This window comes from Oxyura jamaicensis, chromosome 7 (assembly GCF_011077185.1).
Source record: "Oxyura jamaicensis isolate SHBP4307 breed ruddy duck chromosome 7, BPBGC_Ojam_1.0, whole genome shotgun sequence".
In the NCBI taxonomy this organism is placed as follows: Eukaryota; Metazoa; Chordata; class Aves; order Anseriformes; family Anatidae; genus Oxyura; species Oxyura jamaicensis.
In genome coordinates, this window is record NC_048899.1 from 13,940,207 (window position 1) to 14,227,955 (window position 287,749).

The following is a 287,749-nucleotide window of genomic DNA, read 5'->3' on the forward strand; positions in this document are numbered from 1 at the left end:
CCGGAGACATTTCTGTGTTAAGAGTTTTTCAGGTCTCCCAGGCTGTGAACCCACACTGACAGCTTTATTGAATATAGAGCACAAAGTCATATACTCTTTAATGGCTGTCACCATCAAATACTTAGCTGAATGAACGTGAGAAAATTATAACCAACTATTTTGTATTTCTTTAAGTTTAATGACCAAGACAACACTTGTATAGTTGTAAAAATCCAGCAGCTAAGAGTGGTTCTTACTGCAAAGAGAATTAGCATTGTTGAAACAGGCAAGATATCTATCAATCTCAAATGAAGCTGCTAAAGTCCTTGTCTGCCTCCCTGCATTCTTCTGGAATTCTAAATGAAAGTAAGCATATTCTATTCAGTATAGAGCATGAGTAATACATTACATTTTACTTGTGTTTTTTATTTTTTAAAGAAAAGTGTTCTTGGGGAATATATAGACAGCAGAGATGCAAAAGGTATTGCTGACATTTTGAATGAAAAAGTAGAAGCAATTGAAAATAAAGGAAAAAGAAAAAAATCTAGAAATAAGGTAAGAATATTTACTCTTATTTTACAAGAGACATTTTAAAGAATAGCCCTTTAAAACAATGCTAGCCTTTGCTCATTTTCTGTGAAGTATTAAATGCCATCTCTTCAGACAGCACCAGGTATATTTTACTTGGGCTTGTTCTGGTTACTATTCAGTTTTCCATGTCTACAGATACTGCAACAGCAGTATTCTGATACATCTGTTGTCAGGACTTAGAAGAATTTATAGATGTCCATGGAACATGAAAACACACCTTTTATAGGAAAATACAGTGCATCTCAACAGTCTTTAATGTATGTGTAATCCTTAGACTAGATTTACCAAACAGACACCCAGGGTCAGAGGCTGATTAGTTTGAGATTGGGATTGACATTTTACCTCAGAAAGAAGATAATATGCAGTTTTGAAGAAGTATTAACAATTCTCTTTAATAAACGCTTGTCCAACTGAGATAAGTTAGTATTTAAAGAAAAAACATTGCAAGTGGGGTAAAAAAACTGGAAGACTTATTTGTACTATTAAAATAATTATTTATTTTCCTGTCACTAGGATGAACTCTAAGTGGTACTGGAGGAGGTGGATAAGATGAAAAATACACTGAAGCTGTGAATACAGAAGACACCATAAGGAAAACATAAAGCCAGTTACATTCATGACAAGACAAATGAAAATAGTTTGAGTTCATGGCACATGTGACTGTGTATATGAATTCTTTTAAACTGTAGGGAGATGAAAGCATTTTCGTTTTGGTGGAGGCATTCAATGTTTCTGCAAATGAACTGTGCGTGTCCATCTTTTGATACACCAACTACCTTCTTCCTAGTCCAACATTGGAGTTATCCAGAAACATGAACTGTATCACTTCTGTCTACCCATTTTCTATTTCCTTATGTTTTTCTTGTCTGTTTCCAAACACTTCTGAATGTGGCACTCAGCCTATGGCTGAATATGCACTCAAACCACTCTGCAATGCAGAAACACAATGAGGGATTGTCTAGTTGAAAGACAAACAGTTAATCTGCTTTGGGTTTGTATTATTTAGTCAGTTGCTAAGATTAAAATCAAGAATTAGTAGCAGGATAGGTTTACTGTATTCCAGTGCTCCTGCCCTTCAGCACATTACTGTGGCACTGATGGTGGTACCAGGATTAAGATTGAAGAGTTTCTCTGGTTGTTTGGCTCTGCGGTTTTTGTTGTGTGTTTTTTTTAATCAAAAAATAAATCAAGGACTTTGAACTCTGTGTTTCACTGACTTTCAAGATTTGAATTATGCAATAGAAACATCTGTTTAAGGTATTAGCTCAATGTTACTATTGTCTTTAAATATGAATGTATTCTGTGGACATGTTTAACCTCTCTTGGTATTGCCACTTTTCCTTTGTCTGAAGACATGTGAGTTTTGTTTCAAATAGTCATTTGGCAAATAGGATAGCAAGTGCCTTTTTAATTTAATAATGAACACTGTACATTGCAATGTCTGCTCATGCATCTTAATGTAAATTCTGCTTTTACAGTAATATTTTTCATAGCTTCTCCCTAGACAAAAAAAAAGATAAACTACTTAGGAGTTCATTGAAATATTTCATTTTTTTTCAATAAAATGCTGCTGAGAGTGTCAGATTTTTCTCCCCTGCTATGTATTTAGATTTGGCATGATTAGTCACTGTAGTGTAAATTATAAGTTCATAAATACTTAAACACAATTTATTTTATAAAGAAGGCAGCAATAAATAAAAGGAAGAGATTCTAGTAACTTTGAAGCATTCAAATGCTTCTTCCTCCTTGCTTTAGGTTCTGCAGTCATATTAATAAGAAAGAAAGGATATTGTATGGTTGTCTTTAATCAAATTGACCTTTACCCCATCTAAATCAAATCCTAAACTCAATCACAGTCAAAAAAGGAACTTATATTTCTGACTTTAATACCAACTCTACTCCTTTGGTCAGCTATTACATGTACACTTAATTTTAACTTCCCTTCTCATCTCTTCCTTTCTTCCTAAAGCCAGAGGTCAGGGTTACATATTCTTGATCCTACTATTAAAGTTCTGAACAAAAATGACCTAATATAGGATTGTACAGTTTCTCCTTTATTTCTAACAGGAATAGAATAGTAGGACTAAAATACAAGTACCTCATAATAGTCTCCTCAGTAACATAATGTTCTAGCTTCACTATGGCTTAACTCACTTTACTTTTTTTTTTTTTAATAAAAAGCACATGCTACTTCCTTCTTAGTTGAATATACAGATAGCTATTATAAAAAAAACACAACACTACTCTCCTCATAAAAATATCCTGCACACTGACTTATAAGGGCTACTTACTTTGAAACTCAGGATTTGGGTTAAATATCAATAAAAGCTTAATTTTTTAAGATTTCTATCATAAGAATTTTTTTGTAAAAATTTTTAAAACTTTAAAAATAACAAGTATAACTTATAGAAAAAGCTTCAGTACGGAAAAGACAGCTGTAGGTTATGCAAGTTTCCAAGGGATTTTTCCAAATTTGGGGCTGGTTGTTTTTGTTTTTTCTTTGCTGGTTGACATTTGACACTTTTCAGGAGACATTTAGGGCGGAAAAAAAAGCCTTTATTCCTAGTCAAAGCAGGAGATCTTGTGGCTGGCCTTGTACTTTTCCCTTCTCCTTTAACTACACATGCACAAAGAAAGCACACTGCACAACCAAACAAAATAAGTGTATGCTGTGCAACAGCTGGCATAGTACATATGGAGGCCTAGTGACTCAAGAACTTCACTCTTGCATCCCATTTTGCTTTAATTAAAGCACTTCTGTGGCTGTTTAATATCACTGAACTGATTATTAGCTATCATTTACCTTATGTTCAAGCAACAGAAGTTCTCAATGCACATTTGGCTCCCTTAACTTATGCTGTATTCTCTCAAATTTTTTTGTATGCCTTTTAGCAGCAGAAGTTCTAAGTTTACATAGTCTATCTACAGTTGGAAAGATGACATTTTGATCTCTGTGATCCCACCACTAGTCTTAGGTCTTTTTTTTTTTTAAAAAAAAAAAAAAAAGAGTCCTTGGCTCGGATCACAAAAGGCTGTAGAATGGTTTCACATACTGAGGTTACAGAATCACAGACTGGGTGAGGTTGGAAGGGACCTCTGGAGGCCATCTGGTCCAACGTCCCTGCTCAAACAGGGCCTACAGCACATTACCCAGGACCATGTCCAGGCAGCTTTTGAAGACTTCCAAGGTGGGAGACTCTGCTCTTGCTATTTTGGATGGAAACTGGGGAACAAATTGCTGAGGCCCAGGATCCTTACAACAAACACCCTTTCCTTGGTAAGGTCTAAGATACAGCCCTCATACTTTTCTAACCACACATATTAACAGAAACGGTATCTGTCCTCTCTGAGGTACATATTCAGCTATTACAGGACACCAGTCCTCCACCTCTTCATATGTAGATTGACGGCACATTTAGACTACCTGAAAAAACAATACGGAATTCTCACTAAAACTGTTTTCCTCTTCCAGTTTGGCTATCCTGTTATGTAACTTAAACATGCAGCCAGTCAACCTTTGTTCCAGAGGTTTATTTGAGAAACCAAATGGGATTGCCAGCAGGTGGCAGCAAAGATTCAGTCTTCTGCAGCCCCCCCACCCCCACCCCCCCACCCCCGTTATTTTACGAGCAAAACGAACCCCTTTGTCACCTGCTGCAGTAACTATGCAGTAGCCAACTGCTTTTCCCCTCAGACAAACCTCTGCAGCAAAGAGAGCCTCCTAACTGCAGTAAGCTTTCAAGCCAGTTTATCTCTATGCCAAATACAAGTAATAGCAGCATACAGGACATCATACTACAAATTCATATCAAAAAGTAGCAAAGAAGTTCTGTTTTGAAGACTGAAAGGTCATGAAGCTTCAATCGAAACGGTAATTTCAGGATCATTTCAGGTAATCAAAGGCTACAGTCCTGTAGTTTCTGTCTCCTGTTCACACACTAGCACCTATCATTTTTACCTCAGAATCACACCCATAATTTGGGATGAGCTGCAGCTCTGCTCAGGCTGCATGCAGTTCTGGGCTCCACAGTATAAAAAGGATGTTAAGGTACTTGATACAGTCCAGAGGAGGGCAGCAAGGCTAGTGAAAGGGCTGGGAGACACACCCTATGAGGAGAGGCTGAGGACCCTGGGATTGTCCAGCCCGGAGAAGAGGAGGGTGAGAAGCAACCTCACCACTCTGTGCAGCTCCCTGGGGAGAGGAAGCCCGGAGGGAGGTGCTGGTCTCTGCTCCCTGGGAACAGATGGCAGGACACGCAGGAAGGGCGCAGAGCTGTGCCAGGGGAGGGACAGACTGAGTATGAGGAACAATTTCTTTACTGTGCAGGTGGTCAAATACTGGAACATGCTTCTTAGAGAGGTAGTTGGTGCCCAATGCCTGACAGTATTCAAGAGCCATTCAGAAAGCCTCCAACAGCAGGCTTTAACTTCTGTTTAGCCTTGAAGCAGTCAGGCAGCTGCACTAGATGATCCTTGAAGGTCCCTTCCAACTAAACTATTCTTTTCTAAATCGGAAGCAAGCAGCGTGTTCAAAAATGAGCACCGTCTGCTGCTTCTCCTCTAGGAAGTGTTTCTCATGCAATGTCAACTCAGAGCTGGATGCAGCCAAACCTGTAATGAAAATATTTATCAAACAGGCTGTAATCAGCCAGGGAAAACTCAGACTAAAGGTTCTCACACAAAGACCACAGAAGTCAGGGGAAAACACTCACAGATTTAATAGGCAGACTATTCAGTCTAACATATCTTCAAATGGACAGCCAGGTACACAAAAGGCATTTATTTATCATCCAGAAAAACTCACTGTGCATTTTGTCATACACATCTGCTCCCTGGTTCTATTTCTCTGTTGCAATTTAAATTGTTTTACTCAGGTGAAGGCTGGCAGGCAGTCCTCCTACAAATACCTTCTAATTCCAAGATCTTGAAGTCACCTCAAGTTCTTTCCACCCAGGAAGCCTTTCAGCTCTGCAGTATCTGTTATTTCAGGGTGGCCTAACAAGAGCCTTTCCTCCTGCCTACCACAGCCACCAGCAGTTTCTGCCCTGATGAGAGTAAAGCAGGTAGCCCTCATGGCAGCAGTGAGAGCTCCCCTTAGAAGAAAGGCAATCTTCCACACCTCCCATGGGTACAGCCTACGGTGGGGAGAAAACTACCACAGCAAAGCTCAGTGTCATCATTTCCCTACCTCCTTGTTCATTTAAGCAGTAACTCACTCCTTAGAGATTAATGACCATATTTAATCAGTTTTTTTAATCAGATTTAGCTAAATTAAATTAAAAACAAACACTGCAAGCCCCCTCCCCCCTTTCCCAGCTCAGCCTCACCCACCCCAACTCCTCCACACATGCACAGCGCAGGGGAAGGGGGCCATAGTGCACCACAATTCCTCTCTGCTGCTCCCACCCCCTCACACTTTTCACCTGCTTCAGTGTGGGCCCTCTCCACAGGCTGCAGTCCTTCAGAAGAAGCCTGCTCCAGTTTAGGCTTTTCACAGGTCACAGTTCCTATTAGAACATGTTCTTTGGGCTTCCCCACAGGTCACAGCTTCTACAGGAAAAGCCTGCTCCAGCATGGGCCCTCCATGGCTACAGTTCCTGTCAGGAGAACCCACTCCTGCATGGGGCCCTTTGCGGCTGCAGCATGGGTGTCTGCTGTGGTGTGGTCTCCTCAGGCTGCATGGGAAAACCCTACTCCAGCACCTGGAGTGTCTCCTCCCCTCCTTCTGTGCCTTTGGCTTTCACAGGGCTGTTCCTCACTCTTTTTCCCTTCGTCGTCTTCCTTAATTGCATTTTCACACAGGCACCACCAGCTTTGCTGATGGGCTCAGCTGTGCCCTGCAGGAGGTTCATTGGAGCCAGCTGTGACCAGCACATGGCCACCTCCCACAGAGGTCATCCTGCAGCCCCCTGCAGTTAACAACCTTGCCAGGGGCACTCCATAGACCAGTTCTCTATCTCTAGAAAGCAATCAGCCTGTTTAAGAAAAATAAAATTTTTAAAAGTACTTCAGAACAGTAGTTTGCACCCTTCTCACCCTATTGCCCTTCTCCCTGACTTCAAGGTAACCCAAAAGAAGTTTTGCTTAGAGCACTTTTGGGATGAATGGGCTAGGCAGGAGGCAAGGAGGATGGGATCAGAACAGAAGACTAGCAAGGAGGATTGTAAATATGCTCAAGTGACCTTGAAGCTGGGAATGCACAAAGTCTGGGGAGCAGCAATGTAGAAAAAACTTATGTTTGCTGTTGTTTGTGCTTGAACTCTGGGCTTTGGTTCTGAAAAAAAAAAAATATCAAAGCAGCACAGGGAGAATCACAGCATGGTGGTAAAAACTTGCCTGCACAATAAACAGGTTTTGATAAAAACAGGTGAAACCAGCAGGCCAGCAATCTCCTCGGATGGACCCTGTTTAGTGGTTCCTGCATTCTCACTTGTGTGCCTGTGCTCATGTACCTCTCTGCTCAGGTGCTGCTTCAGGGATCCCCCAGTTGGAAAGGTAATGAGAATAAGTCTACTCTTTGCCTTTTAGCTGGTTGTTCCTGTTGCCTGCCTGTGCTGACTCACACAAGCACAATTTATCTTTTACTGAGTATCGACAGTCATACCTGGAAGTACTGATGCTGTTTGGTCCTATACTTGTTAGGCAGCTGGACAGTTTCTTTTGCAGAGCTCTATCACTCTGGGATTCATTGTGAACAACCCAAGAGAAGCCCCTCAAGTTCTGCTGCTCAACCTTACAAAGGAAGCACCACCTTAAGTTGAGCATCCCACCTTTTTCCTTGCTCACACACCTGTGCTGGGACAGCTTCTGATGCAGTTTCATACAGCAGTAGAAAACAGAACCCAAACTCACCTGGCAAAAGTGAGGATGCCATGTAATGGAAGTAAAATCCTTATGTTTCAGATTGAGTTTACCACTGTCTAAGAACCAACAAGGCCCCTTCCCAGATCTAATCACACATCATTTTTAGCTGTAAGAGAGGAAGTTATTATATACTAGAAACATGAAGCAACCCAGACAAGCCATTAGCTTTCAAACCTCCTTGGAGGATCATAATTATTAAGTCTTATCCATTTAAGAGAAAACTACAGAAATACCTGGAGAACTTTTCTAAGAATGCTCTACCTCTTGGAAGAATCGGGCCACAGAAACATCAACACCTGGTGGACAAAACAGGCTCCCTGTCTCACACAGCACTATGTTGGAAAGCAGCTGGGGAAAAGGTGGGAAAAGAGCATGACAGGTTACTTGCACATTCTATAAACACTGACCTGGAGAGCTGCCCAGAGGTCCTGCTACATCAGGAGAGTCAAGCTGCAAGGTGGAGAGATGACAAACATGCTTACACCGCATGCAAAGCGGGCAACCTCCAGCAGAGCGAGCACAGGGCTTGGCCTCTGATCAGGAAAGTGGGATTCTACAAGAGACGTAACTGCTCCACCACACGGAACGGACCCAAGTATATTTTAGTCACTTTATTTGCGGTTTTATCTATATACATTACATATTGATTCTCCAAGTAGTCAAGGCAGTTACTCTCAAGTAGTTTAGTACATCAATCTTATAAAATACAGTTGAACCAAGATAGATTAGAAATACATACATTATGATACATGAAGTGCTTTGATTAATGGTTAGTCTGGCCTCCTGCTAGTGAGTGATTGATTTGGTTTTGGTCATTCTCACAGAGGACAGCCCACTCCACAGGTAACTCCACCTGAGCGCAGTGGAGCTCCTTAACTAGCAAGAGTCCCTTGTGTGCTTTTGGGGAACAGAACGCAGCCCTGGGCTACTGCAAGGCAACGTGCTGTCTACACAACTTGAAACAAGTCATTGCTTCTGAATGGGAGAAGATTCAGATGTTTGTCACAAGGCCTCCGTTCAAAACAGACAAGCCAGTGCAACTCTGGAAAAAAGAACAATGCAGTCTTACAGTGCATTTACAACTGGATTTTGCTTATGCATACATACACTACACCTGCATTACAAGGAAATAAAATGCTCTGATCAAAGGGTTTATTTAATACCCAGGCCACTCCATTAAGACATCCTTAGGCATGCTGCAGGGACACAGGCCTGTCAGCCCCACAAGAAGGATCTCTCCTGCATGAACTATTGTTCTCCTTTCAAAAACATCAGCTTTGTAGAGAGTGAAATGCTAGGACAATTCTTAATCTGAAAAGGAAACATCTGGGGAGGTCTATTCAATTTCTGGGACTTGAACTAGCAATGCTTCCAGCTTTAGGTTACCTGGCACCCAAAGATGACGCAATTCCAGTTAACGCTACTGTTTCAGCCATGACTAGTAGTTTGCTACCTACTCCAGGCTGGTCAGTACTAGTCTATCAGCCACATCCTGACCAAAAGGTAGCTGTTGATTCTAGCCCAAGACCTCTCCAAATGCTATGATTTCAGCCCAAGACTGCAATTCAAACAACTGGGCTCTGCACTTACAGGCTGCTGAACAGCTGGCCAGAGGGGAGGGTTCTCCCATTTTGTCCAGTGCCAAAGGCCTCGTGCTATTACACAGGGGAACATTAACTACAATCAGATGACCAAGTTACTTTACAGCCAGCTGCTTGGGACTCTGGAAGACAAGCAGAACAGCCACATACCACTCTGGAGCAAGGGTTACTGGTGACAAGACAGGGATAGCACAGCCCAGCTCTGCACCAAACTAGTGCAGATGCCATGGCACTACCCATATTCATGGTCCATCATCCACTGCACATACTAAAGTGAAAGATAACCAGCTGCTTTGGGTCACCTTAGGTTTTGGCAAGTCAAGTATTTTCCCTATAAACTTCAGGATAGGAAGGAGAAAGTTGACTTGGAAACTTTAATGGAGAATAGAACAGACTCTGGCTACATGTCATGCTCTTTCTTGTACATCAGTGGACCAAGACAGAAGGCAGGAGCCGCAGAAATGAGTAGCATTGAGCTGATGGACAGGTTGGTTCCTCATTACACAAGGCCCTACACAAATAACCAACCTGGGAGCACATTTCAGCACAGGAGAAGACGTGTCCTAGAGGTAATCAGCTTCACCCAGTGCCCTGTGCTGAACTGAAAGGATTCCATGCCAGAGGGAGTCAAGCAGAACTGTGTCATCTTTCCACAGCATACATCACTGCAGCCTTCCACACTGCATCCCCAGAAACAGAGAGTACATTGGACAGAGAAAGCAAGAATACTTTCGTTTCTGCTGCCAGTACTTTTGCTCATCATTGGAAGTGGTGGTGGGGAGTAGGGAAGACTTCTTCCAACAAAAATGACTTGTCTCCTGGCAGCTCAGACTTGAACTGCACTGGTTGTTTTCAGAGCCAACAATTCAGTTTTCACTGTCCTTTCCTTTCCCAATGCTGCCCAGGTGTCACTCCTGACCAGAGCTACCACCATCTGCTGCAGAAGAAAATACTGAACACAGGAGGAGTGAAAAAAATGCACCTTTCAATCCATAGCTACAGTGAAGATGGAATTACCAGGCAACTGATCAGAATGAGTAAATGGTCATAAAGAGCTATACTGTCCCAGACTCCATGTCTAAAGTCCTTCTGGAGACTGTAAGTCCAAGGACAGTATTCTTGCTTCTCAAACTTGCATTTAAAAAAAACAACAACAAAAACATAACTCTTATTTACTGGCCTATATTATACTGAATCTAAAAAGTAAACTTGTCACCTACAAAACAGGTAAAAAAATAAAAAATGGGAAGAGGTGCTTATTTTCATAATGTAGAGATTCTCAGATCTCTGCACATCTTATCCATCATACAAGATACTTGTTGGTTCAATTTTTTTTCAGAAGAATACATTCATCTTAGTGGTGCAAAAAAAAATCTAATACTGCTGAAGAGAGTTTTTTTCATTGGAATAGCACAATGTGATGAGATCTGGATGCTTGTTCTGATCAGCATGTTGCAAACACAAGAAAAGCATTCTCCTGGCAAAATTTCACCATGAGGTAAATACATTGTTTCAAAGGCTTTGGGAACTGAAATGGATTTTAGGTGATCTGCCAGGAATAATGGTTTCATTAAGGAAAAAGTCGTCAATCTAAGGCTGCAGGCATTTCATCTGGCAATTTGGTGCCTTCTATTAAGGGAAGAGTCAACCAACTTCATAACTGTAATTAATTGAGCCTTGTTATATAAAAGGGTATGTTTTAGTTACCCGTTTCCAGGGAGTTGGGCAATATTTTGACCAAATTCCTGTTTAGGACTGAAGGGATATATGTTTGGGGTTTGCATCATGCTGATTACTGACAACCCATTTTTATGGGATTCAGCTAAAATGAAATTACAGAGACAGAGCTGTACTGCACTATTAAAAGATGTAGTGATTTGTAGAGTTATGGCATTATAATTGTGGAGCTGTCTTTAAAAAAAGACAACAAAACAAATCCACACATGCATACTTCCCCATCCTCAAGTACTGTTTACAGAACCTAGTAAAAATTGAGGCTACAGAGCATAAGCAGGACAAGTTATTCTTGGATCCTAAACAGGTCAACTACAGATCACTGAAAAAAAAGAAGAATTTAGGAATTAACTTCATTCTTCTCTCACTCACCCTCATGGGGTGGGGGGATATTTCACATTTGCAGTACCACACATCCACTACAGAAATGTGAGCCGTTCATGTTCAACACCACTTAAGGAATGCAAGACTTACAGAGATCATGTACTTCTACACCACCAGAACTGGATAGTAGGTTTCAGTGCTCATTCATGGAGATAGCACCACCTTCCATACTGACAGAGGGAATGTCTCAATCAGCACTCTTCAGTGGTACCTTACAGCTTAGATCCTTAATGAGGCTGGCTCACCCGTCAGCCTCCAAGAGAGGATTAAAGTGCAACGAGCAAATTTCACACTCTGCAACATGATGCACATGGTCAGTGTAGACACAGAACTGCAATCCTCTTGCTTACTGCTGGGCAGGCCACAGGAAGAGAGTGGCCTGTGGCATCATTGTCCTCTTGTGCTTTCCCAATATGGGCTTTAGTTTAGCAATTCAGGCCCAGCCCTGTCCAATGGTCTGGCACCATCAGGAAATACTTGTCCATAGCTTCACAAAACCTGGTCCGGTACAGTTCTGGAGAGACCACAGTTGGCATCTTACCTAATGTGCAAGAGGCAAAAGTAGTTAGAAATGGGCTAAAGAGTACACTGCAGTACAGACAGGTTTCACATGAAATTATGGCATCAGATGGTACAACGATGAAGGCATGGAACCAACAAGTATTGTTAGATTTTATTTACTTTATAAACATTTGGGAGACAAGAGAGATTATGGTCTGGATCCCTAACAGCGAATTGAGACGCACCATGTTGCAGAAACTATCTACGCTTTTTACACTGGTCCCAGGTGGTTTTTCCTCTTCTCTCGTTTACATATCTTTACAGGCTTTCCCGCAGAGAAGCAAATTTCTCCCTGGAAGCAATTTCTCACTTCCACAAAGGGAACTCAGCTCCTCAAAATCTGGGTAGCAGTACTCAATCATTTGATAAGGGCTCCTCCACACCAATAGTCCAGAAGAAAACTGAATTTCTAGACTCAGAAGACTACTTCTGAAACCAGGCAGCAAGGACTTTTGTTAGTATGTCTCTACAGTTAAGTTTTTGTGTGAGCACCGGATAACAAAACATAAGAGAACAATCTGATACGTATCTGCCATCCCCAGGCTTTCAAGTACTTGAAGGGTCTCTCATAAAGGCAGGTCAACGCATAATTTTTTTCTGAAACTCTTTATTCCTTCCCCTGCTCTGCACATCTTAAAGTGTAGTAATTTCATAAGGTGGAGAAATTGTAGCTTTACTAGCACAGTTATTGGAAGCTTCTGGGTAAAAAATGAACATCATCAAAAGTCTTTCCTTCATTCTAGCCTTACCTTGTCCTCCCAAGATGCCAGTTGACTTCACCACCATTTCAAGTTTTTTGTCCCAGGTAAAAGTGCGAATATAATCTGTTGCAAGAAAAAAAAATATCCACACCAAGACATTATATCTGCTGTAACTCAAGTAATGTGTTTCACAATGTATCTATTCCTCCTCCAACTGGGAGGACACCACAGTAGGCTTCCACTGATGGGACTCAGATGTTCCTCCTGCAAGCAGCTTCACCTTCCAGATTATTCAAGATTATTCATTATATTTGGTTGGGTTGAATATGATAGCTCAAGAGTCCAGGAATGTCACTATTGAATCAAACAAAAAAAAAACAACTGCCCAGGCAGTTAAAAGCTTTAAGTGTTATTGCAGCCACATGCAGGTTCAAAATGAACACTTGCCACTTCATGAAATGAAGGATTAGAAACATCATTAATAACCCTAAGTGCAAAAGGGGGCTGCAAGGAAAGAGTTGGGAACTGTTTCCAAAACATTTTTTTGGGAAGAGTGTGCTTGGTCACTACAAGCACATGAACATTTTGGTCTGCAAAGGTGAAGACACAGTTAATCATGTCCAAGTCTTATGCACAAAACTAGTTTGCCTGTCTAGACATGACACTCTAGTTTCCAGACACAAGTCAGAGGTGGCAAGGGAATTACATGGTTGCCAAGTTATCCAGGTCTGGCTACACAATCACAAGTGATCCTCCAATGTTTTGTCTCTTCTATTCCTACCCCTCCTCAATATTGTTCCCCCTTATGTCCCCTCCACAGAAGTTACACTGTAAATGGCTACAAAGTTCAATAATATTTCTAAAGATTAAACATGTATGAAGGCAAACAAGCAACCCTCCCTATTTCAACTGGAGTCGAAGTGCAGGTTAAACAAAATCTTGATTGTTTTTCCACTAACTGTAAGACCCCATGCCTATATTCTTCCTGATGTTGTTCCCCACCACCACCACCACATTCCTGCTAATGCAAGTGATAGCATAAGCCCATAAAAGAACAGAGAGAAGACTTCTGCCACCACTCGGAACACCCATAAGAGGTGAGTGCAGTAATTCAGCAGGGAGAAGATGAGCTTTCTTGACACACATCTCTGTGGTGGTGGTGCAGTTCTAAGAGTGCTTTCTTCTGGTTTAGACATCTTTAATAGGGTCACTAGCTGAAAGCAAGCAAAAGCAAAAGGTAACCTACCAATGATCCCAACAACCAGCTCGTTGTTGGTATCATCACGACCCACCAGCAGGGAGTAGTCTATGATGAGATGGCTGGAAAGGAACTGGGAATCACTGTGTATGGAAGCTCTCAGCACAGCCTTGCAATGGGAACGTATGTACAAAGGGTTGTCACGGACCATCTTCAAAAGGTTCTCATCCAGCAGGACTACATCACAGCTCTCCTTCCCTGTGTCTGTTTTAACATTTCTATTCCGGAGGGAGCCCTTTAGGTCAAAAACCTGCAAATGGAGACAGTATTAAGACAGTATTACGTGTTTTTTTTTTCCTCCGTTTTCTGTGAAGTTAAAGACCTCAACATGCCTGACTGCAGTGTTTTAGCAGGCATCACAGCAAAGCAACTCTTGCCTTCTCAGTAGGGAGAAAGACAGCAAACACAATATTTTCATACAACTAAAAAATTAAAGTTTCCTCAGCAGACAGTAGCATGTAAGCCTACATGAAAGCTCTGCTACTCCAAACCACAGTTTTAGGCAAGTTATTTCATGAATATTTAGCCTAATCTAAGCAAAAAAACTTGTGTCCTTAATTTTAACATGTATGGGCAAACTCAGCTTCCCAGTCAGCTTATCGATTCAAATGCTGACAACAGCAAAGGCACTGAAGAGGGAGGTGGGTCTTGCATGAAGCACTGTTTAAGAGGGATTTGCAAGGTGAAAGAGACCACAGAATCATTTGGTTGTAAAGAGTAGAGTTCTCCGGACAACTCTAGTCCAATGCTTTACTTGAAGCACATCCAGTTAGAGCAGGTTGTTCAAATCAAGATTTTACTAACTCCAAGGACCAAGTCCACAACCTTTCTCAATTCACTTCTTCCCATAGCCATCCAATATTTGATTGGAAGTATGGTGAGGGAAGGTGGAAAGAAGTGATGCTATATAGTATTCGTTGCAACGTTTTTTTGAACTTCCTATTCAACATTGATTCTGTATTTGAAGAGAATTTTCAAAGTCATTTTTAAGGTTTCCATACTATTGCCTCAAAGGCCACTCTCCCTTTGCTAAAGAGCAAGGAACCTCAAAACCTTGCAGTTCAGAAAGAGTGGATTTAAAATGTTATTAGTTTCCCTAACTTCAGAGGGCTCACTATCACCATTAGCGAGGTTCTCCGTCTAAGGAAATTAGTCTGTAATCCTAATTAATTTTATAAATGCTTGAAAAAGTCTTCCCAAACAAAGGCAATGCAAGGACACCTTTTGGTTTTTGGCAACCAAAGGAGATGCAAGTACAAAAGACTTAACAACTGAAGCGTGCACCTGAACTAGCCAGTACAGTCAAACTGCTGAGGATCACATAACAAGGAACAAGCTCAAACTGTCAACTTTGAGCACATGAAAAGTTATCTAGATAGATACCAGTGACCCTGCTCTTACTCTCAGCCAGGAAACAGACTGCACTGCAGTGGAACAGAACCCTTGGTCACATACTGTCAGCACTTCTGGCTCTTACCTGAGCCATCTTCCTTCCATAGAAAAGGTTTTCCATGACAAGCAGATCCAGCTTCTTCTCTGTGTTGTTTTGAGAGTTCTTGTACCCAATTCGATACACCCCAAGGATTTTAGCCAGTGCTGTGGGTTTCTGATGAGAAGATATTGGGTAAGATCTTTATGTGAAGGAAACCAATCATAAACGAGAAGTGCCACTATCCTGGCTGTGCATTACAGCTTAGAAGCTCTGGCAGAATTCCCACCTCTCACCTCAAAAACACATTAGAACTCATACTTCCAACATTTTATTTATTATTTTTTCCTTAAATGAAGTTTTTTTTTTCCTTAAAAAACAAACAAAAGAAAAACATACCTTCTGCTGAACTGCATTAGTGATGTAAGTGAAATAGTGTGGAGCAAAGTCAAGGAACGACTGGACTTCCAGACGAGGCATCTGCTTCAAGATGAATCTATCATCTGTTTTAACATCAGACAAAAACAGGCTTACATACTGTAAGTGATGTATTTTTTGCAAGTTCTTAAGAACAGTCATGCAGCTGAAATGGTTGAAAAATTAAAGGACTGCAATTCTCTTAAATATTCTTAGCAACAGGAGTTGATTTCAAAGTTGTTTTTTTTTTTTTTACTGGATATGTTCTGAATTTCAGCCCAGTAGTAAATAAGGGAGAAAACACTGCCTAGGTTTAATTTACCTCAGCTACCTGGGCTCTTTAAACATACAATAAAAACAGGCTATAGACCCTTCATTCATGACTTGCTTTAAGTAGCAGCCTAGAAACAGCCACTGTTGAAAAGAAAAAAAAAAAAATCTACGAATCAACTACAACATGTGGAAATATATAAAAAAAGTTTCTTTAGTAACCACGCTTATCCTTGAATTATACTGATTTTTTTGATTTCTGAAATCTACCCAGCTTCTCATTCTGAGTCGTCATTTGACGGTCAGCAACCCTCTGGCTTGATGTGAACATGGATTAACACAACCATCACCACCCCCAGACAACACCCTGTAATTTTGAAAGAGAAATAAGCCACTTTTACCCTCAGTCACATAGAACGCAGCCCCAGATTTGCCACCGCGTGCTTGCCAGGGCATAGAGTGAGAGAGGGAACGGATGAAGTCTTCTTCACTACTCCCCAGAATCACTTCACGCATCTTGTGAAACTCGCCAGCATAATAAATCCTGCAGTAGAATTTGGCATTCGCATCTGAAAATTCTGCAAGAAAAGGTCATCCTCAATAACAGTGCGCAATACTCACTGACTACCTGAGATGATACTTAGATTTTACTGATGTCTGGAAAAATATTATTTTGCTTAACATCTTGATCTGACAGCTATTGCACCTTGGAAATTTAAACCAACAGGAGTTAAATGAAAAGCCAGCAAGAAAATCAACCCCCTTTAGGATAGCTCACAGTATATGTGAAAGGAAAGTGTCCAGACAACAGCCCAACGCCGGTGGGGGGGGGGGGGGGGGGGGGGGGGAGTGAACCATACCACACAAAACCAAAAAACAACTACAGTTATGTGGTATTTCTGTACCATGGATTGATTCAAGTAAAAAGCGTCATTGCTTTGTTCTTGATTTTTTTTTCCTTTATATGGAACAGGACAAAAATAAATCAAACTTGAAGATTTGTTATATTGACACAAAGAAAGGAGTTTATCAGCTAAGACTTCAAGTTATTATGTACAACAACTCACGGAGTTCCACATGGGGATTCACCAGCTGCTTCTTCTGTCCATCACCTCCATCTACCTCATCTGAAGGCATAAAGGTACCACTCAGTCACATTTGTTCATTATTATTACCCAGAAAGCCATGCAAGATATTGCTTGTAAACTCATTACAAGAAAATTATTTTTTCTTCAAGAATAGATAATGAACTATAGGATCAGACAGCTGTAATTATACATCTGCTAGAAGGTCATTGATGTTCATGAAACACAAGTACAAGCTTTTTCTTAGTTTGTTTTCTTTATTTTCCATGAGCTGAAACAATGAAAGTTAAATCTCAATGTTCCTATAGTTACAGGGGTTTGAAAGCCCTCCATCCCATTTCTCTTCTCATAAAGCAAAGCAATATTATCAAAAGAAACCTATGTTTTACACTCAAATCATTCATTTTCAATGCACGTTGGGTTGAAACATGAACTATTGGTAAGTGAACTGCTGAAAGAGTATGAGCCAGAATGCATTCTTGGCCTTTTAAGTATGAATAAGATTTGGAAGAAATAACAGTCCAAAACAGAAGATGGACTTTACAGTCTTGTACCTGGAGGCTCCGCTCCTTGGTTTTCTGCTCCCTCTTTGCCCATCTGTCCAACCTGGTAGTAGGCACTGTCAGCACCACGTAAGGTCTCTTTCTTCTGGGAAGACAGGTCTGGGCTCTTTCCTCCCGTGCCACGGAAGAAAGACAAAACGCCAGATGATTTCTTTGCTGCAGTGAAAAGAATAAAGAAGTTGGTATTGGCATTATGAGAGGCAGTTTAATAAAAGCTTGACTCACAAAATAATTCTCCATTCATTGTTCTAACTGGAGGGGTGATGTTATTCAACTAATTTGGTATTCCTCAGGCAACCAATATCCATCAGGTCAGCAGATTTATTGACTTAAGTAGCACTGTGGAATGCTGGAGTCATTTCACATAGCACACTTCACAGGAACAGTGAATTAACATTTCAAATGACTGCAACAGCAGGGGTGAAGCATCAACATTTCTAATGCAGCAAATACAATTCAAAACAAGAGCTGTGGTAATAGTCACAGTCATAATTTAAGAACATGGGGAGGACTACAACACAGAAGCCTACCCCACTGGAAGAACAAATGGCATCTTGAAAACACAGACCAAAGTGAGAATCTTTGACATGAAAGTATTCCCCCCTCTCCATTTTAAAGTATTTTAATTGGCTACTTTTTAAAAAAGGCAGAGGTCAGAACAGAGGCATCATGACCCACTGAACAGGCTAGATTCAAGAATAACTCAAGTTCCATTACATAATAACACATTAAAGCAGATAAGTGATCTCATAAGAATCAGAGATGGCGATTACAGACAGACATTTATAAAAAATAACATTTTCTATATCAAGTCAACTACCAGATGTGTCACATCTTCAACATGACGAAGCTCAACAAGCCCATTTAGAGCAATTTTAATTTAGTACTCAGTGTGAAAGTTATAACAAATTATCTTGAATTCAGGTTTAGTAGACTTAAATCCGAGCTGAGATTAGTATCATGTATGTGATTTTGGCAAAATTGTCTTACGTTGTTCAGGTTCTGCAGTACGATTTGAAGGACCCATGGTAGTCTCAGGCAGGCGGACAGGGCTACTACTCTTTGGTTTGCTGTCTGACATGCTGAAACGAAAAAGAGTCATAAGGCCAATATACACTGCTACCCAAGATACTATTGCTTTACTCCTGTAGAGCTATGTTTCTTCTGAGCCTAACACTAGGGTAAAGCGATATAGTTTGAAGTGTTAGTGATGCAGAAGTCTCTGAAGTTGACTGCCACTACATCCCTGAAAAAGCTTCTCAGAACTCCATAGCAACACTTGCTTCCATCACCATCAGCAAGTTGAGCAGGGCCAGTGCTCCCTACCATGCATGTATGTATGTATGGTCAAGGGACCAGGTGAGGGAGCCAGCACAGCCTCCAGCATTAAAAGGAAATTCAGATACTGCAAGAATGCACTGGCATACAGATTGTGCCATATTCCATCAGAAAGCAGAAATCCTAACTAAAGCATATTTTCAGGGTCTTTCCCCATCCTAGTTTTGGTTTCTTTACCACAATCACTTTGACTTTGCTCTAAATACTACAGTTCCTGCATTTAACCTGTTTGGCTGTTGTCCTTCTTCAGAACTGCTTTTCACAGATGCTTTGGACAACTCATCCAGGGCATTTCTGTATTCCTTGCAACTGAAGGAAAAAGAAAAGGAAAAGTTTTCTGAGACACCCCACAACACTTGCCCAAAGATTCAGTTAAGAGGCAGGAAACCAACCCACAGCAGGAAACCTCCTCCTCGTTTTTTCCTTACAGCTAGGATAAATTCCCTTATGACAGATGTTGCTCTAGATTATACTGCAGGAAAAAAGTCCCCTCTTGTTACTCCCTCTTATGCAATTTAAGAGAATGAGCTACTCTGAAAGTCTCCTGCCTGGTGACAAACAAGCCCCAAGATTTACTGAAGCTGCTAGTTTGTAGAGCCAAGTAGTAGCAAGAGCTGCTATGACTGAAGGTAAACGAGGGAGAGATTGCATTACGAACACCCAGTTGGTGTTCCTTGACTCAGCTGCACCTTCTCCAGGCTAGGGAACTGAGAAAAAGAAATGCAAATAAAGCGTGCTAACAGTATCAGCTTTCACAGAACACCACAATTCATTTTTGTGTACTTGAGCTGAACAGGAATGTCTAAAATCCAGTTGCAAGTTCGAAAACCTACATTTCATATCTCAGTAACACAAGGAGACAACTTCAGCTCTGCCAGAAGCTCTCAAAGCAGCTGAGTGAAAAAATTATGCCGTGCTTGCTCCCTACCCCTAGGATTTAACTTACTCTTGCAGCTTTTCTGTGCAAGAAATATATATGTCTGATGAAGATCAAATCACACCAGTACCTGAGAGCGAAAGCTATGATGGAGCTTGGTTCCTTCTCACAGACTGCAATAGGTACACGTTCATGCTCATACATTAGGTAGTGCTTATCTGGGTCACTAAATGGAAATGAAATAGGGAGACTGTTAGTAGATCACAAGCCTGTGCAAAGAAAAGTTCAAGGTTTGGTTAATCACAAAATCTCTTCACTGCACTTCAGGCACAAGCTGCAAATCTCAGCATGGAGCCAAAGTGCCCCAGATCAGCTTCTCCTAATAGACATGCTCAGTTATGTGGTTAAATCTAACCAGCAATGTGTTAGAGCAATCATCACTTCAAGCAAGCTTCTTACAGAGGATCAGCTCCAAGTTAGAGTCTCTCTCTGTTTAGCAGCCACTATTTCTAATACTAAAACCTGCCAGTTTGCTTTGACTGTCTTGCAGTATAGCCTGCAGAGTGAAATTAGGAGATAAGCTTGAACTCTTTTGAAGAAGAAATTTTGCACAACAGCCTCCCCAGAGCCTCCTCAATTTCTAAGAGGTTTTCTTATCTGTAGGGTCATTTAACTTTAACCTCACTAGCTGATGATCTCTACTACTACCTTGGAGTTCAGAAGTTAGGCTGCCAAACATTAGGTTCAAGTCAAACAAGAAACACTACAACACACGCAGACGGAGTAGCTGAAAAACTTCCCAGCCTGCTCATTTTCACGTGAAAGAGGGACTTGAGGGCGCATGCAGTAGCCATTGAACCTGACCTACACCCAGACAATGCCAATTTGAGTCCAACCCTTGGAAGAGGTCTAGAAGCAAAAACAAGAAGCAGGTAGGTAGCTTTAGTAAGTCTTTACTAAGGAAGGACATTTCTGCTCCCTCCCTGCAGCTAGGAAGATAGAATGTACCTCTTTCCCCCTCCCTTTCACCTCTCACAAGAGTTCTGAGTAGACATGCATACGGGAAGAGAAACTGGTAACATATACGCACAAGGGTGGCATAGAAGTCTGTGTCATTAATAAGAAAAGGGGGTAACCTACAAACCCCTAAAAGGGAAAAGATTCCTTGCCTTGAGGAAGATCTTTAGGCTATTTGGATGCAAACCCAGTTGATGACTTAAATTATCTATGAAGCAAAGGAAGCATGCATAGCTGTTTGCAACCTGACCAGGCTGCTAATTTTGCACATCATGTGTATTTGGCAGTACTTACAAGGGAAAGGGAATAGGGTTATAGTTGTTCCCAGGCAACAAGTTAGCCAAAATAGCTTTCATAGTAGATTTCTCCTTCACTTGACTGTCTGTAGATCCCAACGAGTGTCCATCAAACACATCTGAAACAGAGATAAGTTACCACATTTGCCATTTTCTGCATAGATCTTATACACTTGCCAGAGGAAAGAGAAGGAATACAATACCACAACTGAACTATACCTTCTGAGCTACTAGTTGTATCCTGTTCAGACAGTGTGCTGGCACCAGTCAGTTGCTCTGATACCACCTCTGGAGGGGTGGGCAACTGAAGATGGGTGGAGCCTGTGGAACTCTGACTTGATAAAGTAGTCAGGAAACGATCCTCTGAAAGCAAAGACAGTCAAGTCAAAGACAGAGGAAAGCATTAAACATTTTACGTTGCTGTCAGAAGTGATATTGCTTACCTCCAGGACAAGCTATCACCAGCATCTACTTTCAAGAAGTAAACTTAAAAAGCAGGTAACATCTCTCAGAGCAAAGGAACTAGCAGCCAATCAACATACTGTATATAACCTCCAGCAGATGTACACAAACCCTGTGCCTTCAGTTACCACAGGTATGTATGCCTCACAGGTAAGAGGTCTCAGCACCCCCAACCACTTCACAGAAGATGCAAGAGGCATTTCCCAAATTCCATGCGGTTCTTCAGAAAGCTTCTGAAAGTTTTTGAACAATACTCAAATTCAAAGGGAAACCCTCAATAGCCTATTTAGCATCAATAGTTAACTCAACCTCACATTAGAAGCTTAGTGTAGTAAGCTTATAGTTGGCTTATCTCCACCTTGTACAGTGGGTATTCCCCATCAAATCTGATAGTTTGGTCATAGGAAACCTCCCACATTACGTCAGAGAAAGGGTTACAGCAAGCTTCTTTTCACAGCCTAAGAAAAAAATAAATAAATAACAGACCTTTCTCTCCATTTTGCAGTGCTGGAGAAGCATTGCGTGGGGAAGCATCCATGCTACTGATCTAGGAAGAATATCAGGTGATCAATGTTGATGCCAGGCTCTTTATAGATGTATCCCTTCCTCTCTGTGGAACACCTGCAAAAGCAGATGTACCACAGCAGAGAACTCCCACCCACTGTTCTCAGCTTCAGCACCATCACTATCTCTGTCAGCACGTGAAAGAGACAAGGCAACAGCAACCCAGCTTCACAAGACTGCTGTCATTTCTGTATACTGCTTTAAAGAGAACACTCTTCCTCTATATAAGCTTTCTTGCTGCTAGATCAAGGCTAAGTGTGTTTCAGCATTAACAAATGTGTCAAGTGGAAACAACATGTATGCATGCAGCTGAGCAAATCCAGGGTTTCACTGGATTTCTTTGTGTACCTTGCTAGCATTTAGTACTATTTAAAGTTCAGTCTCCAAATGACAATTACTGTATGATGATTACATTGTACTGCCTCGCAGTCTGGATATTTTCTCAGAGGACCAGCTCCCCCAGGGTGGTTGTTCAGCACACTGCCAACTGTACCCTTACAAACAGTTCTTGAGGGGCAACAGTCCAAGGTAATTTACACATCCCCCCAAGCAGTTCCTAAAACACATTACAGAACAGAGACAAACCTACAGGATTATCAGTTCTTCCTGTGTTCTTTGCTCAGCCTCTTTTTTTTCTTTTTCACGAGGGTAACCTTGATAGGTAGTAGTCACTGTGTCATGTTTTCTCACTCTACTTTCATCCAAACCTAGAGCCTAACAAGATTTCTTCCTTCCTATCTAGATGTACCCTTGACAATGAGTGCAGGTCTCTGCTGTCAGTATTTGTATTAACAGTCCATAAGCAAAGAAAAACATCAAATCCTATCCCCAGTCTTCTCTTTCTGTATAATAAAGCTCTTGGTTCACACCTGTAGAGAGAGATGCATATGCTAACATGCAATTCAAATGTTTGCAGATGAAAGTTACACGATGAATTAAGACAAGTGAACTAATTGTTAAAGTGAACTAAAATTCAACTTTATACTATGGCACTCCCCCAGAACAAACACTTATTTAATGTCCAGACTGCTGCTAGTACCTTGCTTTCTTCACCTTGCCTCAATCTTCCAGGGCTGGGTGGTACTGAAGGGCGCTTTCTACCTTTCTCTTGTTGGAAGAGATCCTGCAATCTTCAAAAATGAAACACAAAACATAGATTACACATATTAGTTGTAAAAAGCATAAGTTGTGATGTTTCTCCAAACTAGAAAACAGCCAAGCGTGCCTTCACAAGTCTTCAATACAAACTGAAATTGCTGCTAATATGTGCTGAAGCTATGCTTCAAACGGCCAAAGACAGAACATTTTCCTCATGCCTTAATGAACAGGAGATGTTCCAAACACCACACCCTACTTACATTGTAGCAGGGGAGAGGACAGCCTTCACAATAACAGCAAATTAAGTTGTCAAACATTTAATTTGGCTTCTGTCTATCTCTGAGAACGTTTCACCCAATCGCTTTCACATGCTCCCCTCTTCCACCTCTATTCAAATAACTTTCTCTTCTCAGGTGTTAGCTGTGCTCTACAACACAGCACTTACATCATCAAGCCTTTAATGATTTTCTGTTCCAATCAATCAACCAGCAGAAGACTTTCATCACAAGCGGTCACAGCAGCCTCTGTATAACAACTGCACTACAGGAGGAGACAGTCCTGATGACTACTTTCCCCTTCTATAACCAACACAACACCAGTGTTGCTCATGATTCCTGTATCTGTCCTCTTACCTATTATTCCAGGCTTGTAGCATCTCACAGAGACCTTGCTTTTTAGCTATCAGAGACTCAAAAACAGATTGTAACTGTTGAGGTGTGTCTAATGATGATGAAAGCAGTCTTGCCTGGATCTTCTCAGTCCAGTTTCGAAACTCCCCCTCTTCCATCTGCCAAAAGAAAAATCAATGTACTGTCAGAAGACTTAACACTCAATCCAAGTAGCTTCTCCACATGCTTTGCAGTGTATGTTCTGCTGATGCAGAAGTAGTCCATTACCTCCTTTTGTGCGAACAGATCTTCCATTTTCTCTTCCCTTGTTTTGCTGAAAGTATCTGTTTTCAGAGAAGCAAGACGATCATCAACAGCAAGGTACACTTGTGACACCCTGTGGACAGAGATGTAAACGGTTAAGACAAATTGCACCAGATGAAGCGGTGAGAGTTAATATTGATAGAATAGATAAAGGTATAAGAGAAGGTTCCAATATCACCCTCCCCTAGAATTATATATACACCTATAAATGTAAGTGTTTAAAATCACTTTATTTCTAAACCATGAGCATTTAACAAGTGTATTATCTACATCAGCAAAAATGGTTTAGTTGTCTGCTAAGAAGTTTAAAATACATAAGCCAAGGAAGGCATTAAAAATAAAAACTTACTTTTGAGAGAAGTCCTTGAGATCCTGCAAAATAGTAACTTTTAATGGAGCCTGTCGTTTGATGTAGATCTTGGGTAGTGGGACACATACTTCAAGCAGACGGATTGGAGAGTAGCTGAGAAGACAAATGCAACAGCTTTTCTTAACTGTCCCCATATAATAGTAGGTCTACACCTTCTTTTAGCTTGTGGCCTTTATAAAAAGGGGCACTGTCAACATGTCCAGAACATTAGTTACTTTTAGTAGCACGTAACACCCTTTTCACTTACCTCAGGCAAAAAAAAAAAAAAAACAGATCATGTTGCAAAAATGAAATTCTGAAAGTATTACAGATCAAACAGACAAAAGCGTTTCCCTTCTGTATCATATACTGGTACAATTCATTTTTCAGAATACTGTCCATCCCATCCGTAACAATGATGGGAGCTGCAAAGCCCCCTGCAAGCCAGCGATTTGGCATTTGTAGTTACAGTGCAATCATGCAATCCCGTGCTGTACTCAAAGCAAATGACCGACCCGAAGAATCCTTACTACAGCCATGCACTTCATATAGTGCTAGAGAAAGGATACATACACACACGCACGTTTTAAGCAGTGAACCTCACCTGAAAGATGCCACCATCTGATTATAGGAAAAATATTGGTGATAGTCATGGTGAATGGAATGACCACAAGGCTCCACATTGGCCCTTCGAGTGTATTGGTGCCCGTAAAATCTCAGTTCGAGGTATTTTGCAAAAGACATGGACCAAGAATCATTGGAAAGGGGAACAACTGGTGTCACCTGAAATTGAAAGCAAAGTGCCTTAATTTCACCCTTCAACCGGGATTAAGGACAGGCTAACCTAGACTGTAATCTAGGTATTTCTAGTATCAGAAGCACACGCAACCCTGAAAGATACCAAACAATAAAGATAGTGTTTATACAAAGCTAAGCCCAACACACAGATGGATGCAATAAACCGGATAACCAACAACTGCTAGCTGATAACAGGTGCTTATTCAGAGGAGTGCAAACACATCCTTAAATCTGGGATGCTGTTTCTCTGCATAGAGATAGTTTCCAGCAGTCCAATCACCAGCAAGTTTCATTGCATGCTTTTTCCCTGGTGATTCTTCACCTATGAATACGCTGATACTGCTCTGCAGTATATTTCAACTTCAGCAGTGCTTGAAAGCTTAGAGTAGCCATTTATACATACCTATTAGCCACTAGCTTATTAGTGTTTACATGAGCACACAGAAATAAAAGGTTATAGAACAGGTGTATACAAAGCAGCATAGGGCTTGCCTTCAGCAATTACATTAGCTTCCTCCAGATATCTTTGCATCCAACACCTATGTTTAAGCCAGCATAAGTACATGAACTGAGTCATTTGCATGGGTAATTAAGATGCTTTAAGTTTGAGGCACTGCATGAATCTTGTTTAATTAAGCTTTATTCTCATCTTAGAAGGCTCTTAAGATTAACAATAAGTTTGGCCAGAGATGAGTATCCAACTGACAATGTTTTCTTAGCTAAATTAAAGAACAAGTTTCAGATAGTACACAAATCTTGCAACCTTGTGGTTTTTCATCTTTCTAATGAAGATTTTATTTACTTTCTAATGACTACTAAAGCAAGTCTAGACATCACACTGACTCACTCAATACAGACTGTCCAGTCTAAAACAGATCAAAGAACACCAAGTGGTTTTAGCCAATTACTAAGCCAGTAGGCCTCAGCATCTCCCCTTCCCCATACACACATTCTTCTGATCCTTGTATAGATTCACTGCAAGGAAGAGACAAAGCTCTGTCTCTTAAAGGGCAACTCTAGTTTTTCCATATGTCAGAGATTGGTTTCCAGCAAAATATCAACTCCACTTAAACCTATCCTTTCAGGGCCTGGTCTGACACTTTCAAACAGAACAACAGCACACTATGTCTGTTTCACCCTCAACAGCCCCAATTCTACAAGAGTAATTGTAGACACATGAGAATATCTGTACTAACAACAGGCTTTGTACAAGTTTAGCTCCAAGGATGAGCACTTTCTCAAAAATCCTGGCTTTCCATACACATCCCATCACAACAGGAATACTAAATTAGAATAACAATGATTCTTAAGTCCTCATCCTTACCTGTTTGCACAGTCTACACCAGGAGTAAGTAAGAATTGTGTGTTGGTACCCAGGGACAGGGGAGTCCAGCTCCTTTAACACAATTTGCACACACCCTTGCCCATGTACAAAACGACGAATGTGGTGCACCATTGGTGTTTCACAGAACATGCTGGGGCACTGGTAGGAAGGCCTTAAGGAGAAAGATGGAAATGCTTGTGATCATATGTTAGGCACTGCTGAAGAGCTGATTCAACACCTTTAGTATGCTTTTAATGTCATAGTACTATTTATCTTTATCATAAAAGTTTCCTAAGCCAAGCCTTTAATGAAGGCTGTTTCTGCAGAGTTTATTGTACTCTTTATGAATTTACAACTCTTGCTTTGTAATCTGTTCCACTCATTCTACCTTATTAATGGAATAAATAGTCACAAGGCAGAAGTAGGGAAGCAATGGATGTATTTGCTTGTAAGAAGCAAGCATGAGAAAGTGAAACAGGAACGCGGTTTAAGAGTTTACTACAGCATGCTCATAAAGCAAAAGGAGCAGCAAATTTAAGGTGTAAGCTTTCTTAGAATACAACAGGCTCATACTAATCTCCTGAGTGCACAGGAAGTAGGGTCTATAAAGAAAGTGTCAGTTCAACCTCACTTAGCTGTTAAAGGCTTTTGTTTTATTTAGAATGAGATTTACTATTAATTCACCTGAAACAGTAGCGCTCCAGAAAAATCCCTAGTGTCAGGTCATTTTTCCCATAGAATTCCATGGTCACAATCCTAAAGCAGAGAAAAAAGAAAAGCTTGAAAGGGGATATCTTGCCACTGCTGGCTGTGCAATGGCCTTGAAGTACACAGATCTGTACCTTCTGCTTGGTTGTTCTCAGCCCTATATACCAAAGGCTATTTTCCCCCCCTCTTGACTACTCTTCCCAGATGCCTGCTGTCAAGATTACTAATAATGCGATCTGAGTTCTTACTAGAACAACTTTAAACTTGACATTTAAAAGTGGAACACAATTCAATTGCTCTTTTGAAGATCATGTTCAAGAACACCCAGGCACAGAAGTCTAGATAGCTTGAAGCCTTGAACATTAACATTTAAACAGTTACAAAAAGGGCACACACAGAACATGAAAAAAAGGCCTAGAAATCTTACATAAAATTTAAGAACAGCTTTAAATTTAATAGCAGCTTTCATTTCTCAGAATCTGAAGTGACCAAACCACTTAAAAAGCGTAACTATCAATTTAAGTCTCAATTTAGACATCTCTATCACTAATTTATACCCCTTTATCACTTCTTTTTAAGAAGCTCAACATTTTTTTTGTTCCTTAGCTTTTACAGAGGAAGATCTAGATTTCCTGTAAGAGAGACATCTCTGTATTTTCACCTGAGCTAGGTGAAAGACCTGTCCAAGGAGCAATGCAAAAAAAACTTCATAAATTGCAACATAATCAACAAGTTATAGCCCTCTAGGCTAAAACTACAGTTAAAGTTTAACCTTGTTAACTTTATGAGAAAGATAGTAATATCTGAGAGTGGCATTTTAATATAATACAATTTAGAAGTAGTCTGAGATTCTTCTTCAAGGTTTATTTTTGGGCTTGGACATTCTTCTTTGCTTATATAGAGTAACTCTTCCACACATGGCTGCACAGCATCCTCCCTACAGTTACATTTCTCTGCAGTCAAGAGTCCAACTAAAGCATTCAGTTTCAGGCTGGGCTTTCTCCTTCATGCCTGAGGGATTAGAAAGGGTGTGGAATATTGCTCTGGACCCACCTAATCAGGCAAGATGAAATTTTGGCAACAGTTCCCATTAGAAGATGGTCACAACCTACCAAGAAGTCCTCAAAAAAGTACTTCTATGAAGCGAGCACTGACCTTGCCTTCAGAAAAAAAAAGATAACTACACATGCTGTAGGGGAGTAGTTTTCATACCAGGGGCTCACACAGGCACTTGGAGCATTGCTGGACTGAGCAGAAGAGCTACTGAAAAGAACACAGAGCCTCTGATGGTTTACTGGACTCAGGCAATCCACCTGGTAGAAAGAAAACAGCTCATTCACCGGTTACAGACACCTCCATCCACACACATTACCAATGACAAAATATTATTCTGGTAATTTTACTTAAGGGTAAACCCCAGTTTGTTCCTTTTCTACAAGTTAATCTTATATTATCTTTGAGTTTCAGGTAAATTTAAGTGCTAAATGCTGTTTTTAGAAGCTATAACTAATACATACTATATAAACAACATACACGTTATTGTGGAAAGGAAACTGAGGGGCCAAAACAGATATTCAAAGCCCCAAGACAGAAGTCCAGAGTCTAAGACACTGAACATTTTAGCACACCTTAGAGTCAAGTCTTTGCCAATATATTACACCTCAATCACTCACTGAGACTACAGAAGTACTTCAAACTTTTCTACGGATATATTTACCATCCTGCTGCCAGAATGAAACCATCTCCTCTCTCACTCCCTACAGAACTAAGAAGTTACCAAATATTTTTGAGTCTAGAGAGCAGCCTCACAGAAAGGGATCTGTGGGTTCTGGTTGATGGCAAGTTGAATACGCATCAGTGTGCCCTGGCAGCCAAAAGGGCCAAAAGTATCTTGCAGTGCATCAAGCACAGTATTGCTAGTTAATTGAGGGAAGCAATTGTCCCTCTCTGCGCTGCACCAGTGCAGCCTCAGCTTGAGTACTATGTGCAGTTTTGGACAACACAGTATGAAAAGGACGTGAAACTATTAGAGAGCATCCAAAGGAGGGCTACAAAGATGATGAAGGGTCTGGAGGGCAACATGTATGAGGAACGACTGAGGTCCCTTGGTTTGTTCAGCCCTGAGCAGAGCAGGTTGAGGGGAGGCCTCATGGCGGCCTGCAGCTCCCTCAGGAGGGGAGCGGAGGGACAGGCGCTGAGCTCTGCTCTCTGGGGACAGCGACAGGACCCAAGGGAACAGCATGGAGATGAAAGTTAAGAAAAGGTTCTTCACTGAGAGGTTAGTCATGCAATGGGACTAGCTCCCTAAGGCAGTGGTCATGGCACTGAGCCTGGCTTCTTGAGTTCAAGAAGCATTTGGACAATGCTCTCAGCCCCATGGTCTGGTTTTTGGGTGGTGCAGAGCAAGGAGCTGGACTGAATGACCCTTGTGGGTCCCTTCTAACTCAGGATATTCTATGACTTTATAGTTTTCTTTATAAATTTATAAAGCACAGAGCAGTTTGATCTAGAGCAACAGCTACTCTTACAGCTTGATTATTGTCTGTGAAGCTACATAGATTTACATTTAAGCACCAATTAAAAGGTGACTTCTGCTCATGAACTTGGGGGCTGATGGTGGCTCTAGAATGTACGACTACTACAAGACCAGTTCTGCTACTCTTGACATACTTTTTCCTGCATAGCTTCCAGTGCATGAGAAGTCCCAATACATTCTTCCTCAGATGCAAATTAGTAGCTGTCATGGCAGTTTCCCATACCTTTATATATTTTTGGTTCCAAGTGCATACTCCCTTACTTGGAAGTTTCTAACAAGATCCCACTCTCTCCATTAAGAGATTCTCACATGTCTCCAGATCACCCAAACTTTTGCAAACAATCAAATACTTTAACATAATTACAGCCTACTGCTGTTTCCATGACACTAATCCCTCTCTGAGCATTATGCTTTTAGAAATCACCAGTACATGCAACAGGGAAGCTGTTTCAGAAACATTTTTTTTTTCCCCCTCCATGTATTCATTTTCATGAATCAGTTGTGTGCAGCTGAGCTGAACAGCCAATGTACTAAACTAATTCTGGGCTGATTTTGTATACGTCTCAGGACAAGAGAAAATGGAGCCTCCCAGGCTTTTCCATTCTCAGGGAAATTTTGCAGTCTCATGTTCTGCTCTCTCATATCTACCTAGTACCTGGTTACACTGGTTTGTTTAAGTGCCAGAGGACTGCAATCCAAAATGCAGTTTTGACCCAGACATAAAAGCCTCCAGTTTAACATTTAGTATTAAACACTAAATGTTCTATATTACCAGGAAAAATTAATATAACTGTGTTTTCAGTAGCATAGTTTGAATCTTTACCTTATGAGACCAAGAGGATTCACTCTGAGCCAGTCCTTTCTCATCCTCTTCATTCCTGCAACCAGTTTTTCCAGTAGAGACACTGGACACATCCTTACTTTGGGCAAAGGGATCTGTACTTCTCTGTAGAATCCTCCCTCCTCTGGCCCGATAGTCAGCCAGCATCCTGGCTAAGCTCTGGCTATCACCTAGATGCTCTGCTATTCTAGTGTTAACCAACTCGTGGGAAGGTAAGATTTGTATAGCCTTGGTTTGTATACTCCCATTCATCCCTTGTAATCCAGAAAGATCCCGCAATAGTTGTCTCTTCCTCCTACTTTCCAATTCCTTGTATTCCTTATTAAGGAGAGGAGACCAATAAACTTGCTCGGGGAAGTATTCTCGGGCAGGGCATCTCATGCCTTTTTCAGTCAAAAGAAATGGTTCACGGAACATCATTACAGGAGAAATAGAGAGAATAACATCTTTCAACTCCTGTTTAAAGGCTACAGAGTAAGTCTTGAGACGATCCTCAGAAGAAGTTACCTCTTCTGTAACATATAAACCACTATCATCCTGGAGAGGGTCTCTGAAGACTCTCATTTGACTCTTGGATTCCTGCAGATCATCTGCCTGTTGAAGAGGCTCTAGTGGCTGGCTATCCAGAGTGACCAAGTGCTGGTCCATGCCATGGAGGGGCAGCAGAGATGTTTCAGGTATTGGAGGAGGTGCAGAGTGGAACATTGGAAATGACGACTCCATTTTGTGGTGCTCCTGCTGTTTTGAGGACACTGTTTCTAGCTGACTGTTCTCTTGGTCACTTCTCTCAAATAATCCTCTTTGTTCAAGCAAGGTGACCTCATCAGATGACACTGACTCAGAGATTACAGGAAGCTTTTCAGTGGAGAGTTCGATGTCTCTGATTGCTGTGCTGAAATCCTCACCATTGAAAAGATTCTGTTGGTCATTTTCATCTCCTGGCTCCTCAATAAGGGAATGAAAAGAGGTGTTTTTTGTCAGAGTAGGGGGCATAGCAAACTCGTCCATAAGGAAAGAGATTTCCAGCTGGGAATGATAAGCCACACAGACCATGAAGATCAGGATCTCTTTCACACGGGCCAGCTCATACTCTGCAGCACCACACAACTTGATAGTGCAGCCCAGATGCTGGGGACACCCTTCAAAGAACATCAGTGTTTTTGTTTGATCTACAAGGAAAAAAAAAAAAGCAGAGTTAGGATAACAACCTGCTCTTAGGCATCTCACACACTGAATAGACTGTAATGGAGATTAGGAGCAAGAAACACTGGTAGCACAATCCAGCTGCAGAAATTTATATTAAATGTACTGAGATAACACTTTTTGCAAGCAAAGCCAACTTTTGCTACAAACTCCTGTTTTATAAGTCATTGTACAGCCCAAATAAAGACTACATAGAACACAATCTGAACATCTTATTTTAAGATCGCTGCAGACTGGGAGACAGGGTATGCAGCAGTGAAGCAAGTTTGCTCATCCTAATGAGTCAAAGCTTACAAGACTGAGTGAAGTTTAGAATTTGGAAGGCGGTAAGGCAGACCTGAAAGAGAAGAGATGCAAAGACTACATTGCCACAAAAACTGCATCCACATTTGTGTGCCAGAACCATTTGTAATCTGCCAGGTTACTTCCTTTGAAGAATTCCACTACCTACAGGGTGTTACAGAGAAAAAGGAACCTGATTTCTCAAAGATGTACAATGAAAAGGGGCAGAGTGCACATAGATAATCATAATTTGCCTTGTTAAAATGTGAAAGAATTCTTTATGGTGAGGATTATTAAACTACTAAACAGCTGCCCATATTGGTTGTGAAATCTCCATTCTGCAATATTTTCAACACTTAGCTGACAAGCCCCTGAGAAATGTGATCTTGCATTAAAGTTAACCCTTTACTGTTTTGAACAGGACATTGGACTAGACAGTCTCCAGGGCAGTGGAAAGAACCAGTCTAATTAAAGTCTAGCATCTTTCATATTGACAAGAATGGAAGACCCTGTACTTTTTGATGAAGCTTGTGTGCTCAGACTTAGTTTGCTGTACTTCCAAGGCGTAACAGAAGTAGAGAGAGTTTAATAGAAAAGATAATAATTGATAACACAAAGCACCCAACAGTTCAAACCTTGTTAATAAGAGCAAAGCATTTAGCCTCTTGTGCACACAAACTAGTACACATTAAGATTTACTCACCGTTGGGCAACTGAAACACTTGCATATAAAACTTATGGCAGGTTCCCAAACGTGGTTTGGTCAACAGTTGATCCATTGACATCACTAAGTCTCCCTGGGTCATTCGACTTACTCTGTCTAGCACTTGCTGTAAAAATTAAAAAGAAAAGTAAGAATCTACAGTGCAAATAAGACGTTAGTATTTTTTAGATTGGTCTAAAAAATGCCAGTGCTATCCAGGCAACCTCCCACTTTGTGAGGTAAACTCTGGATTATATCCAGTCACTCACACGCACACCCATATACACATCATAGAAAAGCAGTTTGGCAGTTATTACTGGTGAGAGGGAAGACTGTAGCATTTGCTACAAATATGACTCAGAGCTAACTAAAACATAGCCAGGGTACAAAGACCTGCCAGCAAGGGCACAGCAGAGAGTTGGTAGAAATTAGTGAGGAAAAATTACTTCCTAGGTTTGTCTGCTGTGTCTTCTTGGAAGAGAAGGCCATTTTAAAAAAAAGCTACAAAGAGAAGTTAGAGATCCACCACAAGGTACAGTCCGATGTCTGACACGAAACGCTCACCGGCTTGACATTGATGACAAGAGTGATACCATGCTCCAGCAGCATGTCCTGTGCTATTCGGGACACAGTCTTCTCAACAAGGACCAAGTTAGGCCTGACATCAACTATCCGCTGTACATAGTTCTTCAAGAACTCCCTTTCCTGCAGAAAGAACAATGCATGGCAATTAAGTAGACCAAATCTGTCTTAAAATATATATATATTTAAATGCTTAATATTACTTTCTCAATTATATATTGACCTTTCCTATAAAACAGGGAAACCAGCTATCCAGAAAACACCATCAGTTTTCCACTGTGCACACATCCCCATTGCCCATTTTATCAGTAGTTCGCTATATACCCTAATGAGGTGTGAGGGCATGGTCCAATGACTGCCTGAAGTAAGAAAGTTGCAGAATCCAAACATTTTATATATGCACAGCCACACCACTCAACAGAAACTATCTTTGTGTGTGGAGTCCAGAGACAGCAGTTCTATTCTCAGTATCCTGCATCACTTCTCACAAAACAATACTTCATTCCCCATGTGAAGCTCAAATATCTTAATGAAATATCTACATGCACCTTATATCTTAACACAAAAAAAGTCTTATGTTCAAATGATGCTATAATTAGAGCATCCTAAATAAAAGCTGTTTGCAATATTATGTTCTCCACCTTCAGATACACAGAGCGATGGCACTCACAGACGCTTCCATTCACTCAAAGTATACAACTGTTCTCCCTCTCCTCAACTCCTGCATCATGCAGCAAGCCTCAGTCCCTAGATCTGCACTTGGAAACAATGCTTCCAGAGTAGGATCCCAAATGCTGTGCACTGTGAAATTGCTTTGCCACCCATTGCCACCTTCTGGCTTCATTTCACTATCTCCCTACTTTTATTACCAAGCTCAGAAAGAGAAAGCAGGGCTGTAACCCTGTAAGAACTAATGGGCTACACTACTAGAGGGACAGTTTCCCAAATCAGGTATTTTCAGTTGTGTTATTGTGACTCACAGTAGTCATGTTTTAGAGGTTCCAGGCAAAAGAAAGGCACCACAGAAGCAGTTTGCCATCCAACAGAAGCTGGCCTTTTCAACTGAACTAATATTTCTGTAGTATTCTCTGCCATATAGGATTTTTTAAGGCAGATACACAAAAACATATGGTCATGTTCTGAAGCAGATACTGAAACAATCACAGCAACCAGTAGTCAGAAAGAACAGTAGATACTTCTACATTGTTCAGACAAAGGACAGGACTCAGCTTATGCTTTTACTGGAAAAACCAACTCACTATGCAGAGGTAAGTTTTAATAATAAAAGTTTCTGTACCTGTAACTCAGTCTATTAGCACCAAATGGAAGCAGTCTTAAATGCATTTTAAGGAAACAGTCAAAGATGGAAGAAAACATTATGGCCCAAGCTTAGGAAGGCACCAGATGCCCAAATCACGAATATCCTACCAAAGACCTGAAAACTGATCCTCAGACAGGCGTGCAGTACATTAAAGAACATCCACCCATTTCAGTGTTTTCATACCCAGGCACCTCCCTGCTCTCAAGGGCTGGGCACCTGTTCCAAAGTGACATTTTATAGTTAATCACTTCATTAGGTTGGGTGTTGTCCCATTTGTTCAAGCTTGACAAAGAATAACGTGGGCACAACTGAACTCTCACTTATACTCACTTCTTTAATATTTCTCTGCACACTTAAGCCATGCCAAGCTGTGACTTTCTGAACCCTGTGTTCCTCACACAGTGTATCATTAAAAATGAAAAATGTTTCTTAAAATATTGTATTTAATTGTAATGATCAAGATCTATCAGTATGTGTAACTCTTGATGGCAAAAACCCTCAGAAGACTACAAGTTTGTACTCTTAGTGCAACAGTTTTCCTAGCTAGCTGTTACAAGAAGAAATAGCTCTTCAGTACACAATCCCACCTTACATACTGAATAATCAGATGTGCACCCCAAAAGGGTGAATCAGTCTCAGGCAATTTCAGCCAAGAACAAAAGCACGCTCTTACTTGAAGCACTATAGGGTCTATGCAGGTAAACTTGGTTTCTTCTCGATAGAGGTACTCAATTGAGCACTTCAGCAGAAGAATTTTGGGATTTTTTATGCAAGAGTTCATCTAGGAAAGAAACAAAACAGTTAAAAGACATACAGCTGGAAAAGTAAATATGGAAAAAAACATACCAGACTACCCATGACTGTATTTAATTAACAGGCATCTCAGTTATTCCCCACACCAACCATACACTTTTCTTTTTATGAGCATGTTACACCGAGTTCTTGGAATTTCACAGCTACTGTCCAGCAAGAGTGAAGCATTGGAAGTTTCTGCAGTCCCCTCCCAACTACACCAAGTCACACTAACTCTTCACATACCTTAGAGCCTCTGTTCAGATCATTTCTATTTTGACCTCCAGCTTTATTTAAATGTTCACTTTATTATACTGTCACAAAGATCATGACCATAAGTGTTTTTTTTTTTCTGGCTAACTCTTGGGGTAATCATTAGATACAGTCTGAAGTGGTAGGGGTGGAAAGGATATTTTGCTATACATGCATGAGGAAAGCTTTTTCTCCTCCTCACACTCGAATCTGAGACAAAAGAAAACAGCTTTGAAAAGAAACATTAAAACACGTTCCCATTTAGGTGCTGTGCAAACTGAAAAAAGCCCGTACACCTTCAGATTGGTGACAGAAGCCTCTAGCACAAAGAAAGTCACAGGACATTTGTTTCCTCAGCATGCACTACAGCCAGCACTCGATTAATCCAGTCTAAATTACCTTTTTGTGGGCGACATTCTTAGTGCAAACAAATCCATTCACCACCATGGAGTCAAACTTCTTTCCACCAGGAATCTAACAGAGCAAAGGAAGTCGAACACTTAGAACTGTTATACATTCCTATAACTTAAATGCTGTAAACCTAACAAAATAGTTATTGTGGCTATTGTGCAAGCTTCATCTACACCCTCAATTATCAGATGAAAGACCAGATGCTGTCATGCTGGACACACAACTTTTCCTTTAAAGTCTGGTAAACCAGAAACAACAACATGAAAGCAAGTATTAAGTTCCAGGATCTACAAGCTCCTCCCAGCACATACGTATCTGTGAAGTCAAGTACACTCTGGAAGACAATAATGGAATGCAAGTTTCTACAGGCCATCGGGAGCATATGCCTTTGCACATACCATTTTCACTAATAATGGACAGGAGTTGTAATGACAAAAGAGAATAAACAAAACTCTACTTACTATTTGAACACAAACAGTTGACTAATGTGCCTAGAGTCACAACCAATCGCCACAGTAATAAACATGAAATGTTCCTAATGACACGTTTCAGAGACTGTTTCTGTTACTGGCATATAAAAACATGAGAGTTTTCACATCTGAACATCTGCTTTTTGAACCTGGGCTTCAGGAGAGGCAGCATCAGTTGTCGCTGCCTCAAGAGACCCTACAGAACTGTCAGGAGTAACACAAGGCTCTCCTCATACCTTAACTTGCTTCTCCAGTGCAAAAATAAGCCTGAGCCTGTGAGCTTCAGCGAGGCTACTTCCTTAGAGGTTAGTTTCACATCAGCCTCTGAGAAGAAACTCTGCATGCCACAGCTCCAGCCTTACAGTTCATCAATGTCATCTCCTGGCCATCTGGCAGATATAAATGAACCATCCCATAACAATCAAGTTTTCCTCCACAAAAAGTCATTGCAATTAGCATGGGAGGAGCTAAATCCACCATAAAATGGAGTCTGTATAGCAATAGATTGCTATACAGAGTCTTAAAAGTTTCTTATCCAGCGTTTAGTACCACTCCAATCCAAGCATAAAACAAGCAGAAGCCCAAAAAGGAAACACTTCATTATAGAGGTGTTGCTCTTTCCTACTTTCTGCAGCCTACAGCCTGAAAAAAGAGGCCAGCTCCAGGGCATTGAAAAGCCTCTCCCAGGATGCAAAGTTCTTTCTATACAACTGTTCCTAGAAACCTGCATTATCTAAAGGCCATGTTGGCCAAATACACCACGGAACATGCTGAGGGGAGTGGGGATGACCCTTCTCTTCAAACAGCAGGTGCTGCCAGCAACTGCATTCTTTGTCTTTCCCTACATTCAGGGTCCAAAACTTACTTTTTTGATGTGGACAAACTGGCGGATATCCATGTCATCATCTCTGTTCTTGACATCAGGCCGTACTGTTTGAACTACCTGACAGACCACAGGTACAATGATATCCCTCCATGACAGGGACAGGGACTCATTGTATAGAAGTTGCTGAAGCAGTGCCATCATGTGGTTGTGATTAGCAGAGCTGTAAAAAAAAAAAAAAAAAAAAAAAATGTGAAAAAGAGACAGAGCAGAGTTTAATTGAAGTCACCTTTCAGAAGGTGACTGGATTGCACAAAAGCAATCAAAATATACTGTAAAAATGCTGTTTTCTTAATGCAAATTATTTCCTTGTATTGTCCACAGAAGATCAAGTTCCACTGAAAGCTGGTGGAACAGGAGGACTTCAGGAATTGTTACTCAAAATATGCAAATTCTTTTTTCTATATTTTTCTTACAGCAGCCTTTCCATGGCTTGTTTCTCCCCATTCTCTTCCCTCAGCAGATCCAGGTTGCTATGGTGCCAGCCTAGTGGTGTGAAGAAGAGTTCTTTGGACTTCTCCTCCACTCTCCTGTTGAATAATGACTCTGCAAGAGAGAAACAAACCTTGTTAATATAAAGTTTGTTGTTGAATTCCTGCATCTTTCTGAAAGGCTACTTGGAAAAGGAAATAATTTACTAAGACATAAGCCTAAGACTCTTGAAAGACTGAGTTTGAGTTAGAAGTCATGGTAATAGGAGACTGCAAACAATATCAAGTACAATAGTTGTGAGTACACTGAGAAAAAGAGAATTAGTGAAATTCTTGTACTGGTAGTATACAGCACATAATTTTAGTTCCAGAAGAACAAGTTAAGACATGAGAAAGCAGAAGTTATATCCCAGTTTTACCTATAAATAAGCAGCAAATTCAAAATACATTATATATTCATAATACATAATCATAATGCCTTTTAGATTTAGAATATTAGTCAAAGGCACTGATTTGATCCACAGAAAACTGTTGCTTTAAAGACCTATACATGTAAGTGCCAGTAGAAAGATCAAGTTATTCCATTCAGGCTGCAGCACAAGTAGCCAAAATATCTTGGTAAAGGTCTTGTTTAGCATGTCTCCCAAACATATTTAAAAGAAAATGCTACGCTACTGATGAACCTTTACATGACTTGTAGCCCTGAACCCAATCACCACACCCCTTGCTAGTGAGGTGCAGAGTGAGCTGCAAGCAGGCTGGCTCAACTAGCCTAAGTCATGAACAGAATTCTCTCTAAGTCATCAGAATTCTCTTTTCTCTCTGAGGTTTAAGAATTTTCCGTAAAGAAAGTAGCAGAAGTTTTCCAAAAATCTCAGCACATCTTCTCATACCCTTTCACCTATCATATACTCTTCAGTATGTTAAACAGGATGCCAACAAAGGCTGTATCCACTGGATACATTATTTTTTAATTCTAAATGTCAACAAACTGTAATTATTTCTGGTTTTGGAAAGAGAAAACATGTTTCAACAGTGCAGAAGAATCCCCACTTTCAGGGGGTAACTACCACTTTCAATCACTGTTTAGTATGCCTTTAAAACATTCCCTATGTTTTGCATTACCAAGATTATATGTTATTTCATTACACAGTAACTCTTTTAAATTGCAGAAAAATAAGTTATTTCCCACACAGGTATTATGATATTCCAAATAAGAACTTCCCCATTCACATAATGGCTGACTATATTATAAATCTTTTATGCTAGTGGTGTGTAACTTCTCATCAGCAAGTATGTATGTCTTCAGAATTCAAGCTTAAAACAACTAAGAACGCATGATCTGAATGCAAAATCCTTATATAATAACCTGAGCAGGAATACTGAAAAAAAAAACTCTTAAAAAAAAAAAAAAAACTACTTCTTCCACACACACTCCATACTCAAAATTGCATATGGAAGATAAGCAGAATTAAAGCTAGGTTTCTCCCCTTACCCTTCTCCTGCAAAAGTTCAGTTAAAAACTAAGCATTAGTTTAGCCAAAGACTTCATTTTTCTGGCTGCACAGACATTGGGATTTCCCCATTTGTTTCCTCCTCTCCTTTGAGCTCACTAAAATCAAGAGCATCAAATGGAAACAAAAATCCCACAAGTGCACCTGACTACAATATTGGAAGGCAGATGGTTTTAAGACTCACAACTGTGTCTGATCACCTTTCATTTCAGAAGTAGTAATGCTGGTGACCAGAAATCCAGAAAAATTTGAGATGAAGCTTTGAATTGCTCTGTAGAAAGAGTGCAATTAATCCTAACACTTTTTTTTTTTTTTTTTTTTTACAGAAAGTTAGAAGTGGTGTCTTATAAAAGTTTGTGGGCCGGGAAGCTATAAACAAGAGTGATAAACCCTGCTACTTATACTTACTTTAATAAAATAAAAGGTTGAGTGTTTCTGAATGAAAAAATTGAGAAGTGAAAGAAATTTGAGCTTGTAAGCACATTAAAAAACAACAGAATATAGTCTATACACCAGTTTGCCCCAAGTAGCTTTAGTTTTACTATCAAGAAAATATTTCTTTGTTAAAGGACTACTGAAGAACTTGCATGGTTATATTAAAGCACACAACAGCAACATTTGAAGTTTCCCCTTACCTTTAATAAAAGCATCACTTATAGAGAACATCTGCTGCCCTCCGTTGTCAGGATTCAAGTACTCTGAAAGAAGAGAGAAGAGGGAGATAGGCGGAGACAAAAGTGACAGGTTATACTGGTATGCCCATATAATTACGACGTACACGCCCACACCAGAAGCAGCAGCATTACTCATGTAAGTGTTTAGTCATCAAGCTGTTGCTAAATTAGCGAGTGATCAAGACAAGAATATCCTCTCAGTCTTGTTCTATCAAAAAGCTCTAGGAAGACAAGAAAACACTATTTATTACTGCAAAGAAAACAAGGAAGCAAAGTAGAGATGAGCACAGACTGAACTAGCCCTTAAAGAGTCTGCTCCCTCAGTTGGCATGCACTTCTTAAAGATCTGAATACAGTTGTGTCAGGCTATGAGCAGACACCATGGGAATGTCCAGACAGGAAATGGCCTCCTCATTCTGATCTAAAAATGCAGCTTCAGAAGCCATTCTGATCTCAGACTCCAATAAAATATTTTGGTGTTCTCTCAGACTCAGTGAGAGACCAGCCTTAACATTTATCTTGCACAGTGAAGGAAACAAAGGCAGCAGTTTACATTTGGGAAATAGGACGCAGCTCTATCTGCTACACTTCTTTAGCTTGCTAGATCACCACAACTAAAATAGCACGGTGATCTTTCAAGCAGACTGTCTGGCTACACAAATCTTGTTTTCTCTAGAGACCATTAACCTGTTGTGCATTTAGTTAGTTTACTAGCTTCTACAAGAAGGGATTTTAGTGGGAAAATAAGCAGTAGCTCAATTTCTTACACAGTGTGACCATTCATTATCACCTTTCCTGAGGACAGTCTGGACTTACTGCCACAAACAATGCAAAGCCAGGCTTCAGACACCAACAGAAAGCAACATAAAGTTGACAAGACACAAGCAATCACAAGTCTCTGAACAGCATCATTCAAGAGACCCTTTACATACCACTATTTTAAAGATCTGAGCTTGTCTGCAGTTACCCAGTTTGAAATCACATACTCAACAGATGATCAGTGCACCAAACTTAAGGGGCAGAACAAGGAGGTGCAAGTATCTATTGCAGCTCAATGGTATTTGCAGACTCCTTTCACCTCTTGCTTAGATTAAGCATTTAGTTTACAAGCAACCTACCATATAATATAAATTGTCTCACCTTCAGCATTCACCCACAGCTCCACAGGTTAGCTAGACAAAGTCATGGCAGACTGTCCCTATGCACGAACTTGTATGCCAACACCTCAAACCCTCTCTACTTTGCAACAGCCTCAGGGCAGAAGCTCTTACTTTGAACGCACTGAAATTAGATCTAACATACAACCCTGCCTGGCATGGCCAAAGCAGGAGTAATCCCTAGCTGAAACCTAACCTCAGGTTTTCTCTGGCCAAAGCAGCAGGTGACACCTTCAAACCAAGAAAACTTCTCAAAAATAGAGCTTCACCTCCTGTATCTTTGCTTCCTTCCACTTGTGTCCCAAGGGAAGTTCCTGACAAGGTAAGAAATCCACACCTCTTACGAGACCAGAAAGATAACACAACAATAGGTGCAAGTTGGGATGGTGAGAGTGGCTAATACATACAATTCTCACCTCACATCATCCCTACATTTATCACACTCCATGGAGGGGAAGAACAGGACACAAGAACACCCAGAGGTTTCCATGGCATATTTTCCACCCTGTTTGCAAGCAGTTAGCTGTTAATAAATTATCATATATACTGCCCTGATCAACTTCCCCTCCGCCCCAAAATATACAAATTCCTAAATCTGATATTCAAGAGAAGCCAATACCACAATGCACACAAATTCACAGGTCTCCAGTGTAAACCAGCAAGTACCTTCTTAATATAAGGTGCACCAGAAGAGCTCCTGATAACTGGACTCTAAGCCCTGTCAAGCAACAGTGGTAAAGAACTGTGTCATTATTACCCAGTTTTCTCTTTCCCTCTCCTAGGTAGATACTGCCATCAAGAACTCCCAAAATATCTGCCCTACCAGGATCACAGATACTTGGCTGCAAGGACATTTTGAAAATAGTCTCCCATACTGATTACTGTATCTCTTTGAAAACAGCAATTAAACATTTGAAATAAATTGATCCCATCACTTAATCTCCTCTCCCAGTTTAAATACAGAAAGCAGTATTGCTTGGTTTCCAATTTTGATACATCCCAGAAAGTACCATTATCTTTGGGCAGATGATACTATAAATGAGTCACTATGTTCATTTGTAAGATACTACATGCCAGCTAACTTAGAGTCACTAGAATTTCACAGGAACACACTGGACGTTAGTCAGCCTTTAACATCACAAGAAGTCCTGCCACTAGACCCAGACTATGCACAAATCACTGTTATACAACACAGCTAGTATATCACAGGCCATTGCGTCAAAGCAGCTGACCTCTGTGACCAGGGAAAATTGTTGCATATCCCTTAATCGGCTGAAGAAACCCACTAACCACTTAGATCAAAGTTGACCCACACTTCTAGCACTGATGTTTTGCCCCCTCAGTACTCCTCTAGTGACTATAATTTACACAGCTGTGAGAAAATTGAGTTATTAGACTCAAAACGTGGGCATCATCTTCAGTTTTGCTTCATTTTTCCAGTGAAAATTAAATCACTGTCACCTAGCCTAAATACAAGGCAATTAGGATGAAATCTAGCCCTTTACTCTTGACATAATGGGCATAGGGAAGCTACTGATCCCTGACAGCTACAAACACATAGTGCCACTGAATAACTATAAATGCTCTGTTAATAAAATAAACACGTCCCATTTTACATATAAGTTTAACTATCTACTCTTGACTGACTGATCAGCATCACCACGATAACCAGTAACTCCTTGGAATGCACCTTTTGTAGAAAATGGCCAGAATAAGTTGAAAACACAGGCTGAAAGTCTTTGCTTGCACTCAGACTTCAATACATTCCAGAACAAAGTTTTAAAAGCCAGACATTTAACTACCTTGTGCAACACATGGTTTTATCCCATCTAATTTTTGGAGGCCTTCTACAACAAATATCTAAGTACCTAAGAAATTTCAGTTGCCCTGTTGCCAGGAAATGTTTCCTGCTATTTTAAATGTTGCCAGTCATTTTAAGCTGTTTCTTCCTGGTTAGTTCTTACCTCTAAAGACTCTCAGGGTAGGTCAGGGGAGGAAGACAAAACAAGACCTGCAATAAGTCCTCTGTATCTGCAAAGGGTACAGATTTTTCCAAAAACTGCAGAATAATATTTACCTCTCCACAACATGTTTTAACAACTGACACCTCCACCTTATCTCAGTTCTAGCTGTATTACTGATATTTTCCTCCTCAAGGGAAATCCATTGCTCTTAAATGGAATTGTTTCCAGTATTCTACTATAAACTGCACTTTTACAGAATAACCTGATTAAGAAACCACACATTTCAGGAACAACTAAAACACCAGTTAGCAGAGATCCAGAGATAGCACAGTGCTGTCAGTATATACAACTCAAAAAGCAGAAGTGTCTCTCCTTTCAGTTCCCTCACTACTTGCCTTCTCTGATAATCTTCTTTGAGCTCTCCGTCATTAAAATCTTTTTCACAAGAGCTTCAGTTCTGGCTATGAAAAGCATTGACCTGGTTAACAGCTTCCGAGAGAGGTAGGTTCTCTTACGTTTCCCCTTCATCATGTAAAGCTTTTTGCACAGAAAGACCAAGATGCATCTGAAACCAGGATTACTGCTCTACAAGCCTTTCTGGCCACAGCCAGTTTTAAAGTAGCTGACTACAGCCTGTTTTAATGCCAACACATGCTGATAAAGATAAACCTACTACAGCTGTAAATTCATAGGATACTGCAACACACCTGGGCTTTGTTCAAGCTCTGTTAATCCAACATCTCTCTTTCCTAATAGGAATTCCTTGATACCTTTTCCCTTTCCACATTTTTGCTTCCCTTGTAGATGTATTAGTCAAAAAAGACAAAAGGTATCATTAACAAACTGGTGTCAGTAGTGCTGACAACTCTCCCTATTTTAAGTCATTGTCATCAACTCAAATTTCAAACTTCCTGTGCTCCTCTTTAAGGAGCAGGGGAAAAAAAAAAAAAAAAGATTTCAGTTATTCTTGACATATTTTTAGCAAATAACAAAAAGGTGACTTTAATAAGTACTGATAAATGCTCCCTCTAATTTTCCTCACTGTCCTTCCCTAATCATCTAACATACACAGCATGTCAGCTGTGAGTGGCTCTCCTCCCTCCCTCTCTTCAGAGGGAATTTCATAGTTTCAGAGAATGCAATCCGTATGTAAGCATAAAGCTAAATCTTGTAAACTGATCCAAGCCAACAGAAGAGACCTGCTAGGCTTCATGGAAAGATGAATTAATTAGGAGTCCCCGTTATTTAACTCTGGATCATCTTTTAAAGTTGGAAATTCTGTAGGGGGGGTGTTATGGGGCTGGAGACATAATTAAGAATAAGAAGCTCCTCAAAAGCAATAAAGTACAAAACTTTACAAAGTTGTTGCAACTTGTAAAGAAACAAAGCAAAGACATCAATTGCTACCCAGCATGTAAAACAACTAGAATATACTAGGTCGATGACACCAGCAAGCTCTAGAGTTGTTAAGCTCTTTTGCAATTTATGTAATGCAACTATCAATGGTAGGCACTATTTTTTTTTGCTCATATTTAGTCTTTTGCTTATATTTGGAGTCTTTCAATTCAGCATTTAGGAGAAAAAAAATCTAAAGAGGTTTTCAACACTATTTGATTTCTTCCTACTTAAGAGGAGGTTCTCTTGAAAAAAAATATGATGTATATGGATTAATGTATATTAGGCCATACTGCTTATTAATAATAATATTCTTCTGTCAAATGTAAGTTTACTAAGGTAGGATTAGAAGCCAGCAGAGTTGATCAGTTCATTGTTGTTCAATTGATTATTTTTTTCTGCTTGCTTTTCCAGTTTCATCTCAAACTGGAGAGATGGGTATCAAACTGGTTTACACATGGACTATTTTTCCACCCCATTTAGCCAGAAACTTTATGCATGGATATGCCCTACTATGTGTGGACAGCAGGACACTTTGTTTCAACTGCAAAGAGAAAGTCACAGGGGAAGTTACACACACTGCAGAGGCTGTTCAACATGTCTCCTGAGCCTCCTCAGAGGTAAGCGTATCAGAACTGCAAGCAAGTGCCAGCTAGATATCACACTTCCCCCTCTGTAAGACAGCTACTAAAGTAGTGTCCAAATCAGTGTTATTAGGGCCCAGCTCTCCATCATGTGCAACTCCAGCTGGTGACTACCTCATACCTTTTTGGTCGGCAGGGTGAGGGGGCACATGTGGGTACTTGGAGTGCTTCTTGATATGGAAGTTCACGTTGTCCAGCTCCACGTTCAGGCTGATGGAGGCGGCTGAATCACTGTCCATTGTGGACTGGAAGCTGCTGACTGAAGTGCGCTTGCTAGGGCTGGCGGAGTCTTTTAGTGTTGGGTAAGGGGGAAGATACATGGAGGAGACGGGTTCAAACGGGTATCATGAGGGTACCAGAGAGGAGAAAAATTGTCTTTAATACATAAAGACCAGTGTGAAATACTACAGGAATACAGTATTTTCATAGTTCTTACTTTATCTTGATCTGTGCATGCTGACATATTGGGTCAGCATTCTTCAGTGCATTACTATAGAGCCACAAATCAAGCAGAAGTCTGCTTGAGAAACAGAAGGCAGTTTACATGCTTCTCCTCCACTAGAAGTATGAAGCTTTTTCCGTTCCACTAAATACAAAAACACTGCATCCATCAGAAGAAACAGGAAGACTAGCTAGGTTATTTTTTGCTTAGATCCTTACAGCCCCATGCACACATACACACAAGTAAAGCAAGACATGGTTAAACTACTATGTCCTGAAGGACTGTGGATAACAGGGAAGAAGGCAGAATGAGAACGAGACTCAGCTGAAACTCACTGGCCAAGTTATCTTCTCCTTCATCAGCAATCTGCTCTGTGTCACTGTCATCAAACTTGATGTCTTTGAACCAGGATGGCTCAGAGTGCCCCTCTACAGAGTTCACGGAGTCACTGTCTGGAGAGGGGGTTTCCGAGAACTCTGTGCTCTAAGTAGACAAGGAAGAAAAAAGGTGTTAAAATGCAGCTCTGCTTATTTCAGCCTATTATTAAGCAGCCTTAGAAATGCAGATCAGACATTTTTAAAATTAGAGGATACTCTTGGGCTGAGACAGGTTAGTCATAAAATGATCCTTCAGCACAAAACGGGAACAGTTTTGAATGGGAAACAAGCAATGCCTTACACTTCCCACAGTGTTTAGTCTCTGCTTCCTCCCCGCTTACAGAGAAGTTGTGACTAAGTGGCACTAAAGGACGAGTTCATTCTACTACACATTTTCTGTCACCACACCCACCTAAGCAGTTCTGAATGTTTGTTATCCCCAACAGAAGCGGATGATGATCATATCCTTTACCCAGAATCCAGCAGACTAAGCCTAAAGCACTGGAGTGACTCTGTGACTGACCAGTCAGAGCAGCTCTAAGTTTCACTCTCAAGTCAGGCTCTGTCTGGGGCTCCTGTGTCAGAACACCTGGCAATAGCACCAGATAACCCAGAGACTACCTAATTACCATCAGCCAGTCTGATGCCCCCGGTCAACTCAAGATGAAATTCTTACTATTGCTCCTTTGGCTACAGCAAGTGCAGCAAGCAACTGAGTCACTAACAGTTTCTCCTGACTCTTGTTTAAACCAGGACAAATGGGATCACATAGCACCTTCAAATGATGAGAACAGGAATTGGCTTTAAAACTTGAGTAATGTAATCCCCTTACAAATAGCTACAAACAGATTCAAAAGCATTTGCTAGTCAAGGGCAAGGTTTTACTAGCAAGATGAGATGGTGTGGTTAACCAGCTGAGATTCCAGATGAAACTCAGAGCAATCTCAACAGAAGACAACGTGATTATGGCCAAAAGCTGAAACGCTACGAAAACAGGATGGTAATTGCTGCAAGCTTTCCGACTGCGGCTCACAGGGCAGCTGAGCTATTCTTCATTGTCAGAAGCTGCAGAACATGCAAGACTTATAACTAAATGTTTACAGGTAACAAAGGCTAGAGATATCCTGTTTGAGTAAAAAACAAAATAAAACAAGAAAACACCGCAATCCACTCAGGCCAGTGACTGCTTTTACCCCTCATCAAGTTTGATTGCAATGAAATATGTCAGGATAGAGTCTCTGATCACTGGTTCCCTGCTTTCCTCTCAGCTAGCCAGTCCTATTTGGTAGGCATGACAGAGACCTCCTCCCAGTCCTTCATTATGTGGCAAAGGTACTGAGTTCCTTATTGCTGCTGTCACTGGAGATTGGAAGAAGGTTACCTTATGTCCAACACTGTATATCTAAAATATCCATTCTTTGAAAAGTTTTAAAGAAGCTCAGTATCAGTAATCGCACAGCAGACTATAGACTATGCACATTACAGACAGCTGCTAGAAGCACTGGCTCTGCCATTCTAAGGCCTCTGGAAGATGTCCACCATGAGAGGCGCTGGCCAAGACTGGAGACCTTTCCCTCTCCTTTAGGCACTAAGTGTAGCAACTCATCCTTCAAAAAGGAAAGCCACAAAGCTTTCTGGGCAAATGCAGCTTCCTCAGGTTTTAAACCACTAAGGGAAATGTCATAGACTCTAATTCTCTATACAGGAGAGCTTATTTAGAAAAACACACAATGGCTGCTGAGAAAGTGATTGAAAAAGATTCTAGTCAGCAGCCAAACACAGCAAGGACCATAATATTCCTGCTCCCTCCCTCAAATCAGATTCACCCTTTTACCTGTAACGGTCGGTACAAGGCATACTCATCTCGGAAGAGCTGATCATGATGACTGACACAATCTAGCCAGCGTCCATCAACCAGTGCTTGTCCTATGGCAATGGCTTGGACTCTGGAGGTGTAAGAACAGAGACAGCTTTAAGTCTGGTTTTAAACGCATATGGTATAAGCATGGTACAAGAGGAAAAAAAAATCATTTTCTACACTGACTCCTGTATTCCACTGCTATATTTAACCAGACACTACTTAAAATGTTGTGGAGAGGCAGCAGAGTGTACTGTTCAAGTATGGAGTTAGATTAAGAGGCTCTCAGTGCTCTAAACTCAACTGAGGTGTCCAACAGACAAGATATTGGAGGAGTATAAACAGAATAGCTTTAGCTTTAGTTACAGGTATTGATCTGCTGAGTGAGGACCCTGGCTAGACAAATATGAAAACCATCTTAGTTTTATCTCTCTTGCATAGTTAAATATACCTGATTCTTTATACTCGTTTACAATACTGAGAACCCACCAAAAATTTAGCTATCAAACTCTACTAGTGATTTTTGAACCTGAGGTCAGACTGACCCTTTGAAATATTGGTGAACTCCACAGTTTGCTTTCTTCTGTATTGCACTCCAAGGATGAACAGATTAAAGTGGATTTTTCCCCACTTAGCAATAAGGAAATGCTTTGCTTGGCCAAAAACCCTTTTGTGGAGCTGGGAGAACAGACTTTGATTTTGACCTGTATATTATGAAGTAGAGGCTTTTGCTAACAGGTATCCAAAATGTCCATTGCTTTGTGACTCTGCAATTGCTTTCCATTTAGCAAAGGATAGCAGAGGTCTGGAATTTTTTATTTATTTATTTTTAAATAGAGTTTTAATAGTGTATTCATGGTTCTCTGCCCATTCAGTGATATTTAACCCATAAATCTGCCTCTCACATCAGCTTCTGAACCAGCCAGTACTCTGTTCCTTGTTTTATTTGGACAAGAGTGAATCAGAACCCTACCTACTTTGGTAGACAGCAAAGAGGTAGGTCTGAATTTTGTTTCTTTCTCATTTGCCTGCAAAGGGATCTATCTCTGGAGTCTAAAGTACCTAACATTAACTGAAACTCACATCCTCCCACCACAGAGTAAGAAGACACCTGTCTTCCTAACGCAGCAGGGTTACCTTGTGGTTATGTGCCCATTTCTGAGGAGCCAGTTGACCAGGTCTTTTCCTACGATGCAGTTGGGATGTGTCCGCAGCCAGTAGCGATGGTCTTGGAACTCCATCCCACTGTTGTGATGGCAGATCTTCTTCCACAGATCTTTCAACTGGACTGAATCCTGGATAGGGAAATGTGCAAGTCACTTACTAGTCTGATCTCAGCATTGGTTTCAAGAGCATCAGCCTTGGTCCTCAGATAAGCTTCTAGATCAAGAACCCTCTAGAAACAGGCATAAAATCTAAGCCATTCTGCTCAACCTATGTAAAGCAGTAAAACAGAAATGGCAGACAAACATGAGATCAGCTCCTTGCATCCTTTATACAAAAAAGAGAATCAGCAAGAAACAAGGTGGTTACAGACAAGAATTAAGAGGGTTTGGGGTTTAAACATAGCAAGCTTTTCTACTACCTACTTACGCCCTCGCTGCTGCCCTCTTGCGCCCTAGTCTCAAACTCAGGTGGTGTGTGCAAGGCCAAGGAAAACTCATCCTTTGGAAGAGAGTTTTTCTATACTTTCTGTGCTCATCCTAGGCTTTGTGAAGCACGCTAGTTCATTATCCAGCCTAGATAAAGCAAGTGCTTGACACTGCAGTGCACTCTGCCATGTTCACGTTCTGACATACCGTTTCCTATTGAGCACCCCCTTTTGTAGTGTTCAATATGAAGTCTTTTTTAGCCACCACTAATTTTGGCCACTAAAGAGAAAAAGAAAAAAAAAAAAAAAGCTGTGTATCCTGCTCAACTTAACTAATCCCTTTTGAAGTTACAGATCTCTTTTCACCAACTGGAACACTTTAACTTATGCACTGACCTTATTTTCAGGCCTGTTAAGCATGTGTGACAACTCTTGTTTAGGCTGTGCTCCATCCAAACTGAACTGTCTGCTTTGCACCCAGACCCTTTTGCTTTCACAAATGCACCCAGGTTTGGCACAGAACAACTGTTGCTGCTGAGTGGGAGCAACCTGGGATATAACCTGGGATTGTTTTGAGAGCAACAGAGCACCCCAAGGGATGGAGAAATGCCACTCAGATGCAAGCTCACTTTCTCAAATGCCTCACTCATTCTATTCTTGTGCAAAAATAAAAAAGCTTTAATTAAATGTTAACTAATTCCAGCTTTCCAGTTAACTGCCAGACCCGTACCATTCTACTTTCACAAGGGTGCCATGAGATCTAAGAGTTTTGCTCCACTTTTGTTACCAGCTGCCTTTCTGCTTTTATTTCCAGCACTGGCTGTCCTGGGCACCATCGTAGAGCCAATGTCAGCAGCTCCACTGTCACACCAGGTTCTGTAACTCATCCATTTGATGCTATACATGTCACAGGACCATGAGATTTGATGCACGTGGCAATTCCACAGTTAGGTGCCTTGAATTTTACCCTTAACTCACAAAGGGAATTCAGAAAACTGGACAAAGTAGCAGAACACAACAAATCCTTTCAACTCAAGGATTTTGACCTCTATTTCATAGAAGTATGTGCTTACTTCTTCCCCCTACCCGCTGTTTCATAAGCAAAGTTTATTAGTTTTCTGAATGCAGTGTGCTAATCTTTCAATTACCTCCTGATACAAAGTCAGCCCCACATGCTAAAGGCATTACACAAACAGTAGGAATTCACAGCAAATCCTGCATTAACTAACACTACATCTTCTGTACTTACATGAACAGAAGTGATACTACCAAGCCCCTTCTCCCACAGCTAAGACGACGAATAACAAAATCAAACAATGTGAAGCTGAAGTGCACTGGAACTTGATCATCTTGCTCCAACTTGCATTCATAGCATTTTAGATTTTGCTTTTTCTGCATTAACATGTGTGTGGGGCAGCGGGGTTGTAAAGACATGCCTTAAAAATGCTTCTGTCTCACATGGTTGTCCCTTTACAGAGCTGTGCAACCCACCAGGAAAAAGTGTTTCAACTTACTTACATGCATTCTGCTGACATCAAATGCCTGTGGCAGGGGGTTGGAACTAAATGATCTTTAAGGTCCCTTCCGACCCAAGCCATTTAATGATTCATTCTGTGAAATACCTGCCAAGTTTACTTCCTGTTGTCATTTAAAATCAGGAAGGTTATCTTGAATTTTTGAGTGTGAAAAAGCACTCCCCTCCCTTTTTCTCCATCTTGTTTTGCCCCATTTGTTGGGAACTTTTCCCCACTGAAAGGGAACACCATTTTCTACTTAACATTGTAAAATAACTGCCATCTACAATGCTCCCATCAGAGGGGAGGAGATAATAAATTACTTAGAACACTTTGTTACACATTGATTTTTCTTTGAACTAGTATGTTACGACAACCTTCTAAAAAACATTTACATTCATTCATTCTGCAAACAAGGGGAGGGGCCAAGTTATGTTTTGGTCCAATAAGCTTCAACAGCTTTAAATCGTTCATTAGGGTGTACGATTCTGAAACAACCATTTAAAATTCCCCTTTATGTAGGCTACGAAGGCAAAAATATGAACGTGGAGATATACAGAATCAGATCACTTGGTTTCAACTACAATTGTGGCAAGCTGAATCCACAGAGAGCTATGGTGCACCAACTCCACACTAACACACTTCCCAAGACAAACTCTACATATCTTTATGCAAACACCACATAAACCTGATTTGCTTCAGGAAGACAGAAAAGCCCAAAGCAGTATCAATATTCTCCATCCCTGCACCACCTGGAGGAGAGGTCCAGGTAACAATACTCAGAAAAGGCTCTTTAAAGGCAGCAAGATTCTCCCACTGCATGATACAAGGAAGCCAAATGCTATTGCCTTCACAGAGCAAGACAAACGGAAGCATGAAGAGTACCAGAAGGATTTTACGCTCATCCTCGCTGGTCTCTGCCTTCATATGCGTGCGACTGGCTTGGGGGCTGACAGACGTCTCGTAGGTAGGTACCATCGGTGAACCCGACCGATCCAGTGACAAGTTAGTGATGCTGGCTGACCTGGAGTACAAGGGAGAAGGATTGAAGTGTGAGTGTTCGTTGTGAGTTGCTTCATGGGAACAGGCAGTGATCTTACAGCATGCTCAGAAGGACCTTAACTCCTTGACACTGTTCTCCCTCCTCAGTACAGATTGCTTCAAGCTCCCCTTTTACCTCCCAGTCAAAAGAGAAGAACAAATCCCTAGGAAGCAAGTGTATATTGCTCTGAAACATCCAAGTTAAATGAAAACTCTTGTAAAGCACTTTGCAGAATACAGATAAAGCTAAGTTTATGCACAGCAATTCATACATGCCTGCATTTGAATAGAGTGGGAAAGGAATTGGGTGCTGGATAATCAGAAGGTCCAGCTGTTTGGAGGCAAGGCAGATGCCAGAAAGGGCAGCCAACATAAGGATCCATGTCACAAGGCACAGAGATTCTCCCTACCCTTGAATCATTCAAAATTCTTTCTCCTCACATCTCTGAAATACGTGACTGACAGTTTGCAGTGGTCAGAAATTCCTTAGACTGTTTGCTGGACCTGGAGCCCTGTCCAGCTGGCAATTTTCCTTGTACTGTGATACAGAGCATTCACCTGATCTCAAGCCCAACTGTTAGGAAATCTGGGCTATGCACTCCAGTGCAAACATACCATTTTGCAATAATCATTGCAAAGCTACAAATGCACATACAAACTCCAAGTAACCTCTTCTCCAATATCCCATGGCTAGATTAAGCTTCTGAATAACAAGAGTGCAAGTTCTTATCACACAGCAGCTGCAAAACATGCAGCATAAGCTAGTAATGCTAACAGTGCTATAAGGAATGCACATGGAGAACATTTCTGCATACAGCAACAGGGAAGATCAAAATTTCAATGCTGAACTGACCCAAGAGGCTTGCAGCAGTCTCAGTGGTGAGAACTGTTGCCAGCCCATAGTCTTTGGAATGAAACTCAGCCAATTAGCAAGCTCTGCTTAACAAATACTCTGACTGTTTCCAAGAATTCTCAATGGATAATATGGCCAAGCCCAAGCGTGAAATACAAAAGCTGAATTAGGGTGGCATTGCTATGGCAAGGTAGTATGCACTGAAAGTACAATAGTACAAAACAGCTACTTTTTCCTCATCTTTTTTTTTTTTTTTTTTGAGCAGGAATACTAGGCTGATAAAGAGTTTTACTTGGTTCCTTTTTATGCAGAATCAAAAGGAAACTATGTTGGCATTACACATCCTTATTACACACTTAGGGGTAATAAGCAAAATTTTTCTGTCCTAGGCATTCAAGTCAGGCTAAAACTCTGCCTGTCTTCTACCATTCAGATGTTCCAAAGTTGAACAGAATTAGAACTGATAAATCAGTCTGGCAGAGTAATGCAGCTGAACAGAAAGTCTTCTTATGTGGAACATGAGACTGACATTAAAGCCCCTCATTAAGTATTCCTCCCACTTATTTCACAAGAACTACTTTAACTGTGTCACCTATCTGTAAGCGGCAGGGATTTTTAATTTACATAAAAGGACATTAAGCAAAGGCTAAAATAATCACACTTCATTTCATATCTGTGTGCTTATCAACAATTATATCCAGGACTCCCAAGGCTCAAATGTCTTCAATGGATATTATATACTACCGCGAGATCATGAATAGGCATAGAGATAAATGTTAATTTGAACAGTAGTTTGGGCCTGCCAGGGCCAGCTTAGAATCGTCCTATTACGGTAGCATGTAGGAATACACGTGCTTTTAAACTAGACAATGCCAGTTCACACAGGAAGCAGTAGAGCACCCTCAAGGTCTCATGTACATAAGTGGTCTTTCCTTACCATTACATACGAATTCAGGGAGTCACATTTTAGACATGAAACAGCATGCTCAGTAAAAACAAGACCCAAAATACAGGCTTTACAGTGAAGAGTGTGCTAGGACTGCATCCAGAAAATGAAATACACATATATGATTAGTATACCTATTTCTAGCTGGAGACTTCCCTGCATCCTCCTGAACAGACCCAAGGCGTGCAGACAATGTGGTAGTTGAAGAGTCTGGGTGAATCAAACTATAAGGAAAAAAAAAAAAAAAAAAGTATGTTACAGAAGTTTGAAAGATTTGTCACATGCAGCAGTATCAGAACAGCTGGAATTAAAATACAGTTCTTTATAATGCTTCCTCATATTCACATCCATTATAGCTAAATCAATGAGATAAGAAGGAATTCTTTCCCTGTATGTTGGCCAATGAAATCAGGGGGACGGCGTTTAAGTCTCCTTTCTGACTCAAGTCCTGAACTCTTCAATCCTCTTATATTAACCTGTTTTTCTGCACTCTTCCCTTATATCCATTTCTTACAGTTTCCCCCTTTTATTACATGCTACCGTTCTGTGCTTTGGAGGTAGAGGCATTGCCTCCATCTCCAACACCTCATCTTTGCAATACAAGCAATGCTATCTGTAGCTATTGCTAAACAGCTTTTATTAAGATACAGAAAAGCTTCTGTAATTGTTTAACCTTATCCTTATCACCTTTGCCCTCTTCCTTCCACCCCAGAAAGGAGGAGATCAGATGTACAGAGACCTACAACATAAATTCCCACTGGTAAAACTACGAGATACAAGTCACCACACTCCCGATGATAACAGCTGTTCAAAGATTAGAGCAGCATCACACAAGTAAACACAGCAGCACTCTCCAGACAAGTACACACAGCAGCACTCTCCTAAATGCCTTTCTCACTGTTTTGCATCACAGAATGGGAGTAGAGGCAAAAGCCTCATCTTATATACATACATTTTGGGAAGAGACTTAACCTCCAAGTTTTCTTTTGAAGCAAACTACTTCACATAAAGAAACCACATGTAGGAAGGTTTGCTTTCATAGAGCACCAAGTTCACACTTTCTACTGTGCTGCAGTTTAAGTTTGATATCCTGAGTTTAAACCTCTGAAGATCAATGAGGAATTTACCAAATGCAGCATTAAAAAAGCACAGCAGCCCATTGTGAAGTTTTTCATGTTAACAGCAACAAGCATTGAAGAAATGATCAATCCCCCTTAAGCAATAATAAACTACCTAATCTCAGTCTTTGTCCCTCTCACAGACAAAAACAGCTCATGTTTAGTCAGGGTCTCCCAGCAAGACTAAGCATTCTAAAAGAGCAACAGTTATCAGCCTTTCAAGAACAGGCACTATTTCCCTCCAGTGTTATAAACTGCCCATAATAAAGATAAATGCTTTCTGTACATGCCCATGACTAGAACCTGTTGTATTGACATAACACAGATACAAATCAACAGCTCAGAAGACAGAAGTAATGATACCTCCTATTACTCTGTACCTGAAATAGCATTCAGAACACACACAATATTCCCCAGTTCAAAATGCGGTAGTATTTATCCCAAGCACTTCAACATACTGCTTTGGATGACTACGACATTGAACTAAAGGTACTTTCGTTTATTTAGGCCTTATGCTGATTATTTCATTTCTTCCATATAGGAGCACCATACTCTGAAGAGCAATATGCAAAGCAGGAGTCAGCGCATTTTCTGAAGATGGTGTCTGCTGAGATTTTTCCTTTCATACTATCAGAACCCCTAGAAGAGCTCTCCTGAAAGAAGCACGTATCACTAATATTTCAGCCCCTTAGTCCAGAGCCCTCGGAAAGGCTCTGATTCAAAGCTTCTTCAGTAGTTTCACACTTGACTGTTCTTCTGTTTTTAGGGAAATGAGCACAAACACCATATTTGATTATTTCTTCCTCCCCCACATATTAAAAGAACATTGTACTTCTACTTGAGCGGTATGCAAGTTAGTTCCTGAGGACCTTGACTTTATTTACTCATCTTCCAAAAATAAAAACTCCCTAATTCAAGAGGGATAGAAAGAAACATATTTTGAAAGGAGATCAGAGAACCCTTATAGCTGTCCCGTCAGCTGACACAGATGGCGACTGCCACCATTTCTCTTATTTACACAGGGAGCATCTCTTACATTCTCTTGCCCAATCACAAACCTGACAAGTAACTTATCAGTGTTACACTGACTTCTCTCAATACAGTGGTGGTTAGAAGCGATTAAAAAAAAAAAAAAAAAAAAACACACCCATACACCAATACTGAAGCTAGAAGCCTCTGCTCTATCACTGGTATAGAACCGATGCTTCAAGTAAGTTAAATGAAAAACTGAAAATAATTTAAAACTCCACTCAAAAAGTTTCCACATTTCAACTTGATGAGAATATTAAAAGCAATCACAAGACTAGAATCTTTTTACAAGACAAATGCTTCTAAGTTTATCAAATATAAACCACCAGCTTTTGTCTCAGCAGGTGACAGCCTGAAAATACAGTTAAGATTCTAGAGCTTAGCATGACGCCATTCACCCTACCTTTGCCAGGTTAGATCCTCCTCCAGAAAGATGTTGCGACTAGCTTTACGGCTCCCAACTGGTGTACGAGGCTCACCAGGATCCAGCACTGACACAGAACACGCAGAATCTGACAGAGCATTTAAGTCTTCTCCAATGGAGTTGCTATCTGTGGAGTGTGCATAGCTTAAGGCTATTTTGCGGCAGTAAGTACAGGCTCGGAGATCCCCTATGAAAAGAGGAACCAGACAGTATAAGTGAACAGGAACAAGGAGTACTCTGTTCCTACAGGATCAGAGGTGTGCAGTGGTGGGGAAAAAAAATGATTTCCTGCTTCAAAACCTCTTTGCATATTTAAGTCCAGTTCTCATATTCCCTTAAAGAGCAAAACCCCAGATAATTATACATTAAGGGTCTTTCTCCAAGTCAAATGATGGATAACACATGATACAACAGCCGGTCAGATATGACATACCAGCCAGTGTCTGGAGGAAGGAAGTTCAGGAGATGTCTCCCATTTAGTATTGGAAAGTTTCTCTCACCCTCATCTAGGCCACACGACCCATTATGTTTTAAAAGTACTATTATTAAGCATAGCTTTTACTTGGGCACACTTTTTGCAGCAAACATCCTTGTTACACAGTGACCTTATCTGTTTTGTCATCGTGAACAGTGTTGATACAAGCAAACAGACATGGCACAACCCATCAATGCACATGGACAAAACTGTAGAATTAGGTCCTGTCATTCCTTATGCTTATTTCTAAGACTGCTAGAGACCCGTACAGCATCTCTAGCAGATGTTAGAACATAAAATGCAGTAGTCCAAACAGAGTTTAGCACATAGACAATGTTCTGCTTCTTAGAGAATAAACCCTACCTGTGTAGCCCATGAATTTTCCAGGGATTTCTTGATTGCAGCATCGACTACAGAAGATCTGTCCGCAAAGTCGACAGTGGTGCCTCCGCCGGAAGGTGGTGAATTTCTCACTGCAGTCATAGCATTCTTTGCACTGGCTGTCAGGCATCCAATACTGCTTCAAGTCACTGTCCTACAAGGGAAGGCAGAAGAGAAAATTCATCTGTGAATTAAAAAAGCATGTTTAAGTTGATGATTGCTTTGTAGACTGTGCACATGAAATGAAAATATCACGTATTCATGTCCATTTGTACATACGCACACTCTCGGTTATAAACACATACATGCACAGAAAAAATTCTTCACGGGGTTTTTTAAGAAGCCAGAAAGCTACGGCAGTTCTTAGCTGTGAGACTAATAAGTCTAATAAGCCTTTGCTTTCTTGAGAGGCAAATCAGGAGAGGAAAAGCGAAACAAGCAAGCAAAAAAATATCAAGAACTGTAGATAAAGGTCAGGAAGCATCAAACATATGAAGTATTAATCGTTCTTCTTTCACATTTGCCCCTGGCACAACAGGCCCTCAACCAGCACAGTTCAAAATCAGATGAAGTTCAGTTTTCCAGGGGTAAATTAAGCTATCAGGAATTTTCAATGCAAAGGTAATTCCAATAGCTAAAACTAGGATGTACTTTGAAACAACTATGGACAAATGTAAAAAAGTTTTATTACATGGTCAAACTCTTCAGAACAGTAAACAGTTGTAAAACCTTTGTCCCAGACTGGTATAGGTTCAAAACTCCAGGTTAACTGTTACGTGAAGACACCTGTAGCATACACACTGAGCAGTTAACATCAAATACTGGTTCTACAGCATTGCTGCAGCCACAGGAAGTTTTGTCTCATTTTTAAGGCTTGAAAATAAAGAGGCGAAACTTCTATTTGCTACTGTAGCTATAAAAAAAGAACAGGACAAATCTCTCAGTTAAAATTCTGAGCACAGCAGATACAATCACCATGGATGGAGGCAAGTGCTAACGGTCACATGACGGCTCTGACTGTGAATCGTTCTTTGCTAGAGTTCAGTTCTGGTAATTAGCCTTTTCAGAGGAACTGAATGCATGTGATTTTTCTTAGGAAGAGAAAACACTGCATGAATCTTCTCAAAACAAACCAAGAGTAAGCACAGAAAAGAAAGCTTATCTGTACTTCAATTTTCACATAAGGGAAAAAAGGTATTCCCTGAACTGGGGTTTATTTCTGGGTGTTCACGAAGTGAGGTTTGACATGACCTCACAATTTGTCTAGCAGCTAAAGCACCTGTGATTAACACAACAACACTTTCTTGCTGTTCATTCAAGACAACTCACACAGAAAGAGTCCAAAACTGTTCAAGAAAGTCTAGAAACCTTTAACATTAATATTAAACTTAAATAAGGAAAAGATGCAAAGAAAAGCTTTGACAAGGAACTGATGCAAGCCTGGTGGGGATCCCTCTGCAGCATAAGCCAAGTCTCTGTTTCTGCCTCATGGACAGAGTGGCTATTCCAAGCAGCAGCGCATAGCTTCTGGAGCCTCTGCCCACCATCCCTCCCACGCTGACTCTGCCACACTTGCGCCTGGCTGGGTGTTTAGAAACTCAGCCTTTGCTAGTTTCTCCATATTCAGAGAGAAGTAAGGAGGCAGGAAACTAGAGACACCTTCCAGCTCTCTGCTTCACTCAAGCTGGAACCAACACTCATGACAACAGCAGCCTTCAAGGAAGGATTAGGAAAGGAGATCTGGCCCCTGTTCTCAGTGAAGGTTGCTCTGAACAGCACCTTTAAGGATCTGACACATGCTTTCTACAATAGTAAAGTGGTCTCCTGTAGAACTAAACCAACTCCACAGTAAGAGAAACTGTTGCCTGAAGTGACTCAAGCAAGACGTGGCTGCAGGCAGAGGCAGCGAGGCTTTTTTGTACAGATGTCAGCATGCTGACAGACCGCTTCCACAGACAGATCTAAACTTATTCATTTACTGCTGCATCTTGCCTGTTTGAGCACACACTTCTCCAATAGCTTTAAAGATATCTGAATCTCCAAGGCCTTCAGAAGCTGACACAAGTTGCAAAATTAGTAGGGGCCACACTCACCGTACTACTCACTGCAATGAAAGGCTTGAGTTTTGCCCTCAAAAATATTACTCTGACAAAACAAAGTTATCTTTACAAGCAGAATGGGACTGAAAGTTAAGTGAGTTTACTCAAAGTCTACCTGTAGAAGATATCAAGCCAAAAGCCTTTTTCCAGTTTAAATAATTTGATTGAATGTACTTTCATAGAATCATAGAATGGCTTGGGTTGGAAGGGACCTTAAAAGCTAGTTCCAAAACCCCCTACCATGGGCAGGGATGCCACCCACTAGACCATTTTGCCCAGGGCCCCATCCAACCTGGCCTTCTGGGGATGTGGCATCCACAGCTTCCCTGGACAACCTGTTCCAGTGTCTCACCATCCTCTGAGTAAAGAATTTCTTCCTAACATCTAATCTAAATCTCTTCTCTTTCAGTTTAAAACCATTGTCCCTTGCCCTGTTCATTATCTGCCCAAGCAAAAAGTTGTTCTCCATCTTTTTTTTTTTTTATAAGCCCCCTTTACTTTTGCTTCCTCACATTTGTTCCCAGACACAGCTATTTATATCATGACTTATAAATAGTTGTGGCTTCTTTTCTTAACTAGGTCCTCCTTTTAAAGGCATCACCCAAAAGAGGAGAGGGAGGCAAAAGCAGCAAGTCAGTAGCGACCACCAGACCCTGAGCCATTTGAATCAAATTGGTTAATAGGACAAGATTTTCAAGCAAATATTGCTGAACATCTATTACCACAGTAAGTAGATTTAATTCACTCCCAGAATTCTCATTACTACTTGTGACTGTCAATGTTCCCCCCATTTCTTTCCTTCAAGAAAACAGTCAGGAAATACAAGACAAGGTAATACAGAAATGGGAAGGAATGTAAAATAAGAACATCTGGTCCAGGTTCAAAAAAACTGAACAACTGGCAGATTTCTGATTCTGACATGTCAGAAGTCAGCATCAACTTAATTTTGTTTCCCCTGGGCTCACACAGTGAGTTTTGAATTTATTCACTCATTCTTTATACATTAAAAAAAAAAAAATCTGTGTGATGTATCCAAAAACAAAGCTCAAGGAAGCCCAGTAAACAGTTCAGTTTCTAGATACCTCAGCCTACAAACCCTCCTAAAAGAAGTACCTGGCTCTTCCCCTCCATGATTTCTTTGAGCCGCTTTAAGACAGTGCTGAGGCTTCTTAACTGAACTGCTGTTCGGGGATCATGACTTCCAAGAGGTGGTTCCACTTTCCTTCGATTGTCTGGAAAGGAAGGGAGAATAATAATACTTCTTCCATGACATATCCATATTTACATAACAATACAAAAGCACATTAGAGAGAAAAATGTTTGTATATATATATATATATATATATATGCACATTACAAAGTTACGGTGTGTATTATTATTTCTTGCCCTACATTCCTCTTCCCCAAAAGGAGCTTCTAATGCCAGATAGCTTACTTAGAGAATAGGATTTTAAATGTCAAAGTGTTTACAAGAAGTGATTTAAATTCTGAGAATAAAAACCTCTTTTAAAGAAGAAAAGTGAGATTCAGCCTACTATAGGAATCTTGTAATCATTTAGAAAGCACTGAAGGCATTTTAAAATGCCTTCTAGGATATTAATACTCAAAAAAATAACTGTAATAATTTCTACATTCATTCTAGGACTGATATAAGTCAATGCCTTAACCTGAACATACTTATACGTGACTACAGCACGTCTAAGGACTCCATACTCAGTTTCTATTACAAAACAGTAACTCAGAATAAAATTTATCCAGAAGTTTAGGCACTTTTTTTTGAAAAAGTTTTTTTAAAAAAAGTTGAGTTGTTGAGAATTTATACAGGTATTCTTGTTTAACTATACCAAAGAGAATATTGAATAAGAAGGTAACAGATAATTTCTTTCCAACAAAATTCTTGATCGTAACTAGTACAGCAATGATTCAAAGCAAAAATGGTCCTTCTCTCTGGAAGGATCTGCAGACAGTGCTGTATTTACCTTAAAATTTAAACATTTTCAGAGTCACTTCTCTATATCAACAACTTCTCTGAACAGTTTAAACTTTCTTACCAGCTTCGCTGCTCTCCATCTGACTAGCATTTCATTTTGATTTCCCGAGTCCAGGAAGAACAGACATGGCGGCTTTTTGTTTACTGCTTCAGAGACCACTGATGTCAGCGAGAACGCTGGCAGCAGCGCTAGCAGAAGGGTGTTAACTGTTGCAGTGCAGAAAGAAGCAGGCTGTGCCTCTGTGGGCAGATCAAAACCCTTAGAGTAATGTGATTAAAACTGTGGGACTCCGTGCCTCCTTTTCAGGTTCTTAGTAGGTATTTTTAGTTAATCAACCCACACGTGCACATAGTGACTTCTGTGCAACACAGAATAGCACAGAGATACCCTATGCTTAAATCCAGTTTTGTGGCTAGCCACTTGGGATTTATTGAAAAAAAAAGTTAAATATGCTTTCTGACAGAACCAAGTTGAATATTTTAGGGTGATTACAGTGACTTTAATATTTCAAGTAAACATTAATAATACCATAGAAATCTTTGGCTCCTCCTTACTTCTATCAAAAGGTCTATGCTGCATTTACTTCCTGGACCTTCCTGCTGTAACTTTTCAAGAGTATCTTCTTTCCAGGAATGTTGCTCCCAATTCAGGAAATCATTGCCAGGAAATTATAGGAGTAAGCTACAGTCCTGCAGTACAGGACACACACTGTCTAAAACACCATTCTTATAAAAGGATTCACCTCTGTCAGGCTTAGGTTAACTCTTGCTCCTGATTCAAACTCCATTACTGTAAGCACCACAGTCACTTTTCTTAGTTAATGCATACATGCTTTACCGTTACAGTACTGAAAACATAAACATCTGTATTTGCTTATTTCTTCATTAAATCTGCAAAAATCACCTTCACTTTCACAAACATCAAAGTCTTTCCAGGACAACCAGCTTACGCAGCAATGATGTTTTCTATCCATTTCTTTCTCATCTGTACATTTACTAAACACAACCTCTATATATGAAAGGAACCACACTTATATTTCCAATTTGGCTTATTTCTAAGCTATTTGTCCTCCATAAGCAAAAAATTAACTCCTAGAGATCCAAAAAAACATTCACACATTTCAACAGTAAGCCTCATCCTTCCTATACGTATTCAAAGCAGCTGATCTTTGGGAAAACCAAAAAACATACCCTCTGAAACACTACATGTTTGTCTCCTCATCTGAACTGTGATCAGTTCTGGGAACCTGGAATACCATCCCAGCTATTCATTTTAAGGTGAATGACAAGTTAAAAATACTACAATAACTCCTTTGTTGCAACCTGACTGGTAATTTCAGTTTACAGGAAGCTGACCATACGCTACCTGCAGATGTAGAACAGACAGCTTCACACAGTTTCAACACTAAACAATCAACCCTGCCAGGGATGCCACAGTTTTGCTAGTACAACCCAAACTGCTTTCTAGTTATCCATTGCCAAAGTACATAATTGTACATTCAACTGCACTCTGACAACTCAAACATTGTACGTCAATGACTCGAGGAAGATGTGAAATACCTCATTTCCCAAGGCCTTTTCCAACGGAAAAGACGCTGTAGTCACGTCCTTTATGCTTCCCAATAGCCACCTCAAGCTTTCCTCAGGTCTTTTCCCCACCTCATGTGTTCACTGCCCTTTCCTTACTCCTGGTAAGCACCTTTCCCATTCCCTGTTATTGCCAGTCTGCTACAATCTCATAGCACCAACAGCATTATCCTGCAAGACAGGGGGACAAGCTAGAATTGCTTTTACTAACAATTCCCCCATCTCCAGTAAGTCACCATTTCTAGTTTTCCTTCAAATGGAAGCTGTGACATCATCTCAGTACCAGACTATCTTGGTTCAATCCAGCACTTTGAAAGCACTCAGCTGGCAGCACACAGTGGTGGCACACACGTACACTCCAGTACAGCCAGCTGGGCACGCTGCCTCTGTAGAAGCAGTTCCAGCTCTCCAGCATCCTACTGCTGTAAATAAGGATACACAGATTACCCTAGAGGGAGGCCACAAACCAGTGCAGAGTTTCAGTACTGGTTCTTCTGCCACACATCCAAGAAAACATCTCTGACCTAACCCAATATCCAGCAACTTCTCCTATTTTCGCAAAAGCCACAAAAATGCTATTATAATGTTTTGGTGTAAGCAGTCACAAAGAAGCACACAACTGAAATCCTACATATTTGATGCTAGACACTTTCTTACAAAAACCACCATCCCTTCTTGTTCTACACTTGCAGTTGTCAGAAAGTACAATCCCTGAGGAACAGAAGTATCTGCTGCACAGACAGTGCTGGCTGATGGAGAGACAGGGATAGGGGTCAGCATCTTCAGGAGCAATGGCATTCCGCCTCTGTTTAGAGGCAGCTGCAACCTTGCTCAGTCTTTTTTTTACTCCTTTCAGTTTGCTTAAACTTGGCATGTTATTTAAATTCAAGGAGGCTAGGGAGACCTTTGTGAAGGACTTCAACATTTTCTTGCCTATGCTTGCCCATGTCATTAGGAAAAAGCACCTCTCAGGAGTAATGGCCAGGCCTAGAACACTTCAAGACTGACAGATACGAGGTTGAAAGAAAACTCAGCTAGATCAGACACCTCACTGTCACTGAACTGACTGGGTGAGTCAACCTACACATCTAGGTGTTTGTTTATGTATATCACATCACTTACTTCAATACTTTGATATCTGAGCAAAGAAAAATACCCGTGATAGGAGCTATAAGTATGTTTGTGATTCTTTATTGAGAATAATCTGTAAGATTATTTGTGTAACCCGGCACCAGCTGCAATGGCAGAAGTAAAATTCTCTTCTGTTCCATATTCAGAAATCCTCAACGTTCTGTTTATTCAGCACCTCTTAAGACAAAATAAAGCAGGAAAAATGATTTTCTAAAGCTTGCTTCAACAAAAAGGCTGATTTGGGGAGAGGGAAGATGCAAGGACTTTTCCCTCTTCAGCAAGAAGGACCTGAAAAGCCCCTCTGAAACCTCCCCACCCACCCTGTAGACTTTTACTTGAATTACACAGATCATCTTTGTTAAGAGTAACAAATGAGGACCACAACTACTCTCTCAGTTCCCCCTACCCCTCATAGTAGGTGTGTGGGAGAAGAAAATATGATGGGGGAAAAAAACCCTCATGGACTGAGATAAGGAAAATTTAATTACAGGGAAAACAAAAAAAAAAAAAAAAGAAAAAAAAAAAGGAGAATAAAACACAGGCAAAGGCCACATGGAAGCAAAGAAAGAAAACGATTATTCTCTACTTCCCATCCACAAGCAATGTTCAGCCACATTGTGGGAAGCAGGGCCTCAATACACGCAGTGGTTGTTAGTGAGGACAGATGTTTTCATAACAAGAGCTCATATGCACACACTCGCACCCGTCTCCTTCCCCTTTCCCACCCCTTTCTTATTGCTGAGCATGATACCATGCAGTACGGAATATCCCTTTGGTTAGTTCGGGTCAGCTGCCCTGGCGATGTTCCCTCCCCAGCTCTTGCCCACCCCCAGCCTGCTGGCTCGGGGGGGGGTGGAGGGAGTCTTGGTGCTGTGCCAGCACTGCTCAGCAATAGACAAAACTTTGGTGCAGTATCAAGGCTGTTCTAGCAAGAAGGGCAGAGCACAGCAGTATATGGGCTGCTGTGGGGACAGAAAGTTAACTCCATCCCAGCCAGACCCAGTGCACCAAGGTGAGTAGCACATTTGGGAGAAGGTACTCAACCATGAGTCAGGCCACTCAGCACACAATATCACAGAAATCTCTTCAAAAAGTCAGCAAGTCTTACTTGGTCTAGCTTTACTTCTTGCCAGGCTGATTCACCATCATGTTTTTCTAAGCATACTTTCATCTAAACCCAAGGACAGGCATGGAGGTCTTGAAAAGGAGTTGGAATAATGCAGCAACAATTTTGTTGCAGCACACATTTGACTAAATCTCAGTTCCCTGACTGCCTCCTGCCGATGAATGTCAAACGTGAAGATTATTCCTGCCTTCTATGTACCAAATGACCTACCTTGCCTCAAGGTTTCTAACCGACAATCCAGAGACAATACTTAAGTGATTTACAAGAGGTGACTAAGAATGAAGTAAGGTAAATTGGAAATCAGTCAAGAGCACACAGCCATACTTGTGGTGCTTGAGAAAAAGCTTAAGAAAGGAAAAAAAAAAAAAAAAAGCACCAAACAAGCCAACTTATTTGGTTTGCTGTGACAGGTACAACTGAATAGCACAAACAGCACTGAAGGGGAAAGAGGAAGATGATAAACATATCTGATGAGACAGAATGCAAATAACTCAAAAAGATGAAAACGCAAGTTGTCTACACTAGACATGGTTACCAGGACTAGACGCTTTTCTGAAAAACCCACACAAATTAACAATATTTAATATCAGATTTGTTTGCATTGGGTACCATCATCCTGGAAATACTGTCTGGCACAAGATCTTTACCCAGCTTAGCAGTTTGCTCAAGAGTACCTTAAACTGCTAACAACGAGCAAGCAGATCTCAACAGGAATCCCTGCAATCTACTAACAAGCTCTTCTAGCCTTTCATAAAGCCATTACACAGGTGCACTTCTGAGATCACATTTGATTCCCATTCCATCTACAAGAAATACAGTACAGCATGTGGTAATAGTCCCCAGGTTATAAATAAAAAGATTCAGACAAGTACCTATTCAATTCCCCTCATAACAGCTAAAAGAAAAAAAACTGCACTTAAAGCTTCCTTGAAGACGCCAACATCAACTCCATTCAGTGTGAGCTCTGAAGTTGTAGTTTGCTTGTAGCTGTTAAGAAACTGAAGTCTCTCAAGACAGCGCAGATTTTCACAATCAAGTTTCAAGTGGCTTTAAGATGTTGGACATGTTTTGGCAGCCTCTTTTGTTCCAGTGTTTTGCAATTGAAACAGCAGAGCCACCAACAACAAACGTCTTGCTGGAACACAGAGAAATGTGGAGGTACTATGCTTCTGAGGTTAAAGTGCAAGCTCACCAACAAGTTCTGCTATCAATCTACATAATTAACCCTTTGTCACCTCCTTTCACCTCACTCCAAAGCATCCCAGACTGGCTGGTACAATATTCCTTTGTAGCATAAAGAGTTGAAATTACCCAGCGTTGCAGAAGATCTTCTTTGCAGCTCACCAGATAGTTGTTTTTTGTAATGAACTGGTGACCTCAGAGACTGAGCCCTGGTGGGATGCTGAGGACTGGACCAGCCACCACTCAGTGCCTGTGGATCAGCCTGTGCTGCCTCTGCTCTCTCTGCTGAGGATGAAAGCCTGCCATCATCTGGAGGTGACAAAAAGAACAAGAAATCAACGGTTCATATATGACAGAAAAAAATAGTATCACATGCAAAACCCTCATGAACAGCTCATATGAATCGTTATTATACATAACAAAGGACATGAATTTTGAGTCTGAAAAGTGACATAAAAATGTGGAAATAGGCCAGTATGTAGAACTTGTCTGTCAAGGCTCAAGCTATTGCAGAAATATCCCTAATGTGAAAAGTGATTAAAAAACTAGCAAACGTGAATTATTCTTGATATATAGAACAGTTACCTCTTATTATCAGCTTCTGCCCTGAGAGGAGATTTTCAGTTATGTTAGAAGCTAGTACTGTGGTCACATTACAGTTACTGCAGCCTTTAATAAACCACCCTTCTCCGTCAGAGGATCAAGTATGGACAGGTTCTCATTGATTCCAGCAACATGCCCATTTTGTGTGCTGTTTCAAAGCTGTTTTTCCACACTTTCAAAACAATACTTTGCTGACTCCAGCTACATTTACCAGAGACAAGCAAGTGAAGCCAATACTGACCAAGTTCATGTTATTTTCAATAAATTAATCAGGACAGGTGACTTTCTACTGTACAAACTAACACCAGTCATAAGAAGTAATTAGTCTTAACAGATCACTTTACTTATAAAAAAAAAAAAAAAAAAAAAGAATCTTGTCCCTTTTTCCCCAGCCCAAGCGTTTCAGAAGTATTCTTGACAGAGCTGGAAAATGAACATATTAAACAAAAGCAGGTGACCAGGCTGCCATCTCCAGCAAAGATATTTGCAGCTTTTGTATGATGCACCATTCATTCACCACCCTATGCAAGACTCTTTTAAGAAGCAAAAAGCAAGAACTCACAGTTCTTTAAGAGCTTGCTAATTGAAAACATTAAGTGTTTCCTGACACATGCAACACAAAGGCAAATATCAAATAGTACTTTTTAAATACAAAAAACTTCCATAACACTATATGGGAATACTTGGGAACACTTAAGCAATGCAAATTAAGAATGGACTTTGTATAAACACGCTGCTTTATTGTAACTCAGATGTCTGCCACCCAAATAAAGGTACAAGACACACAAGAAGGTGAGTAGTGGGGTATGTCTGGAATAAGAACTTGCTTTGAAAGGCCAGGCATGTGTTTTACTCATATAGGCTGACATAGGGTTACTCCCGCTTTTAGCCCTGAAAGTTTCATAAAGACAAGGGACATCCAAACACCGAGATAAGAAGCTATATATATTACTGTCTGCAGACTAGCTTGTCTCCGACCTTCACTGGCAGCCAACAAGTACTAACCACAAGATGCTGGCTGTCTTCTCCCACGGCACAGCTCTACTATGTCACCCAAGAGCAAGATGCAGAAGACTGGCTCACCATCTGATTGGCCAGCAGTCTTACATTATAATCCTACGTTCAGAGGTGATTTTACAAGTTTATGCAGCAGCAGAGGCCATCGATAAAATAGACAGGATGCAAAATCCACATATACACGTTCCCCCAAGCACTTACCCTTGCTGAAGCGGAAGAGATTTACAAAAGAGCTGTAGGCCGATTTAAAGGGAGGCTCATCCTGGTCAGGAGTCAGGGGTTTGAAGTGAGTGAGATGAGATGGACTGCTAGGAGAACGAGGTAGATCACTGGCAGAATCCAGTGTCGGAGACCGTTTGTCATCTGCTGCCATTTCACGTGCCCTGGAAAGAGTTCAACAACACATGCATTATACACAGGGTGGTGAAGCAGAACATTTTCAGTCAGCTGAAGAGGAGGTGTCTCATTAGATGCTGAGGGAGGTGTTCACCCCACCTACCGCAAACATCTGCTATTAGCACAGGTCAAAGGGCCAAAATTAGAAGCCCAAGTCCCCTGTCTGGTCAGTGGCAAGATAGCAGCATCTTCAGAGATAGCAAGAGTCATACCTTCCCACACTCTGTATTATTTAACCTTAATACACACCTGATTTCTTCCACTCCACCTCATAAAGCCCACACGTCTATCCCCACAAGCTAAAGCGCTTGCTTACTACCTTCATCTTTGTTTAAGCAAGACTTGATGAAACATTTGACAGAGCTGGAACACAGGGAGCTGACAGAGCACACAAGTGTCGGCTGACACCCTTTATCCACGCCAAGGATCAAAGCTCTCTAAGTCCGCTTCCTGCTTTGCAGCTTATACACGCTCCTTCATGAGAGAAAGTTTCAAGTTTCCCCTTGAGCATTTTGCTGCCTAGAATGTTTTCTTCCAAGCTCTCAGAACCCACACTAAAAATCTACACAGTCCAGAGGAGATCCAGGTGGCTGCCGGGTGGCAGTGGAACCGCTCCCCAGCTGCTGCAGCTCATGGGGCAGGGCCTGACCACTCCTACCAGGAGCACACAAAGGCACACAGCTGTAAGGCTCTGCAGGACCTGCTTACCGCTCTGTACAGTAAGCACCTCTAGCTCAGTTTCTCCCAGTATTCACAAAATCATAAGAAAAAAAAAATAGACATCACAAACAAAGTTTTAAGAGAAATTTTGGTCGTACTTTATATAAGTTTGTGTTATGATCTGGAAGGCTTCCACATCTTTCTCCCCTACAAGCCATAGTATACTTAACTATTGTGCATTCCTACAAAGCTATTCAAACAACAGACAACTGAACATGCGTGGACACCGGACCTCACAGGAAATGCCTTCAGGTAAATCTGGAATCGTTTCTTCAATGCTTAAGGCAACTGTGCACTTGCTTCCTAAATGCTGGAGGCAGGACAGGCCTACGCTCCCCACACTGCCGCCTGCAAAGCACCCTCACGAGACAAACAGCAGCTTTCCAGGAAGCCAAATTCCCCTCTCCGTGACCGGCTCGGGCCTGGCGGGACGCGACAAGAAGGAAGCCCGGGGACCCGCACGCCCGCGGCCGCCCCGCCGCAGCCCCGAGGAGCACGAGGGCGCAGCCGCTGCTCCTGCGGGGGGCGGCGCACGCCACGCGGGGCCGGGCACGGCTCCCCGGGGGAAAGCGGCCCCGCGGGCCTCGGCAGCGTTTAAAGCCTCCGGGGCCGATCGCCTGCCGCCTGCGGGCCGGGCCGGGCCGTGCCCGGCTGTCCCCCCCGCCCCTAGCAGCCCACCGCCAGCCCTGCGCAATCGCCGCCGATGGCGGCCGAGGCAGCGCCAATCGGCCCCAACCCGCCCGCCTCCGGCCGGGTACCTGCGGGACGGGGCTGCCGAGACCCCCCGGCCGGCCCCGCAGGCAGGGGGCAGCGCTCCGGTACCCCCCGGGCCTCCGTGCCGCCTCCGCTCCCGGCTGCCCGGAGGCTGGGCAGGGCCCGTCCCGGCGGGCAGGGCGCGGTGCGGGCAGGCGCTGCCCGGCAGCGGGGAGCACAGCCCGGGCTAGCGGGGCGGGGGGCGGCCGGTTCCGGGCTCGGGGCCGTGTCCGTGTCCGGCAGCCGCGGGCCCCGCCCCGCCGCTGGGAGGAGGAGGAGGAGGAGCAAGAGGAGGAGCAGCAGAAAGGAGGAGCCGGGCGGGGGCGCGGCCCCATAAGAGGCTCCGCGGGCGGCCGGGCCCGCACCGCCGGGAGCGCCGCAGGAGGAGCTGGGCAGCGCCGCAGGTAGCGGGGGTGGGCTGGGGCCGCGCCTTTTGTCCTCTCCCCCCGGGCGTGACGTGCTCTCGCCCTTCAGGGAGGCCACGGAACGGCGGCTTGGCGTTTTTCGGGTTTTTGTGTTTTTGGTCGTTGCGGGCTGGAAGACCTGCAGCGGGCGGATCCTCCCTTCGCGATCCGCCGCCGCCCCTCGGTACCGGCGACGCCGCCAGGCCCCGCTCCGCGCCGCTCCTCGCTGGGCCCGGCCTCGCCCCGCCGCCGGCTGGGCTGGGTGGGCTGGGGGCGATGCGGCTGCAAGACAAGTGCAGGCAAGGCCTGCCTCAGCCGCCCCGGCTCGCCCCCGGGCAGGCCTGGTCGGGAGACGACTTCTGCAGACGTGAGCCGAGGTGTTGAAATCGCTAATTGCCGGCTGTCGGGCACGGTCCTCGCTGCAGACCGAGGGGAGCTCGGAGGTTGCCAAACGCTTGTGTTCAGCTGCTCTGGTTAAGTGGTTGAGAAGGGGTGGGGTAGGAAAAGGACCCTGCTGACCTTTGGCAGCACTGGGGGGTGCAAAATCCAAGGGGCCAAGTGACGCTGCAGGGAGCGTGTGCTGCGGGGAAACGCACCTGTTGGCACGGCGGCTCCGGTGCTCAGGAGAGGGGGATGCCGCAGTGCTGTGCCTGTGCGCAGAGCAGGGGCTTGAGGGGAGGAAAGGTGCTGCTGCCGTGATCAGATGAACACGTATCGTACTGTCGGAGTTGCTTAAGAAGCTGCAGTTTCCACATCTTGGTGGAGGTGTATCTCGAGTGCAGGCACATCTCGTGTACCTTTGTTTTCCCCTTGTGACAACGCTGCTATGTAGGTCTGAAGCTAGCTTTGCAAAACCTGTTGCTCTGGGGAGACTGACATAGTCTGATTTGTCTTGCTTAAGTAGGGATCAAGCCACAAAACAGGCGCTGGTGGGTGAGAATCTGTGTATATTGTGGCTTAAATGAATCACCAAAGTTTCTCTGAATGCATAAGTGCCAAGAGCAAAACTGAAGTCTCCTGGCCAGTAACCCTGTGCCTTGGCCACAGGAGTGTGAGAAGGTCCCTATTTAAGCTGTCATCACTGAAAAGTAGGCATGAAATACTTGCATAAATAAACTGAGTACAGACACTGTGTGTGAGGAAGTAATTAAGTTAGTTTTCCATGAGGACTAGAAAGATCTAATGTGAGCCAAGATTTTATCTTCCTCTGGGATAGAAGTGCCTGACTAATTCCTTTTTTCAAGTTTATGTGCTCACGTGAAATTGAGCAATATGAGGCTGTGAGCTACTGAGTATTTGCTTGCTTATGTTCTTGTAGTTCTTGCTGTTGGGAGCATTCTCCCTATGCATTTATAGCCTGGAGCCCTTGCACTACAAACCTAGTACTTCTGAATAACTGCATCCAGAATTAGGAGCCCTCCTGAACACAGGGTCTATTCATCTAGGTAAAGCCATGCATAGACCTTGGTATCTGTGAGACTGTAAATCCAGGCACAAGGGCTTGGTATCTTACTGTACTATCCTAGCAGCTGCATACAAGAACTGGACTGTCTTGGGAGGAAGAAAATGCCAAGTCATAGCTCTTGCATAATCAGAGTTGAGAATCAAGAAACTATGGATGTTAGAAAGCAGGGCACTGTGTTAGGAAAGTCCAGTGGCTTGTGGGGTTGTTTTTTGTCAAGGAACAAAGTGCAACTGGAAGGGTAGAGTTCAGGGTTGATTTTTTTTTTTAAAAAAAAAGGCCTGAACAAATATCTTAGGAAACTTCTGTACCATACAGGAAAAAAAATCTGTCTGGTATTTATTTTAACAGCAGAATTAAAGCTTGCCAGGAGAAAGCACTGTTGATGTGGCCCTTGGGTTTCTGTACCTGTTTCCCTGGGGAAGGAAGCTAATGAAGAATCCAACAATGTATGAATATTAACAGTGCCAGTAATGTGAGTTGTAATTAAAACACATGCCCATTAACAACCATTTTCCAGGAAAAAAAAAAGGGGAGAGAAACAGGCAACTGGACTAGAACTCATGAAGTCTTAAAAAGTGCTCATCTATTTCTGTGGAATTTGGGGGGAGCAGTTTGGTTATGCTTTCAAATTCTTTTGTACAGCCATAACTAAAGCTCAGAACACAGGCCCTTGATGCTCACCTGTTAATCTTTTATTTTATTTCCAGGTAGATCTCTCTGGGAGCTGGGGCTTCAAAAAAAATATCAGTTAGTTGTTCTCAAGACTTCAGGAGAGGTCCTGTATGCAATGTTAGTACCTCTATACTAACTGTGTTGTAAAAATGCAGGATACGTACATTGGTGACTTGTGCTGGTATATGTTAACTTGGATTTTTTTTGTCTATTACAGATAAAGATGTCTAAAAAAATCCATGGAGGCTCTGTTGTGGAGATGCAAGGAGATGAAATGACACGGGTCATCTGGGAACTAATTAAAGAAAAGCTGATATTTCCTTATGTAGATCTGGATTTGCACAGGTAATTGCTCTTTATGACATACAGCCAACTGGTACTACAATTTGCATGTGTCATTAAGCATTGATCAGGTTTCGCTTAGCACCGAGAGCCTTGTAGCTCTGCCAGCACTAGTGCAGAGAGGCTACTAGCCCATTTTTATACTGGTCAGATTCCAGGCTGACCTCCTGGTTAGCTTACCTAAAGGACTAGTTTCACTAAGTACTGTGGAAAACGTGGGTTCATGGTGAAGATAGTTTGGCTGACTCTCCACTGGCAGCTCCTTTGGGGTTCTTCACAGCAGTAGGCAGTGAATCCTTAATAAGGAATTACCTGTTTTCTGTGCTGTGCCTCTAAGAAGTTCCTTTACAGCCATGGTCTGTGTTTTCATCTCCTCTCTTTGCTTTCTAGTACCTGGGCAGTCTGCATGGCTTCCTGAAGCCTAAAAAATTAGAAACATGTTTTTTTAGCTATTCCCTGGCTTGAAGCCGAACATCTGTGGACTCTGAGCAGGTTTCTGGAGACCTGCCCAGAGGGCAAAAGGGCAGCTGTTGGGCACAAATTCTGTCATGTTGTCTCTAAGCTTGACCTCTGCTGCTGGCAATGTGAGCTAACTTGCAATTATTCCCTGAGCCTAGGTTGTCCTATGCTTCTTTTTTTTGGAAAAAAATAAATACAGCTGTTATGGCAAAAGGGATATGCACGCTATGTACAGCATCTGGTCAAGCAGAATAAACAGTTCCTTCCCTTTCTAGCCACTGAGCTATAATTATTAGAGAAATATCCAACTGTGTTGCTCTTAGCTATGTGGAAAAAGACCTTCAGTGGTAGCTGCCATTATTAAACCCACAGGTCTGACCTCTTCCACTGTTCCTGATGTCATTTGTATGCCACCTACATCAGGCTTTTTCTTGCTGGTGTTGAGATCCAGACAAACAGGAACTTAGCAGCATAATAGATGCACACAGTCTGGAGAACCTCCCTTTCCAAAGAGGGGTGGGAGGAGGCGAAGCAGACCCCTGGCTGAGCCGGCACAATAGCTAGATTCATGTAGAGCTGGCTATGCTTCAGGACTAGCCCACACTGGGTACCCATTGTTCTCAAAAAGCCAGTAAAACACTCAGTGGAGGAAACGTGCTTCCTCTGACTGTTTGAGGGGACTCTCAGCAGTTGTGCTGCCAGAGTAGGATTGTAGGTCCATTGTTAAAGCAGTTTTCAAGTTGAAGTCTGGTGTTGCTTCACACACTCAGTATGAGAAGGAAGCCAAAACCCTCAGTACAAGCGGCTTGAAATAAAGGCCTATATTCACTTGGGGATGGTGCTGCTCCGTGCTATGAGAAACACAGGCTGGAAGCTCCACTGTCAGGAAGCTTAGAAGGGAAGGCAAAGGAGATACTGGCTATGTCCCACGCTGGAAAAGAGACTAAGACATAAATGGAAGCTTTTGTGTTTGTTGTTTTTTTGTTGTTTGTTTTTTGTCCACCTTCTCACCAGCCTCTATGTTCTTCCAGTGTGAATGCTGCTGGAGTGGGAGGGAAATAACTGCAGTTAGGGTAGAGTGCTGGAACTATGGCGTCTGGTTTCTTTCCTGTTGGACATGAACCAATGCCCTGGGCAATTCTGACTGTCTTTGTGGGTTTGTTATAGCTATGACTTGGGCATTGAGCATCGTGATGCTACAAATGATAAAGTGACTGTGGAAGCTGCTGAAGCCATAAAGAAATACCATGTTGGCATAAAGTGTGCAACAATCACTCCTGATGAGAAAAGAGTGGAGGAGTTCAAGTTGAAGCAGATGTGGAAGTCTCCCAATGGGACAATTAGAAACATCCTAGGTGGAACTGTCTTCAGGGAGGCTATTATCTGCAAGAACATCCCTCGGTTGGTGTCTGGATGGGTAAAACCCATTGTCATTGGCCGTCACGCTTATGGGGATCAAGTGAGTCACTTCAGTGCTTACCCCCTCTTATCTTGCTATATGAAAAGTCTTAGTTCTGAACTAGTGCAGAGCTTCAGAGCACTCAGACATCCCTGTGCTGCTGCTTTATCCCTTGCAGTCGACCTGGGAGTGGGTACTTGCTAGCTCTTTGTACAGCACCTGACAAAATGTGGGAGAGCCTGTTTCATGCCTTTGTTCCTTAGTGCAGTTGTATAAACAGTGTTCAGGGACCCCTGCTTGGATTAGACAGGGCTATACCTAAACATAGGATATAACTCTTTCCTCTAAGCTGTGTTCTTCACCTCTACAAAACCGTCCTCCCTACATATTAATGCCTTTAGAAAATATGCTTTACACAGCCCATCTTTTTGCTTCTTATAAGGGCTTCCTGGTGGCAAATGTCGCTCATGGTGAAAGATCTGAGTGTCTTCTCAAAATGGGAGAAGTTACTTTATATAGTTTTGTGTTTTTTTTGTTTTGTTTTTTAAACTGTGCTTTGCCTCTTAAGCTTGACATCAGCAACTGGGGTTTAGACAGTGCTCCTGCAGGGCTGGTATTCACAGGGGGCACATGGGGCTGCAGAATGGAAGGAGGGAAATCTCCACCGGCAGAGGTAACACAAGGCCATGAAAAGTTGTGTGACACTCAGTGTAGTGGCCTCTGGGCAGTCCAGAGGATAAACATCAGCCGTACTGTTATCCTTGGGAAATGATGCCCTGTAAAGCAGCCAGGCATGACAGAAGGAAAGTTTTCCATGAAAAGGTAACTGCTTAAATAAATGGGTAAGCCCAACACTGAGGGAAAGCTGTAAGATTAGCTGGGGTGGGAAGGTAAACTAAGTCCTGACAATGGAAAAGAATGTGGTCCAATATCCTTAACAGTACTGAATAATTGAGAAGGTCAAAATAATATTATACAATGGATTAAAGGGGAGGATTAATACCCCACCAAGGTATAATATAAAAATGGAAGGAATAATGTAAAGGACATGCTAGCAAGATACTTCTGTAACTTCAGAACAGTTCAAGGAACAGATTTTCTCAATAAAAGAGAAACTACATGAAAATGGATGATGTATTTAAAGTCACATTTCCTTGAAATCTTACTTTTTCTGGACAGTTGGAAAGATGAGACAACATTTAAAAACTCGAATTACCTGTTAGCTCTTTTGAGTCCATGCAGCTCAAAGGAGCAAAATGTGTAGCAATTTACAGAACTCCAAAAATTCTTAGTACAAGTTGGCCTTACAAATGTCATATAATGGATAGAAGTAGTGGCTTTTGTTCAGATGCTGTATGACTTTTCTTTATTCTTGTGTTCATTTGTTGTTGTGGTATGAATGGCTTGGAGGGAAGAAAAAGGGAAGCTTTCTACTCAAAAACCACACAACGCTCTGGATACTTGACACTTTAAAACGTCTATGCCTTTGCAAAAATAGATGCTATGACAATTGATGGAACTCAAGAATCTGCAAGCTTTTTCCCCTGAAGAGGAAAATCACTTCTGACTCAGGCAGACTCTTAAGTTCTTACTTTTCTCCTCTCCAGTAAGATAGTCCAATGAACACAGGGCTGAGTAAATGACAGCCTGTTCAATGTTCCTTGTTGTTTTTCTTCACAACTGTTTGTATTTCTACACCTTTACCCTACCCTTATTATCTTTACAGCTCTGTCCTCCTGATACATAAAATAATCATGGCGATTTTATTTTAATAGTACAGAGCAACAGATTTTGTGGTACCTGGGCCTGGAAAAGTAGAGATGACATACACTCCAGTGGACGGAGGCAAACCAGTCACCTATCTGGTCCATAACTTTGAAAGTAGGTACTATCTCTGTTTTCCTTGGAACTGGTAGTTTTGGTTTAATTCAATTCTTAGTCAGATATGTTTGATGGTACAATGACTTCAGGAGGAAGAGGTAGGAGAAAGTTAGAGCCTTTGTTATTCATCTGGGAAGTACTGAAAGTTACTTGAAATCTTCCTGGGATCAAAGCAGCACATCAAATATCCAACCATACTAGACTGGCCACCCACTGTGTTCCTGTATAATGACTCTGGTAATGACATGTATGCTTTTACCTCTGATTAGAGGGAAACTTGCTAAACAGTGCTTGACCTGAGGGGAACTGTATTTAAGAACAACTCAGGTACAATTCTTCCCAGTTCTAGTTTGTCTTGCTGGGCTCTATACACCTTTTCGGTTTGTACCCTTCTTTATTAAGCAGTCTTTCTCAATAGAAATGAGAACTGACATTAACTCTAAAAAGTGGAAAGGAGTTCCACTTTGGTTAGACCCTGTTCTGCCCTTGACTCACTAAGGGAGGCAGGGGGACAACAAAAGCTGTTCTCTGAAGATGACAAAGACTTTTTCATGAAGCCCTAGACCCTACCTTCACCCCCCAACTAGCCTCTCACGTGATCTGAATGCTGCTTTCCCCCAGGTGAGCTGGGCTGTAAGTTTAAGGCACTCCCATTCAGGCTGCTAACACATCTGCATTATACAGTTTAAGTCATGTGAATGTTGATGGTTCCTCAGTCTTCCTTTGAAGACTACCTTGCACCCAGATGACTGGTATGTTCTCCTCACAATTTGCAGGAAGTGAGCCTGAGCAGGTGAAACAAAGCTGCAGGGTATGCCAAATACACACAAACAAAGAGGCAGGAATGCATGTGGGGGCTTGTTTACCTGAGCTTTTTTTTTTAAAAAAAAAAAAAAAAAAAACAGGCTCTTATTGCTGGAGCTAGTTCTGCAGTGTAGTTGAAGATTGATGGGAGCAAACCCACTTCTAGCTTTGACTGAGTTCCCTACTTCAAACCTCTTTCTGCTGCTTTGATGGAAAATACTCTCCATTATTTATCCCATTAGTAGAAATTCAAGCATGCTCACTCCTGTCACAGTTCTGCTTCTTAGATGTGGATTAGGTAGAAACGTCTTAGGGGTATTAGCTAAGTACATCTTAATACTATGACCTGTAAAACAAGAACACCTTTCTTATCCACAGGGCTGCTCCAGCTTTGAGCTGATAGTGCAAAGTGAATCCTTTCCTGAAAGAACTACCCTTAAAATGAAAACTCTATCTGGGAATAATGCCTGCCTGCCATAAGACTGACAAAATTAAAGCAAAATTAAATCCAGTTGAAATCTATCTGTTCTCTCTGCTAACAGGTTGTGGTGGTGTAGCCATGGGAATGTACAATCTTGACCAGTCTATCAAGGACTTTGCCCACAGTTCCTTCCAAATGGCACTGTCTAAAGGCTGGCCTCTCTACATGAGCACTAAGAATACCATCCTGAAGAGATATGATGGCCGCTTTAAAGACATCTTCCAAGAGATCTATGATAGGTAATTATGATGGTTGTTTACTTCCTACCACAGTGTGTCATTCTGTAGCAGAAACCTTTTCTGCAGTCTCATGAGCTGTTGCAGTTAATTCACTTCGGGGTCTGTGTACCTTCCTTCTCACAGTCTCCCTTGTCTTGCAGGACACACTACTATTTAAGGCTCTGCTAAATCTGGCTATGGTGTTCATCCCTTCTAACAGAAAGCCATGGGTTCTATATGGGTTCCTCTCTGGTTCTGAACAGGCTCGCACTGACCATAACAATTGAGGAAAAAGAAAAAAGCAAAGATGATGCACACTTATTTCAGTGTTGTTTAACTCACCTCTATGCACAGTTACTTGCAGCTTGTTTTCATATATCAGGGTATTCTGGTTTTTGTTTTCTAGAGAATACAAGTCTCAGTTTGAAGCCAAGAAGATCTGGTATGAACATAGGCTCATTGACGATATGGTTGCTCAGGCCCTGAAATCTGAAGGAGGCTTTGTCTGGGCCTGCAAGAACTATGATGGGGATGTGCAGTCTGATTCTGTTGCACAAGGTATGAGATGCTTCCTGTGCTGTACTGCAGTCAACTCAGTAGCAGTCTCTTGTGACCTTGTGTCATATCTTATGTAATGGCCCAAGAGGTGGTGTTGGGTCTTGGCAACTTCATACATGTGGCCAGTCATGGAGCTATCAAAAAAGCAAACAATTCCGACTTCACTTTAACAAGAAAATCCACTAAATGCAAACCATGTATTTGGTTGTACTTCTTAACCAGATGGCAGTTCCTAGCAATATAATGACCAAGAAGCTTTCTACTCCAATGGTTGACCAGTGGTGAGCATACTGGCAGATGCTATACAGATGAGCAAGAAAACTCTCAGAACCCAAATTTGTTTCCTATCCCATTGGGATGAGATAGTGACTGTCAGATGAATGCTGCTTGCTTAGGAGCCTCACACTACCCTTTTTCAGTTTTTTTTTTTAAAAAAAAACTGTCTACCAAGTTAGGCGGCAATAATAATGTTCTTGAAGTGGGGCAGACTGCATATCTTTATCTCATGGTTCAGCAGGACTTTCTGCTCAGATGAGCTGTCACTTTAAACAGTCAAAACTAGTCAGTTAGTTGCAGCAGCAGCTCTGCTGCTGACATACAGGAAGGCTAGGAGAGTTTTGTAGGATGGGGGGATTAAGGGCAATTTAGACAGAGCTCTCTGAAGGAGACACTCTGAAGGAGACACTGACCTTTTTGAGCCATGTATTCTGTAGGCTATGGTTCTCTGGGGATGATGACCAGCGTGCTGATCTGCCCCGATGGCAAGACTGTTGAAGCAGAAGCTGCTCACGGCACAGTTACTCGTCACTACCGCATGCACCAGAAAGGCCAAGAAACTTCCACTAACCCCATTGGTGAGCTGCCTTTTACTGCCCTTTGGTGATCTCTACACATAAAAGAACGGGTTTGGTATAAGAACACCTGCATCCATTCTGGAGAGCCTAACACTACTGAGTAGTGACACTTGTATTACTTCTCTTCTATGGAGATCCCTGGAGCCAAAGCAGGCTGGAATGGAGTTTATGTGAGCAATAAGCTAGACATAAGCTAGCTTTTGAAACATGCTTTCACTCTTCCCCAAATGATGTGTGTATAGCCATAGAGGACTAAAGGTTTAGGTTGTTTGGTTACTTTATTCCCCTCCCTGATGCTCAAATAAAACCCAGCCATTCTCTAAGTGCTTAAAGTCTAAATGCACCTAGAATGGTATATGAAGAAAAGGCTCCTACAATTGCACAGGGACCATGCTATGTAATGTAATACCAGGAAGAAGAGTGTCTTAAGGGCAGCTGTTATAAGGGCAGCTTTCTTTGTAATCAGAGCCCCTTTACAGGTCACTCATTCTGACTTGGGAAGGAACAAAATAAGGTAAAGCAACAGATAGAAGAAGATTGCTGGAGGTAGGGGATAGTTTCCAAGTTCTGCTGTTCTTTAGAGCTGCACAAAATATAAAGGATGTCTAGCTGAAGATAGAAAGTCTGGTAGTGGGAAAGAGAACACCCAACTTCATTCTTTTTTCAGTGTTATTAATGTTAAAATAACAGTTCCTCATATGTTTAGTACTATGTCTAAGGAGTTCTAGAAGAACAGTAATCTAGTGTTTTCTCTCAGCCTCCATCTTTGCATGGACAAGAGGACTAGCTCACAGAGCTAAACTGGACAACAACACTAGCCTCAAGACCTTTGCAGCTGCCCTGGAAGAAGTGTGTATCGAGACCATTGAATCAGGCTTCATGACAAAAGACCTTGCTGCCTGTATCAAAGGCCTACCTAAGTAAGTAAATAAAATAATCAACTCTGCTTGGAAGGGGCTTGGTTTCACTTAATTTTTGTTGGAATGTTGTTTTAGTAGTGGACATGGTAGAGTTTGGTCACAGAACTGGGCTCTTCTGCAGCTGGTGCTATACAGAGATAACATGAAACACTCCCTGCCCCAAGTAGCTTATTGTCTAGGTTGCTCTGCACCTGCTATTGTGACAAGTGTTGGGGGGGGCAATAATATGAACAATTCTTTGTGGTTCTTTTTTTTTTTTTTTAAGTCTGGATACACTGGCAGGATCTCATCCTGTCCATTTCTTAGGATGAGAATACCTGTTTCACTGCAAATTACCACCTAGCTACCTCTTCTCTGGAGCCTTTTCACAAAAAGACATCTCAATGACCAGATGACTGTGCTGGTTTCATAGAAGGGTTTAAACACCCCTCCGAGCAGTCTTTTTTGTTACTTTGAGCACCAAGCAGCTTCATAACTAATGTCTGTCTTGTTTTGTTTCCCCCAGTGTCACACGTTCTGACTACCTGAACACCTTTGAATTCATGGACAAGCTTGCTGAAAACTTGAAGGGGAAGCTAGCTTCTCTGCCCAAACTCTAAGGCATGGGTTCTACTCAAGCTCTGCTAACAAGGAAATTCCCACATATACTGTGGTTTAAGTGACACTGCATCACTATTGTGTAACACTTCAAATACTAGACAAAAAAAAGGTAAACTTTAAATGTTTAAAAGATACTGTTTTCTTAAACCCCTTTAGCTGCTAGGCTAGGCCTTATTTTTTGCTAAGCAGCTGAATGTGGTAGTATTCAAGTTCAATGTGGGACCTGATTCCTTCTGTCATTCATAGCAGAATTGAGGTTCTTCTCTGACTTTCTGTGATTTTTATTTTTTTTTTCCTCCTTTCCTCTCAGACTGAAAGCCAGTCTCTGTCACACCTCTGGTCAAACCAGCAGTGACTTACTGTCCAACAGACCTTAGAAACCAGAACCGTCCTTATTGTTCCAGTAATGTCCACTGAGTATAAATGAGCTCACAGGACTGTGACAGCTCCACTGCAGCCCCTCTCTTTCTTAATGTATTTTTTTAGTGCCAACTGGAGCACAGTATCCTGATTACAAGGTATTTCTTAAGTCAGGACTAGCATTTGAGAAGAAGCACTTAGTAAATGCTGGAAACAAACCCTATAGGCTAAGAGCCTAATAAAACCATGCTGCAGTGTCCTAAATGCAGTACATGCATTGGTATATTCTGTCTGACTGGATGTGAAACATAGGAACTGTTCCCTCTTCCCTTCCCATGTAATTCGTAACGGTGAAAAACTTTTCTCCAGTTGTCTGGACTATTGCTTAACTTCTTATTGTGATATAGCAGGTCAGATTATGACTGTGAAGAACTATTCCATCCATTTTTTTTTAAGAATATTTTAGTGCAGACTAAAATAAAAGCCAATTAACATTCTTTGTGTCTCTCCTTCCTTTGTGTGAGTAGCAGCTATAGGGAAATTCTACCTCAGACATAGATTCTAGTAACTTACAGCACAGTGTGTATGGGGATATTCTGTCAGAATGCGATACAAACATGAAATAACTTCTCACCCTTCTCAGAGCAGACTTTTTAATTGTTGTGGCCTAGAGAGCCATGTATCAGCTACAATGGGGTAAGCATCAGGTAGTACACAAGAACTTAAAAGTACCACTTCCACTGAAGTTTTCTTCTGAGACTAAGAGCACCATTTTGCTAAGTACAGGATAGCAACTCCATGCAGTTGGAGACAGCACAGGGCTGGGTGGCTAATTCCTTGCAGGTCCCCAGGTAGGACTGAAGCCCTTCAAAACAAAAAGGCCCACCTTCAACAGTAAGAAACCAACAAACAGCTGACTTGAGAGAGCCCCTTGTAAAATGAATCTTGCAGTGCTGAAAGCCTCACTCACTGTATGCTAAACCTGCTTAAAAAAATACTGAGAAGCCTGCAATAGGGGTGCCAGTCTACACAAGACCACCCAGGGTGGCTCTGTATTCCCATCTTTACATCCAACTAGAATGGGACCCTGAAGAAAGGGTTCATAAAAACAAAGTGGTCCTGGTAAGAATACTTAATCTCTACAGGGTGCTGGTAGTTCACAACAACAAAAAGTGGTCTATTCTCCCAAAGACTTCATTAACTATGACATGAAAAGGGGAGGCTAATGGTTGTACAGAAAAGGGGCTTTGAGCTCAAACCAATTTTCATGGCTAATCCAGATGCAGTGCTGTCTATGCTACATGAATTGTGGTTGCCAGGTGAGAACCTAGGGCAGCTGACTGGTAGAAAAACAGTATGTGAACTCAGCAGGAATGAGTGAGAATGGCTGAAGCCAGACTTGCAGAGCTTACCTCCTCATTTTCTTAAAATGAGCACTGTTACAAAGCAATGACATATAAATACTAGTGCACAAATTTTACTCCCCATTTTCTCTTATGTCCTGCTGCCAGCATCATTCATGCATAGCCAACAGCGTTGACTTCCTGTTCAGAGCCACTATATAGCTACAACAATGAAAACAGATGGAGATATTACTGTAATTGAAATCTGCATCAAAATAATACATCACCACTCACTGAAGATCAGAAACTGGTTATAGGTAAGACACTCACCCTGCAGCTGACCAGCTATTTTAAGTGTGAGTTAGGATGGAAATGCAAAATCAGATCAAATTAGATCAGCTAGCATTAACATTTCTCTAAGGCTGAGCATGTGTTTGAAACACAGCTCTGCAACTCCTAGCAGCTGTCACTGTGACGTGTGAATGAACACAACACTCAGTCTGGTAGTCTGTTATTAACAACAGCATGTAAAAAGTGCACCTAGAAGTTATTTCTCCATAGGATACAGCAGGACCCAATCTATCCACATGAATTGAAGAGTGCTGCTGTAGTACTGAGGAGATAAGGCAGTATTGTCTCTGCATTAGGAGGGAAAATGTGATTGTAAGAACCCTTAGCCTGCTCTGCCATGGAGAATGAGGGACTACTTTTCCAGCTTCTGTGCATATGCATTCTCTTTCCTTTATGACTAACATTCCCTTTTATCCCTATCACTCACTCAAACATTTAGCATCAATAACCTTCAAAGTTAAACACCAGTAGATCCTATCAAATCAAGAGCTGGAGGTCGGTGGACACTCAGTGTGCAATAGAGCACAGGATTTCATGAAACATGATCATCTACTTTGCAGTGTACCAGTTAACTCACAGAGCTCTTGGACCCTTGTGGCTCCCACTAAGATTATCATCACCTTGCTCCAACACTCACAGCAGTGGGCACCAGCAAAAATTGTCCTTAAGCAAAGTATAGCCTAACTACCTTCAGAGCTAACACTGATGTAGTTAGATGTGTGCATGTTTCATGCTTAAGACTGGTGGTGGAAGGCTGTTTTCAACTCCACAGATATGCAAATCCTCAGACAGCAAATACAGCAAGAGGATATACATCAGTTCTCTGACATGGCTCCCTTTGAGAACAGCAGTGCTCTGACTTCTAGGACTGCCCAAGGCTTTAGCATTCAATCCTAAACATGACTCCCCAGCAACTTTCTGCCCATACAGAAGCCACATTCCACCAGGAGGTAACACTGGGCGGTACATTAGCCTCCTCTTCTGCTTGCTGTCAAAGCCCAGACTGCTGCACGCTTTTGAAACCCCAGGCAGCAGCCTTGTGGTATCTGCAGTGCCAGAAGATCTGCCCTCCCCTCGAAGGTGTATTCTTTCCAGGCTTGTGTTCAGCCAAGAGAGGACTGGCAGAGCCAGCTATCTGTGTATGCTACCAAAACAGGAGACTGAGGGATTTGGCCAGCCTCTTTTCAGTAGTTTGTGGGGACAGAACAAGAGGCAATGGCCAAAAAATGGAGCACTGGAAGTTCCACACCAACATGCAAAAGAACTTCTTCACAGTGAGGGTAACGGAGCACTGGGACAGGCTGCCCAGGGAGGTTGTGGAGTCTCCTTCTCTGGAGATACTCAAGGCCCATCTGGACGCCTACCTGGGCAGCCTGCTCTAGGGAACCTGCTTTGGCTGGGGGGTTGGACACTACGATCTCTGGAGGTCCCTTCCAACCCCTACAATTCTGTGATTCTGTGAAAACCACTTAGAGACAAAGCCTTTGAAAACAGGCACCCCAGCATTGGTGGGGGGGAAGACAACCAGAGACACAGATCAAGTGTCACAAAGCTTTTTATACTGTCCCCATAGAATTTATTTATACTTTAAAAAAAGATACACACAATACTAGATACATTCTAGCAAAGACACACAAGCCAAGAGCTTGATGGCTGCCTATTAACCACTATTTCACTTCTAGCTCCTTCTCTTCCCCTTGTTGTCAGCTTGCTTGCCTTGGTACCGGTACATAATTCAGAAGTCTTTTTCCTCTTTGATCTTCTTGGTCATTTCCTTGGCTTTGAGCTTTTTCTTTTTGCTTTTGTAGATAGGGGAATGGAGGAACTCCGTGCTTGTAAATGGGTCACCCCGTCTCAGTTTGCTGCAGAACCAAAAGGGTTAGACTGAACCATCAGGAGGTTTCTTGAATGCACATATGATTTTAGTCTCTAAAGTTTGTTTTTACTGAAATGCTTCCACCATAAGATGACTGGGAGTACAGTTTATTTGTTGTCCCCTACTGGATCAGCTTTACCCATACAGAGTACTTTCTGAACCACTTAACTGATTTCTCACATGAAATCCACACTGCAGTACCTTTCCGGGAAAAACACAGCATCACCTAGCCAGCATAGGCATTGTTTTAACAAAATCAATTTAACAAAAGACATCATTTTAGGAATTCAGTGCTTCTGTACAGCAGCTACTAGATATGCAACAGTTTCTTTGGGAAGAGATGCAGCTCCTTACTTTGGTACTCATACCTGCCAGAAGCAGCAAACATTACCCAGCCTGCTCATGGGGTGCAGTGGTTTCACACCAATGGCTAGCTAAGCTCCAACACACTGTTTTCTCACTCTCCTTCCTCAACAGAGCAGAGGGAGGAAATATGATGAAAAACAGTTCATAAGTTGAATTAAGGACAGGGAAATCACTCACCAATTACTATCACAGGCAAAACACATTCAGCCTAAGGGAGATTAATGTAATTTATTGCCCACTACTAACAGACTAGAGCAGTGGGAACTACGAACAAACTAAAAAAAACCTTCCTCCCATCCACCCTCTTCTACTTCCTCTTCCTGAGCAGTGCAGGTAAATGGGGGGCTGTGGTCAGTCTCAAATGATTCATCTCCATTGCTCCTTCATAGTCACTGTCTGCCTCACTCCAATGTGGGGTTTCTCCCACAGGACACAGTCCTTCCTGAACTGGTCCTGAGGGGGCTTCCCACAGGCTATAGTTCTTCAAGAGCTGCTCCAATATGGGTCCGTACCATGGGGTGCAGTCCTTCTGGAACAAACTGCTCCAGCATGGGTCACCCACAGGTGGCAACTCCTGCTCCTCTGTGAGCTCCTCTCCACAGGCTGCACTTCTGGCCCTGAGTCTGCTGTGTGTGCTCTCTCCAAGGGCTGCAGCCTCCTTCAGGCCATATCCACCTTCTCCACCACGGGCTGTAGCATGGAGATCTGCTCTGGTGTGATACACCATGGGGTGCAGGGAGACAACCTGCTCCGCCAGGGGCCTCTCCACACGTCACAAGGGAACTGCTGCTCTGTGCCTGGAGCACCTCCTGTCCTCCTTCACTGACCTTGGTGCCTGCAGGGCTGTTTTTCCTCTACATTCTCACTCCTCGCTCCCAGTTGCTGTGCAGTATCTTTTTTTCTGCTTTCTTAAATGTACTCACAGGTGCAAGCAGCATTGCTCATTGGCTCAGCTCTGGCCAGCAGCAGGTCCCTTCTGAAGCCATCTGGAACTGGCTCTTATCTATCATGGGGCAGCTTCTGTACTGTTCTCACAGAGGACACCCTGTCGGCCCCCACCCCCACCCACCAAAACCTTGCCACATACACTAAATACATGGGGAGACAGCCCCTCAAAATCTTGCATTTCTTTCACTGAAACCTGATTAAAATGGAAGTCTTACTTAATTGTTGTCTAGAACTTCAAATAGCACAGAACAGCAACAAGGAAAAGCAGGGCTTTCCCTTTATTCTCTTTATTTATCCTACATTTTAACCTCATTTTAATCCCTCATTAGCACTAGGCTACCACATACAAAGTCTACTAAGAGAAGTTTTTGTCTGGTGAGGAAAACTGCTCTTTGGCAGCTTGTTACCAGAAGCCTGAACATGCATCTATACTAATGCAGAATTTCTGCTTAACCACACTGTGGCAGAAGGACTCACAGAAACACGAAGGGTAAGAGGGACTAAAGACAAAGCGACAGAGGATCCAGCCTTGGAGAGCAAATGTATGAAAGGAGAGCAGGGGTTGGAAGCACAGGAAAAGTCATGGAAAGGAATAGTTTAAATCCTAACCTCCTGAGTTTTGGCTCTGCGTAGCAGGTTGGTTCTCGTCTCCGCCTGATTAAGCGCCCTGACACTTCTTCTGGGCTGGAGAGGGACAGAGTCCTGGCATTGGTCAGGTCCTGCAGTGGTTTGGTCCCTATAAAGAGAGGCATGCGCACATGAGTTGATCGAAGTGTTTCCAAATCAAAGTAATTCCTTAGAAATAAAGCTGCCTAACAGAGAATGTCAGCATTACCAGGTTTCTCCTAACACCGCATAATCCTGAATCTAATCATGTCACCTCTAAACTCAGGAGGCCATTTTTGTCCCAAAATCCCAGACCTGCTTCTCAAAACTCAGCTCATTGATCAAATTAGGTTACTCAATGAGAAATACTGCAAATACTATAATCACTAATACTGCAAATAGAACTGGGCCCAGCTGTAGCAGCCTCTCCTTGCAGAAATGGTAGTTGAGAGTTCTAATGCCCAGAAGTTTACAGGTTGTAGAAATCAAGTTTAAAGCACCTCAACAACCAAGAAGACTTCCAGCAAGGCTTCCTGCAAAGCAGGACCATGCCAATGTTTACTGCAGCTTTCAAAATAAAGTCAGCCCAGAAGGCAGAACAAACTTCCCCCTTCTCCACCACCTCACGTAACTGTTTACAGAACATGCAGTAACAACAAGCTCCTGAAAAAAGTCAAATTAACTACTGCTACCAGACATGGGATATACCTCCAAATCCTTCGGGAAACAAAGCACGCAAAAAAAAAAATCCCAATGGGAGAAGAAAAGAAAAGAAAAAAAAAGCTTATGTAGCTCCTGAAGAATTTTCATTGATATTACCACTTAAAAGTATAAAGTCTAAACCCTTGCAGCATTAACCATTCGGGAGGAAGAGCTGTTATTTTTAACCGCACCGTGCCCCAGTAATGCCAATTCCAGTGGCCCCAGTTAGCATCAGGTTATGCCTTTCAACTGTTTGAGCACGTCAGCTTTTTAAAGTGACAGGCATGCCATGTAGATAACAACAATGGGAAAAAGAGAAGACTTGCAGCATGTACATGCTCTTAATCTTCCAGTACCTATGCATGAAAAAGCAACCAGAAGTTTCTGCAGGAAAGCCAATAAACTACAAACAAATGCAGCCATGGAAATGACTGGCCAGCATAAGTAGAAGCATAAATTGTGTACTGAACATTGATCTTTAACTCCATGAACCATGAGAGTATAGGCACAATCTTCATCCTTTGGTACCCATCTCCAAACACAGGTCTCTTCCCCAGCCCATCACCTACCAAGTTTCTCCAAAGATGAACTCCGGGAATGATCTTCAGAACTTGACCCATGCTGGTTTCTTTCCCCAGTTATTTCTTCTCCATCATTTTCTTTAAAAACCTGAGAGCATTCTGGCCAAAGAGAATATTTCTCTGGGATTCTCTTGCCCTCAGTACTTAAGCTCTTGGAAACCAGTAGATCTGTAAGGCCAGCGCTGAAATGCAAAGCTGCAGAGCAGATCACAGAAGAGGACGCAAGACTTTGTGAAGAGCCCATAAGATCATTTGTATGTGATATCTCAGCTATCTGCTCCCCTGGAGAGACAACTGGCTCAGACAGCAGATCTGCAGTGCAGGAAAGTTTCCCCATCAGGACAGTTTGCTTTGATGCAAGTTCCACTGAACTTCCAGGGAGCACACTGGCACCATTGCTCTGCCTGGTGAGGAAATCCATCTTTGGAGGAGTAGGGGTGTTCCTGTTCCTCTGAGGCTTTGCTTTGGGATCAGCCCCTTTTTGCCAAGCATTTGTGTTGTCATCTTCAGCTTGCTCCTTTTCTTGAAGGTCCCCTGTTTCTTTTTTATTGTTCTGAGCAGCTATCACCTTCTGAAGTCTGGGAATTTTGCTAGCTTGGCTCCCGGGAATAGACCTAGAAGGAACAATTTCATTTCCTTCAAAATTTGTCTGGACACTAACCAAGTTTCCTGTAAGATCCGAAGGACAAACAACATAAGTCTTCCTGCTGCATTTACCTAGTGAATTCTTCATGCTCTCCTTAGGTACGTCTGGAACACCTATACCAGATCCAAAATTATCTTCATTTCTCTGATCACTACAACCGCTTACCCTGACAGTCTTTCTCCTGCTTGTCTGGCTTCTTTTAGGCTGTTTTTCAGCTTTGGCCTCTGGTATCTTCACATTGCGTAAAAGAGTCTCCTCAGAGTCATTTCTTTGCCTAATTACTACAGTTTTTCTGTTGGCTTTCTGTCTGATGCTCTTTGTGCTCACACTTGGTAAGTCCTCCTGTAAAGCACATGCACATGAAGTCTCATTCCTCAACAAAAATGAGTTTTGTAAAGTGGATTCATCTGAGGGAACTTCATGACTTGAGAAGGCATGAACTGGACTTTTTAATAAATCCTCCATGCTTTTGAACTCGAAGACAGCATCTTTCTTAACTTGTTGCGCTAAGTCAGCGCTTCCAAGACTATTCAGTTGTGCTGGATTCAGCACATATGTTCTTCTGGGAACTCGGACTTCATCAGGACAATGGAAATGTTGCTCCACACCAGAGCCTCTGTTCTTCCTCTCCAAAGACCCCACACAAGCCTTCTGCCTCCTATCTGAGGCTTCTGACTCACTAGAACATGTTGCAACTTTTGACTGAAAAAGCTTATTTGCATTTAGGGCACTCTCTTCATCCTGAGGTATATCAGGGCTATTTTCAACATTGTTTTTAATTTTATTTCTTTTCTTTTTTCCTGTGCTTGCCTTTTTAACAGTTCTTTTCTCACTAGTTTTACAGTTACCATTACTTTTAACCTTTACAGGAATAAACTCCAAGACTTCGCTATGGCTGGGATCTATTTCAACACCACAACCAGTTTCTTCAGCCTGTGGCTGATCAGAGCAAGTCTCTTTACCCAAAGAATTTTTATTAGAACTAACAGTGGCTTGAGAAGATGAGACTAGGTAGCTGGGAGATTTCAGCTGTGCCTGTGTGTTGCTCTTGCTGGAGCTGCTGCTGTCCTTAGTCAAACTCCACTGGGTTGCCTCAGTAGAGCTGACATATGGGAAGGTATCCTCACTAGAAGATTGAGTGCTTGTTGCAAAAAGGGTAGAACGCTTTCTTCTCTGAGTAACATGCCCTTTCGAGAGACGATCACAAAATTGCTTCACCATCTCATCACCTTCACATGGAAGTGGCTGACTTTCCCAAGCAAGTGCTGGCAAATCATTGAGATTTTGTTGAGTGGTGCACAAGGACTCTGTTGGAAAGACAAAATTAATTCCCAAGACTGAGGAACATAGCAGATAGAAGTCAACTTTCTCAGTACCACTAGACACATGTCCTGCACACTACCACAAAGCCCAAAGATAGAAAAGGCATGGTTTTGTTCCACAGGGACTCCCCAAACTCACCATAGTAACAGAATAGCTTAGCTGACTTTGCTCAGAACACAAAGCCTGAAGCAAAATCCCTTAAACAGCCCTAATATTTAGGGATGCTCAGGATCTATATGAAAGTTATTCATGTGGCAAAGTCATGTGGAACAGGAGCTGTGCACCCAGTTACATTCTGGGGAATAGCACCTTCAAGCACTTCCGAAAAATCTTATGTAAGCTCAGTCCCTATTATTCAGGAAAACTAACTAATAGTCTTGAGATACTGCAAATGTCAGTCATTCCAACTGAGACATCCCATTCTGGGACACCCATAGCTCTGGTAACATCAGTGTCACTGGAGCACATAGTGCCTAACTGTAATTAGAAGCTACCAGGGCTATAGTTAGGAGCGAAGGGAAGCTATGGTACTACACTCATACACAACATCTACACACATGCCAAATCATACCAGAAAACCACAGAAGACACACATACCTCCAAAGAGAGAAGACTCAAGGAAAATCTCTTGCGCTTCCATTGCTTCACTCTGCTTCTTCCCATTTTCTTCCTGGTGGGACTGAGGCTTCTCAGCAAACTGTGATGGCAAAGCATCTTTGGAGACCACAGGCACAATTTCCTGGGGCTTATCAGAAGCAGATCTCCCAAGACTGACCAAGGACTTCCGTACAGCTGTGGAGCTGCCACCTTGCTGTCCCACATCACGTGGCTTTGAAACGGGCACCCTCAGTGGCATCAGCTCACCACTGGTGAGAAAGAACAGCAGTAGAGCATGTTTCATACCTGCAACAGGCCTCAGAATCCAAAAGAACAGGGAGGCAGTGGAGTGACAATTCCTAGGGGTGTTTAAGGAAAGATTGGACATGGTGCTTAGGAACATGGTTTAGTGGGTGACAGTGATGGTAGGACCAGATGATCTTGGAGGTCTTTTCCAACCTTAATGATTCTATGATCAACTGTCTGTGAAGTAACACAGAACATGGGCTGGGGAAGAAAACTGTTTTTTCTTTGTGGCTGGTGAGAACTAACTGAAAGTCATGCGTTGCAGTGGGTTTATGTGGCAAGGTTTTAGTAGCAGGGGCCTGCAGGGGTGGCCTCTCTCGGAAGAATCTAGAATCTGCCCCATATTAAATAAGGGTTATTCTCAGACAACTCCAAACAGACCCACCACTGTCCAGAGCCAAGCCACTAAGCAATGTTGTTTGCACCTCTGTGTGAACATATTTAAGGAAGGGAAAAAGAAAAAAAAAAACTGCTGCACATCAGCAGCTGGCAGAGAGGAGCGAGAACCAGCCCTGCAGACTCCATGTCAGTGCAGCAGGAGGGCAGGAGGTGCTCCAGACACAGAGAAGAAGTTCCCCGGCAGCCTGTGAAGAGGCCCCTGGTGGAGCAGGCTGTCCCCCTGCAGCCCATGGGTCCCACGTGGAGCAGATCTCCACGCTGCAGCCCGTGGAGGAGCCCGCGGTGGAGCAGGTGGATGTGGCCTGGAGGAGGCTGCGGCCCAAGGAGAGCCCCTGCAGGAGCAGGCCCCGGGCCGGAGCTGGAGCCCGTGGAGAGGAGCCCACACAGAAGCAGGGGGCCTGGGGGGAGCTGCCACCCGCCCATGGGGGACCCGTGCTGGAGCAGTTTGCTCCTGGGGGGATGGACCCTGTGGCACAGAGCCATGTGTGAGCAGTTCTTGAAGAGCTGCTGCCTGTGGGAAGCCCTTATGGGATCAGTTCAGGCAGGACAGCATCCTGTGGGAGGGACCATGAAAGAGCAGCAGAGGCAAAGTGCTATAGACTGACCACAGTCCCCATTCCCCTGTGCCGCTTGGGGCAGAGGAGGTGGAAGAGGGTGGATGGGGAAAGGGTTCTTGGTTAGTTTTCTGTTTCTTACTTCTCTAGCTTTTTAGTACTAGGCAATAAATCTATTAGTCTCCCTATGCTGAGTCTGTTTTGCCCATGACAATAAATTGTCAGCTGATCTCCCTACCCTTATCTCAACCCTTGAGCCCTTTTCATCGTATTTTCTCCCCCTTTCCCTTTGACTAGAGGGAGTGAGAGGACTCGTGGTAGAGCTCAACTGCCCAGATGGGTAAAACCACCACACGTTTTCAAACACAGGTGGAAGAATGGTAAATTCATACAAAGACTGGGCACTAGGGCAAGTAAGACAAGAAATGGCAGCAGAAGGACACAGGGCAAAGGAAAATATCAAACTGGCGTTTTAGAGAAGGCATCTCATGGGAAAGAGACCACTGGGCACACACACAAAACACAGGGTATTTCAGAATCTGACATTTTAAGGCCCACCTCACAAAATGACCATCTGCACTAACATCAAACCAACTATCTTCTGTTATGCTGCTCTTCCGGCCATGGGAAAGGGATGAAGAACTTGTATGGAGCTGGAGAACAGAGAAATAGAAGGGTGGTTTAGAGCTCTTGCAATCACCTGTGCAGCCCCTTGCACAGAGGCAGCAGCAACTCCGTTTCACCCAGAAAACTGTCAAATATACCAGTTACCCTCTTCAATTTAAAACTGCACAACCAGAGGTCCCATCCTCCCACTCTAAGGTTTTTAAAGAGCTGGGACCCTTGCAGAAGGCTGCTTGTCCAGCTTCCAAGAGGATATTTGCAGGCAAGGGCCTTGACTAGTACAATTATTTGCTGGTTTACAAAAGTCATTTACTGCAAGTTATGCTCAATGAATCGCAACAGAGTCAGATTCTGCCTCCACAGGCAGAAGAATAAACTTCAGGTAGTTCAGATAATCTGAGACTAGGAAGTAGGAAGGTTTCCCCCAAACACCCCAAGTGACATAACATACACGCAATATCTTATTTCCTATTTCAAGTCACCATGGCAACAGACAGCACCAGCGTGCAAAAAACACAACCTGGCCTAAGCAGAAGTCCCCTGGTCAATGCAGCCAATGACCCAGAGTAAGACAGTTTATAACTGTAGCCTCTGCTGTGGAAGTTACCCAAGATCCAACTGTAAAAGTAATTAGCACCAAGCTAAAAATGAGAAGGCAGCCAACAAGCAAGCCAAGGAAAACAGAAGAAACATCAAACACTTGAAGGGAGCAGGCAACACAAAGCAAGAGAAGCACAGCCTCCTTTCTAATACAACCAATGCACTCACATTTCCTATGGTTTACCTCAGACAGCCGAGCCATCTTAACTGCGGCCACAAGGTTTTCAAGTTCTTTCATGGTGTTATTCTACATTGAGGTAATAAAGAGAGAAGCAGTAAGTGCATGAAATCTAAATATCTGTTCCAACAAAGAAAAAAAAGTTCAGCCCTTCTGGGAAGACCACAGCTTAGAAGAAAACTTAAACACTAATATGGGGACTTGCTTCAGATGCATAAGATACAGTCAGAGACAGCTCACACACCTCTCCCAAAGCTGAGGTACTAGTGCTGCCCACCACCCCTCTCCATGAGGGCCCCTCTGTTAGTGCCATACCAGGAAGCAGAGCTTGTGCCGCAGCACAGCATTCTGGAAGTGGCAGTGCTCCACCTCCTTCTGCAAGCTGATCTTCTCCTGGATGAGCCGCTGTGCATTGGCTTTCTCCGCATTGAGGGCCAGTGCCAGTGCTTTATTGTTGTGCTTTAGGGAAACTTTAATAGTGGAGGAGTTGTCTGTAAGCAATAGATAAGTACCACAAAGTATCAGCATTCAAGGTCTCATCCATGCCTTCCTCTTCCCTCATGATACTTCTTCTTCTTCCCAGCTGAGCCTCCCCTCAGGCTCAGATCTCTACAACCCAGTAGTCCTCTACACAGTGGTATAATCCCTTCCCATACAGAGGTAACTACAGAATTCTCCAGACAGCAGCAGGGAAACTTTCCATAATAACCTTCAACACTTAAGACACTGACACCTTCTCCATTCTTAGAGGGTCATGCTCAGTCAGCATGCTGCTACTTCAGTTCTTAATGAATGATGGCATGGTTCAGGAGCTGCGTAGACAGATATGCTTCTGGTTGAGCAAGTCAGCTATAGTTCTCAGTCCTCATCTCCATCCAAAAAGGAGAAAAACCTGCCTTCCTCTATAGTATCATTTGAGCAGATTTAAAACCTTATTTCTCAATTTCAAAATAAATAAATAGCTGTAACAATAACATTTAGTTTTTTCAAGGTTATCCAAAAAACCCTATGCATTATTTTCTCAGTACACCCCCTCAAAAAAAAAAAAAAAAAAAAAAAAAATCACAGTTGGGCTAGCTTCTGCAGTAGATTACATAAATATCAAAATACTTTCTACACTCAATTCTGGTGTTTGGACCCCCAGCATGGATCCTTAGGACTCAGCTACACAAACAGTTATCTCATGCCATCGGAAACGCTACTGGAGCCAGCTACAACGGCCCCAGCTGCTGTTGGAAAGCAGCACAGTTCCTCCACAGCTTCTGTCACGCTTGTCAGCCACATACACCTCGGGCACCTTCAGGCATCTCAGGGCACTCCACGCTGCTCTGCGGGTTACTGAATCCTCCAGAAACCAAGAGGCCGATAAGCCCCTGTTAACTCTAAGCTCCGGGTAAGAGACTGCCTCCCCACCCCACCTAAGGCCAAAGGCACAGCTAAAACCTAATGCAGCAGCCGGCCTCTACGCATGCTGCAACGCGAGACATACTCACTAAGGATTTTCGTTTTGATTTTTGACGCGAGCGATGCATTCAGCTTCGCAGTTCTCAAGACACCGTTTTTCTTCTCCCGCATCCGCTCTCTCACACCGCTCAGGCTGAAGGAAAGCGTTTCGGAAGCCTCCTGCGATGCCATGGCTGGAGGGAGCGACACGGAGCAGGGTCAGCACCCGCAGCAAGCACCCAACACCAAAGCCCTACACTATTCCCGACACGAGCTGCCTCCCCTGGCGCCTCCTGCCCCGCAGGGAGGACGCGGCCACAGGCACGGCGGCCGTGAGAGCCCCCCGCCTGGGGAAGCGCCCCTCGCGGTGCCCGGGCAAGGAGGGACCCGACGAGAGGCAGCCGCGGCCGCCGCCAGATTTTTGAACGCAAACAGGGCGGCGGGCAGCCCGCCCCTCGCCCCGCCCCGCCAAATGGCAGCCGCCTCCCTCACGGTACCGGGCGAAAGGCGACGGGGCCCGGCGCGCTAACGGCTCCGCCGGCTGCGGGTGCCCGTCCTCGGGCCCTCGAGGGGGTTACGTGGAAGGTTCTGGCTGCGAGCGGGGCTGCGGCGTGGTGAGCCCGCGGTGCCCGTGCTGCTGCGCTAGGCCCGGGCAGGCCGCGCCGCCATGTTAGGGGGAGTGCTCTGCCCTCGGGCACGGGACCCGACAGCCACCGCAGCGCAGCCGCCGCCTGCAAGCACCGCGTCTCAGGCCGCGCTCCCGGGGCTGCAGTGTGCGCACTGGGTGCTGCTGCCGGCGCCCGGCCCCGGGCACACAGAGCTAAAACGCTCCTGGAAACGCTTCAGAAAAGCCAGAAGATTGGTCTAAAGCACAACCCCCAAACCGAGCGCTTGGGCATCTGCAGAAGTCAGCACCAGGGCCCTAGCTCGCAACTTCATCCCGAAGAAGGAAAAAAAAAAAAAAAAAAAAAAAAAAAAAAGTGTCATTTTGCAGCCTTCTAAAAGGTTGATAGCCCACAGCTGACAGGGTTTACGAGACATTTGGCCAAAGCCCTTACTAACATGCTTTAACTTTTGGTTGGTGTGGAAGAAGTCAGGCAGTTGGACTAGATAATCTTAGAAGGTCCCTTCCAATGATTAATCATAAAAGTCTGTCGAAGAAACTCTCTAAGACTCAATTTGGAGTTTTAGAAAGCAGGCATTCTTTAATTGTGGTGCTGGACGTGCAGGGGATTGGATGCTCCACGTAGTGTGTGTACTGAGTTGTTTGAACTATGGGGGTTATATACAATCAAATACTCATCAGATTTTTGTGAAATAGTTAACATATTAATGCTATTTCACGTAACTCATTAAACTATGTAAATGTCTCTCACACATGCATTTGTTTCTACCGGTGGTCTTTTGGGGGTCTCTCTGGTGGTCATCAGTAGTCTTCCTCACTGCGTTCACTGGTTGAACCAAGTTCTTGTGCATGCTCAGGCTCTTGCTCTGTCTTATCGTACTGTTTCAGCTTAGGCATGCATGTTGAGCTTAGTCAGTTACACATCCAAGGACATACGCATAGCATGACTTCCTCGCCTAATCTTCTTCTGACACATCCTCCAGGCCTGGATCATCTTGCCCTCACTTTGAGATACAAGTCTATTTTCTTACAGATGAAGGTGGTTAAGTAACACAAAGTCTCTAAACTTCCTTCTAGCTAACTAAACATAGTAAGGTTTGACCTAGCTGCTAATAAAGCACTTCAGGTCTGACTCTTGTTATATCAAGGAAGAGACCATTTGTCCTTTCAGCTCAGTATCAAAACTGAACTACAAGGAATTTTTCTTTCAGTAATTTACATTTTAGTCCAAACTTGTGCATAACTTTCCAAGCACCTTTAAGCTTATCTTCCAGAAGCTGGCATTGCATATGAAGATGTTAAATATTTTAAGGGAACGTCATAAAGCAAAGCATCCAAATAGCCTGAAGAACAGCAGCTTACAGATGTGCAGATGTGATTTGCAATACAAACAAGACTGGTAAAAATGCTTTCTGCCTGCTGCCATGTCTGGCTGGAAGTGCCAAATGGGAATGGCAGCTCTTTTCAGGAGTCCTAGATCCTACTACTATTTTATGTGGTATTTGTTAATATGTTAGCTCATGCTAATATATTACCCTGTGCAAAAAATGTCCTGTGTTCTTTGGAAGGACAACAGCAGAACTGAGTAGGTTACATTGGGATTTCCTAGCTGCTCTTTTTGCTATGTCCTATCAGGCCAGCTGTTAACTCATCTCTTCCAGCGTATCCTATTCCCAGTCCATTCAGTGATATACAGCTAACTAACTGCCTTTGTACCCCATAGATCTGATAATGCACAGTGAGGAGGGCAAGCCATGTGCTAAACAACTCAGAATTGGCAGCAGGTTAATAGATTGTATTATGTGAAAGAATATACATCACTGTGATGGGGATGCAAGCAACCTGCTAGCTGACACTAGCATGGGGCTACAGGGAAAGTATATGTAGTAGTAAAAAATGGCACAAAGGTCTCCTGTTCAAGAGCCATCAGGAGTCTTTCATCCCTTCTAAAATGGAATATAAGCAGCAGTGAATCAGGCCCAGGAATTCTTTGTGCTTGTTAACACCGCACTAATAACCTTTTTGTTCAAAACATCATGCAGGAATTTGGCAGCTCACAGACAATACATGTATCCCAATCAAATTGAGGGAGAAGCTATGACATTATCTTCATATGCTGGGGTATTAATGGTAAGAAGGCAAGAAAGACAGCATTTTTTTTTTTTTTCTGTATGGCACTCGTCTAGAAACAGTCTGTACCCTGAATATCTTTGTTCATAGAAAACAAACACAGTATACAGACAGTGCAAATATTACAAATCTGACTGTTTATTAGGTAGCCATTAAGTTTCACTCACCCTTAGAAAGCTGAATAGACAATTTCAGTAGGTGGCCTTATGCATTTGTGTAGGTTTCTTGTTGCACCCAAACACAAAATGGAGATCAAATTTTAAGACCAGCTCTCAATAGATTTGTACTAGCAATATGAAACGGTACTGGAAGTTGAGGTGAAAGCTGTTTCAGAAACCAAAGGAAGGGGATATCATGTAGATCTCACACATTAACTTCAAAAACTGCTTCTGAGAGCTGAACCACTCTCTCCATCTGTCTTCACAGAATAGCATTCCCATCTTTCAGATTTACAGCATGGGGCCTTCAGCAACACGATGGCAGAGCTCTGCAAATGTGAGTGATTTGCTGTTCTTTCAGCATCTCTTGTAGGGGGCTGAGTGAAGACCTCTCACCTGTAGTATAGTGCTTTGTGCTGGCATTCCAAGAAAGCAATCCACAGAACTCCATCACCTATCTTTACCTCTCAGCTGTGGATTGTTTTCCTTCCCACTCAGGCTAAATACTGTAGAATTATTCCTTTGTCTCATATCTGCCATCAGTGCTTAGATCTTTGCAGGAGGCCTTTCAGCATCACAACAAGGTGTAGAGCCATGTAAGGTTGCAGGTAACCACTGCGTACCTCAACTCTTCTGTCAGTCATGAGAGTGTGCGTCTGTTTCCTAACCTCTCAATCACTTACAGATCATGCTATCTGGGACCTGTTATAGCTACTGTTTATCCCAGCTCTCCCATACTAATAAAGAGGGGATTTACTTCTATGAAAAAAAGTGACTGTTAGACCAGCAGTGGTTAGAAATGTGGATGACAGCTGGCAACATCCTACAATAAGCTCTCACATCTCCATGTTAAGGCAGAGTATAAACATTAGAGATATCATTCAAGACCACAGGTTAGGTATGACAATGAGAATTTTATCTGAAGGTGGCACTTCCCATCTTCCTTTGTGGTTGTTGTTGATCCTCTCTCTGCAGATCCTTTATGATCTCATTGACTCATTTTTCCCCTATGTAAGCCAATAAATGTTCCTCCTAGGAAAATGTACTGTAGGTCTGAGATAACTGGGACAGAGATTAGACTATCTGACTTGGAGCAAGTCATTTATCTGTGGTACAGCCAAATAGTCTCAGCTACTGTTTGCAGTTAAAAAGTCTCCAGAGAAGCAGGATATGTTTCCTTGCACACAGTGCTCTGACAACTTGGCCTGCTGTCAGCCCCTGCACCAGAGTTGTTTGGGTCTAGTCAGCTCTCAAGACAGGTGGCAGAATGTGTGCCTCCTGCATCCCTTTAGCTGATATTTCTGAGTGTATTTACATACGCAAAGGAATCCAATACTGTCTGAGACCTTCCAGCCCCATGCCAAGCAACTCAAAAACCCATGTAAGCAACCAAGCAACCAAAACTTCTGCAAGAGGAGATGTGGCACCTCAATTCACCTATTTTTAAGAAAAGAGCAGCAGCCTAAGGGGAGGACATATAAGGAGACACCTTATAGAGGTGCTCCTGGAAGGTGGCATCCCCTCCATGCCATGGTCTGTAGGTGACCCACAGCAGAGCAAAGACAGAAGCACTGAGGAGCAGATGAAAAGTCAAGAAGTACAGAGAAGTGGTAAATGGAAACCATTTGCACACAAGCCCAACCCATGCACCACCCATCACTTCACAGATGGAATTGGAACAGACTGTAACTGTGAAAAGACATGGGAAGCTGAGAAGAGGAAGGGGAGGAGAGGTTTTTACTATATTTGACCTCTGGGGTTTGATTGCTTGATGCTTTCCTGATTGCACTACCACTGGGATCACAAATCTCTAGCAGCATGAGGGCTACTTCTAAAATCCCTACGCTATCTTTTAATGTAATGAGCCACCCGTTGCAAGTTAAAATATTAGAATAACGTGCTTCTGGGTTTAGAGGTTTATGAAGGCTTTTTGTTGACAAGCCTCTTTCTGGCTTAAATGCCCAGCTGACCACAGACTTTCTGGCTTGTACACTGGTATGGGACCTAGCCAGTGCAGAACAAGCATAGACACATAAAGGCTCTGACTTCAGTAGCTGACCTCCAGGGAGATGGTTTTGTTCTCGAAAGGGTAGAAGCTGCTCGTTTGGCTCTGCCGTACATCTGCTGAAAGTTATCCCTGGGCTACCAGAAAAAGAAACTGCATTTTGTGCACACAAAACTGGGTAGAGCAAACAAACTTAACTGAGCAACTAGACGAATACCATAAAAAAGTCAGTGAACAAAAAGAAGATACTCACTTTAGCTTTGCTGATCAGATCGTATCTTGGTCCTGAAGAGATTTCACCAGTTAAAACTCTTCAATCCGATCTTGCCCTGACATTAACACCTATACCAGTCTTAAAGGGGTAACTCATTCCCAAACATGCTCAAAAAGCTTTCAGCTTTGCTAGCACTAAACACCTTTCATAACCTACCCCAAACTTTTTGATATCTGCTGCCCTTTAGGTCTGAGAAACCTAGATACTAGCTGAGTGCTATTAAACAGCTTAGTGACTCCTAGTTTTGGCCACTGCAACGATAACAACGATAAGCTATGGGACCCTTCTCACACCAACCTCCAGCCTAGCCTTGTGTACTAAGGGCAGTGAAGTCTCCCACTGAATAAAGGCATAACGTATTCAGATTCTATAATATTTGTGCCTTTTAAGAACATAGCATAATAAACTCATGTCAGCCCGTTTGATCTTGCAATAGCAAACTGGCTCCAGCCTTCTCTTTGGACATGGCAAAAAGCTGAATTATTTACCTCACACCTTACAGTACTCTAGGGAGAGATGGAAAAGGGCAGTCCAATTACTCGCAAACATCTACATGTAATCCAGCTTTTGTGGCTTTGGCATCATACTTTATGGAGGAGCAGTACTACCGGTGTACTCACTGCTAATTGGAAGTGGGGAAAGGAAGACAGGTCCAAGGAGATATAGCTTGCTTCACAAGTGCCATGTCTGTGTTCAGAACAAGTCTCTCTAGATATAAATCTTTAGTCATACAAGTAGTTACCCCTTAAAAATAACATATTATAAACTTTAATTCATGACTCAAGTCAAAAATATTCTGTATGGCCCAGCCATTAACAAAAGAACAGTTTTGTTGGAATATGTAGGATTCCTTTTCAGTGACAGTTCATTAAGCAACAATTAAAAGCTGCTGTGGAATTGTAATCAGACTGTAATAGATGATCCACATCTAATTTGGAGCTTCTGGTACACATAACGTCTTGCTTGGCTTTAATGTTAATGATGGACTGCCACCTGGCGCCCAGAAAGGGCTAGAGCTACACTCTAGCTCACAATTACATGCATCAGAACAGCCGAGGCCATAACCTTTGTTGAATATTCTCATGGCAAGAACTGGAAGTGCCACTAGATGCCACTTGGGGGCATTTCACAGCCTGTTTGTTGAGATGACAAATTTTCCCCTCAGCTCCTGGGTTAAGCATATGGATCAGCTCTCCCTTCTTTATCTGTGAGCATTACACTGTATATTTTTGCTGTCATGGTCACTATGGGCCAGAACCCTTTTCTCTAGTAATTTCCAACCCAGGATATTTTTAGAAGTCACCCTTTTAAGTGCACACCACACACTGCAGAGGAGTGACATTTTCTTGTAAGTTTTCCAGCTATTCATGCTGTTTCCCACGGTGGTTTTGTTTCCCCTTTTTAAATTTATATTCTGATATTATGCAAACAGAGACAAAGAACAGAAACAGTTTCTGTGCATCTCGTATTACTGTGCACTTGCCTAAATCCCACCCCTTGTGGACTCAGGGATACTTCCTTGGTAGTGATGAGGTAGCAAAGTTTCCTCAGTCAGAAGATAAGCCATTGTTATCAGGATCACCAATTCCTATTTCAGCCAACAACGTTGCTTAATTTTAAGTATGGGCTTAAGCTCATTCCTACACTGAGAATGGAACTGAAATGTTTTGCTGAATTTGAAGACTAAGAGTAGTTCATTTTCTAAAGCCCTAATTAGTTTAGGTGGTTAAATTTACTGTTTTCATTAACAATAACTCTTGGAAGACAACTTACGCCTCCTTAAGAATTCAAAAGGAAAACAACTGGAATCCAGCCATCTCAAAATTCTGTTTGTTCATCTCAGGTTATCTTCCCCCACATTTCCCATCAAAACCAAGTAACGGAGATTCCTATTATTCCCCATCACTTCTGAAGCCTTGACTTAGGTCTCCTCAAAAAGTCAAGCACCACCTTCACTAAGATACATAGATACTTATGGAGCTTAAGTCACATCCTAGTGGGATTTATGAATCAAAAGTCTTCTGGATCCTGTGCAGAGACATCCTAGCCTGAGGAAGACATGATGATAGCTATAACAACTGCCTGCTGCTTCTCAGAGTTTATCACCCCACCGCCCAGACATTTCAGCAGCTCAGCTGTTCATGTGGCAGCTGCCACCAGGATATTATGGTAGACTACAATCCCTATGCTATTCCAGTATATACAGGGCTATAAACTGCAGCAGTTCATCTACTGTGTGGACAACTGAGATGCTTTGCAGCAGGGCTGGGCACTTCAAGAAGCTGGGTGGGCCAAGCAGTCAGACCAGACACTGCCAGCAGAGCTGTCCTCATTTGTCCATCAGGGCTCTGAAGCAGTTGTCTTACTTTCAGCTGACCACATAGCAGAGCGCACCCATTCGGCTTGGCACACAGTTGCTGCAGACATACTGATCTGTGAGTTGTCCTTCCAGGAGCACTGGGTTCAACCTTTCAAACTCTCCCTGCATCCGTTTGCCATGCTGACTGCCCCCAAAGCCGCAGAGTACACCAGTAGGCATTTCACCCCAACTCCCAGGAGGCCAAGGCAGGGGGACATGAGGCAGCTGTGCCTGGCCCAGCAGTGCCACCAAGTTGGGGCCTGCTAAGCTCCAGCAGCTGCACACAGAAATGAAAGTAAACCTTGGTCTGTGCCTGTTCTTTTGGGTGTGGGAGGGTACAGGCATTTTCCCCTTTTAACTTAAAAATAACATCTAGCTCAGGCTCCTGAAGTTCATGACAATTGCAAGAGGAATATTTTCCTCAACTTCAGGTAAACAATAAGACTGTAGGACCAGCCTTCACATCTGACAATCACGTTTGTTCTTAAGCTTGGACTAACATTAGGACATTTGCATAGGTCAGTTATGCTATTAGCCAGTGGAAGAGCTACCCCACCATCTCTACTGCTTCTCCTGATGCAACACAAGTGAGAAAAACTCCAGGGCTGTTATGAAATTTGAAGTGGAACTCCTCACCTCCAAACATGTATCACAACTGATCCCACAGAATAGGTCTGTAAACCACCCTGGCAACACTCTATAAGCCCAAGATGATGCAAGGCTCTTTCTCCCAAGGCATCAAGTACCAGAGAACAGAAGCAAATCAGAGAACTGACCCTCATACAGCATGGAGAACTAAAAAGGACAGCAAGCAACAGGTTGACAAAGTACATCAAGAGAAATGGAACAAGTCAGCAAAACTGGTTTGCAACAGCAGGGCTGGATTTGACAGAGTTGAATAAGGGGGCTCCCCCCAGCCCTGACTTCAATGTGCACCACATGTCACACAGCAGGAGGGAAGCTGATCTGCCACGCAGTCCCCATCTCTCCTAATGGATTCAGCCCCACATGCTGTGCTTTCATTTATTAACATTTGCATCCTGCAGCGAGATATAGAAGCAGAACAAGGAGTCTCTCCAGAGAAGCCTGGACCAGATTTGAAAGCAAAGAATGCAAAGGAAGCAAATATGCAACAAAGACCCAGACTTCATGTACCTCACTTAGCTCTAAGTGAACAAGTGAACTAGTTGATATCTTCTAGCTTGACTTTGGTAATGCATTTGTGTTTTTAATATCTTAGTCATCATTCTTTCCTTTCCACTTCACATGTACCTAAGACATTTTCTCTTCCCATAGCTCCCTCTCTCCTGCTTCTCTGACTGTGTTGGAAGCTTACATTTTCCCCAGTGCATCCCTACTGCTTCTCAACCCACCACACCATTTTTACAGAGCCAAAGAGGACACAGCACTTCAGAGGCAGAATTACACATTTGCCCTTTTCTACAGTGCTGCGCAGCTCCCACTCATGATCCAGAATGGGACAGGAATAAGCATTCCTGCATATGACATAAGGGTTGTACCTATTAGGATGATCCCATTTACTTTAGCTGTCCTCTTTAATCATCCTTTATTTTCTTAAAGGACTCGGATACAAAAAAAATAAAGCTTCTTCCTGCAGTGCCAGTGCAGCGCTGAAGCCTGTCTTCCATTCTGATTGTAAGCCTCTAATGGTTTGGCTTAGTTACATCCATGCTGCGAGCCTAAGAACACTCCTTGAACACTCCCCTTTTCCCAGATGGACTGTCACAGCCATCATCCTTGTACTACCTCCACCTTGGAATAAGATTTGGGCGCCCATTATTTCCTCTCCATATCCCTTCCTCTGACTGGGAGCCTGGACACATGGCTTTCAGGGCTCTGTAGGGCAGTAGAAGTGCTAAAGAGTGTTGAACACACTACTGGTGAGGGGTGCATTTAACACTCACTGCAGGGTAGAGAGACTCCATAACAGCTTTTTGTATATGACAATGACAGAAGTAAAGACTCCCAGCTACTTCTAGCCAGGTGATAGCCATCTAAAGTAGGGTCACATGCTGTAAAACTGCATTAACCCATAGCTTAGAGATGGTCCTATATCCTAATGCAGAAATACTAAAGAAAAAAATAATCAATAAACACTTGGAAAGCAAAAACATTTTTATTCTTATGCCTGTTGATTCTCAGACAGTGAATCTATTTATGGAGATGCCGAGACACAGCACTACAGAAAATCTGGCAATAGTTACATGGAATCAGAGATTCCAAGGGTCTTTCAGAAGTTCTCAGACTCAAAGCTCGGTTTCAACTCATCAGGTGCAGTTCTTTTTTTAAAAAAACAATATATCACAAGTTTCCTTTTGAGATCATTCTAAATTAGTTGCTGTAAACACCAGTCCTTTCACCTCTTAAGTGCCCATGAAGACTTCAGCATACATGGTACAATGAAAAATTACAAGTTAACTAGTAAGTTTTCATGCTGACATTGATGGGGCTCCTCAGCCATACCACGCCTCTCTCCACTTTCCCTTCAAGCCATCTGAATCAAAACTCAAGGCCTAAGATATTCAGATCAGGAGGCTAGAAGGGACTTCAGGTCATCAGCAATAGTCCTCCCCACCACAGAAAGCCAGCAAGTCTTCATCCATGAATTTCTGCAGCACTGGCTGTTTTGGCCTGGCTAGTTCACCCTGCAGGAAGTAGGATTGCCAGAACTCACTGTTCAGTCCCATTTAGCAGCTTCTGCCTCTTCATGGCCCACATTCACTGCCAGGACAGGCCTGTCCTGTCACTCTCAGCACAGGCTCATCCCAGGCACTCAGAGCATCCATCAGCTTCTAAACAGACTTCTGTTTTCCCTGCGAACAAGGTCAGTAGAGCAGTAGGTAGCAGCTAGTGCCAGGACCTGAGCAAAATTAATCCCAACTCAAACAGCACCAGTCTGATCTCTTGAAAGGCAAGAACTGTGCTTTGAAATGAGGTCAATACAAGAAGGGAGGGGTATTTCTGGGGGGTACTGCTGTGAGCACGAGTAGCAGAACAATGGAAGGGGGGTGGTTAAGATTAAACAGCTAGAAAGAGCTTAACATCTTGTGACTGATTTCTGTTCACTGACCTGCAATAAACAGCAAGACTTTAACAAATAAATAGGTTATTAGCAGTTTTATTGCAACACTGTCTTTGCTATTAGATTACTGCCATGATCTTCACTTCTCAATGGCTAACATTTGCCGCTTGTTACAGAAGAGCCTGTTGGAGTTAGCAGGAGAAAGCAACAGGATAACGAACATATTCAGTAGCACAGGACTACGCACCTTCAAAAGACAAACAGCAACAAGAACAAACACTGGAGTCAAAGCAATGAGAGATTCAGGTTTACTCCATCTGTCCAGAACAATGTTGAGGTAAATGATGCTGTCTCCGCAAGAGGAGTTACAGCAGAGAAGCTGAATCTTCCGGGTGTGTTTTCCATAGTTAACCATGGCCAGAGGTGCTCAAAATAAGAATTAGCCCACACCAGCTCCAAGAACTTGTTTGTAGCAAAGTAGAGTCAGAGGATACCAACTGCCAATTTCTACAGACTGTCACCAGGTCAGATGTTATGGAAGTGATCTGCAAGTTACTTGCACATTGCCAATGCTAAACATATAGTCAGTTTACATGAAGCAAGTATGTGCCATGGCTGCCAAAGTCATCTGTGGCCAGACTTTGTGGCTTTCCATGGGGACTTGCATTAACATTCATTGCTCAAACAGCTGTGCAATCCATGCAGCAATAAAGATGAATGATGCACAGGGATAGTTAAAAATCTATCCACCAGTTTGCCATACACAAGGGATTACGCTTTGAAACAATTAAGTGTTGCTTCAAACCACCACACCAACTTCACATTACATTTTTGTATTGGCCATTTCTTGCATGCTCACACTGCCCATTGCCAGTTCAGCTGAGTCCAGGTCAGCAATCCAGACTGCACACAAAATTAAAAAAAACAAGCTCTCAGTGTACTTACATTAATAGTAACAATATACCATCAAGTACCACAGCTGTCAAGCAAACACCACAAGGCTATGAGCAAAGGAAATCCAACAGGATGAATGCAGAATGTCTGCGGCAACCCAGAAAGCTCAAAAGAATAGGGCTGAATATACTAAAGAGGACATCTAACCTGTTTGGAAGTGGTGGGTACACATTATACCTTGTCATTTAATAGGGATATAGTTAAAAACAATAGCAATTAAGTGGTTTGTAATGGAAGGATATGTGGGGAAAGATTCACTCAGAACTGGGCAGGTGACTTTCATACCTCGTGTCCTTGGTGAACTTGAGATTCAGGCCCAAACTCATGTTACGGGGTTCAGAAGTGAATCCTTAACAAGAGCTGAGAGAAGACAACCTTAGCATAAGCCTACACCAAGAGTGAGATGGCATTCCCCTGGCCCCATAAGACACCTCTTTCCTTTCTTGCCACAGCACTGACAGCCCTTTACTTTGGCCTGAAACCTTGTATGCAAAGCTGTACTCCCCTATGTCTCCCAAACCTTCCCCTGCATCCACAAATGCTCATTTGTTCCATTGGAGGTGGAGACTGTGTACATGCAAACAGAGCTCTTAAATTAGATTTACAAAGGTGCATGCCAAGTTAGCTGACAAATCGTGTTGACAAGGTCTTTACATGCTTGAATGAGTTTTCCCAAACATGTAAGATCATAACTCTGTTTTTGGAGTATAGTAGTTTTCTTTTGATCTTAAGTCTCACCCTGCTGGTGTTATAAAACATTTATATAACCAGCTTGGCATATTCCATGATGTTGCCTGTTTTTAAAGAGCCTAAGATCTAGGTTCAAGAAACTGATAATCATAAAACTAGTCAAGGTTTGATCCAACCGCACATCAAACAAACAAGAAAAAATGACAGGAAAAACTCCAAAAGGAAGGAATAAAGTTTCCCATAACATAATGCCTATGATTTAGTGCTAAATAACAATACTTTCCAGTTCCAGATAGAGAGCAACTCAAGTTTAATGTAGCTTTCTTCTCTTCATTTTTTTTAAAATAAACTTTCACATGAAAAAAACTGATTTACAGTATCAGCAACTAATTCAGATACACGGATAAACACCTAATAGAACCCTCTGAGTTGTTCCTACACTTGATGTAGCAATCTGTGTAGTCTTCAGGGATGCAACAGTTAACCACACACCATGAAGAGACAAACATTTTTCATTGCTATTTCCTCATAACACATGGCTATGTTAGAAATCTGTACACAATAAAAGAGATTAGAAGGGAAAAGCCAACACCACCACTTGAGATGGGGACAGGTGACAAAATGGAAGCAGAGTTCCTCTCCTGTTCTCACAAAAAGAGCCACCACCACGGAACAAATTTAGACAAAGGTGTGATCGGAGTGAGGAAAGAGGTACAACAGACCTAGAAATTGCTCAGGTCCACCAAGTTCAATGGCGTTTCAGAAAAGGAGGTACTATAAAGAAGAAAGTTCTTAGACATCCCCGTTTGGTCAGTTACACCATGTGAAGCAGTTGATACCAGCTCAAAGTGTAGCCACTCTACAGTTACACAGCAAATGAAAAAAGCCCTATGAGATAAATGGAATGAACACCATAACTGGAAAAAAAAAAAAAAAGAAATCTCCCCAAAGCTTAGAATGGGTCCTTGTGTTACATTTTGCAGACGCAGTAGTAGGTCTATGGTATATAAAAGCAACCACCATGTTTGCTCACAACTCTCAGCTTTCACCTCAGGAAGCTGCAAAAACAGGAAAGGTAGTGGAAGACCCAGGATGCCAGTACTCTGCTCTGAGACATACTAGGATGGACTATGAGTCTTTGCAAGAGTTTATATTAGCTTTTTTTAAATGAAGAAAAGAGCTTCTAGGGCCATCGCTATGAATGCAGCAGTGACCACCCTGACCTACAGCTCCATGTGAAACAATACAACTGCATCTGGGTGGAAAAAGACAGCTGGATGACTTACAAGAAGCCCAATTGCTCAAGCTATCAGTACTTTAAGACAGGGAGACTATCTTGACTTCCAGAAGTGGTTCAGTCTCAGCAGCTCCATCAGGTCTTGCTATGTAATACTACAAGTGAGTTCTCCTTGGCAGCCTATCAGTTTGAAAAATCTGGTTTACCCTTCAAGGGTATAGTTACAGACTCTCCTCAAGTAACTCAAGAGACAGGCAATGTTCAGGACCGCCGTGCAAAACTTCATCGGAGATGAAGGAAATAAGCTGTTTAATATCAGTGCTATTTCTAGGGCCTGCTCATACTTTGGAGATGCTTAAAGAAAGCTGAGTGACTGCCACCAGGTACAGAATGTTTTCATATTGCGTAGAGAACATCTAGCAGCACCAGCCATTGTCAAGTTCTGCTGCGGGATGATGTGTGCAGCTTGCTGATGACCAATTTAACCATTTTATGCTAGGAAAGCCAAACCCATTCCAAGTCTGATATAATATGTTTTGTGTCATTAAATCACAACAAAGAATTAATACTCGTTAAAGTACTTCTGCTGCTCTGGGTTATGCTGTATAGTACATCTTACTAACTACAGAAGTACTCTACATATCCATGCTTCACATAGCTCTGCAGTTTGCCACCTGACAATTGCCTGCACGCCAGCGTATAAAGGGAGTATATAGAATAACATGGTGTGTTTTAGTAGCATAGTTCTGAGAAGGCTACATTATTTATGGCTGATCATGAGTAACCAATGCAGATCATCTCAAAAATTATGAAAACATTTTATCCTACAGCTAGGATATATACACATAAGCTATACAGATATAAAAGGAATATTCCTTTTACTTATATATTTTTTCCTTATAAAACCCATTGCTTTCAATCAAAACATCCACCATTTATTTCCTACCACACCTATGACCGTGCCCGTTTGCTGGCACTCCTGAACCCCACATGGTTAAGAATTAGATCCCCCTCTCTGAGCTTCAAAAGAGATCCCCTAGCAATTCCCTGTCTCCAGACTAGAGCACAGTTTCTCAGAAATGCACATAATAGCTGGAAAAATTACACTCTTCTGTATGTCTCACTTGTTCAGTAATGACAGGAAGTTAATTTCCAGTCTTTCATACATTTTTGCTATGTTTGCCACTGCAAAAATTTGTTTCCCATAAGATTTAACTTTATGAAATAGGCAGGTTCCAAGGGCAAATTAACTCCATGATGCTTGCCCATCAGTCCCTAAACTACAGCCCTCTTCGTGAGACCTACTCCCTCAGTGTTTTAGATGATTCTTGAATGCTGTATGAGATGCCCAACTTCAGGCTGAAACCTGGGGAATATAAAAGATTCCTTGGCTAGGGTGCAGTAAATGCCAAAAGTTGGCTCTTTGCTGGTTGACTTGCACCGAGTCATTGCTCCCATGCTAAGTAAACAGTGAATACATTCCAAAATGCTTGTTCAAACTAATGTTCCTTCAGTACTACAAACAAATTATAGCTCTGCAGTCCAGAGTGAAATCTGATTGATTTTGCCTTTTCAGAGGAAAGGAATAACACCTACAAAAAAAAAAAAAAAAATTATCCAGCTTCTTCAGAGTACATTAAATAAATGTCAAAGGTCCAACTGCATATTGCTAACCAGACTCCATAGAACTGGCATCCATTCCTAGATCAAAACTTGTAATTAAAACTTGTAAAATTGAGGAAAAACTTAGATGAAAGAATCAGACCTTCCATTAATAGTTATATCCAATGATATACTGAGGAGGAAAAGGACAGAGGGATGAAGTGGAACAGAGAACAAAGTTAACGTTGTATTTGGCATCAAATTCTTTACACCCCATGGTACAAACAAGCTGCTCTGTGGTACCACTAGTCCAGCAATGCTCACCACCCTAATCCCAGCTACACTCACTTTCCTCCAGAAATTATTTTAACTCCTTAAATCACACCACCTATATAAAGCTCCTTTCAGTGAGCCTGTACTTCATGAGCTAGACGATTAGCTGGTGTCAGTCACCCTGCCTCTACCAACTTCAGAGTTGCACTGATCTGCTCTGGCAGGAGATCCAGCCAAATCCCTCAGTTGCCAGGCTATTCAGCATGCAGAAGGAATGACATAAGCATACCAGAGTGGATTAGAAACAGGACCACATCCTGTTGTGCTGGGGAAAGTCTACTGCAGCATTAATTATCCTTCAGGTAATTACATATATGTTTACTAATCATCTGAATTCTGTGCCAGCAGGCACTCTATGCAGTAATGAATAAGAGCCATCATAAAATGTAACAAAACACAGTTAAGGGATCTCACATCTTAATAATATATCTCTAATTTGGTTAGTAGGGTCCAAATATCCCCTGCTCCCCTCCAGATGACTTTCAGGCACAGTTACAGAGATATACTGATCCTCTTCATCAAAGTGCTGGAAACTTAGAAAGAGAAAGCAGTAGAGAGACGTGAACTATTAGGACACCCTATAACTTTATCTACATCTTTAATTTTAAGTCATTTCATCTGGGCTTTAAACGGTTGGCTTTTATTTGTTTTACTTGGTAAACATTCAGTTAATGGAGTCCTCAAATAAAGCCAAGCAACTTCTACAGCAGTGAGGCAGACAGCTTAAAGTTCATATTTCATCTTGCTGTGGCAGAGGCCTCATTTATCCATTGTCTCACACTCAAATGCAACCCATTAGCAATAATAACCTGTTAGCGAGCCTCACAAACCTTTCCCTGGCAACACTGAGGAGGAAAATAGTATCTTACCCTTCTCCTTCCTTTCTTTTGTACATGGAACGCTCTGTCCTCCTGCCTGCCCCTCCTTATTGCACAAAGTAGGTTGTCCAGCTGCCACAATCATCTGGTTTGCAGAACGCCATTCTTTAGCCAGAGAGAAATGGAGCATGAACTATTCAGCTCTCAAGGCAGAGGTTTGAAAAAGTGTTTCCTCTTGCTCACAACTGCTGAATATTGTGCATTTGTAGGAACTGCTAATGGGTGTGCCAGCATGCTTGGGTTAACTTACTAACCCAGGTTTGCAAAATAACAGTAGTTCAAGCACCGTATCTATTTGCCTGCTCATAATCAAAATGTTTCCTTTGCCTTCAGCAAGACTAAAATGAAGAAAAACAGACTAGCTCTGCAGATGGCAATTACAATATGCTGATTTACTCCAACAAAGTATCTAGCTCCATTAGTGAAATTGAAAAATATGGCCCTGCAGTGATGTGTATGCTACACATTGGCATTCCTTTTGACAAAGGCAAGAATTAACAGAAGTGTTAGTGATCAGAGGCGTAGTTACAGTGTCTGGATTCTTGACTGCTGTGTCCTACAGTTTTCAGAGTAAATAACTCAAATTCACCACCTGAAACAGAATACCTGGTTTTCAAGAAGCACTGAGAGGTTTTACTTGCTTTTGTTTGCAAATACTCTGAGAATATCAAGCCGACATTAACCAAAGAAAAAGGGTGCTAGAGAGGGAGAGGAGTACTGGCAATTCACAGATAGCATCCAAGTTTTTGTCAACATGTCTTCTGAGTTTACATAAGCTTATTTTATGGTTGGCGGAAGCACTACAGTTGCTGGCCTGCAGGGTGTTTTCTCTAGCTTACACTGAGTGCTTTTGCACCCCAGAAAAACTCAAATCTGTAAAAAACAGCTGTCACAACAACATACCAGTTGAGGGCAGTTGGAAGATGTGAATAACCAGACTCCTCACATCACAGATACTGCTTGACTGAAGGTATTTTGGCTAAGATGAACCCACAGGTTCTGAAGGCTGTTGAAAACCAGGGAGTTTTTATTAGCACACTGTGATAACTGTTTTACAGCAAAGTCACCAGGAATCCATATGCTTTAGAAAGCCTTTGTCTCATATAAAGAAGGAACAGGGAAAGATTAAAAATAAAGTGATATGAGGCAATTCAGGCACAGCGGTTCCAGCACTTTCTCTTGCACATGTTCCCATCAGTAAAAAAATGGAAATATCACTTGACTTACTCTTTGCTCTGATCCTCTGCTTACTGAGGGTTACGAAGTCAGTACCCCACAATCTACTGTGAATGCCTTTTGTTTAGAGAAAGCCAATGGAGAGGAAAACACATCTGTTCTCTTTAAAGAGAAAAATAGTATTTTATCCTATTCCTTTGGATGTAGTACTTTATATAAAGGACTGCTAGCTCCTCCTGCAAGCTCAAGTCTTGCAACTAAGCCCTGGCAAAAATGGCAAAGGTATGAACAGCAAGTAATCAGAGCACTGACAAACCACTTAGTCCATGTATAACTCCTTGGGGATAAGCATGTTTGCAAACATAGTTCAGTAGTCTGTCAGTAGCAGAGAGGAAATGCCAAATGTTAGTTTTGTTACCTAGGCCTTTTATAACTTGACTTGAAGAAAGGCTTTAGTGTACTTAGCAGCTTTCAAATGCAGGAAAACTAGACCAATTAAAACTATTTCTGAGTTTGTCGGCTGCTGAAAGAGACCTAAAGCTTCATCTATTTTTATACGTCGAACAGGAAAATAGGGTTGAAGTACTGTATTTCAAATGTAATATCACAAGACAATGCCACTCAATTTAAGTTTCTCTAACTCAATTTCACTGCTACTAAAACACAGCTGCCCAATAAGACCTAGAGTGCTCAATGATTAACTTCATTTGATCAGTGGTCTTGTTTTGTTCCTGCATCATTAGAAGAGATGAAAGCTTGAGCACAGTACAGATGTAGGAAAACTAATTAATTTATTTCCTAACTGCATGATAGCTGAATTGTAGTGGTCTCAACTAGTCCCCACTTGTATTTCCTGCCCTACTGCAACTCTTCCAAAGCAGCTGCAGTCCTGCTCTCACCAGAGCAGAAAGGACCCACAATAGCGTTGCTTTACATATTATGGGCCAAGTCAGATTTATTCCTGCTAAACTGACTTTTCTCCACATACCAGTGGCTATTCACTGCTGTGTTACTAGCATCGGGAATGCACCTGCAAACTGCTGCTTGACATCCCATGCATCTGCATTTGGATTTGCTTTTGCGGCCCCAGGAGCACAGCCAGCTACAGACCTATGAGGAATGACTTTGGAGGCAGGATGCTGGAGTTCACAGATGACTGCCCTTCTCTGAAAGAGAACAACTGCAGGGATATCCTGTCCTGTCACATCCCTAAAGGTTTTTTTTTTTTTTTTTTTAATGAACAGCCACAGTTCCAAGAACTGCAGCACCTCCTGCAGCCTGGCAAGTACAGGCAATTCAGTGACTGGGGCACCATGACTGCCAGAGTTGGATCCTTCCAGGAAAATAATAAATCAACAAATCCTACCTGTAACTGAGCCCACGGGACCAAGTCTATGCTTGAATTTACTATAGGGTATACCTTACATCTTAAAGGGCCCCATAAAAGCTATGCTATACTCAAAAAACAGCTCAAGTAGTAAGTTCATAGCCAGTTTTATCATGGAGATACCACCCAGCAACCTTACAGCGGCAACACTAGGTCTCTGACTTCAGGCTGAGAGAAGCATTTACAGTATTTGCAGTAGTTATCAATAAGCATTATTTCTGTCAATGACTACTTGCAACTCTACTGATATCAAAATAAATTTCAGTTGCTTAATCACTTCTTCATAATGAAAAAAGTCATGGTGCCCAACAGTTCCTGTTGCCATTTGGCATCAAGTTAGGCAGTTCTGTGCAGGACTGCAGAGCTCCCATTTCCTGGTCAGGGCTTACAGTGTGCTCCTTTGTTTAGCCAGGACCTCACACTGCTCATAGGCATGAACTCATGCTGACCCTCAGTAGCAGGGAGAAGGAGTAGCTTTCCCTAGGGTCTCAGGTCAGAATCAAGAAGAGAGACCCATTATGCTACGAGTCTACAACCCATTCAGTATGCAAGTGGGCCCCCAGAAATCTCACACATACTTTAACAACGCTCTGTTTACACAACACTGCAGGATCTTTTAAAACTCTGCTTTCCAGTTTTACAACACTGGCCATCATTCAGGTCTGTATGCCCTTTCTGTGTCCAAAGTTTGTTTAGCAGAGCCCTTGGAGGATTCACAAGGGCCCAGGGCAGGTTTCACACCTCACTCAGAGGGAGGTGCTGTGCTGCAGCCAACATCCCTGCTTCTGAGAGACCACAACACTAATGTCTTGCAAGAACACCACCTCTAGCAGCATTGGAGTTTTCCTGAGCCCATTTACCTTCAGTTGCTTCCCTTTATACGAGTCCTTCCCAAGCCAAGAGGAAGTTAACCTGCCAGACCTGACAGAGGGCCCACAGGCTGTAAGTTTCTTTAGCTCACATTGTCCTAACAGCCTTACCCTGTCAGCAGAGAAGGAATTGAGTCCAGACAGATTGCCACAGACTCCTAATACCTACACATTCTCAACCCCTGACTGCTGCCATGTTTTTTTTTTTTTTTTTAAGCACTAAATGTTTTCAGGAGTCATGCTAGACCTACTAAGCATTGCAATATAATGAAATCATTTGTTGAATGACTTCTTACCTATATCAGAATGATCTGACATGTAAGCATGGTAGCATTACTGAGTGCTGGCAGTAATATGGTGGTTATATAAAGAGTTAATTTTCTTTGAGTGAGAAGCCAGTTTTGATGCAGAATACCCTCTGCTATTGCATACTAAATAATAAGTCTGGAAGTGTACCATACACAAGAACGCTGTAGTGGGTTTATGTGGCAAGGTTTTGGTAGCAAGGGGCCACAGAGGTGGCTTCTGTGAGAAGGATCTAGAAGCTGCCCCATGTTTGGTAAGGGCCCCACTGCTGACCAGAGCTAAGCCAGTAAGTGATGTTGTTTGCACCTCTGTGAGAGCAGATTTAAGACGGGGGAAAAAAAACGCTGCGCCACACAGCAGCTGGGAGAGTGAGAGGAGTGAGGAACAGCCTTGCAGGCGCCAAGGTCAGCGAAGAAGGAGGGGGAGAGGTGCTCCAGGCTCCGGAATAGAAGTCCCCTGTGGCGAGGACCATGGTGAAGCAGGATGTCCCCCTGCAGCCCATGGAGTACCACGGTGGAGCAGGGTTCCACGCTGCAGCCCATGGAGGAGACCACGGTGGAGCAGGTGGACCTGCACCAATGGAGACTGCGGCCTGTGGAAGACCCCTGCCAGAGCAGATTCCAGGCCAGACCTGCAGCCCGTGGAGAGGAGCCCACACAGGAGCAGGTGACCTGGCAGGAGCTGCTGCCTGTGGGGGACCCAGGTTGGAGCAGTGTGCTCCCGAGGTATGGACCCCGTGGTACGGACCCATATCTGGAGCAGTTCTTGAAGAGCTGCTGCCTGTGGGAAGCCCACGCCGGATCAGTTCAGCAAGGACTGCATCCCGTGGGAGGGACCCCACAGCACAGAGGACGAGAGTGACCGAGAAGGAGCGGCAGAGAAGAATTTCTATAGACTGACCATAACCCCCATTCCCCCATTCCCCTGCGCCGCTTGGGGGGAGGAGGTGGAGGAGGGTGGATGGGGGGGGCAAGGTGCTTTTGGTTTCTTTCCTTTGTTTCTCACTTCTCTAGCTCGTTCGTAATAGGCAATAAATCTTACTGTCTCCCTATGCTGAGTCTGTTTTGCCCATCACAATAATTACTGCGCGATCTCCTCATCCTTATCTCAACCCTTGAGCCCCTTTCATTGTTATTTTCTCCCTGTTCCTCTTTGAGGAGGGGGAGTGAGAGAGCGGTTGTGGTGGAGCTTGATCGCCCACCCAAGTAAAACCATCACAAACACTCCCAACACAACTTCAGATTTAAGGCCTCTGGTAAAGAAGCCCCGATACAGAAAGGAGCAGAAGAGATCAAACTACTGCCCAGGCCTTTACAACAGGAGAATTCATCATATTGAAGGCCCCAAGGGAAGCAAGCTGAAAGTACGGAGAACAAAACCACCATGGTTCCAGGCTATCCTGGGGTAAATTCCTTCCTGAAATTAAGTCTGGTGAATGTTTTAAGCCTGAATACATGAAAGCAGAGAAGCCAGGGGCAAAAAGGACTTAATGCTATTAGCCAGATCATCACCTCCCACATACAGCTATGGCCAGTCTCCAAGATTTGGAAAGAAAGCAACTAAAATCCTTAGATACTAGCTTATGTATCAAGGGGTAAACAAATTCCTTCTCATTTCCAAATCTTGCAAACAATTAACAAGTCTTAAACTATCTGGGGCACAACATGAACATGGTGACAGAAGGAAGACTGAATGCTGATTAAGTTTGCTACCTTTGCAACAAGTGCACACTCAGTTTGTGTAATCATAGGCATTAAAACTCAGGGGAAGCCAGCATCATGCTACCCACTGCAAACCACCATCTCAGAAGCCTTGGCATCTTGCAAGGGCCAGCATGCGCCTTCCCAATAGCCAGCCTACAAGCAATCCCAGGTTAATCGAGTCTGAGTAGGGTTCACAAATACTTATTTCTTTACATACAGTAAAAGGTATTTTGGTAGTGTGAGATCTACACCTAGCTATCAAGGCCACTTACAATATAAAGATGACTCTCTGCTTCTTTGCAAGGCTCTGTGGCTAAAGAAAAATGGAAAAGTTGAGAGAGAGGCCCATTTCTGAGCATATTTCCCATCTCCATTGTTAGCATTTTATTAGTAAACAAAATATCAGTCTTAAGACATTAAGTAAAACCTCAGATAAAAGCTCTGCCAAAGATTTATCTTTGCTATTCTGCTGGCCGAAGGCATGATCTTAGCAGAAGCCTTAGTAAGAAACATGTTTGATTTTATCTTAAAGTCAGTATGAACTACTCCATTTGATTCTAGAAAAAAAGAAAACTATAACTTAACAATAACATTACTATATGATGTCTGTTCTTTGTTGGTTTCGTCAGCTTCAGAGATTATTGGGTTCAAAGCTGCAAACAAATACAGCCAGTTTTCACTGATACTCTTCTTGATCTCAAATTACTGCCTTCTTCCCTATCCACATCCTTCTCTCTACCCCTTCTATTAACTAAAATTGCTAACTGACAAGTTTAGTTAATAGTAAGGCACTAATATACAGCTACTGAAAAAGATATAAAGGTACAAAACCACAAGTGAAGAACAGAATGTGGGAAAAAAAACACTACTGTAAACAGATAATAACCACAAGACAACAGCTCAGGGACAGTGAAGCACAAACGAACACCACTTACCTGGCTGCTTAAGGTTTATGAAGCAATTAGTATGCAATTAGAGAAATGAAGATGATAAAAAGTCAAGCAATAAAGAGTCTGCTATTACCTTTCACAAATAGATTACTCCATAAGTATTCACACTTTAAAGTATACATTCATAGATGGTAACTCTTTTTTTGAAAAACTTCCTCCATTATTTGACTTTTATAACCCTAGCTAAATCTTCCTGAAGATAAGCATGGGGACATTGTTAAAAGTATACTAGAGTTAAAGGAATGAAACTGTAGCCCACCTTTCTCCACACAACTCTCATTTTTGTACCATTAGAAAGAACTCATTATAGAGTTACTTAGTACAGAATGCCTATGCTAAAAGAAAAAAAAACAGCAACTATTTCCCAGACCTATCAAACCAACTATACTACTGCAGCTCTAACAGAGTGGAAAATGGTTGCTTTATAGACTGCGAGCATCACAATTAGGTGGGTGGAAGTACTTAATAAGGCAGGTGTCTCACATTTTTATTAGGCCTTAAGTTCTCTAAGGAAGCAAGTTGTGAGGAAAGTTTGAAATGAGTTTTTGTTCATTGTAGAAAAGACTCTAAGATGATGAAATCACTCTTAAACATCAAAGCACATTACAAAAAGCTTGCTTTTTACTTTTTCATTACTGTGGAAAGATAAATAATATTGACTTACATTTACTCCCCAGGCAACGCAGATTGGCTGTCAGGGTGGAGCGGCCAGCATAACTCAAGCCCTGAGGTAAGTCTTCTGGGGAGGAGGTGGGATATTCCCCCTTCCTGGAGACTGCCCTTGGGCAGAGGTCTGAGGTGCTTTAAGCATAGCAAACCCTGCTCTAGGGACAATGCTGGACTCTGAAATTGTTTTATTTTATTGACTGAAAAAAAAAATCACAAAACAGCCTCAAGGTGGGAGAGTATTGTGGCTAGTAGTGTGTACCAAAACACATGTATCACACAACTAAATATAGTTTTAGAGTTTTTTTTTTCTTGTCAGTGTCCTTCCACCCATGCCAGGAACTATGTTCAGATGGTGCAGGAAAACATACTTCTCCTCCTACACCTGCATGGTGTAAAGTGTGTTGGTGTGGCCTAACACTGAGCACCGATAAATGTTCACAGGGAAACTTCACAGATTTTCTTAAAAAAACAACAACAAAAAATCACAGATATGTGCATGGATTGATCTCAAATTGTCTGCGCTCTTGGTAACACATATCCAACTCTACCAGTTTTTTGTACAGCAGATGATACAACTATATTGCATGATCGATGAATTCCTTTGCAGGGGGTTTCCAAACACAATATGAACCATTACAGAGCTGTAGAAATCCCCTAGAAAGGAATTGACTATGTAGTGAATGTTGAGTTCTGCTTCAAGTGAAGCTGCCTGAGATTTACCTGGGTGAGAACGGGTGGCAGGAGGAGTAGAGCTGAAGCCCTGGGGTTGTAAGGATGGGATTTTCCTGGCACAACACAGGGAAAAAAAAAACGCTGTCCTTAGAAAATAGCTCCTTATAGCTGCCTTTCCCTGGTTTATTTCCAGCCTCACTTTCTGAGGGAGCAGATGGATGGAGGGGTGCCTGTGTGCCTCGCTGTCCCAGGGGATCCGTCTAGCAGCACTGAAAGCATCATTTTACGGACAGCATGCAGGAAAAGCCTTTTGCTTGTGTGTTCTGCCATGGGTTGTTCAGCGCATTGTTGACATGCTTGAGAAGGGCCACACCAGTAAACAGAGGGAAGTCTTTACACAATCATTTTAAAAATCTGACGTTTTAGGAGTGTTCTCTCAGTCCTACTCGAGCTCTGCGTATGAGGTGTGGGCCGCTATGAAGCAGCAGCAGGTTCACGTATACATCCCCTCACTCCTGGGGTTGTACAGGCAGATCTCGGCGCAGCACACGCACCCGAGCTGGACAGCCGCGACCCCGTCCAAGGGCCAGGGGCTGCCTGCCTGGCCCTGCAGTCCCCGGCCTCCGCTCAGGCGCGGGCCGCTCGGCGAACCACTGCGGCCAGCCCCGGGCGCCCCGCCCGCGGGGAGGCTGTGCCCGGCCGCCGCGGCCAAGATGGCGGCCGCGGGCTGCCCGCCCCCCGGCGGCGGCCCGGGGCGTGTGCCGGAATGCGGGCGGGGCGGGCGATGTGGCGAGGCCCGGCCCCCTCCGCCGCCCGGCGTTTCCCGGCCGCCCTTAGCCGTGGCCAGGGTAGGCTGCGGGAAGAGGCCGCGGTGGTGTGGGGGGAGCCGGGAGAGGCCGGCGGCGCGGTAGGTGGCGGCGGGGCTGACCCGGGAGGCGGCGGCGAAGCGCGGCGCTGGGCTTCTCCCGCGGGGAACGGGAAAGGCCGCGGCCGGCGGCGGTGTTCGGGCAGGCGCCGTCTTGGCTTGCCGGGCTCCGGGGCTGGCTGTGGAGCCCAGGGCTGTGGCTGCGGCTGCCCAGCCGGGGCCGTGGCGTGCCCTGTGGCGGGCGGGCGAGCCGCGGTGCCGCCACTTTTCCTCCCCTCAGCCTTCCTCAGCTCGCACCTTCCGAAAAGGAGGAGGTGGGCAGGCGGGCTGTCCCCGTCCGGGGGTAGTGCCGGACACGAAGGCAACGCGACCGGCCTCCGTGTAATTCCCGAGGTCGTCTGTGGGCTTTAAAGTCCGGATTTTTTTTTTTTTTTTTTTTGTCTTTCCTTCCTCGCCCAAAGGCCTGAAGGGTATGTTTTCACTTCCAGAGATTACGCCTGAAGTGCCACTGGCGAAGAACGGACATGCTTGAGTGTTGCCTTCAGTCGCTTGTATTGTGCTACGTTGTTTACCCAAAAAGGAGAGGCTGAGACCCTGTTATTTTAATCCTTGACTTCTTCTTGGGTTATGATATAACTAATAATAAACCAAAAACTGCGGAAAGAGCACTTGAGAACGGAGCATGGTAGGATCTTGAACAGAAGTCGCTGGTGTCAGGCAGAAGAGGAAGGGAAGGAATGGCATCCCGAGAGAGGCTGTATGAGCTTTGGATGCTTTACTGCAATAAGGTAAGTGTCTGGGGGAGTCGTGGGGGTTGTTTGTGTGTCTTCTTCCTCTCTTATTTGTAAGTCAGGTATTTAAAATGTTTTTGTAACATCTTTTAGCACAATTTCTTTGCTTAGAAGTTGTGTAGACTTGCATGGCTTCTCTAAGGGTATAACCAAACTTCTTACAGTATTTACAAGTGCAGCTCTTGATTTACTCCTCAGGTTGGGCTTTTTTTGTGATGAGGTGTGAATTGCGCAGGGTTATGGCTCAGTTTAAGCACTTACTTTAGCAATACCTTTTAGCTATGTGAATGCATATGTACACATTTTTTTTTTTTTCATACAGCTGTGACACTAAGATAGATGATATTCACTTGATCCACTGTTGTCTGGTATTTAGTTTTAACCTTAGGGTTTTCTGTGTAGCTCCAGTTTTATTTAAACTATATTAGCTAAAGCCTTCTCAAAAAGCAGATTTATCAAGTTATTTCTGAGTATTCCTTTGCTGGTTATCAACGTAACATCAAAGTACTCTATTAATAGTAATGAACTTCCTTCACCTAACAGGAACATTATTAAAATACTGTCTTGTCTCTATTTGTACTTCATAGTGTAAAGCAATTCATATGTTTAAAGCAGAGGTCTGAATTGCCACCAGAAGTGTTGAGTACGTACGCAAGCTAGATTCCAGGTTATCTAAATAGATATTCATAAAATAAGAAACATTAAAAAAAAAAAAAAGCCAAAACTGTAAAGACTGGGGAACGAACCGGCCTATTGTATGGAAACTTTCTGGCTGTGGCAAGGAAAGCTGTTGGTGGCCTTGTTCCCTGGCTTCCTTTTGCTTTTTTTCTTTGCAGTCTTACATTTTGTATGCATCACAGTCTCTTTAACTTTTCAAACCAGAAGGGCGTTAAGGGTAGAGTAAACATTCTCTTGTTCTGTTTCCGGGTTCATTTCTAGAGAACGTCCACCTCAAGAACACAGAACGTGAGATTTTAAGTACAGAATGTCTTAATACAAGCACACAAAGTGGTGCATGAGGGTTGCACAACGCAGTCTTAATTGTAGCTTTTCTTAATTCGTGTGAGTTTGTAACCCTAATGCTCTATTTGTAGTTAAAAATAAAACTAGTGCAAACATAACAGCATGGTGTGACATCTTACTGATAGCCACGTGGGTAATCTGTTGGGTTGAAATGTATTTGTGTAGACCTTTGCCACTTAAACTAATGTAGTAAGGTCGATGGCAGCGGGAAATAGACTAGTACTGAAGGAGAAGGATGTTTTGCCAGTGAGTTCATCGATGTGAGAAGAACAAAGACTCTTGGAACAGGCTCCAAGAATCCAGGCTTTCCTCAGCTCCAAGAATCCTCAAGCTCCAAGAATCCAGGCTTTCATCAGCTTTGGGAGAGACAGGACTGAGGAGATGAGCCAAACTCAGAGTTTTTGTGCTCAGACAGTCTTTGTCTCTTTCCTCCCTAGTTCTTTGTGAATTTCTTTTCTCTCTTACACCTTTTTCCCCTTTGCTTGAACCTTTCATTCAAATTAGTACCTTTCATTCAAAACTAGTACAGTTTTCTTTATGCAAACTTTTTGCTGGCATACAGACAACATGGAAGGTGTACAGCGTGTGCTTTAGATCACTAAGAGAATGCTCGGTTTCTTGATAGGAATGATAAATGTGTCCTCTGGTCTGCACTAACATGGTGGGAATAGACTTATTTAGACCCTAATAGAGAGAGAGAGAGAGAGAGGGGAAAAAAAAAAAAAAAAAAAAAGTTTGATGTACTTAGCCTTCGTGAGTTTGGACTTTGATTTTTTTTCTTCTAGAATTATATGTTATGGGCACAATTACATGGATTCATATATTGATAAGGAGTTTTTCTCAAGTAGAAATATTTATGCTATAAAAAAACAGTTTGAAATTTCCAGGCAACTAGAGTGACTCCAAAAACAGTGTCTTCACTTCTTCCAAAAAAGCTGGGCACACAACTTTTTGTTTTTCTTCTATTTATGTATTTCTCTCTTTCTCTCTCTCTACCTTATTCAGGTTAAAATGATTTCTCTTTCTGTCTGAGGCGGAAAATAGTATTGTGTCTTGGGTTGAGTTTGCGTTTGGTTGAGTTGGGTGGAGTTAAGAGCAACTAAGGCAGTTTAGGTGTTAGGGTGTAAAGTGTTGTGAAGCTGTAATGTAAATTAGGTTATTCGGTCAGTCATATATCAAGACCATCCAGATTGTGCTGTACTTGGCTTTCCTTAGAGCAGCTAGCACAAGGGGAAGATGTAGCAGTAATCACTAGTAACATGATAAAGTTAGAAGTGTAGTACCATATCCTGTAGGTGACTTTGTTGTGGCTGACAGCCTTCTGGAAAGGCAAGATGTCTCCAAACTACAGAACAACTGAGTAAATGATCTTGAGTTTACATATCTTCAGTGTACAGCTTTGGGGTTTGCAGCCTTGTTAGCTAAAGAAACAGTAAAACCCTTTTTTTTTGTGTGTGTGTGTGATGCCTGACATTGATGATGATAACTAGTCTTTTAGTTTGCCTTTTTCAAGTGATCAGGCTCTTAGTAATAGTATGTTAAATACAACACTGTGCTACAGCAACAAAACTTCTAAACATCTTACAGTTTTAAAATGATGGATGATAGTGTTAGTATCTTACCGTTAATCCTGGTCACAGTTCTTGTTCTGTGATCACTTTACGTCCCTGTGCAGTGACAAGTGTAAGCTGCAACATTTACTTTTGTGCAAACGTTAGGAGGGGATCTCTGTGTTTTCATTGATGCCTGTGCAGTATCAGCAATTGGAGACTTGGGCAGACATCACCGCGTAGCCAGTATATCTGCAGACACAGTCTTTGAATGATATGGCATGTGACGTATTGTTTTTTTTTCTCCTCAAGCTGTGTTTTGATGGCTGCAAGTTTGTTTTTAGTTGGTGTTCGGTTGTTTTTCATCTGGCAGTTTCTAATGTAAGTTTTGCTGTTGGTGCTTTTTTCATCTCAATGATTCTGTTCCTTTAAAAGCTGTGCTCTGTAGGCCAGTAGCTACAAAGCTGCAGATTTGTCTGCTCTTTAGATGCCCGATGAAAGTAATAGCCACACGTGACTGCAAGTGCTTTTGGTGTTGCCTGGGAGCAGTTTAGAAGCTCATTAAATTTAGTGAAGTTTAGTTTTGAGTCACTGGGACTTAAATATCACAGCACTGTATTGTTAATTGTTTGAGCTGTTTCTGCCTTGAGTTGTTCTTTTTCTTTTGTTTTTCTTTTCTTTTTTCTTTTTTAAATGCTGTCAAACTTTCAGCGAAGAAAAAATGATTAAAGATGCATATTGTTGTCATGAGTTTTTGGTGATTTTTCAGTTTAAAAAGGATTTTTTTCTAATGTTTGATTCTCTATTAATGTACAATGCTGTAATTCACTTGAATATTGATATGGATGCAAGCTGCTGTCTTTCATCTGAATGGGGGAATGCATGTTTTCTAAGGTAATTTAGATAAATACAGAATAGATAACACAAGTCTTTTCTATAGAGTTCACTAGCAAAAATTCTCCAGCAGGCTAAGTAGACAAAGGTAGTACCAAACGTTCGCTTATTGGTCATCAGTTTGAAGCCTTAAATATCATCTCTACACAGGAATATGAAATGCTTACTGAGGTGAATATGCAGCAGATACCTGGAAATGCTTCAGTTATGTAAGTTTACAGCAGCAGATGAGCTCTGCTAGATGAACTGAGGTAGTCTGGGGAAAGGGCATGCTTTCATTGAAGTGTTTGTGACCTTTTCGTGTTCATGTGACTGAAGTAATCTCTTCCATTAGATCTGCTCTACCAGTCTTGCCTTGTATTCTTAGACCAGCATAGCTGTAACAGTACTACTGTTGTAATCTTAGTTGATTAACCTTTTCGTAGATGTTAATTATGTACCAGAATGCAAAATTAATTCATGTCTTGTTATCCAATGAAGTTAGTTTTACTCCAGATTCAAATTAAAGAGATTCAACCTGCATTGTATCTGTGAGAATTTAACCATGCACATTTCATCTTCTCCAGTTTTTCTGATAGGTATTTCAGATTCTTTGACATGAAGTGTGTTAGGATTTTTGTTACTTTTAATTTTATGCAGGAAGTGATCAGATACTCTTCTCTGTGGAAAGAAACTTTTCTCTTTTAACAAAGTGAGATCCCCAGTTGCTTTCAGGTAGAGTTTTAAAAGCATAAATGCAGGCACTTATCTTTGGTATACACCTTAGAAAATCTTCCATTTGCATTGTGTTACTTATAAAGCTGGTCTTTCCCAGTATCTTAAGTATTTCAAATAGATGCAGAAAATGTGGCATACGGAGTATCAGCGAAGTGAATGTGACTAAGTACTGTGTACATAATTAATACAGAATTTTGACAAGATCAAAATGGATTGATTTTTTTTATCCCGGGTGGAAACTTGGGGTAGGAGAATGGGACAGGACACAGACAATAAATGTTTTGGTGGAAAATAACTTCTAGGGATAAAGAATTCTTGCTTTTCTAGAAGCTGAAGATTTTCAGTAATCTGATTAGTTTCTTGAATAATATGAACGACAACTGGTAAGTGATGCTGAAGCAAAGAGCTGCAGCTTAAATGAAAGCAAAATACAATAATAATAGTTAGATCTGCTAATCCTCCACCATATCCTTTCCTTGAAACTATATATTTAAAGAACAAATAAAGTAATATATGGTACAACTTTATACTCCTTACTTCACCTGAATGCCACCAAAAAAACCCTGAATGCTTTGCCAAGGCAAAGAGAAGTTTAAATATGAAGTATTTGGCTCTTCATGAGCATTTCACAGGTCATGTGAGTAGTACAGTTAAAGAAATGTGAAAATATTTTTCCTAAAAGCTTAATGATCAACTTTCAGCAGAATATGCTGAAAGTTGTCTATAAAACAGGGTTGACAGTTCAAAGAAGTCTAAGAGCTAATGCTTTCAAGTAGTATCTATAAAAACAGGTTGAGGCAGACATTGAGTGCTGCTCTTAACTGAGGGGCCAGGACAACTTGATGAATTGTAAATCCAAAATGTAATTTGAAATCATTTCAGGATTAGGCTTGTAGTGTGTAAAGGACACTCTGCTGCTGGGTCACGACTCATGCCAAAGTTTTTGAATGGGATGAAAGCCCTGTAAAAGGCTTTTAAAATGGGTTGGCTCCTTTAAAAACGCATCTGCTTTGTTAGGCAGCTGGTGAAAAGCATGCCAGATAGTGTATCATCAGAATTAGCTATTCAAAGGATAGGGGTGCTGTGTTAGCTGAGTCCTGTCAAGAAGACTTTCTCTCCTTTAAGAATTTTAATTGTGCCAGGTAGGGTTTCACACAGTAATTGGTCCTGGGCTTTTTCTTACCCCTTCGTCTTCAGTAAAGCCATGCTTTCATTTCAGCACTTCCTTATCTGATAGGTGATACAATAGCTTGAAGGGAAAGCTGTGAGTCTGTTTGTCAGCCAGTTTCTAGCCTATACTTCCCCTTTCAAAGAAGGAGTATTCGATCTTAGCATCATTAGTAGGTAGGAATTCTGTGTATTAACAGTTATAAAGCTAATTACAACATTCTGGTCTTTACTAACAAAGGCAGCTGAGACAATCACATCCCTGCTGTGTTCAGAAGAGCTGACTTGTGGATAAGCCATCTTCTTAAGAAATGTACTTTGTTATGTTGCATTGTATTGCTTTTTTTTAAAAAACAACAACAACAACAACAACAACATGATTTTATTGAGATAAATGTGTTGCCCTTTTTTCTCTGGTTTGGTGAGGGATATCTGTAAGTTATCATTCCTTTTAAAACTAATACTATAGCGTGGAAAGAGAAGTCATACTTTTCATAGAAGAGCCTTTTAGTTCTAGATCAAAAGCTATACAGAAAAAAAAATGAAATGAGTATATGCAGTATTGTTAAAATGTCCTGGTGTATTTCAAGTCCTGTTATTTGAGTTATTTTCTTCCTCGTCTGGGAAGAATCCCCAGTGAGCTTCTGGTTCCTTATAGGGTGTCTCACAGGACATAAGACTTGAATGATAAAAATAAGTCGTCCTGTGGGAAACCATGATTTCTTTGTTAGTCGGGTACAGACCATTGTGAAGAGTGAAGTGCTACAGTCTGTGGTGTGCTGGCAGTGCTAGCTTCTCTGTAATTACATGGCTTTCTCCAAGATGGTAACACTATTGCAATGCAAATACTTGAAGCTGAAGCTTTAACACAAACACACACATTTAACTTGCTTGAGCTAAACTTACGTTGGCATTATTATGAGGACTAAACATTTCAATTAATGTGTGCTCTGTGCTGTGAGAAGAGTCAGTGAAAGAGTAATTTCTGTTCATTCACTGTTTGTTTCTTAGTACTAAGATGCTGTATAGAGTTAAGAGAAATTTGATTTTGAATTGTGAGAATGTAGGTGCCTTTGGATCCTTTCAAGGGCATGCTCCATGGGGGAGTTCCATTAGCATCGTCCACCTTGTGCTGGGCCAAAAATGATATGAAGTGGAATGATCTTTATATTTAAAAAGTTGGCTTGGAGCAAGAATGTACAAGAATGTAGCAAGAATGACTTGCTAAGCTGACCTACTAACTGGCTGTCAAGTGGTCCTGTAGTATTGTCAGGCAGTTCTCTCACTACTCTTTCATGAAGTACTGCTTCCCTGATAATATTTTGTAGCTCAATCAAATCCCTTAGCCACCTCCATCAAAAGACTGGGGGATTTCATGTGGCATTCAGCAAGTGAGAGCAAATGCATAACTTCCAGAGGAGTATTATGAAATTATAAGGGAGTATTTGGTTTATCTTAAATATTGTGGAATTTCGCTTGTAAGTGACTTTAACCTGCATCTGTATGAAATTGGAGAGTATTTTTAAACACTAAAAAAGTTATGATCAGGTCAGCTTTTAGACAAGTTTCTTGTAAGGCTACATAAAACAGGATGATTGAAATGAAATTGTTCACCTAAATGATGTTATACTTGTTTCTTCAAAAATGTGTTTTTTGTAAAATTGTGTCTTAGTTGTGGTGAGAAGCATGTAATTCAACAACAGCCTAATCTTTGGTGTTAAAGTGGAAGTTCTGTGAAACACTGACCTTTGCATCCTAAATGTGATCTCATCCTGACTTTAGCTTGCAATTGTCTTCCTTCTTGTGCAATTGCTGATTTGTCAGTGATTCATATCACATCGCTATATATTGCCTTTGTTATATTAGATACAGAAGTGTTCAGCATACAGCTAGATGAATGCTTGATCAAAATAAGTGTTCAGTAAAAGTAACTCTTTGTATGCCACCGTCATGTAAATTGATGCCTATGCCACAAAACAGTGAATGAAGACTTATGGAACGATTGTGTAATAAAATGTTCTATGCATAAAAGATTGCTTTAAATACATCTCTGTCATTCTGAGAGTATGTAACTTGCAGAAAAACATGTCCCAAGTCACTTGTGGTGGTGGGTTGGTGACACTACCCTTGTTCTGCCTTTGAGATGATGAACTAAGAATGGATAGAGGTAAACAGGAATAGTTGGTCTTCCATTTTGATTTTACTGTCTGCTATTTAAAGAGACTTCGCATAGTTTGAGAACTAACATAATTAGTGCTGGTGTTGACAGTTGTTCAGACCAGAACAGGGACTCTGCCACAGATAACACAGGCTTCAGATTAAGATGAGACAGCAGATATATCTGAACAGAACAGAAATGTTAGAAAACCCTAGCATTTTGCTAGCTACAGGGAAATTTTCTTTTGTATTATTCTATAATATATTTCACAATACATACACGTAGCTGCTTTACAGTTTTAATGAGAAACATCCAGTTCTAAACATACCAGCAAATGTAGAAAATATTTCAGAGGAAGCTTTTAATGAATTGAAAGAATCCAGTGTCTCTTCCAGGGAATGATTTACCACAGTGCAAGAAACACAGCCTTCTGGTTCTGTGTGATGTACTGTAAGAGCAAATATAGCCAGCGTTGGGCTGTTGTGTGGTATCTGAGGTATGGCACTTTTAACTGGATCATCTAATTCAGATCTGGGGATAGCATGTGTCCTGATAACATAATATTGCAGGATCAACTCAAATGTGCAGTGTGTTTGTGCTCTAATACACAAATGGAACTGGGAGGAAGGCTTGCCAGCTGCCCATTGAACAGCATTGGAGCTTAATGCCTGAATCCAAATGTTGTCAATAGATACTGTTAAAATATTTACAGGCTTTAGAAAAGCTGAACAGCTGCCATAAAAGAGAAAAAAGCTTCTTTAATTACGACGCTTTTCTTGATGAAAGAAATTTATATAAGGAAAAGAAAACCAAACAAACATGAAAGCATGCACACGTCTCAACAATAAAGATAAGAATCCTTTTTTTTTTTTTTTTTAGAAGTCATTTGTTCAGCTAATTTTTCCGATTTATATTCTACTAGAAGAGAGGCTGCAATAGAGGAAGTTGGGAGATACAGCAGGAACACCAATAAGTGAAAAACAAACTTGATTATTCTCATTAAATGCTGTTTTCAGTTTGGCATCTCACTATGAGACAAGGCTCCTCTATGCATCTACAAATCCCAACATTAGGAGTTAGATTTCTGTTCTGATAAAATACTGGCTTGTATCGATAATTCCTCTGATATTTAAAGCATTTATGATAATCTGTTTGTCTGGTTTATGATTGAGGTTTTCCTGTACCTGTAATAAGGAATAAGAGGCATTTAATAACTGTCTGACCATTGAGTAACACTGTTAATTGTGCCTGTGTAAAATCAGGAATTCAATTTAGCTGCAAGCATAATAACTAATAATGCTATTATCTAAATTTATAGTATATTTTAAAGCAGTTGAGGGAATTTAAGAGATTTAAATGAGGCTGTAAAGGCTTCTAAAAACTTTACCTAAAGGATGTTTGTGGGAGGCATAAACAAAACCTCAAAATAAATTCATGGTTAAATATTACTTCTATATAACACAAAGAGAGCATGAAATCAAAGCAGATGGTAAACCTTTAATTATACACCAGATAGTAATTTAACATAGAAAATACACCTTTGTTTAAATAACCAGTCCTACTAATTCTGGAATTTGCAAGGGGCATAGGAATGAAAACAAATCTTTGAGGACATATTCCTGAAATCTGGATGAAAGCGGTGAATATATTGCTTTTAATTGTTAATGTAGGGAGAGATAAGTACTTGTTTTATTGTCAAATAACCCATTCTGCATAAGAACCTGTAAAAGTGTCCCATTAATACATTTAAAAACTAATAGCTAAGACGGGTTAAAAAGGTAGCACTTATATTGGAGGTAAGAATTCAGCAGTAATGCCAGAAACATCCTTAAAAAGCAGAGTAAAAAGGGGGCAGTTTGACTCCTGTAAAAAGATTACAAGATTATTGTTATTTTGGTAGTAATCATTTTAGGAGAACATCATACATTCATATAGTTTTCTATCAGTTTTCACTTGGACTGTGCAAGGAGAATAGAGGAACTGAAAAAAGTTTCAAAAGTTATTGGAACTAGCAGCATTAAACAAAGAGTAAAGCCTTGGCTCCTTTGGAAGAGTAATTGTAGCTGTAAACTGACAATCCATGTGGGACATCAGCACAGAGTTTCCAGTGACATAATCTACATGAGTTTTGTAGAAAATGGTTGTGGCAGATGCAGGCTGTGTAAGTCACATCACCAACTTTGGTGATAAGTGCTTGGCTAATGTGTTCAGTTACATAAAACTTGGCTTTCATTTACCTGTGTTTTTGATGAACTTTTGACTAGGTGGAATGAACAATTTCCTTGATAAATGATGAAGCTGCGTGGGAAGTGTAAGTTAAATGGTTTAGCAAGTTCTGAGAAGCAAGGAAGAAAATGGTTTTATTTATGGAGTTCCTTAATATATGGTTTTTCAAAACTATTTTAATTAAGTGTTCACATGCTTTCAAGGGCAAACTTAGAATTTGGGAGAGAAAATACTGTGATGAGAAAGATGCATCTTTGGTATAACCTAAAATATAAAAATGGTTTTGAAATGAGTACACTTGCCCAGGTATGACTGCGTACTGTGTTTTTTTTTTCCCCTCTCCAGGTCCACGCAGCTTTTAATGTGCTGGATAGACAAAGCTCTTGAGGAAAAAGCAGGGTACAGAGAACAAGCATGATACTTGCAGGAGACTGATCTCATGATTTACCTGTGATAATAATTTTAAAACTGTACCAGCAGAAGTGAAATGGATAACAAATAGCAGTTGCACAAATAACCCAAATTCTGCTGTGTCTTAGTTTTTGAGTCTTTGATTTTTGCAGGGTGCAGGAAAGCTCATTTAGGGTTTTTGTACCTTCAGTTTGTAATCAGCTGCAGTCCGATGTTAGTCTAAGAGACAATGAGGTTGACAAGAAATGTGAACAGTTAAATCCATGGCTAAAGAAATAAGAATTTGCTTTAGGCAAAATTAGGTGGAAAGTAACTGTGATGCTATGAAATTAATACAGACTTTTTTGATAAGTTGTAACCAAGCTCTCAGAGTTTTTCTTTATCTGCTGAAAGACTTGACGATTGATTCGGTGAAATAATAGTGCCCTGCTTGGTTTTGGTCTCTCCGTGTTATTTTATTGTCTCTTGCATCACAGTGAAAGTTGGAAAGTGATGGGGCAAAAGCTGGCTCTGTGTGTTGTTGCTGCAACTCAGTCCTTTTCTTATTTAAATGGATGACGGAACTTGGAATTTCAAAGCAATCAGGCATTAAACCCTAAACCTGTCTTAAGCTGTGGTGTGAATTTGCATTAATTCGAGGCTTCTCTTGAAACTGAAGTTTGACATCATGTCATTCTGGTTGCTTTTTGGATTATTCAGAATACTTATTCCCTGATTTTTTTAAAATACATCTCCCATCTGTTACTGCTTTTCATTCTATCAGTTTTGAGGGGAAAAGTGAGTTAATAGAAGGTAACATGTCACAGCATGGTAAATTTCTGGTAAGAGCATTGTGCAAGGGACTCTGGAGCACATAAATGCCGTAGGCCAGCCTGTACTCAGAATTTACCTGTAGTTCTTTCTAGCAAAAGAACTTTTGCTTTTCTTTTTTTTCTTTTTTTTTCTTTTTTTTAATTTTTTTCTTTTTTTTCTTTTCTTTTTTTTCTTTTTTTTCTTTTTTTTCTTTTTTTTTCTTTTTTTCTTTTTTTTCTTTTTTTTGCTTTTCTTGCTTTTTCTTTTTGCTTTTTTCTTTAAACTAGGTAAGAAGGGGGATGGGGGTGAAGCAAGGATTGTTGGAGCTGTGCCAGGGGGAACAATAGCAAGGCCGGGGAATAAGGTAATGGCCCAGCTTAAGTGCATCTACACCAATGCACGCAGCATGGGTAACAAACAGGAGGAGCTGGAAGCCATCGTGCAGCAGGCAGGCTACGACTTGGTTGCCATCACGGAAACGTGGTGGGACCAGTCTCATGACTGGAGTGCTGCGATGCCTGGCTATAGGCTCTTCAGAAGGGACAGACAGCACAGAAGGGGTGGCGGTGTGGCTCTCTATATCTACAGAGAGTCTTTCGATGTTGTAGAACTCGAGGCTAGGAATGACAAGATCGAGTCCCTTTGGGTTAGGATCAGCAGGGACAACAAGGCTAGCGCCCTGGTCGGGATCTGTTACAGACCGCCGAACCAGGACGAGGAGACGGATGAGGAGTTCTACAGGCAGCTGACAGAAGTTGCGAAATCTTCAGCGCTTGTACTCGTGGGGGACTTCAACTTCCCTGACATATCCTGGAAGCACAACACAGCCCAGAGAAAGCAGTCTAGGAGGTTTCTGGAGAAAGTGGAAGATAGCTTCCTGACGCAGCTGATTAGTGAGCCTACCAGGGGTGGTGCCCCGCTAGACCTTCTCTTCACAAACAGAGAAGGACTGGTGGAGGATGTGATTGTCGGGAGCTGTCTTGGGCAGATTGACCACGAAATGGTGGAGTTCACTATTCTTGGCGAGGCCAGGAAGGGAACCAGTAAAACCACTGTACTGGACTTTCGGAGAGCTGACTTTGGGCTGCTCAGGACACTGGTTGGTAGAGTCCCTTGGGAGGCGGTTCTGAAGGGCAGAGGGGTCCAGGAAGGCTGGGCGCTCTTCAAGAGGCAAATCCTAATGGCGCAGGAGCGGTCTGTTCCCATGTGCCCAAAGATGAGCCAGCGGGGAAGAAGACCAGCCTGGCTGAACAGAGAACTGTGGCTTGAGCTTAGGAGAAAAAAGAGGGTTTATAATCTTTGGAAAAGTGGGCAGGCCACTAGGGAGGACTATAAGGATGTAGCGAGGCTGTGCAGGGACAAAATTAGGAAGGCCAAAGCTCATCTGGAGCTCAATCTGGCTACTGCTGTTAAAGATAACAAAAAACGCTTTTATAAATACGTCAACACAAAAAGGAGGACTAAGGAGAATCTCCATCCTTTACTGGATGCAGGGGGAAACTTAGTTACAAGAGATGAGGAAAAGGCGGAGGTGCTCAATGCCTTCTTTGCCTCAGTCTTTAGCGGCAATACCGGTTGTTCTCTGGATTCCCAGTACCCTGAGATGGTGGAAGGGGATGGGGAGCAGGATGTGGCCCTCACCATCCACGAAGAACTGGTTGGTGACCTGCTACGGCACTTGGATGTGCACAAGTCGATGGGGCCGGATGGGATCCACCCAAGGGTACTGAGAGAACTGGCAGAGGAGCTGGCCAAGCCACTATCCATCATTTATCAGCAGTCCTGGCTATCGGGGGAGGTCCCAGCTGACTGGCGGCTAGCGAATGTGACGCCCATCTACAAGAAGGGCCGGAGGGCTGACCCGGGGAACTACAGGCCTGTCAGTTTGACCTCAGTACCAGGGAAGCTCATGGAGCAGATCCTCTTGGGAGTCATCATGCGGCACTTGAAGGGCAAGCAGGCGATCAGGCCCAGTCAGCATGGGTTTATGGAAGGCAGGTCCTGCTTGACGAACCTGATCTCCTTCTATGACAAAGTGTCGCGCTGGGTGGACGAGGGAAAGGCTGTGGATGTGGTCTACCTTGACTTCAGCAAGGCTTTTGACACCGTCTCCCACAGCATTCTCCTCAAGAAACTGGCTGCTCTTGGCTTGGACTGGCACACGCTTCGTTGGGTTAGAAACTGGCTGGATAGCCGGGCCCAGAGAGTTGTGGTAAATGGAGTCAAATCCAGTTGGAGGCCAGTCACTAGTGGCGTCCCCCAGGGCTCGGTGCTGGGGCCGGTCCTCTTTAACATCTTCATCAATGATCTGGACGAGGGCATTGAGTGCACCCTCAGTAAGTTTGCAGATGACACCAAGTTAGGTACGTGTGTCGATCTGCTCGAGGGTAGGAAGGCTCTGCAGGAGGATCTGGGTAGGCTGCACCGATGGGCTGGGGTCAACTGCATGAAGTTTAACAAGGCCAAGTGCCGGGTCCTGCACCTGGGGCGTAATAATCCCAGGCAGAGCTACAGGCTGGGAGATGAGTGGTTGGAGAGCTGCCAGGCAGAGAAGGACCTGGGAGTGATAGTGGACAGTCGGCTGAATATGAGCCAGCAGTGTGCTCAGGTGGCCAAGAAGGCCAACAGCATCCTGGCTTGTATCAGAAATAGTGTGACCAGCAGGGCTAGGGAGGTGATCGTCCCCCTGTACTCGGCTCTGGTGAGGCCGCACCTCGAGTACTGTGTTCAGTTTTGGGCCCCTCGCTACAAGAAGGACATCGAGGTGCTTGAGCGGGTCCAAAGAAGGGCGACGAAGCTGGTGAGGGGCCTGGAGAACAAGTCCTACGAGGAGCGGCTGAAGGAGCTGGGCTTATTCAGCCTGGAGAAGAGGAGGCTCAGGGGCGACCTTATCGCTCTCTACAGATACCTTAAAGGAGGCTGTAGAGAGGTGGGGGTTGGCCTGTTCTCCCACGTGCCTGGTGACAGGACGAGGGGGAATGGGCTAAAGTTGCGCCAGGGGAGTTTTAGGTCAGATGTTAGGAAGAGCTTCTTTACTGAAAGGGTTGTGAGGCATTGGAACAGGCTGCCCAGGGAGGTGGTGGAGTCACCATCCCTGGAAGTCTTCAAAAGACGGTTAGATGTAGAGCTTAGGGATATGGTTTAGTGGGGACTGTTAGTGTTAGGTTAGAGGTTGGACTCGATGATCTTGAGGTCTCTTCCAACCTAGAAATTCTGTGATTCTGTGATTCTGTGAAATGCAAAGACACTGAAGAGTTCTGTTAACTGGGCTCATCCCGTGGGCGGTGTCAGGTGCCACTTCCAAACCACAATTCAAATGCAACAAACCTTCTGATCCCCTATAAATAGCTTCTTTCAAACTGTTGAGGAATGTCCTACAATTTTTGTGTTATGTAGACCAGTTCTGTTAATTTTAATACTGATTTTAGATCACCGGTAAGTTGAATAATCTGTCCTGTATTTTTTAAATGTTACTTATAATAGATCCAATTCAGCCTTAACACCGAAGGATTGCTGTTAGTTTAAACATAGTGCTTGGGGATGGGGGATTAGTTACTATAGTGTCAGTGCTGGTGAGATTTGGTGGCAGTGCTGGTAAACTGAAATCAATTTTGCAGATTGACTGACTGCTACACGCAGTAGGCAAAGCAGGCTGGCTATTTTGTGCCTGCACGTTGCATTTAAGGACTTCAGACAACTGCCTTGTGGGACAAGGCAGGCAGGGAGGCGCGCCCTGAGCTGCCCTGCAGGGAGATTTTGCCTTTGGAGTGTGGAATGCGGCACTGAAAATAGCCTCGGGTGGATCCAGCTTTTGTTTTTAGCAACTAAAACTTCCTCAACGTGGCTATAAGAATTGTGCTGATCTTTAACCATTGTCCTGTTTTTTTTTTTTTCTTTTTTTTTTTTTTTTGAAGCCTCAGTAGAGCATCATCTTTGAACTAGCACATAATAGGAAACTTTTGCAGAAATGGAAGCTAGCTAATTATTAAATAATAATAATAAAAACCATAATTGCATCAATAATGTTGGTTTGAAGCAGTGGATAAGTGTGTCTGTACTCCACAGGCACATGGCTGAAGACTTTTAGTGGGAGGACTTCAGTGCCAGGTTTGTATAGAAAGCTTACATTTAACTTGGAGTAAGCTGTAAGATTTCAGTACTTCATGGCTTATTAAGAATTTTAAAAATGTTTTCACTGATGTAAAAATTGCCTTGTCCTGATGACCTTCTTGCCTAGGCATACTAGTTACTGAGAAAAAAAAAAAAAAAAAAGCTGGATTAGGAGCTTTTTTTCACTTCATCAGTCTTCATAAAGAGTAGACAAAGCTATTATAACTTGTATAACTTAGTATATCAAAGATGAGAGCCTGACAAGTGTAGATTTTACTTAGGTTCTTTTATTTTCATTGCCTTGGAGTGTTGTATCTGTCAGAATGGCTTTAGACAAATCCTTCTCTTCTTAGGCTTTGCTTTAGTGCTGGTAAGCAGTGAAGTTGGTGCTGGTATTAGGAGCTTGTTTCCCAGTTGTGCCAAGGCTAAGTGTGGCTTTGCTAGAGTTTCTGTATATTGCAACTGTTAAAACAGTAGACTCTATGGGAAAACTGCTCATTGGCAGCATTTAGCTCCAGCGTTGTGTTACGTTTTGGAGTACAGTGTGGAGATCAACTGATCTTATTTAGCAACTCTTTTCCTTCTAGTATTGCTCTAAGCGTGTTGAAAAAATAACAACAAAGAGTGCTGGGTGTTTTGTTGTTTTTATTTTTATACCTGTTGGAAACACACTAGAGCTCAGATCTGACAGTGTTTCATTTTAAAGGAGCTGTGGTGACTGTTTTTGTGCTAAGGGAATTGTATCAAAACAGGCGTAAAGTGTATTTTTTTTTTTAGTGCTAGTATTTAAATAAAGGGAGGCATAAGGAAGTGTTTTTGCTTTCAGTTGCTCTGAGCCAGTTGATTTTAATAGGCTTAAAATAATTCTTTTCATTAGTGCAGGTGAATGATTGTTGCTATAGCAGTTTCACAGGCCTTTACTGCAATGCACTGTGCTCAGAAGCCTAAGCTTAGGTCCTACGTGTTTGTGGTTTGCTTCACAGTTATCAGCTAAAGAGCTTTGTAGGTTTTTTTTTTTTTCTCCTCTCCTTATTACAGCTTTGCACATATCCTTATAGTGACACATCTTTAAGATTTTTTTGTTAAAAGTATGGTTGTGTCATTCTAAAGAGAAATAGCCAATTGAAGTTGGTTTTTATCTTCTGGGAATTTTGAGCTTTGACAAAAAAAAATGTCTTCCTGAATTTTCAATACATGCATTTTCTATATCTGAATTATTATTCAGATAAGAATGTATATATGTGCCTACACAAAAGCTACCCAAGTTTCAGGTAAAGAAATTAAGTGCTTAGGGTAGTGACTTAGCTGTAAGGTTTCTACAATCAACATTTTCTTATTTTCTAGTGATTGGAAAGTTGTAGTTAGTGGAAGGTGTTTTATTACCACTTAATTTTTTTTTTCCCTGCTTTTACTGATGTTCAAATCAAAAATTTCCTTCTGTCTTCCTTGCTGACGTAATGGGGCATGTCTGCAGAGTGTGCGAGTAGGGTGGTGGTTAGGAAAGAGTACCAAACTCAGCTTGGTTTATCACGGTATGTCCTTGTGGTGTGTTGTCGAAACATAGGTTGATTTGTAAGCTGTGTTTTAAAAGCATGGTACTTCCTCAGCTAGCACAACTAAAAATAATTCGGAGCTGCAGTCTGACATACAGCCTCCAGCTACGTGTCTGCAGAATGACAACAAAATGGTAATTATGAAAGCAGTGAAAAAGAGAATATATTCCATGGGTTTCACTGTTTGAACCGGTAACAAGGCTTTTGAGTGTTCAAGATGCTTTGTTATGGTCTGCTGAAGTTACACATCTTCAAAAGGAGGATGGCAGAGAAAATGGGAGAGCTGAAAAGTTATAGTGAATTTTTCGGAGCTGTGGTTGCAGGTCAGTGATTTGTTGCTCTCAGTAGTGATGCAGATCTGAAGTACTCCCCTACTCCTGGGCTGCAACCTCCCGCTGTGTGGTAACGCAGCTGTTTGTCAGATTGCAGCATGTACTATCTCAAAGTTCATTTGGCATTAAAGAACACAGACAAACATGTTCATATTTGAATTAGGTCAACTTATATTCTGATGTTAGTTGGGTTTGCCACTTCTGTCACGAGAAAAGAGAGTTTAGTTGAAAAGGGGAGTGGGAAGAGAACAAATCCACTGATGGCTTCAAGAAGAAAACTATCACAAGGAGAATAAAAAGAGAGACAGGGAGAAGAAAGATTATGAAGAAGGGAGAAATTAGAAATGAAATATAAGGAGAAAAATCGAGGGAAAAATTAACAAGAAAATAGATTGAGGGCAATGAAAGCAAATAATCCTACAGAAGATACATGTCTAGCTGAGAGTTTAATTTGGTGCATGTTGTCACAGTATCTGAACATATATAACTAATAGTCATGGTGAAGTAAATTGTTTTTGGCTTTCTGATATTTGTAGAGTTAAAGAAGGTCTTGGAGGTAGGAGGAAGAGTCGAGATTGCAAAGGGAATTACTAGGCTTTACAATTCCTGTAGATGCTGTGAAAAGAACAACGAAAAAAGGTTTGCAGCACTTCAGATGCTGGGTTTGCATTTTTATTTTGTGCTATTTTCCTCCTGGCAGGCTCTTCTGCATGTAGGTGTCCTAAACTGAGAGGACTGCGTACAGTCAGTCAGACTTGTTCTTTTACATCAGCATTGCCCCCGAATGCTGTGTGTGTTTGTGTTATTTAGATTGTTCCTTGGTGGTAACATGGCAGGGAAATAATCTCTTATTTGGGAACATCTGTGGTAATACAAAAGCAACAAGGAAAAGGGAGGAGATACAGAAAAGAGAGAAGGGAAAGATGAGCAAAACTTCAGAACTTTTTGAAAAAATTATAAATAGATTAGATTTAGTAAAATCTAAAATATATTATGCAAATATTTACAAACTATTTGTAACAAAGTATGGGAGAGCATAGATGTGTGTTAATGGACACGAGCAGAGTCCTTTGCTCAGTCCTTGTTAAGGAAGCTGTTGGCTTTGGTCTGGCAGCTTGCTAATGAAAGTTAAGCAGTTTGACTTTTAAAGTGAGACAATTTCAAATGACATTTTGAAATAATTTTCCTTTTTTTTTCTTGTTTGTTGCTTTAGTATCCTCCTTCCTCCCTATCTGTAAGTCAATTGCTTTGAGGTTTCAGATAGGGAACAGTGAGGTGACAGGAGAACGTATTGGCGGCTGAGTGGTTCACATTCATTAGATTAAAAAGGTAGCAACCACTGCCTCAGATTCCTTGGGCTGCATTGGTAATAGCATTTCATCTTCAGTGAAAAGACAATGACGTAGTGAAGCTGATTTTTACCCTGCTTTTACTAAAATTGATTTTTTCCTTGTTAATCCCAGGTGTGGTACACTCGCACTGCTTTATCTGTAGTAATTCAGTTGCAAAGTGGATGAAGTAGAATTTTCTGTAAGGAGGAAGAATCAAGTTAAAATCTTCTTGGCAGCTTTCCCGAACTCCTTAAGAGCTGACACCTTTCCTATGCAAGTTTATAATGCAAGGTGTCCCCTTCAGAGTGTATTAATAATGTCCCTTGATTTTTTTTTTCTTTGAATATCCTGTTATGCTTATAATGGTCTGATGTAAATTATAAGCACAATTGTGTTTGGAAATATAAAACTTGTACGTGCTTTTGGGTTTAGGGCTATGTTGTGGTTTAACCCGACTGGCAGCTAAACACCACACAGCCGTTCGCTCACCCTCCCCCCTCCCTCTCTGGGATGGGGGAGAGAAACGGGAAAGTGAAGCCTGTGAGTTGAGATAAAGACAGTTTATTAAGATAGAAAATAATAATGATAATAATAATAATATGTACAAACAAGTGATGCACAATGCAATTGCTCACCACCCGCTGACCGATGCCCAGTCCAACCCCGAGCAGCCGGCCCCCCCAGCCCGGCTAGCCACCCCTATATATTGTTTAGCATGACGTCAGATGGTATGGAATACCCCTTGGCCAGTTTGGGTCAGCTGTCCTGGGTTTGTCCCCTCCCAGCTTTTGCTGCACCCCCAGCCTGCCTGCTGGCAGGACAGAGCGAGGAGCTGAAAAGTCCTTGGCTTAGTATAAGCAGTGCTCTGCAGCAATTAAAACATCAGCATGTTATCAGCACTCTTCTCATCCTAATCCAAAACATAGCACCCTACCAGCTACTAGGAGGAAAAATAACTGTCCTAACTGAAACCAGGACAGGCCACCACACTGAGATGCAAGTTTTCTGACTTGTTTGGGTTTGCCAGGGTGTGACCCCACATGTGATGCCATTATGACAGTGTGGCATAAGAGAAGCCTTGTTATTACAGGAAGTAAATCAGTAGAAGCTAGAATAAATTGTTTGTTTGTTTGTTTTCTCTGGTCTTATCTTAGCCTGAAGTTGTCAACGTGTTATCAGCCAAATGCTTCTGGCAAACGGTTTACCTGTTGCTTTTGCAAGTCTTGTCTGTTTGGCACCCTACAGGTTCTGGTATCTGTCCTCCCTGCTGGCACAGTATCTAGTCCTGAGGGATTGCTTGTAATGAACAGAATCCATGTGCTCTACTAAGAAGAGTTAGGAAGCCTGCATTTAAAATCTATCTATTTTATAGATATCTAATGTACAAGTCACAGGCTCTGCATAGCTTCTTGGAACACTTTATCTGATCTGCTACAAGCTGTCATGTTGATCGATGAATGAAGAAAAATGAAAATTATTTTTGTGCTTAGAATTGTCATGGGTTATTGCTTAATTTTAAAAAGATTTGAACAATGTTATTTACTACTTATCTATTAACTTCCATGCTATCAAGAATAGAATCTACTAGTAAATTTTTAAAGTTGGTATGTATTAGAAAACTAATAACGTCTGAACAGTAAGTAAAGGTTGTTTGGGGAGTGGGGTTGGGAAGCTGAAATACTTTGGTTGGCATTGACACCGGTAACATGAACTAATCAATAGATAGATACCCAGAGCAAGAATGTCATATTGTGTAACATCACTGAGAATTCTGAAGGACACAATTTCTTTAAACAACTTTTTAAAACTTGAATTGTAAAAAATCAGTCTATTCACTCCTTTCTCCCAGTTGAAATGTGTTAAAGAAAACTTTCCATTCAAGTTAATACTACAGAGTTGCTGACTAATGATCCTAAGTACTGTATTACTTCATGTTCTCCCACCCTTTTTTTCTTTTACAGAAAGATCCAGATTACCTGAAGCTTTGGTTGGATAGTTTTGTTTCTAGCTATGAACAGTTTTTGGATGTGGACTTTGAGAAACTGCCAACTAGGTATGTAGAATTACAGACCTGTTTACCTTTGATATCTGAACCAGAGCTGGCTGAGAGCCCAGTCTCTTTCAATATCAGTAACGCTTTTAAACAAAAGAATGCTTTTAATTGTTGAGTGGCACTCCTGTTCTTTTGAAGGTCAAGTTGGGTTGGGAATGATGAAATTAGGCAAACACCAGTATTTGTATTATATAAGGAGATGGCATCTCAGTGTTCCCTTGTTCCTGCTCGCAGAAATATAATCGTTCTTCCTTGTGAATTTGTGGAGTATGTATTCATTATTAAATGTTGCAGTTGAAATGGTATTAGTGAGTATTAGTACTTGCTATCTGTAACAGTAGTGACTGAATAGAAGTAAGGTCTAGGTAGAGAGGTTTATAATATTTCTGGCATTGCTTCAAGAGTGAGGATGAGGTGAAGTGCTCAATGAATTTTTTTGGTTTTTTTAGCTGAAAACTTTTTAAAAATTAAAATGCACAAATGATGGACTTTCAAGTGATCTTTGCATCTGTAAAAACTTGAAGTGGCAAGAGTATTAGTGACTTCACCTATGAAGTTGACCACAAGTATGAAAATATAATCATGAGATGGGTATTGAAGTCTAATTTCAGATAATCATCTTTACTATTTTGAATTTGCTTTCTATGCTCTAAGGATTGTGTTTTCAAGACTAACTAACTTTGCAAATGAGGAATAGAAACCTTGGACTGGATTTTTTTTTTTTTGAGATGCTTGCATAAACTAAGGATTTTAAGAAAAAACAAATGTTAGAGGGTTCAGAAATCATGAGAACCGGTGTCAGTATTATGGCTGCTATTGCTACTGGTGAGTGAATACAAAGAATGCCTCTGCATGATGGCTCCAGTCCAAGCTCTGTTGAAATCAATGGAAATTATCTAATGGACTTCGGATCAGATCCTGTTTGAAGTGTAAGTGATAGCCTGTCCTGTTACAAGGAAACGAAGAATGCTGCAACTGGATCTCAGTGGATAAAAACTGGGCATCTCATCAATTTGTATGATTTTTTTCTTCTTAATGCTTATATTAATTCAACCACTAAGCAAAAGCTACAAATTCTGTACTCTTTCAGAAGATATGTTTTTCTTTGCAGTGAGATATCAAAAATACATCTTGTGTTTAGTTCAGGAAAAATGTTTTTCCTTTAACACGAGTTATCTTTTAACATACTATTTAATATTGAAATGAGATCAATGGAAGAGAAGGCTATTTTGGTACTCTTCCTTTTTTTGTGTTCATGTGTTGTTGTTGTTTTTTACAACAACATAGTAAAAGATTAAAAAGAAATGTGAAGCTTACCTATGCAGAAGAATAGCAGCATCTTCATTGTGAGAAATAATGGTTTTGTGAGCATAAAATCCCATATTTTTCCGAGGTTAATGACAGGATTACTGGTTTAGCCTGAAAGAATAGTTTTGTGTAGATTTAGAGTCATTTGTACAACAGATGTAGAGAAAATGTATCAAAACAATGTAGGAATGAAGACAGGTTATTCTTGTGCTTTGACAGCTGGATTTTAAAAATTATGCTATTTGAGAGCAGATATTAAAATTAACAAAGATTTGTTGTTTCTGCCCATGTTGGCATTTGAGACATAATCAGGGTTAAGAAAAGTAGCATCTTTCTGGCATTTATTGATGAATATTGTAAGCATTAACAGCAAGGAAGTAATATTACTGAGCCTGCAAAAGAGAACACAGATCAGTGTGGAACCGCCAGCTTTCCAGTGGCTCTCCCCTTGAGTCTAAAAGACCCTGTGGACTCAGGTGTCCAGTACTCCTTCTCATTGCCTCCCTCTGTCGAATGTAGTTGAGAGTAGTCAAGAACAGCAGTAATTACTAGAACAGGGACTGACATGACCCTGCTTTTCTATTATGTAAGTTTTGGTGTGCTTTCCAACTAAGTGCCTGAAAGACCTTGTGTATTGAAGGGCAAAAGCCAGGAAATGATGAGCAACTGTGTTAGGACAAGGAAGCTTGTACAAATTGCTGGACAAAATTAACCTTTTGGAAGACTGCCATGGAGTTTTATGTCAATGTAAAACATGTTCTGTTTTGTTTTTTCTTCAAGAAAACAACGCTTAAGAAATGTAATGAAAATGTTAGTCTTTTTTTCTGAAAGCAGTCTTAAGTAGCAGTGTCACTTGCTGATGTAACTGATAAGACTGTTTCTTCTATAAATTAAAATACACTATTTCCTGAAATCTGTTTTGGAAAGTGGAAAAATGCACATAATAGATCTTTGAAATCTGTAAACTTGGCGGATGAGTGTATCCATTGGTATGATTTGGCTGTAATAATAAGTAGAGTTTATACAGTCATACAGCTTATAACTTATACAAATTCAGTTCTGCCTATGTCTTTGTGCATCTTTCCTATATTTTTAAGTGAAATGATTTATTAATGGTATCTAGAGTGATTTTTTTTTTTTACTGGGAAAATGAAGATATTGCACAAGAAAATAACTGCTCGCAGCTTAGATCATTGAGCACAAAGGATTAATATACATCTCTTCCTAAAAAAGAAAAAAGCAACAAACACAACAAACCAGCCATCTCATCAGTATTTACACTGGATAGGATAAAATGTTTACCAGCTGGTGGGAGGTTTTTTCCCCATCACTGAAGGGAATAAATTGTCATTTGGTTTAATGCTTTCAGAAACAACAAAGATCTCCAGAGTGTTGTCATGCTCTCTTTCTGGCTTTGGTTTGCATACTCTCACAAAGGAGCTGAAAGGAAACTCATGCAAAGTACCACAGACACCATACTTGGTTAGCATATGGACTCTAAAGTCACATAAAAAAGATGCAGGAATCATGAGAGTAAAGCTGATTACACGGTTAATAGAAACTGGCTGCTGGAAAATGACGCCTGCTTTTCTGCAACCTTTGTTCCAAAGCACTTGTTCGCTGCTTTGGTGGAGGAGAGGTTGAGTCCCAGTGTGCAGATTTGGGCCGTAAATGGATGAATAGACTGTAAAGACGAATTTAACTTCCTTTCAAACACCTGGGATGAGAATTTTTGCTGCTGCATAACCGTTCTATTGTGGTGCAAAGAGATGGTAAATATGAAAACCCCAATGTATCAAGAACTCAGATTTTTGAGGTAGGGTACCAGTAATCACATAAGACCATCAGTTAAGGTTTGATTTTTTTTTTTTTATTTTATTTTTTTCCTTTTTGAATAGCTAGTTTATACAACAAGTCTTGTCAGGGAAAAAAAAAAAGCAGAGATGTTATATGTATACATCTAACCTTTAAATTTGTATGGTAATACAGTGGTGACTTGCTCTGGGCTGGAAAGAAGTTCAATTATTTAAGCTCTGCAAATATATTCAGTCTGAGAAATCCCAGAAGATGAGCATACCTTGAGGTGGTCTCACACAAAGCAGTTAATTTTTAGGGGTTGGTCAATGGCACAGATGTGTGCCTACTGCGAGGGAACGATCTGTGGTACATGAGGCGTGGAGGGCGTGCCATTTGCTTTCTTAAAAAGCATTTTATGATCTTACTGAAAAAGAGACTTGTTGGCCATTTTAGTGAAATTACTTCTGATATAGGACTTCAGTTGTCAAAATTATGTTCTTAGTACAGAGGTGGTGAATTAGCAGATGATTATGAGCAATACTTGTGGTCCCAGAGGGTATGGATCTGCTGGCATCTTGAGGGATAAAGCTGCTATAACCAAAGTTAACCTTTTCTTTTTTTTTTTTTTTTTTTTTTTTGGCAGCTGTGGTGAAAAAAGCAGTTGCCTTCAGTTTTGTCCACTAGAGCCTACATCCTATAAAAATTTCTTGCAAAATTTTTCAGATCCCGCAAGCAAGATCTGAAAAGCAAACTGCATAACTGCAGAAGCAAGAGAATGAACAGTGTTAGGTCCTCTGTATCCATGTAGGGTAATCCTGTTTTCTGGGACCTGGGAACTTGCTGTCACTTGTGCCTGTGGAGTTGCTTTACTAAATGGTCTCTTTTTTTATATAAGCTTCCTTTTCAATGTAGTTGATACATTGTTCCTCCTTTCCCTCAATTTATTGGTGTCACAATGTTGTGTCACTCACTCCATTTCTCCTTGCCTTTTGGAGCTTGTTCATACACAAACGTACATGCATGTCATAATTAGTTCCCCAGTTAGCTGTGTCTCTTGTGTGATTTTTTTTTTTTGTAATTTTTGCCTGGGTTTGGCTATATTGAAGGCTCCTGTAAGTTTTAAGGCTCAGGCTTGTGTCTTCCTGTGTAGAGTTCATAGCGAACGTATCAGGGTAAACGGCTGATGCCACAGGCAAACTCTGCCATGTGAAGCAGTGGACGTACAGCTTGCTGACAGACAGCTGCCCTTTAACATGAGCCAAAAGGAGCTTCAATGAACAGTCTTCATCCCAGAGAATGCTTTAACACACCTATGAATTACAACAGTGTTGCTGAAATGTGTTACTATATGGCTATTCTAGAAGCACTGGCTTAGCGACTGGTTTTATTTTTGAGTTATTTTCCTTCTTTTGGTTCTCACTGGTGTATTTCTACAAATGTTTCAGTTTAACAAAACAATGAGCTAGAGTACCTAATGTTCTCCAGGGCCCTGTCTGGCCTTGATAGAGTTGTTGAATTTAAGACCAACACAACAGTCTTCTTTTGGTCCCTAAAAATAGTTTGCTATCAGACAAGAGAAAAAAAAAAGTGTGTCGTGGGGGGGAGCTATTTTCTGAGTTAAGGACACACAAAGTAGTACGGATGGGTCAGGTTTTCATGCAAAATCTTTGTGCCAGGAGTCAGATGAGTTGCTCTCTTGCACGTTCAGACCATGATTTTCACATCTTCCTTCATTTAATTTGGAACTGTGAACGGTATTTTTTTTTCCTGTATTAAATCTCACTTTCTACTAGTTTGGGTAGTTTGTGTAAGAAAGACATGAAGTTTCTTGTGGATTATTGCCAACTGGGCTTCTATAACTATTCAGAAATTGGCATCTAACTTATTTTAGTCTTAAGCATAAGGTTGAAAATGTTCCCTTATGCTTAGTTTCATGTTCTATTTCACTGTGGCCTTGTTCAGGAATTTTGGCAGGTCACCTGTTTACCTACTGAAAATCATACAACTTCTCTGTGGTTATTAAAGCAGATCAACTCATGTAAGAGAGTTCAGGAATCCACCTAAGGTATTCTTAACACTTTTTTTTTTTCTCCTTTTTTTTAAATGCAGTTCATTGAGGAAGAGAAAGCTCAAGCTGGCTTATTGCCACCAGGCATTTCCTTGTACTTCATAGGAAGTGTTTGTGAACCATCGGTTGCCCCAATTCAGTAACCTTTCTTACACAGGTTTATTGGAACGCTACATGAGCTCACTGAAATAGATGCTAATGTGTCAATCCCATGATTAAGAGTTGTGTGTGTTTGTTTTTTATTTTTAGGGTGGATGACGTCCCACCAGGAATATCACTGCTTCCTGACAATATTCTTCAGGTCCTTAGGCTCCAGCTGCTGCAGTGTGTCCAGAAAATGTCAGATGGACTAGAAGAGCAGCAGCAGGCTCTGTCACTTTTGCTTGTGAAATTCTTTATCATCCTTTGCAGGTATTTGTTCTGGTTGCTACCTCAAGAAGGATATTGTTTTGTTTAAGTAATCTAAATGCAGCCTATAGATTCTAATGACATACACAATGTGATTTGACGCTTTCTAGTAGAAACAGAGAAATGCCACTTATCACAATCTTCAAACCAAAGAAAGAGGGAGCAATACAATCAGCGACGTTTGTCATGACAAACGCAGTAGAAGGGGCTTAGACACTAAATTCTTTGTAATTATCTAAGATATATTTATGTGAATTCAAAGCATGGTGTACCTGGTATAAGAAATACTTTTAAAACAAAAGGCACACTTTAGCTAGTGTTGGATATGAAAGATCTCGAAAGAGGATTGTACAGGAAGAACTGCTTCACATTCTTAACATGCTTATAATTCCATAAACAGCTTAGGGATCTGACTTATTCTGTTAATCCAATTGGCTTCCTTCTGAAACTTATGCTTTATTTTGTAATACTGTTCAAGCAGGTAAACGCCTCTGTATTTAGGGATATATTTCTCCCCATTTCTTCAGTTTTTTATTACAATCTGCATTGAAATAGGAAGGGGATAAAGTATATAATAGAGATTCTTCTTTTCTGAGAGGTAGTTAAGCTTTTTTGAGTTCTTTGGTCTTCCTTATCCCTAAAACAGTACAAAGAGGTGTAGGACAGTGTTTAAGTATCCTAGAATATTAAATATAAGCTGAGTAGATGGTGGTTGCTGTCTTGATGAATTACCAGCTGTTTTAAGTCTAAATTGCTGAAGAGTTCTCCTTAGATCATCACTTTAGTATTTGATCTTTGTGATGTTCTCAAAACAGAGAAATAATGCCTCTTTGTTGCTGTTGATTTATGTAGTGTTCTAAATGCCTCTTTGTTGCTGTTGATTTTAGTGTTCTAAAATAATCTTAGATGTTTCTTTTCCTTTGGAGACTTGTCATGCAAGTGCATGACAGCTTCTAGGTAATATATTTGCTTAAACTTTTAGACAGTGTAGACGACTGCAGTATCAGTCTCCTTGTAAAGTTCTAGTAATGTGGAAGAAATTGAATTTAATGTCTCTGTTATCAGATACCATTTCTGAGCTTTCTATTTAAAGTGTCCTGGGAATCTGCTTAACCTCTGAAACCCCAAATTCCAGATAGAGCTGGCCTACACCAGGATGATTCAGACCTTTCTTTTCCTTCCTGTTAGAAGAAAGAAAGCTTGTGTACTATGTTAATGTGACAGAAATAAACATTTGAGTACATGCAGTCTTTTGAGGAGTAATTTTGAAATGCTGATACAATTTTCTGTGATTATAAATTGACTACTAAAACAAACATTGTTTGAACTAGCCTCACATAGTACACTGTGTACATTTCTGTGGTTTCTGTGTTGCCTTCATAGAAATTTGGCTAACGTGGAAGAGATTGGAATGTGTTCATACATTAACCATGTTATCACCATGACTACATTATACATTCAACAGGTATGTGTTTACTAATTGTCGTCTGTTATTTTCCCCATCCGATACTTCCTGCTCTGGCTTATGTGATCCCCCTCTAAGAAAGAAAGTGTTTGTGGGGGAGAACATGAGGGTTCAGAGCTTCTGGAGGAGTACAGGAATTAATTTTTAATGATTAGAAATCTTCTGACAACAGCTTTTTTTTTTTTTTCTAACCCCCCATCTGCAGTTAAAAAGCAAAACAAAAGAGAAAGAAATGGCAGATCAGACCCCAATAGAAGAATTTGTGAGACATGCACTGGCTTTTTGTGAAAGTCTCTATGATCCATACCGAAACTGGAGGCAGCGAGTTGCAGGGTAAGTGTGGATCAGGACTGGATCATAAACTGTGTTTTATAACTGCAGATAAATGATATATATTAGGTTCCTAACGGAACTACTGATGCCTTATGTCAATCGAAAATAAAATGTAGTTTTGCGCCCCGTTACTGTGCTCTTGCATTTTACAGCTCTTCAAGTTGATAGTCATAAGCATTTGATTTGATGCTGTGTTAGTTTTTTTTCGAAGATGCACACTTGAGAATAGAGTTGATGATTTTTTATTTTTTTACCAAATGAAACATCATTGAGCAGGCACTCTTGAAAGTGAACTTAAGTGCCACCAGAGTTGTCAGTATTGATATATCTTGTTCCATTCAGTGGTAAAACTGAGCTCTGAGTTGTTTTGAAAAGTGGGTAGAGAGCCAGGAAATGGTCTTTCTGAGATTAATTTCTATCATTTTAGGCTCAGGCCCTGCCCTTAGAAGCTGCTAGTGATTCACTTTCTGCTGTAACTGGCTCTTCAGAGCCTAGCCGTTAAAAATTCCTATGAGATTTTTCAAGTACAATTCTCCTTTATTAGTGCCAAATTTATTACAATAATCTTAAAACGTATGTGGTCTTCCACAGTGTACTCAACAAGTTTTTCTGCTGTGTGTACAAGTCCGGGAGTTGTTGATTGCTCCTTGCTGCTATCATTCAGAGCTGCTCTTCCTTTAGTTTCTTAGTTTTATTTCTATCAGGAACTTTTTGATATGCGTGATAAATATTGGACTTATTCATGGAAATAACTAAAGGCATAGAGAGAACACCCCTCATGTTACCCTACATTTTACAAGACTAGGTCCCTTTTCACAGCTTACATTCTGTAGAACTGGACTGCATTTGTACAACAAGTCACTTCTGACTCCACACATAGAGTGATGATGTATCCTGGTTGCTGGGGTTTCTTTTTAGCTGGTAACCTGTAGTATGTTATAACACTGCATGGATTGCAGGTTTTAGGAGACTGTCCTTCACAGTAGAATCATGATCTTAGAGCTTTTTTTCCAACTTGAATGACTCTATGACTAACTAGTCCACCATTTAATCTAGTACTATTTAGTACTAGGTTAGATAAAACAAGTAATACTAAAACTAGTAATAATGTCTTTTTTTTTTTTTTCCATAACAGCTTGAATTGCTGTTCACAAAGTTTTAAGGAGAATGTAAAGATCACAACTTCTGGTATTTTTGTGCAAAATTAGGATTTCTCTCTTTTAGAACCAAGTACGGATGGACACCGGTTCTCATGTATGGCCTGACAAAGTACTGCTAAGCTGTTTTCAGATGTAGCATAGGAAATGCCAGCACATCTCATGGTATATTAGGGAAGAACATAAGTAGTCAAAAACATTGACTTTGCATTCAGTCAAGATACAGAATATTAAAATGAATCAGTATAACCACATTGTAGAAAAGTGTTATATTTTCTTTAACTGGATGTGATTTAGATACATTTCAAAGACTACATGTTTTTTCTTACAGTTTAGAGTTTTCTGTTTTGTTTTGTTTTTAATGAGGTCATATATCTCACATTTTGTTTTGAATTTGTAACTGACCAAAATGAACCTCTTTCCATTGCTTTTTCCTTTTACAAATTTGCTCATTTCTCTAAACTATTGGAACAAGGAAGCCAGAGGGTAAGGGGCAGGTGAAAGCAGTTGAATTAGAGCAAAATAAATTTTTGAAGATCACAGTATAAATATGTTGCATCTTTGAAAATAAGTTTATAAGTGTATTGGTAGGATTAATTCCCTTTATTTTTTTCTCCCAACATCTCATAATGAACTCATAATAATGTTTTGTCCCCATTTCCAATTGCATGGTTAAGAACTTTGGCAGTCCAGCTGATGACTCAGTTACAATAAGCAAAGACTAAATAGGACTTGATTTTTTTTTGTTTGTTTTTGACCAAACCATATGGTAAAGCAGTACATTTTTCAAAAGAGTGGAACAGTAAACTCATGGTTAGCTCTGATACATTTTATCAGGGTGCAATACTTCTTACTATTTTTTTGGACCTGCAGGCAAAACTTTTGATTTTTGGCAGGATTCTCTATGAAGAAGTCATAAAGTAATAAATTAAAAACAAAGTATCGTATCTTTTTAAATGTAATTTCAGACGTATCCTAAGTACAGTTGAAAAGAGCAGACAGAAGTATAAACCGGCTTCTCTCACGGTTGAGTTTGTCCCTTTCTTTTATCGTAAGTATTGTCTGCAGCATGTTTTGAAAATGTTCACCTTTGGAGGAGTGAAGTTAGCAATTCTAAGTTCCATTCCCCAAAGAATGTCTGATAAATGTAAAAGCGTCTTCATTTCTGAGGCTGAATGAATTGAGTTGCTTTTTCTTCCTTTTTCCTCTGGGCAGCACCATCTTGCCATCCTACTTGTCTTTGAAAGCCTGGCTTTTTTTATTTTTTCCCAGGCTTCTTTCAGTGCCTACTGTGGTTTAATAGGGTTTGTTCTGTGAATTCTCAACTTTTCCATTTATTTAAATTGTTGAGCATGTGCTTAGGATGTTAGTACCATGGAAGTACTAAAGACTTTTTCTGGTCTACTTAAGCTCGTGATTTTCCACATTCTGTTAATGATTTGAATTTGTCTCAAGGTCCTCAAAAGATTCAGAGCCTATAAAGTCAAGGAAGTGGTGGGCTTTGTTTCCTTTCAAGACCAAGTTTTAAAAATAAGTGTGCAATTTTCTTCTCAAAGAAGACTTATACTTTCAGTATATATAGAAATAGTGCTTACTGGTAACTTGCAATTGTCTTAAAAGTTACATTATTATTTTAATGAATATGGAATTCTTACAAAAAACAAATTGAAAATGTTTAAAATCTCAGTTTTTAGAAACCCAAGTCATTAACATTTTTATTTTAGAAGTTACTAATGTTTTACAATGGGTAGTTCCAAACAAAACAGTCCTTCTTGGTTTCAGCTGTAGCTACTCTGAGTGTTCTGTTAGTGTATCCTCACTGCTTTGCATATTAGCATGTCCTAATAGTAAATAGTAAATAGCCCTCAAAAAAAGGCTTATTTTCCATTTTGGTACGGTTGCTGTACCTCTATAGGTCTGTCAGGCTTCCTGAAACATGTTTTGTGCGAGTTGAAGGTTTGGCTCTGTGAATTGCTGCTAAATGTAGTGTTGTCATGTTCTTCTGATAATGCTGAAATGGATGCATTTGTGTCTGTGACTTAATGTGAAAGTGGAGATTATATGGTTAAAATTTTGTATTAAGTTTTCATGGTGACAAGGAGCTTATTTTTTATTATTCCTGTTTTTTTCTTTTCTGGGGGGGGCGGGGGGGGAGGTGGGACAGGACAAAAACTTTGTATAATTTATGTGACCAAAATAAGGAAGCCTTGTACTTTTTATTTATTCCAATCAGAATGCTTTCAAGAAAGTGAACATCTCAAGGAAAGCCTGAAATGTTGCCTGCTACATCTCTTTGGAGCTATTGTGGCTGGTGGTCAGGTAAGGATGTTCTAAATTTTTTTTCAGCTGCTGAAGTCTTCAACCTCCTTTTCATTGTTAAAGGCTTATACATACCCTTATAATCAAGAAGAATTTGCTTACTATGAATTAGTTGTTAATCTTGTGAAATGTGAGGCCATTCTGTGCAATACTATCTAAATGATAAAAGCTAGGTTCTTTTTTCAAATAGCAGTTGCTGTCTATAACTACATGTTCATAAGAACTTACTATAATATTTTTGTATCATAAAAAGTATATTACTTTGCAGGTAGAAAGTTTACTTATAAATATGTAAATTTTATATCATCACATGGAACACATCTAGCTTATTTCCTTGTGTGTTTCAGTAGCAGATGCAGGGAGTTTGTGTGAAAACACAGGTCTAAAATGAAGTTTCAAATTAAGGTTTATTTAATACTAGGAGGTTATCAAGGCTGCTTTATAAGAATTTTGACATCTGTTTAAATAATGTTTCCTTTTCCCTGTAAGTATTCTCTTTTGAAAAAGAAGGCCTAGTTAAGTGGACAAGACAGGTCACATTTCATCTGTAGCCATCAATGTAATCCAAGCAGAATGTTTCATATTTAACTAACAATTACAGTGCATAAATTACACACAATATCACATGTTGTATGAGTCAGGTATTTTCAAACCAGCAGTTTCCATTTGAGTTGTTTTTCATCCTTAATTTTTTCCCCCATGGGTTTCAGAGGAATGCTCTTCAAGCAGTATCTCCCGCTACCATGGAAGTCTTGATGCGTGTTTTAGCGGACTGTGACAACTGGGATGACGGGAGTCCTGAGGAAGTGAGCAGAAAGGCAGAGCTTACTCTGAAGTGCCTGACAGAAGTTGTCCATATCCTTCTTACCAGCAGTTCTGACCAGCGGCAAGTGGAGACCAGTACAATATTGGAGAACTATTTCAAGCTGCTTAATTCAGACCATTCAGCTTTACCTAATTCAAGGTGTTGTAGGCAGTGGGAGAGCAGGTTCATAGCTCTACAGATCCAAATGCTGAGTGAGTATCCAATTGTGCAGTTCCTTTAAACTTCTCTTAATAACTCAGATGCAAGTAATGATTCAATTATAATACTAATATAACTGGATGCTCTACAAATAAATGTTCACTTTGCTGTGCAACTGAAAAATTTCAAACATTTCTTCTCGTTGATATTACTTCAGACATATTCTATTTCACGTTCATATTTAATCAGAGTGTCAAGGTTCATGGACTGCCAGTCCCTGTTGAAATTTTTTTTTTGCTAGGCAACAGCTGATGGTCTTCATAACTGCAGAGTAAGGAGGGTCTGTTAAAAAATACCCATGTAATGTCCATTTTGTGATAGTTTGCTTTTCAAATGGCATTACTATAAACACTGGCCAAAGATGATGGTCTTAAAGTGTTGGTGCTAAGTCATTAGAGGACTAATAAGATTTGTGTTCTTTTTTCTCTCCGCTTTGTTGTTCGGAGTGGCAAATATAAATATAGGTATTTCCTTTCCCAAAACTTCCAAGAAAACTGGAGTAGTATTAAGGCGACAAATGCTAACAATGAAAAGCTGCTGTAGAATACAGAGAAACTGCTTGATGAGGAAGCTACTATTTCTGTGTTTTTTAAAAAAAGACACGCTAGTTAGGTACTTAAAAATGGCAGTCTTTAAATAGAGCCCCAAAACAATCCAAGATATTATGTAGATGAATTTTTCTCCAGTTATGGTAGGTTATGTGATTTTTATAGTGACAAAATATGTAGCTTTAGGTCTAGTGCTCTGCACTTAAAATGTACAGAATTTTTGTTCAAAGAATATATGATGTATAGTTTGTAAAACTTTATTCATGTTTATTATGTACCATTTCTGATTGTGTTCCAAAGGTAACAGATGAAAAAAAAAAAGCTGAATGGATATGGGAAGTATTTTGTTTTTGATAGCAGTTCTGTTTCAATTTTGTAGATACCATCACAGCCATGTTAGACTGCACAGATAGGCCTGTTCTGCAGGCAATTTTCCTTAACAGTAACTGCTTTGAGCATCTCATTCGACTGTTGCAGAACTGCAAGGTAAATTTTCCCTTATCTGTGTTACTTTGACAAAACCAATTTTGTAATGTTGCATTTACATTAATCACATTTATGTACTCCTAAATAAGATGCGATCTTTATAGTGTCTACATGCTGGAAGTAAAACTTTGGTTTGGTTAGAGCCATAAATACTGTGAAAGATCTGAAAGATCTAAGTTGGTCTATTTTTTTTTTTTTTTTGCTAACAAAGTAGATTTCTGGTCTGTCTTATAATAAAAAACACTCATTTTGAGTTCTTCTGAGCAAAAAGACCTTTATAGGCACTGCTCAAGCTGTTACAAATGTTCTTAGATTGTTCTTCTCCTACATAGGGTGTAGTGTTTACAGAAATGCTTATTAATCTCAATCCCAGATGGGATCCCAGAATTTGCAAGCCATTGTCTTCATCTGATTCCTCTGTAGATTTCATTTCCCTCTTCATATTCAGCAATATATGAAAAAATTGTTTGGATTATGACTTAACTGTACTTACAGTCGGTGGCAGAATGCTTATTTACTTGAAATGTTTTGAACAGTATTTGTGGTTTTTGTTTGTTTTTCATCTTTTGCTGAAAATAGTTTGTTTTACCTTTCCATTCTCCTACTGTGTTTGGGCATCTATGCCTATTTTCATATTGACCTTGTACTCTGTAAGAAACTTCTTTTCTAGTTTCTTCTTGAATCATCAAGCAGTGAGATGTTTACCTGTTCATGGAGACTCTGGCTTTGTTCCTGCTCTCATGTAAACAAGTGGGATTTATAATTTAGGAAAACAGGAATGCTTACTTGGATTTTTTTTGATCTTTCATTTCTACACTGCCTGTATGTCTGTCATAAGATATGCATTTTGGAGTTTTTATCCTGTGACAGTCTTACATGCTACTGTGATGTATTGGGATCAATGTTGCCAGGTTAATACATAGTATTTTTATAAACTTTTTTTAGTGAAAATATCCCCAAGGATGATAAATGGGAAGGGGGGGGGGGTGGATTTGGGAAAGCTGTTGTATTTTCCAGTACATCTCTACACTTATTGAACGTCAAATGGCAAAGATGAATGTAGTATTGGAATTAGGATTTCCCTCCTTACTGGAGGAAGGAGACCCTATTTCTAGATTTTTTTTTTTCTTCCCTGCCCGTGAAGATCTTGCTACTGGATTCATTAGCAAGATGTGTAAAGCACAGTTCTGCAGCTCTGTGTTTGATAGCAGGAGAGTCCAGACACAGATCTGAAACTCAGGAATCTATTGGATCTTCAGCAGATTTGGGGGGAGAGAAATTTTCATGGAAAGGAGGGTTAAAGAAAATCCATATCACTATTTCTGCTATAGTTATCTCAACTTGAGGTATTCAAGCCAACAATTCTAGTCATACTTTAAAATCATTTGCTGCTCAGCAGTCTTGTAAAATTTAAATCTTTTTCCCCCATATTTGCTGGTTTTAAGCCTTATGGACAAATTATCTTCTCTTAACTATGCTCTAGGATTAGAGATCAGCATAAGAGCTTTTCAAAACTACTCAGTTAAGTTTTGGTGATTTGAACGTCACCTTTTGCCTGTCACATCCAAGAAGAGGGACTGCATTTTAGAGGTATAAGAAGGGGCTTATTTTATCCTAAGACTTTTAAGTAGTTGCTCATAGGTCCTGAATCTTTTCTCTTTGATTAAATTCTCTGGGAGATCAGACTATGAGCAAAGCACAATTACCTCTAGCAGTATGCCTGGTTGAAAACATGTGATTATTGTCTGAACAGCTTTTACATAGAAGACTTTTGATATGTATTGTCTGAATTAAAATAACCCATCTGAAAAAAATGCCCTTTTTTTGCATGTCTGCATTTCCTTTTATTTAATGTTCTTATTTGCCCTTGTTAATGCTATAACCCTCTGAGATGTACTGTAGTAATTCTGAAGTATTAAGTGCTCTTGACTGTCATGTACTTTTGAAACTGACTTGTACTTCTATGTGCTTTCACGCCTACGTAAGTCAAAGTAATACCTTGAGTGTCTTCCTTTTGTTTACCCTTATTTATGGCAGCTGATTTCCTAGGTTGCTCCTCTGTGGTGAGAATGCCTAGTAGGTAATGGGAGGAAACGTATGAGGAAAAACTAGGGAATGCTTAGTTTTTACCCACTGAAGGAAAGGCTTGTTGTTGTTGTTGTTACTGGTTTTGTTTGTTTTTAAAAGGGTTTTTAAAATATTTTGATTGTGGAATATTTAACACGTCTCTTTAGAATGTAAAAACAGAAGAAAAATTTTAGTCCTGATTAGATTATGACTGAACTATGCACATAAAATGACTGCAATGGATTATGAAGATATTTGAGTGAGTTTTAAACATGGAAATTCAGGCAGAGAGGGGAGGAATCTAGCTGCTATACACAGAGCAGTTTATGCTGAAAATGCATTATAGGTATATATTTTATTTACAACCTGTCAGATTCTTAAAATAAAAGCAGAGATATTTTACCCTTCTTCCTGTCCTGAAGGCTTACGTGCCTCAGAAATTCTACTGCTGTTGCTATTTGACAATTTAAATATTTTGTCTAGATACCTTCAGCCTTCACCTAGGATGAGACGTAAGTGGGCACCAGTGAGGCACCTGTATCCATTTCTTTGCCAATATTCCATTGTTGTCTATATTTCTTAAAAGTAAATTTTCATCATGTTGCATATGGTAAATGAAATCAGTTGCTAAGCTGTTGACCACTGTTAACTTCTAGATAGGTCTGTTTCCTTGTCTTAATGATTACATTCTTTCATCTAATTCTGGGAAAGAAAGTGCAATTAGTGTCCAGCAAAAATACAGTGTAATCTTCAGTATTCTAAGAGTTAACAGAAGACTAATGTTAATGGAGGTTTGCATCTCACCAGTGTGAGAACTCACTTGTATGTTAAACACAAATCCAGGGCGGCCTCCACAGGTTTGGCTGGAGGTAACTGTTTAATGCAATTATTTCCATTATTCTTGTCTCTGTTTCTAACAGCTGTTTTTAAATGCTAACAATAAAGTGGCAGACAAGAGTGAAAAAGACCTTGCCAACAAATTACTGACAGAAATGAATAAGGACCAGGTACCTACCTAATCTGTATTTTGCTTCAGTTGAGGTTGAGACACAACAACAGGAAAATTGGTTCCTGTGCTTCACCTTAATGATCCTCTTTAATCCTTTTGCAGCAATCCTTGTGTTGCTGCAGCCATCAGTGTTTTCTGTCTGTGGAAAGTAACTTTTCTGATTGAATTCAATTTCAGTTTTATTTATCTGCTTCACGTTGCAGATATTTCAATAAATTGAGCATCAGTTATGCATTTTTAAAAGGTGAAGTACATGAATGGAATCCAAATTCTATCAACCTGGTGGTGATTTTTTTTTTCCTTCCCTTTCCTCTTTTTTGCTTCTTTGTCTCAGCACTGTGGTGTTTTGGATTCTGGGGCCTTGTTTGTGAATCTCAATGGTTGTATTTGATGTCCTGATTCTGTGCTTGTCATCAAGAACAGATGTTCACAAAACTATGGACAGGCTGAATCAGGGAGGTAGGAATAGCCTGTTGCTTTAATTTTCCCATGATGTTGTGGAAAGTACCAAATGCAAATTGATGTTATATTTTGTAGTAGAATAATTAATTCCAATGAAAAATGTAACGATGCTAAGTACAAAGTGTGGTAATCGACAAAATGTGTTCCTAACTAATAGGTTTGGCTTTTTTAGAAAATCAGTGCGAGACTAACTGCATGTAAATGTTTCTTCACATCTAACAGTCTTCTGATTCTTAACATTTCATTTTCAAAATATTTCCAATATGCAGTTCAATATTTCAGGAACAATAAAATTGAGTATGTTTGTACAGTTTTGCTCTAGGTTTACTGATGGACATGAGATGGTGCTCTGTTTTTTTTTTGACCTTAAAAGCAGCATAGAGATACCACCATAAACAAAATTTAGAGGAAAAACAAACAGCAAAAAAAGATAACTTGAAATGGGAAAAGGAGATATTAAGCAATGAGATGAGGATATGGATGAGGAAGCCACCTTACTGTGCTGGTGTGACTAATCTCTTATTATTTGTGTGTGGGTTGCATTGGGATACAGGGACCTAGATGTAAAATGAAACACTTTGTATGAAATGCACATGCCTGATGGATTGTCAAGCAGCACATACACACCTTACAAGAAACTTCTTAATTTGTTTTCCTCCCTCCCTCTTGAGGTTGTCCATTAGCGCATGAGGAAAACCTGTTTGTCCATCAGAATATTTGAAGTTCAATGAGTTTTGTGAATGCTTCTCTCCTCCTCCTGAAGTATTGTCTATTGTTAATGCAATCTTTCTTGTAGGGTGTGGGGGCATATGAAATCTTTATTGGTGGGGAGATGATTTTTGGAGCATGTTAGTAAACTCTTGGTTTTCATCCTGGCAGGAGGGCATGATACAGATTTTGGAACAGAATGGTCTTTGCACATTTGTATGTAACTTCTGTACCTGCTACTTTCAGGTGTTTCAGGCACACCTAGACTGCTTGGCGGTATCAACCATTCAAGCCCTCACAGCAGTAATGCTCAAGTCTCCAGCTGCTAAGGTAACGGTACATATGCAGAGGTCTACTTGCAATAGACCTCCTGATGTTGTCTTCGGTTAGCATTTTTACTGAAAAAATCTTGATAAGGAATCTTGCTAATTAAGATGAGCAACTTGTGTCAGCTAATTTCTGCCAGATAGGAGCAGCTGATTGGCTGGCATCCCTTATCTTTTTATTTGTTTCTAATGGCTGGATTCTGAGATATCTTGATATCAAAACTGGAAGAATGGAGCACTAATGGTATTTGGAGCTTTTGTAAAGGGAGTGCACCATTACCTGTCCCATGAATATCTGGGATAGAATTAATGAGTATTTGCAGAGTATAGCTTCAGGCAGGAGTATGTGTTGTAGCTTTATCGTGTCTTTAATCGAGGACCTTACTGCTGTCTAAATGGTGGTCTTGCCATTACCTTGCCTTTCTGTTGTAGTTATTCTTGTGATTTGATAAATAGATAGGCAATGGTTAGTTTGTGAATCTGACTGGAAGCTGAGGCTGCAGAGAAGTGGATTTATTCTTAAATTGCTTAGTCTGTTAGATTCACCTTATGGTTGAATGATTCTTGGCACAGGGAAAGGAGTATGACTGCACAGTGCAGGCCAAAGTAAGAGTGGAAATCAGCCGATTTGATTGCTACTTGCAGTACAGTCTGAGTGAGAAGTGACAAGGTAGTAAATTAGACTCCTCCAAAGCGTAACTCAGAGTATTCATATCTCCACTGTCTCTGGGAAGCCTGGGAAAAGTTGTATGGTGGGATTGGGAACTGACTGTAATTCACAAAGGTCAGTAAACATTTCATCTGTGCTTCCACTGCAGCATATGCATTTTTTCTTTGCATATTTGCTTAAGTAATTTTATCGTTTCTGCTGGCAGACTCATCCATCTGTTTTAATTTCAGTGCGGAATACAGTAAGGAGAATAATATGCATTTTGTATGATTTGTTTTCTGTTTACTAAGTGGAAAAAAAAAAAAAGGAAAAAGGGTACTACATTCTGGATTTTGCAGCTTGATTTACTTTTTCCTTCATATAAAAGTGATTCATTTTAGGAAAACTTTCCTGGAACACTTTTCTAATTTTTGAAGTGTTTAGGATGGGTGACTTTTAATCAAGCTGGTCTAGGAAAATCTTTCACCCCCAGAATATCTGGATATTTAAAATTCTCAACATAACACAAACTACAGCATGAAATGGAGTGGTTAAAAAATAAGGCTATTGGTATTTTGTGATAGACTTAACATTCTGAGTATAGCAAAGCAATTATATTTTTGTATATGTGATAGACTTAACATTCTGAGTATACCGAAGCAATTATATTTTTGTATAGGTAATTACTAAAATATAATTTTGATCTTTTATTTTGCTGCATGCTGCAGTGAGATCCTTCTTTCTTGCAGCGTGCTAGGCATAGCAAAATGGACTTGTTAACAGAAGGATTTCTAGCCTGTAAAATATTATTCTTGCATCCTAATTATTTTGTATCTAATATTGTGTTAAATTAAACTTGTTGCAGTAGAAGAACAATTTGCATCCCTTTCATTTGTTATTGAGACTTGAATTTTTATCCTCAGGAGGTCTTCAAGGAGAGAATTGGTTATGCGCATATATATGAGGTACTAAAATCGCTGGGTCAACCCTCACGGGAATTACTAGAAGAACTCATGAATATGGTGAGATATGCTTTCTTTGAATGCTGTCTAAAATGCTTACGTCACTTTAGCAGTAATTCTATTTTATTGTATTTCATATCTGATTTTTCTGCTGTTTTTCAGGCTGTTGAAGGTGACCACATGGCTGTTGGGATATTAGGCATTAGTAATGTCCAGCCATTATTGCTGCTTATCCAGTGGCTTCCAGAGCTAGAGTCACACGACCTGCAGATTTTCATCTCAAATTGGTTGAGGCGGATCTGCTGTATTAACAGACAGAGTCGTGCCACATGTGTCAATGCGAACATGGTCATCCGTATCATTGAGACATTAAATTCCCATTCTGCACTCCACTGTACTTGTGCAGAGAACCTGATTGCCCTTCTGGGCTCTTTGGGGAGCCAGTCAATGGGATCAGAAGAATTGCTTCAGTTAATACGGCTCCTGAGGACTGAGGAACCAAGGCGGGCTCACCCTTATGTTGTTCCAGTGATGCGAGCCATTCTGGCAATGGCCCGCAAGCAAGGCATGGCAAGTGCCTTGCAGTATTTCAACTTGTATCACAGTATGGCAGGAATTGCAGTTCCATCAATTCAGAAGTGGCCAGGCTCTGCGTTTTCTTTCAGTGCTTGGCTCTGCCTTGATCAGGACCAGGTGGACCCTAGCACAACTAGCAAAAACGGCAAGCGGAAGCAACTCTATAGGTATGGTTACCCTAATGACTTCAGCAGCACAAATCTAGGTCATCTGTTCCCTGTGGCATATGGCACCCTATTACATGTGGTACTTATTCTCTTCTTTGTAGTATGCAATATATAGCACTTACTTAGGTTAGTTGCGAAAGGGAGCAATATCATCTGTCACCACAGCCAGCCTGGGTTAAGAAATAAGCACATAGTTTCTCAATTACACTGTTTTCTTATCTGTAGTTCTTGTCTGCAGTTTCATTATTCACAACTCTGAATCATATTTTTAAGGTACGTAGCTTAAAAACAACAGCAACAACAAAACACCCCCAGACAGTCTTCCCCCTGTTTTCTGCAAAGACAGTGGAAGCTGTATTTCATATGAGAGCGCAATGAAAAGGGCACCTTAATCAGTTTAAATAGTAGACATTGGCATGGTTTGTTCTTGATAGTTTATATAAGTGTGGGTTAACTATCTGGGTAGAAATGTTCAATAGGAATGTCAGGAGTATTTATATGAAGGGTGCCACCTGATGAACTGTCATAACACTGTTTCCAGTTTGTCAGTGTGTGCCACTTAAGATCTTAAATAGACTGTGGTCCTAGAAAACCATGGTGGAATTACACTATGAAGTTAAAAAAAAAAAATTAAGTCTATTTACAGGTTTTTTTTTTTCGATGTGATGCTGCTATACCAATAACTGGCTGTTTTTCTATCGTTTTATGTACAATTTTGAAGAAATTATGCTAGATATTTGAAGCTGTGTATAATTTTAGTACAGAATCTGTAGCTTCATTGTAGGGCAATATTGATGTGTTTTTGTTACAGGGCACTGATGTTGTCAATAATGAACTTACATATTCTGTATTGAAATTAATACAAAGAAATATTTAAAATTCCGGTGTCAGCCTAAAATGCTAAACACACAATTGAATTTAAATCATTAAAAATTTATTTAGCTGCTAAATTTTATGGTGTTTAGTTGTAAGACAGCTTACATCTGCTGAGACTGTCGATAATATTCATGCCACTTTTGTGTTTTATATTGATAGATATGACAGTACAGTAAATAATGCTTTTGCTATAATTTTTTGTATTCAAGCACTTAAAAAAATAAGTCTGTGCTTGCAGGGCTTGTTTATAGATAGCTGCTGACAGCTGAGCTTCATTATACTGAGTGAAATAAGGTATATAACAATGACTACACTTATTTTGCATTAAGGTTCTTGCTGATAGATAATCATGTTATGAAAAAAAAATTCCTTAAACAACATTTCCCTTCCTTGTAGTAGTTCTGTGTCTTGTTCTTTGGAACAAAAGTGATAACTAGTCAAATAGTAAATAAGCGAGCAGCAACAAACAGCTTGAGTTGCTTCTTTCCTAATGAAAATACTGTTAGTTGACTTCCAATAGGTTTGATGAAGTCCTTGACTGTGTGTTTTGTTGTCTTTCTATAGCTTTTTTACGGGAAGTGGTATGGGTTTTGAAGCCTTTATTACGTGCTCTGGGGTATTGGTGGTTGCAGTTTGCACAAAGAGGGAATATACGACAGTGATGCTTCCAGACCACTGTTTTTTTGACTCGCTCTGGGTAAGATTTGATACTGAAAAACACTGTTTAGGACAGCACTGTTAGCTCAGAAGTCACAAGTTTGTTTTTTTTTTTTGTTTTTTTTTGGTGGTTTTATAAAAGGTCTATAAGGTCTGTTTTTATCATACTTAGTTTTGAACTTATGCAAATAATTAAATTCAAAAAATACAAACACTTTACACATATATTAGTGGTTGATTAAAATAAATCATGACTATATTGTTATAACCATTGTTATTTGTTATTGATAAGCTGATGATTAGCATTGTTTTTTTATAGAGGTGTGGGGCTTTTTTAGTGGAGTTTTTTTAACGTGCAGATTTTTTATATTGAATTAAAACAAGCATATTGGTTTTAGTGTTGAGTACACACTACTGTATTTAAGCCTTGCCTTTTTCTATTCCCATATTTAAGGACTGGTGTGCATTGTCATGTAAGAGCTATGCCTCTTGTCTTCCGAAAACCTGTTTAAAAAGTAAACTACTTGAAAATGGAAGCTGACAGCTGGTGTCTTCTTGTTTATACTTGGGATTTATTTTTCCAAAGCTGTTTCTTTAATGGCTTCCTCACCAGATTAGTAGAGATGAAGTTAAATAGTTCTGTACAGTCACTTCTGTGATTCTGTCATTTTCATGCAGTACTTTTTAACAATGTTTTAATTATTTTATTAACCAGCACAACATAACTATTGTTCACATGCCTGGAAAGAGGCCCTTTGGTCAGAGTCTTGTATACATCTATGTCAATGGACAGCAGAAGATCTCTGCTCCACTTCGATTCCCTGCCATGAATGAAGTAAGTTCACCTTCTGTGTCATTCCCCTCTCCTGATGAACTCTCATAGAAGAATGAGAACATAGTTGGCTTCTTTTTAATATGGAATTTGAGTAAGAGCTTATGATAGCTTAGCTAATAAGTTTATGTTCAACTTTGGTCAGTGTCCAGACCATTGAATTGGTGAATATGTATAACCAATAAGTAGTGCTGGTGTAGTCATCTCAGTTTAAAAACAAAACTAAAAAAGAAAAATAATTTACCTTGGTTAGATGGGGGGGGAGGAGCGGGGGTGTTGTCAGACATACTGACATAATTTATGAATGGTTACCTCTGCCAGTAGGATTAGTGTGGTAGTGCTCACTGAGAAATATTCTCTTTTTTCCATCAGTCAGTCATTTGTATTTTCTGTGTCCCCATAATATAGGCTAGTCTCGCACCTGCTTTGTTAGTTGGATAAGTAGTGTGCATGCAGCTTATCGATCTTAAAGCTTTAAAATGTTTATGCATTTAACCTGAAAACACACTAGCCATCAAAATGAGTACATGGCATGTTCATTTTTCTTTGAAAGCATTGTCCATTCTTTGTGTGGAACAAATCATTTTTAAACTGGGGTACAAACTGACCATTCTTCCACTTTTTCTAAGTCCTCATTTGATATTTGTTAAGTATTGTGAGAAATTTTAGTAAACGTTTAAATTGGACATAATCATGGTAAAATCAGTATAACACTAAAGAATGACAAGTAAATGTTACTTCCATTGCATGATAAAACTTTGGATTTAGGCTCAGTTGTAGAAAAACACAACTAAAGGTAGCTAAATGTCAGGCAGGTAAGCTTCCCCATGAGGGCATCTATTTGAACGGAGTAACTGGTACAAGAAGAATAGAGTAGCACGTATGCTGGGGCTAGTATTTTCAAATATAATCCAGAAGAATATATCCAAAGAATCTATCCAAATATAATCCAGAAGAGGAATGTTTACCAGGGTATCTTACCAGGGTACCATCCTTCCTGGCTTTGCTCCTGCCAGCTTTTTTTTTGTCACGCAACAGCTGAGGTTACCAAATTTACTTTTGATTGTAGAAGGGGCACTCTGCTGTAATGGAGAGTGCATGCTCTTTTTCTACTGTGCTGGATTACTGATTCTCCAGGACATGATAGAATTTGCTACTCTTCATATAATTTATTTAGTTCAGGTTTGCCAGAGAGAGTCTTCAGATTCGTTTTGTAAACTGTTGGGGTGAGGGGGAGAAGGAGCTTAGATTTACAGTGTCTTTTCTTTTTTTTTTTCCCCATGCCTGACTGTCCAGCCTTTTACTTCTTGCTGCATTGGTTCAGCTGGCCAAAGAACAACAACTCCTCCTCCATCTCAGATACCAGACCCACCTTTTTCTTCCCCTATCATGCCCCATCGTACGTCACTTGGGGGCATTCTATCTCCAGGAAGTTGGAGTGGAATGCTTGCAAAACCGGAGCTCATCACCAAGATGATCTCAGCAGGGACTCAGGATAGTGAATGGGGATGTCCAACATCTTTGGAGGGACACCTTGGATCAGTTATCATCTTCCATGAAGCACTGCAACCCCCTCAGGTGAAAGCATTGTATTTAGCAGGTAAGCAGTGATTTTACTGGTTTAGTGGAACAAAATGGATAAGTTATGGAAGTACCCCACTGAGTTTTGCTCTATACATACACATAATGATGAAATGAAAATCCAGAAGAATTGCAGAGCTAACCCAAATGGGTTAGCTAAGAGGGACTTAAATAAGCTCAAAATGGAATTCTTTTTAGTTTTATTTGAAATGTTAGGTTTACTTAAGCTCATCTATTCATATGCACAGACCCACCAAAATTAAAATTTTATGTAATATTTTCACTATTCTTAATTTTTCCTACTGTTTGCCTACGTGTGCTTACAGTTGCAATGATTTAAAGTGTTGCTGCTGTTGATAAGCCATTGAGGTGATGTATGCTTGAGGATTTTTCCACAAAAATCAATCAATTTAGGGGTGATTTAAAATATATATTTTGGTAAGCTGTGTCATTTGGTTTAAGGTGTTAAGGTAGTAAGTTCCATAATGACCTGCAGTTGTTAAGAGATAAGCATGGAAGTACTTCCATTTAAAGGAATTATGTTCTGTTACTAAACAAAGCTTTCTTGAAGATTACTCACTGTGTGATCATTTGGGCTTGATGACAAATGGATTGGTGGCAAATATCAGGAGACAGGTGTTTTTGAAGACAGAAACATAGCTGTTTGTACAAACTAAAATATCTTTATATAGCATTTTATTTAGCTTTTTGTCAATAATATGTATTTTGTTTTAAGAAGACTATTAAATGGATGACTTAGGTCATAAGATTACTTCAAAGCATGTCTCATAAGTGTATTTTGGGGTGTCCAACCAAAGATTCCAACAAAGAATAGTAGTATAAAATTTGTGAAAGTCAACATTAATATCCAGTGGACTCTTAACAATGAAAACTAATAATTAAGTACATTGATTTTACAGGTCCAAACTGCTTAACTCCATGGAAATCTCAAGAGTCTGAAGTAGCAGACCTCCCCAGTAAGGTGTTGCTTCATTACACACCAAAGGTATGAAATGATACATAATTTTACTTTGTTTACATAATCTGCAGTAATTTTTGAATTTGTTCTAGAAGTTCCTTTTTGTTTTGCTATTGCTGTTTCATTAGAACAAGTGAATATACCATTTTTATGCTGTGGTTAAGGGAAGATGAAGAGCAGTGAGTTTTTTTTAAACTGTTGTCTCGTGCAGGGGTAATAGATGTTATTCTTGTTTGGCAAAAGGACAAAATTATCTTGTGCAATTGTGAATGTCAAATCTAAGATAACATCATATTCCAGGGGTCCTAAATTGTTTAAATGCTATCAACACAATGGCACAAACTTTCTGAAACATATTATACGTCATTTAGAAACCTTATTTTATGTTGATGCATCTGTAACTTGTTTCTTAAATAATACTGTAGCCTTTTAATTTGTTTAACAGGCCTGCAGAAATCCAATTTGTCTTGACCTGTCTGCTAATCTCTTACATGGAAGACTAACTGGAAACAAAGTAGTGAACTGGGACATCAAGGTAAATGCATACTGAGCTGGCAAAGCCTGATGGAAACGTGATGGTAGCCATACGTGTTCACCTAACTTTTGGAATGCTGGAGGTTATTGTCATAATGTCAATGACATCTCACTGATACAGGCAGTTTTTGTAATAACAATTAATGGGCTAATGCTGTAGCTGGAGTAGCGTTGCAGTATCTTTAATGAGAATTAACAAGGGTTGCTACTCTTAATGTTGTAGCTAACGCATTAAGATAAGTTGTGGTAGTTGACTCAAATCTTCATAGTCTGTTCAGTGCCTGTTGTGTATTGAAAGAAGAAATCAAGGGTGGTGTTAAAATAATCACCTAGTCTTTAAAGAGAAGGTCATCCAATTATCTTAATTACTTTTAGTTTGGGATTGGTAGGACTATATGATTTCACAGTATAAAAACATTTCTTCAGAGTAAATACCAAAGTTTCATTGAAGAGTACTATTGTCTCTGCTATATACTAATTTTCCATTTTTTTTCTCATTGGTGGATACATTCGGGTTATCTGATTCATATAGGCCATGCAAATCATCTTTGTTTAACTTTTGCCAGCATTTATAATGACAGTACTACCGTTTCTTTAGTATTGGTGCTTAGAATTTTACATTTTCTGGCTAAATCAGTTTCTAGTCTCTTGCTCAAACATTCTATTATAGCAAAACTGTCCTATCTGTGCTTTTTCTTTGTCTGTTTGTTCTCTTCCTTCGTACCCAACACTTGGGGGGGTCCATATATTCTTCTGGTTAATCAGCTCTTTTCTAAGACTGACGGTTCAGGTCTGACTTCATACTATAGACTTGAAACTCACTGTGAAGTGCACCCAAGCTTAATGAATATTTTCCTGTACTTGTTTGCTTATTAGTTCCCTAATCACTAGCACATTAACATCAAAAATTCAAGTCAGGCTTCTCACTGTGTATGAGAAAGTCAACTGATTTGCAGCAAAGGAGCTTGATCTAGAAACATTGACATGATATAGGGTATTTAAATTTAGATGTAATATGTTCAATTCTGTTCAGTAGATGACCTTTTCTTACAAGAAAAGTCAAGGTAAATGAAGGTAAATGTATGAATGCTGTGCATATGCTCTAACTTGTGGAGATTAATGTTAAGAAAATTCAAATACACTTGCTAGTTAACTTTGCTAATGAATACTTTGCAGAATATGCAGTTTGTTGTCCTTATCCCCAGTAGTGGGAAGAGGGGTGGGTGAGGATGGTTAAGATCTCTAGCTTTGTGGGAAAGTCTTTAGAGTCTTAGAAGAATAGTTGTACTTCATTAACAAACACGATGGGATTTGGCACCATCTTGAGGAGGGATAAAATGTGACACTGATCAGGATGAGCTCATAAGGAGATAGTTACAGCCTGAAATGAGTTAAAGCTACTGCTGGCTTTAGGTTCAAAGAAACTGTGTTTTTTCAAATTTCAAAAATGTGGTGGTTCTTGTTTTGCCCAGCTAACTAGAAAGCTTCATCCATGAGATAAATTTTGCAGATTAAAAAACAAAAACAAAAAAACTTATTTTCTGTTCAATTATTATTAAATTCACCTTAATAAACGTGAGGATACCTGGACTGGGAAGGAACATCATAAAGACACATGTAATACAGTAACAATTGAAGAACTGGAACATGATGGAGGTAGAAAGAATGGTTTGCTCTACTTCCCTTCAACATTTCCAGGAAGGGAAAGTGATATTCTGCATTAACAGACTGGCTTACAGAATGTTGTTTTTATTTGTCTTTTAAAACTTTTAGGTCACAATAGTTTTCATTGAACTAAGCTGGACAGGTGAACAGGTATCTCTGGCTAGCTTTCTGGTTACTATCTGAGACCCAGATTTTTTTAAAGTGACATTTGGAATCACTTCTAGGAATCTTGTGATTTGAATATATTATACCTTACCACAAGGAGCTTTATTTGAAGTGTTCTGCTACCCCAGTTTGAGAGGAAGGGAAATAAAATGTATCTTAGGAGACTTGAATTCTAAAAACAGGGATTAGAATTGAGGTATATGTGAAATTACTTTAAAAAATCAAACCAGTTTTTTTAATTGTCTGAAGTTGAAATCTTTCATGAATAGGATTAAAACACAGATACATAGTCTCCTTCCTGCTTGCTGCAAGTAACTTTGCTAGCAGAAAAAAAATGTTTCTCTGTTTTTCAAATATGTGTAATAGAAGATTCTGTCCAGTAGTTGTATCCTTTGGGTTCCTGTGTTGTTTAGTTGAGGGGAGGTGGAAGGAAATGCAAAAATACACTTCCAGAGCAAGAGCAGGCACGTGTAACTGCAATGCCTAAAACTACAGTGATTCTCTTGATAAATTCAGTATTTTAAACTAGTTTCAAAGTGACAAGAAACAGTCTGATTGATTTGTGAGTTCATAACGTTCCTTGTATGTAGAGTGAATTTTGGTTACACATTTCAGAGGATTTTATAGTGACCTTTTCCTCCTATTTCTCTTGATTTAGGATATGATCAACTGCATTGGCGGAATAAATGTGCTGTTTCCATTGCTGGAGCAGATCAGTTTCCTTGGTGGACAGGTGCCCGAGAAGTCTGAAGGGGAAACTCTACCACCTCCAGAAGCAGTAACTCCTGTTGAGGGCGACTGGGTGGTATTGGCATCCACAAAGGCATCAGGTAGAAAACTACAGTTGAGATGAAATTGTTCTTAAGCTTGATTTTAATTAAAAATCATTCCTGTGAATGACAACCATTCTATTACATGCTGGTTTTACGAAGTAGCAGTGTAAAGCTGACAGACTGTTCCTGTTTCTTTTATGATATGGTTACTGAATGCCAGCTGTTCAGCACTACGTAAAATTAACCTAATAATGTATTGCAAATATAAATGTATTTGATAGCATTACTTTTCTTTTAATGATTTATATTAGTGTCAAAATATGCAGTTATTTTCATTTCTAGTCTGAAAAATTGGTTCTTATTTTGAGAATTTTTTTTATATAAAACCTGCTAATATCAATAGGAAGAGCTTTCTTGCAACATGAATGTTGTGTCAGACAGCCACACAAAAACTTTGCAGTATCAGAACAGTGCTGTGTAGACTTGAGTTAAACTTTAATTTTCTAATGGAAAATGTCCACAGAGACGAATCAAGAAAATTAAAAGGAAGCTTTAACAACAGATTAAAAACAAACAAAACAAAACAAAAAACACACACACACAAAAACAGAAAAAAACGCTCTACTAATATAAATTGGAAATGAACTTTTGTCAGAAAACCCTGGAAACCAAGCTTTGCAAGGTTTTTTGCTTTTTGTTTTAGAGGGGATTCTTCTAAAGACTGATTCTTCATTGGAAAAAAGTCTAAAGACAGCCTACAGCTATGGAAATAATGCACCAGGAGTTAGGAAGTTCAGGAAATAGTGATGAATATAAACACTTCATCTTACTTTTTCCCTTGCTCTCCAACAATCAACCATGAGGTTTTTGCTACTGTTCTGTTTTGCAGAAGCACGGCTGGAGAAGAATGTTGTTGCAACTTTCATCTTGCTGATAAAACACTTTATTCAGAGGCATCATGTTAATCAAGAAAATCTGATTCACTCCCATGGAGTTGCCACCCTAGGAGCCTTGTTACAGAAGGTGAGCAAATTTGAGAAACAACCCATAGTAACGAATGTTATGGCTGAGTAGTAATGAATGTTATGAATGAAGTCGTGCTTACTTTGAAACATTTTTAGTTTGTACAGGATGCAAGGCTTCTCTCAAAGATTTACTCATATTTCTGAAAACAAGAAGATATGAGGAGCTGATCTTGGTCTACAAAGTGAAACATGGTGTTTTGTCTTTTTTTCCTGTTCTGTTTTTTTTGGTTATAGGTACTGTATTGTATGTTTTTTTCAAACTAGACTTGTTTGCATATATTTTATTGCTTTAATAATTGTGGACTTGATGTAGAAGAGAAAATCTTCATTTTTTAAAAAAAGTTTGATTTTAAAAATATATCTTAAACTCTTCATTTTCTGAGTATTAAAACATGGTGTTATTTTGAAAGGTGCCAAGCAACTTAATGGATGTGAACGTACTGATGGCTGTACAGTTGTTGATAGAGCAAGTCTCAGTAGAAAAGAACATGCAGCTTTTACAACAGATGTATCAACACTTACTTTTTGACTTCAGCATCTGGAACAGTGGGGACTTCCCCTTCAGAATTGGTGAGCTCTTGGACTGGGGTAACTGCACAAAGACACAGAACTTCCCACTTGACATAAATCTAAGTTCTAACAGGAAGCTTTATATTTTAGGGCACATACAATATCTTTCTACAATCATCAAAGACAGCAGAAGGCTATTCAGAAAGAAGTATGGAGTACAGTTTCTTCTAGACACGCTCAGGGTTTATTATGGGTATGAGTTTTACTTCTTCTAGCTCCTACTTTGTTGTGTGTAGCTGTTGTGTCATGTCCATGTCTTTCACCCTATGCCCCCGCTTGTCCTAGTGTAAAAAGAAAGCTACAGTCTGGCTTTTAGTGGTTCATTTCATTTTCAAAATTGTATTAATGTTTTTCTGCTTTGCTTATTACTAATCCTTGACTTTTATGATGGGATTATATAGAATTTATGCCAGTGATACTGGAAATGGCTTGGAAAAGTAATTGAAATTATTAAATTAAAGGACTTGTTATCAACAATGCAAATTAAGTCTTGGATGATGGCCTTTATGAAAAGCGAGGATGTCCGTTGTTTTAAGACACTTAGTTCTTTTATATACTTGTAGCATTTGAAGTCGATTTTTATTTTTAGGAATTTGGAAATTTAGATTTCAATCTTGGTGATAGACTTATCTTACTTTGGACAATTTATATCTGCTTATGAATATAATTATGTAATTGGGGAAGATTGTCTAGAGGGTGTGAGGAAGAAGCTGAAGTCCTGACGTATTCAGATCAGGAGAAGTCTACATTTCAGGGCTTTTTTATAGGCTTGGTAAGATTCATCTGCAATTACTTATTGCTGCTCAGTTGCCTTACTTCAGTAGAAACAGCTTGTGCCTAATATCGAGGTACACGGAAAATTCCAAACCAGCACAACGAAATAGCTATTACTGAATCATGGAGCACTTGCTTGAGTTGCTTTTCTTGTCTGTTGGTGTGTAGGAGTGGCTGTAAAGACAGTGATTTGGCTCCTGATGACCTGAGAACAATACGAACATCCCTTTATGGACTGATCAAATATTTCCTAAGCAAAGGTGGAACACATGAAGAAATACAGAGCATCATAGGATACATAGCTGCCACCAGTGAAGAAGAACAGGTATCCAATATGACATAAATTAGTACTTTAAACTCTTAAGTGATTTGGTTTTGTTTAATGACGTTTAGGAGTTGGTCGCAATGATCCTTGTGGACCCCTTCCAACTTGGAATATTCTGTACTGTTCTGTTTAGGAATCTTATGTTTTTTTGCATTTAAAAAGTAGGGGCAAGACCACAAGCATAGTGTTAACTTGGTATATGGTTATATTTAGATGTAGCTGAGGCAGGTTATATATAGAAACACACTAGAACCTTGACAAAAGTGCTCTACAGGTGAGGGGCAGAAAAGCACATGATGTGTAATACTGCCATTAGAAAAGTTCTCTTAGGTTACAAAACCAAATGAATTGAACTTTAACGGATCAGCTGTTGTAGATATTATCAGTATTTGAATTTGCTTTGTAGTTCTGATTGCAGTTTGATAAAGTGTTCTGTGTATATAGAAAAGTCAAAAAAAGCCCTAATTTTAAAGGTGGTAACCATGAGCAGACAAAAGGTACATTGTATAACGAGTTAAGGGTGAAATTTAAAAGCTGGGAAAATTTCCCCCAAGCACAGGATGAAGTCTGCGTGAATTGTGGATTAATTCAGTGGTCTTAATTTTGCAGCTCTGTGGAATTCTGGATATTCTCTTCAGCCTACTTCATTCCAGCCCAACCCCAGACCAGCTTTTTTTACTGCTTTTTGAACCAGGAAATGCTGATATTCTTTACGCTTTGTTACTGCATCAAAGATACTCTGACCGGCTTAGAGAACTTGTGTTCAAGGTAATGAATTAAATGATATGTTCATAGATTAATCAATGGGATAAGAATCTGTATTTTCCAATGGTCTTGCTGCAGAAGTGCGTGCACCTGGAAAGATGCTAGGTATTCAATTTTAATTCTTTCTTCTGGTAAGTTAGCTAGATATTATTTGCTTACTGCCATAGTCACAATGGAATTGGTGTTCTCTTGATGTCAAGCATAAGAAGTTTAAAATTAGTCTGTGCTGTTTGAGTTTGTTTTAAAATTTATTTTGTAAGCTATCGAAAAGCACGTTATGTCATTCACAATGACGTTTAAGAGGTCTGGATGTTCCCTTCTGTTTATATTGCATTTGTGTGTACTTTTTCCTGCAGATTGTGGAAGAGATGCTAAAATGTACCAAAGTTTACGAACGCAGTAAGCACCGTATGAGACTCAGAGAAGTGGGATACTCTGGACTGGGACTCCTTCTGAATGAATCACCAGTTCCTGTTTCTCTCATAAAAAACCTTCTTAACCAAGTTCTGTATGCAGGTAATTGGGAAGTGTTATGTCTACTACTAGTAAGCTCCTGTTGCTCAGAGGCGAACGTGTTTGGTTTTTGCTAAGGAAGGAGAGCTGTTACCTTACAGATCTGTTGTAGTCCACAATAGCCTCAGTTGTTTTCTTAGTTTCCTGAAGTTTACATCCAGGGGTAGTAAAGGAAACAGAAGTGACCTCCAAAGCTATTTTTAACAGTTAGCTTCTTACATTCATTTGCGTGGTATAGTTTGATATACATATATATATTCTTCTCTCTCCCCTACAGATCCTGTTGTGAATTGTAAAGATCTCATAGCTGTAGTGCATCTGGCACATAAATCAGATATATCAGTGAGAGTGGTCATCTGTAGAAAGGTGAGTTGTCATCTTTAAAACTGGAATACTGTTAAGTCCATAAGTTGTATAGTGTGGTATCTTATTTATTCGGATGTGATGGCTGTATTGTTTGCTGCTGTTGCCGCTTTCTTTAGCGATAATTTATAACGTTAGGAATGAAGCCAATCTGTCACTTGATGTTGAACTTAGTGTGTTCGAGTCCTTTCAAAAAAAAAACAAAAACAAAACAACAACAAAAAACAACCATTTTTTTTTTAAAAAAAGGAAGCAAACCACAAAGCCTCTATAAAGTTTCTCAAATAGCATGTTCTAGGGTTTAGAGATTTTAGATTCCTTGAATTACTGCGTTTTCTCAAAGGTTGCAAAACAATTTTGTTTGTATTCCTAATGTGTTACTTTGATAGAACATACGGTTCAAAAGAGCAGTTGTGGGTGCAGGGAAGAGAGTGAAAAAGCAGTAACTCTTTCCTTAACTGAACTCTCTGCTGTGTGTCTCTGAAATTAGCAGTACTGAATGTAGCTGTGAGGCACTGTATTGTCTGCCAAAGTTTCTCAAAGTGTAACAAATGTACACTATCAGTAAGCTATTAATACTGTAGTTTATTGTAGTTTTCTTCATTGTTATCTAATAGTTTCTAATCAAGCATATTTCACATACTAGTTTTATTTTGTTTTGTAGACTAGTGGCTGCATACAGCTATTGGTTGTGATAACTACCTTTTCCAGGAACTACTGCAGAAGAGGACCGAAATATGAAGACTTACTGATATGCCTTGATAGTTTTTTTCTTCCCATTCCTGAGTTATTTTTTTAAATATATATGTTTCTAGCAAGAAGACTGATTTATTTATTTATTTGGTGGCACTTATGCTTTCTGTTGTGGTTCTTTTACAAGATCCTAAAAAGGCAGAATAAGTTACAAGGTTTTAAAATGTCTCATCTAAAAGATGGAATGAATCCATTTTCAAGCTAAAATTAATGTGTGGCTATGGAATATCTTCTTCTATCCTTAGGTTTTGCACTTTTTACATTCCCAATTGGAAGCAGCACAACAGATTTCTCAGCAGCTAGGCTGGCAGGACACTTTGGTTAGACTGTTCCTGAAAGAAAACTCCGAGGTCCGGATTGGCTTTAGAGAGAACAGGGCTGATTCCTCAAGGGAGGAGGAAAGAAAGCCTCCTGCTGAAGGTCTTCAGAGACATCATGCTGATAAGATGGAGGGAGATAAAGCTGGTAGCTTTGCATCTGTTAATGGTTTGTTTGATCAGTGGAGTTTAGAAGACAACAAATCTTTGGATGTCCCAGGTCATTTCTCTGCTATGCCTCTGGAAGATGCATCCACAGGAGAGATGTCTTTTAGGTCAGAGGACCAAGAAGAATTGTGGCACAGTAATCCTTCACATCTGAGTTTAGACCTGTCCAGTGTTGACTCTTACGAACTGGCTGATGGGAATCAGATGACAGATAGCCTGCCCAGCACACCATCGCCTATAGAGAGCACAAAAACATTTTCTGGACAGCCTGAAAAAGATCTGGGTGTCATAAATGATGTGGGCTTCAGTGCTGATCTATCTTCATTTGAAAACCAAGGAGTAAGTAATTCTTTTCCTTTGTGGTTAATTTCTCAAGATGTCTGCAATTCCTTTTTTAATTGTCTCCTTAATGGGATAATTATTGTCCTCTTTTTTTCCTCTCATCTTCCAAAGGGAAATAGCAGTATAGCTTTCTTACAGTGAGTAGAGGCGCCTCTAATGTAATGTGTCTATTTTGGTTCTCTGGTTGGAATAGCTTGGGCAAGGAGGGAGAAGGGGAATAAAAAACAAACAAACAAAAAAAACTTTCAGTATTTCAACATCCCTTTATCTTCCAAAGGAGAAATGATACAAGCTTGATATGAAAAAATTAAGGGTAGCTAAAATTTAGGTTTAAGTAATGATGCAGAAATCAAGTCAGTATGTATTACAGATTCTGGGAAGCCAGTGCCTCATATATTTGCATTTTCATATATTTAGTGATTAGTTCTTAGACCGCACAGTTCTCAAAAATGCCAAAACATGCAAGCATAGGGACTGTGATCAATTAAGTTTTTTGGACTAGAAGGGTTGTAAATATTTCTTTTGTTTTGTAGGGAGGTGATAATGAACTGTTACAGTTACTTACAGACATCCTACTGTGTATAATGTGGAAAGGCATTGAAAGATCTGATGATGATGCTTGGATTGAGAGAGGACAGGTATTTTCTGCACTGACCAAACTGGGAATATCTAATGAGTTGTTGCGACCGTCTGATGAAATAAAACTCAAGTGAGTGTACAGCACAAGGACAGGTTCTGTAACTTTTTTGATGAAAAGGGGAAAAAAGTAAGGGGCTTTATTAAAGCTAGGAAGGGGTGGATGTTTCTCATCAAGATACAACTTTGTTTATCTTCATATATTGTCAATATTTTGTGCTACCTATTTGGCAATGTAACGTGATTGTAAGGTTTTGAAAATCTGTATCCGAGGCTTCATGCGCTTTTCAAAATCTCTTTTGCATGATTGGCTTATCAAGAAGACGATAGTTATAGCTGCGGAGTGAGAGATTCAATTAAATACTTAATTGGATTTTTTTAAAAGCCACTTATATTTGGAACATGTAATAATTACTTTGGGATTTTGTTTTATATGCAGCCTGCTGGAGAAGATGTTAGAATGGTCAGTCACTGACAACAGAGATTCAAAAGCTCTCCCTACACATGCTGAAAATGCCTTCCGGCTCTTACTAATTGTACAAGATTTCCTGCAGGCAGAGGGACTAGTTAATTCAAACTTGTGGACAGAAAAGGTACTGTAACTGCATAATGGAAATACTGTTTATAGGCTGAGATACTAATTAAAGAGTTGTCAATTTGGATAATGTTATCTCTTATAGGTGTATGTTTTTCAACTAGGTATTAGGGAGTGAGGGCTCATAGTGAAATGAATTAGATTGTTCCTTAATGAGAAAACATTATAAATACTATGGGGAATATTGTTACTGTTGCAAGTTAAATAGGTCTATAGTGGTACACTTTATTGAAAATCTAAGTCTTCTTATACTAACAAAGATCTGATAGGAGCTAATATAACAATGTCACTTGTAGCCTAAGAAAATTTGGTACCTATATGACTCAGTGTGTGTCCTGAATAAAACAGTAGCCAAAACCTTGCTTGCAATTGCAATGTGAGGAATATCACTGCTAGGATTTTACCCATGTTGGAGTTTTACCATATCTTAATGGATATATTTGTGAATAGCTCTATTTTACATACCTAGGGAGTCAGAAATATGAATTCTGAGGAAGAAAATGGATACATGGGAAAAAAAAAAAATGGATACATGGGAAGTAATAAGATAAAGAAACTTTGTTTTCCAGCTCTGTTTCCTGCTTTCTTGATCTAAATTTTAGACATCCATAGTTTGCTTCATTTTTTTGTATTAGAAGCAATGTTTGTTATTTTTCTTGTACTTTCTGAACAGTGTCATTGCTTTTCTGTTTTTTGAGGCTGAAAGTGAGAGAAGTATTATATGGAAGCCATAATTATGTCATAATAAATCCCTAAAAAAATAAATAATTAAAAAGCTACTTGTTTACTTGTTTTTAAAAGTGTAATGTTAAGAGTCATCACAATAGAGTAATTGCTAAGCTATTTTCCATGATGCATGCTGAGAAACAAACACAGCTTAATCACAAAACTTATATTTGTTTGTTTTTAGAAAGTCTGTTCTAGGTAAAGGTTTTGCTTTTAGTTGTGATCTAGCTTTGTGAAATCTAATAAGAAATGAGATCTGAACTTTGGAGCAATAACAAATATTTGAGTAATTTATTAGGGAATTCATCAAGGTATATTTGTTCCGAATAGACATGTCTAGATGGTAAAATGTGACACTTACTACAGGAATAGCTTCCTTACATAATAAAGTTTGGATGTCGCCTAATCTACTGACAGAAAGGAGTGCCTCCTAATTTATTTATTTCACTAAATCAGGTATTCATGAAAGAAGCCTTGCTTTCTTTCTCAGTGTACCATACGTATTACTGTTGCTGGTAAATTGTATTGGCATTACACTTACATTGCATAAGACAAAACAAAAGAAATAAATAAAAACCTACAAGTACTGAACCATAAATTGCAAGTTGGTATGATATCTGCAGTATTGGTAAGCATGTCTATTTAGTTGCAGTAATCCTGCTCCTGGAATCTGTAACATCTTTAAAGAATTGACATTTCCTGCAGTTAAGTTACAGGAAGAAAACAGGCATGTGTATGCTGTTTTTGGTCTTACTGGAGAGGTACTTGAGTTAACATATTAGGCTAGCTATATATTATAGTCATGATTTTTTTTCAAATGACTGGTGTAGCTGCAGTATTCTGGGATTTTATGGTTTTGGGTAAGTTAGAAGTGTGAATTATTCAGTTCTTTTGAAATTATTGTATCTCCAGCTGGAGTATTTGCTGATTATTTTTGACTTGTTTTACTTTATGTAAATCTTCTGCTTTTATAATAGCTCTTGGAGGAGTTAGTGACTCTCATGGATAGCCTGTCAGTCTGGTATTCTGCTGGCCCAGAAGCAACCTGGTTTTCACAGGTGCAAGTCCAGTTACTCCTTGGATTCATTGCACAAGACAACTTACAGGTTTGTTGCAAATTCCTGCAAATGGTAGTGTTTAAAGTGCTCATTTGGTGTAACTTCTGTGGTTTTCAGGGGATCTGCTTATGCCACCGAAGGGACTGATAGGAGTCTTTCATCCTTGTATATGCAAATGTTTTATCAGGTCTTGCCTTTTGCAAGCTTACTCTGCATGCCTGTCAATGAGCACATCCTGAGTATGTGAACAAGAGGGAGGGCAGGCTATTTGAAGATGGGGCTATGTAGGTACTAGTGGCAGTAAGATGGCAATCCTGATTGTGACTTCTCATTTCTACAATAAAATACACTTAGTGATTTCAGGTTTAGATAGAATAAATGCACACAAATCTGAGTCTGGAATAATGAACCCTTCAGAAAAGCCAGGACTGTTAGCTTAGGTATGTGATTGTCTTAATGCTGCTAAGTGACTCAGCTTGCAGCTGACTCAGGTTTGGTCATCACAGGATGATCAGTGCCTGTATATAATGTATGTGTGCCCTCAGGCTGAGATACAACAAGAATATGTACATTCTCCTGTGCTAAAAGATAAGTGTTCAAAATTACTATTTTGAGGATTGCATTCATTTTTTTGTTGTTGTTGTTTTTCCTTTGTAGGTCTGTGCTATGGCAGCAGCCAAGCTAAACACCCTTCTTCAGACTAAAGTAATAGAGAGCCAACCTGAAGCATGCTACCTCTTGGGGAAGCTGGAGGGCATCTTGAGTAGATCAATAGAAGAGAAAACAGAAACATATTCATTTTTGATTCCCCTTGTTCGGACACTGGTATCCAAAATTTATGAACTTCTCTTCATGAATCTGCATCTCCCTTCATTGCCTCCTACCAATGGCAGCCCCTCTTTCTTTGAGGACTTTCAAGAATACTGCCGCTCTGATGAGTGGCAAGTTTACATTGATAAATACGTAAGTAGTAGATTCTTTTTGTAGCATTTCCTCCTCTTTTTGGACACTACAGTGGAGGAATTCATATTCAGAAATCATGTTGCGCTTTTTTGTTTTGTTTTGGTGGAAACAGATTATTCCAAATATGAAGCAGTATGAGGAGAACTCATTCAGACATGGTCATGAGCAGATGGCACTTTATTGGAAAGATTGTTATGAAGCGTTTATGGTGAACATGCATAAACGAGATCGGGAGAGAGGAGAAAGCAAGCTTAAATTTCAGGTAAGGTTTTGAGGTCTTCTAAGAGCAACTTCCATCTCAGGATTCACATCATAAAAGATGGAGAAATTGAATTCCAGGATGACCAAATTCAAGTTACTGCAGGAATGCTGGTTGTTTTGTTGAAGATCTTATGGGCTTATGGGCAGTCTGACTATATACACTTTTAGTACATGCTTTTTAGTTCTCTCTATTTAAGCATTGTATCTGTAAGCAGAGTTATTTCAAGAAGTAGGTCTCTCTCTGTAGTTCAGCAACCTAGAATTATGCTCAGCTATTAAAACCTCTTCCCCATTATGAGATGAATTAGTGTTGCAAATTTTTAACCTTGCTTCAGTTCAATAAAAACACTTAAAACAGTTAGCAGTTCTTACTGTGTGGAAAAACTTTCTGAAGTGTCCTGTTCTTTGAAGGTTCAGAATCCATTCAAGTGCTAGAATTTACTGTTAAACTACAACAAACATCATAGTTAAGTTACATTTCTCTTGTTTTCCATATGTTGCCTTAAGATTCATGTAGTAAGCTTTACTTTATTCTAGTAACTGTAGGTACAATACAGAACGAATCATATTCTGGAACACCAGAATTTAAAGAAAAAGAAGAGAGAACTTTTTTAACATAATTGGATTTTTGGTAGTGACCGCTGTTCTGATCACGAAAAATTGCTTTCATTTGGATTCAGCATTGATAACCCTCTCTTCAAGCCTTTAAGTTAGTGTTTGGTGCCATTTCTTCTAGTACTAAGCTTTTTCAAATTTCTCTTGTAAGCAGCACCTTATATTTTCAGAAATGTCTATTGCTGAACTGTTTTGTTCATTCTTGATTTGCAAGCATTTTTTCAAGTTGCAAAACTGTTATTTCAGTGCTAGATTTATTTTTAATGGTCTTTCAGGAGCATTTTGTGGAACCATTCAGCAGAAAGGCTCGACAGGAAAATCTGCGGTACAACAGTATGCTAAAGCAACTTAATAGTCAGCACACCGCTACTCTGAGACAGTGGAGAGCAGCCCAGCTTTACTTGCTCTCTGAACGTGGCCCTTGGTCAGAAATGTAAGAGCAAAGTTCTTTGAATCAAGCTGTATATGATGCTTGAAAGGAATTTTCTCAATGATTAACTTACTGTTTTGTATGGTTAGGACCTTTTCAAATTGACTTGGATAGCCTTGAGATGTAAATTTAATATTGAATTCATGCTTGATAGTATTTTCTGTATTTTAATTATCAAGATAAGTTTGAAGTACAGTGTTGAGCTGGTTACCTGATTACTAGATTTCTTTGCCAAGTGACAAATAAAAAATTGCCATCAATGAAGGGATTGTAAAAACATTTTGAGAGATTCTACAGATCAATGGTTCATCTGGAAACAGAGAACACTCTTTACTAATAAAGACTTCTGAGTTGTTATGCATAGAGCTAATCTCAATTTAAAAGACTACAGAATGCCTGTCTTGTCTTTTGGGCAAGTTCTGGATAGAGATTTTTTTTAATCTTCTAATAGTCATTAACTGAAAGTGTAAACAATTTGCTGCATTTCAGTAGAAACTAAATACTGCTTACAAAATGCTGTAGGATGATCAGAGCCACAATATGAAATTAGAGTTAAGATGCAGCTTACTGCTGCTGCGTCTTGCAGTCTACTGATGAATGAGTGACTTCAGGATTTTTCTAAATATGTTTTCTAAATAAGTATTCATTTGTAGTTGTTTTTTAACCTTTTAACTATTTTTGTGGATATTCATGTTTTCACAGGAAACAGCATCCTATCCACTGGAAACTTTCAAATGTGGAAAATTTTTCACGTATGAGACTAAAACTAGTGCAGAATTACAACTTCAACTCTCATCAGGATGCTAGTGACCTGAGAGATAATTTAGGTAATGTTCTACCATGTTTACTAGATTACACGGTTTCTTCAGTCTTAATTGATATATCTGTCTGTTTACGAATCAGTATATTGTAGGTACTTAAATCATCATTTGTCTTCATTTTTCCTATAGTAAAATGTATAACATGAGAGGTGCTTTGACCTGAAACAGCATCTTCCTACTGGAAAGAGGACTTCATTTCCTCTTGTTCATTGAAGTGTGTATTTTTATTGAAGGAAAAAATAGTTAAGAACTCATTTGCTTTATAATAAGCAGTTGCATATCTTTCTTGTGTAGTCTTATTTTTTCAAGAAAAATAAACAAGAATAAGTATCAGAATAAGTAGGCAGTACTGTTTTAAAAACTTTAAATGTTTGATTAAAATGTGTAGGTATGAACTATTTTTTTTAGAAGCTGAGCTGCAGTGGTATAAGTTACGGTTCTTGTTTAAGTTACGGTTCTTGGATATCAAGATGCAAACCAAAAACGTATAAAAGAAAATCTCGGTCTTGTAAATCTGTCTTGCAAAGCCAAGTTAGGGAAAAAAAAAAAAAAAAAAAAAAAAAGTATTTCCATGAAACATACACACTGTAAGAGTGTCTGGCAAAACACTGCAAAATATTTTACTGGAAATGTCCACATTAGAGTTGAGTTTAAAGGTTTTCTGAGGTGTTTCTATATTCTTTTTATAGTTATGTGAAATTCATAGATGAGGGAGAGAGATAATTGACATATATAAGTACATATAATTTATTATATACTTTGGCATTCAAATGTGATTCTTTTCTGAACTGTACTTTTACCAATTGATTTGACGTACATTTCAATGTAATTGGAGGAGCATTTTTAAAGTGTTTTGCTTGCCCCTTCTTAAGTTAAGAAATCTAGTTACTTATTACTCGGATAAAAACAATATTCAACAGTAGAAGATACACTCAGTAGTTTAACTTTCCAAAAAAGATGTAGCAAAAAAAATTCCGAGCAGATGATGTGTCTATTACAATAGGTGTGCACCAGACACAGCCCTCTAGTGAGTCTCTACTTCTGGAAGTGGTAAAGCAGGTGAAAGTGAGTGACTTGGAAGATGATGTACTTGAACTACCAGAGGAAGACACAACAGCCAGTTCCAGTATGTAAGTACAGGGGCACAGAACAGCTGAAATTTGTTTCTGTGCTTTGGAAGCGGGAAGGAATGGGAAGCAAATTCTGGAGTTGATTAGCATGCGAAGCTTCCCTCTTTGTTTGCCTGTTCTTAACAGTACAGTCCAGGGCTCTGTGATAATTGTGAACATTAGAAAAGCTGCTATTGGATTTCTTGTTGTAAACAGCAATTCATGAAGAACCTCAAGGAAAAGAAGTTCTGAGTATAGCGTACTCAGAGTACAGAGAAAATGCTTGTGAGGATTTGTTAGTGATACACTTTCCACTGTTGGTCTGACGCTGCAGTGTTGTTGAGGCTTTCTATGATGTACATTGGTTATAAATCTCAAGAAATGGTCAACCCTGCAAGGGCATAGACCAGGCTGGAACCAGCTCTTGTTGACAGGTGCCAGAGGTATTCCATATGCCACCAGCTGCATAATGTGGATATTTCCTAACTGGCATTAATTTAATGGAGAGTCCCCCTGATTCTCATTCAAGGAAGAAGGCCTGCTGTACTTCCTTCACGTTGCTTTATATAAAGGTCAGGGAGAAGTAGATGGCAAACTCTTCATTCCAGTAACTCCAGTTACTGGATGCATAAAGTTGTGCATATGGCTTGTGTGTCTATGCTGTTTGAAGTCCAGTAGAGACTTGGCTTTTATTTTTTTTTTTAAATGGAGTGATACTTCAAGGGGAGTCAAGTTCATTGAGCCTGAGCCTGAGACTGAAATAGCAAGCCTGAAGAACAAGACTAAAAAATATTCAGTAGTCTAGTCTGAAACATTCAGGACTGCTAATAAAAGTAACTTCATATACTCATTATGATGTACTTTTAATGCACTTCAAATTTGATTCTTTTCTGACCTGTGCTTTTGCCAAGTACCTCAGTATTACCTACCCAACCCCATAACACCTAGTGGTATTTTTGTAGGGATGAGAAGGATGAGCAGAGTCAGAAAGAAAAGCTAATATTGTCTGAAGACTGTGAACTCATTACAGTAATTGATGTGATACCTGGCAGACTGGAGATCACTACCCAGCACATCTATTTCTTTGATGGTAGCCTTGAAAAAGAGGAGGGTGAGTGTGACCAATAGCTCCTTCTTTACAGTGCAATTCAGCATTCTGCTTTTAGTAGGCTGAGCTTGATTTTTTTGAGAATGAGTGCCAAACTAATTGTGACGAGACATGGTGTGGGTCTGTACTTAATATTCCTCTTGGAGGTCAGAGGCTGGCTGACGCCTTCAGAATCAGTAATCTGGAACTATACATACTGACCTGTTAAATTGATTCAATATTTTTAGCATTTCTTTATTAAAAAAAGAAAGCCTGTGTGCTGACTGTCTAGCTAATGAACAAAATGTGTCACTTCCTCTAAGTTGTTTCTTAAATGGCACTTCTGTTCTACATGACAAATGTTTCACCTGTACATTGATTAAAAAGTTGTAGTAACTAATGATTAAGACAGTGGTATGTAAAAATTAACATGAACTTTAATGGAACATGCATGGCTGAGCATGAAAACAGTGAACTGAAACGTTTGACCAATAATGGTAAAATAAAAAAGAAGAAACCAGTACGTCACGAAGCTGGCCTTTTGGAAATTCTGTCTACAAAAAGTTTGTCTGAGCCCAACCAAGAAATGAAAGGGTTTTTTGTTTATATTTTTGTCAACAAAATACATTTATAAAGTGTCTGTGATCAGAATGCAAAAATACTCTCCATCCCATCAGATATTTTCTGCTGTCTTGATCTTTCAGTAGAACAATAAATGAAGTTAGGAATATTTTCTAGCAAAATGGTTAACTAAGCCATGTATAAAATTTGCTCTTTCCAGGGTGATTGAAAATAATACTGTATTATGCGTAAAAGTTTTTGATATATTCCAAGTCAGTAATCGAAATGTTTTTCCTAGGGGTTGGTTTTGATTTCAAATGTCACCTTTCTCAAATTCGAGAGATACATTTGCGTCGGTACAACCTGAGGAGGTCGGCTTTGGAGATCTTCCTTATGGATCAAACCAACTACTTTCTCAACTTCAATAAGGAGGTACATATTTCCCAAATTTCCTTGATTTGTGTTATTAGCACAAGTGTCAAGTTTTAGTTCACTGATCATACCTAGTTTGAGTCTGGTGCATTAATAACAAAATGTTTCCTAGATACAGTCATTTTGGGAAATTAGACTGCAGTTTCTGAAAACCTCAGTCTGGCATCTATAAACTGAGTAACTGAAAGGATGAATAAAGCAAGACTTTTTCCTCTCTCTCTCTCTTTAATAATACAGAACTATTATTCAACTAAAATTATATCAGTAATAATCTAACTTCAGTCCCACACATCTTTAAAAATAATCCTAGTATATTAATTACAAAGTAAAAGAGTTTTTATTTTACCACAACAATGGAAGTCATTGAGATTGCTGTATTCCATAGTGTAGGATTAGTGAACTTTTTCTTCCGCATTACTCTAAGCGATCTGTTGTGGAACCATCAGAACTTAAGGTGAGTTACATGCTAGTAGGTCAGTTTAAGAATAGCTGCTGTAAAATGGCCTTTTAAATAAATAAATTGTTGTAATAGTTTGGTAGGGAATATAGCAGTATGGTGTAAGTTTATTTGAACAGCAGTTTTCTTTGAAGAGTTCTGTGGGAATAAGTTTTTTGGTGTAGCATCAACAAAAAAGAAGTCACTTCATAAAGTATGTTGCATTTATATCCTGAAAATGAAGGTTGGTACATCTATACACATCCAAAGGTTTATACAGCAAGAGACAGGAGTGCTTAAAAGTGTAGCCATGTTCCATTTACTTCACATTTTAATTAATAGATAAATTGTTTAATTGTCAGCTTTAATTTCTAGAACAAATACTTCTATGCTGTTTTCAAACAGGTAAGAAACAAAGTATACAGTCGAATATTGTCACTGCGCTCTCCAAATATTTCTGGAACCAGATCTCCACAGGAACTCTTTAAAGCTTCAGGTTTGATGCAGGTATGAAACTTAAGCATAAACAGTCTAGAGCATTCCTGTGCTTCTTGAAGGAGTCCTGGAATGCCCCAGAGTACTAATTTTTCTTCAGTATTTTACACGGCACCTGCCAACTTCTGTACCCTCAGTCCAGTGTCTAGACTTTAACATGCGTATTTTCAGAATTGCTGTGTTTTGTGTTTGCAATCAGTGAGTTTATGCCATGGTAAATGGATAGAGCTCACCTCTGATGTGATTATGGCAAGTGTTCCAACCAGAATGGAGAATATGCAGCAGACTTGCTTCTGGTTTTAGTCCATGGTCCTTAATGTACATTTTGGAACTTCTCTCAGTACACGTGCAAACAATGTTCCCTGCTATCTTTTCATGATGATGCTTTCAACAAAGCCTGTGTGAAGATTAAGTATGAGCTATGGTGTTAAGGGAATTGGTAACTTTGGTATAATAATGAAATGTAAAAATGTCTGTTACCCTAAACATGGATAACTTATCTAAATAGAGTAAATATATTTTTATTTTCCATCTGTTTATGCCATGATCATGGTGTTCTCTGAGGGAGGGAGCTTCACTCTCTGAGGGAGATTAAGAATATTGGGAGTACTTCACTTTTTCTTGGTTTGACCTTAAATCTCTAATGGATTCCAAAATTCTGTTCCCCTTTTTCTCAATACTTCTTTTACATTCCTTTTCTTTGATTCTTTCACTTCTGTGTTGCTTCCACTTTTTTTATTCTGGGGCAGCTAATAGTCAGCTGCATTGTATTTTGAAACAGGATGGGTACTGATCATGGTCACAATTTCAGTGAATTTCAGCACAATCAATGCATTTCAATGAAATATAATGCTTCAATGAAATGCAGTACGATCACTGAAATCAAAGGGGAAATAAAATCATTTATGATAAATGAAATTTGAACATTCACACCATACTTATAGACTCGTGCCTTTTGCTTGCGAATACTATCCTCTAGCAGATAAATACTGACAATGTGTAATTTGCAATAGTAGTATTGATATAATGACTTCCATGGTATCTTTTTTTTTCTTTTTGTCCTTCAGAAATGGGTGAATAGAGAAATATCCAATTTCGACTACCTTATTCAGCTGAACACAATGGCGGGACGAACTTATAACGACCTTGCTCAATATCCTGTGGTAATTAAAAATATATATATTTTTTTAGTTTTTGCTGAAGGAGTGCACTTTTCCTGTTTTAAAAGAGGGATCTCTAATGTGTTTGATCTTTGACTTTTTTTTTTCAGTTCCCCTGGATTTTACGAGATTACACTTCAGAAGAACTGGATTTGAATAATCCAGCGGTCTTTAGGGATCTGTCCAAACCCATAGGGGTGGTAAATGAGAAGAATGCTAAGGCCGTGAAAGAGAAGTATGTATTTGAACACTGTTATATTTCTGTCTTTTCTGAGACTCGAGGCTAATAATACATTTAAATAAATAAAGTGGTGACACTAAAATTTTTAAAAGCTAATTTTGTAACATCACAGATGCTTTCACAAAGATTGTTGATTCTTTGTTTCTGCTGCATTCAGATTAGTTAGTTTATACAATCCTGAAAGGACAATTTACTGTTGTAAATTTTCTGTTGTTGCTCAGATGTGGAGATGAGAAACGGTATGTAGAGATACTCAATTTAATGGTCCAGCAGTTTGAAGAGACATACTGTGTTCCTTATCTGTTTCAAGATGAGGAATGTGAAATCATACTGATGAGTTGAGCTGTCTGTGCTGAAAGGTAGCACTGATCCTAGATCTGTGCCTCCTGTTCTTTTCTTTTTTTGGGTATAGATTATTATCTTTGGAATAAAATGTAACTCATTCACTTCCAGCAACTCCTCTGTAGGTAGGAGTGACAAGTACTTACATCCACACATCAGTGTAGCTATCCTTCCTTTTTGCTAGTGTGAGGAGTGAGTGCTGTCATACCAGATTGCATTTGCCAGGCTGCTTGCAAAACCATCTTTTTTTCAGAAAACTTGGAACATGGAGCATTTTCTTTGAATTATGAGGGTCTATCCCTGACTGCAATGAAACTGGTTTTCTAGCAGTATGTTTAGCTGTAATTTCTCTTACTAGCCTTGTGATATAAGGAATGTATCAGCCAGATGGTGGCACAGTACTGTAGAGAGTTTGCCAGTAGAAAAGGAAAATGGGCATGAGTGTTAAATAAATTTCTTCTCTGCATCCTGAGACAATGACGCATGCTTTTTTTAATCTTTTATGAAACTCTTGCAAGTACTTGCAGTAATAAATATTCAGCTTATTCATGTGTTTTTATTTGTTTTTTGTTTTCTCTCTTATGTAAAGTCATCCTAAATCAAGTTTGTCTTGCTCTATATCCAGTTTCTGATGTCTGATAGCAAATGCTTAGGGAAGAGTATAAAAACGGGTATGCAAAGGGTGATCCATCATCTCATGTACATTTCTATCTTTCTGTAGTCTTTTGCCTGGGACTCTGAGCCAGAATTTGAAGTCTCATGTTTAATAGAATGTGATGTGTTTTTCTCTTACAAGTTCCTGTGATCATTTCTTTTGAATCCTTCCCTCCAATAAGTACAATCCTTATGTGTATCAGCTGTAGTTCTCAATTGTATTTATGGTTATACATATTTTTTTTTCTTCCTTTCCTTTTTTTTTTTTTTACAGATATGAGAATTTTGAGGATCCCCTTGGGATGATTGACAAATTTCACTATGGAACACACTACTCAAATGCTGCTGGTGTCATGCATTACCTCATTCGGGTAGAACCTTTCACAACGCTTCATATCCAACTTCAAAGTGGCAGGTATACTGTGAGCACGTAAGCAGCGCCTCTGTTTTCTTCCTTATTTTACCAAGAGAATGAACGGTCTGATTTGAGCTCTCTGACCCACAGGTTTGACTGTGCTGATCGACAGTTCCACTCTATTCCTGCTACCTGGCAGGCACTCATGGATAACCCCAATGATGTCAAGGAACTTATCCCAGAGTTCTTCTACTTCCCAGAATTCCTGGAGAATCAAAATGGTAAATAGATTGCTCAGAATATTCTGCCTAGAACTCTCTTCTTTTACTCTTCTGAAAAGAATAACAAGCATTTATGGATGCTGTGGAACACTCATTATTTAAGCTTTATAATGTACTTGTATAAATTACTTCAGTCCTGACACTGGCTTCAAACTGTTTAGTGAGACACCAGTTGCATTAGGCAGCAGCCTGAATGTTGATTAAAACTGAGGAGTGGGATCTTGATGGCTAAAATAGTGTTGTCTGCCTAAAGTAAAAGATCAGAAGTACTCATTAGGGTATTTAAAAATGAGAAAGTTAACAAAGGAGTTCATACTGAGGAGATAGTGGAAGTTAGTGGAGATTAATTAGTATTTGTTTTATTGGTTTTGTTGGGTGATAGTCTGGACATCTTCAAAGGTGAGGTCTCGTACTTGTTCCAGGCTATCAGTATATTTGCTGCTTTTTACTGTTACCTACCAATGCAATGTGAAGTCACTTGATTTTAGAGCTATGTAAGATTCTAGTACCCATCAGAAGAAGGGTGTGTGTGCGTGGAGAATAAGCTGTTTCAGTAATATGTAATGTTGACTAGAAAGACAATGTTGCATTCTAGTATAAGACTCCTAGCCATTTTTTCTACACATTTAGTGCATAGGATAATTGTTCTTCCTACTACATGATTTAAAAATAGATTTGTATGTTAATACTGCTTGTAATTTCATCTGGTAGCTACAGTCTACTGGAGTTCTAAGTTATAAAAATTTGAACCACTGAAGTTATGCTTTCAAAAGTAATTTAAATATTTAGAGTTATTCTAATGAAATCTGGTGGGATTTAAGGCTTGAAAGCCCTGATTCTACAATAACTTAAACCTGTAGGTAACCTCATAGTTGTGAGTGAATACTCTCATTTAAATGTTTTGGACTCTTAATCTCCTGGTAAAATAAAGCAAATGCAGGTATGTTTAAAGATAGGTGCAAAAATGATTAATGTTACTTTTGAGATTGGCACTGCAGCTTTTAAATCATTTGAGTGCTTTGGATAACTTATATTTCACTTAACATTTTAAAGATTCATAGCGGAATTTAGTCTCCTACATCAGTGGTAGGGTTACTGTAGTTTTATATTAAGAATTTTTCAATATCCTTCCCATACATTAAGAACGAACCCTTTTAATCTTTATAAAGAAGTTGAGATTTTTTTGAAGTATTTTGTAGTAACTCTTAAAATTCTCCAAATCATTCACTAGGCTTTAATTTGGGTCAGCTTCAAATATCCAAAGAAGCGGTAAATGATGTTGTTCTCCCCAAATGGGCCCACTCTCCAGAAGACTTCATCTGTAAACATAGGAAGGCTCTGGTAAGATGATGGTTACACATCTGAAATAATGATAATTGTCACTGTGGCTTAAATATAAAATACTGGGACTATATTTAAACTGGAGTTGGTGTTGAATTTTATAAGTATCACTAGAATTTTCACTTAAATGTCCTGTCCATGTAAATAAAATGCTTGAAAGGAGGGAAAAAATAAGTCTGAGGATGCTAATGATCTGGGAGTTTACTGCCTTAGGAGATAAAATGCAGAATTAGTTGTTTTTAGGTGTCAGGGATTAGACGTCTTAGATGTGCTGCTTTGCTGTATTAAATTTCCATTTTACATGACAATTAGTGCACTTTATGCATATACATATTCTTATGCTTCTGCTCTATACATTAGTATATACCTAGTTTGTAAATACTCTTAGTTTAGGAATTAAATCTTTTTCACAGAAAATAGTAAATGCTTTAAGAAGGGAGCAGAATTTTTAACATTACTACAAGAGTGTTTTTTTCTTCCAGGAATCTGAGTATGTTTCTGCTCATCTTCATGAATGGATAGATTTGATTTTTGGCTACAAGCAGAGGGGACCAGCTGCAGTGGAAGCACTCAATGTGTTCTATTATTGTACTTATGAAGGTACAAAGCATTATGCTTTCCTGTCATTGTCATCAGAATTGTGGGGTTTCAGTATTAGCAAGAGAGGACTTGATCTGTGATCATGCCATATAGTAGCATATGGTAAAGCAAGAGAATTACGGCTGAAGTGTGGCAGCATAACTTATAATTTATCAGGTACCTAGAATATTAGATGCTTTGATCAAAAGTTGTGAAATTAAAATGTTTATAAAGGTTTTAAAAGAGGGGAGTATTTCATTTGCTTGTGTTTTGTTTCTAAATGTGCTGGGAGCTTTTTTTGTTGTTGTTAGCTCTTTGTTTGCTTGACTAAAAACATTTGTGTGAAGGGGTTTCTCATGGATTGGGGTCAAGGAAAATACTATAAATAATAAATATACTGGGGAGACAGTCTATTAATACCAAAAGAGAATTTTAGGTGGCTTTTGTGTGCAACTTACTGCATGCATGAAGTAATTAAATCCATTTCACAAGATAAAACCCTGCAATTCTTGCACTGGCAAGAGTTCTCTACTTAGAACTCCACATGCAGAGTAGTTTTCAGATTGTATTTTATGTGGAGGCATTGTTAGGAGGCTTTTCTGAGGGGAAGGTTGAGAATGCTGCAGTTGATTTGTTTTGTTACATTTGTTTGCCATGTCTTTGTTCGATATATTGCTTAGTTTATGTTTTGTTTTTTCTATTCTTCATCTTTCTTGTTGTGATCCAGGGGCTGTGGATTTGGATGCTTTAACAGATGAGAAAGAAAGGAAAGCTTTAGAAGGGATGATAAACAATTTTGGGCAAACTCCCTGTCAACTGTTAAAGGTAATGCTGTTTGTTCCCTCTCAGTCACACCCTTGAGGTTAAATCCAACTGAATTACAAAGGACTTGTAAAAGATAATGGTTAGTAATTCTAAGAAAGTAAAGTCTTTGCCACATCAGCATGTATAAGGGTCACATTGATGGAAATTTAGCATAGCATTTGCAAAGAAATTAGTATTCTTTCAGAAAGTGAATTAGGTGCTTAAGAGTCTGTTTTCCTGTTGATTGTCAATAAGATGGAGTACCATATATGAATTGAAAAATTGGTAGATTTCTCTAATTTGATTGTCTAATTTGATGCTCCTCCAAATGTCTCCTAGGAGCCTCATCCTCAAAGGCTGTCGGCAGAAGAGGTAGTGCAAAGACTAACTAAAAGTGATACCTCTACTCTGAATCTCTTCCAGCACCTCACTGAACTGAAGTCATTCTTCATAGAGGTAGACACGTTATTTGGGATTGTTTAAAGTCTAGTCAGAAACTTCTGATCTACTTGAAACAAAAAGCAATAACCTAGATGAAAACAAACTTGCTCCCAGTTTTAAGGAAGTATTTTTAAGTACAATTTTAGTTAGCTTTGTAAAAGCTGATATATTTGTATCTGCTGGCATCTTGTTGAAGTATTGAGTTAGCCAGCACTCCATGAAAGCTAGGAACAACGCTGGTGATATCTGGACACTCACTGAGTTTGGTGGCTAAATTCACTGATTCAGGACAGAGCCAGGGTATTTACCAGAGCTCTGGTGTTTTTTACGCTCTATACTTGTATGACCTGAGCATGTGTGTATCAGTGTCCAAGAGTACTTCAGGGGTCTGGTATTGATTCCAGAGGCTTTGGGTCTTACTCTTTACAGGTTCTGCATTTGTCCCTCAGCTCTGGGTTATAATTAGACCAAAATCATGTCATTTCTCTTAGGGAATCAGTGATGGTGTCCCTATTGTCAAAGCTGTTGTCCCCAGGAATCAGTCACGTTCCTTTATGTCTCAGGGAAGCCCAGAGATCTTGGTGAGTTACACATGTTGATATTAAACTTTTGACTGACAGCAATCAGAACAAATAGGTGCATTTTTTTCATACAGAGCTTGTAGAGAAATACTTTCTAACTGTTCCTGCTGAAATGTGTTCCTTTTACCTATGATGAATGTCAGCTATCAGTTAAAACTTTCTCTTCAAGAGAAGTCAGGCTGATTTGTTGAATGGCATTTCAGTGCTTATGACAGAGAGTAAGTGGTGGTGAGGTGTACTGGAAGTTGTCTACCTGATCCACTTCCATAATAGCAATCAATTTCCAAATGTAAAGCAGTCCAGCTTTAAAATGATGGGGTTGAGTTATTAATGACACCATTACATTTATCATTACTTTCCAACCCGTATCTTAAACTATGCCATGTCTGGCATGTGCACACTCCAAAGGCTTATACTGTTATTAGGCAGTGCAAAATTTAATTTTAATATGGGCTCTAGTACTATGGCAGATGTCCAAATGATGAAAGGAGGGCAGTGTTTGCATATTTATGTCTATATGCACGGTCTGTGTAATGGCCCCTGTGCAATAATATCTGTGTTTTGCAGGGAATAATATTTGCTGACATTCATATTTTGTAGGTCAAATTCATTGTCCTGGCTTCATGTACTGTGTTTGCCATTTGTAATCTGAAAACATCTAAAATTTTATTTGTGTTTTTTTTTTTTTTTCAAAATAGATGATGAAAATAACCTTGAATATTTCACCTTCTTCCTTGTTTTCTCAGAAACAGCTGTAGTACAAGTTTTTTTCAAACTACCTATATTAATATGTTAACTGTTACTGGTGACTATTTCAAAGAGAAGGAAAAAATTAAATGATAGAATTGTAATGAAACGTTTGGGGTTGGAGGGTATTGGTTGTTTGTTTTTGTCTTTTTCTTCTTACAAATCAGCTTTCTTTGACCTGTCTATACCATGCAGCATTTTTACTTGCTAATAAGTACCACATGTGGATTATAATCTTTGATAAGGAAAGTAGATTTACTTTTTTGATCCTTCCATGTTGAAATTACTCATCTGAGCTGGACTTTGCTTTAATGTGCAAGGGTGTGGGGTATTGCTTTTTTTTTTCTTAGTGGTAAACTCTTAAGAAGTTTTTTTTTTTTTTTTTTTTTTTTTTTCTGGTGTAAGCTCCAATACCAGAAAATAAGTTTCACCAATTTCTTTTCTATCAAACTTTTTCAGGTAACAGCAAGTCTGAATTGCATTATTGGAACCCATGGTTGGCTACCTTATGATAAAAACATCTCCAACTATTTTACATTCATCAGAGATACCACAGTGACAAATCCTAAGTAAGCAAATGATGGCGATAGGTAGAGATGACTGCGTCTGTGGTAACAAAATACAGTAATTGTTGGACAATCAATGGACTGTAGTGTTTTCATTGGCTGAGTTTTCAGCTAAGAATATATCTTCTAATGTTCAAAAATACTAATGTTCTAGTAAAAGTCCTGTAAGTAGCATTTCAAGGTTCCTCATTCTTAGAGCTACTTCTAATTCTCTTTTTTCTAGTTACCAATCATAAAAACCCATCTTGAAATCTGAGATGAATACTCTTCTTACATTCTTAAACTATAGTGAAAGTATACATGGCACTTCTGTACTTGATTTTTGAGAAGATTCATTTTTTCTTTAATATTTCAGTATTTGCTAGGGACATGAGTTATCTGTACAGAACTAAACGACTGAAAAGATGTAAGGTGAAATCTGGTTTCCACTGATGGCAGTGACGGTTTTGCCATGGATATCAGAGGGGGAAAATATCACCTTTTCTTTATTTATGTATAGCTTCTTTTAAAGGTAGAACTTCTTACTTTTTAAGGATGTAAGAGGTGCAAAATAAATTAATTTGAACCAAGTTTAATTTTAACTGCTCATCACTTGCCTACAGAACACAGCGCAGCATGAGTGGTCCTTTTGCACCAGGGCTGGAGATTACCTCTAAGTTGTTTGCAGTATCCCATGATGCAAAACTCCTCTTTAGTGGAGGACACTGGGACAATAGCATCAGAGTGACATCTCTTACAAAAGGAAAGCTGATTGGACAGCACATCAGGCACATGGGTTAGTAACGCTTTATATAGTGAAATGAAAGGTTTTATGTTGGAAACTAGGAGAAATTTATTTTCAGAAAGAGCAGTCAGGCATTGGAATGGGTTGCCAAGGGAGGTGGTGGAGTCACTTTCCCTGGGGGCATTTAAGGAAAGGTTGGACATGGTGCTTAGGGACGTGGTTTAGTGGGTGATATTGGTGGTATGGGGATGGTTGGACCAGATATTTTTGGAGGTCTTTTCCAACCTTAATGTTCTTATGATTCTATTGTACCTTGACTTTTGTCCTTCTCGATCAAATTATACTCAGTGCACCTGGGCTGGCAGGCATAATGATCAAAAAGGAATGGCAGCATAGCAACAGAGGAATACTTAAATCATGATTATACATTTATATTTAAGTACGGCTTTCTAGTAATTGTAGTGATGGCTTAATGTAGTTTCAAAATAAGGCTTGACTTCCTTTTTTTAGGTAACAAACATGATTAGGTCATGCTGGTACACCTAGTTGTATAATGGTGTCATTGGTTGGTGAAGTCTCAGCAGTCCTTATCACAGCAGAATGCTTCATGCTGACTGTAAATGAGGATACGTTGTTGACATCTTGTGTGCTTTCTGTCAAATTGTGGAGAAATTAGTCTTAAACTATATCAACTTCTTGCTATCCTTTCTTTGTCTAGATATTGTGACCTGCTTGGCAATAGATTACTGTGGAATCCATTTAATTTCAGGCTCCAGAGATACTACCTGTATCATATGGCAAATAGTTCAGCAGGTATGTTGTTCAGGCATACTCTGAGAAGCTGTTTCTGCATGCTTCTTCTGTTTCATTGTTTTGCTGTGATGGTTTATCAATTTCCTTTCTGCCAGCTTTGCAGGGAAAATAGCCCGCAAAACCTGATTAACTTAGTAATTTTGTTAGTCCCATTATCTTCTAAATTGGAAATATTTACTATATATACGAGTTACTATATAGCTAAAGTACAATAACGCTGATGGTTCTTTGAGGTTACTTTTCTCTATTTAAAGGCATTTTCAAAGATTTCACAGGTTATTTTCAGGATAGGCAAATATCATCCCTATTGTACAGACAGAAGAATGGGAGAAGAGAAACTGCTTGAGACTACAGGAATTAGAACAAAATACTAGAGCAAAGCTTATAGTTAAGGATTTTTACATTTCTAGGCTGCTGCTAACTATAATAGTTGCATTTTAACATTGTATTTCCTCTGTGGGAATACTGATGTACTGATGTGTAGTAACTAGGAGTTAGCAAAGATATCGCTAATCTATTACCTGACTTTACACTGGCATTTTAGAATGCTTTGATATTGCTTTCACACTGTGAGAGAGGTGGTTTGATGCTCGTGTGTACTTACACTTAAACTGTGAGGGATTTCCATTGGTATGCATTTTAAATGTTCATTTCTGCTGCTTCATAGAAGTACAAACAGCATTAATTGCAAAATGGGCCTGTTATATGTTATGGACGGGACATTTGGTCATGTCACCCTGTTCTTACCACTGAACCTAAAGTTAGCACATTAAACCAGTAGAGTGGTACATAACTGTGCTTAGTGGATGCGTGCTGTGAAAAAAAGTTAGCTGTCTTTTATGATGAGAGTATTTATAGTTATTTCAAGACATATTCTGTACTTTGTACAAATAGTGCATCATCAAAAAGGCAAGACATGAGTGCTTAAAACAGTATTTTTTGTCTCAAAGCAGAATGAATGTTAGAAACCTGATAGTTTATCTTTTCAGAGTGAGTTGAATGATGAGTCCTTCTCTGGAGATTATTACTGTTTAGATTTCTTTTTCTTTAGGATTTTTAATCTACTTTTTTATTTAGTGGATATATAAATGATGTTTTATGTATTGTAAATTCTTCTCATGAGAGTTTTATCTTGGTCTTTACAAAGTGAGAATAATGTTTGCATACTGCAACTTCTGTTCTACTTCTCTGCCCTGTATTTTCTCTTCTTTCCCAGCTCTTTAATCTGACATTTGTTCTGCATTTCCTGTATGCTTCAGGATTTTAGGACTTGGTTGGCAGATTTCTAACACACAAGCTAGACTGGAGAGTTCTCTGGAGAACTATTTACTATACCTTCTCTGTAGGCACAGACCTTGCCTCAGAACTGAATCTTTAGAATAAGTCTTTATATGGTGACAGTATGCTCACTGGAACGAAAGTACTAAATTGTTTTGACATCCTGCAATTATGTGAGCAATTAACTTAGTATTTTTAATGAGCATTGTTGCAATACTTCCATTTTATATCATACTAGCAGCAGTCACTTAGAAGTATTATTTCCTTGCTTTTCCCCTAGAAAATAGAACAGAGTTACTTTCATTTTTAAGTAAAAAAAATAGGTTTCATATTCCTTGAGATTGGCTATGAAGGCAGTGCTTAATTCCGGGGTAAGCTGTAAGAACTGAATAAGCCCAGACACATGGACAAAGGAGAAAAAAAAAAAGGTGGATGAACAAATGACTCCTGTTAGGACTGCTCGCTGTGGTAGTTGTGCACACAAAGAAATCGACTAAGTAATTCTGTCTTTCACATCCACATAGTACCTATGTGTGTATTCATTCCTTGATTTCAGTAAGACTGCTGCCATAAAAGAATAAATTGAAATTGGACTGGGTGAGTTGTGCTTTTGGTTTTGGCCTGTGTCAAAAAATATACATCTCGCACAACTAACGCTGAAGATACCAGAAACTTATTTTTGTTTGTCCTTCAGCTGCAAGAGAATGTGTCATTGCACTTTTTGTTACTCTCAGGGAGGAGTGCCTGTCGGCCTGTCACCTAAGCCATTACAGATCCTTTATGGGCATACTGATGAAGTTACAAGTGTTGGCATCAGCACTGAACTGGACATGGCAGTGTCAGGATCCAAGGTAATAATTTTAATACTTTTCCCTTCTTTGCCATTTCTTTGATCAACCATAGAGCACGTTTGAAGAATAATACCAAAAGTGTAATTATTTCACAATTTTTTCTTCAACCTTGCACATCAAGAACATATGTGCCATCTCCCTTGCTGCCTATTTAAATCAGTCTGTCTCAAACAGTGCTCTACACAGCATAGGCCTCAGCTACCCATGTTGTGCTAGTTTGTACAGATGAGCTTTAAAGTGTATGGACTTATTTGGAGAACTTAACCTTCTCACAGAAACAATTCTGTGACAGCTCCTTCCCTACTTGCTTAACCTTGAAGGCTCTTTGCAGCTTACTCAAGCTCTGCATTTCTGTAGTCCACTGTCAGGCTGCTGAACTCTGGAACGCACATCATGCCCAGTCATAAATGTGGCCTATAAAATGGCCGATTTGTTGTTGATCCTGCCCCTCTTGCTTTGTTTGCATTTGTTTTTATATATGCCTGTAGTACATGGCCTTGAGGGGGAAGGATTCCTCATGCAGATTTCCTAAAGCTCAGAAGTCCTAATCCTCAGTTAAGATCTTAAGTACTTTTAATTCATTTTCATTTAAATACTCATTCTACCTATTATTGTAACTTACCTCAGAGGTTGCTGCCAAAAACTTACCTAAATTTGGTCTCTGCAGGATGGGACAGTTATTATGCGCACTATTCGAAAAGGTCAGTACATGAGAACTTTGCGACCACCTTGTGAGAGTTCCCTCCTCCTGACAGTTCCCAATCTGGCTGTGTCCTGGGAAGGCCATATAGTTGTCCACACCAGCATAGAAGGAAAGACCACTCTTAAGGTACCTAGCTTCATGGAATATCTCTGTTCTTTTGCTGAAGACTTTAATTATAAATGTGCCTGATTTTGCCCTTATTTCCTTAAAAACTGAGACTTTTTTGATCATGACATGTCTTTTTTTTTTTTTAGTTTTGCTAGCCAATTTTAGTGTAATATGATGATAAAGTAAATCACAGATGTACTGTGCTCCTGTAGGTGTCTTAAGAATTTCCAAACACTTGCTAGGCAGATGCCCAGTTGTGCAATAATTAATCATCCTGTGAGAGCTTTTTTGAAATGCAAAACTTGGAGTTTTGCAAGTTCCACTACTCACAAAAATAGAGGTTTTTAAGGGGAACAGTAAGTTGTAGATGCAAGATGCCCAGGGACTACACTGATGTTTCTTAGTTTTGGATTGGAGAGACAACTATAAAGTTTGCTATATAGCTTATTCTGTCTCTTGAGTGGCTGTGTAGTTGTTCTAAGTGTAGAACTGTTAGGATTTCTGTGAGAATGGGAACTTTCCTGTAAGACAAATTTATTGGATGTAGGCATGCTAGCTGCATTGGGAAGACTGGGGAGAGATGAAACACCAAGGTGTTGCCAGGCTGGAAGAACTTCAGATTATCATGTTAGCTGTGTCTTTAATCCATCAAGAATTTGTTGCCTTGTCCAAAAAGTGCTTCCAGCTGTAGTTCGAAAAAATAAACTTGTTTCCTTCTGCTTTTCATTTCAGGGTGAGGTGAGGAGGCTGAGGATAAGAGGGCTTTTTCCTTCTTCCTTAACAAAAAACATCAAAAGACAGGGACCTGTCCATTAAGTCTGTGGATATTTCTGGAAAATTTTGAATTGATTAGATGGATAGGTAGGATGTTATGTTACATCAAGAGGTAATGAAGAGCAACTTCAAAGCCTTCCATACAGGACCAGGTACACATACATGTAAGACACAGGCTCAGTTCTCATATCATTCAACAAGCAAGCTGTTGTCAGTGATATTATCTGTAGATTACTGCCCAAGTCAACTCTTATCAGTGAGCTAAATGTACAGATAATATATTTTTAAGCCAACCAGTCCTCTGTGATATATTTATTTTTGATTTATTCAGGATAAGAATGCATTACACCTCTATTCTGTCAATGGAAAGCATCTGAGTTCTGAGACTCTGAAGGAGGAAGTGTCAGATATGTGTGTGACTGGCGAGTACATTGTGATGGGCAGCTTACAAGGATTTCTTTCCATACGAGATCTCTACAGGTAATGTGCAACCAATGAATTGATTACTGAGATGCAAATACAGAGATTCATTTAGAAATGGCTGTTGTAATGTCGATTCTGCTTGGTGCTATAGGTGGTAGCAATTGCTTTTTTCTATGTTCCTGGAGGGGAAAAAAAAAAAAAAACACCTAAGGGGAACTAAGATGGGAGAATGAACACTGAGTTGTACCAGTCCACTTTCCTCCCGTGCATTTATCCCAACCATAGGCCTTGTGCTGACAAAATTTAGGAAGAGCTATGTCTAATGCAGGCAAGTTGTGGTTGTCCTCATGTCTGGTTAGGCACTGGGAGCTCAACAACTTGGTACTGTGATCAAACCATGTATAGTTCTGCACTACTCTGTAGAGCTCCCCTGCTTCTCAGAATGGGAGTGATCTTTGTCACTTAAGCAATTGTGGGACTAATGTTACTGATCTTCCAATGAAAGTGTCTTAATTTTCTGACTTAACCTGCTGTGCCCCTTCTTATTGAAGCTGTATTCTGAGGTATGATTTGAGCTTTCTGTAAGAGTTCATAATAATCAGAACTGCAAACTGGATCCTTGAGAAACTCTTTTATAGCACATCCTATGGTCTGTGATCTCAACTGCAATGTGATTCTTTTCAATATGAAAAATATATACATAATGTACTCTCTCTGTGTCTCTTGTTCGTTTCAGCCTGAATCTGAGCATCTCCCCATTAGCCATGCGACTGCCAATTCATTGCATTTCTGTCACTAAAGAGTATAGCCACATCCTTGTTGGCTTGGAGGATGGCAAGTTGATTATCGTTGGTGTTGGCAAGCCAGCAGAGGTAAAACCCACCATCAAGAACTTTTTCTACCGAACAGTGGGAAGTTCACTTATTTCTGCTTTTCAGCTGAGCAAGAGGTCTCCTCTATGGCAGGGTAAATTTAAGAGCAAGTTTCAGTTTTCAGTGGGAAAGAAATAACTTTTGAGACTGCTGTACTGAAATTTCTCATAAAGAATCAAAGATATATAGGGATCGCAGATGGGAAGCTCAGCTGGACTAACTTGCAGACTTTATCACTGACATCTGAATAAGCAAAATCTTACTAGCTATTCTCTTCTGTATGTGATAGTGTTGTCAGCCACTTTCTGATGAAACAATTTCCCAGAAGAAAAATGGAAACTAAAGAGAGCAAGCTTCTTTTATTTTTCTATAGTTTCCATCAGATGTCCTTTAATATGCATTGACTGACATTGGGGAAAACAAATTACTTTCTGTTAAGAGTGTCTAATTGTAATGCGTAAAGTATTACTTGTGTAGGTTCCCCATATGCTCTGTGCTCCATATGGTGAATATAAACTTGTTGGTACTGCATATGCAATATCAAATACAGAGCATCCATCTGTCAAATAGCTATGCCCATTTTTTTCTTGTGCAAAACACAGGTTTTGCTCTAAGTACTTCTTGTCATAACTTTCAAAGTGCTTTAGTTAACTTGAACTTGCCTCTCTTTATAACTTGATTTCCATTGTGTTGCAGTGTATTACTTGAAATTGTGGTAACCATTCTTGCACGACCTTTAGTACATGCCAGAAGAGTTTGTCTTAATTTTATAGTTGGGTTGTGAAAACAGAGCAACTTTATTTGTCAGTGTTTGAAAATGTTTTAGCTAGGAGATACACTGTTTAATTTTTAAAAAGGCTTCATGGAATGGTAGTCTAATTTTGGTTGCAGCAAATAGCGAGGGGAAGCTTCCACTGCCTTCCAGCTGGACAGTTTTTTCCTACTGTAGAATTGATAAAGAGCTGCTTATGATGTTGTTAAACGTATGTTTGTAACAACAGCTTTAAAGTCACTTTCACTTCTGTTTCCTAATCCTTAGAAAATATCTTTTGTAGGCTGAAATGTATGTATTTCATTAGACTGAAGGCTTTCAGTTCTCTCTTCTTCAGTTCTTAATCACTTTATTCTAACTGTGAAGAAGGTTTTGTTTCAAGGTCTGGATTCCTTTTGTGAATGTAGAGGTTTTCCAACAATTTTTTTTTCAGGATTTTCTGTTTATAACTCATGATCTGCAAGCTTAATATCCATGTAAATAGATTTTATATATATATATATATATATATATATTTGTATACACACACATATGAGGAACAAAATTATGTCACAGATTTTCTAGTTTTCTATAATGGCATCAACCAATATACTTGCAAAGTGTGTGTGTGTGGGGGGGAAGAGGGTATTTATTTATTTATTTGAAGTTAGGAATTAGTAGAACTTTATCCTTATACAGAAGACACTTTAGTTTTGACTATCGATGGTGATACTGATCCATAGGGTTAAAAGGAGATAGCTTCTTTATTGTGCACAACGTGAAATGCTGCTTGGTGTTAAGATTGGCCTTTAGTCTTTCTGCATTGGCAGACAGCATCCACTATGAAGTGAAGTATAATAAATGTTTTTATATTTTTAACAATCACTTAGCTGTTTGGGATGTTGCAGAAGCCTGTGGGATTATCACCTGTAAGCAGCACTGTGCCTTTTCTACAACCTTGCTGCTGTGATTATACGTTTTTTAAGCAAGTTTAGCCATAGTACTAACTGTTGGGAATGGTTCTCAAGCTTGTACTGTTAAGGCATGCATCTTGTTTATTAAATTGCAAGGAATTTCATAACCTAATCAGCTGCCAGGTTAATTACTACTAGCTAATCATAAGTCCTATACTTAATAAGCGAATTAAATGTTTCTTACTTACGTATTGTTGTCAGTTGGCAGATTCACCAGGTGCTGGATTTGATGGCTTCTGGTTGCTTGTTATCTGTTTTCTTACGGGATATTCAGTATGAATTATTTCTGGCTTAAATTTTACTCTGAGCACTTCACCCAGGATCTTTGGAAGATGGTGTAAATTTGAAACCAGGAGATATTCCTTGTTTTTTCCTTCCTTCAATCTGTCATCACTGTCCTGTGATAATCCATCACTTGAAAGAAATATTCAAGGATCAGTTTTGGCGATCTTATCATTTAAATTCTAGCAATTTTCTGTTTGAATTCTCTAAAATAAAGTGTCCTTTCTGCTAATTTGGTCATTTTTGTTTGACATTAACCTATTTTTTTTCTTTCTTCCAATCAAAATATCTAAACTCAACACTGTTCCTAGGGTGTTAAAAGTAGGCTAATTATTGAATATGCATTACTTGGCAATATCCCTTTAACAGGTCTAAGTCAAAGACAACAGGGATTAGTGTTTTGTCTATTGTTTGTTTTTTTTTTGTCAGTCCCAAGAATCATTCTTAAGTGTAACTTTTGGTTTGTTTTAATGACTTTTGTTAGTGTAATTTTGTTTATGCAGTACATTGTAGTGTCTGCATTTCACCAGAATCAGTGTCTGAAGTTCCTTTTTAATTTATCCACCTTATCCCTTCCCCTTCCTTTTGTTTCTCTGAATTACTTTTAAACAGATGCGCTCAGGTCAGCTTTCCCGAAAGCTGTGGGGATCAAGCAAACGGCTCAGCCAGATTTCATCAGGAGAGACTGAATATAACACTCAAGATTCCAAGTGATTGCTGCTTCTACCTTCTCTCATGGATGCCAGAAACATATTTAATCTTTTGGTCACTTTAAATGTATATCTCAGCTTTCAGGGGCTTGACTGTTAACAGTCTGTTGAAGACGAACCTATGGTAGAGGTTTAGTAATAAGCATATGTACCCATGCAAGTTAGCTTGCTTGCACATTTTTCCTTAACCGTGTTGATTTGGTCACAACAAAAACCCTGTCTAAACAGCTGCTAAAACAGTGTTTCAGGAAAAACAAAAAACCTAAACATACAAACCAAAACCACCAGACCTCCAAACCAAAGCTTGCTAATTGAACTTAAGTACCATTTGATTTAAAGATGAATAGGGCCAGATGCTCCTTGATCATAAGAAAGATATTTGGCATTGCTTTCACAGCACTGCAATTCCCCAACAGTCTGTCTAAAATTGTCTGTTGCAGTGGTCTGATTCAAAACTGGGATAGCTGACAATTACATCCCTTTCAGTATGTTTTTTAGACCAATGAACAACTTAATGTGATTTGTTCCTGTAAATGCCTATTGCTATCTTCCTTTACGTAGTTCCAGTTTTAGGCTGTTCTGCAAGGAACATCTGTGTTGCACTACTTGATTATCAGAAATTCTTTAAAGTACAGACATGAATAACTTCAAAGAAGTTGAAGGTGGTGAAGGAGCAGAAGGAGGTAGGAAATACTTGCTGCTGAAAATTATTTATATTAAGTAGACTAAGATGCACACCAAGAAATCCCATAATATAGTTACTATCTTGAAGAAATAAGAGGACAAATCACATATCCCTGTTGGTTAAAGATCTATCCTCTTCATTAGTAAGGCAACAAATTTTCGCTGCAAAATCATTTAAACAATGCTGCAGAACAACTTAATGGAAAAGCACCTGTTTGTTTCTTGGCTTGGTATTCACCAAACCAGTTATCCATATTTTTATTTCTGTAAAACAAGCAGGAAAACAGATGATGTATCCATTTTCAAGATGTGTTTAATAACTGGGAGAAGAAAATATTAGATCCTTACCTGCTCTATACACAACAAAATAGTTATGGATTTGTTGCTATATTTTGGAAAAGCCATTACTGAATGTTTCTTTCGTTAAGTAATATTTGATGTTAGAAGGGATTGTGTTTTCCTGTCATTTTGGTGTTTTTTTAATGTTAGTGATTTAAATTACAAACCCTATATTGCTGAAAAAGCCTGGTGCTGAGGGAAAAATATTTTTTGACTGGTGTGCAAAGGTATGTGTGCATGTGTGTATATGTGTCTATGTATATTTATGTATATACATGTATGTATGTCTATTAAAAAGAGAAGATATTCCCCTTTCATCTTTTGGGGTAAGGGGTGTATAAATATAAGGCAGAGCTCTAACTGATTTCTAGCTAGTATATTCCCTTTTGGCTACCCATCTCTTCCCTCTGCCATCACTTTTTTGTGTTATTTTTATTTATTTATGGACATGAATGTGTTGTACCTCCCATAAAGGTTATCAGATATTCTCTGTGACTGGGACCCGTTGAACTACCTTAGAACTCCATTATGTATAATCTCATTTCATTAACTTGTGGCATAATATTTATTATCTTTATAGAAATAAAGTTAATCCTTGCCCCCTGGATAAAGTTAATCTTTAAAAGTCCAATTAGTTTCATGAAAACTGTTTCCTCTTCCTCCTCCTAATGACTGTGTGCTGTGTAAAGAAAGTTGTATTGTTTTTTCTTTTGTAAATGAAATAGTAATCAGCCTTGTGAACAAGTGGGTCTATCCATAGTTGCAATATTCAAATTAATCACTGTGACAGACTGGATTGTCTGATTGTCAGGAGAAAATCAGAATAATTTCCTTGAGTCACTTGCCAAGAGAGCATTAAATTTCCAAAAGCAAAGTGAAATACTGTTTTTAATCACTTGCCTATCCAATGAGAATACTAAGGATACTCTGGAAGTATTAAATGTGTATATGAGAATGTGAAGTATGGTTGTCCATTATGATTTCATGAAGAAGGGACTTCAGGGGAGCTCTTTTGAGAGTAGTTTGTAAGAATTGCAGCTTTGAATGTAAGAATCTTCGGTGTTGTGGGAAGTTGAAAAAAGAAGCACATCATTTGGGGCATTGCAGTGACGTTTTTTGTAAGTACGCATATATGTTCAGCTTAAATGTATATATGGGATTAAGTGTATGCTTGCCGGGGAAGGGAGTGGAAATTTTGGTTTAGATTAGCAGAATCAAGTGGAAAAAAGTATCGAGATAAGTCTTTTGTAGGGTTTGGTGAGAACATCTTTGTCACTTGCACAGAAGATCACATAAAGGTTTGAAATCATCCTACTGTGTTTCAAACAAGTTTATACAAGAGATGGATTAATTTTTTAGTAATTTAATATTCAGGAATACTGAATACACGGTGTCAGCTTAAGTAAAGTATGTAGTTGAAATAATTGGGGATGAGAGGATTTATGGTGAAGAGTTTTGACACTTGAGTGCCGTCATTTCAGTGCATCGTGAGCATTAAGTGATCTTCACAAAAATCTGGGACAGGCTGAAATGTGGACAGTTTCAGGGCTGTCAGACTTGAGAATAGTTTGTGCTCTGCACAAAGCAGCAGCAGAATGAGGATGAGGAGAGATGAACTCTGAGCTACTTCATGCTCTACGCAGAATGGCAACATACATTATTACCTTTTCATCTTTTATATGGTTCTTGAGGATGAGGGGTATATACCATCACAGTGTTTTTGGAAAGACTTCAAAGGTTTGAAGGTCTGCACTTTTGCCTTTATTTGAAACCAGCTTCAAGTAAAAGATATAGGTGGTAAGTGTGAGCATTAGCTGGTATTTTGTTTCTGTTTGAACTTGTATGTCTTTCTCAAGTAGAAAATCATTTTTCCAATCGTCTGTTAAGGTTGACTGAATTGCAGTCTATTATGTATTAGTGAACTGATCTCTTACTTTTGATTTCCTCAAATTAAGTAAAACTTAGGATCCCACCATGTTGCTTTTCATGTAGAAAAATGCGTTCTTGTGAAGTAAGATTATCCTTTGTTTTTGAACTAATATTTATTTAAGTGTTAAAAAGTAAAGCTGTGAGATGAAACAATTCTGAATAGGAATTCAGAATAAACATAGTTGTTCATAACACTACATTTGTCAAGACCTTCTTGGTGGTACTTTCTTGCATTTAATTTTTGGAACAACCTTAAGGATATTTATCAAAGCTAAAGATATACTTATCTTTGAAGCTGAAGAAAACTTTCTTCTGATACTTGTATATAATCTAGATCAAGCAGCTAGCAGTATTGAGTAAACTCTCCATAGATCTTAAAAGTGTATACCAAAGGATGATACTTAAAGACATCTCTTCCTTATTTCAAGAAAAATGTTTAATTTTCACAATTTACTTGTAACTGTTGATAGTATTTTTAATTGTCTTTTATATTTGTAGTGAAGAATCTCATCTAGTCTGCAGTTTTTATACTATACCAGCATTCAGAAAGTGAAATGTTTGCAGTTCAAGGTAGCATCTAACTTATGCGAATTATACTATATTAATATACTTATCTAATACTAAATCATAGGATATCTAGAAACCATGTCTTCTGTCATCTGTGTACTTTACCAACACCAGCACAAAATAATAATCCCGATGTTTAACTACATTTCTCCTGCATATAAATATGTATCCTAATGTGAACCTAAGGCCTAATCTAATAAATATTGCTCGATGAAAACACTATGTAGGGTTATATTTAATTTGGTGGAAATTTAAGTATTCAGTGCTTTCTTGACTGGGCTTTTCATGCCTTTTGGTTTAAAACCTATGTAGTTTTCAGTTGTAAACATAACACTTTGGTAGTAGTCAGTTGCTTGTGAAAGTTCTGCTGAGAATGGACTTAAGCTGTGCAAGTATATATACTCTCTGATCTAGTTACCAGCATATATTAGTAAAACCATCAGGAAGTATTATAGATGGGTGAAGCAGATAGTTCTCAAATGAGATATGCCACATAGTGCTACACTGCTGCAGACTTTTTTTCACTCATCTTGCTGAACTTGAACATTGTTTTTGCAGTCAGTCGTATTTGGTGCTGTAATAAATCAGTAACAGCACAGCAGCTATAACAAAGTTAATGAAAAGGTAACCCATCAACAGATAGTATTAACTTGCATTGCTTTAAAATTGTGCACGTTTATTTGGCTAAGACTGTGCAGGTCCAGGCAGTAACACAAGACGTACTTACACCTTTTAGAAGGAGAAAGTTTTTGTGCAGTCGTATGCATGTGGGTTCATCGTATTACCAATGTCAGAGTCCAGTGATTGGAAGATGTCTTCCTTTCTATCTCAAGGAATCAATTTCTCCTCGTTATTACTAATAGCTCTTGGAGGCACATACTTTTAAAGCCAAGGTTTCACAAAAAGCTACTGCAGTTTATTAAAAAAAAATGGTAGAATATTATTGTGCCCTTCTTCACTACTATAGTCATCAGATGCCTGAGTGGTAGTTCAGCATGATCTGCACAGGTTTACTTTTCAGTCAAGTGCTATTATTCATCTTATTGCAGTCTGGAGTACCCCATAGGTGAGGAACTGCTTGTGGTGCTTATTCAAAGATACCCTTTGTTCAGTTTTAATTCACTTTTTTGCAGTGCATCTGTAGAAGAAAACTCATGTTTTTCTTTTAGTTACTGTTTACCTGAAGGGCCCAAATAGAATAAGTATTTCACTTTCCTTCAGGAGAAAATTCCTGCAATTGTGTTTGATTTCTATTTTTGTCTGCTGGACTTGGGAAATCTGGAAGGTATTTCCAGAGCTTAGGTCTGTGACTAGATTCTGTGCAGACACAATGTCATAACTTACCTTTTTTCCCAGAAGCATGATTGTCAGTAGAGATTATAGTTTAATGCTGCTGAGGTGTCTTGAAATTGAAATATAAAACATCCAGCCATATGTATCATACATTTAAATGAAGTTAGAGGCCACTTGTATATTAATTTCCTATCTAGTTAGTATTTCCTCTTGAGGGAGCCGCATTTTTTGCCTTGAGGAAATGTTTAAAATAAATTTAATCATGTACCTAGTAGTACTGCTTTAATCATATATAGCTTTGAGCTATTACTTAAAACCATGAGGAAAAAAAATCAAGGAGAACTTGTTAAGTTCTGATTTAACCCTTAGCTTATGCAGGAGCATCTTAATATAAAATTAGAGAAACACTGCTTGTAAGACTAACCTCCCTCTGGTCAGTCTTTTGTTGGAAATTGTGCTGCTACTTGGTTTGCATGATGAAATTTGGTAAGCAAGACACTTCAACGTCTCAGCATTTTTTTTTAAGTTACTAAAGCTAATGGGGCAGTGCAAATAGAGTCCTTACAGCAACAGTTAATCGTATCTTTTGATTCTTACACGTTGTGCAATTATGTGATTACAAATGGATTTTTAAATGCCAAAAAATGCCTTTTTTTTTTTTTTTTTTTTTTAGATTTAATTTTTAGTTTTAGGAGTGTTGAAAATATCTGCTTTCAAAAATGAGCCTTCAGGCCCTGAAACAAACTTGCTGTCAGTCTTCTGTGCAATATCTCCCTTCTGGGTGCTTTAAGTATATACTGTATATCTTATTTTGGTTTGATCAGTATGTTTTGAGAGTGTGTATATTGGCTAATGATGGATTTTTTTCTTCTGTACAGCATGGTGGAAGATGTTTTAAAATTTTGCACTTTTCTAGGATTTGCAAGTTTGTAACCTAACAATTTTTAACATGCACACTTTTGTACATGATCAGCATTGTATATATTTAACATGAGTCTGAAGCCAATAAAAATAATTGAATGCATAACTTCTCACTTTATTAATAGTGTAAAAATGAAACTAATGCTGTGGGAGTACACTAAATTAGCAATTCTTTTATTACACAGGTAAAACAAGGGAGCAGGAACAGCTGACTCAGTGTCTTGACTTAATTGTGTTAAGGTAACTTTTGATGGGGAGGAATCAAAGTGGAGATGCATGAAGGTACAGAACATTTCAGAGTAAGACTATTCTTGTTCTATTATTACTCAAGTATTGCAATAAAAATGTAATTTTTCTTGGGAAAGAAAGATGTCTGAGAAGTGAACAGGGTGGAGGAGAAGAGTCCAATAATGCATATTTATCTTTATTTATAAAGTTAAGGCTTGCCACCCACCCTAGGACTAGAAGCATATCTTTCCTTCCTCCTCACGTGCCAACTTCTGCTGCAGAGTATGCAAGACTACAACTTCTGGAGATTACTGTCAATCAGGAGGAAACTGAAATCTGTTCCAGGCTCGTGTTCAGTTGGTTTCTCACCCCTGTAAACAAGATCAACCATGCTGTAAGTTTGCACAGCAGCTAGGACTACGTCTCTTCCATCTGTTACCAGGGATAGAACAAGGCATTCTTGTTCCTAACTAGCAGCTTTGACTCCCTTCCTTGCCTCTACCCTGGGATATACGTATTTGATTTCCTAGTCATGTTCATACAGCTGAAGTCCTGAGACCCCTTTTTCTAGAATGCAGTGTGTTAGGATCAAAGTGGCATTCCCTTGGCCTTCTGTACAGAGTACAGCCTGACTGCTGGGGCACTCTGGATGAATGGCAGTTATTCGATCAGAAACATGAGCATCAACGTATGTAGTGCCATAGCACTTCAGAGTGTTGTCATACTGACTGCTCTTTTGGAACATTAAGCAATATTCATGTTTTCACTCAAATTCAAATGAAGCATTTACCTCAAAAATAGTCGTGCTCCAGTTACTCCTTGTAAGGTGGCTTTGTCTCCTTCCACTAGCAGCATTGCACCTTCCCGCAAGCCCTAACATAGGTGGAAACATTTTAATGTTATTTTCAAGCTATTTGAAAAGCTAAAACACTTGTCACAAGCAGGGCAGTTTTAAGTGTAGCTCCTCGTGACTACAAACAAGATTTCCTGGCTCATTTTTTTTAACAAAGGTGCTAAGACAAAGGTAGGTGGGTTATTTTGTTTTAGAAGCTGGTTTTCTTGTGTATTTAATTTTGCTTTTAAGGAAGGCTATACAAACCATTAAGGAGAAAAAGAAAAATGTTTGTTCCACAATTACTTCTGCAACCCCCATTCTTAGATTCACTGTTGTCCAAGCAACAATAAACTGGATTTGTCAGAGTGCAAACTTTATACTTCAAGTTAAAAGCTGGCACATGGAACAAATGAGCAAAATCCAAGGCTGAAGCTGTTGGCAACAGTGTAACTCACCTTTTCTGCTAGAGTCCTGGAAGGCTTGTCAGGAAGAGGAACCCACACTGAAAACTAGCAAGGATGCATTTAAAGAGCTTACCATGCTACAGCCATGACTTTCCTGACTGGGAACTACTACTTACCAAAACTGGAGGGGTATTTGGTTCTTCGTGATATTGGCGAATTCTTTCCTCTCTTGTCTCCTGCAATAATGAATGTAGATTTAGCTGCCCAGGCAGTAAAGTAGAACTTAAAGCATCCAAGTACTGACACTTAGCAACTTCTTAATGATAAACAAAGCAGGTACTTCCCCTCGAGGAGAATGTTTTAATTAGACTAATGTATTAAGGAAAGTGGCAGGATTGACTTTTGTAGATACATTTTTCCCTTTCACCATTAGCAGCAATTGTAGGCTGATAAAACAGAACTTGCGTAGTCCCAACCCTGAAAAGCCTGAAAACTTCCAGTCAATTCATCCAGCTTTTTTTATCTTTTCAAATATTTTCTCTATGTGCTCACTCTCAGAACAAGAGCATAGAGGAAGGTGGTGGAAGCAGATGCCTGAGGTGCCTTCTTCATGAAAGATGATAGTGAGCCATGGGTTTCCACTAATTAAATATCTGTTCCTTCCTTCTCAAGTAGGAATCACAATGAAGAATTTACTTCTATGAATGGTTCTGCCATGTTTCCTGAGGGTTGCTGCTTCTCAACTGAACAACAGTAGTTAAAGAAATCAAACCAGAAGGCTTTGTTGATAAGAAAACATAGGAACACAACAGGCACTTGTTGCAGCACAGAATTTTCATCCCCCTCAGAAAAATAGCAGGCAGTCTTCTTCCTGTAAATATCTCTTGCTTATCTGGACAAGCAAGCAGATTAAGTGACCACCTACAATTTCATCTAAATTCTAGAAGCACATCTTGATCTTTCATCTCTTCATTGTCCCCTTATTCTTAATACTTCCACTACCCACAGAGAAATTCTGATTACAAGGGAAAAAAGTATTTGGGCTGTTAAAGGATGCGCTCCAGAAAGAGCCTCCTGGTTAGCTCCTGACTAGCTATGTAATAAGAAAAAGCTCTTCCATACAGTGGAGATGTCAATCTCTGTGTCTGATGTGTAACCATTTTTCTTTCACCTGTACTAGTACATGTGCTTGCTTAGTACTGGCTCTTGCAAGGTGTGCTCTTTGCAGGGACACTCACACATAGCTATTTTCTTATACTACAGGTTTGCATGCAATCTTAAGCTTTCCCTGTTCTGATAGTTCCTTCAGATGCAGATGTTTAAGCCTCTCAAAGTATGCTTAAATTAGGTCTTCTAGATCAGGAAGCAAGGCAGCCTATTCCAGGACTTTCCAGAAACACATTGCATTTCATCTTCCCCTTTTTTTTTTTTTCCAATTTCATGCCAGGTATGAACTAACACTATTTCAGACACTGCAAAGCTGCTGTTTGTGAAAAACACTTTGTTCCACCTCAGTACCACTGTTGCCAGCTCCTCTTCCCACTCAAAGAAAAGCTTTAGGAGGGAGTAAAATGTTATTGGCTCCTTGGTATTTCCAACTGTTTGAGGGAGCAGCTGTTAGACATTCTATAGGTTTGCAATCCCTTGCAAATGCACACTATCATTACACCTTGGTAACCTGCCTTTGCTGTGGCATGCTTTACTTACACCCATGTGAGTGCTTTTATCATCTGGATCCAGGTAGTGAGGGTTAATGTTAAAAGGAACTAAACCTAGGGCTTGCAGGGAAGGTGGATAAACAATTGGCATGTCATTGGTAGTATTGATGCTGACGGTAGCAACGTTAGTTCCTGCACTGGATCCCATGTATGGAACCCCATCCTGAAAGACAAAAGCAACGATTAGTGTTCTGTATCACAATTGGGAACAACATTTTATAGCATCTTCTATCAATCTTGGAGACTCTGCAGTCAGATCAGACTTAGTCCTTCTAACTCATCTCACTGCTAACTTTACAAGTGAAAAGCAGAAAAAGAAGAGCTCACATTTCGAGGTGGGCAATAGTTTCTATGTATAATGGTATAGAGAACTAACTAGGGAATGCCTTGTACTCAACCGTGGCATCCCCTCACTAAGAGAAAACTTGCAAGGTTGTCATTTCAGACAGACTTTGCTATTAAGAGATGAGGCTTGCGTATGTTGCAGTTACAGGAAATATCAGAAGTAGCTTTTAACTAGCTTCTAAAGAGGGTAGATCACCCGAAGCTGAGCACCATGCTGCTGCATCATGTATTTGTGTATATTAAGACGGCCTAACTGACCTTTATTCTTGGCAGTTGGCCTCTTCAAACATACTGTGGCTTGCATAAATTTGTCTTAAGTAATTCACAGTTCCCCATTACTAGGGGAACACCTTGCTTCTGTTGTCTTCCACTGGTGACCTATCTTTGCTGTGCTTCACAAGATTCACTAGGCTACAATGGGCTGCTGACTGGAAGGGCTTGATGGCATTCATACCTCTCATTTTCATGAAAAACAGACACCAAAGTTGATTGCGAAACTTTCTCATTTCCTCGATTGTCTAAAAGGCACATGCAGATTAAATTGTACTGTTGGTTTATTATTAGACAACCTGCAGCTTGAGCATATCTATTAACAAGATAAAAAGTGAACGTAACCTGAAAAAAGTGGGGTTTGGCCAATGATTAAATCCTTGCGCTGTTCCTCATTGGTATTTTAAGTTGAGGGGTTTACTTCTAAGGTATGGCATAGCATTGTACATCCTGAAGTCTTGCAGTCCTGTATCTTAGAAACTGCTGTAGGACAGTTTACTGACCCTAATCTTTTCAGGCTTTCATGACTAACGACAGCTTCACTTGGCCACAGCTTTCAGTTCACCAGCTTGCAAGAGATGGCTCAATATTTGAAGTATATTAGAAACAAAGACATAGAATCAACTTGAATTTGTCTGAACAAATGTTTATGCATGAGATCCTATCATTCAGACTCGGCCTGAGTCATCTAGTTGTTACCTCAAGAACTCTCTTCCTGATTTCCTGTATCAGACTGTTGTCATAGAGAGCTTTCAGGAGACGGAATGTGTTGCCACCTCCTGCAGAAAAAGAGTCCAGCTTATTTAATGTGCTTTACCATCGGTTTTAATTGATACCATTACAAGCTTGCCAGACTCAATGCTCTGTTCAGGACAGTATCCTGCTTTGAGCAACACAAAAACCAGAAGCTTCAGAGGAATGCTTTTGTGGCAGGCCACAGGCTCATGTCCCAGGTCCTTCTGACAGACGACACTAGCTCCTTGATAGCAGATGCTATTCTAATACCCTTGAGTGTGGTGTTAGGACTGCACTCAATCTGAGCACAGTAGGCCTGGTTCCTCTTAGTCTTGATAAAATGATAAAACATCTAGAATCATGTTTTTAATGCTGAAGTACTGTTCAAGTGAAGAGTTTGAAACTTACTGGAGAAGCAGTTCCATTGTTAAGTCTTCCCTACTTCTATCCCCACCACTAAATTTAGGGTTTTACTGTTCCCAAATAAAGTAGCGTTTTCTGTAGCTGCCTCTAATTGTGAGGTGAGACTTTTTCATGCTTGTCTCTACAGTACTAGCTCTACAAAAAACTAATGCAGTATCTAACTAATGGGTACTAACTAGTAACTAATTATTATAATATAAGCCCTCTTCAGGGAGTAAGAAGTAAAACTTACCAATAAATATTGCTTCAGATTTCCTTACAGCTTCCACTGGATCACAGGATTCATGAATGCTGTCCAGCCCATAACCTTAAATTAAAAGTTATTTACCTTTGCTGCTTCAGTTTGGAGGAGGAATGTACCCCCCCATCCTGTTTTCTGCCCCCTTCCACCCAAATGTCTCATGATACAACCAGGGAACCTTCAGCGACCTCTACGAGGAAAAACAGTATATACCCTATGTTCGTACAGGGCTTCTGCATGCAGCTGTACTGAAGCAAATGTTTCCTTTAAAGATATGGGTGCTGTGTCTAAAAGCACAGCGGTTTCACTCAGCATGTGCTGGCTGTGGTACAAAGTCCTGCTGAGCACTACCAGCTAGCTAGAAAACAAGAGGAAAAAGCTGTCACTGCCCAGAGTGGCTATGAGCCTGAATGGGATCTGCCATCGTTGCTCTAGCATTAGTAGTATGAATGTTGCATTCAAACATATTTTTTGTAATGGTTGAAATGTTTGGCTTTGACAGATTTGTTCTGCTGTGGTTCACTGAGTATAGTATGTGTCAGGAGCTCCGGAAGAACATGGACAGTTGATAGCAATCTTTCTGCAAGATAAGGAGCAAAGTGTGATACCCCAGGAAGTGAGTATTGATTGTTACTACAGTAACAAGTCCAAAGTTACCTGGAAGGTGACAGACACAAAGTAGGGCTGTTGCAGTAGGCCACTCTGGAAAGATCTTTGCTCATAGCAAAGCTCAATCGCTGTTCATCCTGCAAACACCTGCCTGCCTGGAGCACGTTCTAGAAATTGTCTTCTTCACCTAGAAGTAGGTGCACAGCTTGAGCAGAGGCTTAATGTATATGGGAAGAAATGTTCCCCTGTGTCATTAAGGAGGATAAAAATATGCCACTTCACATCCGGGTGTACAGGCTTCCTCCCTGAAGCGGTTGTGTTTGCAAGGCACTTTCTCCCGGAGGCCTCTGAAGTACCCACTTCTGGATGAAAGTTTGCAAGCAGCTCGCTCCCTGCTGCTGTCACCCCCTCGCTGACCGGAGCTGAAGTAGGACTCGCCAGAGCTCCCCTGTTCCTGTCCCCGTCCCCCCTCGGGGCCCCCCTTACCCAAGCTCTCAAACTTCTCCCTAGCGGTGCGGGCGTAGGCATCGCGGTCGTGCAGGGCGTAGGGCACGAAGAGCACCCTCTTCACCTTCCTGCGGGAGGAGAGGGCAGAGGTTTGCTGGAGCCCCCCGGGCACGGCGAGGCTCTGCCCCCCTCCCCGGGTCGTCCCCCACCGGCGCTTACCCCCCGAGGAAGCTCTGGATGTGCTGCTGGCAGTGGCCCAGGTACCCCCCTCCGTGCAGGGTGGAGTTGGAAACCAGCAGCAGGCGCCGGGGGCACCCCATGCCTCGCCCTGCCTCGGCCTGGCCCGGCCCGCCCCTTCCTGCCCCGTGGTCGGGGCCGGGCTTCTCCCCCTGCCCCGGCCCGGCCATGCTGGACTTCGCCATCTTCGCCGTCACCTTCCTGCTCGTCCTGGTGGGCGCCGTGCTCTACCTCTACCCGGTAATGGCGGCGGTGACGGGGGGCGCGCAGCACGGCCCCGGTGCGGGCGGCCGCGGGGTCCGGCCCGGCCCCTTCCCGAGGCCCGGGACGTGGCCGGGGCCGGGCCGGGCCGTGCCAGAGGGGCTGCCCGCTGCCTTCACCCTGCTGGGCGTCAGCGCGCTGTGGCACCCCGTGTTTAACCACCCCCCTTGAGCCCCTCTTGGGAAGGCTTTAGCTGCTCAGAAGTCTAGCTCTCTTGCAGGGAAGTTGGCGTAAAACCTAAGTTCAGAGATGCTGACGTGTTCCCTTTACTCTCCAGGCATCTAGGCAAGCATCGGGTATCCCCGGGCTAGCTCCGACTGACGAGAAGTAAGTGCTTCCCATTTTCACTTTGGTCATGTTCAGCCTTGGCACTGGATGCGGCTCATGCCCAGGTAACCTCTTTGTGTTCCTCAGGGACGGCAATCTGCCAGATATCGTTGCTAGCAGAAGTCTGCACGAGTTCCTGGTGAACCTTCATGAGAAATATGGCCCAGTGGTCTCTTTCTGGTTTGGAAGGCGCCTTGTTGTCAGCATTGGCTCCATTGATCTCCTGAAACAACACATCAACCCCAACCGGATATGTAAGAGCCCTCTGCTTTGTCTCTGAGCTTATTTGTTCCTTCTGGCCTTGCTGAGTGTCATATGTCAAACAAAGGAAGCTAGGGTTTCATTCTGAGTAGAAAGAAAATGAACCTTAATTTGCAGCTGATGTGGTTCAGACACGTCCATGGTTCCGCTTACTGGACTTGAATGTCAGTGAGTTGCTGCTGTCCAGTGGCTGTCAGGAAATTCCTGTGCTTCTGCCTTTTACCCTCCACCTAAGGGCAAATATTTGTGGAGAGAGAGCATCGTGTTCATTAGTCACTTGAAGCAGCCAGGCGAAGATCCTGTAGCAACTTGAGGTACAATTTAAAAGCAACTTGAAGTATGATTGAAGATGGGGAATATTGCTAAATAAAGTCTGAAAAGAGTTCTGATATTCTGTGATAGTTTCCTTGTGTGGTTCAGTATGAAGATTTTTAAAGTGTTATTTCAAGAAGTTCTTTAGTTTTCATTTTACTTTGAGTTAAAGAGTTTTGAGACAAACACTACCGATCTTCTAGCCTTGGAAGTGGTTAGTGGAGCTGGTTGTTGAGTTGACCTTCTTAGTCCTGGGAGAGTATTTTAATGTCTAGTGTAAGCCTCTCAGATGTTTTGCTTCCTAAGGTGATCACAGACAGTAAGTTAACTAGGGTGATGTTTGGGTTTAACCTGCTGTTTTTCTAGTTTTCATCCTCTAGGGTAGATTGAAGTGCTGGTTGCACAATTCTGACCTGATAGTGTAGGTTATTTTCAGGCGCAGGCAGATACCTCAGCGTCACTTAATGATGGGGTCACGATGGGTAAGCTTCTTGTACGTTTGCATGTCAGACTCAAAAAAATGCTGATGATCTGGGAAAGGAGTAGGAGTTAACAAAGATCAGCAAGACATAGCGGATAGCAGTGGCACACCAGAAGGTGGAAACACACCCTGGAAGATCTGAATGCACTCAAGTGTGCTTGGAGAATATGGAGCAGACACTTTCTCAAAGTTCAAAGAAGTGGTGTCAGGCCCTTGAGCAGACAAGTTCTCAAAAATGTACTGAATTTGGGAGAGTATCCAAATACTGGAGGAAAACAAATACAGTACCAGGGCTTAAATGTAGGAAGTTAAGTGACCAGGGCAGCTATGGACCAGTCTGACCTCATACAGATGCTGAGGGCTAAAAATACTTTTTAAGGATGGGGATAAGTGGGAAATGCAATAAAGTGTGGTCGTACCATACTTCTTTGATAATCAGACTTCTAGAGAAGGAAAGTGATAGAACAATGTTTCTAGGCTATCAAACCATTAAAAGTCCAATATGCTTCACTAAGAGGAGTGAAAACATAATCCTAGAGCTGTTTTTAAGACCAGGACAAAGCATGAATGAAGTCTGTGGAAGTGCTTGGTAGGACAGAATTCTGTTTCTGAGAGATGGTTTGTGGAGGGTGGCCTTGTGGAGTCGCTAGTCTCCTGTAGCTGTGGAAAAACAGGTGTTTCCCAAATACTACAAGATGAGGGCAACCCTCTGCAAAGGGCAGCCTAGTCTCTGAAGTCCTAAGTTCACAACAGTGAGTGTAGCAGTGGCATACGACTGATGGTTTGTGCTAGGGACAGGGAAGGAAGAAAAATGGAGCCCATCGCTGAACCAGCAGTTTACTTTCACACACACCAGGAGAACTATGCAATTTCTGCAGATGATGGTGCTAGGCATCCTCTGGCCTCTCCAAATGCCTCTGCATGCCAGATTGCTCTGTGGGCTTTCCCGTCAGCAGGGGATGGTGGCATGAGTAGCAGCAGCCACTTCATGGCAAAGTACCATGGAGGAGGAATTGTCAGCAGTAGCTAGAGTCACATAACAGCCTGTTCCACGTGCAGAGCCACAGGTACCATCTGCTGTGCCACAAGGCATATGTGTACACTTCTTGTCATTTGAAGTAGGAAACAGGGTGAGCTGCAAAGCTTTAAAACATTGGAAAGGAAATGATGTGAGAAAAAAAGCATTTAGGAAAGTTTACTGTATTCTTGCCTCTGGCCTCATTAGCTGCCTTTGTGTTCCTAGCTGGTAAGTCCTCTGAAGTTAGGAATTGTCTCTTCTTGGATGTTTGTCCGGTAGCATAATGAGGCCCTGATCTCTGCTGGGAATCTTAGACTCATCCACAGTAGGTTGAGTCATAGGTGTCTAGCCTAGCCTTGATGTGTTCTGATGCCTCAGAGGCTTGTCTCTCCATGTGGGAGAAATAACAGACTGTCATAAATAGTGAAAACCTCTCTTTTGAAACTTTCCTGATTGCTACTTCCAAATAGTTCCTTAAAGATTCTGCCAGTTCGTGAGACCAACGAAAAATTTACAGAAACAGAAAAGCATGTAGTAGACAATGCCTTATTGCATGTTTTTGCATTGACTACGAGTGAACTTTAGCAAGTTAATTAACTAGAGGCCCCTGGTGATGAAATTCAAAGTTAAAGATCTAACTGAAGCAAACTGTGGTTATAGAAGATGAAGAATATGAGTTTTTGCCTAATTTATTCACTGCTGCAAGCGTCTGTGTGCCAGGAAGATGGAAAGTGGTTGGAAGTAGAAAGCATTCTGTAGCTTAATGGGGCACTGTTTTCTGTGAGAGACCTGCAGCTTCCCCGTTGGAGGCAGCCCTGGCTGGCTAAATCTCTTGTGAGCTGATACGGCTTGTGTGCATAGATGGGGTTGAGGCAGGAGGGTACCCCAGTTATGAAGAGGGAATCTGCTAGGGAGGCTGCAGATCAGGCAGGAGAGATGGAGGAGAAGGGGAAGGAGTGTACCTACCACTCTTGCTGTTGTGACCAAGTGGTTGTCATACTAGAATGGTGTTTCCTTTACTTGCTTTCAGCGAATCCGTTTGAGGCAATATTGAAATCCTTCCTGAGGTACCAGCCCAGCCTGAACGGGGATACAGGAGAGAGCCACCTGAGGAGAAAGCTGTATGAAAATGCTGTGACCAAGTCCCTTCAAAGCAACTTAGCTCTCATCCAGAAGGTGGGTAGCTTGCTTTTCTGTAGCAGAGAAGCCCTGTGTGCCTCACAGGGGAAAGTTTAATGAGAATGATTACTAGGATAAAGGAGCTGCATTCAAATCTGTGCTGGACCTACAGGCATCTGAGACAGGGAACAACCTCTGCCTGTTCGAGCACAGTGTGAACATTTGGTTTCTGTTAGCTCCAGTGGGTTAGGGGGAAAGGATTGGCCTTTGTGTCATTTTATGCCAAGGCATCAGATGCACTTAAAGGTAGCACCTGATTTCTAGATGTATTTCACAGGACAGGAGGGAAGAGCAAGCAGTTGGAACCACAAACAGGTGGAGAACTGTTCTGTTAACTTAGTCCAACAGCCAGAATATGGTCTGTCTTCCCAACAGTGAGCTACTAGTATTAAAGGGTTTAATGTATTTTCTGCAACAGAGGGAACGAGAGATGGACAGAGCTGCCTTACTGGGGGAAAACCATGGGGCCAAGCAGGATATATGATGCTAAAATGTTGCTGGTTTAAGGTAACAATGAAAGGAAGCCTTGAAAAGAGAATGGATGAGTGCCATGGCCTTGAAAGCATGTTCTGCCTTAGCAACTTAGGGTGGGAATGCCTCCAGTTTGGGGTATGTTTTGTAAATAGGCTGCTGATATTACTGCCAACTAATGGTTCATTTCCTCTTTAAGTTGTCAGAAGAGTTGCTAGCCAAATGGCTCTCCCTGCCTGAGGCACAACACGTGCCACTTTGCCAGCACATGCTGGGCTTTGCCATGAAGTCTGTTACACAGACAGCTATGGGCAGCAGCTTTGAAGATGACCGGGAAGTCATCCGATTCCGCAGACACCATGATGCAGTAAGTGTCATGAAGAGCCAGGAAATTTCCTGTGCCATTATTCCAAGCCAGCAGCAAACAGTTTGCATCTGTGTACAGTGTAGTAAGGGATAGCACAAGCTACCACTGAGACGTTAAGGTTAAGAGCTCTTACTCAATTGTCCCAAACCAAAACAATCGGGAAGATCCTACTGCTAATCCTGCTGTTATTAGTCTAAGGCCAGATATTTCTAAAGGATGTGTGGGAATCAGGAACCCAGATCCAATGGCAGTTGAGAAGTGTTTGGTACCTATGTCAATTAAACCCTCCAGGGAAAGCCAGTGGAACTTTGCATTTTCAGAGATCTTTTGAAAGCTCTTGGGCATTGTGGAGAAAATTAAAACTGGGGAGATGCCAAGCTATGTCCACATCTGGGGATATTAAATCTGTTGGTGATAGGATGGGAAAGAAGCTATTTCATCTCCCACTCAGGATGCCCATGCCTTTTTCCATACAGCTGTAATTAGAGTTTTTTCATTTCAACTCAGCTTCAGCTATTATAAGTGTAATAACTGGGATGAGGCATGATGCTCTAAAGAGGAGACTAGACTCATGTTCAGAGAAAGTCTTTGTTTTATTTGAAGTTTTCATTTTGATGAATATGGAAGAATAAAAGAGTCCCAGCATTCTGTCTGTGCTAAGTGATGGTGCTCTTTTCTCTGTCCTTCTTTCAGATCTGGTTGGAGATTGGGAAAGGTTTCTTGGATGGGTCCCTTGACAAAAACACAACTAGGAAGAAGCTGTATGAAGATGGTAGGTTCCTCCCAAAATCACAGTCACCCCCATTCTCCACTCTGATTAATGCTTAGAGTTAGCTAGCATATGGAAGCACTTAATTTGTCCGGCCATCTTGGCTTTTCTGCAGTTGATTATGATGACATAAGCTACCAGATGTGTCCTCCATAGATGTGCAGAAGATCAGAAGGTATCATTGTTTTGCAGTTCAGTGACAAGCCTGCCATTGTACAAAAAGTGTGTAGGACTAGAACTCTGCATCTAGGTCTAGTTCTGAGGTCTTGATGTGCTTGCTGCCTTCCTGTTCTGTGTCCTGGTATCTGCTTTTGACCTCTGTTGGAGGCAGGCAATTGTGCTAAGTGGAAAAAGATGCGGTCATTTGGTCTGGCTTGTATAATCATTCCTGTGACACACCATTTTATGAATGCAGTGCTATTTTAGATTGATTTTTTTTTTTAATTCTTCAGTTGTCCTGTCCTTTTAGTTGTTAATAGTTAAGACTTCTTAATATTGGTTGATAAGATGTTACACAAAAGTAGCCTGTATCTAGAACTAAGGATTTGCTTGTAAATCCTTCAGACCCAGTGTTTCCTTCCACATGTTGCTGATTCTGTGGGCTTACAAGCCTTAAGTCAGCTACTGCCCCACTAAAATGGGCTTTTCCCACAGGTTCTTGTTCCTGATTTGTATTAAGCATGTAATTTCACAAACTCTGGTTGGTGAGGTTTGGTGTTTAAGCATTTATGGCTTTCCTGTACAGAGAAGAGATGAGAGAGGACAGATAGGTCTAAGATGAAAGGGCTGCATTGGATCTTGGGAAATCAAGTTTCAGATCCAGCTTCTGCTCCATGTTTCTTGGATTGTCTGAATTAGGTCACTTAAGTGAGACAGCTGACAGCATCTAGGTCCCTAACTCTCCCCAGTTCCCAGAACAGCCACTAGGAGTTAGGCACCCAAATATCTTCAGATGAGTAGAACCTTTGTGCCAAAATCTGCAGACTTTTTAGCCTTCCTCTAGCACTATGTCTATAGAACCCCTAGAAAAAGGGAGAATATCAGTATTTGGAGGTGCCATAGCACTAGTAATTATAACTCAACAGGAAATGCAAGAAGTTATCTGGCTCAAACATTTTATTTTATTTCGTTGTGAGAGCTGTTTAAACATGTTATCTGATGGTTATAGTGTTGAAACTAACTTATTTGCCCTTCCTTTACATGATCTCAACTCACAGATTACATGTCTTGATTATACCTGTAAGGGTGACTCTTTGTAGGCAACCTGTGATATTTGGTTCCTACATTTTCAACTAAATTAGAGATACATACACCTTCCAAACAGACACTAACGTGTAACAGAGGCTGCTTCTGTAAGTGAGCCCAGCAGGGACAGCTGGTCTGAAAATCTGCTTGGGGAGATGGATTTACATCTCTGCAGCTCTCAAATCTGACCAGTTTTTAAAATAACCATTTTTTTTTGCTTCCAAAGCTCTGAAGGAGATGGAATCTACCTTAAGGAAAGTCACAAAGGAACGCCGAGGCAGATCATTCAACAGGCACGTCTTTATAGACACTTTGCTGCAGGGGAGCCTGAGTGACCAGCAGGTCTGTGCAGCTGTTATGTCATTAGGAAGTAATGGAATTCTAGTAGATTGGCAACTCATTACATTGTAGCCTTTGATTAATCTGAGCTTTTGCATCTGGCAGGGGTCAGATTCCTTACTAAAGCAGCATTCTCTCTGGTTCTTTTTCCATTTCTACAGTGCTTAATTGAATTAGACATCAGTAGCTTTCCTTGTCACTGTTTTCATTGCTATTTTTATAACCCAGAAGCGTGTTAGTATTAAGCATGTCTCAAGTGCTGTTACAGTAGAAGTTCAGTAGAGAGTTCAGTCTTCTAGATGAATTTCCTGCTCTCTGCACTAAAGGGATTTCATGTGCTTGAGTCGAGAATGCTGCTTCTTTTTAATCTGCATCTTACAGACTTCATTCTCTGAACTAGATTTTGTTTCCTAGATTCTGGAAGATACAATGATTTTCTCCTTGGCAGGATGCACAATTACTGCTAACTGTAAGTATAGATGGCAGGTAACTTTCTATCCTTGGACTCAGTTGTCTAAAACTGAGAATGATGACATGAGACTTAATCTAGACTAATAAAAAGTGATACTCGTCTTTCTGTCTCTCTTGAGCTACAAATGTATAGAAGCAGATAATTTCATAGTGGACATTCAATACAGCCTCACAGCTAGTGAGTTGAAACTGAGGTTTGACAACTTTCCCATTCTTTTGGTGAACCTTAGAATTTCTTCCTGTTGCTTTTTTCTTGGACTCAAGTGATGCTAAATTTGATGAAAGAGCACCAAAAATTACAAGCCACAAAGATCATGATACAAAATAGGTTCTGGTACACAGGAAGGAAATCAGAGCAGAGTGCTAAAATCTGACTGGCTGCTTTGAATTTATGGAGGATAGGTATATTCCATATAGGGAAGACTTTCCAAGGAGCTACATTGGGATTTAGATTAAAAAAAAAAAAAGGCAAATGAAAATACAAACTGGGACTGTGTAAAATCTCTTATGATATGAGGATGATTTAAACTGAACCCCTGATTATCAGGCCCTGTGTCTCAGCCAGTGGGACTGGAACTCCAAAGAAAAACTCTCAGGTGCTGCTGGGTACATGGAAATTAAATTTGGCAGCTATGTTAATAACATCCCCAGAGAATATACTCTCCAAGTACTTCAGGAAGACAATCTTGTAAAGGAGCTTGACTCCTTAGAGATTGCCAGATAGTTCTCAGGAATAGACAGTTAGGAATGGTAGAAACATTCCCTCGTAGCTTTAGAGAAACTGCATCCTACACACTTACTTCTGATGCAAGGCTTCTTTTTTTTCACTGTGCTGTTGAAGATAATTTCCTGAGAACCTCACAAAACAGATGTAGAGGAGAAAAGTGCTGGCCAACCTTTTCCATCCCTGTCAGGAGCCCAGACATAGGGTGCCTGGAGCACTTGTCAGAGATGTGCTGAGGAAACCCACTAAATAAGGGAGTTTTCCAATGCTCGGACAAACCAGCCTTTCAGCTGAATGTTTGGTCTAAAAACCCTGGTTCCCTAGAAGGGGTAATTGCAGGAGCATCACAGCTGTTAGACGTACTGGGAAAAAGAAACTCTGACTGATGCTTTGCTGGGCTGTGTGGTCCCTTCCCTGGGACTGTGAGAGTGAATAGGTCAGTCTCCCCTGGGACTGTGAGAGTGAATAGGTCAGTCTCCTGCACAGCTTTCTAAGCTCCTCTTACCATTGGAAAGAGAATTCAAGCTTGCAGGGCCTCTTGTTGCACAAGAGTTCAACCTCTGCTTCTCCCTCTGAACAAAAAATCAGTGCAACCTGCTGAGAACAGAGGTCACCCTTTTCAGGGTCAGAAAAATAACATTGCAAATACAGCAAGCAAGAAAAACAAATACAGCTATTAAAGTTTGAATTTTCTCAATCTAATATTGTCTTGATTCCTTCTCCAGTGTGCACCTGGGCAGTCTATTTCCTAGCAACCTCTGAAGATGTCCAGCAGAATCTCTACAAGGAAGTGGACCGTGTTCTGGGGAAGGGACCAATTACTCATGAGAAAATTGAGCAGCTCAGGTGGGTCCATTGAAAGGAATTGCAGTGGAAGGTTATCTTGTGAAGTAGGGACAGGGGCTTCATGTGCTGGAGGCTGATACCCAGTCTACACTGCACCAGCAGAACGCATCCAAAAGTTACTCCCATCTTTCCCTGGAAGTGATCAAACCACAGGATGACTTGCAGCACAGAGAATCTGCTGTAGGGCTCCAGACAAGGGGGACCAGGCTGTTCTCTTCAGGGTGCCTATAGGAAACTCTTTAGGTTCATTGGCAGGGGAGGAGAGCACAGAATTGGTGCCTTGGCTGCCTGAAAAACTCTGTGCCATTTTTTTAAATTGTGTCTGGTGGTGCAACTGGGTGTATTTTGTATTTGTACTGGAGTTAGGGTTTCAGTAAAGTGGAATGAGTATGGATTTCCTGCTGCTTCTTGTATGGCTGAGAGGTCTAGGAAAAGGAATAGTGTGTTTATGCTTTTTAGTGGGGATAATTTGGTTTAAAATCTGGAAAAGGTTGGATGAGAGAGATTTTTGATAAACTTCTGTAAAAGTTGATGATGAGATTTATTGCTTATTGGAAAGGTGCTGGGATTACTTGTCAGGAAAAAACAAATGAAGCTCTTTATTGTGGCTGGAGACAGCTCCAGGAGCAGACTGTGACCCTGAATGCAGCAGGAGACTCAACTCTCCTTGCCTACAAGGACATGGATAAGCGTCTTTCCAGGAGGGTTAAATTGACCCAGACTTATTGGTTGCAGATACTGTCGGCAAGTCCTCTGTGAGACAGTGCGAACAGCAAAGCTTACTCCCATTGCTGCACAGCTGCAGGAGCTGGAGGGCAGAGTTGACCAACACACTATCCCCAAAGAGGTAGGGCAGTACTAGGCCACCCTGGTTTCCTGGAGGAGAATTTGCCGTTTCCTCTTCTATCATACTTCTTCCCATAGAGGGGTGACAGAGGGAGACCATTTCTTCTGACACTTGTTTAATCTGAGCAGCTGGTCTGTCATCTGAAAGCGCAATATAGTCAAAGTTTTCCATGTGGTTCCTCTGTGGAATAGGCTCTGGGCTTCATGTTCTCTTCCTGAGCAGATTTGCCTCTGGTTCTGGGTCCACCAGGGATGAATCATCCTTTGAAGGGGTTTATGAGCTCAGCTGTGCAAAACAGTGTATGATTTCAGGACTAATCACATCACCCATACTTCCCACACAGAATAGTACCCTCCATTGCAGAGAATAAATAGTCCATACGTGCATACCAGTAAGAGTAGAGGAATGGGATCTGGCCTTCTCTAACCAATAAGAGTTGCAGTATGGGCCTTAAGAATTTTAAATCCTAATGTATGTATTTCATTACAGAAATCTGTAGATGAATGTAACATACTATGTTTTTAAACAACTTATTAAAATGAGCGGTCCACAGAATAATTGTCTGGCAGAGTTGTCCAGGGGTGTCTTCAATCATGCATTTCATTCTGGTCTGACATATTTGCCTTCATTTTCTTTGCAGACACTTGTACTTTATGCTCTTGGTGTGATGCTGCAGGACAGTTCATCTTGGCAGTTACCATACAAGTACGTAAAATCAAGATCTTTATTCCTTTCCAAACTAATTCCTTTCATTTTTTAATTGATATTCTTTAGATCTTACTTCCATGCACAGCCTGCTTTACTGCAGGACCTGCCTTAAGCAGATTTTGGAGATGAAAGGCAGTCTGTAAGAAAATCTATTTATGAAGATCTTGATTTGTTGGTCTGCATGGGCAGGAATATGGGGTAATTCAAGTTATGATCTTCCTAGGCTCCAGTCTGTTTGTGTGTGTCTGTCAGGGTTTAATAGTTGTTTTTGTTTTGTTTTGTTTTTCCTACACACTGTGCTTCCCTGACAAACTCGTAAATTCTTTTTAAGGTTTTTGGAGGAAAGAGAGGAGAAGGGGAGAAAAACAATGCTTTGAATGCTTGTTAACATGAAACAGTGACACAAGGGAGGAACAGCCAGTTGAAAGTTTTGTGTTTTCAGGGGGAAGGAAGTGCTACTTAATTACTTTATCTGGAAAAATAATTCTGGATTCAGGTAGTATTTTGGAGGTTAAAGAAAAAAAATGCTGTAGCTTACTGTGGCCTCTAGGTGGCAAATACTAACATGAGTTTGACTTACTTCACTTGGGCTAGAAAAAAATATGGGTCAGTTATTCTAGAGAGAGAGAAGAGACAACTGAAATCTAGGAGAAAGAACAGAGCCCTTGGAACAGTGCTTGTCTGCTCCTGCAAGCATAGCACTTGCAAAGGGGTCAGGCATTGATGCACGACCTATGAATGTCTCAGCAGGGATTGCTTGCTCAGTAGGGTAGAGCAGGCACTGTGTTTAGGAGAGGTTCACTGGGGGCCACAGGGAAATAACAGGTGAGAAGTGCTGTGAACGCTGTTTATTCCAAGAAGAAGGAGGGTTGTGATTGTGCTTGAGCCTAAGACAGATGTGTATGTATGTGCATGACAGAGACAGGAGATCAGCACTTTGTGGTCTTTTCTCCTTCCTACCATATAAAAACACTGTGTATGGCTCTTTGTCCTCCCTATTTATTTTTAATGGCTAGACAGCTGTGATTTCTTTCCTATTACAGTATCTGTAATGTGCCACTTCAGAGGGAATGTAAGCCTGATGTTGTTTTAACTGAGGGTCAGCACCCATGTACCTGTTCACTTTGGTAGAAGTAGAGTTTGGATGTTTAGGCAGGGACCCAAAGACTTGAGGTATAAGCAGAAATATTTAACAGAAAGTGGAAGAGAACTACTTACCATCCATTAAATTTCCTGGGGTTTGTTTGTTTGCTTTTTTATTCTGTAATACCATGTGTTTAAATTGAATGGTATTCTATTAGTCTCCTTTGGGTTAGTGGATTGTGGGAATCTTGTTTTAACTTGTGGTAGTCCTGGATAACAGTTTTTCCACAGCCTCCACCATCCTAATGCTGGAAGCCACTTTTCTCACTTGAATGAGTCACCAGCTTCCCTCCCCCAGCATATACACGTACACACACACCAGCTCCTTGAAGAGAAGGGCGAGGGGCAAGGAAAAAAAGGAAAATATTTTTGGAAGTGAGAGAGGGAGGGATGCAGAGAGATGGGGTGGGAGAGGGGAGAGGGAGACAAATCAGGTTGTGTGTGCCCTGGAGGGAAATAGGGGGCAAGTTACAGCATCAGCTCAGCTGTGTACTCGAGCTAAATACCTACTGCTGAGAGTTAATGCATATTAGTTCTAACCCTGTATCACACTAACTCAGTTATTCAGCATTTTGACCAAGCTGGGGTACAGCTGACCGGCTGGAAACATAGATGTAGTGATGCACAGTTGCCTTCCTATATCTGTGTGGAATTACCCAGCATGATTTAGAGAGAGGAGGCACTCGATTGATGCTGCTTGCAAATTAGTGAGATTCTGAATTTCATTGCCAGTTTCTTACTCTTGCATGTGTGTGGACATGTGTCCAGAGGAAGGATTCTGTGCCCTCATGAAAGCCTCAGTGTGTTTTGTCTTTTGTAGATTTGACCCAGAGAGATTCAATGAAGAATCAGCGATGAAAAACCTTTCCTTGTTGGGTTTTTCAGGAAGCCAGGAGTGCCCAGAGTTGAGGTAAGCAAAGGGAAGCAGGTCTTTGCTCATTTCTGTGGTAGATGGAAGAGGAGTATTTTTCAGCCCGTTCCTGTTACTGCTGAGACAATCTGTCCAAGCTGGCAGTTGTTCTTTGGCAATTTGTATCATGGCAAGGTTTTCATTCTCTTCTGCCTCCTTCCTCAGGTTTGCCTACATGGTGGCTACAGTTCTGCTCACCGTCCTAGTAAGGAAACTATACCTTCACCCAGTGAAAGGCCAAGTCATGGAGACCAAATATGAGCTGGTAACCACACCGAAGGAGGAAGCCTGGATTACGGTTTCTAAGAGAAGCTAAGAACAAGCAAAACAAGGGTCTGAAAGTACCAGTAGTGAAGTTCTGGGCGAGAGTCTTAGAGGGAATTGTGCTGGCAGCACAAGGACACGACCAGGGAATTTTACATGCAGATTTTGTTACCTTCCACGTTCTTAATCACATATCCTTGGGTACTTTTTCTAACTCAACGAATAGTCATATTAAAGTAGATTTAATCTGTATGCTTCTTTACATTTACTTTTTGCCCAAACCATTGTAAAGGAAGCAAAAAAAACAAAACAAACAAACAAACACAATTGCAGCAGTGTATCTATAAATTGCTGGGTTCCAGCTAGACAAAGACCAGGCTGCTGGCCAGTCCAGTCCCTTTCCAACAACAGCCAGATCTGGATAAGGAAGGGACTGTGCCACAGGGAATGCTTCTTTGTGGATCCCAGCTAGATAAGACCTTGGAGACACAAGGACACAATCTTTCTCTCTATATAAGTATTTTTATTCAAAGTGTCTTTCCTACCCTTGAGCTATAGCTATAACTGTCAAGAAGAGCAGATATATCTTGTGAGAAGTATGTGTGAGTGTGCGTGAGAGAAAGAGAAAAAGAAAGTGGGGTGGGAATTGCACCATCGGGTCTCATGCCGAGTATGTAATTTTGCTGTGCTCTACAGTTGCAAGAGAAAGGATAACTGAGAAATGCTAGTAAACAGGAGGAATAAAATTGGTTTGGCCCCTGAGAAAACAGAAGCATTAGTAATGATATAATGAAATGAAATAAAACCACAGAACAAAGCCCTGAGAAAAGAATTCTCTATCCTGACAGTTCTGAGGGCAGTGTCTAATCTAATCAGCATCAGAAATTGATGACAGATGCTTGCAATTCATTGAGCTCTGGGTCAGCATGAGACTGGACATGCAAGTACTGGAAAGGGAGAGTGCTGATTTTATAGGGCTCTGAATTAATGTTGTGCTTAATAACTTAAAAGCCTTTCAGAGAGCCCTCTTCCTCTTCCAAAACGTGTGTGAGCCAAAGCAGCCACATGTTCACGTGCTTTTTCCTGCTTCTTTCTCCCTCTCTTAGCTGTATTAGGCCAGCTTGTGGAAGATTTTTCAGAGCCCAACTGAATGGCTTGCAAGGCAGGGACCTCTTACCCCTTTATCTCAGTACTATTTATTGCCATCCAACCTACTACGATTGTGGTTCTCTTTCTTTTCATTTTACATAGAATCACCCTTTACCTGATCTCGGTAAGTCTGTTCCCCATAAACCTGACTTTTCTGTTAACATGAGTTCCAAGCCCCCTTCCCATTCAAATGTGGTGTTGTCGTAGGTGAATTGTTGCTCAGTCTGCAGCTGCGTATGCCTGAGCTGCTTTTGCACACAGCTACTGATGCATCACAGAAAAGGTCAGGAACATGTGGCTCCCAGTTTCACTGCCTCTGTAGACAGGGCACACTTCACACAGGTACACCTGTTTCACGTATCTGAGTAGCAGCAATTCCCATTTCTATAGACATTGTTTCTTTCACTGCTACCTTCCAGGTCAGGAAATCTGCATTTACAAAAATGTTTTGGCTGTTGTGTATCTGCCAAGTGCCAGCCTGAATGCAGTCCTTTCAGCTCTTAGAGGGTTAATATCTGATGCCAGTCTCCTGTGAGGACCAGACAAAGAAAATTCAGCTCTTGGGTTTAATGTGTCAGCTCTGCTTTTGGTGGAGCTGTGGAGATTCAGATTCCCCCCCCCTCAGTGCAGTGTGTGTTGGGGGAGATGTAGGACAGAGATTCTGTTCTGCTTTTTGTCTGCTGGGCAGGAAAAGGAGAGTTGTACAGTTCATCTTGCTGCCTCTCTTGCATTGATTTTTATAATGAACTGCAAGAAAGCTCTTGCTAATCTGACCTCCATTTAACTGAAGGTTGGTCATGTCCCCAGATGGCAATTCATGTTAGACTTTGCTTCACTGCTTATGCAGAAATGCCTGTTTTTCTTGAAGGCTGCAGATGTTTCCTAAACCTTATGGAGACATCAGTGTGGTAAAGGATTTTACTTTAAAGCATCCCTGGTGTACAGAGGAGGCAAAACAGTAGGGAAGTTATTGCTTTCTTGGAGAAAAAATGGTAGCATAGCACTGTCCCTGCTAAGAACCACACTAGGAATAGCTGACTTGGTCATATAATTAAGTGGCTAAGGTCTGCTTTATTACAGCCATGTGGTACTAGGAAGCTTTCACACAGCAGAAAAGCTTCCCAAGAGTCATTGTTTAGACTTCATTAACAGTGTTTCTCTGCCTTGCTGGAGTTGCCTGGGCCAACTGCTTTGCAACAGTTCTTAACCAGTTGTGGGAATCAGAAATAGGAGTAATTCTGTATAATTTGTTAAAAAATTTCTGTCAGTCTGCACGGGTACTGCATCCCATAAGACAGTATTCTCAGTGTGGGCCAGTAGCCAAACATGCTACAGGAGTCTGCAGCTGATAGGAGAGAAGAACGTGGCGCAAACTGCTCAAGAAAGCCAATGGTTAGTTTGCATTTGCTCAAAACTACTGCCAAAAAGGGCCCCAGCTCATCAGTTAAAGGTATGTGTTAGGTGTTGGGAGAAAGAAGGGGAGTGAGGATCTCTCAGGCATTCATTATGCATTGCTTGGAGTGACGCTGAGGGCACAGCCACGTTGTTTGCTGCAGTCTGTAAGTTTCCATTGCTCACTCTTTCAATGTCGGTCATTTCAAACAACTTAACTCTCAAGATACAGTGCACCGCTGATCAGCCCAGCTGTAGCTCCTTTTCTTATGCAATAAAACCCCTTCTTTGTATGGGAATCTTCATAGATCAGAGCTTTCTCTGAAGATTTAATATATTTCAGTTGGAAAATTGAAATACCAATTTGGTTCCATTTATCCCCTCACCCCTTGTCCCACATGCACTGTCAAGTGGTTCTTTTTTGGCCTGGTTTCCTGAGGATGGCCTGTGTTCAGAGTGTGCCCCCACCCTACTTAAGTCTGAACACCTCTCCCCCTCTGCTCCTCTCGCAAGAAGCAGCTTCTGAGCCCTTGGGTCAGATCAGCTGCATTTGGCAGGGACTAGGGTTTGAAATCTCAACACAACTTTGTTCCTACAAATTCTGTGAAAAAATGACTGGTCATAGGGATGAGAGTCTATTCTAGATGTGTCACAAGATTGCATCCAAAGCCAAAGCATTGTTAGATGCCAGCCTGCGGAAAAACCTGAGTCAGAGCCTGCACTGTAGCAGATACTCACTCAGTCTCAGAAGTCCAGTCAGTAGGTAATAGGATTTTGTCACTCCTGCTGCTCATAGACCCCACACACTGAAGACACATCTTCTGGCCGTCCATGTGGGGATGCAACCAGTATTGCAACCTGTGGAAAAAAATGCCTTAGTCTAGGAATTGAGAGGAGGAAGGTTGCTTCTATAATATAGGAAAGTGTTGATTTTTATGCTTCACATTCCTGTTCTGCACCAGAAAGCTACTTCACAAATTCCACAGGATGGTTTTGAAGAGCATACAGAAAAGCTGTCATTTCATTCCTTGGCTTTTCCTGTAGAACAAGCTTCAACAGAGGGCTGCAAATTAATGGAAGGCAAGAGGCTAAATATATCTCTGTGTCTATGCAGCCTGCTGCTATCAGAAGCAGGCAGCCAGCACAGGTGCTGGGAGCAGTCAGGCCATTGCAAATTGATTGTCATGGCTGTTTCTGTATGACACAGGTGTATACTTTTGCCCCTCATACTGATGGCAACTGGTGAAACTGTTAGGTAACTTAGTGGAGCAGACAGCTTATTGAGCTTGCTTCACAGTACCTCCAAAATGTCCATGAGTGGTGTTATGTCTAGGTTTTAATTAACCTGGGCTGCATATAGAGCCATTTTTGCAATGTAGTAATATTCCTCTCCTTTTCCCAGCAGTTAAAGACTTGCCAGTAATGGCTGTGGCATGCAGCTCAGGGCTGAGGACTGTACATTTTATTTTCCATCATTAAATGGGAAGGATGGTGTTTGCAACTTTTGTCTTGCTTGCTGCAAAAGTAAGTGTCAGTTGTTGGACAGAGTGGATGTTTGCTAATTTAAAATACCTTGGGCTGCTCTTCTGCCAGCTCTCCCATTAGCCATGCAATTACATGAACCAGGGGCTGCTGGCAATGCAAAATGGGGAAACCACTTACCTGTCTCACTGACTGCATAGTTAATTTATCAACATTTTGGTACTCCTTAACCCATAATTAACTAGTGTTGCTTTCCTGCTCTCTCTGTCTCAGGTGCTGTGCACACATTCTCATTGAGAACAGGTGTCACCACTCAGCAGGGTCATGGCTGACCTTCTTGAGGTTTCTGTTATTGCTGCAGAAAGGGCTTCCTGGCAGGCACCCTTGGATATAGATGTATCCTAATCAGCAGAATGAAGTCTACAGCGTACTGGCTTCCTTTCTAAACTCAGATCCTCCTGTAGCTTGGGGCAAATAGAAGTGAGTAGAGCAGTACCTTCATGAAAGCACTTAGGGTATACAGGACTTCACCCAATTCCCTACCCCTTCTATCAAGAATGACAGAAAATGGTGAAAAAGACTTGTAATGAGAAGTCAAATCTTCATCACTAGTGGGTTATGCCACCAGGAAGTGGAATTGTTGTGGTTACTGTGGCAGCTTATTGCTGCTTTCCACTTGGCCAAATCAGAAATTGCTGGAAAATATTATAGGTATCTTTCTCCATAGCCTGAGAGTATGCACCCATCTTGGCATCTCTCTAGTTGAGCTCAGGACTGTTTTTTAGCAATCAGTCTTCAACTAAACAAAAGGCCTGTTTGACATCTCTTAGGATTCAATGCCAGGTTTTTGGCAGCAGCAGACGGAGAAGAGGAACTACCACACGCAGGAAAAAAAAAAGATGAAGAAAATGTTCCTCACATATGGAGGGTGGGGAAGGAGAGAAGATAAGGGTTTCCATGGCAACATTCCTTGAAGATAAGTATATTTAAATCTGTGTGAATTTTAGCATTCGAAACACAGTTGTGTTTCCCACAAAAAGATTTGGGGGAGGGCTGGAGTGGAAAGATTTTTTTCCCCTACTTTTCAGGTCGTTCCTTCTTTCACATAGGAGCCTGAACCTAAGATAAATTAAGTATATGCAGTTGCTCTGATGCTAACGCTCCTGTGAAGAAAGGCCTTTCCAAGAGCAAGAAGTATTGGTCATAGTGCTGTATCTGCACTGACATCTCTGGCCCAAGCATTTGATCCTCTCTTTAATGGGAGAAGTAGTTTAATTAGAAGAATGCTAGGCCAGTAGAAAGTTGCAAGGACAAACCTACAGCATTCCAGGTTAAATCCAGTGTAAATCAGAGCAAGATCTTTATAGTTGACTCTCAGCTAAGCGATAGTAGTTTTAAGGTAACTGAGGTCTTTGGCCTTGGCCAAAGAGGAGAGGATGTAGAACAGAAAATAGCAGAGGAGCTGGGTAAAATGCGTCCCTGGTGAGTGCCTTTGTAGCCACAATGACAGTGAAACATCACTGTAGGTAGGCAGCAGATGTTCCTGTGACACTGTTAGGCAAGAAATATTTACTCTTTATGAGTTATCAGTGCTGGGGCTACCCCTGAATCTCTGAAGCTTTTCTGCTCCTATCTCTGCAGAGCTGAGCAACTTGCAGGCACTGGCATGCTCTGTTCTGCTCTCACCTCCCTGCTGGAATCCAGGCAGGTCAGCTCTGTCACAAGCCTGGCAGCGAGACAGCCAGTGCTGTGCCTGCTTGGCTGCCAACTTTCTCATCTCACCAAAATAGGCTTTTTTTTTTTTTTTTTTTTTAACAGTTGCTTCCAACTCAATAATGACTCAGACACTGCAGCAAGGGTAAAGCGATCATCTTTCCTTGCAGACCTTTACAGCAGAAGGCCCTGGGTATCCTTTCTGAAAAGCCAGAGCTTTCTGGGCACAGCCATCGGCTGAATTCAGTTCTTTAGGTTACCTGATCGAACCAGATGTTCCTGCAGTGCTGTGACCCTGCTGGCTACAGGGCTGTGTTACAGCAATAGACTAAATGATTCCTACAAGTTCTTTGTGTTTAGCAGTCCTGGGGAGGGGAGGCTGGGAGGGAAAGAATAGTCATACATAAAGAGGATGCTATTTACCCATTAAGGCTCTTACCCTGACCAAATTTCCCTAGGCTGTGAATCCTATGAAGAAACAAAGATCTATTGGAACACTAAAGTGAAAAGCAGTAACTCATATTCAGGTATTTATCTTCTGAGGTGAGAGAGGGGAAACAAATAAGGGTGTCTGAAAAAGCAAAGTTCATATTGTCAGACTGGAAATTGCCACTTGGTAGCATTTTGTATTGGCTGAGACCCTGATACAGAATAAACAACACTCAGATCTAGCTAAAGTGACTATGTCCCTTGTCGGCTTCCCTTTGTCTTGATTGATAAAGCCTACAGGCACTGTGGAAAACTGAACTTTTTATGGATTCTCTATTGGAATTCACTGTTACCAGATACATTATTGTAAATTCTGGGACTAATATTCAAGCCCTTATGTCAGCACTAACATGAAAATGCATACTCTGGCTTTGTAATTTCTTGGACTGAACAGCAACTGACTTGCTGATGCAGGGCTTGTTAGCTCTGAGTTATTGATTAAATACATCATGTTTACTCCATCCCTTCCGTTAAGACTGCTGTGGTATTTTGTGCTACAAACTGATGCTCTAGCTCCATGCATTTACCTTACAGCTGAACCCAGGGAGATGCGACAGCTCTGGGATATCTAAATAACAGAAGTTACTTCAATCAAGTAACTTCAGTCCCTGTTCAGCAGCCTTCAGCATCCAGTATGATACAAGCTGTTTCTTACTCGCTCCTTAGGTGCTTGTATGATAGCCTGTTACGGTGATGGGGTTCAGGACACCACGGGCATTAGATGGCAGTAAGTGGATTGCTGCCCCCTTGAACTGCTCCATTGTTGCACCACATATGAACATCCTCACATATCTCTAAGATTCTGCAAAAACAGTTTCCTGGCCAAAAAGCCCTGCCTTCTGGCAGGCTGGCTGCCTGCCTGTCTTGCCTGGGGAGAAAGGAGGTTGCCCACTGTGTGGCAAATCAGCTTCTGACCATGTCCTGACTCTGTGATGTGGCTGTCCTGTTCTTGCAAGCTCTTCCAGGAACCTGAATGGGGGAAAGGTGCCTTGGGACAAGAGTGAACCTTGTGAGTTAATGGGAGCTGACAGGGATGCCTGCAAGAATACACCATTGTGTATTGTGGAAAATCAGCCGGGCCAATGGTTGCCGCTACCCCACGTTCATTGTTGAGCGAGGTATTTGGGAACAGAGAGGGTGTTTGAAGCACTTAGTGTTTCCATCATGCAGAGTTCATATTAAATTTACAGGAGCCTATGCCTTGATTTGATGTCATTTTTCTTGAAAAAGAAAGAAGAAAACTCATTGCTTGCTAGCAGTCTGCTCTAAATTAACCTCAGGCGTGGGCCCAGGCCTGCAAACCTTTGTATGACTGTGACTATTATTTATGCTGTGTGATTGCATTGAATGCCACTGACTATTCATATATTAGCCTAGCACATAGTTGTGGCTTTTAGTAACTAGAAATTTTTGAAGCTGTTGAGGTGTTTGGACTTTGAATATCCCATCAAGCACCTACCTGACTATTTAAGAGCCTAGGCATCTTTGTAAATCTAGTATTGCCATAATGCAAAGAAAAGGATCTGGCCTCTGGTTTCGTATCCCAGTAGCAGCACAGCAGCAGCAACCAGGTAGGGCCTGTTGCTGTATGTGCATAGTTCATAGCGAACCTCTTCTGTGTTTGAGGAAGCTTGTTGGTCACTTTACCCAGTAAAGGTAAAAATACTGCAAAACCTACATCCTGCATTAGCCTTTATATATCTTATAGCTGTACTGTTCCGGTGTGGTAAACTGAGTCGAGCAATCACATTTTCTCAATTACCCTAAGGAACTAGAAATCCTTATCACCTCTGTGTTTCTTTCTCCTACTGCTACACTGGTCTTGAAATTGTCATCACAGCTAAAAATCCTCATTCTGTAAATTAAACTGTGATTTTAAAAAAATGTAACAGTGCAGCTTCCTCATAAAACTCCACCAAGTCTTTTGTCAATGTGACTCACTCAATTACTCATGTGGGCAGACATTCAGATAATAAAAGTAGTTAATGGAAAGCAGTGAGAAATACTGCTGGTTCCCGAGGAGGTAGGGAAGGGGGAAGGCTACTGCTGCGGGTATTTTATCCTAAGAACTGCTGAATTCACTGAGCTCCCAGACATTTTTTTAAGATAAGGATTTCTCTGGTCTGTTTTTTTTTTCTTTGTATAAAAACAGCTTGAAAAACCAGATTGACAATAGAGGAACAAAAGTAGCCCGGTAGTATATGTGTGCTTCTCTCCTTCCCTTCCTACATACTAGAAATGATAGTTAGTCTCTGCTCCAAATCAGTCTCTTCATCCTAACAATGTATATACTTAAACAACACTCAATGAATTCCTAAATCAAAGAGTACAGCTAGCAAGTGATGAAATGAATCCTTTGGCTGGAGATGTTGCATATAGTGACACGGACCAGATTTTTCTAGAATAACTGATAGGTCCCTGAGATTTGGTGTACAGTAAGCCAGGTAATACAACTACAAGGCAGTTTTCAATGGGACATTTCAGTGGATGCACACTGGAGAAATATGGGCACTTTTTGAAGCTGGTGGGGCAGGAAATTACTAAAAAATAGTGAGATACCACATGGATGTGAGAGCCCCCTTATGCAATGAAATTATACATGTATTATGGCTTCAGGGAGAATTAGAATTAAGACAAAAGTAGAACTAGTGGAGGAAGACAAACTAAGTAGAGCTGAGGGCTAGCAGGCATTTACAAAACAACCACAACAGTTAATTCTTGGTTGTGTGGCTCTGAGGCTGCTAGATAATGGAGGGATGTGCTACTGCAAATGGCTGTGTGAGCCCCTTCCAACAGAAGAGACAGGCGGAGTGTGAAAAGGGAGAGGACATGAGGATGTGCTCATTCCTCATGCAAGATGAGCTGGGAGGGAGACTGTGGCTTGACTTGTAAAATAGAGCTTCTGGCACAGAGAAGCAATGCATGGGTGTTGAGGCTGTGGACCTGAGTAAGTAAGCTGTCAGATTATATTTAGCAAATATTCACTGCAGAAAAGCGCAGAGAGAGAAGGAGGGGAGCTAATGCATAGCTGTGCTCCATAGGTAGCGAGCACATAGAGCAAGGAACAGGGCTGTTTGGAGAGGATGAATTGCTTTGGTGTTCCTGATTCAAATAAATCTCTGTGAGGCCAGGGATCTGCACAGACCTGTATGATGACTTTGAACAGCAGATCTCAGCTTTTATTTATCCTTCAGTAATAGCTCAGCTGCAGACTGTTAGGTGAAGGGCAACCAACCTGTGGCCTGTGAGCCATTCACCTCTGGCCTCATGCTAGGGTTGTCTTCTGCAGCAATCCCATTCCCTAGCTGTGGAACCAGTAGTCTGATGGGTCTTGAAACCAATGTCACAAGCTGCTGTATACTGCAGCTGCATGCTCAGCTCAGCTCCATCCCACAGAAAGCTTGCTACTGAAGGCTGGCATCTGCAAAACAGGTGAAATACCCTGCCCCATCTGAAATCAGGGGTGTCAACCCATTGGGCTCCTTGGAAAGTCCAGTTCTAAAGAGACAAAGATGGGAAAAAAAGCTGTAAAGAGAGAGGCAACTTAGCTCATACAAGAAATCTGTGCCAGATCTTTGAAGTGACCCTGTATTATTTGAGAATCAGGTCACCGCTTTAACTAGAAGGACTAACCTTACGCTGATCTGCAAGTAGTTTGCAAAGCACACCGATGCAGGATGGTGCTTGTAAGTGCTTTGAAGGAAGAGCTGGAGAAACTGTTTTTCATAGCTAGACAGATAAGCTGATTTTGTGGGGTGACCAGGTACCCACCAGTAAAACCACAAGCCCAGAGAGACGTTTCTATCTTTATTCTCTACAAAGAGGAGGGTTAAATCTGAACTTCTGTGTAAGACAAGGTGGTGGAAGGAGAGAATGTTTTCTCAGGACCTCAAGTAAAATGTGTTTAAGCCAACACATACCTGTCAGCTGTCATTGTGCAGTTTCCTGGTCATCTGTGGGAAAGGAGACGTGGCAGTCTGCAGCTAGAGAAATAAGGGCAAGGCAGAGGATCTGTTTTTTGATCAGTACATTGTGATTTGAGAAACAACAAATCCAACTCAGGAAACTTTAAAATGAGCAGAAGTTTTTTTAAAAAGCACGTAACCCAATAAATACTAAACTAAGTAAAACTAGAAGTTATATGGACAAAGTGAGGATTCCTGGGTGATGAGTAAAAACACTTGGGTGAGGTGAAGGACTTCATAACTTAGGCTTGCATGTTATTGGCTTTTTATTTATTTTTTATTTTTTGAGGAGTGCAGGTGTTAAGGCTAGTGTTGGAATAACCTAAGTATTTCACTTGTGGCTGATGTTCACAATGTGTCACATGGTATGCCCTGTTTTGCACTGTGTGCAGCCGGAGCAGGCTATGTGGGGGAGAGAAAATACCTCATACTCCTTCATTTGATATCTTCCCCACATTGCCAGTTAAAGGCCCAGGTCCCGCCAAATCAATGTGTGAACCCTCGGAGACATCAGCAAGGCCATCAGCAAGGAGCTTCATGGCCATAGTCTGTAGTGGGAGATTCACGCGCAGAATGCAGAAATAGGTCACACTCTACCTTTGGCTCTGCCAGCTTACATGGGGGAGGAATTTGGCCCCTTCTGTTCAAAATGATTCAGATCTGAAATACTTGCTTTTCTGCTATGGTTCAGCCCTGTGCATGGTGCATGACATGCCACTTAGAGGCACAGAATCCAGGGTACAGGAAAACAGAAATCTGAAACACTAGATTCTTCATAAGAGCATGATGAGTTTCATCTCTGATAATATTTCTAAACAATCTTCATGAAGGTAGTATCTGGACAGAATAGATGTTAGAAGCAAAACACAAACAAGAACAAATACTGCTTGAGAGTCTTTTCTATGTAGCTCTGGATCCATTTCAGAAAACCTGGAGGGTGGTGAGCAAGTGTTTTCTGGTGTCATGGAGCAGGGATGGACAGTGCTGCTCACCCATGTGGCCTTCCTCTCAGATTTTGAAGACATAATCAAGCTCTTGGCAGACTGTTTTTCCAAGTTTCCCTCAACTATTACTCATAGATAACTGTAACCATTCAGTCCTTTGTTGTATACAAATTCAGAAATGTTACTTGAAATAAGCATCATCTACAACTTGACTCTTTGAGTGTGTTTGTGTCGCAATCTAGAATGAACTGGTTAAAATGAGCTGGCAGCTACTCATATGATGTTGAGTTTCCAGAGCAACCCCTTCATGCACCAAATCAGTGTCAAGCCTGCCCCAGTCATAAGTCATGGCCCTTGGTGTGAGCACCTTCAAAAACGACAGAAAGAGACACTTAACAATACCAGCCTCTTGCTTGGCCCTGTCCGTGTATTACAGCCATGTTCTTTAGTGCTCTGGGCAAGTGTTGTCATTCTTATTTTTGTTCACAGGGAGAAAATCAGGGTGCAGAGGTTGTGACTGACTGGTTTGTAGCAGGAGGGGGACAGCTAAGGCTGTAACTCTTCCCTGCTAAAAGCTCACTCATATCATTCAGAGACGTCCTTGCCTTTGAAATAAATGACTCCTTTAATCTCCCTCTCAGAGACAACACAGGGAGGCCTGGCTGCCTTCTGCTCATAAATACTCTGTCAAACCAGTCTCAAGCCGAGGTGGGTGAAGCTGCTGTGAATGATGGGGAGCCATCAGTCTCCATCTCCTGTTAGTCAGTACTGCATCACTGGGATGTGTGCTCCTACCACACTGTCAAAAACAGCTGCGGGTTCAGAAAGGGCTGAAATGCTCCCAGGTGTTGGTCAAGGGGGAAGACAGAAAAGAGAAAGACAGAGGTGCAGACTGATGGTGACCAGAAGCTGTGCAAAGAGGAGCTGCCTTCACAGGCTGGTGAAAGGGGATTACTCTTCCAGATGTTGGTGGAAGCAGGGAAGATGACTTCACAGATGTGATTTATTATCCTTCCCATGCAAGGGAGTTATGCTAATTTCAGAAACAGAACAGTTGTTTGTTGGCTTCTACAAATATAGAAAGACATAAAAACTTTTTAAAGTGGTTTATGTGGTTAAAGCATAATTACAAACAGGACAGGATTAAAAAAGCTCCAGCAGCCAAGTTCCTGGAGTTATGTGAATACCTAAGAATCTGAGCTTTAATTAAAAGCAGGAAGAAACCAAAACCTCAGAGAATGGTTCTAACCATTGTAGCTGTGGAGGAAAGTTGCAAATGTGAGGAGAGCATAAGTAGGCCAGTAACATCTGATAGAGTCTGAAGTGAGCCTGCAACAATAGTCGAGGATGATTTTTCCCATGTGCTGTAGAGGAGCATTAACTCTATAACTGACCCTTTAGGGTCTGCTCCTCTGCAGTCTTATCAGACTTACCTGGGGGATGCCACAAGGGTCAGGGCAGGATGGGAAGGGTCCGACCGTTGGGTTTGGTTGGCATCTTTGAGAAGGAATACTGGCAGGAAAGAAAAACAAATTAGAGCAGTTCTTTCCTCCCTCCCTCCCGAGTGCTTTGTTGTTTGAACTCTTGGAAGGGAATCTGATGATGAACTGTGCTTTGTGCTGGCTTCTCTTTGAGACCATTTGTTGCCTTTTTTTTTTTTTTAAAAAAAAAAAAAAAAAAAAGTCTGAAATGTTAGAAAGAGATCATTATTTTTCCTCTTTAGCTTGACCTCTTCCTCCCTTGGAGAGTTTCTCCCCTTGTACTGGCTCTGTCCTTCTCACACAATGCTATGTTGAAATAATGTTAAAGAGAAAACTTGAATTCCTAGAAAAAAAAAAAGCTTGGTATTTAGAATGAGACATGTCCTCGAACAGAAAGACCGAGGCTCTGCAACAGTCACGGACTGCCTCTGTCTGAGGTGTTTCTGAAACAGCACTGTTAGGGCAAGCACTTCCATGAGATGTAAACTACCCCATAGGGGACAATTTCTATGCTTTGTGCAGCAAGCACTTTACCCAGCAGCGGTTTATCATAAGCAGAAAGGTTATCTGTGGTTACAATCTTGATTGCCCAGCAAATTGCTGAATGCCCAAGGAAGCAGGAGAATGTGCAGCTGCAGGGTGTGTGGGTTCTTCACTCTGTGTTACAGCAAGGGCTGGAGGTTGAGTGTTTAAGATGCCTTGGGATTCCGGCACCATTTGTTGCAGGCACTGGATATGTATGAGCTGCATTCTGTGCCAGGCCACCCTGATGTTGTGGAATAGCCTTGGGAGTTAAATGTGCTGCTATTCCCTTTGTGCACTTTGGATTATGAGACTAGTAAAGATCTGCCATCCAGCCAGAGGCAGATCCAGACGGTATCTAAAGTGAGTAGGATGGCACAACTCTGTCGAGGGAGTGAAGGTATTTACTTCAGCTACAGATTTTCTTCAGTCCCCCAGTTTAAACTCCTTCCTGCACCCCTGCAGTAAATGTTACCTGCAGCTGAAGGGCATGGGCCTATGTGTACGGTCAGTACACGTGGCCATGCATGGTGTCAGAGGCCTTTGCCCTTTGTCCAGCTGCAAATCTGCTTGGCTCCGTGTAATGCAGCAGGCACAGGGATTTGAGGCTTTTGTTTCTATTGTTTACAAAATACAATGTTGTTGTTGTTGTTGTTAAGGAGAAAATACTCAGAATGGAAACCTCATAAAACCAGAGCAAAGTTATTTACACACGCAAACTGAAAACCTGCAGCCCAATCTGTCAGAGATCTGACCTGGTCATCTGTTTAAATGGGATTAGGGATTGTGCCATTCAGTTTCCCTTACAGCAAAGAAAATGGAAGAGGCTTTTGATCGTGATGTCTTCCCATGGTGCTGAAAATGGTGGCCTTCAAGCTACCCCTTTATTACCTTTCTCCAATTAAGAACTGGTGATTCAAGCTGTGTTACGTAGGGCACACAAAGTGCCCAGCTGTGAGATTGCACATGACCAAATGATTCGCTCGTCTGGGCAAGTTTTTGTGTGCAGGGGACTCCCTTGGGAGGTAAATAACTAATGTGCATGAGGGACTTTGAATTCAGACTCCTGCTAGATGCTTGTCTATTTTCTAGTGACGGTTTTCCCAGTGTGTTTAGGTGGAAAATACACACACTGCCAAGTCTCAAAGCTATTGTACCAAGGGAAAAAACATTGCGCAAAAGTATTAAAAAAAAGTTGGAAAAGTTACAGTGTGTAATACTGTAATTAGGGCTCAGAGAGTATAAAAACTTAAAATTAGTTTAGCACATCACTTGACAGATGGGAAGTCATTTATGTAGATTTGGGGAAGTGGTAGTTGGATTCAGTTGGTCTAATTTAAATGCTATTCCTAATCATTTTCAGTATGTGTACAGAGAATTATAGGATAACCATTATTCTGACAGGAGGGCTCTTCATATTTAAATTTAAATCCACAAAAGAGTACCCTATTAAAATGTAAACATGCTGTGATAACAAGCACCTAATTATGCAGACAGGTTAGTCCAGCTACTCTGGTGAGCAGCTGTGTGCACATATTTCAGATAAGGTTTTTTCTCCATTGCAGAGATCACTGGCAAGGCCACTGAGAGGTCAAGAGGTGCCTGAGCCACAGGTGGGAGCTCCCTGTAAGCAGGGCTGATGCTGAGTGCAGAGCTGGCAACAGATGAGCCCTCACAGGTTTCCATTGACTGCCAGGCCCTGACAACCCAGAAGCACAGAGAGATGATGCAATTAAGTTCCCCTTCCCTGCAGTCTGGTGCTACCAGTTGAAGTCAAAACTCCAAACAGCATCTTTGGAGAACATTCCTCTTCACATCTTGACAGCTTTCTCATTTTGCCAAGGGAAGGATCATGCAGGTTTATTGGGGAGCTGCCAAATGACAGCTTGACTTGACACCTGAGAAGTAAATGAAGGAAAAGGAAAGCCTCAGCCTGCCTCCAGCTTGGCACACATGCAAAGTCCTGGGAGCGTGGGTGTGAGCAGCCACTAGAACTGCAGCAGCAGATGTGTTGTAAGGGAGTCCAAGCAGAAGCTAGTGTGGAGGAGGGAGATGTGGTCCGGTATCAATACTCATCAGCTACCAGCCTGGCAGTGGCTGATTCTTGGAGATGTGAGACAGGGCTGAGAGCCTCATGCTACATAGCTGCATTTGCAGGTTCGTGTTGGTTGACTTTTTCTTCCTGGAGCCCTTGTAGCAAAGGCTCACATCATCTCTCTCAAAAGGTGTGCTAAGAATCAGCAGAGGGACTGACGCATAGGATTTATTCTTTAATTGCAGCAAAACCAGTATTTTTGGATGTGTTACTTATGGTTTATAAACCTGGGGGCAGCAACAGTTGTGCAGTTCTAGGGCAGGGAGTGCTGGGGTCCAGGAGGCCTGACACCCCGCTAACCCAGCGGTGCGCTGGAGCGTGGGCACTGAGTCACGGAGTACAAGAGCAGTCACCTCTCTTCTTCCGCATACATCGTGGTGACAGGTCCCTAGCAGGGTGGTTTGTGGTTCATGAACTTTTTTGTTGAATTAAGACTACAGCCGAAAGTATGTGTTACCCTTCTTGGCACTTCACCTGCCTGTAGAAAAATGAAAGCACACAAAAATTAAAATAAATGATCAAGTAGTTGAACGTAAATTTAAACACACTATCTAAAAGTGAGAGAAAAATGCTTTGCACACGAGGCATTTCAAAGCTGTATAATGTGCCTGGCTCATCCTTCGCAGGGGAAGGACTAAGCAAGCTGAGGACAATGTCTCCAGGCAAGCATCCCTCTGGGCATGGATTTTTATCTCATTTTTAAGGGAAGAAACCTGAAAGAGCTAACCCAAAGACTACGTGTTTGCTGACTGCCCCCGCCAAGTGTTTGGGATCTGTCCGTAACTGCAGGGATCACCTGGAGGAAGGGCACACGCAGCTGGATGCCGCTGGGGTGCGAGAGCCACCTGTGGTACCAGGACTGCAGCACCGCATCACCTCTAGCTGCTGACTGCCCCTAAAGTGCCGGTAACATGAAGGCAGGGGAAATACCAGTAGAAAAGATTATCACAGGAGAGCGTGCACGGAAGGGATGTCACGACCAGGGGCTGTGCTACAGGGGCTCTGCGGCGCCTCAGGGAGCACGAGGCGAGCAGCCACAGCAGTAACTCCTCTCCAAGAGGGAAACAGAGACAGCAGCATTCCTCGTGGAGAAGAGCGCCCAGACCCGGCCGGACAGCTCCCCCTCACGCGGGCACCACAGCCACCCCAAATACAGCCACCCACAGGCGGCGCCCTCGGGGAGCGCCCCCGGCCCCAGCCCGGGGCTCCCCGCCCGGCCGAGCCCCTCAGGCCCGCTCCCACCGCGGCGCTCGGCGGGGCCGGAAGTGGGCGCGGGGGGGTCTGGGGGGGGAGGGAAGGAGAGAAGAGGAGGAGGGGGGCTGGCGCATGCGCAGCGGGGTTTGCCTGTCCGCGCCCCGCCCCCGCCGCGGTGGGGGTCCCGCGCGCTCCCTGCCCGCGGCGCGAGGCCGGGCCCGTGCGGCGGGTGGCGGCGGGGGGAGGGGGCGGCGGGGGCGCGCGCGCGGAGCGGGCAGGGGACGGAGCGGGGCGGGGGGGGGGGGGGGGAGAGGAGGCAGCCGACGGCCGGCCGGACTGACGGACGGAGGGGGCGAGAGGATGTGAAGTTGGGGGGGTGGCGGTTGCTGCTGGAGGAGGAGATCCCGGGGGGGCGCCGGGCCCTGTTCGACAGCTACACGAACCTCGAGCGGGTGGCCGAGTACTGCGAGACCAACTACATCCAGGTGCGGGGCGGGGCGGCGCGCGGCACCTCAGCGCCTCAACGGCTCAACGGCCGCGTGCCGCCTAACGGCCGCCTAACGGCCGCCGCGCTGAGGGGGCTGAGGGGAGCGGAGCGCTGAGGGGGGCTGAGGGGCGCTGAGGGAATAATGGGCAGGCAGCCCGGGCAGGGGGAGGCCGCTTCGCCTCCACAATTAAGTGCCCTGCTGTAAAACGTGTAACTGTTTGCTACGTGAAATCGCCTCTGCGAGCGTGCCCGGTATTTATCCCTGCTCGCGGATCCGTGGCCCCTCTCCGTCCCCTGCCCGCCCCCCGCTCCCCTTCGGTGACAGCAGCGTGATGTCGCGGTAAGCCGGGGAGCTCCCTGGCTCCCTCCGATCTGGTGTTTGTGCTGCACAGCACAGCCCCGCTCTGACCGGGGTCTGCCCGTCCGTTATGTGTCCCCGGCCGAGCAGGGCTGTGGTGGTATCCGGAGCTCCCCAGCGGTAGGTGGAGGTGGCGCGGCGGTGTGGCGGTGGCACGGAGCTGAGGAGATGTAAGTTGGTACCGCAGTCTGTGGTTTTTGCCGTGACCGCTGAGGAGCCAGCTGGCCAGCTCGGATTGTTCCTTTCGTTCTGTTTTCACTAGGAAGTAAAATTTGGTGATCGTAGGGTCAAATGAAAGAGTTTCCCCCAAAACGAAAGAAAACAACCATCAGTTGTGATCCATTCCTCCAAATGTTCTGAGCATGTGGAAGGGAAAAAAGGGGGACATGGATTTGTGGTGTCAGTGCTGAGAGAAGCGCAAAGGCTCCTGGTTTTATTTTTGCTTTCAGTCCTCTAAGTGGAGAGTGCTTGTGTGTTTCCTGAGGGCGAGTGGGGCTGAGATCTGTGGCTAGATTGTTTTTGCAGTGAAAATGGAATAGCATATCTAAACAGTGGCACAGAACGATGAAGATCTCTATGTAAAGAAGCTCAGATTATTTCTTTCAAATTGTTGAATGACAAACCATCTCGCAGAGAGAAGACTTTGCATATTTTGGGTCATTTACCTAACGTGACAATTGCAATGATATTCTATAGATGCACCTTGTTATGTAATTAATAACATTTCATATGCTGAATTAGTGTGACTTATGCTCTTTAAGAAAAATTCAGTGAAATATTTTCTTTTAGTTATTAACTGACATGCATGTGTTTAAATCAGTGCTTTTTTGAAAACAGGGAAACTAATTTTTTTCTGAGAGAGGAGAGTCTTGGAAGGCAGATCTGATAGGAAGAAGTGGATTTAGCTTTTGTTTGTTTGTTCTTTCTGTGACCTTTTTTGTTTTCTTCTTGTAAATCAAAGAATATAAAATCTGTATTGAACAACTCCACTTCTATTGTTTCAATAAAAACTACAGAGGAGGCCTCCATGCTGTTTCGTACAAATAGAGAATGAAAAGAGAGGGTTATTGCCCTGGTTGGTGTATACAGTCTGTAAGATAGCCTAGATGATAGGAGCTGGGTACAGACAGATGGTGAGTGAAGGAAGAGAATGAGACACTGTTGGTCAGCCTGATGGGTTCTGGCCACCGTGCAGCAATACCACCCTAACTGCTGGGAATTTGACCAACCATCGTGACAACAGGGAGCTTTGAGAGGGAGGTGCGAGTGAAAGAATGGAATTGTGTTGTGAGTGCTGACTGAAGTGTGGTGTGGGGTCACTGTCTGAAAAAGTTTACATTTTTAAGTAGGGAATGGAGGACCTTGGCCAGGTGGTAGGCTTTGGCCTTTGGATTTGGCTGAGAGACTAGAGGGTGGGATTACTGTAGAGAAGAGGTCCAACTGGAAGAGATTCTGGATTAGTAATTTGAGTGTCCTCATAGCAAATCTGCCAGGGAGTTCACCCCACGTTCACAGTGCCAAAACTACATAAACTCCTGGTTAGGATCAATGCCCAAAGCTATTAACCCCCCCCCCCCCCGCAAGAGTGGGAGTGAGTAACTGGATATAACTGACAGAATTGGGGATTTTGCTTCTAACAATAATTATTCCAAAAATCATTATGCCCAATGAAGTCCAAATTGTTTTTAAAAAAAATGCTTGGATTTTGTGACAAAGATGTGCTTGTAATTGCTCAGAAATGTGTGGGAGAGTAATCTTCCAGAAAGTCAAAAAATATTCCAGAAGATGGACTAATTCTACCATAATCCTTTAATGTTCCATTGTTGACAGAAGGTTTTATCATGGATATTCCTGAGATCTCCTAGCAGGGGCTCAGTAAATGACTGAGATCTGAGTTTGATCTGCTGGATGATAGGCAGGACAGCAATTGGGGTGTTGAAGACATTTCATTGCCTTGTATCTGTTAGTCGACAAGCTGTCCCATGCCCCCTCCTCCCCCTTTTTTTTGACAGTTGGTGTTTTGAGGTGGTTTTGTCAACTACAGAAATTGTTGCAAAAGTCAGTTGAGGCATAGGTCAGTTTAATAGATGCTTTGGAGTTCAGCCTGAAGGTGACTGTGTTTTTTCTATTTGCAACATCTCTGCAACATCATAGCAGCTTCAAAACAATTGAGCTCATTCTCTCTTAGGTGTGGGAATTGCTAGGTCATAGTCATAGAGCTGTGGTGGCTGCAGCTCATTAGACTTCTGTTTATGGAATTAAAAATGTTCTTTAAATTTTGACAGTGTTTGATTATCCAAATTATGATTGATATTAGTGAGCTCAGTTACTTAACAACAGGGATTGTTAAATAAATAATTCCCCTGAGTCTGTGATACAGCAGTGTATCAGAGCACATCAGCTTAAAATTTTGTGATAAATAACAAGGAAATACAGCAAATATATAATAAATGCAACTGAAGCAATGAAAGATGAAAAGCTACTATTTGGACAATTAAAAAAAGAAAAAAAGCTCTTTCATTCACTGTTTTTACACAATGGCTGTTCCTTTTAAATTTTCCCACCAGGAAAATTCAGTCTCCTAGGTCTCCAGCCAATCAATTAATCTAGTAAGGTGGTGTATTTTTCAAGATGCACTACTCTTAAATAGGAAAATAAATTGCTAGAATAAACATTTAAAGAATGATTTCCACTTGCATAGTACAACAATTAATTTAATACTTTTTCTGTGATTATGATTGTACTTTAGATTAGAATAGTATTTTTTCTAAATTTTAAACATAAATGCATAATTTACACATTTAAATCTGCTTGTATTGCTACAGAAATCAGATAACAGAAAGCTGGTCTTCTAATAACTTGGCGAAATCATAGCATTACTGCTATGTATTGACACAATGTCAATCACAGGTTAAATTTTATGCTGCCTTGGTATTATACTTGATGTTACACAATATCAAGTTATACTATTATATGTTATACTGTATTATACTATTATACTTGATATTATAAAAACATGCTTGCAGCCCACATTGGTTTATCTGAGTCTTTCATAAAAATCAGAGAAAAGTTTTCTAGTTATGATGGTGTAAATAACAAAAACACTTCTAAGCAGTTATGTGATTTGTGCATTTTGTTACTGGTATAGCAATATAAATTCCAGCACTGCATTGGCCTGCCCAGTTTCTTTGAGCTTGTCCTGCCTAAGTCTATTTTAGAATAATCTTGTTTCTAGAGACCGTCACTCTTTAAAAAAAAATAATCAGTTTTTCATTTCGTGCAGTGCATAGAGCTTTCTAGAGTAACTGGATGCTTGTGTCTGTTAACTTGCCATTTTCAAACTGCCAAAAAAAATGACCAGATTGATGGCTTTTCAGCCCATACGTATCTATCAGGAACAGATACAGAGTGAGGTCCCACCAGCAAAGTCAGCTCACATAATTGAGTGAAAAGCCAAGCCTCTGTGTCCTGTCCAGATTTCAGAAAGTGTCCGGGATTTCTGTGTGCTGTGTTCTCCAGATTTTTCTAACGGGCTCTGTATTTTCTTGGTCTTTCAAGATTTGTAGGCTTTGCTTATCATCTCTAGAGACTGAAAAGGATTGAGCTTCTAGTTTTCCTCTCTTCATAGTCTTCATGTTGCTATGATTGTACGGAGTTTTATACACAAAAAAACCCTTCTTGTATTTGTAAGGGGAAGGGCTTTAGTCATTTAATGTGAAATTTCTGCTGAATTGGATTGTAACGATTGGTACGAATAGCTAACTTGCTTATAAACCATTAATTCCTTAGACACACAAGTATGAGAAAGATCTCTGTTCTCTTTGCTGAAGATGAGATGTGTAACATCTTACACCTTAACAAAAGCAACTGATTTTTTTTTTTTTTTTAATATTTTAATGATCAGAAAGTGGTTTTCACAGTTTTCAGTTCTCCTGTTCCTTAATTAGTTTCCTTTTCAATCCAACTTTGGTGAAGAGGTGGTTAAACTTCGTGTTGATAGAAGACTTGTTCAGCAGGCATTAAAGTGGGTGTTGATGAAATCCAGAGAATTTTTGTCCAGAATTTCAGGAAGATGTTGTTAGGTTAAAACTCTTTAAAAATACAAAGTAAATGGGCACCCCACTACTTTCTTCAGTGTCTCAAGTCTCATGCTGTCTCATGTTCAGACTGTAAATCACTTACAAGGTTTCCATGTTCCCTTAAAGTGGAGAACAGAAGTAACTGGATGGTGGGCAGTGGTGCTGCTGTAACGGAACTAGTAATAATACTGATGATCTTCTTGGCTTCCTTTACTTTTTCATGTCCTCCTTCCCTTTTACTTACTGTATCACCAACTGTCAGAGTTTTAAGTACTCGATAATTTAAAGGGAGGTTGGCAGATGCTACTGCTTGAAATGGGGAGTTGGATAGCCTCAGTTTTCAGTATTTATGTTTTCAGTATTTATGATAACATTAGAAAAAAAAAGTGCTAAAAGATGCCATTTATGTTTATGGATCTTTGATTTGAGTGTTCTGAAATAAAATCCCATGTCAGTAGTTCAGTGACAGTTTATGCTTCTCTGGGTTGGAACTATATTAAACGGCTGTACAAATTGTTTCTGCACATCTCTCTGCTCAAGATCTTCAGAGAGCTTGTTGTTAGGTTGGTGAGTTTTGTGGGAGATACAGGCTCATCCTGTTTTCTTTTAAGAGAGTCAGAGTAGCTGGTAAAGTTGGTGAAGTACTTATCACTCAACCAATGTGCCTCCTCTTGTATTAACTGTGCTGTGTTTTGCCAGGAAAGCAAATTTAATTCATTTAATAGTGTCACGAGCTCAAATGAGGGCTCAGGAAGAGCAGAATTGATTTCTATTGAGTGGATATGGAAATAACACGAGACGTTTTATCAGTAGGAGTTGCTGGTGGTAATGCTCAATGTATAAACATGAAAATAAAATTGGTTAATATGCCATTAGAAAGTAAGTCTTGTAACGCTATTAGTTAGAAGTGGCATTCTTGTAGTTCCCTTCTATAGGTTATTTTCTGATTGTAGTTACTGAATAAGATGGACCAAGAATTGTAATTCAGTGTAGCAAGCTTCTGCATCTTGCAGTTAATAAGCTCTCTAAAATGTATTGTTTGTTGCCTGTGTTTTACTGTGTTTGCAGCCATTCATCTTCGTGGCTTAGCGCTGTAGGTTTTAAGGTGGGAAGTGGTGCGCCACAGTGGTACACCAAGTAAAACAAGACCTTCGCCAGTCAGTACTTGAACAAGTTAAATCTTACTCTGCTGTATTCAGCAGAATGTTTTATTGGAGAAGAAGACAGATTTGTGTTAACTGCCACGTTTTGCAACAGATTTTGAGTGGAGTCTACATGTCAATCTCTGATGGCCTCATTTGCTGGATTTTTTTTTTTTCATATACTGTATTTTCACCCTTGATCATTCATCTGAAATTAGTATCTTGCTTAGTAATCAAAATTCTGTAAATTTTGGTGAATGCCATTATCTGAAATTTTAGTTAGGTGGCTGCTTGCACTTCAACAGAGCAGGTAATGGCAGCACAATGAATTTAGGTGCATTTTCTCTTTTACATTCTGCATATGCTATTCACTTTTCTTATAGCTTATTTCCCAGTAGATGTCATTTTAATATCTGTTCTTAATGGTCTTTCAGCCTGAAATACAAGTCATTGCTTTATTATCATTGGCTTACTGTTACTGAAGTGAAGTTGTTTTATGTTCAGTGAATTGAAGGAGAGGGACAAACATTATTAGGTTTGGGTTTTGTTAGCCTCTATGTCTCAGTTATACACAGAGCCAAAGCTAGTTTGGTGCTGAACTCATAAATTAAGCATATATTATTTTCTTAGAGTTAAAAGCTGTTACACATAGATGTGTATGTTTTTATTAGGGTAATTTGTAACTTTGTTACGAATATATTGCTTGAATTTGTATGAACTCTAACAGAATTATTGGGAATGACTTTTGGACTTTTTGTCTGTTTTTGAGCTGGCTAGTAGTTTACTGAAGTTGATTCTTACTACAGATCATACCAGGTTTTTAAAACTATACTTTTAGAAGATCAAATCAAGGCTATTAGATTGCTTTTTTTTTCAGCAGATTTAAGGGAAGCCTGAGATGGTTTTGTTTGAAGATGCTCATTTCAATCTGCATGCCGTGATTATCAAAATTATTTAAGTTTCAAACTGATATTTACATAAATACATAAGCTTCATAAGAACTGTTTCCTGTATTGTGAACTATTGTTCTTTTATATCTGGATGCCATCTGTCTTACTAAGAGTTTTGTTGAAAGTAACTGAGAAACAAGCTGATGATACATATTTTTTGATGTGTTACAGGAAGAAATTTTTTAGGCAATTTATTTGGAGGTTGGTAAACTTCATTAGAAAGCAGGTTTTATTTTCTTTTATTGTTTTTTGGTCAATCTGGTCAAGGATTAAGATAAACCTTGCAAAAATTTCTGTAAGGTTTTGTTTTTTAGTGTTAGTATAAATAGGTTCACTGTGTTTGATGGAGGAGAAGAAAGTGGTTCAATTTGGATTTCAGAGTTGAAGGAAATCATTCAATCATAGTTACCTAGAATTAAGTAAATTTTGCTTTGGAGTGGCTTATGAGGAAGGTTACTTGTCTGCGTTAAATATTAAGTTCCACTGATGGGATTGAGGTTTTCAGGCAAGCCGCCCCAGTCTTTCAGCACTGGAGGGAAGATATGAATTTTCTCTGTCCAGTGCATTGCCAGCAGGTTATGGCTCTAAATTTTGTGCTGGGGGCAGGAATACTAAGAGGCATTGTGGCTGAGATTTATAAAGGCCTGCCCTGGGCACGTCCAGTTTTGAAGTGCTGAGATTGAATGGGTTGTCTATTGAACCATCCTGAAAAATACTGTGTTTTGTAGATTTGAAAATTTGCCTTTAAAATTGCTGAGTGCATAAATTCTTCCTGTTACCCACCTAGAAGCCTTTGCATTGTAAGGTAGTTAGAAATAGAGCAGTGCCTCTCAAAAGATGCAAATCTTAAACTCTGCTGTTGTTTAGGAGCAAGATCCCTGAGTTCATCTAGCATCTTTTTGAGTCCAGTTCTTTCTATACCCTAGTGCTAGGTCTGGTCCTTACCTGGTCATTGGTGAGCCTGTCTAATTAGCTGAGGGAGCAGAAAGCTAACTAGGCCAAAGAAACATCGTTCCTTTGCTAAGTGATGGTGGAGGGTGAAACCAAGGAAGAGGGCGGAAGGCAGCAGGGAAGGAGTGTGACCATCCCCACTGATGGCAGTGAGCAGTGAGGTTGACTCTGCTAAGGTACAAGACAAGTTCTTCCACATAGCATGTTTCAAACTTGGTTATTCAATCTGTTCTCTGGGCGTGAAGGGTAGTAGTGAAAATGTCAATTGTTTCTTTTTTTTTTCTTTTTTTTTCCTTATGAAAACTGTGAGCAGTAGGGGCCGACACCTGTTAAACATGAAAGGATCGTGGCAGATAGCCTTTAGGTAACACGTGACCTTTGAAAGCAGAATAAGTGCTCATCTTACTATATAGGCTGTGTGATAGAACAATCTAAGTTTGTTCTTGGTACTGCTCTTTTTAGCAGTCAGGGATATATAAACATAGCTGAATTAGTATTACTGATTCTCTTTTCAAAGACAAAATTTCAATCTGTTTCACAAACAATATACAAGGCCATTTATTAAAGAGTCTAGTCTAAATTCAAGGCACACTAATTTGTCTTAATATTTTTTAAATACTGTATGTTTGCTGAATATATAGTGCCAATTCTCAAAATGATTTTGGAGTGTGTCCTTTTAATGCTGTAAGTTTGAGAGATATTATATATTGCAAAGTTTGTAATTCATGCTGTTTTTTTTAAGTAAGTGGTAAGTTTATAAGTTGGCACGAGAAGTGGAGCTTGTTTATGTGTGAGGCACGTTTGCTGCAGATTGCAGAAGTTTGTTCTCTGCCTATGTAAAAAAAACCACAGGCCTGCTGTAACTTTTGGGGAATGTAAATATGTTAAATATCCCAAGTTAAATAGCTATCTGGAATCAGTTAATGTACATGTACCTGTCTGGAGCGTGTGTCAGGGTGTCCCCCCCCCCTTATGTGACAATTATGAAGTATATGGGTATTTAGCCAAAAGATGGGAAAAAATGGTTATAAATCAGATAACTAAAGATACCATGCCTTATGGAAAGTTTACAGTCATTGTCACTATTTATAAATCCATCCATTAGGGTAACTAGTAAAAACAAAAGCCAACTTATCATACCGGTAACAGCAAAATAGGAGGCCGAGGTGGATGATAGACATCAGATATATTGAAAAATGCATGTATGAGTAGGACTTGGAAAATGGGGCAATAGTTTTTGATAGATAATAAATTAAAGAATATAATTAAAATAATATGCAAGTAACGTTGTGAAGAGTGTGAACAATGTACAATAGTTTTCCACTTTTCTTGAGCAAGGTACAAGGATACCCGATTTAGTTTGATAATGCTACTTTAGTTTGGTAATGCTTCTTAATGTAATCTTTGGAATTATTGCTGTGAGTTCAGGCTCAGTGTTTAATGGGATTCTAAAAAGGCTAAAGAGACATTTTGAAAAAATGGTAAGAATATAGCAGTTTTATCTTTTTTTTTTTTTTTTTTTTTTGTCATGCATTTGTTTTCAATTTGTCCATGATGGATTTTTTTGTCTATATATATTGAAGTATTTTGCACTGTACACTCTAATATATTCATATCTGATGGGCATCTGTATAAATCAACAAGTCTGGATAACAAAAAAAGTTACCTGCAGACTGTGGATTTCTGTTACGATTGTCTGGTGGGATAACAGTTACTTTAAACCATCTCCAGCTTGAGGACACTTCTGCAGCCACTAAGAGACTTGTTGATATGAGTTAATAGAACTATTGTAAATCATTACCATATTGTGATCTGCTTAAAATTTAAACATTCCATATCGTTTATACATATAGGATATTTACATTGATTTTAGTCATGATTTCAGAGGAACCTTGACAGGCTTGAGAGATGGGCTCATGCAAAGCTCACAAGGTTCAACATGACCAAGTTCAAGGTCCTGCACCTGGGTTGGGGCAATCCCAAGCCCAAATACAGGCTGGGTAGAGAATAGGTTGAGAGCAACTGTGAGAAGAGAAGGCTCTAGGAAGTCCTTATAGCTGCCTTCAAGTACCTAAAGGGAGCCTATGGGAAAGCTGGGAAGGGACCCCTTGCCAGGGAGTGGAGTGATAGGACAAGGGGGAATGGCTTTAAAATTAAAGAGATTAGACATTACTAAGAAATTTCTTCACTCAAAGGGTGGTGAGGCACTGGAACAGGTTGCCCAGAGAAGCTGTGGATGCCCCGTTTCTAGAAGCATTCAAGGCCAGGTATGATGGGGTTTTGAGCAGCAATTTTAGATCTGAGGTTCAGGAATCAGTTTGGAGGTGTACTGCGCAGTTACTATATGTCTTACTGTGGTATTTCTTGAACTGATTTGGCATTAGCTTTGGGGCTTCTTGGCATTATCACATAATAAATGCTATGTTGAGTGAAATTCCGAGGGCAGCTCTGAAAGGCCAAAATTCCTAAGTGGCATTTGTCATTTAAGTTCTGCTAGAAATGGAAATGAAAGATAGATAGATTAAGGATGTTAAGTTGTGGAGATCGAAATATGAGAATTACTTTTTTGTGTGTGTGCGTGTATAGTGTTAGTTCGTCCAAATGTCCGTTTTTTTTGGCTAAATACATAGAGTCCTCCAGGATACCATTCTCTTAATTACATGCCTCTTCACAAGCCAAATCACAACTTGAGCAGCCATAACTTGAGCAGTCAGCTTTTTTTTTTTTTTTTTTTTTTTTTTTTTTTTTTTTTAAAGTAATACAGCTCTGATTAGACGCTTTTCCTCTCTAGACCTCATATTTTACTTATCGGGGTGAGTACCACATTTGTTTACAAACAGAGTGGAAGGAGCTTTTTTCAATTTTTTTGGACTGGGTTTTATATGCACTTAAGTCTCTGTTTGGACATAGTCCTTTAAGAATTGTTTTCATATGTTTCTTCTGGGGAACGTAGGGGGAAAAGAGGATGGTATACGGGCAATCTTACGGGGGATTGGAAGATAGTGAGTGTTACAAAAAAGCCAATTGTCAGTGTCTGGGAGGTGCAGAATTAGAGGTTATGCAGTTGGCTGGGCATCCTGCAAAATGAATGAGAGAATTGCTTGACAACAAAGCAGCTTGGAAATTTCCTCTCCCTCTGTGCCTCTCTCTTAAAGTCTCCCTATCATTCATAACATGAAACTCTTCTTTCCAGGATAGGTTTATTTATTGGCATAAGTAGATGGGTAGAGAGATGATATTATTTAAAACATGTCTTGTCAAATGAAAAGGGCTTTTGTGCAGCAGTTTAATTCATTAGGGTATTGAGAAAAGCTTTTTTTTTTTTTTTTTTTTTTTTTCTGGTGGTAGTAGAACTTGCTGAATCTACTGTTGTAACAACCTATTAGGACAACTTGAAAACAAATGAATTAACATCAAAAAAAAAAGAATGCAAGCCAAGAGAACCTTTTGTAAAGTAAAAAGGTATTCAGCTTTTGAAATGTTATTTCTTGTGTTGTTGCACTCCATGATGTTTCCATTCTTGTGATAAGTGATAGCTCAGAACTATCGGAACAATAATGTTGTTGAAATGGGTGAGTAAGCAAGTTCAGAACTCTTTCTGTATCAGAATGATGGTGAAGGTAAAGGTGGAGATTCCCCATTTCCTGTAACAAAACTGCTGAGAGGAGTCTTGCGGTCTTTTACGAGTTTGCAGCATTATTTTCTATTTGTATGCCATAAGCTTTAATTTCTGTAACTTCAGTGTAGTGCAACTATTCTAAGCATAATGATATAACTGGTCACTACATTAAGATACACTGAAAAGAACTTCATCATTTTGTGTTTTCTTCTAAACTTTGACATTGCTGGAAAACCCCATATGAGTAATGAACAAAGCAGTGTTGATGCAGGGGACTGGTGTTTGGTACTTGAGCTTGCCTTGTTGCTCCTGTGAGACTGGCTTTGGCACAGAGCTGCTCAGCTGGGATGAGCACTTGGTTGCCTGGTGGCCCTTGGGGTTTGGCTTGGAGGACATGGGCTATGCTGTTTGCAACATGGTAGCTCATTGCATGGAGGTTTCTGCTGGATTACCCTTGGCATTTGTAGTGCTGTGGGTTACAGAGTAAAAGGTGTTGAGGATGAAGAGAAGGGATTTTCCTTAAGCCCAAATTTATCCAAGCATAGAGATCTCTCAGTACTGCAGGAAAAAAATTCTGCTGACTGACTAAAAGTCTGTTCTGTGTTATTGTGCTTTTGTGTTAGACTTCCTGCACGTTGTTTCTTTATGTCTCCGGAGGTGTCAGGGCAGTCTAGCTTTTACTGTTTGTATCCTTGCTTTTAATGACTATTATTTCCTTAGCTCTACTGAAGCTAAGGAAACTCTTACGTGGGATTATTACAAATATCTAAACCTAAGTGGTAGCACTTCTGAATGCAATCTCCGAATTGGTTTACCATACTTGCTTGGCTAGTTCCTGAGTCAGGGACACTTCTTCGTTGGCTTTCAACTGTGGGGAAGAAAGTAGAGAGAGATGCTTGTAAGTTGCAGGCATACTATGGGGGCAGTTCAAGCAGGTTGCCTTCAATACTGCACATAATCCTTAGTGATGTGTTTTATGGTTGAGAGCTCTTGCTATTATGAGAGTTACCAGAATGAATAAAGTTATGTGGTGTTGCTGGTACTGGATATGATGAAATTTGGTGTATACAGGGAACAGGATAATAATTCTTATTTGTGGGATTAAAGTTGTTCTTTTACTGAAGTATTTGTGACCTGATTTAGATTGTATAGCAGGAAGGAATTGTTTTCCCTTACTTGAGGCAACTATAGTCTGTATCTGGCTCTTTGAAAACTGTGTAAAAACTGACTTCTAAGACTACTGTACCTGGAAGAATTCATTAGCAGGAATTTTGTTAGATGAGAATAATAATAGATTGTGTTATTTCATGGAAGTTCTATGCTTAAGTTTAATTGGACTGTGGATGTGGCTGTTGTAGGGGAAAAATAGCTGTACATTTTTAGCTTCTGCCAAGATGTGTGTGACAGATGGTGTCTTGTCTGTCCAATATGAATTCTTTCTGCTGTATAAATATTGATTGGAGAAAAATAAATGGTGTTCCGTAGCTTTAAAAGATATATTCTTGTTGGTGCAAGAGTGACTAACGCATATTTAAAAAGGTCTTGGACAGAACAGCACTGGTACACGCAAAAATTAGCACCTAAAAGGCCTGGTAGAAGTCTCTCTTCTCAATAGACAAACAGAGAAAAGGAAAAAAATATTTGTATGTTTTGGGGAAATAAAATGGTCCCTGTGACTTCTTTTGTGGTAAAAAAACATACTTTAGTCAAAGTAGTTGCCTAGAACATAATCAGTAAATGTGCAAAGATGGTTAGCTGCTAATCTTTGGGCAGTGCAGGTGCTTGATGCTGTATTCAGAGGCCTTGTCTGCTCATTCATCTGTCCTTTTCTCAAGTATCCTTCCAATTTTTGTGTATACAATTATTTTCTAAATTTCATTCAGAAAATACATCAGAATATTTTTCTGTAATTTTAATAATTACTGAAAATTCTTCAAGTGTGCAGAATTAACATGACCAGTGAGTCACTTAGCGGACTTGTTCAAACAATAGTTTTGGGATTCAGCCAAAGTAAACAGTCCTGACTAAGAAAAATTAAATAACTGTGGAGTGTTTAGACAGAACAGTGACTGAATGCTTTCTGTTGAACTAGTAGGTTATGCCAAACTGTTAAGACACACAAAAAGCTGGAAAAATGTCCATTTCAGCCCTTCTGCTATACTTTGTCAACTCTCTGATCTGTCATTCACTGTTGTACTCAGAATGTTTATTAGTTCACCAAATATTTTATCCTATGCTTTTCAGAATTGATATAATAGAATTAACATGGTAGCAACTACACTGAAGTGTTGATGTGCTTCTAACCCTTCAGTAGGCTTCTGGAAATCAAACTAATTCCTTGTAGAATTTATGTGTCTTCATTTGGAATAGATGGGCACAGTGCTCATGAACAGGCAGCTTAGTTCCAGCTGAGTCAGTTCTTCACCTGGTCTCGTAGCTATTGCTGGATTCAGTGTTGAAGCTGGTTTGAGAGTTTCGCTGCTGATTTTCTGTAGCCTAGCAAAGAGGAGAAAAAGCTATTCATTCAAAGAAATCTTTTTGACTGAAGAAAGAGCATGTATTGACTTGATTTTTAATTTCTTTTATAGAAATTGTGAGATTTTTGGTAGAAGTAAACTTGGCTAATGTATTTAATCTTAAAACTTATTTGAAGTGTTCCGTAAACTCAAATGTAAGAATAGGTCAGGTGTGGGTCAGGGGTTTCTGAAGTTCATTAACACTGAGTAACCATTAGTAAATTGACAACAGTCTTACACATTCACTGTATTAAATCCTTGGTATTGTTCTGAATGAATTTTCAGAAAAAAAATATAATCTCTTCATGCTCATCCCGACTCAACATTCAGAACCATGGTCTTTTATAGCTGAGCAGGAAGACCCTTACTGCTGGTAGGTTTACATCTTTCAAGTTCTAGCTTTTCTTTAGCAGCAAAAAAGTTCTACATATTGCTAGAGAGGAATTCTGAAGTGGCCCTGTGACCTGCAAGGGAATCATGTGTTACCGGAGCTGGGAAATGTAAGAATTATTGTATGTGGAGAAAAACTTTGCCCAAGCTGGGTTTGTTTATTAAGCATATTACTTTTTCGTACTTCAGTGTGATACTTGTTTATTCCTAAAATAAGTAATTGTGTAATTTGCAGAAGGAACTAGTATTTAAATTGTTTGGAGATGACTGCATTATGGTTTTACTATAGTTAACATGGGAGATTAAATGCACATTCTTTGATTGCATGTAAAAGGTCATTATATTGCTTTAAAAATTGAGTTACTGCTGACATAGAACAGTCTCTGGGCAAGAAGCACTGTAATTAGTGTGAAAGTAGGTCATGCTTAGGAAAATCTGTGTCTAAAATACAGTGGAAAGAATTACAGAAAACTTGGTGCTGTGGGGTTAAGTTATATGCAGCAGGTTGAACAGCACTTTGTGTGTTGTTCTGGAGCTACATAGCAATTGACAGAAGGTTTACTTCTAATTTTGAAGTAAATGGACCAAAACTTCTGGTTAAATTGGAAGAAAGAGGATAACTACTACTTACAGTGTCTGCAACTTTTATTTTTCTTTTCTGTATTTCTCTGCTAATTTTCTATGATTCTTAAATTGTAGAAACACAGAAAAGTTTGGGTCTGATTAAAATGAAAACTCTCCTGCAACTCTCTGGTTCTTGTGTGCTGACAACTCTTACAAACGTGAACAAATTGAAGAACATTTGAAAAATGCTTATTTCTAGCCATTTGCTCTTGGGATTTAGACTGGGGCTCTTCCTCTGTTGAGGAGATGATTTTTGGATTATCAGTTGTTCAGCAATTCCTCAAGGGCTGTAGAGCACAGATCTAGAGCTTGGCTAACAAAGGTCTCTCTGCATAAGAGTCTGGAATCCCACTCTCTCTCTGCCAATATTGTGTTTTGTCCAGTGCTATGGTAACGGGAGCAAAAGGTTGGAAAAACATTCCCTGCCAGAAAAGTGAGCACACAAGGAACAAATCTGTTGAATAGGAAGGCTCTGGTTTTGTTCAGCAGTTTTTAGAGTGAACTTTTCCTGACTTCCTGCCACTTCTTTATGTTGGGAATGGTAGTTTGTGTAATTGGGCGCTCTGCCTGGTTCATTGATGCCTGCTTAGCACTGGGTGTCACCACCACCTTCAGCAGAGCGGCACAGCAGAGGTCACCTTTCAGCAGGCTGACTGTGGGCATCATGAACAAATTGTTTGACCTGTGCTCTGTGTGTTCTGGTGAAGGCAACGGAAAAGGCCTGTGAGTTGTGGGGACTGCTGTGATTTTTCAGAGTCAGACAAAAGTGTCTTTGTGTCTGGTCATGTAATGAGGTGCATACATGCATCTAGGGTGATAAGGCTCTGGCATACCTGGTGATGTAGCACTGGAATAACTAGAGACTTTGCCCTTTAGCTGGTTCTACAGAAGGCAGTAAAGGCTGTCCCCTCTTCTTGAGAGAGAGGGGGGAGCGTGGTTGGAGGGAGGGGAGAGATTGGGGAACCTTTTCTGGGGCGATGCAGGGAAACCTCTTCTGATTTCTCAGTTCCCAGGTTTAGTGTTGATGAACTGTCACTGAAGCTCTCTCAGGTTTTGCTTGATTGAGCTTAAATCTCTAGGTGTGGGAGGGTCAGTATGCTGCCAGTGGCTCTGTTGCATCACAGAGGAATGTTGTATGTTGCTACTGTTGTGTGAAGGTTTCTTTTTTGATCTCTACGTTCTTATATGAAATAAAATATATTTTTTTGTTCTGTCAGTTTATGTATCTGAAGTTGTTCTTTTTAGTATGTCTGAATTGGCAGCAGCTTTAAAAAGTACCAAATAAGAATAATTTCAAATGATTTTCAAATGTAGAGTTAACTGATCATTGTGAAGGGGGCTCTGTAAACCAAGCAGGGTTATTTCCCTAAAGATGATTATGCCAGTCCCTGGCCCCTGGTTGATTTAAGGGGCCTTCTCCTCTATCTCTGAATTGGCAGATTCCCATTATCTGGTAGCTGCACAGTTTCACTTCTCTTACAGCTTTTTTTAACCACAGTTATCAAAGGTAGCTAATTTAAAATGTGCCACTGGTGTTGGGGCAGACAGCAAAAGCTGCCAAGCGGTGTGTGTTCCTGGGGCCACTGGACTCCTTTCTATGGTGTCCAAAGACTTGGGACTGCAGAAAGAACAGGTCAATGGCAGGCTGATGTAGCTGTGCTAAGTGTTGTGGCTGGCATCTCCACCTATTTGCTTGCCTCTCTTTTGGGAGCTGCTGGCTGAACAGGGTGCATATCATCCCCTTACATGCTGCAGTTACACTCCAGCAATTACAGGCTGTCCTGCCATCTGACTAATTATATTTGTATATCGGCTGTAAACTATGATGGTTGATGACGCGGCTGTGTGTCCTACTTAGCTTTTCTATGCTATGAGGTTGGAGTGTCTGGCAGCGGTCACTTGGAAGCAGAACCTTCTTCTGTTGCCACAGCTAACTCTGCCTGTGATTTGAAATTAAAGCTGTTAATTGGCCTCCATTGTTGCTATGTACTGAAGTGATCTGAGAAGTTATACTTGGATGGAGAAACTGGCAATGTTGGGAAATAACTCAAATGTTACATTTTGGGGGAGCTGAAATAGACATCCTTCTTAGGGTAGATTTTGTAAGATTTCTTGAGAGAGAAAAAATTTGTTCCTTTGATAGTGTTAAGGAGAAAATGGTGTGAATAATATTGTTTGTATAGTGCAGTGTAATTATTGTATGATTGTAGTTCTAGCTTCTGAAGGCCACTTGAATTCTGAAAAGTGACTTTTACAAACGCTGTAATGACTAATTGTTATCAAGTAGCTGTAAAATCAAATATGAGTTGAAGTGCATCAATGATTCTTACTTGCACACTCAGTGAAAAGTAAAGCTTCCTCAGTGAGTGAAGAGCTGTAGAATAGCAGGTGCATGAAATAGTAGAGATAAGTCTCTGGATCTTTGCTCTTTCTTTCTGAGGTCCTTCATTCAGCACATCTATATTATAACCTTGTCTAGTATGCTGGCTTTTTTTTTTTTTTTTTTTTTTGTTTGTTTGTTTTTGGCATAAACAGGACTTTGGCTCTGCTTTCAAAGAAGAGGAAGTTGCTAGTTTTGATGACAGCAGGACATTTGCATGTGAAAAATGGTCTTCAGTGCTTGTATCTGTGGGAAAATAAATCCTAAATTTGATCCTGGTGTTATTTAAGGGAAGCAGATGACAGATTTATTGCAATGATGCTGGCAGCATGAAAACAGTGGTGTAAGTGATTAGATGTCAGTCAGGCAAGTTGTGCTCGACCACAGCTATCATTTGTTATCTTTTTCGTCTGGGTGCAGTAGACTGATACTCTTGTCATAGATTTCAGACCAGTGGGTTGTTTTGCCATTACTGGCAGCCTCAAATGCAGTATGTATTTTTTTAAAAAAATGTTTTTCCATTTCAGAGGCTAGTTACATTTGTGTATATATTTTGAAATGTAGTTTTCCTAGCTACTAATCAAACCTACATTTTGAGGTCCAGCACAGAAATGAAAATACCAAATGATTCAACTGCAGTAAAAACAGAAGACTAACTTAATGAGAATTGACCTGATATTGACTGCAAAGGTTTACTGATACTGAGTTTCAGCTGGCTTAAAATTTAGGAAGTCACTTATGATCTAGAAATTCCACTAAAACTTAGTTGTTGGTAGTATTTTAGTAATCTGAAAAACAGAACAGCCTGATGTCAGACTCTTCAGAAGTATAAATAGTAAGAGTATGTTCCTCAGCTAGCATGTTTTTTAATAGTATTCAGCTAAATTAAGCTAAATTATCATAATTTACTCATAAAAATGGAAATAAATTTATTTATATTTATATTCATATCTGTCTTATATGATGAATGCAAGTAACCTTGCATTTGAAAATGGCTTTTCTTTTTTAAGTTCATTGCTTCTTTGAATTGTAGAATCTAATTATATGATTTATGCATTTTTAATTGTAAAACTGGTATCCTCTCTAATGGTTATGCTTAGCCTAAATGCCAAAGTTCCGTATGCAGCTTTTTTTAATTGATGTGCTTTAGATTACTGTGTGATCTGAGCTCAAAAGGTGATGTGTTTGATTACATTTAGGATGATCAAAATTCACAATACTATGAGAGTAGTCCTAATTGCTTTTTATTTGAGTCGTGTTCAGAAGAGCTGACTGCAATAACTTCACATTTAAAGGTGTTTCAATTGAAAAACACATTGTATGAGCAGCAAGTTAAGTGCTTTCATTTAGGTGTTGATTACAGACTCTTCATGCAATTGTGAAGGAATACAGTTTTTGGTTAGATAGTTATTTACAAGGTGGCATGGTTTAGATGCCTGACTGTTACCTCTTTCAGTGCATGGATGGTCCACGCATGGCTCAAGTTTATTTGTAGCGCCGATTCTTGCACCGTTTCTTCTGCGAGTAGTTTGCTAATAAAAAAAAAAATCAAACGAGTCGCTAGTAAACTAACACGTTCCATTCTTACCAGGTGGTCCAAAGACTTGTCAAGCAGGTTACTTTAATTGGAGCTATCTGTCCAAATAAGGCCATGTTAAAATATTGTAAAGTAAAACTATTCTGTCTCCAAATTCTGGAGGTCCCATTTCTCATGAGTTGTATGCCAGTTAACCAGTCCCACTGATCTTGTTGCTTTCTCAGAAGCATGATCCCAGTGCATCTTGCTTTTTGTGGTTGCTGTTGAATACAGAAAGCTGTCAGTGGGTTTTCGGAAGCATGTGTATAAGAGTTTCCTATTCACATCTGAAATATGGTTTGCTTATATTTCTTACATTTGATTAATTCATAATGGTTAGGGTGTAGAATGCATGGAAGTGAGCAAGATGACTACTACCTCTCCTTATTTTTAAAATAAATGTATAAACATTTAAATAGAATCATGAGGAGATCAAGCTAGGCCTTTTCCCTGCTGCAGTAATAACAACAATAATTACACAAATAAGCAATATGTAGAGAAGACTGTTTACATGTACGGATGAATTATTTAGAGATTACAGTATTATAATTCACAGAGAATTAAAACTCCCCCCAAATCCAAGTATTTGGAGCTCTGGTTATACTGAAAAATAGGTGGACTGGATTTCCTCCTGTATTTCTGTGGTATACAGGATCCTCCTGCACATCTGAAAGGGAGATACTGGAGTTTTCTAGTTGTTTTGTGGCATTAATTTTTTCAAGAGCTCTGGAATACTAGGAATGAGCAGTTCTAGTAGTGAAGAAAGGAGTAGGGGATATTCTTGAGCAAGTACATATTTAATGATGTAGTTTGTTTAAAACAAAGCTATTCTTTTTTTTTTTTTTTTTTAACTGGCAATTATGTAACTTTTTGGCTTGATTCTAGCATAATTATTAAATTAGTGATGCCTAGCTTTTTTCTCGATCATTTTTTCTGGCTTACCAAAGGTCCTTGGAAAGCACTTGGATAGGCTAAGCAAATACCATCTGTGCAGTCGAATAAATGTCTATAAAATATTTAATTATGGGTAAGGCACATTTTGTTCTCAATAGTGAAAGCTTGTTGAACTCTGTCATGCAGCTTTTGTTCTTGGGGATCCCTTAAGTTGATGCAACCTAGACAGAAACCTGAGGAGTTTCCCTTGCTGTTCCTTAGACAAGCGTCCCTTTGGGGACAAAAGAAACAACTGTCATTGATCAAATGAAGTTAAATCTTCTCATTCTAAGATTACACTGTTACATTTTTGTCACATGTACTAAGTGTAAGATTTGTTCCACTAAACAGTCCTGTTTTGAATGCTATCAAGAGATACTGTGTATATTAGGGAAGTGATGATAAGATTCTGGGTGCACCTCCTTGCCTTTAGTCCCATACTACGCTATTTAACCTCTTTGACATCAAAATATTGTTCTGTAAAGGCATTATAACCTGAAGAGCTGATTTGAGTATGAATGAAGATTCTTCCCTTCAGACCTCTGTTGTACATTTTTAAGTTTAGGCTAGTTGAGGGCAATAGTAAGTTCAGGAAAGAAAAGTTCTGACTTATTTTTCCACTCTTAATTCAACACTAAGTATTAATCTCAGAAGGAAAAGGTTGCCGTATTGATATTAAAGGCAACAACTTGTGTTAATCTTCTGTTGTAAGAATCAAACACAGTGTCTTTATCAACTCATAGGTCCAAGCTTCACCTAATAGGGTTTGTTGTATAAGTCTTGTTAGCCCAGCTGAATACTTTGTACTTCCAACTAGATGATTGCTAGTGGTTGAATAATCATAAATTTTTAGAACTAAAGCAGGAAAGAAACCTAGCTACAATTGCCAACTAACCCACCAGCATCTTTTAGTACTTCCTGTGAAGCACAACTTTCAGACTCCTCTTAATTAGTTCTTTCCAACTCATAAGAATTGTGTTTTTTCTTTCTGTAGCAAACTACTAACATTTTTTTTTCAATGTTGTTGTCTTTGAGTTGTTTCCTTCTATTTTTTTTTTCTTTTGGTAGCATTTCTCATTTTGTCTAGTTGGGATGATACTATGCAAATCTGTAGCATTCATGTTGCCTCTATCATTTGTTTCCTTCTAGTATTAATTTCTGCATTAAAAGCTATCTTTTTGTTCAAAATTGTTGAGGTTCGTGCCGTAGCCTAACAGACTTCATCACTGTGCTCCTGCTGATCTTGCTTTGGGGTGAGGGCATACGTTAAGTTCTTGTGTGTTTTCTACTATTGTTTTCTGGGGGGGATTTATGTGCATTTAGGCTTCCCTTTTACTTTTCACATAAAATATTTTTGCATGTTGCATACCATACTGCATGTTTTTTTTTTCCTCTCATCTGCCCTCTATTTTGCATTCAATATTATTTTTTCTTCTTTGTTATTTGTTTTCACATTGCTTGTCTAGTACAAAACTTTCTATTTCCCTAGGCAGGAGAAAAAACATTGAGAGGTTTAATTCCTGAAGTAAAAGGATATCTTATATGGTCAGCAGCCCAGACCATTTCTAATTGAAATCTGGTAATGTAACTGTGCCATGTAAATGGCATTTTCAGAGTGGCTAGAAGTAGTGATGCATAGGCACTGTATGCTGCCATGAAAAATAGTCAGCTTTGCATTTACAGACCATTGAATTCCGCATCCTTTCTGGCAGAACATCCTTGGCTGGCAGAAGCACCAGGTGAACTCTGCATGGTGTTAAAAAGATGGTCTCACAGCTGAGAGCAGCAGCAAAGCATGCTGCTTTGTGACTCAGTGGGAACCACCTGGTGTGGGCATTGTGTGGAGAAGAATGTTGATGCTGAGCTGCTGAATGTAAGCTGGAGAATGTGGGAACATCAATGATCCAAACATTTTATCTCCTTAAGGCTGTGCAGATGATCTACTTGTGATGCTCAACTATCTTCCTAACTTTGTTCAAGAAGTTGAAGCTGGGAGTTCAAGAAAAAGCGGTCAAATTTTGTTTCAGAGAAGTTTCAGAGAATTTTGGGCTCTGTATAAAGGTATGCAGAGCAAATCATATTTGTTCAGGTTATCAGCCAAGTACCCAAACTGGACTTCTCAATTAAGAAGGTTTTTATGCTAATATCAGTTCCCAGTGTATTTATAGGATTGCTGTTTTATGAGAAGCCAGTTCCTTGTTGAATTATTGTAAATGGGGGTGACTTGAATTTAGCTGTTAGGTGTGTACATCAGTGAAAGACTAGCTCTGAAGGAAGATTTATGTTTGTATTTCTTTAAGCAATAAAACTGGAGCAGAGGCTCCTAATTTCTAAAATGATAGATTGTCTTCCTTTTGTTCTCCAACTCTGGCTATTAATGAAACAAATTGTGCATGTTGGCTTCTACTCAGCTATTCTGGATGTACAGTGTGCTAATGTAAATCAGCAGTTTCTGCTGCTATAAATAGACTTCAACAGCAGCTGCAGAGCAAAACTGACAAGCTTCTGGTCATTTTTATTATTGCCATTCAGAAATTGAATAGCTGTGAAAGTGTCCTGTGGTGTGTATGCTTGCTGTAGCAATGATATTTGGAGACTGAGCTGAGGTTACAAGGAGAGAGAGAGCGCATTTAGATACCAGTGGTGCGAGAGCTGAGACTGAGAGTTGTGTTCCTCCATTTGAGAGTCCTTAAGCTACATTTGGAGCTTTTTTCTATAAAATACTTGTTACCCAGCTGGCTGAAAGTCAGGAGTTCTTAAGTGGAGTCCAGCCTCCATATTTCTCTGATGTCTTTATAGCTAGAAATAAGCCTTTATAAGCATCCTTGACAGCGGGACATCATCATATTTTGTCCTGAGACGTTGTCCCCTAACATGTTTAGTTTCTTCTGCTGTTGAGGCATTTTCTTTCATTGCATGGGGAAGAGACAGCAGGGCAAGAATGCTTGCCTTCTACAGCATCCCTCCCCTCCTGCACCACTTTAGGAGCTCTTGCACAATGAGTAGCAACTGCTGCTATCCTCCCTTCTAGGAAGCAGAATGGAAAGTGGTACCTGCGTGGCCTGCAAAGGTGGATGCTAGCAGGCCAACCATTGTTGTGGCTGGACACAGGAGATGTTGCCAGGACAGGAAAAGTATTGAATATCTTTCATATGGGCATTTAATGGAGTCCTATGTTTATGTTTACATGTTGTTGTTTTTTCTCTTGAAATCCTGCTTTTGAGGATCCTAGTACAAGGTCTCAGGAAATATCTTTAGCTGCAAGAATCATTTTCCTGTAGTAAAAATACACTTAATTTCTGTGCTGCCCTGGAGTGCACGTGGTCAAATGGAAGGTAGAGTCAACTTGTGCTGAAAGATAGGGAATTGCTTTATTTTCCCTCTCTAGTACAAGCATGTTTCTTGAATCTCAATACTCAACCCGTGTGAAAAATAGGAAGGTGGGAGTAGAATCCACTTGTCAACTGTTACTTTAGAGGCAGCACCATCAGCCTGTGAGGAGGCTAAAGATGACCTAAGTGAAATTCAGAGTGTATTCCAATGCCTAACTGGAAACTAAAGTCTCTTAGCATCTTTGTGTGTTTTACCAGTGGTTTATGCTGTATTCTTTATACTGAATTAGGTTCTGGTAATGTTAACTATTTCTAGGAGGAACACCTAGAACTAGACTCTTATTAATTCGAATGTTGTTTGAAGTAAATGTATGTTCTTCTAGTGGATATTTTCTGGCTTGATAGCCTAAGTATTTTAAGTGCTCTACTACTAGAAAAATAGAAGAAAACATAGACTCGTTATTTTTAACAATGATTCTTCTCATCTTTTAATTCAGATACCACTTTCAGGGAATAATTATAGTTCATTCACTGTGACTGAGTGCTTCCATTTTTAATGACTATTTGTGGCAATAATGAGGTCTATATAATTGGAGAGGAATATGGTATTTGGCAGATCCTTGCAGGCTCTTTTGAGAGTACACATTGAAGTACAAAGTTTAGAAGGGAGCCTAAATTCTTTAACAGGATTTGGATAAACTACCAAATCATGAATATAAAATTGTAGAGTATTAAGTGTTTTGGAGTGCTTTTAAAGTTCATTGCAAAAAGCACAGTATAAGAAGTTGCATTTTCAATATTTCTAGAAAAGATCAGCATGTTGTATGCTAGCTTAATTCAATTTTTAAATACTGAAACTGTTCAAATACAAAGTTAATATCTTTTGTGTAATGAAGAAATGCAAAAGAGGAGAAATGATAACTTATGTAGAATTAGTTGGACTCTATAATTCATTGTTCTTTAGAGACAGGCAAAAGTTCATTCCAAGAATGTTTGTGTGATAGACTTTACTGAATAAACCTTTTATTTCTGCTTTCAGTCAGCAGATAAGCAGCGAGCCCTAGAGGAAACCAAAGCCTACACAACCCAGTCATTAGCAAGCGTAGCCTATCTGATCAACACTTTGGCCAACAATGTTCTCCAAATGCTGGATATCCAAGCATCCCAGCTTCGTCGCATGGAATCTTCAATCAATCATATTTCACAAGTGAGACCTTTTTCCTGATTTCTTGTTCTCTGTTCATGAAATTATACAGCAGATAAAACTCTCACTGCATGTGACTTACCTGATGTTTTGTGAATAAGAAAAATAGTTGCATTTAAAACAGAAGGATGCATTTCTCCTCCTATTAAATCTAGGAATGGGTGTCTGTGTGATTTGGTATTTGTGGTAATGTGAACATTTTACATAGGATAAGAGATTAAATGTAATCTTCGACAGTTTGTTGTTTGGGGATGGGTCCATTTTGTGTATGAAGTGAAAAGCGTAGGTAGGCAGCTAATGGAAAAAAACAGAAAATTATGTTAAGAAATGGATTAGTCTTTCCAGTTCCTATTTGTGACCTACTGTATATGGTATTAAATAGCTACAGGCACTCAAAATTTAAAAAGAAAAAAAAAAAAAGGTATGAAACAGAAGCTGGAAAACCCTACTTGTCATCTGTCATCTTTTTACCTTCACTGTTACTATCATACTGGCCTATGATGATGAAAGCATAGGTGGCTTTTCTTAATAAAATTCAATTAGCAATGATGTGAACAGAGGGTAAAACTAATGTTTCAAGTTTATGTATGGCTAGAGAATGCCTGCAACTGTTTGCATTTTTTTTGAACAGCAACAAATAAACTAAGCTAGGTTATAAAGAACCCATGTCCTACTGCACACTGATGAGGGAGTTTTGACTACCAGAATAGGCTGAGGATGAATGATAGATTTATTGGAGGCTTACATGCCCACGATGGGTTAAAAAGAGAAAGTAAAAGCAATGATACAGCACTTTGTTTTTCTACTATGGGAGAGTTGTTAGGTTTCCTGACTGAATATTCTGTCTTACTCAACCAGTACATTTTAGCTGCTCGTGTTTCTTGATCTCCACATGATAATATTACATATGTGAAATATATATATATATATATATATATCTGTGTATATATATTGTATTCAGAAAGACGTTTGAAAGTGGGAGCTGCATCAGGTAGGAAATAGGTAAACAGTATGTAGATCTGGAAGAGACTCTGGGGATGACATAGCATTATGACAGAGGAAGCAACACCACAGCAGGACATACAAGTAGTAAGATATATTTTCATCAGTGAGTCAATGAGAGTGGATGAATGTGTTTTATTATTATTCAGAAAATGTTTTAGCTGGCTGCCATGTTCTTGATGGCTACTTTTTCTTTTCTTTTGTGTGAATGATCACATGGTTCTCCAAAAGTTGAAGTTGTGTCCATAGAATGGATTGAGATCTGTTAACTAGTTGGTGCTGAAAAGGTTGTTAAGCTGGAAGAGATCTGGACCATCAAAAGAAATGAATAAATTTTTGCTATCCTAATGGGCCAAATTGGCTTACTGAATGTTAAGATGAATTCCAGAACAGGTGGAAAGGAAGGGACAGGATGGATTTTCCGTTCTGGTGATAGTATGCTATTAGATTGCCTCAGTTATCCGATGCAACTGCAAAATCCTCAGAAATAAGCTGAGAAGTTTTTCTTCTGCTACATGCTTTTTGTTAATCCATGGACAACTCAATTTTTTTTTCCCCTCAGAAAATATTTACGTTACTCTGTGTATGTATGTGTGCTATATATATGCTATGTATGTGTGTAAATGCATCTGTGTGTGTATGTGTGGTGAGTGTGCTCGTGTGTGTATGTATATGGTTGTTGAGTGGTTTGTACCAGCTGACAAGTATTTCAACTATCTGAGACCCTAACACGGAATAAGGACATGGATAAAAATTCTTTCACTCAGGCTTCACTGGGTTTTCCATTTTTATACATGCATACAGTTTATTTGTCACACAGTTTTTCTAAAGTAGATTTTGGGGAGAGTGTCAAAGCATTTTTAATTTTTTCTTTCGAGAAACCAAGTTTTATACGGACTGAGATGTTAGGCCGGATTATCTTTGGAATTTGTACAAAATGGACTGTCACTTAAAGTGGGGTGCTAAATTACCATTACCAAATACATAACAGAGATGGAACAGCCAAAATTCATAGGCTGCATTTGTACAACCAGAGTTAAAAAATATTTCTGAATTTGTTTATATCACTGTAAAATTGAAAATTGAGGGTATATTTTGGTTGTGGTTTTTGTTACTGTATCATCTGTATGTCAGATGTTCCCCAAATCTTCATGGAAGAAGTGATGTTAGAAAAGCAGGTGGTATTTGAATTTTAGATGTTAGTTACATGAAGTGTAATGATCTAAGGAACTTTATGAAGTTGCATTCAATGCACTCAAAAGTCGGTACATCCCATGATACTGATGTTGCAGATGATACATTCTCCCGATTAATTTTGGTGGTTACTTAAAAAATGGATTTATTTTGTCACAGTTTATATGTAATGCATAATTTCTGTTCAATAACTCTGATTGTATTTCTTCTGGAATAAGCCTAATCTGCAGAAGATTTCTTCAGTCGTTTTTACTTTGGGTGTCAACTGTAGTGGATTGTGTTTTGCACCACATTAAATACCTCATGGTATAATATCTCATGGCTAAATTAACATTTTGGTCAGTCTGTCTTGAAATGATGCCAGTAAGGTAGAACAGGTAACAGATTAGTAACTACCATGTGATCACATTTGACAGTGAATTATTATTAATACTTCGTATTAATACTTCGTATTAATACTTTGGTCAGTAGGCATTGATATTTAAATTTGGAAAACACTAATGCAAATTACAGTATATAAGTGTGTAGCCCTGCTTTTAATTCTGATTCAAAATTCTACATACTCTCCAAAGAGGGAAGCAAAATCATTTGGCTCTTAGTAAGAAAACTTTTTCCAAAGTGCTTGTTTTGCTCAAGTGACGTTCAAACTCGAAGAGACATGATTAACTTCAGAATATAAAATATTCCAGTTCTCTGTTCATACATAGAATACCAATTTATGTCACTTTCTGTTTCCTTCTAAATGCCAGATTAATCAAAGAACTGAAAAGGAAGCTGATAATAATTTGTGGGTTTTTAGATTATATATAGGTCCTGAATAAGGAAATCGTTACTATTGAAACTATTTTTATGCAAGTGATTAAATCCTATTGGTTTAAAATTTATGATTACTTTGATTTGGTCTGAAGGCTGATGAATCTGTTCTTACTTGCCTTCTTTATCTTTGTCCAGAAATAGATGATATGCAATGTTTCTTATTTGGCTGAAGATTTCAATGCTAAATACAGATCTTCTGTATAAATATTTATACTTTTTTTTTTTTTTTTAAATTGTGTTAGAGTTTTTTCAAGTTAGCAGACACTGAAATGTTGATCATATCCAAATACTTTAATCTGGCAAATTTTCAGGTTTTAATATTTGTTTGATGAGAAATATTTTGTCAGATTTAGTTACAAAATGGTCTTAGTGAACAAGTTCAGCTTTAAAATTCTTCTCTGCTGCTAATTATATAAACAAGCCTGCTATCACAAAGAGTTGAAATATAGTAAGAGCCATCAGTTATCTCCGGTGATGCTGTAGGATGGAGAAATCTGCTTCATCCCCTTCTTATGGAATTTGTCTCCTATGAAGTTGCCAATCAGAGCTGTTCATAAGTAGTGAATAGACCACAGACCGCAGCTTTTCTGTAGTCAGCACGTAACACTTAGCTAGCTGTAACAGCAAGGGTGAGCTGGCTGGTGTCTGTAGGGATGGTCACTCCGACCTTTGGTTGCTATGTCAGTAAAGGCTCCTAACCATGTTCAGTTGTATTTTTCTTGCAAGTTATAAGAATAGCCAGACTTCTTTAAAAACGGTAATCCAAGTCTAACTCTACACAGTAGATATTACTAGTTTTTGGAGCAGGTAGCTCTTTAGCATCTTAGTATCATTGTGACCTTTTAATATATGAAATACATACAATTTAAGTTGTGGCAACTATTATGTCACATTTCTGACATTTCAGTTACTCATTGTTACTATGAGTAACTACTCATTATTTATTACTAAAAGTAATAGTCCAGTTTTCAAAGTAATTTGAAATAAGGTTGTTGAAATTCTAGTAAACTAAGGTTAAAAAAAAAAAAAAAAAGAAAAAAGCTCACAACATTGTATTTAAGCAACCTTTTCTCCTAAGATTTTTTTAAAATGAATTTTAAAAGCCTAAACTAACAAAGTAACATTATATTGATAAAAGTAAATGGGAATGTTTTGAGCAGAGGAAACAATGAAGACTTGTGAAGGCTTTTGTTTCTGAAATTTCACTGTAGATTGGACTTTCAAAGTGCTAACTTAATATTCTGAGAAATTTCACTTATAGGTAGAATATCTTCCAAAACTCTGGGTTCAGTGATTTTGAAGTGAAGTGGAGAATAATGTTAATTTTGGAATCCCAGACATAGTTCTCTGTTTTAATCTTTAAAAGCGTTAAAGCTAGGTTTTTTTGAACTCGATAAGGAAACGTGATGTTTCAGAATGGCCAGAAAATTTCTAATAGAAACAATGAAGTGGTTTATACGTGTTTCTCTTTAAGCCAGACCTTGCCTTGTTGTAGGCATCTTGGAAGGTGTATTTAAAAATGGTAGTAAAGAGCCTAACTTCTCACAAACTGACTGTCACCTAAAAGCTTTTGCCAAAGGAGGTGGAGCAGGAGGGAAAAAAAGTGCATAACAATGCTGTCAGGAGCCTTACATTTCTTATCAGAGAATAGCGTAAGTCCTAGAAAAGGAGTGTGTCCCATCTGCTGTTCGTGCCAGACTTTACGAGCTTGGTGTTCTTTTAGTTCAACTGTAAGCCTAAAAACTTAATTATACTTTTTTTGTTGTCTTCTTGGAGATTTTCTGAAGACAGTCATTTAAAAATTATATTTCTCCATAGATATTTATAAATTGCTGAATAAACATTCTGTTGGTATTCTTCTGTCTCACTTAAGGGATTTTTGCTAGTTCTGGAGGCAATAATTACCTGTGCATTGAGGATAAATGTTTTCATTTTCTTTAGTAGCAGGTTAATCTTTGTTCCTTTTTCTATTAATCAAATAGTTCAATATTCTTTTCTGCTGTTTTATAAATATCTTAAGATATTTTGTCTCTAGTAATCTACTAATCAAGAAAATGAAATTTTGGAAAAACCTTCCAACAGAGTGCTTTTCAGTGCAATTTTGGGAGTATTTACCAGAAGTGTGTGCTCTTTTAATACATTTAGTTATGCCATAGCTGTTGAACATAAAGGAAATGTTCTGAATCATCATACAAGAGAATTCCCATTAGATGAGCTTCAGGATTTAATTAGATTTTATACATTTCATTGTTTGTTACTGTAGTCATACCTCACCGATCACTGAAGCCCTTAAGAAAACTGGATTTACTTACGTTTCCTATTAATAATTAATAAAATTCTCTCATCATTCATGGAAACAAGTTTCCACTGTGCCAAGATACCATTGCGGCAATAGCATGTGCATTAAATATCTACACTCATCTTGTGTTTGTAGATAGTTGCATAATAAAATACTAAAAGTGCATGGTTAAGTTCACAGAGGTCAAGCACTTGAAATGCAGAGAAAGGAAGAAATAATCTTACCAACACTGAACTACTTAATTTCTTTCTGATTTGTAGATCAAAGTCAAGGTACTGAAGGTGTACTGTCAAAGGCATAAAACAGTTTTGAATGTCCAGATTCAGATTCATAAGATTTTGATGTTGCAGTACATTCAAAACACATAGCATTTGAGACGCTGTTGCAGCTGGGATTGTTTAACAAATAGGATCAGAGGCTTATGAGACAAAGAACATAAGATAGGCAGTATAATGTTTCTGCAGTTTTCTAGTGTTATGTCTAGATCACAGATAAAGTTTGAGATAGTAGACATTGAATTCTTCAGTAGTGTTAAACATGAGACCATCCTCTAAGTTGTTTTGGTCACATATAGTTAGATAATAATAATAATAAAAAAAATACGTTTGTGCTTTCTAACTCCTCAGCAGATGAGGTGAGGATCCTGTAGCCAGTCTCTTTGGTATAACAGCTTCTTGTTCCACTTTTCCTTCCACTATGCTATAAAAGCAAAAGTCTGGCACAGGGTAGGGATTAAATTATGTGATGCAAGAGAAAATACCGAATCTTACCCTGACGCAGAATGGTACGTTTTTGGTAATCTGGACTGTAACATGTTTATGTGCTGTCTGCACTGGTGCTTCTACAACCAATAATACTGTATGAGCTGTATGTAGACATAGTCATCTCAGGCAAAATTGACTGGGGAGCAGATTAATTATTAAACCAGCAGTTACTGAAACATATGTGTTTCTGTTTAGCTTGCATGAACTGTGAATTTCTGCAAAGGTATTGGCCAAATTTGGTTGCCTTTTTGTGATGTTGATGGAGAATGTATCCCAGATGTTTTAACTTACCCCTATTACGTTTCAAATCATTACTCAACAAACTTTCCAAAGAGAGGGTTGCCAGCCTACTTTGACCTTGAATAGTCTGTTTTTCTGTGGCTTAGTTTTAGAAATAACTATGCAGCTCTGGTAGAATCTTTACAGTTCTGTGCAGGTGGTACTAGAGGTGGAAATATTAGAAGCAATATTGAGTGCTTAAGTTTAGCTAAGGTGTAAGATATTGAAAATATGTTTCTGGGAATTACTGGGTAATCTTGATAAGTAGTAATTTAAACTTGCATATAATGCCTCTGATATTTGTGGAAATTCTTCTCTGGAAGGAATGTGAAGAAACAGCTCCTTGGAAATGTTTTGTTTGTTTGTTTGTTTTATATTTAAAAATATTTTAAAGGTAATACATATATACAGGGTCTTTTTTACTGGTTTTGCTATCTGTGGTACTCCCCAGTGCCTGCCCAGAGAAAAACAAAATTAAAAAAAACTTTATTTCGAAAATGTGTTCTTATTTGTACCTGTTCCTTAGTTGCAACAAAGCCTTTGTCTTAACTATGAAAAGATGAAAAGTCTTTCTGGTACCATTCATGGTCACTGAAGTGATGACAAGAAATGTTGTTAATGATTAGAAATCCTAATGATGACAATTCTGGGTGTTTTCTGACTTTAACCTATAGCTAAAATGTTTGTTCACAACCAGCAATTTTTTTGTAAGGAAAGTTGTTTTGTCAATAAAGAATTATTATTATTATTATTTTTTTAATGATGCAAGCAGTGTTGTGCACCTTGATTTAAGAGTTGTTTTGTTTGTTTTTCTCCTGCAGGGGCTTTTTGGTAATATTCTATTTTTTTTCTAGTCTTGTTACCAAACAAGATTCAAGTACACGTTTTCAGACACTGAATTTTCAGTTGGGCTTTGTCTTATGCTAGAGATTCTCCTGTGGTACTCATTGTATTATGTGGAGAGATGGCCTTTTCCATGTTGGCTTTACCCATTCCAAGTAAAGGCAATGGTCTTAACCACTGGCTTTGTAGTGGATAGCTAAATTAGTACTGAGCACCTTCTAAAATTGAATTGTTACTTTGTGATGAGCAATTTGTAGTGACTGAAATACCTGGTCCAAATTGTCTGAGTGAAATTTGATTCTGTTGTATAGCTACCAGTCCTATTTTAGCCAACTGTTTTACAGTGTGAGAGAACCAGCTTACGGTTTGTTTTTCCGGTCGTAAAAGTTAAACTTTGGGAAAATACCCCTATGCTTCATCTAGTTGGAGACTATTTCAAAGACCAGTTTAGAGAGCAGTTGTAGACTTAAAAAGAATAAGAGTCATATAATTGAGTGTCAGTAAATCAACAGGAACTAAGAATGGAAAGTAGGTATTTTGCTGAATTGTAAAGAAATAAAGCGGTAGAAAACCCAAGGAACCTGTGACTATTAACGTGGGTTTAGAGGTGACAAGTTCAACAATAAATTTGACAAAGATGATGTAAGCAAGTATATGTAGTAATATGTTCAGCACAGTATACAGAGATTTTCAAAACATTGGAACTGATTCAGTGTTTTCTTTTCTACTGACTCTGTATTCAAATGCATACCGCTGTTAGTAAATACACTGCGTCTTTTGTAGACGGTGGACATTCACAAAGAGAAAGTTGCTAGAAGAGAAATTGGTATCTTGACTACAAACAAAAACACCTCAAGAACTCACAAAATCATTGCACCAGCTAACCTGGAGCGACCAGTTCGCTACATCAGGAAACCTATTGATTATACAATTCTAGATGATATTGGACATGGAGTGAAGGTAGGTGATATTGTTAAAACAGCCAAACTGCAAATACATTGTCTTTGTATATTTTCAAAATAACCTGATGCTTTTCATAATAATATACCAGTTTCTCCTTCCCTGGCTAGTATGTCTATACATGTAAGAGGAGTTCTGCCCAGATTGCAGTTGCTCTTTCCCTCGTCCTTTCCCCCATGTTTCTGAACCTTGCAAGCTCACTGAATCTTATTTCTGAGGATATTTGGTACTGTAGATCTCAGCTTCTAAAATGCTTCTAAACACCTTGTGTGATGCTGCAATTACTCTTCAAGTCAGTTGTCAGGATATACCTGAGTAATGAAAAGCTAATGACCAACTGTCAATTTTCTCTCTGAATTAGCAACACAAAGTATGTTCCAGCTTTAATTGCACTTGGTTTAGTTTGGAGCTCACCTGAAGAAAGGGTTTGCATAAGATTATTTGCTCTCTTTATTTTTTGTCAGTCTGTTATATCCTGTAATGTGCTTTGCTAACATGAGCTTCCTGAATTTCTGTACCATACAGAGTTTAAGAATGAGAATATTGCTGCCAAGTTCAAAGCCAGCTGTTTCTCCCTTTTAAAAGTAGGAAAAAATGAGGGATTTCAGGGCAAAGATCAGAAGGAGACACAATTGGTGGCTGCTGTATGCAAGTTGTAGATCAGTGCATACAACAGCAGTAATGTTGTGTGAGATTTTTTTTTTTTTTTTTTTTTTTTAAACATGTCCTGAATGTAAACGTAGTCTTATCAGGTGTGAGCTCATTGTTAACTTGTGCTGCCAGGAAAACAAATATGGAAATGAGAACACTGACAGTGTTAAAGTTCCAGGAGAAGAAAGGTAAATAACACTAACACAAAGCACTGTCGTTTTTACATGACAAACTAACAAATCTGTAAACCTGCTAAGTAGCAGTAAGGTAAGATGCTTCTTCCAGTCAAAGTATGCCAGAATTTCTTTTGCTTGACACCTAACTGCATCGGGTTGTCTATGATATTCAATTTGAACTATCTACTTGGATAGTCATTTTAATGACAACACGTTGTTTGTCCACTCTTCAAATTCTTAATAGTCCTGTTTAGGTATCTCTTCAGAGCAGTTATACTCAAGTCTTCTTCACACCCTGTTAGTTAACAGAAAGTCTATTTTCCCCATTTCTTACCAAAAGAGTCAGCCTCAGTTTGTAACCTTAAATCAGATTTCAAAACCACACTTTAAGTTTAATTTGGAGAAAACAACAGCAGCAACAACAAAAGAACGCACACACGCACACCATCATTAGTAGCTACTGTTTTGGCCAGGAAATTGTTATAATTTATATGTTAAAATCTACTGCCAATTCAAAATTTGAATTTATGCATGTCAGCAGAACTCCTTCTGGGTATGGACGGAGCACATTAACCTGTAGGATTACCATTGCTAATATTTTAATGAGCACTTTTGTTTTAATGAGATTTGTTTTAGAACTCGTAAAGGAATAGTTTTTAATTGTTCTACAACACATCATTTAGCGCTGGCTCTAAAACATTACAGTTGTTATCCCACTTACCTCAGTGTAGCAGAATCATACCCATTGTGATGCAGTGAATTATGTTCTATTGAAAGGACATAATTCATCACATGGCTGATGACTCAAATGTGTGTTTGCATCCATTTGTTATTCTTGTGATATGCTTGAAATAGCATCCAAATGATATTTATAATGTGCTATATTTATCTGTAAAATTAAGAAGCATTGTGTACTTAGTGAAACAAGAAGGAACAACTTGTTGTCCTTAATCATGCTATCTTTATCTATGGAACAGATCTATGGATCAGTTAATCAGGTTAATCCAGTGTTCAGTGCATAGGAAAGAACCACTCTCTTGCTGGTGGGGAGAAAGTGGCCAGTTGTGTTTGTCAACCTGTTGTTTTCATTCTGATCAAGTAAATACAGAATAGATTTTTAGATCTCTGTCTGGAGGACAAAGAGAAAAAAAGAAATAGGAGCTTTAAATTTGTCTATCTATAGCTGCTTATTGCTTGAGCTCTGGCATTTTCCCTTCAAATCAGTACTCAACAAGAGTTATTGGATAAATAGCATTGAAGTTCCAGTTAGTATCAGAGTATCTGTCTGCATTCTTAGTTCTCCGTCTGCTTTTTTGGCTGTAGGGCTTTCCCTCTAGTACAGGGACACAAAATTGTTTATTGTCAGGACAATCAAAGAGAGAAAGTAGCAAGGATTCATTGCAAACCCTGAGAAATCCCTGATAAACTCTACAGAGAGCAATATAGGGGAAACACAGAGCATCCTTGGCCATGAAATCCAGTATGTCACGTTGAGGTAAATAGTTTAACCAGCTATGGCCACCTTCAGAAATTAAAAGCATTGGTGGATGCTACCTTGCATTGGTGGATGGGAAAATGTGCTTTACAGTATGGTTTCTTAATAGAGGAGAGCAAATGTAAATGCCACTGTATCATTCTAGCACTCCCTCCTCATCTTCATTCCCTGAAGTCACAATGCTGCAAAAATCCCAAGAACTTCTTATCTGAAAGAGACTTGCTCTTTTTTTTTTTTTTCTTTAAATATTCCTGGGTTACAAAGTCTTCCAGTCTGCTTTTCCGTCCAAAAGGTTCTCCAGTTAGGAGAATGGCGGGGGGGGGGGGGGGGGGGGGCTCGCCGAGGAGTTTGATCCATTCGAAGTAGTGTGTAGTTGTATTAAGGTACTGTAATTACAGTACTGCTAGGGGAAATGTCTCCGACTGACGGACCCTTTAATGCAGCTGGCTACTCTTTCTGGCCAGTACAGGGGGACCTGGCTTCGCTGTGTAACTGTGTGAAGCAGAGACCATTTTGGTAGAGACCATTTTGGTTAATATCTCTATGGAACTTTGAACTTGAAGACAGGATATTTTCTAGTAAATTGGATTATGTTTTCTTTAATATGTTAGGGTCTCATTATGAGCTATATGGATGAACCAGAGTAGTCACTCTGGATGCTCTGCTGTTGAGATTGCCATATGTAATCTTCGGTGTTACAAGAAGTCTAAGAAATGTAATATGTTTAGATCAGCTGAGCTGAAAACAGATCAAAAGATACTCAAATGGAAGGACTACTTTTTTTATTATGAGATTTTTATTATGGGGAAAGAAAATATATATGCTATTGAGCCAGTAAGATGTCATGTGACTTCATGCCAGACAGCTAGCACTTAAGCTTTAAAATACTTCACTCTTGGCTAATGTTTTAATACATAGTTTAGAAAAAGGTTCAAGACATAATAATTTACTCTTGATCTTTGTGCAAGAGATTTCTCGTGGCACCAGGTTAAGAATTAACTAACAGAAGTGTCTAGGAAAGAGCATGTATTAGCTTAATATTCTAGAGGATTTTGTTCAGCTAATTGTAAATATGCTAATACAATTAACAGTTTAAATGAGCTCAGGGCATTGATAAGTCTGTTCTTTGACAGCTCCAAAAATTAGTCTCTGAAGTTAATCCAATTAGATCTTATATTCCATTCTGAAAATTGGGGACTTCTTGTTGGCACTGTAAGAACTTTAGTAAATAGAGTACAAACATTTGAGCATTAATTTTCGGATGTTAAATCTAAAGCCTTTGTGATCAATGTGTATTGAAAGTTTCAGCCTGAAAATCTTTTGTTCATGACACATTCTGCTTTAGCCACTCCTTTTATGATCTACTGAGACATTATTTTGTTAATGCTGAATGCTTAACTTTTTTCTTTCTTTTTCCTTTCTCTTCATATCCTGAAGTTCCAACTAACCTTTCAATGCTTTTTTTCCTTACCTCTTTTATTTGCTCCATTTATGCATTAAGTGGTTGCTTAGATTTAAGGTAAGAAAACCCAGGGCTGGATTTCCATTCTTATTCTTCAGAGACTATTACACACGGGGAGATGGTTATGTGAATGTTATAGATTGTTTAAAACAACACCTGCTCTCCTTCCTGTGTATCGGATATTCTGTTGAAAGACTTCATTGAGGATAAATGTTTTGCGATAGAAATTGATGTATTTACATAAGGAAGCTAACACAATTCATTTTAAAAGCTTTGTGGCAAAATATTGACTGACTTAAGCATATCTACCAGGTCATTTACAAGGGAGGAATGTTGTGCTTACCATGTCTAGATAAAAAGATAAGTGAATACTTAGCAGCTGAATAGGAGCCTCCCCCTGTGTAATATTCTTTTTATCCTATATACGGTGTGAATTACGATTTGATTGGGATTAATGTTTCAGCTTTAGATTGCTCCAATAAGGGGCTTCAAAGGTATGTAAAAAGTTCAAATCGGTACATTATTTTTTAAAGTTGCAGTATCCTTATTTTTTTCCAGAAACTGATAGCAGTATTTAAATACTGAGAGACACTCATATATGGAATTTTTTTCAAATTTGGTAGTTGTGTAAAATCCTTAATTTCCCATAAACAGCAAGCAAAGTGGTTTATGTAGTAAAATATTAAATGAATAATGCATCAAAAAACTCAGACTGAAATATGGAAAATTCTCATAGATCTTAGAGAAATTAAAACATTAGTAGTGTTAGTGGCTGCAGATGTAACAACAAAAAGCATCAAATCAATTGGACAAGAAATGAATGAAGTTACATGATATTACATTGGAATTCATAGCACATTAAACAATAAATAGGTTATAGCTCTTAGTATTTTGGTATCGTCGTCTTCCTGAAGTGCAACTGATTTGGTTATCTGGGGAAGGGGGAATGGAAGTTTTTTTAGTAGCAGCCATGGTTTCAAATAGGGAACTGTATTTTAGAATGAAGAATACTGATATTTTATATGAGAATATTAATTAAATGAAGTTCCAAGTCGATGTGGAATTCTTAAGTATTTTCCACAACTGGGAAAAGCTAAAATAAAAGCCTGCACATTCCTGAAAAGATTGCCTTTTAAAGAGCTGCTACTGGAGATATCCTAACAATGTCCCTGTTGAATTGGCCAGCTGGTACTTTTAATAAGGTATTTAAGTGTACATAGCATATCTGATCACAATGAAAATTGTTTAATAAATGGATATTTCTTGCACGTCATTTTAAATTTACTTTTACATGAGTGTTTAAGGTACAGTATTTATAGTCACATTGTGTTTAAATTGGTTATATTTGAGAATTAAAAAGTTCATCTCCCTGTTTCTGCATATCCCCATGAAGTACATACTTCTAATGCTGAATACGCCTTATTCTGCACACAGTCCATGCTAAGTGGTGATTTTCACAGTGATTTGAAAAAAGGAATTGGCAATCTGTCAGTTTTCTTTGTTGCTCTCTGCAGTTAGAGTTATGAACCATCCTAATGACTATCCTAAAAAGGTAAAATATAAAAATTCTGCAATTACAGATTATGCGTGAACTGCCATATCTGCATCATCTGCAGGGGTGAAAAGAGTCTCTTCAGCTTTTTAGAGAAAATTATTTTTTCAGTTCATAGGTTTGGAATGAAAAATAACATTATTTGTTATAACAGCAGTTAAAATACGTCTCCGTTTTTACTGGAGTGAACCTGATTTGATTTGGAACATAATATATGTCAATCAACTTCTGATTGCCAAAAAACATGAGGGTTTAAAAATATATTAAAAAAAGGGGGGGGGGGTTGGGGGGGGAAAGAAAAGGCAAAAAAACCATACAGCCCCCATCTTAATGGACATAAGAGGTCTCACCATAGTCACAGTGCATCAGCCTGAAAGAAAAGTAAAAGGCTACTAACCCATAGTTTCATGTGAATACTAATTTTACTTCACTTGAGAGATTATATGAAGTTCTCAGCCTGTATTTATTTTTCATGGCTGCAAAGAAACCGTAGCTTGGTGAGCAGTTACAAAATTAAACTGACTGATGGGGTGAACTGTGCTTGTGTCTAGGTAGCTTAAATTTAAATTTTAAACAAATTTTGAAGAAAATTCCAGCTGCATGTCAAAGGAGGATCTGTACCATCTCCTGTCAGCAAATCAATTGAAAATTACATTCTTTAAGCCTTTTTCTACTTGCTGGACTTGGTCCTCTAATTATTTTACATAGGTGAATGTGGTAAAAACAGGTAAACTTGCTTGCTGAAGCTTTTACTTGTGGTCATTGGCCAAGACAGTGAAATTTAGACATTTCACTTCTATAACAACCAGTTAGTCAACTGGTGAAAATATGGTTTAATTAGACTTGGAAAGTATGCTAGTCAAGCCACTATTCAAGTGGCTGAGCACAGCCTGAAAAGGAGTTTACTCTGAGATAGCAGATGACAGGTAAAAAATCTGTCATCCTCTCTGGAGCTTTAACAAGATGAAGCAAGGCGTGGGAAGTTAGTTTTCATTCAGCATTGGGTTGTTTTTGCTGGTGTCAGATAAAAAATCATTCAAGAAGGCTGGATAGCTAATTGATGTTTCTGAATGTCATCCATGCAACATCACTGCTGGGACACTCTTTCTTAATAGATTTGCCAAATTGTTTGCTGACCTGAAAGTTCTAGAAAATCAGATTTGACAATAGAACAGCCTTTAAAAAAAATGGGGCAGAGTCCAACTTTAGCATTAGAAAGTAGTTCTTTGTGAGATTTGATTGTGTGGAATATATGCTATTGAGGCTTTGGGGGTAAAAAGTTTATCTTGGTAATGAAACTGACAATGAGATGTCATACTGAAAAGTAAAAATGTTATATGTTTAAATCTTTGCTGCTGTTAAGGCCTTAAAGCTGTGTAAATAAACAGTTAAGTGCCTTAAAGTTGTTTTAAAAAAACAGTGTGTTTGTGCAAGTATGTTTAGTGGGTCTGGTGACCAACTATATCTGACCAACTATGTATTTCTGCACTCCAGGGAACAACAGTTCCTCTCTTAAACAGAATAATCTGTAGTGATCACTTCAAACCTTCTATTTCTTTAAAGTTTATTTTACTGCTGTTACTGTGGAGGTGGATCCCAGAGGATCCTCTAGGATGTGGTACTTAACCAAGATCTGCTTCTTTTAGGTTGTTTATGCAATTCCTTCCTCAGCAAAGCTTCATATTCCAGCTCCAGCACTGCCAGAGTTATAGCTCTGGTCTTTGGACCTTTTCTTCTGTAGCCCTGTTACGTGCTACTTCATGTATAAAAAGTCTCTGTAAGGTATCCAGTCAAAGAAATGTTTATCTAAGGGTGTCTGTGTCTTCGCTCTAGAATTATTTAGAACACCCCCCCCCCCCCCCATGTAATTTCAGTGGGGTGATGTGGGTGATATTTTCTGCTTTTGTTTTTGCTTAAAATGAAAGAAGCAAAAAAGTTGGAAAAATCTCTCCATTAATTCTGTGTAGACCATGTACAGTGCTTTTCTGGGTTTTCTGGGTTCACTTGGGTTGTCTTCTTTCTTGTAGAACACTCAGCTGTTTCTTTTTTTTTTCTCCTGATCTTTGTGCCCAAATTGTTTTTGCCTCTCTTAAATTTTTATTTATTTATTTATTTATTTTTTTTATTTATTTTATTTATTTTAAATTTTTATTTGTTTTTTTAGCACAATGGTTAGCTGTTTTGACAGTTGCAAGCCAGGACAGAAGTGTTTTTTTTTTTTTTTTTTTTTTTTTTAAGGCTCTATTTTACCATACAGTTTCCTAAAAATAATTTGCAATCTCTGTGCTACAAACTAACCACAGATCTGTGGAGTCCTGCAGCTAAACTAACCAAAAGCCAGTTGTGTACCTCTGCTTTCACCCTCTAATTACACAAGTTAGAGCTGAACACTTGTAGCTGCATGGAGCTAGGGGAAATGTCATTAGAAACAGTGCAATTTCTAGCAAGGTCCAGCTTACTCAGAAATTCCAACTTAATGAGAAAACTGATTTTTGCAAATTGACAACTCAAATGTGACCTTGAGTTCAAGTGATTGCTTTGGATTGTAAAAGTTTGTAAGAGGGATGTATGTGGATGAGAATTTGGGTATGGAAACTCTTTCCAACCATACGTGCAAAATAGGAAAGGCAGTAGGCAACAGAATAAAGTTTTGCAAGGGTTGGGGGAGTGTTAATAACTTTTTTTTTTTTCATCTAGTAGACAAAAGGAGAAAGAAGTTGGAAATTTTGCAATGTTTGTATCTGAACTGAAGTTACAACTAGTATAGCTTTAAATTTTATTCTCTTTTTCTTTCCTCAAGACAACCTGTAACTCTTTTAGTGTCTTGCATAATATTTTCACAGGTCTGTCTACTTTGATTAGAACTGTTGGATTAATTTTAGATACTTAATTTCTCTTCAGTGATTATTAGGTTTTAAGTAAAGGGAAGTTATTCAGACAGAATTGTTTAACTTGTAGTAGTTAGTCTTAAAGTCCTGTCAGATTTGGAGACAGTCCTGGTAAACTTTACTTGTTCTTTCAACATTTCAGTTTCAGTGTTGAAAAGTCATTTCAAAGAGCCTGAAACTAAGCATTCTATCAGTGCACTTCCCTATCTTTTAGCCTAGTCTTTCTGAACAGCTTCTTTGCGACTGAGATTTCTTGTTTAACAAAGGTTATTTTTTTCTTCAGCCACACTTTCTAAAGCTGTTTTACCATCCTATGTCAGGGATGTTTGTTAGAAGTGTTAATAAAAGCAACTGGCAGTAATTGGAGTTCTGCATTGGTCAGACAAGTATCACTTCCACATCTTACTGTACGCTGTGCGATGTAACTTCACCCTCCAGCTGCATTCCTCTCCTTTTTATGTGATTCTAGCACAGTGGAATCCTAAAACATCATTTTTATTCAAGAAATTATTGTATGCACATAATACCACCCTTGAAAGTAGGGTTAAGTAGGATGCTCTCTTAACTGTAGGACATTTGGTTAACTGTGAAGTGATAGCTAGTGCTGACATCATCTGGGGAGAAACCATAGTGTAGCTAGTTGGAACACGTGCTGGGACTGCTCAGGGGCACACAGATTGGTCTAATTTTGCTGTCCTCTAAAGACATCCAAAACCCCTGCCCTACTAGGCTTAATGGTCTCTTTGAAATACCCGTAGCAAGCGTTGCTGTGAGTTTTTCATTAAATGATGTTGGGTTTGTTTTGTTTTGTTTGGACAACTCAAATAGGTGGATGAAACAGACATCTTTAACGAAATAAGAAATACAGGGGATGCTGCAACTTTAAAAAAAAAGGGGGGGGGGATTTTTTGCTATTTGTTGATGTTCCGTGTATAGAATAAAATACAATTCATTTTACATTTTCCCTTTTCCCTTCAAGTAGTTGTAGTTCAGTTCTTACCTCATCCCTCACTTGACTTAACTTTAGAATTATTGTTGCTTAGAGTTGGCTTAAAGGACTTTATAATGCTATTCAAAAGACTTTTTTATTAAATTGACATTGCAAAGCACTTTTTGCACAACTGAAGCCAAATGTTTGTTTTTGAATCTGAAAAAACAAAAACAACAACAACAACAACAAACTTACAAATCTTGGTTTTCTTTTCCTCCCAGGAAATTGAAGATGTTGTAACACAGGGGTTCTTGAGAGCTAAGGAATCAAGTTTCAGCATCAGAATACTGAATATATTACGCTTTACACTGTCCTCAGTATTTACAAAAGTAAACATTTCCAGGATTTTAAGCAAGTTGTTATAGACAAATTTATAAAGAAGTAATTTGCCTTTAACGATGTTTGCAAATATTCTTAATGTGTTGATTACTGTGCCTTTATTTTTTTATATGGGAGGTGGGGTCAGTAGACAAGACTTATACTTTGGAAATAAGAAACACTGAAATAGGGCATGACACCACAGAACAACAGAAAAAGGGATGTAAGTGTACTTATTTTGGTTTGTTGAATATTTCTGTGCCTAAGCAAAATTTTGAGCATTCATAAATCAAAAGCTATTTAATGGAGACTTTTAAGAAGACCACATACAGATTCCTGTAATGGTGCGTGCATTGAGAGAATTATGCTTGGCTGGCAGTATGCAGGTAAACAAAATGCCTACATCAGTAATAATTGTTTACAATTTCTAGATTGATCAGACAGTTAGGAATGCAGGTGACTTCTTGTTTTTAGAGGTTATAGTAAATTCTCTTATATAAAAGTTTCTTCTTTGTAATGTAACCTGAAAGAATGCAAGGGGATGACTGCAGTTATCACTGCAAATAATTTTTCTCCCCACACGTCTATCTATCAGTTCTTAGAGGTCAATTTGCTACAAATTTGGTGGGGAAATAAATACATCTCTGTGTTTTTTTATATATAGCTTTCTCTGTAATTTTGCATGTGTACTATTAATATTTATAACAATCAGTTCATTAAATAATTTTAATACTGTGAAAATATTAAAACTTCAATGGAACATATTTGGACATTATGTTGGCTTCTCTGTATTTGTATTAATTACATTAAGTTGTGGCCTATTATATAAACCTTAATATTTTTAAAGATTTCTTTAAAATATTCTTTGAAATTTACCATTTGGTAGGGCAATGTGAAATAAATGCCTTTTTCTTAAAAGGTGACTGGGAGGTTTAACCAATTCACATACAGTGCCTGCATTGTCACTGATTTAATGTTTGTGATAGCCCAAAGACAAATTCACTCTTTGTATATATAATTTTTGAAAACCTATTTAATGAAGAGTCCTTTGAGCGCAACTCTTGAGTTCTAGCAGAGTGGAAATTGCATATAGAATGCATGGCCTCTCAATTTATTTTTTGTTTAAACCTTCCCCTACTTAGAGTTAATTGATAAAGGCATCTCTCTCCCTAGACACTGAGCTTAGTGAAGGCCGTTTCTCTCCCCGTTCTTTCACGCAGGTCAGCACGCAGAATATGAAGATGGGTGGGTTGCCTCGTACAACACCACCCACCCAGAAGCCACCAAGTCCACCAATGTCAGGAAAAGGAACTATTGGGTAAGTGAAGTTACCAAGCATGTAAAGAGCTTAGGTGAACAAGAAGGGGGAAAAAAAATAAAAAATAAATAAGATTCTTTCTTTTTGTGTGGTCTGTTTTGGTTGGTTGGTTTTGCTTCAACCATCCACAGGATGAGATGTTGCATCAGCATCCTCTTCTATTGATCATGTCTTATATACTGGTTAACACATTTCTGTCACAAGATAATGAGCATCATCAGCCTTCCCAACAGAAGCATTTTTTATCATTGCAGAACACTTAAGACTATATGCTTTAGCATAGAGAGTCATCAGCTGTGTGGCTTTGACAGGTGATGCTAAACAACTGGAAAATTAGCATGTGGCACTGTTGTATATGAAGTACATGAAAAATGTCCTTGATTGTTTTTTCATCCTCTGAAGTAGATATTACAAACTTACAGGAAAACATTTTAAACTCCTGATGCTGC

General features: G+C 40.2%; 8 protein-coding genes across 32 annotated transcripts in view; 5 read left to right on the forward strand and 3 right to left on the reverse strand.

Annotated features, from left to right (window-relative positions):
* DNAJC10 (DnaJ heat shock protein family (Hsp40) member C10) overlaps positions 1-2,593 on the forward strand; it is a 24,315-nt gene extending 21,722 nt beyond the window's left edge. Inside the window, exons 22-23 of the mRNA XM_035331256.1 lie at positions 418-534; positions 1,084-2,593. Of these exons, the coding sequence (XP_035187147.1) occupies positions 418-534; positions 1,084-1,095 (129 nt within the window). The 3' untranslated portion in view covers positions 1,096-2,593. The remainder of the gene's footprint in view (positions 1-417; positions 535-1,083) is intronic.
* A 5,437-nt stretch (positions 2,594-8,030) lies between these two features.
* On the reverse strand, positions 8,031-70,069 carry PIKFYVE (phosphoinositide kinase, FYVE-type zinc finger containing). 4 transcript variants are annotated; one of them, XM_035331249.1, is made up of 42 exons: positions 69,914-70,069; positions 68,241-68,422; positions 66,549-66,728; positions 60,517-60,635; positions 57,287-57,458; positions 56,428-56,635; positions 54,012-54,101; positions 51,923-52,061; positions 49,070-49,227; positions 47,909-48,020; positions 46,033-46,180; positions 45,377-45,544; positions 40,057-40,119; positions 37,893-38,022; positions 37,459-37,639; positions 36,112-36,186; positions 35,348-35,449; positions 33,330-33,476; positions 32,766-32,892; positions 30,560-31,746; positions 28,413-28,513; positions 27,177-27,248; positions 26,493-26,664; positions 24,975-25,153; positions 24,371-24,484; positions 23,986-24,094; positions 23,722-23,876; positions 23,031-23,121; positions 21,914-21,974; positions 21,185-21,328; positions 20,964-21,084; positions 19,783-19,878; positions 19,001-19,084; positions 18,428-18,519; positions 17,429-17,593; positions 16,857-16,916; positions 16,191-16,367; positions 15,502-15,605; positions 15,151-15,279; positions 13,662-13,923; positions 12,464-12,538; positions 8,031-11,694 (listed from the first exon to the last, which is right to left on the reverse strand). In XM_035331249.1, exons 2-42 carry the CDS (start codon positions 68,410-68,412, stop codon positions 11,579-11,581), a joined length of 6,357 nt encoding a protein of 2,118 aa, XP_035187140.1. In that variant the 5' UTR covers positions 68,413-68,422; positions 69,914-70,069; the 3' UTR covers positions 8,031-11,578. The 4 variants fall into 4 exon arrangements, with proteins under 4 accessions (XP_035187140.1, XP_035187141.1, XP_035187142.1 ...); XM_035331250.1 differs by lacking the exon at positions 69,914-70,069 and adding an exon at positions 69,254-69,276; XM_035331251.1 differs by lacking the exon at positions 45,377-45,544.
* A 111-nt stretch (positions 70,070-70,180) lies between these two features.
* IDH1 (isocitrate dehydrogenase (NADP(+)) 1) lies at positions 70,181-81,822 on the forward strand. 3 transcript variants are annotated; one of them, XM_035331284.1, is made up of 9 exons: positions 70,181-70,312; positions 72,667-72,794; positions 74,418-74,709; positions 76,425-76,530; positions 77,877-78,054; positions 78,440-78,591; positions 79,305-79,445; positions 80,203-80,365; positions 80,871-81,822. In XM_035331284.1, the coding sequence occupies exons 2-9, from the start codon at positions 72,673-72,675 to the stop codon at positions 80,962-80,964; spliced, it is 1,248 nt and encodes a 415-aa protein (XP_035187175.1). In that variant the 5' UTR covers positions 70,181-70,312; positions 72,667-72,672; the 3' UTR covers positions 80,965-81,822. The 3 variants fall into 3 exon arrangements, with proteins under 3 accessions (XP_035187175.1, XP_035187177.1, XP_035187176.1); XM_035331286.1 differs by lacking the exon at positions 70,181-70,312 and adding an exon at positions 71,631-71,757; XM_035331285.1 differs by lacking the exon at positions 70,181-70,312 and adding an exon at positions 72,479-72,566.
* Positions 81,823-84,572: 2,750 nt separating this feature from the next.
* On the reverse strand, positions 84,573-119,223 carry LOC118169729 (shugoshin 2-like). Of its 2 annotated transcripts, XM_035331254.1 has the most exons (10): positions 118,988-119,223; positions 118,837-118,901; positions 94,819-94,962; positions 93,641-93,816; positions 93,332-93,394; positions 92,482-92,576; positions 90,665-90,933; positions 88,087-90,051; positions 86,819-86,945; positions 84,573-84,881 (listed from the first exon to the last, which is right to left on the reverse strand). In XM_035331254.1, the coding sequence occupies exons 1-10, from the start codon at positions 119,116-119,118 to the stop codon at positions 84,755-84,757; spliced, it is 3,162 nt and encodes a 1,053-aa protein (XP_035187145.1). In that variant the 5' UTR covers positions 119,119-119,223; the 3' UTR covers positions 84,573-84,754. The 2 variants fall into 2 exon arrangements, with proteins under 2 accessions (XP_035187145.1, XP_035187146.1); XM_035331255.1 differs by lacking the exons at positions 118,837-118,901; positions 118,988-119,223 and adding an exon at positions 111,048-111,201.
* Positions 118,092-207,993, forward strand: NBEAL1 (neurobeachin like 1). 7 transcript variants are annotated; one of them, XM_035331244.1, is made up of 56 exons: positions 118,092-118,177; positions 120,142-120,441; positions 140,670-140,761; positions 146,184-146,345; positions 147,726-147,807; positions 148,013-148,140; positions 150,266-150,348; positions 151,531-151,616; positions 152,327-152,633; positions 153,568-153,674; positions 156,662-156,748; positions 158,167-158,250; positions 159,819-159,917; positions 160,020-160,600; positions 162,041-162,173; positions 162,849-162,968; positions 164,262-164,565; positions 165,467-165,552; positions 165,971-166,060; positions 168,548-168,719; positions 169,552-169,685; positions 170,098-170,257; positions 170,348-170,450; positions 171,200-171,356; positions 171,966-172,124; positions 172,478-172,637; positions 172,912-173,000; positions 173,996-174,574; positions 175,111-175,286; positions 175,653-175,806; positions 177,512-177,640; positions 178,250-178,555; positions 178,668-178,817; positions 179,707-179,864; positions 180,564-180,688; positions 181,686-181,812; positions 182,754-182,902; positions 183,738-183,871; positions 184,713-184,814; positions 185,870-185,965; positions 186,073-186,197; positions 187,474-187,614; positions 187,705-187,835; positions 189,067-189,176; positions 189,659-189,776; positions 190,483-190,580; positions 190,899-191,015; positions 191,492-191,581; positions 192,788-192,897; positions 193,497-193,669; positions 194,337-194,431; positions 196,444-196,560; positions 197,228-197,389; positions 198,477-198,625; positions 199,305-199,534; positions 202,060-207,993. In XM_035331244.1, the coding sequence occupies exons 2-56, from the start codon at positions 120,391-120,393 to the stop codon at positions 202,134-202,136; spliced, it is 8,244 nt and encodes a 2,747-aa protein (XP_035187135.1). In that variant the 5' UTR covers positions 118,092-118,177; positions 120,142-120,390; the 3' UTR covers positions 202,137-207,993. The 7 variants fall into 7 exon arrangements, 6 of the variants coding, with proteins under 6 accessions (XP_035187135.1, XP_035187134.1, XP_035187133.1 ...); XM_035331243.1 differs by lacking the exon at positions 118,092-118,177 and adding an exon at positions 119,539-119,636; XM_035331242.1 differs by lacking the exon at positions 118,092-118,177 and adding an exon at positions 119,590-119,695.
* LOC118169736 (alpha-aspartyl dipeptidase-like) lies at positions 207,985-214,528 on the reverse strand. Its single transcript, XM_035331287.1, has 8 exons — positions 214,365-214,528; positions 214,185-214,273; positions 213,081-213,155; positions 212,390-212,469; positions 211,065-211,238; positions 209,534-209,593; positions 208,909-208,991; positions 207,985-208,489 (listed from the first exon to the last, which is right to left on the reverse strand). Exons 1-8 carry the CDS (start codon positions 214,463-214,465, stop codon positions 208,411-208,413), a joined length of 741 nt encoding a protein of 246 aa, XP_035187178.1. The 5' UTR covers positions 214,466-214,528; the 3' UTR covers positions 207,985-208,410.
* LOC118169733 (cytochrome P450 20A1) lies at positions 214,480-234,011 on the forward strand. 2 transcript variants are annotated; one of them, XR_004752247.1, is made up of 14 exons: positions 214,480-214,622; positions 214,921-214,970; positions 215,058-215,224; positions 218,073-218,218; positions 218,892-219,059; positions 219,753-219,831; positions 221,300-221,415; positions 221,827-221,881; positions 223,333-223,453; positions 224,189-224,300; positions 224,941-225,005; positions 226,972-227,061; positions 227,227-231,390; positions 232,179-234,011. XR_004752247.1 is itself a non-coding variant. In XM_035331271.1 (13 exons), the coding sequence occupies exons 1-13, from the start codon at positions 214,551-214,553 to the stop codon at positions 227,375-227,377; spliced, it is 1,392 nt and encodes a 463-aa protein (XP_035187162.1). In that variant the 5' UTR covers positions 214,480-214,550; the 3' UTR covers positions 227,378-234,011. The 2 variants fall into 2 exon arrangements, 1 of the variants encoding a protein (XP_035187162.1); XM_035331271.1 differs by having other exon boundaries at positions 227,227-234,011.
* A 10,025-nt stretch (positions 234,012-244,036) lies between these two features.
* ABI2 (abl interactor 2) overlaps positions 244,037-287,749 on the forward strand; it is a 60,497-nt gene continuing 16,784 nt past the window's right edge. For 4 of the 12 annotated variants that reach the window (XM_035331275.1, XM_035331277.1, XM_035331278.1 and 1 more), the window contains exons 1-4: positions 244,037-244,236; positions 268,128-268,295; positions 276,273-276,449; positions 287,203-287,300. In XM_035331275.1, the coding sequence (XP_035187166.1) occupies positions 268,233-268,295; positions 276,273-276,449; positions 287,203-287,300 (338 nt within the window). In that variant the 5' untranslated portion in view covers positions 244,037-244,236; positions 268,128-268,232. Of the gene's footprint in view, positions 244,237-268,127; positions 268,296-276,272; positions 276,450-280,272; positions 280,291-287,202; positions 287,301-287,749 lie in introns of all 12 variants that reach the window. The other 8 variants (XM_035331279.1, XM_035331282.1, XM_035331283.1 and 5 more) reach the window with 3 other exon arrangements.

What these genes read in the sequence shown, in the direction of transcription:
- PIKFYVE (XM_035331249.1), bottom strand. Translation starts at nt 68,412, where the DNA reads ATGGCAGCAGATGACAAACGGTCTCCGACACTGGATTCTGCCAGTGAT. An exon ending in ATGAGCGTAAAATCCTTCTG is followed by an intron (nt 49,228 to 51,922) that starts GTACTCTTCATG and finishes TTCCCTATCCAG; the next exon opens with GATTCAGTCCAGTTGAAAGA. An exon ending in CTCAAGGACTTCTCTCAAAA is followed by an intron (nt 24,095 to 24,370) that starts GTAAGTTTTTAT and finishes CTCTGTCCACAG; the next exon opens with GGTGTCACAAGTGTACCTTG.
- IDH1 (XM_035331284.1), top strand. Translation starts at nt 72,673, where the DNA reads ATGTCTAAAAAAATCCATGGAGGCTCTGTTGTGGAGATGCAAGGAGAT. An exon ending in GTAGATCTGGATTTGCACAG is followed by an intron (nt 72,795 to 74,417) that starts GTAATTGCTCTT and finishes GGTTTGTTATAG; the next exon opens with CTATGACTTGGGCATTGAGC. An exon ending in AACTTCCACTAACCCCATTG is followed by an intron (nt 79,446 to 80,202) that starts GTGAGCTGCCTT and finishes GTTTTCTCTCAG; the next exon opens with CCTCCATCTTTGCATGGACA.
- LOC118169729 (XM_035331254.1), bottom strand. Translation starts at nt 119,118, where the DNA reads ATGGCAGAACACACAAGCAAAAGGCTTTTCCTGCATGCTGTCCGTAAA. An exon ending in TCCATCTGCTCCCTCAGAAA is followed by an intron (nt 118,902 to 118,987) that starts GTGAGGCTGGAA and finishes GTGTTGTGCCAG; the next exon opens with GAAAATCCCATCCTTACAAC. An exon ending in GCAGATGGTCATTTTGTGAG is followed by an intron (nt 90,934 to 92,481) that starts GTGGGCCTTAAA and finishes CTTTCTCACCAG; the next exon opens with TGGTGAGCTGATGCCACTGA.
- NBEAL1 (XM_035331244.1), top strand. Translation starts at nt 120,391, where the DNA reads ATGGCATCCCGAGAGAGGCTGTATGAGCTTTGGATGCTTTACTGCAAT. An exon ending in TAGAAGAACTCATGAATATG is followed by an intron (nt 159,918 to 160,019) that starts GTGAGATATGCT and finishes GCTGTTTTTCAG; the next exon opens with GCTGTTGAAGGTGACCACAT. An exon ending in TCCATACGAGATCTCTACAG is followed by an intron (nt 198,626 to 199,304) that starts GTAATGTGCAAC and finishes TGTTCGTTTCAG; the next exon opens with CCTGAATCTGAGCATCTCCC.
- LOC118169736 (XM_035331287.1), bottom strand. Translation starts at nt 214,465, where the DNA reads ATGGGGTGCCCCCGGCGCCTGCTGCTGGTTTCCAACTCCACCCTGCAC. An exon ending in ATCTGAAGCAATATTTATTG is followed by an intron (nt 212,470 to 213,080) that starts GTAAGTTTTACT and finishes CTTTTTCTGCAG; the next exon opens with GAGGTGGCAACACATTCCGT. An exon ending in ATAAAAGCACTCACATGGGT is followed by an intron (nt 209,594 to 211,064) that starts GTAAGTAAAGCA and finishes TCATTATTGCAG; the next exon opens with GAGACAAGAGAGGAAAGAAT.
- LOC118169733 (XM_035331271.1), top strand. Translation starts at nt 214,551, where the DNA reads ATGCTGGACTTCGCCATCTTCGCCGTCACCTTCCTGCTCGTCCTGGTG. An exon ending in CCGTGCTCTACCTCTACCCG is followed by an intron (nt 214,623 to 214,920) that starts GTAATGGCGGCG and finishes TTTACTCTCCAG; the next exon opens with GCATCTAGGCAAGCATCGGG. An exon ending in CATCAACCCCAACCGGATAT is followed by an intron (nt 215,225 to 218,072) that starts GTAAGAGCCCTC and finishes ACTTGCTTTCAG; the next exon opens with CGAATCCGTTTGAGGCAATA.